The sequence below is a fragment of the Elgaria multicarinata genome, chromosome 1, assembly GCF_023053635.1.
Source record: "Elgaria multicarinata webbii isolate HBS135686 ecotype San Diego chromosome 1, rElgMul1.1.pri, whole genome shotgun sequence".
NCBI classification, from domain to species: domain Eukaryota; kingdom Metazoa; phylum Chordata; class Lepidosauria; order Squamata; family Anguidae; genus Elgaria; species Elgaria multicarinata.
In genome coordinates this window covers 166,203,261-166,491,618 of record NC_086171.1, presented here as the reverse complement: position 1 = coordinate 166,491,618, position 288,358 = coordinate 166,203,261, and the positions used below count along the sequence as shown (strand labels likewise).

Below are 288,358 nucleotides of genomic sequence, written 5' to 3'. Positions count from 1 at the left end.
GGAGTTGTGGTACAACATCTGGAGAGCCACCATGTCCCTACCCTAGCTGTACATATTCACTTCAGGTTTTGATTTATTTAAATCTGGTGACAGGAACACCCCTCCCTCCTTGGAATTTTCACTGGGTTTATCAAGGCCACATTGCCTTCCCTTCACATTCCTCAGGTGCCTTCACCTATAGAGGAATCCTAAAATTCACTCCAAAATTCACTTTAGGTGATATTTCAGTTACAACAGAACCAGTTAACTGACAGCCAAAACAGACATCACTTTAAGGGTGCAGTCCTATGCATCTTTAGACAGAAAATGTCCTACAACTCCCAGCATTCCCCAGCCAGCATGGGGACTGAGACTGGGGAATGCTGGGAGCTGTTGGACTTTTTTTCTGTCTAAACATGCATAGATTGCACCTTAAATGTGTTTGATCTGTGTCTTATTTCATCTTTACTCTACCGCAGGTGGAGGGCCCCTGATCTGGATCAGGACCCTAGCTTGAGGAGTAAGGGGGCTTTTAAGAACCAGACTGAGCCCCCTGCACCTACTCTAGCATAAAAATGAAAAGATGACAGAGCTGCTAGACACGCATTTAAAGTAATGTCTGTTTCGTCCCACAGGGCGGCTTTGGCCTGTACTCTGCCCAACTCTTGAAGTCAGAATTGTCCTCCATGCAAGCAAGATAATTAGATATTCCATTGCTAAGTATATTTTGATTTGAACCTGCTAAAAGTTCAGAGAGGCCCTGACAATATTGTTTTGCTTCTGGAGTTTAACTATTTTCCCATGTTGTATCATTTGACGGTAGCTAGGAGTTATTGCAAGTATAAATAATGCTTCTGGGAGAATACAAACTACAGATGCATGAGGCAGCCAATTGAAATACTGGCAGGAAAAAATGGGATCATTTCTGGGGAGAAATGAGCATAAAGAGAACAGCAGTTGGTGCAGTGAAAAGCACAAAGGGGAATGGAGAAAGAACCAAGGAGGAGGGGAAAAGGGAAACCCACATGCAAAGTAATGCTCTTGCCTTTGCTTTCTAGTGCCATGTGGCCTCTCTTATCACAGAGTGGTGGTGGGTATGGCAGGAAGGTTCTAAATTGTCACTTTACAACATATTGTCCTGTCCACAACAACAATGATTTGCATGGAACAAAAACACAGTGGATTGTCCTTTTACCCTTGCAGGTAGTAATGATTCCCCACCACCTCAAAAATAACCTTTGAAGAAACTTGAATTGCATAAAGTTAAGGGATATCAGTTCTAATAATAATAATAATAACAACAACAACAATAACAACAACACACTTACTTCATTGACATAGCAATACCTAATGACAAAAATGTTATAGAAAAGAAAAGAAAAGAAGAGAGAAAAATATACACCACTGGCTATGGAAGTTAAAGAACTATGGCAACAGGAAAAAGTTGCAATTAGTCACATTAGTCACTGGCATCACATCAATTACAGAAAACCTTCAGAAACTGGGCTTACCAAAATACAGCCACACCACTATCCAGAAAGCAGTCATACTTAAAACAGGCTCAATAGTCAGGAAATTCCTGAATCAGGAAAAGACAGCATGACTTGACAAAGCCCATCATTCAGGTTATTTCCGGTCCATGTCACAAATGTCCTTTCCCAAGTCTGTCCCATCCACCTTCCAAATTAATGTGTGAAATTAAAAAACAACAACACCATCTCTCTCTGTGTGTATATTTAAACACTTTTCCATCTGAAATATGTATTTCTAAACATATTTCAGCTCAATGTATGCATTTCTAAAAGCATTTAATCCTAAAATATGTATTTAAAAATGCATTCTGGTACATGTTTTGAGCTGAGAACTGTATCACAGAATTGTGAGAAATGCAAAACCTGAAGGATAATTATGTTGTCTAGGAGGTCTTTTCACATTAGAATCCACAAAGACTGAATCCCTCAAGCATGTCTTGGCCAGGGAGAGTCCACCTGGCACATAGGTATCACCTCTGGCCCACCCAAGGGGATATGCTATGCTATATCGTAGGGTGGGACAGATAAAAAAAGGGGGAGAAACAGGTTCTCAGGATGCAAAAAATACTTTATTTCAAAGCCCAACGCGTTTCAGCCTGGGTTCTTTCAAAGGCCTTCCTCAAGGGGTTGACAAGAGATGTCTGCAGGAATACTCCAGCAAGATGATCGTCTCCTATGATAATCAATGGTGACTGACATCTGCAGACATCTCTTATCCACCCCCTGAGGAAGGCCTTTGAAAGAACACAGGCTGAAACGTGCCGGGCTTTGAAATAAAGTATTTTTTGCATCCTAAGAACCTGTTTCTCCCTCTTTTTTTTCCTGTCCTGACTTGGATGCTCTCCCCTTTCTGGGATATATATCAACAGTTAAAGCTGCAGGAGTGCTGCCCTCTTTTGTATCTGGTCACTCTAGTATAGCTCCTGCAGCTTTAGCTGTAGTGATGAAGAGGGAATTTTGCCAGGTGCTGCATGCATACAAATAACACCGGCTGAAATTCCATTTTCTATGCAACTGTGAAAGATACAGGAGCCCTATCCTCCTTTTCATTTGGTCACCCTAGTAATATATCAATATCCTCCAGGCTGGTAAATGTAGATGTGGCATTTAGGACCTCATTCCATTGTTCATGTCAATCTGATATCTTAGAAGAGTTCGGAGGAGCAACTTTCATTCCTGACTTTTCAGGAAACCTTTTCCTAGGCAAATGAACCAGCCTGTGATTTCTTGCTTGGCTGCATCTACTTTTTAAGAGGGAAGCCACAACAATCAAGGAAGCACATGAGAAAACCGGGGTGGGTGAAGGGGAGAGGGATAAACGCTTCATGGCTTGCAAAGTTCCCCAGGAAAATGGTGGCCTGGGAAAGAAAGAGAAGAGTCAAAAACTTAATAAGACATTAAGACAACAGACTCATTAAAAAGTCATTAGTCTCTGTCAAGAGCTGCTTTAATTAACAAATGCTAGCAACTCCAATCCTACCTTAGTGCTGCTGCTGTGCGAAGCACCATTGTGGACAACTGAATGCTGATAATTAAATGCCATTTAAATCTCCCCAAAAGCTGGCAAGGGGACCCTGCGGCTTTGCCAGCTTCCCCAGCCGGCTTTGGAAGCTGCCTCATTTCTCACTGTTTTCCTGAGAGGAACGGGACAGTGTGCTTGTCGCTTCTCGGGAGAACAAAATTAAAGGAAGGGAAAGTAGTGCATTCCATTCGTTTTCTTCCTCCTTTAACAGCACAGTCCTAAACAGGTCTACTTGAAAGTAAGTCCCATCGAGGTAACTTACTTCTGAGTAGATGTATTTAGGAGTTAGGAGGCGAGGCATTCCGGTTTGGCCCTTGGTTCAAAATGAAGCTGCATAACCAATCAGATTTGGCTATATGGTGATATCACAAAGTTAAATCAGAGTGAGGGCAATATTTCCTTCTTCACAGGCAGTGAAGAAAGGGTGAACAAGATGAGCAAGGATGAGTTTTTGTGAAATCTTTAATCTAGGGTGACCATATGAAAAGGACAGGGTTCCTGTATCTTTAACAGTTGCAGAGAAAAGGGAATTTCAGCAGGTGTCCTTTGTATGCATGCAGCACCTGGCGAAATCCCCTCTTCATCACAACAGAGAAAGCTGCAGGAGCCTTACCCTCTTTTATAACTGGTCACTCTACAAAGGAGGGCAGGGCTCCTGCAGCTTCAACTGTTGTGATAAAGAGGGAATTTCACCAGGTGCTGCATGCATACAAATGACACCTGCTGAAATTCCCTTTTCAATACAACTGTTAAAGATACAGGAGCCCTGTCCTCATTTTCCATATGGTCACCCTACTTTAATCCCCAACTCACCCCACCCCATCCAAATAAATAATATTGGTTCAGTCCTAGCTAGAACCCTAGTACAGGCTTGTCAACATCAACAACAGGAACAAATAGAAAAATGTTGCTACTTGTTCTACTCCCTGACATGCCAAATTTTGCAGGGCTCCTTCCTTTGGCCTGACCCAAAGCATTAGGAACCTGTGTATGTATCATAAAATAGCTAGATGATTCTATGAAAAGTGTGCATAAGCCTCCCATTCCAGATAATGGACAAGCATAGTGCACTGCACTAGACAGGCCCCATTATGCCCAACCAAGACACCTTCCCAGGAGGTGGATCACTTTCTGCCTTTTAAAGAAAAGAGAAAGGAAAGGATTCATAAAATGTTGGGGAGTGGGCAGCTTTTCTTCAAAGGATACACAAGTGCTTCTGCACTTGATAGGTTCAGGATCCAGGGCTCAGGCCCTAAACATTATTTTGAAAAATTAAATTAAAGAATAAATATTTATAATATATCATAGACACAAAGAGATGGCAAGTGATGTGATTCATTAGTGATGGCACAGGCACTAACCAATAGTTCTCCATCATACTTGTGCAACCACATTTCCCTAGATTGCCAAAAAACACACCCAAAGCTATACCAGAACAAGAACTGGTAATGACTGAGTCATTTCTGTGATTAAAAGTCTTCTTCTTCTTCTTCTTCTTCTTCTTCTTCTTCTTCTTCTTCTTCTTCTTCTTCTTCTTCTTCTTCTTCTTCTTCTGACGCTATGGCAGGATGCCAGTAAACGTAACCTCTGTGACTGCTGCAGGAAGCATTCCTGGGAGGAATTAACAGCCGAATATTTGTTGCAAGGAAAGAACTTAATTAGCAGATTCAACAGAGATTCCAATTAAATAATCTAGCAGCAGGAGCGCAGTGTGCTTGCCTCATGGCTTTTCCAGAGACACAGAGCGGGGGACAGCAGCCCTGATCCAGAGTCCTGAAAGGCCTCTGATAAGAAGCAATAATGCCAGCCAGGAAAGAAAGGCTAATGGGATTACTGAGGCTAGGGCTAGCTATATTCTGAGCCAGGGGTGGTGATTAATGAAGGATCTGTTTTGCTTAGGAATGAGGGAAGGCAGCAGCTGAAGGGTTGGAGAAGAGCAAGACTGGGGGATTGTGACTACAGACTGCACTGGGGAGGACATGTAGCATTTCTTAAAATCACAGCTTAAGCCCGCAAGTTGCTGCAAGCAATACATTCCATCTGCAAATCCTCTAAGAGAAGTCTGGCAACATTGAGTGATTTTCAGTTTTGCAACCAAGGATTCATTTATTTGGGTATATCATGGCATTTGAGGACTCTAAAAGCCTGTTTTTGACATAATTGATATTCAATAGTATAATTCAGTTTTCAAATAACTCTTCAGTTAGCGCACCCAACTATCTATCATATTACCCTTGTACTAACACAAGATAAAGGGATCTTGGAGCTAATCAGCAAGAGTAAGATACTGAATCAAGAGGGCCTTCCACAATTTGGAGGCTATCACAGAAAATGCCTACTCATGAGTTGCCACCTGCTGAATCTTAATGTCAGGATGAGGCCTGGTCTCCCTGGTGTGGATTCTAAATCAGACTCAGAGGCTGAAGGAGAAGACCAGCCAAGACAGGAAGAGGGAGAAGAAATTCTTCAAGACTTTCCAGGAATCAAGGAGGAATCTTCCCAAGAGCTTATCGAACAGGAGGCCCAGGCTCAGACATAATCTTCTCCTGTCTCTCTCACCCCTGGGAACTCAGTCTTTGTTGGAGGGGGAGGGAGCATCGGAATTGACAGATTCCAGAGTCTGCTGCATGGTCAAATTGGAGGAGTTGAGAGGAGGTGGGAGGCAGTCCACCAGGCTAGTCACATGGCAGTAGTTGCAGTTTGAAGACCCTCCCTGAAGGAAGGGTTTACTAAAAGCCTGTTGGGCATGGCAGGAAACCATCCTTTTAGTTGATAAGCACCTGCCTTGTTTTGTTAGACTAATTAAGCTTAGAGGATAGCTCCTAGCATTCACATTCCCTTCAGGTGTGAAGAGGCATCTATTTACTGAATAAAGCTTTTGTGGATTGCACAGCAGACCCCTTTATTGTCTCACATCTCAGTAGGAGGGCATGGAATCATAACAGTATCTGGGTGCACTCAGAGCAGAGTCTTAGAAAAGATCTCAGGGCATGGGCAGGAATATATGAGAAGAGATGGTCCTTTCTGCTACTTTGCCCTTTGATTAATCCAGCCTAAGATAGCAATAGCTTTTTTAGCAGCTACATTGCACTGTTGGTTCATGTTTAGCTTATGATCAACAAAAGGTGCAATGCTATACACACTTACATGGGAATTAGTTCCATTGAAAGTGGACCTTACTTATGAATAGCAATATATAAGATTGCATGGTAAAACACCTAGATCCCTTGCTTATGTACTGCTGCAAACCAAGTTCTCTCCACCTCCCCATCCTATACTAAATAAATATATTTCTATACGGCCCAATAGGCAAAGCTTTCTGAGTGGTTCACAAAAATTAAGGGATTAAAATGAAACATGATAAAAACATAACACAAAGCCTTTAAAAGTATGGTGGAATAAAACCAGAGTAAAAAAACAGCAGCAGGGAAAGATCTAAAACACAAGAACATATATTTAAAAGCAAGCTTAAAAAACAAAAGCCGTGTGTGTGTGTCTTCACCTGGCACTGAAAACTCACAATGTAGGTGCAAGGGCATTCCACAATCAGAGTGCCACCACTAAAAGTCCTTCTCCTTGGGCATTTGGTTCTTTATATATAAGTGCAGGACATAAGATTTATTTCCACCATTTTTTATCTTGTTGGTTTCAGTGCAGCATACCAGCCTGTCAAGGTAAGTTTTGAATCTTGCTTCTATCTGTTATGTTGTTAGCTAACCCTCCCAGCTTCATGTCTTATTAAATCTGTTAGCTAACAGTTTTAATAAGCTTCCCCTCTCCTCCTTCAGGTAAGTCATTAATAAAAAGGATGAATAACACAGGGTCTAGGTCAGAGCCCTGTGGCACTCCACTTGAGTCCTCCCTCCAGGTCCAGAGAACCATTAATGAACACTTGGGTATGATTATTCAACCAACATGGATCCAGCAAAGAGTAGCATCATCCAGCCCACATTTTACAATCTTGTCGACAGTGATATCATGGGAGACTTTGTCAAATACTTTGCTGACATCAAGATATACTATATCCATGCCATTCCTATGATCTTGCACATGAGTAACTCAGTTAAAAAAGCAGAAAATGTTGAATTGGCATGACATATTCTTGAACCCATGCTAGCTCCTAGTTATCAAGGCATTATTTTCTAGATGCTCACAAAACTGACTGCTTATGAATCTATTCTAAAATAGAAGTCATGCTGCCATGTAGTTTTGCAGAACTGCCTTTTTCCTCTTTTGAAGAAAGGGATAATATTTGCCTGTCTCCAGTTGTCCAGCACCTGACTCATTCTATAAGAATTCTAAAAAGTTACAGCCAATGGCTCTGTAATAGCATCCACAGGCTCCTTCAGCACCCTGGGATGCTCTGGAAAACTGAACCATGTAAAATAGCTAGGTGTCCTTCAAGCATCACCTTGCCTCTCATGGACTATTAGTGTTTGTACTGTTGTCCCTCAGTACCCGTTAAGAATTCATCACCTTCCCCAAGCAGTGGCTATGTTTTTACTTTGAACATAGCCAAAGAAGCCCTTTTTGTCATTTTTACTGTTCTTGAAACAGGTCTGGGCTATGTCATTGTACTCATCCTTCAATATACGTTACTCCTTCCATGTCCTCTATATCTCCTTTTGAAATCTGAGCTTCTTATACTTCCTTCTTTAGGTGTGTCCCATTTTGGAAGAGTTTGCCATTGTGCCTTCAGTATTTCATTTTCCAGAATCACCTATTCCTCTTGAACTCTTTTCTCCCTCAGAATATCTAGCCATGAAATCCTATCAAACCACTTGCTGAGTTCCTTGAAATTGTCCCCCCCCACACACACACACCTAAATTCCAGGGCTCATACCTGACTATGCTCTGCTTTCACATCCCTTGTAATAATGAATTCCAAGATCAGAGGACATGGTCACTCCCCCACCACCACCCACCCCGGCTCCTGCCACTTTCACTTCATCCACAAGTTCTTCCATGTTGATCAGGACTAAGTCCAGAACAGCAGGTCCTTTTGTTTCTTTGAAGAAACTATCTATCCATATAGGGAAGATATTCACCAAACAAAGGACTGCCATAGTTAGGAGATCTGTTCATGACAATTATTTAGTGTTCAGTTGGGAGTAAGAGGTTAATGTTCATGAACGTCTGCACACAGATCTATAAAGCAGCTGCCTTTGCAGTTCATTTAGTTTCACAAGCAATCAACACTGACACTAAGGAGTTAATGTGGAAGAACTTCTGTGCATATGTCTAGAAAGCAGCTGGCTTTGAGAGCCTGGTTGCCGATTGCCAACTGCACATGCTCAGAATCTTTAACTTTCTGTGCTGGAGATTAACTTCTTGGAGAAATGGGACTCAGTTCGTAACACAGCTGAGCATTTTGAGCTGGACAAATTCTTATTCCAAACCAAGTGATTACAAATGTCGGCAATATCCCTAATGCAAATTTAGTGCTGTGCTGAAGCTCATCCCCTACTTTTGGGAAATTCTTCACTCCCTGCAAAAGAGGCATTGCTTTTTCTTTCTTCCTCTTTCACAGGGAGGGGGAGATTGTTGATCAAATTTATCAATCTCTCTCTCTCTCTCTCTCTCTCTCTCTCTCTCTCTCTCTCTCTCTCTCACTCTCACTCTCACTTTTAAAATGCCCCACATGCCCTAGTAGCAGTATGGGGCTGTTTTTAATGCTTTCAAAAAGGCCTGTTTGTGTTTGCACCAGTGCAGGGCTCTTCAATGGCAGGCTTACTCTCTGTAGCCCTTCCCAGAATGCTGATATGATGTGACCATGTGATTTTGCACATTGAGGGAAAGGTTGCCATAGTGGGAGGCTATGTGAGAAGAATCCTGAACCTCTATGAGCATGCATGGGGCATTTTAAAAGTAAAGCATGGGAGGGTTGGTCCACTTGGTCACCTCGTACACTTAAGAAGGCAAACCTACACTCTGCCCCGTCCACTGGTTACAATGAGAATTTTTAAAAAACAAAGTTCTTCCAGTCCCCAACCTCTTCTACAGGCATTTTCATTTCCCTGTCCACAAATTACCTGAAAAAGGAGAGAAATGTTCAGGGCAGCTTCATCCAAATTTGCCACGGATGTTCACTTTGGATGAAATTCGGTAGTAATTCTGCCAATGGGCTAGCTATGATTGATTGATTAAATTGATTACATTTATATCTTACCTTTCCACTAAAAATGGATGCTTCAATTGGAACTATAGATGGCGTCAAATGAAGTAATCTATTCTCTGTGATTTACTTTCAGATTTCAGCAATTTAATACCTGAAATATGTTCTTAGAGAGCAAAAGCCAAGTCTTTCTCTGCAAAGGGCATGTCTACACCAGTGGAGGGAGCAGGGATGATCTCACGATATGATGAGCGCATGATCCTCCCCCTGGGTTCACATGTGGCGCACAACGTCCGGGGAGGAAGGAGGATGTTGCACCTGCCATTTTTTTTAAAGAATACAGGAGCTGGAGTGCACCTGCGCTCTTGTGAAAAAGTAAGTTAAAAAAAAAGGAGCTGCGAAACTGCTCCCTACCCCACCCCACCCCTGATGGCCCTGGACTCTTCCTGTCCCGGCTCCTTCTGTTTGCTGAGTCCCCTGCTACTTGCAGGGAGGAGGGAAGAAGCCAGGATGAGTGCCCACACCACCCATGGTCCTTGGAATTGTCCCAGGACTGCACAAAAAACTGGGCTAAAAGTGTCTGCAGATATCCTGGGGGAAAGGAGGGATCATCCCTAGCTGCTCCCGGGATCCCCTGTGCATCATGTGGATGCACAGGGATGATCCAGGGATGATCCCCAGGATAAACACTGGTGTAGACATGCCCAAAGATGCAGAGATTCAGACAATCACACAAAAGGTGTTAGTGAAAATGGTCTTACAGCTACCATAGGAAACAAGCACACTAATTGAAGATATAATTAAGATTTTTGTTAAAAATGTAATGTGATGTCAGATCCCATAGGGAGCATAGTCAATTAGAAACATTTGCTTGAAGTTGTTCAATTAACAATAGATTAATCAATATGCAGATAGAACACAGGAAGCATTGGCAGGAAGGAATGTAATTAACTGAAATCATATTAGCCTATCAGTTATTTTAGGAGTATTTACATAACTTTCAGGGTAGTGAAAGGATAGGTGTTGGACTGTTCACATGTTCAGAACAAATATTAGCTTGGTCTGGAAAGCTTGACTTGAAGTAAGATTGGCAGGCCAAGTTGGGTTTTTAAAATTCAAGATGGATACACAGTTGTTCACAGAACCACAGGGTTGGAAGGAAACATTTAGGCCATCAAGAGCAGCCCCCTGCTTTGTGCAGGAATCCAGTTTAAAGCATCCATGATCTGTCTCTGCTTGAATATCTCCATCCATGAGGACCCACCACTTTCCTAGGCAGTTGGTTCCATTGTTTGACTGCTATGACCGTTAGGAAGTTTTTCATGATGTGCATCTGAAATCTGCCTTCCTGTAACTTGTGCCTATTAATTCATGTCCTACGCTCTTGGTTGATAGAGAACAGGCTGTGATCCTCTTCAATGTGACAATCCTTTAGATACTTGAAAAGTGCTATCCTATCCCCCCTTCAATCTCCTCTTTTCAAGACTAAACATACCCAGTTCTTTCCATGCCTAGTTCCTTTGTTCTATACCTCCCTCAGTAGAACCAGAGATGCTTCTATTCATTTTCTACCTTTATTTACCCTTTGGATCTGTAACTCCTGTGGAGACACTTATTGTATAGTTGTACAACATTATTAGCGCAATTGTTCCTGCTCACACCAATTTTAGTTGGTGCAATGTCATGCAGAGAATTATAATGATCTACATCACTTCCCTCCCCCTCTTTGTCAAGAAAGAAGAGATTTCTTTCAATATTCAGCAGCCACAGGTTTCCCTTGTCCTGTACTCACCAGAAATCCCTGTGCTCATCCTAATGACAAGTAGCAGGGAAGCAGAGTAAAAATAAGACCTAAAATTTAGAAACCCTGCCTTTCCCTCCATAGTTTTATACCAGTCAGCAACAAGGGCTGAAAGTTGCCTGCAAGCTCATTATTGTATTGTTAGGAGGCTGAGTGCCTGGAGGCTGAGGAACCTCCCGTTCATATGGAATGAAAAAACAGTACAGAACCAACACAGGCTTTTAGTGTGTGTGTGTGTGTGTGTGTGTGTGTGTGTGTGTGAGAGAGAGAGAGAGAGAGTTTGTGTATATATATGGGAAAGTAGAGAGACTATGGCCTTAGCTAGACCTAAGGATTATCCCAGGCAAATGGAGGGGTCGTCCTTGCCTGCTCCTGGTATCCCCTGTGTGTCATTTGGATGTACAGGGATGATCCCGGGACGATCCCAGGATATAGGTCTGGTCTAGGAAAGGAAAGGAACCTCTCGTGCAAGCACTGAGTCATTACTGACTCTTGGAGGGATGCCAGCTTTCGCTGATGTTTTCTTGGCAGGCCTTATAGCGGGGTGGTTTGCCGTTGCTTTCCCCGGCCGTGATTACCTTTCCCCCAGCTAACTGGGTACTCATTTTACCGACCTCGGGAGGATGGAAGGCTGAGTCGACCCGAGCCAGCTGCCTGAAACCAGCTTCCGCTGGGATCGAACTCAGGCCGTGGGGAGAGTTTCAGCTGCAGAAACTGCTGCTTTACCGCTCTGCGCCACACGAGGCTCTTAGGCCTGGTCTAGCCATGGCCTATTTCTATGGCAACATAAACATGACTAATCCATCCTATGCCCTTTCTCTCTCATTCCAAACTTTTTGTTGAGCAGTGATAAATGATACAAACACAGCAAATGATACAATCAAAGTACAATAAAGAACGCAGAAAACAATAATCTCTCTCTCTCTCTCTCTCTCTCTCTCTCTCCTTCTGCAATCCACTATATCTGCTTGAGCCTCCAGATATATTTTGCTTCTCACCCCCTTGCTCTAATTTTTGTATTCTCAGCAAATTTATAGGGCAGATGGGTGCAGAGTGACATCTAGCCATGACTTACATTGTCTCCAGCCCAGGGGAAAGGGCACAAGAGAAGCCAGAAGGGAGAACTCTGCAGAAACTCTTGCTTCAGTTTTAAGAGATTGTAGCAAGGCTGGTGGGAAAGTATCCGAGAAATCAGGAGGAAACCACACAAAAAAGAGCTGTTTTTTTGCTGACTAGAATGAAAATTGCAGATTACTATGGCTGCACACAGTCACTTGTATTTGCATTTTTAAGTTTCCAGTATTTTCATCAGCATATGTTTTTAAAAATTGTATACTTCAAACTGCATTGTAGTTTTACTGAGTTGACACACTTTACTGGGAAACAACTGCTCTTAGAAGAGCTGCTGAATTTTTACAGGGTTAATCACAATAAAATAAAACTATGCTTTGAGATTAGCAATAACCATGCAATTAGTGCTTCCATATTGCCCACAATGGATTTCTTCTCCCCAACGTTTTTCCTTTATCCTTTACCATAGCAAGTGCCAACCTTAGCAAAGTTTCCATTTAATTGTACGTGCTCTCCCAGGAGAATGTGGATAGGGAGACATTTTTCTCCCTATCTCAAAATACTAGAACACGGGCACATCCCATGAAGCTGATTGGTGGGAGATTCAGGACAAATAAAAGGAAGTACTATTTCATACAGTGCATAGTTAAATTATGGAACTCACTACCACAGGATGTAGTGATGGCCACCAATTTGGATGGCTTTAAAAGGGGGTTGGATAAATTCCTGGAGGCAAAGGCTATCAATGGCTACTAGCCCTGATGGTTTTGTGCTCTCTCTAGTATTTGAGGCAGTGTGCACCAGTTGCTGGGGAACATGGGCAGGAGGGTGCTGTTGCACCATATCCTGCTTGTTGGTTCCTGGCCAATGGCTGGCTGGCCACTGTGCGAACAGAGTGCTGGACTAGATGGAGCTTTGGTCTGATCCAGCAAGGCATTTCTTACATTATGTTCTTAGTTCTTTTTCTAATAATTCCTGCCTCTCATATCCAGCAAAAGCAAGCCAAGGTTAATTCATCAGTAGTCCAAATGACTGATTTTGTATCAAAGGCGGGTTACTAATTTACTAGCAAACACTATGAATTCCAGCAATACTTAAAAGGGCTGCCCTGGTGATACTTTCAAAATCTTTTCTCTACATACAATGAGATAACAACCCAATTCGAAAGACATGAAGAATAACTCATGATGATCTATAGTGCATGCCGGGTGCGTGTGGTCACGATTTTGAATACTCAAGCCCCAATCAGGATGATAAGGGGTTGTGAACTGCCCAGAGAGCTTCGGCTATTGGGCGGTATAAAAATGTAATAAATAAATAAATAAATAAATAAATTGTGGTGTGTTGTACGAAGCCAGACATTGTGGGTTATTTAAACTAGGGGTGTGATCCGCTCCGATTAGGAGCATAGAAGCAGTAGCGGATTGGCCTGCTCCGCCTTACCCAGAGGCGGAGTAGGAGCGGACCGTGGACCCCCTAGAAGCAAGGCGAAGAGAAGCGACCATTTTTCGGAGCTCCTAGTTCAGGCGGAGCGCTCCGGTCGCCATCTTGAAAACATTTCGCCATAGGATTGCATTGCGGCAAATAATCGCGCATAACTAGGTTGTTTTTGAAGCTATCGTTCTAGAAATTCTTGTGCTCAGAGAGTCGTGGATGGGGGTCATTTTGAGACCACTCTCACCTCTCTGCGTTGTCTGGGTCGGGTGCTATATCTTTGTGAAAATCGGGTCAACCGCGCGGCTCAAACGGCGTTTTCGGCTTTTCGCCCATAGGATTGCATTGAGGGAAAGAATCGGGGATAACTGGGGTGGGGTTTAAGCTATCATTCTGAAAATTCTTGTGCACAGAGAGTCGTGGATGGGGGTCATTTTGAGACCACTCTCACCTCTCTGCGTTGTCTGGGTCGCGTGCTATATTTTTGTGAAAATCGGGTCAACCGCGCGGCTCAAACGGCGTTTTCGGCTTTTCGCCCATAGGATTGCATTGAGGGAAAGAATCGGGGATAACTGGGGGGGGGGTTAAGCTATCATTCTGAAAATTCTTGTGCACAGAGAGTCGTGGATGGGGGTCATTTTGAGACTACTCTCAACTTTCTGCATCGTACGGGTCGCGCGCTAAAAGTTTTAAAAAAACCGGCGGGAAAAATACCTTTTTCAAAGGGCTGAGGGGCAGAGTCAGCTCCCGGTCATGATGATCCCAAAGTTGGAGGAGGGCATAGGCAAAACGGGTAACTTGGGATTCTGGGAAACTTCTCTTTCTTCATCTGAACGGGCTTTTCCCCGTGTTTTTTAACACAGTAGCCCCACCAAATGCACAAACACAACCTGAAATCATATACTAAGCCAAGAATAAGAGATAGAAACACAGCACTGCTCCCCACCCTAACCTTGGTGAACAACTGAATAGATGTGGTGCAAGGGGATGAGCTCCCCTAGGGCATCTCATCGTGGACGTGCCCCCACTCTCTCCTGCACTGGAAGGCCATTAGAGCCTTCCAAAGAGAGTAAAACGGTGGAGCAATGCCTATCATGAGTTGAAGTGAATGGTCACTTTTCAGTGGTGGAGCAATGCCTGTTATGAGTTGAAGTGAGCGTTTTACTTCTTCTCAGAGCTGTTGGTGGCTGTCTTGAACTGGCAGCTACTTCCCCCTCCCCCGGGCACGTCCCCCTATTGCTGGTAAAAGACAGATATAGCCTTTTTAAAAAGTTCTTCTTGCTGTTTATTGAGCAACACTGCTGCTTTTAATTCCACCCCTCCTTTGTTTATTTATTGATTTATTCCATTTTATATGCATTACTGGCTTATCCTTGGCTCACTTCCTTATGCCCCCAGAAATGCCAGCTGCATGCCTGCCTGCCTTCCCTCCCTCCTCCCCTGCCCACCTCGCAGGGATGTTGTGTGTGGGGTGCCCGATTTTCAAAAATTCGCCAAAAATCAGGGGATGATGGGATTGCTTTGAAACTTGGCGTGCGTGTGTATATCCCCATGAGGTGTCATGGTGCCAAACATGAGGTTTCTAACTTGAACAGAAAAAAAGTTGTATAATTTTTTAGCTTTCAATGCAAGCCTATGGGGGGGGGGGGAAACGGAGCTCCGGATCCGGATCCGGAGCTCCGAGCGGAGCGGAGCGGAAGTGGGTGGAGCGGGGGCGGGGCGGAGCGGCCCGATCCGGAAAATGGCGGATCTGCAAGTGAAGCGGAGCGGGGGGTCCGTGCACACCCCTAATTTAAACAACCCTCTCATAACCCTTGGTTAGTAGTAAGGTTATGTGAGGGTTGTTTAATCCTTGAAAACCCATGATAGCCAGTATTGCACAACATAGTGTAACTCCTGATCACTCTGATTGGGGACTGCATGTTCAAAAAGGTTGCCGTACATGCCCTGCATGCCCTGTGGCTCATTGTGGAGTATTTAACCCATGATGGCCTGCTGTGTCATCATGCAAACTAGCCCACTGAATGGGTCTGGAGTGTCCTCTTTGCCCTGCCCCCCTCCGGTGCATAGACGGTAATAGCTGCTGTTTATTTCAATATGGGATTTCTGTTGACTCTTTTTACATAAAGCACAGCAGTGGCAACTTCCTGTGCACATGTACTTTGTGTCTTGTATCTGACATCACAAATGGAGATATTAAAAAAAATTGTAGCAGAACACTTCAACCTCCCAGGACACTTGGCCAGTTACCTCAAGGCTGCCATTCTTGAACACGGGAATTTGAGAGACAGATTGCAATGCAAATATGCTGAACAACAATTAGGAGATTCAACTCTCTTTCCTGTGATGTATGTATGTTTGTTTGTAAAGTATATCTACATCTTGAACAGGTCCCAAATTGTAAGAGGAACCATTGCTTAGTGGTAGAGCACATGGTTTGCATATCACTGGTTGCAGGTTCAACTTATGTCTTCTCCCATTATTATTATTATTATTATTATTATTATTATTATTATTATTATTATTATTTTAAAGGATTCTAGATGATGTGAACGACCTCTCTCTTGAAACTCTGAAGAGCTGCATCCAGAGTAGATCACAGACTGGTTTGCACAAAATGACAACCCAGAGTGGTGTGAGTATGGTTTCTCATTTAATTTTTTATTGTTGTGCGTTGTCATTACATGAGATCCCAGGTTCGTACGTAATAAGAACGTATGATTTAATGATAAGCCATACTTGTTATGTGCAAACCAGATCTACAATGTAGAAGATGAGGGCTGCACAACCTTTTTGGCCCTGACAGCCGCATCTGAAGTGTGCTGATGGGCTGTGGGATGCACATGTGCATACACACACACACACACACACACACACTGAATACTTATCACTTCAGACATTTTCCCAACAAGCATAAAAAGTACAGCTCAGTTTTATGCACATCTGTGCAGAAGAAAGCTTCAGTGCAGCAGCTATCAGTCATACAAAGCACAGCTCATTTCTATGCATGTCTGCTGAGAAGAAAGCCACAGAATGCAATACGGGGGGGGGGGGGGGTGAGGGGAGACAGACTTTTAAAACATAACCCTCTGATTTCTACCCCTTCTCCTTGTGTGATGAGTTTAAATATTGCATTCTTTACAAACCTTTAAAGGCATTGTTATAAAAGTTTTGGGCCTAATCCAGCACCTCAATCAGAGAAGGGTTTTTTTTTTGAGAAGACAGTAATCCAGTTTAGGAACACAACAGATGCTTTATTTGTTCTTTTCCTTGTACACAAACTACCCTCCCTTCTTCACTTATGTCTCTCTTCTCAAAAGCTCCACCCACACCCACACAACCCTTCTTGCTTCCAGAGCTCTCTCTGGGCCCACCTCTCCACAGACAGCTCTTCCATTAGGAGCTTCCCTTAAAGATGAATGAAGCAGGGCTCTGGCTCCAAATTCTGAGCCAAAGCGGGCTGATTTGGACCAAATCGGTCTGGAACCGAAGCAGGTTGGCTTCGAGCTGATTCAATTAGAAACAGGTCAGATCGGGTCTGAAGCGCTGTGAGCACTCATGGCAGGTCCAGGTAAGGGACAGGGGGCTTGCATAGCTAGGTGCCTGTGGACCAGCTGCCCCTGTTCGCGACTCTCTGCCGTGTGAGCCCCATAGCCATATGGGCCTCTTCAAGGGAGTTTCCATTTTAAAAATGCTGACTCCCTTGAAGAGGCTCAGATGGCTACGAGTCCTCATGGTGGGTTCAGGTAAGGAGCAGAGGGCTCATGCAGGTGGGAGCAGCTATTCGCCATGTGCCTGGGAAAGCCAGACATATCTGGCCCGTCAGATGTCCAGATAATTTGGACATCCAAATTTCACTCTGGATCTGGATCTGGAACAGGTTGGATCCAAGTCAAAGTGGCCAACGCTGATCAGGGCTGATTTGGAAGCTACAAATCAGACTCTAAAGTGGGTTGGGGAGCCTGTGTACAGCCCTAACATAAAGCACACACTGGCATTTTACAGTATTTAAAGAGCATGGCAATTAAAGTTTAAAGCTAAATGGACAGATAATCTGACCTGGTATAAGGCATCTTTCTATATTCCCACATTCTAAGGGCTTCAACACATTAATTGTAAATACAGGTATTTCTATATTGCATACTTATAGGTTTCTTTCTCTTCACTGTGTTAATGTATATTATTTATTTATTTATTTATTTATTTATTTATTTATTTATTTATTACATTTTTATACCACCCAATAGCCGAAGCTCTCTGGGCGGTTCACAAGAATTAAAACCATAATAAAAACAACCAACAGGTTAAAAGCACAAATACAAAATACAGTATAAAAAGCACAACCAGGATAAAACCACACAGCAAAATTGAGATAAGATTAAAATACAGAGTTAAAACAGTAAAATTTAAATTTAAGTTAAAATTAAGTGTTAAAATACTGAGTGAATAAAAAGGTTGCATAATTTGCAGCAAATCGATCCCCTTCATTTTTAAAAAAAAATTCTGGCCAGAATTTCTTACTTGTAGAGCCTTGGTTCAGTGTCTGGAGTATTGTACCATGCCATAAGTCTGAAAGTGGTGCGTGGTCCTGAGCTACAGACTTTTATACTCTGTTTTCATTCTCTGAAGGATGTTACTGGTGTTAGACCAATTACAAGAGCACCTATTTATGGTTAAATTCATAGCTAGGAATGTGGTATCATTCAATAATAGATCATTCGTTATAACTTACCATGGCACTGTGTCTCTTATTCCAAACAAGTAAAAGTGGAAGAGTTTAACTGACATATGTCTGAAGTCCTGATGGGTACATCAGGACAGAGAAATTGATTTGATAATTGCTATCAACATGCAAACCAAGGTGGTGAAAAAAATTAACAACCAGGATTCTAACTTCCATCATAGTCATCTCATCCTGACCATATTTTAATTGGCAGGCATGGTTTTCTAGCATTTCAGGTGAAGGAACTTTAAAAAGTAGCTCTCAAACCCACATTTTAAAAATGATCATATAACACAGCATTATTAATATTATTTCATAGAATCTTGTTTTGTTGTTTTTACTAATAAAATCTACAGGGTTTATACACAGCAGCTGACATGGATTTCACAATGCTCCTAGAACAGTCTAAGAGTTCAGAATGCCCACGGCTTCTCTTATTGGTAACAAACAAACCAATCAGGCAAGATCAAGTCCATCATCCCAACCCTCCTCAGTAGGTATCAGATCCAGAGAAAGTCTCTTTATCCTAGATATAATCTAGTGGAATGGAGACAAAGGTTTTCTTGATGCAGTGAACTGCTCGTTTATTGCCCTCCCAAACTTGCAGCGTGTTCCGCTAGACCAAAGCGAGAAAACATGACAGAAAATGATAAGCTATTACAATACAATTACTTTTTCAACATTTTTATGCACGTATTTCACTGCCTAGCAGCTTTTTATTAGTAAGTGACACATGAGAACTGTAGAATTGTATTTCTATTAACATTATGGAAAGTATTGGCACCAAAGCTTGACCCAAACAAACCTTTATGCACAAGTATCGCACCACAAGGCTATTGTGATCTGTCTTCTGTTACTCCACCTCAGGTTGCTGTGGTGTGTAGACCTCTAGTCCTGTACTGCAGTTGAGGGATAGACAGAGAATGGCACCACTGTGATGGTTGGAATAGGCCGACAGGAAGTTCTTGCTTTAGAGCTTTATGTTAAGGTTTCCTCATTGGCTCCTTAACATAAAAACATAAGAGCCTTGCTAAATCAAACCGAAACACTATCTAGTCCAGCATCATGCTTTCCAAAATGGGCATCCAGATGTTTATGGGAATCCTTCAAACTGGACACGAAGTCATTCACCAGTAACTGGTATTCAGAAGTATACTGCCCTTGATCCTAGGTTGCTTCCAGTTAAAGGGGTCAGGTAGAAGTCATTTTGTAGATCTTCCATTTATTTTTCCTTAACAGATTTTCTGAGGTAAGAGAAAAGTCAGAAGAAGTGATGGGAAAACATGGGGATGCTACAAGATGATGATGATGTCTGGACAATGCCCCCCCCCCACCATAAAATTCCATAAATGAGTTAGGGTAATGATGTGATAAAAGCCTACTATGGAAACAATCCTGAAAGCAGTATATAGCCATCACAACAGGTTTATTTATTTATTTATTTATTTACTTATTCATTCATTCATTTCATTTCATTTCATTTTTATACAGCCCAATAGCCAAAGCTCTCTGGCCGGTTCACATTGATAGCCTTAACTTCCATGCAGGGCTGGCCCAAGACATCTTGCTGGCATCACAGTAGTTTAGGAATATAGGAAGCAGCCTTATATCAAGGGAGTGGGCAACTTACAGCATTCCAGATGTTTTTGGCCTACAATTCCCATCAGCCATCGCTGGCATGGTAATGGTGAAGAATGATGTGAGTTGTGGGCTAATAAAACAGGAGGGCCATAAGTTACCTATCCCTGTTATGCCAAGTCAGACTATTTGTCCATCTAGGTTCAGTGGCAGAGGAAATGCTTTTCCTGTATAAGCTCCCAGGTTTAATGATTCTGGGGGCTGCCTTGATGGTGCAGTTGTCCCTGCTTTCTGAAAAACCCAGAGCTTTTGCTGTTGTGGTGGTGAGTGTTGGATAATCCTGATGCAGGATGAAGCACAGGCTTTCAAGTGACCATTTGGCTACCAGTCCCACCCCCAACTCCTTGCCTGGATTCCTGTTACCAATGGGAGATTGCTTTCTGCCTAGGAACACCCCTGGCATGGTGCTGGAGCAAGAACAGATGCCAGAAGAGCCATACTGACCTTGCACCAGCAGGAAAAGTTGGGGTAAATCCATGACTTTTCTACTGTGCATCTTTGCAGGAAAGCCCCTGTGTAAAACCTGGAGCTGCCACTGTTGTTAACAAGGGTTACATACTGAAGAGCTGGGGCAGTAGTCAGAAAAATACAGTCAAAGGGGTCCACCCAAAGTTTCAGACCACTTGCACTACTTTTTCACCAATTAAAGATTTTGTATTTCAAAAACAAGAGAAGGAGCACAGTGACATACCACAAGATGCACCAGTTAAACACCAGTTTTAAAATCTCTTCACTGGCTGCCAATTAGTTTCTAGGGCAGGATCTACACTACTGCTTTAAAGCACTTTAAAGTGCTTTATAACAGTTTTGACAACTGTTGGGGCCCAGGACACACTCCATATACAATTGTCAAAACTGTTATAAAGCGCTTTAAAGCAGTAGTTGGTTATCACCTTTAAAGCCCTACATGATTTGGGTCCAGACTACCTGTGGGATCGCCTTCTCCTGTAGAATCCGCCCTGCACATTCAGGTCCTCTGGGAAGAATCTGCTGTTACCCAGAAGACCTTCTCTTCTGCTGCTCCCAGACTGTGGAATGGCCTGCCGGAGGAGACTCGTCAACTTAACAGTCTATCAGCATTTAAGAAAGCTATTAAGACTGTTCTCTTCTGGCAGGCCTATCCAGTGTAATTTTAGGGTGTTTTAAAAATGTTTTTAGGATGTTTTAACAATGTATATTATGTTTTAATTCAGTTTTATGTATTTTATATTTACTGTTGTTCCTCACCTCGATCAGAATGGAGAGGCAGGTAAGAAATTATTATTATTATTATTATTATTATTATTATTATTATTATTATTATTATTATTTGAAAATTGTGCCCCAATCAACAGTAGATTGTACACATACACACACACACACAAACACACAGTCCGTTGTGGTCTTGACCTAAGGCTACAAACTGGGAGGAAGCTAAGGTATGTTTACATCCCATTGATTTCAACAAGATTGGAGCGCACCTAACTTGTGTGCTACATTGTAGCCACGGCGAACTAAGTCCAATAAAACTGACTGTCCTTCCCTAAAACATGCAGCAAACTTGATTTCCATAGCAGCAGCCCTTTAATTGAATTTGGGTCTGGCAATCAAATAATAAAAAATTGACTCTTAAAAGAAGGCACTTGAGCTATGAATATATCAGGCAGTGTAATCACATTAAAAAACAAACAGAACACTAACACTGTGCTCTTATAAAGAGTTTATTTCCCCCTGCGCCAATTGCCTGCCCATAAATTTGACGAGGGAGAGGGGAGGGATGTAAAACTTCTGCAGTGCAAAATGTCTCCTGTAAAAAAATAAAAATAAAATAATAATAATAATAATAAAAACACTCACACACACACACACCCAAAAAAACCCAGCTGTGGCATTGATCCTGTGCCTATGTCTATGTGTTCCTATAATGAGCTCCTCCATCAGCTCTCTTCACCCCTGTTACTTCTTCTCTCACAAGGCAGCTATAAAGAAAGAGAGAGGGGGAAAATAGCATTCCCCTCCATGCCCTGGGGGCTGCCAGAGGACCTGGGCTCTTTGGGATTCATCTATGTTGGTCCCTGTTTTTTATAGCACAGGCACTGATTTATGACCAGGTTTTACAGTAGCTATAAAACAGCAACAAAGTAACGAAATAAAGTAGCTATATGGGAAAATTCACCCCATTTCCTGCGAGCTTCCTGATCCGCTTGTTTACAGCAGCAGCTGAGCTCTGGCATCAGATAACATCATATGAAGTTTCCAACCCAGCACTGTATTGTTACTCAATAATGGTCATGGCCAAGGCAAAAGGAGTAACCAGCTGGTAATATGTTAAGGAGGTTGGGTTAAGCTGGTATTTGTAGCCCAAGCAGGTGCGTGAAACATTGAGATGCCACTGCTGCTGGTAATGTGGAAGTGGTATATCTGTGTTGTAAAAGGCCAGGCTGGCATGTCCCCTGTTTCTGAGGCTCAACATTAATCCAAGAAGGACTCATACTGAGATGGGTCACAGCCCACCCTCAAGTTCCCCTTCTATATGGTTTCAGCCCCAGGATATTGCTCTACCATCATCCAACCCTAAGGATGACTCCCCTTCAGCTACTCCTGACTTTCAACTATGCAGGTGCATGAGACTGCAGAAAGAGACACTGACCCATTAAGAATTTTAGTCACTATCCAGCAGACGTGGAATCAATGAAAGACCAGGCTCTGCCCACCTTCTTAATATAAGGCCTCACCTGACTGCAAGCCTTTGCTGGGATACCAACTCCTTATGGGAGAATCCTACAGCCAGAACTTCCTGCAGTGTGTTACCCAACATCCTGATGTGATTTAGAAGACTGTGAGTGTTGTGTTTAAAGTCTCATTTTTTTGGGTCCCACACCTGTATTGAGATGCAGTTAGATCTAGTCTCCTGCTCAGCCAGACTTAATCAGCTTGCTGCCCAAGGAAGATGACAAAAAGTGCAGCCTACTCCCTCTTCCCCTGTTAATATTAATAAATCCTAGGGGTGTGCAAAGTGGGTCTTCTCTGCTTTGAAATTCAAACTGGAGCTCCATAGAGGTTAATCTCTGCCTCAATTTCAGAGCATTCCCCCCTCCCCTCTCTCCACCTCATCGAATTATCCATTCAAGAACCGTTCAGTATTTGGGTAACTGGTATTAACAGAAATGCTTACAGATCCGTCATTTTGTAAGATAAAGTGATAAAACGTGGCACAGTGATAGCTCTTAAGGAGGGCTTTAGCACCACCAACATTGAATCAGATCAGTTCATGCTTTGATTTTTAAGGAAATTTTAAATGTAAATTAGCAAAAATGCTTACATCTGCATAATTTTTATAGATAAAGAGATGAAACATAGTGAGATGATAGCTCTTAAGGAGGGCTTTAGTCACACCAAATTTGAATCAGATCCATTCATGCCTTGAGTTTTTAGTTTTTTAGTTTTTTTAAAAAAAAACACTTCAGCTTTCTCCAACCTGGTGCCCTCCAGACCTATTGGACAGACCACCCCCTTGCACCCAGCCACTGAAATAAAGAGCCTGCCTGTGTCTAACTCAGGTGTAGAAATCTTCTCACTCAACATGCCAGCCAGCCAGCCCAGCAGCACTTTCATACTGTGGAAATGTGGATAATTGACTTCTATGAGTCCAAGCAGAAATGCGCTCCCTCTCTCTCCCCCCACCCCCACGGCCAGAATCAGCAGCCAGGTAGTGTTTCCCACTCCCCCAAATATTGCAATTGGAGGAGAACATGGTCAGGGACAGCGCTGTGGCTATTCCTAATTGGTTAGCCACAGATGTCAATATCAAAGGTACCCCTCACCCCACTCAGCAAATATGGAGATATTCAATTTACATACCTACACATCAGGATAATTCTGGAGACTTTAGAAGTTCCAATTGGGCACGTCTCCGCTCTGATATTAATCAATGGATTTGGAAGTGGCCAATCTCTGCTCTGGAAGATCGAATGCTCCACGGATGTTCACAGTTACCAGATAACTCTGGGGTGGAGTGCACCCCGCTAATAAATCCCTTGTCTGCCATAGATTCTTTCCTGGCATATGACCAAGCAAGTGTCAGGGAGAAATGGTGACGTGACCAAAACTTTGTGAAATTGCCCCAGTAATTCCATGAGAAAAGGTTTTATGCATGGCCCCTGTTGCAGAGTGGTTTCTCCAAATCATTCTGTTGATGTTCTTCAGCATGTTTGCTTGGGTATATACCATATTGAACTCAATGAGTGTTGCTTTGGATTAGACATGCATAGGATTGCACTGTTAATCTATGATTCCCCCTCCCCCTCAGGCTTTTAAACCTTTGGGACAGCTTTCTGATAAAGCATCTTGTGTGCAATTCTTTTTTAAAAAACAAACAAAAAACAAATGCCAATCACACACACACACACACACACACACACACACACTTTCCCTAGTTATTTAGGTTTTAAAAATTGGGTTGCACAGAACAGCACACTTTGACATTACATTCTTTTAATAAGCCTTCTTCAGTCACTGTCCTTTCTTTGGAGGGGTATTTAACATTGCACTTCTTAGATAAAATGAGGTGCTTGAGGTATGATCTACCCACTCTGTAAAAATGTGTATTTTCTGAACATATTCAAATGCTGTATCCACTATAACGGCAGTCCCCAGTGAGTGATAAAGGAGGCAACCATTTTTATATTTCCCAAAATTCAAAAAGCACTGCAGAACATAGCTTTCAGGGGAAAACAAAATGGTGATTGCTCTAACTCTCTTCCCCCTCCCCCAAAGAATTTTGCCTCAAGACAGCTGTTCAAGATGGGTGAAATGGCTGAGAAATGGTCCTTATCAGTTTGGTACAACTATGTGAGGGAAACATGTATATCCCAGGTTCAGGGCTGGGTCTTCCATTAGGCAGAATAAGGCAACTGCCTCAAGTGATAAATATAGGGGGGTGTCAGCACCCCCAAATGTTCCTCTGGTATCCCCTTGCCTTTCTTGGAGAACAGAGCTATGTGGCTTTTCCTGAGAACCTTAACTAGCCTGTTGCCTTTGGATGTGGTGGAGGACACTCCCCCTTTGCCAACACTGAAATAAGATGCAACTGCCATTCCAGTTGGCTTCTGTATGTGAAATAGAGATGGGTGCCATCTTGTCCTTTGCCTCAGCAGCAAAGTGCCTTGGGCAAGCTTTTGCATGAATACACAAGAGCCTGGTTCCTCCCTTGAGTAAATCCTAGCTGACAGGACAGCAAGAGGGGGGAGCACCCCTCTCACACACCACCCTTTCCCTCGTTCTGTGAGGGACAAAGTTATAAACATCCACTTCCTGAGGCACTCAGCCTATGAACAAACAATTCACACATCCTTGAACACCTCTTGGTTGGCTGTGTGCCTCTCCTCCTCTGTCAATCATAGGCATTCAGGAAAACACTTCAAAATGAAGTGTGTGGTATTTATTTATTTATATTTATATTTAGTATTTTGCCTCTGTTTGTTCGGAAGAACACTGAATGATAGCTTCAAAATCCAGAGGAGTCTTGTGCAACAATGCACGTAAAAGACACTTTTTATCTTTGTAAGTGATGAATTAAATCAAATAGTGTTAGAAAATTACTGTTTATGTTCTTGTCATGCACTCTGCTATCTTTTATTCCTTTACCTTGAACCATTTAATAAATGTCTGGAATTAGAAACCTGGTGTTGATTAAAGAGGTTTTTTTTTTTTTTTTTTTTTTTTAAAAATGGACATTCTCACCCCACAACTGACTGCTCTGCTTAAATGATTAGAAGGGGACTGGACTCAGGTCTGTCCCTCCTCCATAAAGATTCCACAGATCTGAATTCCACATGACCACTTTAGGAGAGCTGCAGCAGTGCCTGGTTCTGGTAATTGCTCACACTAAACATGTTGCGTTAGTGAACAATTGCTAGCACAATGGGGAAGTAGCACAACCCAAGAAATGACTGCTTCCGAAATGGGACAAGTCAGTGGAGCGCCCTGGGTTGATTTCAGTTGCGCTTAGCAAGCTTTACTTTCCCATTTAATTTGTAGTCATTTGCACTAGCACAGTGGCAGTATTTGGATACTGCCCTTCCACTGCAGTTCGATGCATGTCTAGCCAAGAGTAAGTCCCAGTGAATGCAGAATTCAGGTATACTCCCAGAATTGTAGCCAAAGTGTGGTGCTGGCAAATTACTCATGTGTAACTACTTATACATGATGCTCACTGGGTGTCTTTGGGCCAGTCAGCACAACCTACTTCTCAAGGTTGTTGTGAGTATAAAAAGGGAGAAGAAGAGGATCATGTACACTGTCTTGGGCTCCTTGGAGGAAAGGCAGGATATAAATGAATGAATGAATGAATGAATGAATTCATGAATGAATGAATGAATGAATGAATGCTAGGTAAGCCACAGCAGTCCATTGGAATCTGGACCACAAGATTCCATCAGTGATATGGGAAGGTGGAAGATGAACGGGGAATCTTAATAGCTAGCTAGCTAGCTAGCATATCAGTAGAATGATTGTAGACCAAGAATGTATGTATATATTTGCCACCATCATGGATGTCGTGTAGCGGATGCTGGTTTTTCTTCCATGTAGTGGAGGACACGAGAAATTCTATGTAGAGCAGTTTAAAGATGACTGAACTGGCCCTATATCTTTCTGCAGAGTAGGATAGAATGATATACAGTGAAACTGTCTCAACATTGTCATCTTTGATGGCAGCTACAGAGGTCTACTGTTCCCCAAAGTGTCATGAAACAGTGGGGCAATATAAATTCTTCATAAGCAATCTTCAAGAAGAGTTGGACTCCTGTGTTACATTATTATGAACTTTAGCAAGAACACACAATTCTGGGGTGCTAGAAGACAGGCTAAGCTGTCCTTTAAGAAACAAGAAGATATCTACATATTCTTGGAAACATGAAAAAAAACCTTTTTCCTTTTTCTTTTTGCTGAAAACAGCATCCCACTGTTTAGTTCTCCTCTCTGTAGTGTGTAGTTCAACTAAACACAGTGACAGTCCACTGCCCTGGTGGAAATGGTAACTTTTCTGGGGACCTGGTACCCTCCCGCTGCCACAGGTACGTTTCTGAGCCTTTGGGGGGCAGGGCAAACATGGCAAGGGGGGTCCATGGCTTGGCATTTGAAAAACAATGGGTCCGCAGTACTCATCTCATTGGGAGCCACTGCCCTAGTCCAAAAAGAGAGCAGGTGGAAGGGGATGAAAAGCAGGCCCAGCAGGCCCTTTACACTGCATTTACTAAGATTGATTGAAGTAAGTTTCTAAGCCTGGGAAGACCTGGCCCGACAGGATTTTACACAGCACCATTTTACACAGCATCATTGCCAAGGGAGGGAGCCTCATTGACCCTTGCTTAAAACCTACCACACTGGGAGCCCTGAATGCCAGGGGTAAAGTATGGCAGCTCTGCCAGGGGCGTGAAGGTGACCATAACTCAAGAGTGTACAGGGCACATGTGAGTTATGGCTCTGTCCTACACAAGTGACATGCCTACAATCATTTACTTGGTGCTGCCAGTAGGTGATTCAGTTTATTCTCCACAGGGGAGAAGGAGGGGAGATTAGGCCTTGCTTGCTGGAGCTAGAAAAGGACTATATATATTTTTTGCAGCCGTTTCTATTTATTATCCTCTCCCTGCAACCCTGTCACTGGTTCTTATTTCATTAAATCAATAATAAAAAAAAACATAAAAAGATTTCTGCATGCGAATAGCGATGAGACCATCTTTAGGATGGTTTAAAAGCTTCTGTCTTGGCCTGCCTGGGCTTGCATTTGGGATAGCCAGAATTCCCTGGAAAATGCGTGTCTGTGAGAGAAAGGATCAAGAAAAGCAGGGCTGCTTTGCTTTCTGTATAAGTAACACACACACACTGCCTCGGGTGGAATTGACTGTTATTCAAGGGACTTAGGTACTACTTGAATCATGTCCCAGCTCTCAGCAAGGAGTTAAATAGCATTTGTGTTAGAAACATAGGGCATGCCAGATGGGTCCAGCTGAAGGACATCAATCTAATTTTGAATCCTGTCAGTAAATCAATCTAACAATGTTACATCTGCAATGTCAAAACCGGGAAAAGCTCATGCTTCTTTGGATTAAGATAGAAATGGGTATGAAACAGACAGCCAGGGTCAAGTCACTGGTTAAGCCCTATCAGCATATATTTTTAGAATCTTCCAATGCAGTAAAGAACCAAAGTTTGTGTTATGACTTGAACATTTGAGCTCAGAGAATACATCTTCTCTTGAATATATTTTCAATTACTTTTGCTTTCTGCATTATAACTTGATTGTTGCCCCATAGGGGTAGTGATAGTCCGGGTGTTTTCCAGGTCCCTAATCTATTTTTGAGTGTCTGTTCTGAGCATTGATTGCCCTTTGATACAGATGTAAGTTGGGTGGGTGATTTTTGCGGGGAGCAAGAGTCAAGGAGGGAAAAGATAACCCTCCCTTCTCCATGTACTGCAACGCACACACACACAGAGCAACAAAGGAAAAAAACTTACATTGGTGCTATTGGATTTTTTCCCCTCCTAAATTTTCTTGCCACTCTGTGGGAGGATGTCCAGGGACATCATAATTTGGGAAGAAAGGGTTAACTGTCTCCTCTCTGGACATCATGACCCCCCCCAATCATCTCTCTACTTGGCAGTTAAACTTCAGGAGGGGGCTCAATTGGTGTCAATTGGTGTTTGGGGGCTCTTTAGATGGGCAATTCATTGATTGGCTTTGTCTTCTGTGAAATCTAAATAAATCCTAGTGGTTATTTCTAAATTTTCATACATGGAAAGAAATTAGCATATGCAAATTTAAAGCAGATGGGCCTACCAACACCCCTTTTCATTGCGTACCAACTCCCCTATTGCCCCACCAGGAAAATGGTGAGGCAAAATGGACACAATCCTGTCAAATTTAAGCCCTTTAACACTGCACTCCTGGATGTATCTCCTCAGAGATAAACCCCATTGAGTTCAATGGTATTTGAGCCTATGTAAATGTGTACAGGGGGTTGCAGCCTTAACTTCCATGGACTTTGACTGGAGAAAGTTAAGCATGTCCTTAACTTACCAACTGAAATCAAAAAGATGTAAATGTGTGTAGCTTTACTGGACCATGCACAATTTAATTAATTAATTCACAGCAATGCTGACAAAACCTGCTGAGACTGGGTTATACTTTTGGGACCTGTCATTGTACTCATCTTGCATCTGTCAGCATATTTTGTCACCATTTTGTACCTAATATTAGAGAAGCCAGATGAGACTGAACGGGGTAGCAGGGCCAATCCAGATGAGGCATGGGGAAATCCATGGTTAGATTTCCTAGCGCTTTTCATGTTTACCTAACAGCAGACAAGGGGATGGGATGTGGTGGGACAAGCTCCAAATGTATCAAAGCAGCAAAGCTAGAGGATGGGTTTAACTCTTCCTCCCACCCCCACCAGCACCATGTCTTCAATCCCTCCCCATCTGAATTAGTCCTGCAGCAACAACAACAACAACAACAACAAAACCCAAAGAGGTGCTGAGCCAGTGTGGTGCTGTGATTATTAAAGTGCTGGATTCATGCGACTCAGCCTCAAACCCCCCACCAACGTCATTGGTGGCCTTGGGCCAGTCACAATCTCTCAGGGTTGTTGTGAGGATAACATGAACATGAGTGGGGAGTGAGAACCATGTACACCAAGGGAGCAGAACAGTTTTATGGCAGGGGACATATTGCTCTGGACCAGCCCTTCTGCATGCTGGGGGATGGTGGTGGATATGGCCACGCCCATTCTTACCATTGCTGCACCCATTGCAGCCTTTCTCCACACACAGAGTGGGACAGAGTCCCATGCTTCTCTCAGCATGGAAGAAAGGACTTGCCTGCTTCTGGAAGGAGCAGCACTCCTAGCACCTCTCCCAGTCTCTGGCTTTGTGTGCTCCCAGCATACGTACGGAGAAACCAGGAGATGCATGAAGTGCAGACTGGGTTTCCTTCACAGTGTCCCACTCTAAACTAAGTCCTGGCTCTTTGCTAGTCAGTACAGGGACATAGCCAGTGGAGTGGTTAATTAAGCAGGCGAATGGCCGAGCACAGGCAAGCAGTCAGATATGTGGGGTCAGGCTACAGCAGCAGGGGTCAAAAGAGCAGACAGAGGTCAAAACACAATGAGATACATTATACAGCCGAGAAGGAAATTCTGGAAGGAGTCCAAGGGTCAGTATCACAGAGCATCAATCACAGTACAAGTAAGGATGGGTGGAATTGCTGAGCACTTGCCCCACAGACACTCACCCCACCACTGCTACTGCCCATCTCCGTGAGCCATTCGTGCAGGGTGGGGGAGGAAAACACACGGTTTCCCAAGGCTCCAAGAATTGCACATTTCCCCCTTCCACGCTAATGGCGATCATCATTAACACAAAAGAGGGAAATTTGCAATTTCTGGAGCACTTCCCCATTTCGCAACACTTTATTTATTTATTGCATTTATATATCGCCCCATAGCCAAAGCTCTCTGGGTGGTTTACAAAAGTTAAAAACAGTAAATGTTAAAAACAAATATACAAAATGTAAAAACATAAAAAGCATAAAAACAACAGTATCCTTGTAAAAACAACTATTCTGGGGTCAGTTAGAAACAAACAAAGTCTGCCATGTTGTTAACTGCCTGGCTACCATTAACATGGAGGGGGGGAGTGAGTAGTTTCACTTGCCAAGTACTTGTGGAGGCTTGCGAGTTCACGGCAGTGGTCCACGCCCACTGCTTGGGTGTCTGACTGGGTCCGTGAATGCTGGATGCAGGGGGGTTGCTGTCCTCATGGACCCAGTCGGATGCTCATGACAACCCTGAGGCAAGGCATAAGGCAATGGAGCTGCTGGAACACCATTATTTCTAACACTGGCTAGGCAGACACTGAAGGCTGTTAACAGCAGACCCTGCTGCCCCAAACAGAGCTCGGTTGCAGTACGTTAGAGCTCTCTGGTCAGATCCCTACCCATGAGAAGCTCCTTTCCTTCTGAGTAGACCTCTGCTGCAACCTGGCACTTACTGAATTGGGCCTGCCTCCTCTGGCACCATCGCTCCCTGAGACTTGCTCAGCCTCCCATCCTGAGGCAAGAGTCCCCCTCTTCCTGAGCAGCTGGGGCCTCAGCAAGCTCCTCCATGGACTCAGGCTCCTGTTGTGATGTGGGGCTTGCCAGGAACTGGGCACCATCCTCTGTTGCAGCCTTTAATTCTTCTCATTGGAGGAGGGTTCCAACAGGGACATGATACCCAGTGCCGGTTGACTCCAGCATTCCCATTCAGGTGCTGGGTGCTGCATGAATTGACTCAGGTGCTATCAGTAAAAGCATGAATTCCTTGCACATTAATTCCTCCATGGAATTTCCTTCTGTGCCAATATTTTGTAACATATAAAGTCTCTCCAGAGCAGTTAAAAGACCTCTTTAAGGTCATATAGGAAGCCCAGGGCTGGCCTGAGACATTTTGCTGTTTGAGGTGGAGCAGCAAATGACTCCCCTCAACCACTGAAGTCAACATCCATAGGTCGCAAAGCCACGCACATGAGGTAGGAAATCCGACAAGCACCTTTCTTCATCAGTAGCAGTAAAATAAAAAATACAATATTAACAAACTGGATAATTAACCATTTGCTTCCCTTTTAAATCAGCTGTCTGGGGTGGCTGCCTCACTCTGCCTCATGGTAGGGCTGGCCCTGGGGTTGAAGGACCATTTGGATAGCTTGCCTCTGCGACTACAACAATCCCATCAGAATGCAAGGACCATATTTCTTCACCAGTCACACTTTCCAGTGGGACAAAACAAAGCGATATGAAGATTGGTAAACTCAATAAATGTACAACACTGCCCAAGGCCTTGCTTTTTTTTTTTAACAGCTGCTGCTCTGCAAGATAATCTTTTAACCCTTTGTTCTTAGAGAATAGGTTCTGGATGATTTCACTCTGGTAAAAGCACAAGAATCGCTGAAGTAGCAGAGAAAATAAATTAGCGCCGTCTCAGCTAAAATCACACCCAATTTAAACCTGGATCAGAGTGTACTTGTCCATGCAGAGATAGCATCTCAAAAATGACATGCATTAGTCATTTGCTGCTGTTAGCAGTCTGAATACACAGCACATTTGTTCTCCTGAAAGCAGTGCAATTGGTTTCCAGTCCAGCAAGAGGAAAGCTTTCTCCACTCCATGTTTAATGCAGTGGCTGCCTGTTGCATGCGGGAGCGGATGGGGAATGATGAAAAGAGGTTCATATTCTGATGCTTCCAATTATATTTGCAACATCGCTAGCAAGGGCAATCCATCCCAAATTAACTGAATCATATACCCCACTACTTTTACAGGAACCTGAACACCAAGTTATCTAAGCACAACAGAACCCCTTGAGTTTACACAGCTGCGTTCTATGAGGCTGAGCACGTTTACTTTTCCTACATAGATTGCACCTTGTGCATGTTTGTAGGCGCATTGTCTGGATCCTTCAGCATAGGCATAACGCATGATTTGGCGCACCACTGCTCAGCCCACACTAACTTTGTTGTGACACACACAGTTGTGACATGCAAAGTCATGACATGCAAAATTGTGGCTCATGCTCATGACGAATTATTCAGATGACTCATTTGGAAGTGTAAACAAGATGGATGATTCAGCCTTTGGAAGAGCTATTATTCTGAGTGAACAGATGAGGATGTAGCTATGGGCACTGAACTGTCCTAGAGTTCCTGGGTCTTCCATATTAAATGATCCACCTACTGGACCACAGATATGCATAGAATAGGCACGTCTTATCAGACAGCTGTTTTGGGTTTTCCATGAAACGGTGAAAAAGAAAGCAATTTTGCAATGTCTGAAAATGCCTTATGAATGATGTTCAGTCTAGACATGCAACAGAGCCAAAATGTAGAACTGAGATTCCAAGTATTGATTTCCCAAATAGTAGTACAGAACAATTCATACACTGAGAGGGAACAGGACTCCGGGACAAACCTTCCCTCAGACAAATGCAAAGTCAATAAACTGAATACAACAACATGAAATCAACACAGTAATAATTCAAGAGTGATTACAGAAGATCTAACTCTGGGCTATGGGACTTGGATGGAGGAATGATGCTGACTGAAGGTTATAGGCCAAGCATTTGTGAACCTTTGCTCATATTGTAATAGATATTGATGAAGTCCCTTGCAGTCCATCTGCATTCAGCACTCTGCATGAAGTGTGCTTCACCCAGCTGTGTTTGAAACAAGGTCACCACCAAGCCAGCGGGACTTGATCAATAGAGTTTGGCTGTGGAAAACAAAGCCTTTGGCAGCATTCGTTGGATGGTCCCCAGTGCGATTCCACGCGGTTGGAATTCTCTCTGGTTCACAGCATCTGCTGGCGATGGCAGGAGAAATGCATACAGAGGACTGCCAATATTGGATTTGTTACACCAGATCAAAGAAACTCCCCATCTGGCCTAGAACTCCCACATCAAAATTTTAAAAAATAAGCGACACATGGAGCTATAAGACTTTGATGCGGATAAAACATGCCTCAATCACATTTTATGCTTTGCCCAGTACTGGTATCCCATTCCCATGTAATGGAGTGGGGAAAGAAGGAGGAAAGACATCCTTGTTGCAAAGACACCCTTGCTGCAAACACACAGAACACAGACAAAACATCACTTGCACTACCTGCCATTCCCTCTAACTCTGCAAGTTGCCCCCATCACCTTCAGCCTACCTTTTGGGGGGGACAGGTTCAAAATGAAGTGTTGGGCAACAGCCAGTACATTGCTTTGCAGCAAGCCAGTCTTGCAGTTAAAATATCTTTAGCTTACAAACAAACCATGAGTGGCAGAGATCCCAGAGGGCATCATGGGGCACCCCATAGGCTCCATGTTGGGGATCCCAGCATCACACTGTGCTATTTTATAAGTGGGTGGCAGGAGATATGCCAGCCCACCAAGATTCCAAGTAGCGGGTGAGGGTGTGGGGAGCAGCATCTGACTAGGAGAGAACCCCAGGCAAGCAAGAACCCGAGCAACGAAGTTCAGAGGAAACAGCCACCTATGCATTAAAGAGTGGTAGGTGCCCATGGAAACAAGGTTAGATGCTAGTGTCTGTATTTATTTGTTTTATGTTTCAAAATAGCTGTAGAACATTCCTAACACATCAGCACATACTGCTGCGAAATGTGTCACTTTTTCCATTTCTAGGGTGGCTACTTGTGAATCCAGAAAAAAGAGGACATGTATCACAACAACAACAACGAAAGAAAGAAAACAAGCACAAAAGAGGCCACCAATTTCCCCCCCAAAATGCATATCTTGATTGGTATGTATAGATGTAAATTTAAAGATAATTATTATAATTTAAATAAAAATACAGCACTTCTCAGCATAGTGTGGAAAACTGGGACCAGGTGACCTGTGTGCCTTACTCAGCATAATGTCCAAGTGCTGTGGATGGCAACTTTAAGGCTCAGCTCTTCCTTCTGATCGTTCTTTATCTTTAAACTGGACTTGGACCAAACAACCCTTCAAACAGAGATCAGTCCTCTCGCAGCTCTTCAGATAGAGAACTGTGTTCTGAAAAAGATGATACTTGGGCCCCTTCCACACGCCGTACTGAAGGTGCATGCATGCGCCCCCAGTACGACCCCAAAACGATGGTGTAGATGGCAGCTGAAGAGACGGAGAAGGCGGCAGCTGGGGAACCGGCCGCGTCCTTGCCGCCGCCGCCTCCCCGCCGGCCTCCTGCTGCCGGGGTAAGAGCGACCCGGGTCTGAGAGCTTGGCTTCCGCTTCCGCCGAGCTCTCCAACCCGGGTGGCTCTTTCGCTGGCAGCAGGAGGCCGGCGGGGAGTTGGGCTCGGCGGCAAGGACTCACCAGCGAAGCTGCCGAGCCCTGGGAACTTTTCGCTGCCGCCGCCGCCTCTTCCTCCGTCTCTTCTGAACAGGTGTCTACACTAGGAGTTTCGGGGCGCCCTGAAGCGCCTTCAGGGCACCCTGACGACTGTGTGTAGCCTTTCACCAAGGGATTTCAGGGTACAGAGTAAACTAGCAACAGATGACTCAGGCAGTGGTAGGTGGGTGGGTGGGGGAGTGATCATGTCCCAGTGAATAAACAAGTGCCATGAATTCTCAAGATTTCAGAATGAAAGCATCAGGTTATTTCAATTCATGTAGAAAAATCCTGCAATGGGCATTCATTTCTCAAAGGGTGAGCTTTATACATATATCACATAATATGGCTGATTGTTCAAGGACTGGATAATGCTCATGCTCTTCAGTGTTGTGCAGTTCTCTAAATTTGCATTTGTAGATGTCTTGATGTCTCTTGGAATAGCCAGAAGCGGCCACTACTGGTAAAAGGATTTGGTTATAGCTGAAAAGTTAATTATCTAAACATTGAACTTGTCATTGAAAGGTGGGGAGACAACAGGCAAAAGGTGTATCCAGATGTGCAAATGGCATGTAATCTTCTAGGGAATGAAGGGTTTACTTGTTATGGGGGGTGGGTTATTAGGTGGGATGGACAGATCTATCCTTGCTTCCAGAGGAATATGGGGCAGTTGTGGCCAAGGGTACCTTATGTCAGTTTCATCAGATACAAAGCTGCACCCCTCTTGGAAGGCATGGATCTTGCCACAGAAACCCATGCCTTTGAATATTTATTTATTTATTTATTTATTTATTTATTTATTTATTTATTTATTACATTTCTATACCGCCCAATAGCCGGAGTTCTCTGGGCGGTTCACAAAAATTAAAAACATTCAAAGTATAAAACAACAGTATAAAACCATAGTATAAAATACAATATAAAAGCTCAACCAGATAAAAACAGCAGCAATGCAAAATTACAAATTTAAAACACCAAGTTAAAATTTATTTATAGACTGTTAAAATGCTGGGAGAATAAAATGCTGGGAGAATGTAAACTCTAAGATGGAGTTTGTGAACACTGCAAAGCACAGGGCTCGCTTTGAACATGGGTGTGGGGGAATGAGAGCATATTCAATCAATGATGTTGCTGCTGCATTGGTAGGAACATTTCCAAAGACAAGTTAGGGAGCCTGTTGTGATAGATCAAGGAATTGCAGCCAAGCCTTGCAAGGCCTAGCCCTAACCTCCCTACCCTTGGGGACACCAGTTTTCCAAACAATGTTGACTTGTTCACTGTGATGCTGCTGGTAGCGTCTGCATAGTTAAGACTTTTTATAACTTTGGGAGGTTGATTGCTCAGCGAAGCATGAGCCTGATAAGTACTAATTCAACTGGACATAACATGAGCAGATGTTTTGCAAGGAATCCCTCTCTCCCCTCCCAATCAGAGTTCTCAGCAGAGTACATGTGGACAGCTATTATAGCTGGTTGAACTCTTTTGTAAGGAAATATCCAACTATTCCCTCTGAAATGCTCCTGCTGTCTAAGACCACTCTGTGCTGGTCATGTCTTATTTTCCAGGGCATTTCTACTACATTGATATGGTGTAATGGTAAATTTGGAAGTGCAGGCACTTACCATGACAATCCCCCAGCCGTACCCCACAAGGAGAGTCCAAAAATGCAGGTAGTGGTGTTGTTCCATATCAACAAAGCAATTCTTTCAGTTTTCATCTCCACAAGGAGCAGGTCTTTTATCAAGTTAATGGATTTTAATTGACTATTCAAGACCAAATACTAAGCATTACAACAGGGATAACATATAATTATATACCATTGCTTGGAAAATCCATCCCCATCCTGGCTACTGTGAGGATTATAGCTAAACTCAGAGGAAACAAGGAAGCCTAAGGGGGATGAGAGATTACATCATCATTCCTTTTAACCAAAAAGTCCCAGGGCTTTGAACCTGTGAGCCCTGGCTCCACTGCAATACTGTACCTAGAAGAAGAAGCCCCCCCCCAAAAAAACATGCTAAGTATGTGAGTTCCCACATTGCTATTGAGGTAGTAGGGTGGCTATTTATACATCACCAAAAAAGACAACAAAAAAGGACACAGATTTGCTTAAAACCTGGACTGGACAGCCCTTCAAATCAAGGACACCTTGAAAAAGAGGACTTCCTCCAACAGCTCTTCAAATACATGACTGTCCTCTGTAAAGTAGGACTCAGGGTCACCATACCAGGTATATGAAGTTGAGTAGTTCCATAAAAGAGTATGCTAAGGCACCAAGGTGAAAAGAGAGCAAGGAATAAATTCCTGTTTCCTGTTGCCTTGTTCTGATTTCAGCTCTGTCCAATATAGAGAACACAAGTGAGAACACAACTGGAATTTGCCTTGTTTCTCAACAGGCATTGAATCACTTAAATATCCTTTCTTAGAATCACAAACTCATCTAGCAATTTCATTTGCCATGCCTTAGTGAAACCGAAGAGCTCTAGAGGGTTCCAATTAAGATCATTGTCGAGGAAAGCATCCTAGTTTGGGTCCCTGGACACAGGCAGAGACAATAAACAAATATTGCTTTGTGGGTTGGTTTGGATGACAGTCCATGTTTTCACATTGGGAGAGACTAGACAGAAGAGTTGAAAATAAGACGATGGAGAGATGTAGATATGAGTATTTATGTGCTGGCCCACTTGTACCCTTCAGAAGTAAACATTTGTACATAGGAAGCTGCCTTATAATGAGCCAGACAACTGATCCATCTAGTTCAGGATTGTCCATACAGCTTGCCAACAGCTCTGTAGGTTTCCGATGGGGGTCTTCCTCAGCCCTACTTGGAGATTTCAGGAGATGAACCTGGGAGACCTTCTGCATGCAAAGCATGTCCTCTACCACTGATATATGCACCTTCTCTTTGCCTGTTTGTGTGCCAAATATCCATTCTTGCAGTCTAAGATCTTTGCTAGTATATGTAGGGCTTAAGAATTCTGGGAAATCTGCAAATTATGGTATCTACCTCTAAATGAAACATATTTTCTAGTTGGTAAGGGAAATGCATATCTTATTGGAATAGGATGGTGAGGGAGAAGGCGGTCCCTCAGGTATCCTGGTCCCATATGCTGCTGTGTGTAGATGCAGTGACACAGGTTAACCCTGGAGGCATGTGATGATAGATCTGGCCACAAACTGAGAGAACTGATTTAAATGAATTGATAGTGTGTGTGTGTGGGGGGAGATTGCCAGATGCTATCAAGTTGTATATCACTGCAACAAACCTATCCAGTTGAATTGGGAAAGAAGCTGTTGTTGTTGGAGGGGTGGAGGGCATACTAAGGCCTTTGCTAGACCTACCTGAAAGTCCGGTCAGGAGGAGGAGTGAGCCCGCGCTGCAGCTAGCGTGGGCTGACGCTCCAGTCTATACATCAGACGCAATGGGCTAAGGGAAATCCCCGTCGCGTCCACCATTTTTATTTTTAAAGGGCTGGGTGCGCAGGAGCGCACGATCGACAAAGGTAACTTTTTCTTTAAAAAAAAGGTTTCCCTGCTCCTCCCTGGCCCCGATCTCCCCTGCTGCCCCATCTCTCCCCCTGGCTGTGATCTCCCCCCCTGGCTGTGATCTCTCCCCCTAGCTGCGATCTCCCCCCCCCGGCCACAATCTCTCACCCTGCCCCGTGCGCGGCTTCTCCTGGCTACGTGCGAGTAAGCCACGTAGCCGGGAAAAGCCGTGGAATGGGCTAGACCTTCCACGGTCCCAGGCTCAGCCCGGGTCTGCAGAAATACCAGGCTACAAGTGAAGCCCATTACCCTGGGGGAAGGAAGGGTTGACCCCTGCCTAAACCTGGGATCCCCTGTGCATCATCTGGATGCACAGGGGTGATCCCGGGTATCAGCCCAGGCTAACCCCTCATCTAGCAAAGCCCTAAGTGTATATTTGCACAATACAGTTTCTGCCTCTGAAGTTCATAGAACAGGAAAGTACTGGAGGACCATAAGAAGAATAGATAAAGTGGTATGAGGAGGGGGAGGGAGGCAGGGAAACAGTGCCTGAAGGTGGTGGCAAGACATGAAAAGCTACAGAATTTACAGCTTTAGCAACTTATATAACACAGACGTTCTGACAAGATTGAGGGGAAGTTTCCAGTTCTTTTCAGAGGCCTTAAAAGTGTGTTTTAATTTATGTTTGTCCTGGACAAGGTTCAGTACGGACTGTGCTTAGAGGAAAGAGACCTCTTTTCCCACCCAGAGCATTCAAAGCAATAGAGGGGAAGCATTTCAAAGAAACAAACTATCACAAACACAGGAAGAACCAATGGTCCCTCTGCGTTCCAATATCTTCATTGCATTATAGACTGAATCCAGTGAAAGAGTTGATAAGATTTGCCCAGAATTGTGCCAGCATGGGGTTAACTAACACTTAACATTCTATCCATTTCTTCCAGTAGAGCACCAACACCATTGAGCAATAACTTTAAGCAATGACATAGCTCGAGCCTGGAAACCAAAAGACCCAAAGGTTTTGGACCCATGGGCAGATTTGGGAGTTTGAGAAACTGCATCACCACAAACTGGCTCCCATGAAGGATCTGTCTAGTCACATAATGGCTGCCATGGGGACCTGGCTAGTCAAAAAAAGGGAGTAGGGAGATAAATAGTGAGGCTGGGGCTTGGGAAGGAGTGGGAACTGGCAGGGGAAAGAGGTAGAGGGGAGAAAAAAGCCTAATCTACACTAAGCAGGATATTGCATTATGTAAGTGATATGAAAGCAGTATATAAAAGGCAGGAGCCACACCAAGCAGGATATAGCACTATGAAAGCGGTCTACGGTATGTAGGCTGCCCAGACCCTCCGGGGAATTCTGGAAATCTCTGGGGAGATCTGGGGGACCGGAGGAACCGGAGTTAGGGCCCAAAGTACCGGGGTTGTGGTTACTGGCCCTGCGGCAACCACAACCCCAACTTACTGGGCCTAAGTTTCCCCGGTGGGTGGCAGCGGCCATCTTGAATCTCGCCGGAACTCATGCGAAATCTCGGGAGCTGGATGGGAACTCTTGTGAGACCCAGCCTGCAGCCGAGATCTCGCGTGAGTTCCGGCGAGATTCAAGATGGCCGCTGCGAGATATGGGCAGTGAGAGCAAGGTGAGAGCTGAAGAGCTTTTCCAGCTTCATTGGCTGCCAGTCCAGGTCCGGGCCCAATTCAAAGTGCTGGTATTGACATTTAAAGCCCTAAACGGTTTGAGGCCAGGTTATTTGAAGGAACGCCTCCTCCCATATGTACCTACCCGGACCTTAAGATCATCTACAGGGGCCCTTCTCCATGAGCCCCTGCCAAAGGAAATGAGGCAGATGGCTACTAGGAGGAGAGCGTTCTCCGCTGTGGCACCCCGGTTGTGGAATGAGCTCCCCAGAGAGGTCCGCCTGGCGCCTACACTGTACTGCTTTCGTCGCCAGCTGAAGACCTTTTTATTCACTCAGTATTTTAACACTTAATTTTAACTTAAATTTAAATTTTACTGTTTTAATTCTGTATTTTAATCTTATAATTAACTTTGCTGTGTGGTTTTATCCTGGTTGCGCTTTTTATACTGTATTTCGTAATTGTGTTTTTAACCTGTTGGATGTTTTTTGTGGTTTTAATTTTTGTGAACCGCCCAGAGAGCTTCGGCTATTGGGCGGTATAAAAACGTAATAAATAAATAAATAAATAAATAAGAAGAAGAGGAAGAAGAAGGAAGCAGCAGCAGCAGCAGCAAGAAGCAAGCAGCAGGAGGAGGAGAAGAAGAAAGAGAAGAAACGAGTAGGAGGTAAGACTGAGGGTGTGTGTGAGAGAGAGAGAGAGAGAGAGAAAGAGAGAGAGAATGTATGGGTGAATGGGGTGCATGAGGTCTTTGAGTGCGTGCATGTGTGCATGCGTGTGTTTGGAGTGAGTGATGCTGAGTGTGTGTGTGTGTGCGCACGCACACGTGTGCTGGCAGTGTATGAGTGTATTGATGTCTGAATGGGATGCCTGATTTTACTATGAATGGATGCATGTGCATGTTTGCAGTGTGTGTGGGGGGGGAAGGGCTGTAGTTTTCTGTGTGAGAGTTGGGGGGGTGATTTGGAGGTGATATTCCTATTAAATACTGCATTTTAGACCCATAGACCTTCCTTTCCAATTTGTTTGCTATAATTGGCATGACGTATATTTTGTAACAATGGATGATAATTGTTCATCCTTCTTAAAAACCTTTTAAAAAATTAACAGGGTTGCCATTATTATTATTATTATTATTATTATTATTATTATTATTATGGATGTAATGAAGTAATGGATGGAGGGGTGTGTGTGTGTGTGTGTGTGTGTGTGTGTGTGTGAGAGAGAGAGAGAGAGAGAGAGAGAGGATGTCTGTGATCCTGAGTGTGTGTGTGTGTGCACACACACATGTGGTGACAGTCTGAGTGTATTGATGTCTGAATGGGATTCCTGGTTGTTTGAATGAATGAATGCATGTGCTTGTTTTTAGTGGGCTGTAGTTTTCTGTGAGTTGGGGGGAGGCTGTAGTTTTCTGTGAGTTCTGTGATTTGGAGGTGATATTCCTATTAAATAATGCATTTTAGACCCATAGACCTTCCTCTCCAATTTGTTTGATATAATTGGCATGACGTATATTTTGTAACAGTGGCTGACAATTGTTCATCCTTCTTAAAAAAACTTTTTAAAAATTAACAGGTTTGCCATTATCATCATCATCTATCTATCTCTCTTTTCTTGCTTGTGGTGGACTTTGCCAAGTCATGCTGTCTTTTACTGATTCAGAAATGTCCTGACTATTGAACATGTTTTAAGTATGACTGCTTTCTGGATGTTGGCGTGCATGTATTTTGGTAGGCCTAATTTCTGAAGCTTTTCTGTAAAAAAACAAACGATGTCATGCTGGTGACTGATGTGACTAACAAATAATTGAAAGTTTTTCCTGTTGCCATAGTTCTTTAACTTCCATAGCCAGTGGTGTATCTCTCTCTCTCTTTTCCTCTTCCTTTTCTGCAACCTTTTTGTCATTAGGTATTGCAATTTCAATGAAGTAGGTGTGTTTTTCTTGGTTGTTTTCGACCATTATGTCTGGTTGAAGTTGAAACAAGTTAAGAGGTGGTAGCCTTTAGTCCATTTTGTTCCATGGCTAACGTTTGCAGGCTAATAGTAGTTTATACACTTTCTGAATGCTTGGTTGCTTGGTTGTTGTACTAGATTTTTCTCTACTTGTCAATTGCTTCATTTGTTCAGTGGTAGCAGTATGCAGTATAAGGTGATGGGGAAATAGTGTTAAATGTTAGGAAAGGTTAGACTACGGTCGTCCAGTGAAGGATTTGCAGTCAGAAAAGATATTTCAGGAAAGTGGAGACTGTATCACACACATGGCTCATCTACACCAAGCAAGATATTCCACTTTGAAGGCAGTATAGAAAAGGCAGGAGCCACACTCGTGCTTTATAGCAGTATTGAAGTGTACTGACAACTATTGGGGCCCATGACACATACCATATACCACTTTCATACCACTTTCATAGTGTTATATCCTGCTTGGTGTAGATGTGTCATGGGGCCCAACAGTTGTCAGTGCACTTCAGTACCACTATAAAGCAGTAGTGTAGATCCTGCAGTGCAGTTCAATACCTCTATAAAGTAATAGTGTGGCTCCTGTCTTTTATATACCACTTTCATAGTGGAATACCCTGTTTGGTGTAGCTGAGCACACAGTATAGCAAAAGCTTTAACGTACAGCAAAAGCTACAGAAGTAGGAATGAGTGAAGTTAATTTCAGATACATTGCATGTCTCACTTATACTTTATTCCAGTGATTTTAACATTAAGATGTTATGTAGAACAGGTTTGTCTTAATTGTGTGCTGTGAAAGCAGACCTGTGACCAAGGCCATGTTTGGGTGGGCACGCCCCTTTGGGGGCTGGACATGCTGGTGAGCACGCCCCCTTGGGGGCTGGACATATTGGTGGGCACGCCCCCATGGGGCAGCCATGTTGTCCTCCTTTTTGGTTTCCAAAATATGGTCACCCTAATGGTATGTGTCAATGGGCCCCAACAGCTGTCAGTGCACTTCAATACCACTATAAAGCAGTAGTGTGGCTTGTGCCTTTTATATACCACTTTCATACCACTTTCATAGTGGAATATCCTGCTTGGTATAGATTATGCCAAAGAATGAGGCTAGAGGCTAGGAGAAGGGAGAAAAAGTGAGATAAAGAAGTGAGGGGAAAGAAATAGTGAGGCTCAAGTTTGAGAGTGGGAAGAAGCAACAAGATAAAGGGGTTAATGGGAGATAAAGAGTGAGGCAAGGTCTAGGAAGGGAGAGAAAGAAAATGGCTATGGATATGGAAGGGAGAGAAATAGTATGAAAGAGTTGGGTGGAGAGCAATAGCAAGGCTGGAAGTGAAGAGACAGAGTGCAAAAGGGAAAGGCCTGTGTGGATGGAAGAAGGTTCGGTGGGCCCAGGAAGGAACTCTTTCCTTCTGTTCCTGCCCAGAAGTGGGTTTGGGAACAGAAAGGAGAACCTGGTGATCTTGGTTGTTTGTTTGTTTTTAATTATTATTACTTTTTTTCAGGGAGAAGGGAGTGGAGAGCTTTGTGGGCATCACATTGGAGATCCTTGTTAAATTCTTGGGAGGCTTGAGAAGAACGTATTCAATTTATTTGTTTGTTTTTGTTTGTCCTTTAGGCTGGCCACTTCTCTCGTATATCTTCTTCCAAGGTCTGCTTGGTCCCAGAGTATTCCATTGTGTAGCCCTTTCCCTTCTCATGACTGACCTTTTGGGAATCTACATGTTACAGTTACCAAGAGAAGCCACCAGCATCCACACAGAAACTGTTCCACATAGTGGATATTATGTGTAGACTAGCATGCCAAATTCAAAGAAGGGATCGAACCATTCCTTGGACTGAGATCAACTGGATTATGCTAGTTTCCTCAACCATTTCATCTTGTATTGGGTGCTTTTGAAAATGGTTGTAATAGGCTTCATATCAGACTAGCTTGTAACTGTCCCACAGCTTTCATCTTAAATGTAAATCCAAAGGTGTCAAGGTGTCAAATGGGAAGCAGATGATGCATAATTTATTCTACCTACCATTGCTACGTATTTCTGGATCCTTGAGTACGCACTGCATGAAATCAGTCATGGGACACAGGGCTGGTGTCAGAGGTCAGCATAGTTGGGCACTTACCAAGACTCACATATCTACTATGACTCCACTTCCCAGAGTTCCCTGCCTCCTGCTGCAGCTCCTCCTCAGATTGCAGATTGCTTATTTGTCTGCCTTTCACCTCCCACTGATGATTGCTGAACAATGGTGTCAAGAAAGAGGAGAAGCAGCACTTCCTGCCTGCTGACTCAGTTACTCACCAGAGTTCTCCCTTGGCAAATAAGCAGGCAAGAGTGGTGAGGAGAAGCAACAGCAGCAGCTGGTAACAGTCATGGGAAGGAGGAGGTGGATCCTCACTAAAGGGAGCCATTATTATTATTATTATTATTATTATTATTATTATTATTATTATTTACATTTATATACCACCCCATAGCTGAAGCTCTCTGGGCAGTTTACAAAAGTTAAAAACAATGAACATCAAAAAGAAATATACAAAATTTTAAACCATAAAAAGCATAAAGTACAAACAAAAACAGACAATACCCATTTAAAAACAACTATTCTGACGTCAGTTTAAAAAACTCAGCATATGCTGTTAAATGCTTGGGAGAAGAGAAAAGTCTTGACCTGGTGCCAAAAAGATAACAATGTTGGCACCAGCTGAGCCTCATCGGGGAGATCATTCCATAATTGAGGGGCCACCACTGAAAAGGCCCTCTCCCTTGTTGCCATTCTCTGAGCTTCCCTCAGGGTAGGCACCCGGAGAAGGACCTTGGATGTTGAGCGTAGTGTACAGGTGGGTTCATGTTGGGAGAGGTGTTCCTGTAAGGCTTTATAGGTTAAAATCAGCACCTTGAATTGGGCTCAGAAACATACAGGCAGCCAATGTAAGCGGGCCAGAGTCGGTCTTATATTCTCGAACCTTCTGGTTCCATTTATCAATCTGGCTGCTCCATTTTGCACAAGCTGCAGCTTCAGAACCATCTTCAAAGGTGGCCCCACGTAGAGTGCATTGATCAAAGCAAATCACTTTATTACGGTCCGAGACCAGCACAACATAGAGCGCATTGAAGTAATGTAATCCAATGAGAATTTCCTGCCCTTGGGACCTCCAAACTTTGGAGCTGACAATGCTGGGAAAGGCCAGTCTTGAAAATACAACCTGTGCAGCCAAACTGAGACTAGGGAAGTCCTATGTCCTTTTGACATTAAATATCTCTAGGGCAGGGATGCAAACCTTTTCAGACTTGAAGGCTGCATGGGATAGTGACTCAGAGGTTAGGGGTTGCACATCTGCATGCACAGGCACACATTCCACTGATCCTCTTTCCTGGCCTTCTTTCTGCCCTCCCCCACAGTGATCCTGATACAGATTCCTTTTTCTTTGATGTTAGCAGCAGGAGGAAAGAGCAATCCATATCAAATCAGTATGTGTGTGTGTGTGTGGGGGGGATTCAGCAGCAGTGGTTAAGGCCAGGAGGGTGGGTACATGCAGTTCCCAGGAGGCAGGCTGTGCACCCCTGCTCTAGGATAAACTATGAGTTTTTTTAAAAAAAACATTTTAAAGTCTTGCAGCACCACTTGAAAATCTACACTATGGTGGCAACTTACGCATTGTCAAAAAACAGGAAGTGCATCACCAAAAAGGAGGACAAAAGAGGGCAGTGATTCACATAAACTTTGCATATGTGAATTTATATGTATCAAGCCATGTCTGAAATTGTAATGATAATTTAAATAGAAACATAATTTAGATATAAATAGAGCACATCTCACCACAGTGTGGAAGACTGTGAACAGGTGAGCCATGTGCCTGCCTCTTCAGTCTGCATTTTCAGGTGCTAACTGTTGATGGGCAAGTTCTTATAGCTCTTTATCTTTAACCCGGAATTGAATAGATGGCTCTTCAAAGAGAGGATGTTTTCAAATCGAGGACTACCCTCTGTCAAAGGGGTTACACGGCCACCCCGAGTTTTTGCATTCTTCACCATAAATAGGATTCCTGTTCTGTTATGCTATGCTTCCAAAAAGGGTGTACAAGAGAGAAGCTGAAGATTTATGGAGCCGAACCAAGAATCTTTCATTCCAAGCTATGACTCCATAGATACCGCCTGGCTCATATGGGAAATCGTCAAGGCCATTTTTGTTAGGCCAAACTTCCAAGTGACATTAATTATGCTCTCTTCTGACAGGCTGCATCTCTTGAGCTGGGGAATAGATCACTTTGGCTGTGAAGGAATTATAGGACACAGCATGCCATTTTCAGTGAATCCTGCAACAAACAAACAAAGGCGTTTTACAATCTGTGCAGCGTCCCTTGGGAGACAGGACCCGACTCTATAACACTGGGATGAACGAGGGCAATTAAACCGGCCCAGTTTCATCCGTAGTCTCTTTTAGGTAAACTGTATTCTTCCTAGAAACCCTGAGAACACTTACTTAGGAATAAGTGTAATTGAATTCAGTGGAAAACTACTTACTCCTTTATAAATAGTTATATGCATAGGAAAAGGATGCATGAATGTTTTGTAGAATTGAAACTAAAGGAGAGGGGAAGATGCCGGGTGCTATTTATTCATGCTTCATCCTGTCCTTGTTTTTATATCCTAAAGCACAGGGGTGTCTCTAGAGCTTTTGCTGCTGGAGGCAAAGGAAGGGATAACACCCAGCCAGTCCATGTACAAAAGCCAGCTGGACTGGCAGTTGAATCGGGCTTCAATGCTGGTGAAAGGGCAGCAGGCCCTTAGGGGGTGCAGGCCAGGCCAGGTGGCACACAAAGCTTTCTCTCCCAGGAATCTGCTGCTACCCCCAACCTCAGCATCTACTGCCTGAGGCAGTACTGGCCTTGGTGGTGCCGTGCAAAGAAATGCACTTGAGCTGCATTGCCAGGAACAGGAACTACCACCTTTTCTTCTATAAGGAATCCTGTGGAATATAAGGACCCATCAAAATCACAGGGCCTGGCCTTCTAAGTACTGGCCTTCACTGATGTTAACTAGCTGAAGGAAATGTTTGTCTGACAAGGAGGTAGGACAGAGCCAGGTGGAGGATGCAACAACATCTGCAGTACCAGAAGCTGTTGTTTGCAGTGCTTACAGCTCCTATGGCCATCACATGACATGAATTTCAGTAGCAAACATTTAGTTAAGATCCATTATGGGTTGTATTTCAATTAAAATGTAGAGAGTTGCTTTTTACAATGGTATCAAAATGAGTCACAATTTATCCCAGGTTGGGGTTTTTTTTAATTGAGTGGATTTGAAAATATTATCTTGAAAATATGAAAATGTTATCATGGGAATTACCAATGGCTAGATTTTCTGGTCATGTCCAGGGTATAACTCAGAGATGGAATCATCCCATGTGCCAAATTGCCTGAATATCTGGATATCTGATGATGGCATCTAGGATCAGGAAGACTTCATTCAGCCCATGTGCATGGGTTTGTCACATTTGGAGCCAGGAAAGATATATGGAAAACCTTCAGAAACTGGGCCTAGCAAAATGCATCCACCCCAACATTCAGAAAGCAGCCATACTTAAGACATGCTCAATAGTCAGAAAATTCCTGAATCAGTAAAAGACAGCATGACCTGGCAAAGCCCGTCATTTCCATCTAGAAAAACCACAACAAGCAAGAAAAGAAATAATAATAATAATAATAATAATAATAATAATAATAATAATAATAATAATAATTCTAGGATGAACCCAGAATCAAGATGGGTTCTGAACACCAATCTGTATTTCATTTCAGAGCCCAGAACAACCTTAACATATTGGCTTTGGCTCATATGTTATTTCTAAAAACACCTAGAATCCACCCAATACTGTGGTTTAGAAATCAGACCACCTCAACCAGAACTCTGGAATCTGGTCTGAAATTCAATCACAGTTGAAAATAGTTGAGCCAAAGGCATAGCTAAGTAGATCATAATCTCAAAAAAGAGAAGGAAAAAAAGCTAATTTGCTGAGAACTAGAAAGGTTCTACCTTCTCCTATTTTTCTTCTCATTCAGAAGTGTTAGTGTAGTGGGCAACTTGCAGCACTCCAGATATTTTTGCTTACAACAACCATCAGCCCTAGCCAGGATAGGCAATGGTGAGGGATGATGGCAGTTGTAGGCCAAAACATCTGGAGGACCACAAGTTGCCCACTGCTCTTCTAAAGCTAGATGGCAGGAAGTCTTCATTCAGCCCATGTGCATGTGTTTGCCACATTTGGAGCCAGGAAAGATGTATTTTCACCAAGGTCATAAGAACAGCCATGCTGGATCAGACCAAGGCTCCATCTAGTCCTGCACTCTGTTCACACAGTGCCCAACTGGCTGTTCGCCAGGGACGAACAAGCAGGACACAGGTGCAACAACACCCTCCCACCCATGTTTCCCAGCAAGTGGAGTATATCAGCTTACTGCCTCTGATACTGGAGATAGCACGTAACCATGAAGACTAGCAGCCATTGATAGCCTTCTCCTCCAGGAATTGATCCAACCCCCTTTCAAAGCTAACCAAATTTGTGACCTTCACCACATCTTGTGGTAATGAATTCCATAGTTTAACTATGAACTGTGTGAAGAAGTACTTCTTTTATCTGTCCTGAATCTCCCACCAATCAGCTTCATGGGATGACCTCAGGTTCTAGTATTATGGGAGAGGGAGAAAAATATCTCCCTATCCACATTCTCCACACCATGCATGATTTTGTACGCCTCTATCAGGTCTCTCCTTAGACTGTTTTTTTCCAAGCTAAACAATCCCAGCTCCCTTCCCTCATAGGGGAGATGCTCCAGTTCTCTGATAATTTTAGTAGCCCTTTTCTGTACCTTTTCCAGCTCTACAATGTCTTCTTCTTTTTTTTAGGTGTGGTGACCAGAAATGTACAGAGTATTCTAAGTGTGGTCATACCATAGATTTGTATAATAGCAGTATGATACTGGCAGTTTTATATTCAATTCGTTTTAATACCTAACATGCAGTTTGCCTTCTTTACAGTGGCCACACACTTGGTTGACATTTCCATTAATCTTTCCAACACAACTCCAAGATCTCTTTCTTGGTCAGTCACTGCCAGCTCAGATCCTATGAGGTTATACTTGAAGTTGGGATTTTTTATCCCAACGTACATCACTTTACACTTGCTTACATTGAACCACGTCTGCCATTTGGATGCCCACTCTCCCAGTTTGGAGAGATCCTGTTGGAGTGCTTCACAATTCCTTTTTATTTAACCGCCTTAAATAAATTTGTGTCATCAGTAAACGTGGCCACTTCACTGCTCATTCCTAATTCCAGATCATTTATGAACAAGTTGAAAAGAATTGGTCCCAACACAAATCTCTGTGGGATGCCCCCTTCCCTATTTACTTCCCTCCATTGGGAGAATTTACCATTTATTCCTACTCTTTCCTTTCTGTTCTTTAACCAGTTACTGATCCATAAGAGGACTGCTAAGTTTGCTCAAGAGTCTTTGGTGAGGGACTTTCTCAAAAGTCTTTTGGAAGTCCAAGTAAACAATGTCCACTGGATCACCCCTGTCTACGTATTTATTGACGTTCTCAAAGAACTCTAAAAGATTAGTGAGACAAAATTTACCTCTGCAAAAGCTGTGTTGATTCTTTTTCAGAAGGATTTGTCATTCGATAGGCTTACTAATTTTGTCTTTAATAATGCTTTCAGCGAATTTCCATGTAACAGATGTTGAACTAACCGGTCAAATAAGGTAAGTACTATGCCTGAATTGTTCAGCCTTCCCCTGTAGGAGGTGGTAATCTTGCATGTTTCATTGGACCGAATGTTATTAAATGAAATGCTTCCCTGTCTCTGGCAGTGTACATTTTGTTCCCTCTTCCTGCCTACTTATGGCACAAAAACATCTAACATGGGTAAAGATTAGGACAGCATTCTTCAGTTAAACAATGGAATTTGTTAGCACAAGATGTAATGATGGCTGCAAACCTGGATGACTCTTAAAGAGGATTAAACAAATTTGTAGAGGATAATGCTGTAAATGTGTACTCTTCATGATGGTTATATATTACATCCAGTATGCCTCTGAATACCAGTTGCTGGGGAACATGGGCAGGAGGGTGCTATTGCATCCCCTCCTGCTTCTGGGCTTCTATAGGTATTTGGTCACTATAGAAACAGAATGGTAGACTAGGTAAACCTTTGGTCACACCTAGGAAGGCTGTTCTTATATTCTTATGTTCAGGATTGCAGTTTGTGAGCCACCACGCTAAACGCAGCCCAAGCCAGCCATGTGTTGTAATCCATGAGTCACTCAATAACACCTCCACCCCCGGGTTTTCTTGCCAACCTGAGACTGCAAAACAGGGAGATGGTCACACACACCTGGCAGACCACAATATATGGTAGATATACTGAACTTTATTCACTGGGTGACAATTTGTGTAGGGCGTATTAGGATCTTCTATGTCCCAGTGGCTCAGTATAGAACATAGGACCAGATGGTCTTCAAGTCTCTTTCCAGAGAAGAAAATTCTAGGATATAATATTATGTTTTGCAAGAGAGAGAGAGAGAGAGAGAGAGAGAGAGAGGCATACATTCATCCTGATCCAAAGCTTCAAGTATGACTCTTGGAGCTCCTATGCAATCAGCACATATCCCTCCATTACCATTACTGGGGAAGTCAATGGGGATTTTAGGCTCTGAACTTATACTAGGGGTGGGCAACTTGTGGCCCTCCATATGTTTTGGCCTACATCTTGCTAGATCCCTCTTCATTGGCTATGTTAACAAGGGTTGATTGAAGTTGTAGGCCAAAACATCTGGAGAGCCACATAACAACATAAGAACAGCCATGCTGGATCAGACCAAGGGTCCCTCTAATCCAGCAGTCTGTATTGCATACCCCTGAATTATATGGCATTTCTGGCTTGTGGTGCCTGTTTGCACAGAATACTTCATAATTCAAGACTAGGGCAGTATTATTATAAAGTATTGACAATTTAAATGCCAGAGGGGAATGTGGGAATATGGAAAGGTTGGGATATGTCCCCATGTCCCAACACATGGATTATTTCTCATTATTTTTTTCTTTGCTGAAAGAAAGGAAAGATGCTTTAGGGTGGATTCCTGCATTGAGCAGGGGGTTGGACTCGATGGCCTTGTAGGCCCCTTCCAACTCTGCTTTTCTATGATTCTATGATTCTATGAAATATTTTGCTAAATCTATTTCAGTTCTACTGAGCACTGTATGCATGATGATCAAATTCTTTAATAATAAGCAGACTGATATATGAAATAAGCAGGGGGTGGGAACAGATAGTAGTGTTTACATTAGACATTATTTTCAGTTTCAGATTCCGCTGTGGGGGGGAAAATGTATTTTAAGACTGGGATTGTTCTGCTACACTGGTCACGGAGGATTTCCACTAGAGGGAGCTTTTTGCTACAGTAAATGGCTTTTTCCTCTGTTGCTCAAGCTATTTCCTTCTCCAAAATAAACTCATGTCTTTGCTAGTCTTGTAGCTCACTGAGTCCCTATGCTGATAATACCTCAAATATTTTTTAAAAAAAACACACACCCTGCAATGATTTGGAAATTATGGTTTAAATTATGACATATTTGCTGGTGTCCAGGATGTTCCTCATCTTGGGGACATGTATACAAGAGCACAGTCCTCTGTGGTGAAATTAAGTGATACAAATCTGCATCCCTCCTTTATAACACTATCCCTTGGCTTCTGTACCAAAAGCTGATGCTAATGAACTGGTGGTTGACTTCTTTTTTCCAGGACAATGCAGAGTGAAAATACAGCCATGGGCTCCAGATTTCAGTTGGGTGCATCACTGCAAACCATTCCAAGAGTCTTGATCAATTCCGTTCTCAGTGGCAATCTGAATGTAGGGCCCTGACTCAGTCCATTCACTGTGAACAAGGTGGGGCTGGGGGACTTGTGGGGGAGTGTCATACCCTCAGAGTGGGGACAACTTGCATATCTTACATGGCAGAGATGCAGAAGTTCCACACTGGGTGTTAAGGAGAAGCAGAGAAACCAGAACTGATGTGCTCATCAAGCCCCCCCCTTGCATCTCTGAGTGCCTAAAGCTGCTTTTAACATTACTAATGCACTCACAAATATGAAGCAAAAGAGAGTAGTAAGTTAGTAACCCCCTCCATTTAACTACCAAGGAGAGGAATGGTGACTAAAGGGTATTAATACCTTCCAACATTTCACAGATGAAAATAAGGATACCTCTTTTTTGTAACACCTATTCTCTGAAGAATCACAGTGTCAGCAGCCCTTCTCCACAATTACACATGGCTAAAGGCTCTTCTCCATTGTTAAATGTTAAGATCATTTACTCTTCAACAGCTGCTGTTGCACTGGCTTCTGTAGCAGAATGCATAAGTAATTTGTGGGCCAAACTAGCTGTGACAACAGCAGATCCATGTGCTTAGAACTGGATCAGCTATAACCACGTAGAATGAGATAGGTACAGTCCAGTATTGAGATTAGAAGTGTTGAGCAGGGCGGTGTCTATATGCCACCACCTTGCAGCTGATTCCCCACAAAACCCTGCAGTATTGCTACTGCAGGGCAGGAATGCTAAATCTAGAAGGCAGGAGGAAACACAGCTTATCTAGCAGCCATCCCACTTGTCAAGCCCACCCCCTGCCCAATGCCCTGCATTCTCAGGCTTACCCTGCACTGGGATCCACCCCTAGGAACACCCCTGATCCAAAGCCACCACTGACAGATGGAAAAAACAATGTGGTGGCATCGAAGCAAATGGAAACATTGTGGTCAAAGGACACAGCGAGAAAGAGCAGTTTCAAAGGTAATACCCTGATGTGGCTGTGGGCTGGCAGCTGTGCCATATAAACAACACAGTGCATTGTGCAGCCACTATGGGGTACATAGGTGGTATAGACAAGACCCGGCTGTAGGTGAGGAGGGCAGAATGCCCCTTGCTTCACAGTAACTCACCTCCCTTCATCTTGTAACTTACCACCCCAATATCACTTGTTCCACAGACTCCAATATTAGAAGTGAGCAGGAGAAAAACATACAGGCAGAAGACCTACAGGGAATGGAAGGCAGGGGCAGAGACCTACCTTCCTCCTGAAATCACACTGCTTCCCCCTCCCACTTTCTATGTGATTGTAGCAGATCTGCTGCCGTTGCATTAGTTCGGCCCCGACCATAACGGTTTTCTAAACTTAAGAAGGTTTAATAGCATGTTTAGTGTGACAATGAATCTGCTGGTGCTTATGATAGAATAATAAAGTTGCAACATAAACACATTCACCAACTTTTACTATATGGATAAGCAGATATGGGGGAAGGAAGCAGTAAATTGGCATTCCTCCCTTCTCTCTCTCTCTCTCTCTCTCTCTCTCTCTGTGTGTGTGTGTATGTGCATGTGCATGTGTGTTTGTTTGCACAAAGAGGGCTGCCAGCATTACATATTAAAATGCCTTGTGTACCTGTTCCATCTTTTGCTCCTAAACATTTTTTTTTGTAAGAAAACAGTAGGAAAATGCAGTGTAAAATACAGGAGGCTTACAAATGGGAACATTCATTGTCTAGAATCCCCACAACTATCACTACCTTAAAATTCTGTGTTCGGAAATTCTATGCTCCAATTGGATAAAAGCCTCATCTGGTGTGTGCATGTAAACATCAGGGTTACGGATTTGGAATGAGGAAGAAGTCAGTCACTGGACTTCAGGGGATACCCAGGCACAGATCTTATACTATCTGAACTAATACAGTTTAAATAAAATAAATAAATTCTGTAAACAAAGAGAGAGAGAATGCATGGCTCAAGGGTGCTACCAGGTGAGGCTTTTATTGAACAATCACACTAACTGAGAGAATTTTATTGGGGGACCAGATGCCAGCATCTTCCCTTTGTAATCCTCCTGTGTTTCCTACAACATCTTCCATCTTTTCTTTTCTTTTCATGGCAGGAGAAAATTGTTTAAGGAGGAAAAGATGGAATAGCCGCACAATGTCTTTTCTAGGCATGTGCTCTGCTCCGATTAGAAGCGCAGAAGCAGGAGCGAATTGGCCTGCTCCGCCTTGCCCAGAGGCGGAGTAGAAGTGGACCGCGGACCCCTAGAAGCAAGGCGAAGAGAAGCACCCATTTTCGGAGCGCTCCGGTTTCCGCGGTCCGATCCGATCGCCATCTTGAAACATTTCGCCCATAGGATTGCATTGCGGAAAAGAAAGGGGGAATAACTGTGTTGTTTTTGAAGCTATCTTTCTGAAAAGTCTTGTGCTTGGAGAGTCGTGGATGGGGGTAATTTTGAGCCTACTGTCAGCTCTCTGTGTGCTGCGGTTCGTGTGCTAGAATTTTTTAAAAAACCAGCGGGAAAATACCTTTTCTGAAGGGCTGAGGGGCAGAGTCAACTCCCGGTCATGATCACATGATGCCAAAGTTGGAGGAGGGGATAGGCAAAACGGGTAACTTGGGATTCTGGGAACTTCTCTTTCTTAGTCTGAACGGGCTTTTCCCAGTGTTTTTTAAAACAGTAGCCCCACCAAATGCACAAACACAACCTGAAATCATATACTAAGCCAATAATAAGAGAGCATTGCTACCCACCCTAACTTTGGGGAACAACTGAAAAGATGTGGTGCAAGGGGATGAGCTCCCCTAGGGCATCCCATGTGGACGTGCCCCCACTCTCTCCTGTACTTGGAGGGCAATTAGAGCCCTCCAAAGAGAGTAACCCGGTGGAGCAATGCCTATCATGAGTTGAAGTGAGAGCTCTACTCCTCAGCTCTCGTGGTAAAGCAATGGCTTTCATGAATTGAACTGGCAGCTGCTTCCCCCTCCCCTGGGCACGTCCCCTTATTGCTGGTAAAAGACAGATATATCCTTTTTAAAAAAGTTCTTCTTGTTGTTTATTCAGCAACACTGCTGCTTTTAATTCCACCCCTCCTTTGTTTATTTATTTCTTTATTCCATTTTATATGCATTACTGGCTTATCCTTGGTTCACTTCCTTATGCCCCCAGAAATGTCTGCTGCCTGCCTGCCTTCCCTCTCTCCAACCCTGCCCGCCTCGCAGGGATGTTGTGTGTGTCTGGCTTTGACTCAGGGGAGAAGTCCTTCCTGCTCTCACTTGGAGTTTTGGAAGTTCCAAATCCATTTTTCAAGTGTGGAAGAAGATTCATATAGGTTTATCTCTACTCCCCAATTCATGGCATGTTGGGATTTCCTTTGAAATGGCCCCATTGAGATGTCTGCAGGTTTAAGCCCCGCCAAAAATCAGGGGATGATGGGACTGCCTTGAGTCTGGGCGTGCGTGTGTGTCCCTGGATAAGCTATCATGGTGGCGAGTTTGAGGTTTTTAACGTGCAAATTGACGGAGCTATCGAAAGGGGTGTGAATGGGGTGCCTGATTTTCATAAATTCCCCAAAATTCAGGGGATGATGGGATTGCCTTGAGTCTTGGCGTGCATGTGTATACCTCCATGAGGTGTCATGGTGCCAAACGCGAGGTTTCTAACTTTCACAGAAAAAAAGTTGTATACTTTTTTAGCTTAATGCAAGCCTATGGGGGGGAAACGGAGCTCCGATCCGGATCCGGAGCTCCGCAGCGAAGCGGAGCGGGCATGGGCGGAGCGGGGGCGGAGTGAAGCGGCCCGAACCACAAATCGCGGATCTGGAAGTGAAGCAGAGCGGGGGGTCCGTGCACACCCCTAGTCTTTTCATTGGTATTGCTAGGAGCTATCCATCTGCAAGCATCCCAAAACAGCTACTTCGATTCCTTAATACTGATCCATGGCAAATTTACAAACAGCATCAAATGTTCCTTCACTGAAACAGTGGCTTCTTGTAGACAATGAGTCAGTCTCTGTGCATTCTAAGTTATTAACAGTAAGTTCTTCTTGAAACTGACTTTCCCATTGATTGTACAAGTGCTCAGTTTGCGGCCTCCTCCTCCTCCTCCTCCTCCTCCTCCTCCTCCTCCTCCTCCTCCTCCTTCTTCTTCTTCCCATCTCCACCTTCACTTCTCTCTCTCAGCTCCCATCAAATGTTTGTTTTCCTGCCTTCCACTCTCTCCTTAATATTCCATGTCCCCCTCTATCCAGACTCCTTTAATTACTTGAACGTTCCATGGCTAAACACCTGGCAACCACAGTCTTAGAGGTGTGGGCAGCACACATGCACTTACATACATCGATGACATACAGAGTCAAGTTGCATCAGTTTCTCACTCAGTTATGTTAAGTTCCAGAGATCTTAGGGCAACGACTGAATCCTGATGTACTCTAGTGCACTTGTGCATATTTTCTCCTAATGTTGGAAGAAAAGCTTGGAATGACAACCTAAGTATAAATAAAGATTAGAACCCCAAAGTCTGGATTCCCAGCATCTAGGGTGCTTCCAGATGGAGAGGTCCTAGCACCAACAATTAGAAAGCAAAGTGCAGCTCTATCATATTTTTCTTCTTAACAGATTTTCCACAGTAAGAAAAAAGACGGAAGAAGTGGTGGGAAAATGCAGGAGGATTACAAGTGGATGGCAATGACATCTGGATCCCCCATAAAATCCATGAATGAGGCAAGATGATAACATGATAAAAGCCTCAGCTGCAAACACCCCAACATTTCTAGTTATTTTTTTTTAAAAAAATTCTTTCATTAAAAAAGAACTTATGGTTTTAAACTAATCTTATAATTAGTTTTATGATTGAATCATAGTGCTGGAATAGTTGGGATATAGTAGAGCTTGAACTACCTCTTATTAAGAACATGAGATCCATATTTCAGGGAACATTTGAAGGGTTTGCTGATAGATCCGTAAGTGCTTCCATTTATTCTTCCATTTCTTTGTGTACTTGAGAGACTGCTGAACTTGCTGTGCTTGAAATAGGCTTCCATCTCAAACCCAGCAAGCTGTTCAGTCCTTTTGTGAATGCTTAGGACAACATAGAAGTGAGTGGTCAACATAGCACACTCCAGCTCAGCATAGCCACAAGGTTATCCCTTCCATCCCAAATGAATTCAATGAAAGTTAAACTTGGAGAAGGTGCCAATTAATCTGCCAGGGTGGCTTCAGCATGATATCCACCACTGGACAGACTCCTCAAAGACAGTATGACTACAGCTGAGCCAAAACAGAAGGAGGTGGGTGGGAGGCTGCCTCGGAAACAGCTTTCTGCAAAAAGGGGGCTACCCCTTTTGACAACCTTTTAGGGAACAAGCAAATGGGGGCAAAGCAGCCACTTGGCAAGATGGGGAAGGATTACCCTCCACTTACTGTGATTATTGCTTCCTTTTAAGTTGCTGTAGCTAACAACCTCTTCTAAGTGAGAAAATCTGCAGCATGACTCCCGACATGATCCTTCTGCTTCTCCAGGCAAGTGTTTCGCCAAGGGAAGGGTTGTGATCCCAGCCTAAAAGCAAAATACAATCCACCCCCACCCCCATTCAGCCCTGGTAATGATAACCCCATCATCATTATGTTATTGTTTGATGGCATATCCAACTCTAGCTGGTTCCCTACTTGCTCTGATGGGCAGGAGTCCAAAGGTGGCACATGGGGTACTTTGAGCAACTGAGGAAGCCACAATTGACCTTACTATGGAAGGAAGTTTAATGTTGTCAAAAAGCACTGGAACAAGCCACAGCCTGTCACGAGCAACAGAGAGAGTAAACCAGGCTGGGGAACTTCTGGAAACGGGAGGGGCAAATCCTCCCTGCCCCTCATCAGAACCCAGTGGGACCACACCTCTGCACTCCCCCACTGTGTTTCTGAATTTGCAAGTGAAATTCAGTGCTGAAATGGTGCAGTAGTAAAAGACGGCTGTTTTTTTCTTTAAAACAAAGAAAAAAATGTGTTTTCCTGCCATGCTGCTAAATTTAGGTGTCAAACCACTGCTTGCTTGCTTGCTTGCTTTAAAAGAAGGAAAAATTGGCACTTTTTGGCTGCTGTGCCACCAAATTTTGGTGGCAAAATTGGTGGCAGTGGATGGGGCACAAAAGGAAAAAGGAAAAAGAAAGATGTGCGGATGCTGCTCACCCCTGGGATAAACAGAAGCTACATTCACCCCAGAGAATCAGCTGTAGTCAGAGCATATAGCCAAGGATTCCAGATGATGTGAAAAGAATAATAGACGTTGGGGGAAAGAAAGAGGTCTGAAGCTCAGTAGAAAAGGGACAGACTGGTGGAACCAAAGAGAAACGTATCAACAACAACGTGCTCACCTTAACCAAAAGTTAAACAATGAGTGGCTACAAAGTTAAAGAAATAATGAAACAATAAACTTATAGCAAAAACAACCATATAAATATATATATATATATATATATATATATATATATATATGGATGTGCTCCGCTTCTAATTGGACCGGAGAAGCAGGAGCGGAGCGGGGGGCTTCACCTGCCCTTAAGACGGAGGCGAAGAGGATTGGCGGGCTGGCGGAGCGTGGCGAAGAGGATCGAGGTGAAGGCGGATCCTTCACCTCGATCCGGAGCTCCGCCGGAAAGGTAAGTGGGGTTTACCGGGCCCTGCCGCTGTCGCTGTCACCCATGCGGTGACAGCGGCAGGGCCCGGTAAAACCCCCCCTCCTCTCCCTTACCTGCGTCCATCCGCGGTCCATCGACTTCTTCAATTGAGCCCGCGGTTCAACCACGGGCTCAATTGAAGAAGCCGATGGACCGCGGATGGAGGCAGGTAAGGCCCCCCTCCCCCTTGGTCCCTTACTGGGCTCTGCCACCATCGCTGCACGGGCGGCGACGGCGGCAGGGCCTGGTAACACCCCCCCGCCCTCCTCTCCCGGCCTTACCTGGCGCCACTCCCCTCCACTGTGGAGCTCCGATTCAGAGCCGGAGCTCCGCCGCGAAGAGGAGCGGAGTATGGGCGGAGCGGTGCGGAGCGAAGCGGGGGGTCTGTGCACACCCCTATATATATATTAAAATGTGGAACACTTTTTAGAGGCATACACACAAAAATAATAAGCATACTGACAACTGTAATACAATAATAAAGCTGCTCTACCATATCTGTGAGTGAAGGCCAAACGCTCGTTACGAACACACGGGAGTTGGGGCAGTCAGTGATTTACGAGGCACCACTCGCTGTGCTATAGGAAGTGACAACTTTATACATTCCCTGAATATGGGATCAACTGAGTCAGCCCAAGTCTATTTTCTCTTTCCCAAAAAAAACCATACCTGAACTGGAGTTTTTAACGAGCTATGCTATCAGGCCGCTGAAGAAGCTGGCAAGTCGAAACGCGTTTGGCCTTCACTCACAGATATTGTGGAGCAGCTTTATTATTGTATTACTGTATGCTTATTATTTTTGCGTGTGTGCCTCTAAAAAGTGTTCCACATTTCATTGTGTGTGTATATATATATATATATATATATATATATATATATATATATATGATTGTTTTTGCTATAAGATTATTGTTTCATTATTTCCTTAACTTTGGAACCAAAGAGAAACCTGCACCAACTCTCTCACATTTTAACGTAAGTGCTGACTTCCACAACTAGGCCCAAGCAGCTCCTCTGGCCAATTAGTAGCAAAGGATGTAAAGCAAAGGGTGCTTCTGGTGAGAGCTGATGACAAATCCCCCAAAAGCAAAATTTGATTCAAAATTTTCACTTCCATCAAAGTGGAGCAGAATTCTGAAATTGGAGGGCAGACTTGGCAAAAATCCACATTACTTTAGTTGCATGTGAATTCATCTCTGGAGCGCTCTAATATTCTTTGAGCACCATGGCAACAAGTATTCAAAATTCTTACAATATCTTCATTCTCGCAATAATAATAATACGTGTTTCACAAAACCACTTCTTGCCAAATCTTATGGCAATCTTTTCACACCAAGTCCTGCTTAGAATTGTGAGCATATATCCCCAAATCCACTTGAATAGCTAATTTGTTAACACAGTTTTAATGCAACCCACATGATGCATAGTGTCCTTGAGCAAAATATGATTGCATAGAATGACCAAGGATTCACGCAGCAATATAAAAATATAAATCCCATGATGTGTTGCAACCACAGGCAAAGTTGTATGCACAAAACATATCTTGGGACTTATTTATTTATTACATTTTTATATTGCCCTGTGCAGTGAAGGATGGAAGCCCACTTAGATCCACTCAGATTTTGATTTAAGCAAGTGATTTTCCATGGAAATTAATTGGGAGGTAAGAATCTAGGGCCCTTTCTACACCTAAGGATTATCCCAGGAAAATGGAGGGATTGTCCCTGCCTGCTCCCGGTATCCCTTGTGTGCCATTTGGATGCACAGGGATGAGCCCGGGATGATCCCAGAATAAAATGCAGGTGGAAAGGAAAGGAAAGGAAAGGAAAGGAAAGGAACCTCTCGTGCAAGCACTGAGTCATTACTGACTCTTGGAGGGATGCCAGCTTTCGTTGACGTTTTCTTGGCAGGCCTTATAGAGGGGTGGTTTGCCGTTGCCTTCCCCGGCCGTGATTACCTTTCCCCCAGCTAACTGGGTACTCATTTTAACAACCTCAGGAGGATGGAAGGCTGAGTTGACCCGAGCCGGCTGCCTGAAACCAGCTTCTGCTGGGATTGAACTCAGGCCGTGGGGAGAGTTTCAGCTGCAGAAACTGCTGCTTAACCGTTCTGCGCCACACAAGGCCTAAGAAAACGGCCTAAGAAAACAGAATTTCTAATGGAGTATGCTTCATGTATTGCTCATTTTGCCATTGTTTTTCTGTGCCTCAAATCCGCTGTATCTGAATGTTAAACACAATATTGTTTTATATGACCAAATCAACACAAATGTATTTTCCCCAGTAACTTCAGAAGTGCTGATCTGGGATTGTGACATGTGTTTAAACTGTGATTTGCCTCATCCTGAAAATGTCTTTGGAAATCTTAGGTTGAACTGGGATGTTGAGGTGAGTTGCAGCATAGACACCTGTTGGAGCATGCACAAGGCCAATTCAACATGCTAAAATACTTACTGGATTGGGTTGGGGAAATCAATTTCTATTGACTTTGCCATGAAAAAAAAAAAAACCTGCAAGGTGATCCTGAATACCATACACATGTTATAATATTGTTGGTTATCTTCAGATACAGTTTTTAGCTGAGGTCAGTTTCTCACCAGAAGAGCAATCTACTCACACGTACACATGAAGAAGTCCCAGTCAAGCAGAACGGGTGCAAAAGTGAGGGAAAGAAGCACCACCAAACTGAAGAAAAAAGGGGGAGAACAAAGCTCTGGTGATATAAATCTTTATTTTTATTCTTAAATTAGTTCTTCAATGTACTCAATGCGTAAATGTGTCTAGAGTGCAGAGTTAGTCCCCAGTACATTAAAGTTTTGTAAAATGGGCAGGGAATGATAGAAAAACCCCATTGCCTTCTCTTCTACCTCCCCCTTGGAGTAGGAATTATTATTATTATTATTATTATTATTATTATTATTATTATTATTATTATTATTTCTATACCACCCCATAGCCAAAGCTCTCTGGGTAGTTTACAAAAGTACTGGAGAGCTCTGGTGTTTTTATGATATTTTCTTTCTTTACCACTATATAAATAGAGCATGCAGGATCAAGCAGCATGTGCATTCTATCAGATATGCTACCACTCTTCAGATCCTCCCAAAGATGCACCTGCATCCTGAACATGTTTCTAGCCTTTAGCTTATAGCTCACTATAGCTCTGATGTGTGTGTTTTGTTCAAAGATAAAATTAAAAAATGCTTCTTCAGTTCCTTCACAGACAGACAGACAGACAGACAGACAGACACACACACACACACACACACACACACACACACACACTGGAGGGAAGGAGATATGTCACCTGCCACAAACTCTGATGGCTTTCCCATTCCAAGAAATTTCTCTGTATCAAAATCTCATCTTCTAAGAATTAGTTATATGGGACATCAAGTAACCATTAAGGAACATTAACATCCTTTTGTCAAATCCCAGACTCTGATCAGCCATCACGTTTAAGGCAAAACCATGGTGACACACCTGTTTGCAGCAATCAGATAGAATACCTACAACAATATTGTCCCTCCTGCCTCTTCTTGCAGAACCAAGGAATACAGCGTGTTAGAATAAGAGTTCACACCAACCTTTCTGCTCTCCATGCTGAAACATCACTGGATGTGGATTTCCCCCGGGTCTAAACTGGGTTGTATAGCCAAGCCAAGCCATCTCCAGGCCAAACTTCTCCATTTGCTGTTTGAAGAGGGGTTCTTATTTAGATTTGTTTTCTTTCTTTTTTTGAAAGCCCATCCTTATTTAGAAAAGCATGTAAATAAGCACATGCCAAAAACTAAAATTAAAAGGTTTATCCCTGTGCCTACATTTTCTCTCCAAGTGCAGCAGCAACCCTTTAAACTTTGCTCATGGGCTTTTTCAGGCAGGAACAGTGTGCTGCTACTGCAGCATTGCCAACAAAATCAGGTCACTGCATTCACTCCCCCTCACTTTCCCTCCAACACGCGTGTGTTCTGTCTTCTTCCTCCCTAGTTCACTGCCCCAGGCATGTTGTTAGGAACAGAATAAACCAAATTGCCATCTACAATCTGATCTGTGACAAGAGAAATACAAAACAGGAAACCAGTGGCTATTGTTAGTCACTGTTGATGCTCCCAGAATCCAAAACATTTTGTGGCCCCCAGAACAGTGGGCTATGGGCCATACTTCTGTTGCTGCTGCCATTAAAAAAAAAAGCCATCAGAGAACAAGGATAGAGACCTAAACGGAACTTGCCCTTGGAGTTATTCTATACTCAGTTTTGGTTATGAATTTGGCAAATATCCTATTGTCATCATCAAAGACCAGAACTAAAATCTCAACTATTATAGTCCCTAGCCCTGTGTCCCAAGGCTAGGGATGGTTCTAAAGTCCCAAGTCATTTCAGGCTCCCATTTTTTAAATGGAGCAGATAACCCAGGGGTAAATAACACTTCCCTTAGATTGATTCTTTTGTAAAGTAGAATGTACGTTGAATGGAATTGTGGGAAAGAGTTCTTCTTTGTGGCTATATAAAGCTGATTTGGTAGAAAGCTTAGAAGGACAGCTAAAAACAGAATCCAAGCTGATGCTGTCAAAATCATGTCAGCCTTTGTGGTATTATTTGGAGCTGACTCGGAGATGTAGATGACAGCCTAACATTTCTCAGCTGGAGGTTTCTCCCTCCATGCTTACATTTTGGGATCCACAATTTGCAAAATAACAAAGTCCACTTTTTTTGGCAGCCGCATCTTACAGTCCTCAAGGAATATTTAGCTACAAAGGAAGACAGTTGAACCTCTTTTACCCCTCAATGACCTTTCATTGGGCTCTTAGAGCACATAGACCTCTAAACTCTGGTGTTATCTGTATTTCTAGGTATAAGATTCAGATAGATAATAGATGCCATGCTATCATAGTACAGGGGCGGGGAACCTATGGCCCTGCAGATGTTGTTGGATTCCAACTCCAATCATCCCCATAGTGGAACACATCTGGAGGCGCCCTGGTTGGGTAAAGCTGATCTAGAAATGTACTTTTAAAAATGAGTTTTTTTACTTAAAAAAAAAAAGGTTTTTTTACTTTAAAAATTGGGGGGGGGGGAGGCTTTAAAAATCTTCAGAATAGTCTGAACTTCCAGATGTTGTCAGCCTCCAATTCTCATCATCCCAACAGGGTGGTGGTAGTTTTAGTCCAAGAACATCTGCAGGGCCAGAGTTACCCCACTCCTGATATAGAATATCGTATGCTTGGCACTTAAACCTTTGCAGCTTCAGGCTCTGCCAGTGGTAGATGGCTCAAGCCGTTGTGGAAGAATGGCAGGCCTGAAAAAATCCAGGGGTAAGCAAAAGGCTTCCAGTCAAGTCAGCAGTCCATAAGGTAAAAGAAAGCAGCATTGTGTGCTTCATCAAGGTAAGGCATGACAAAGCTATGATAGGCACTTCAGCTTGGCAGGTCAGTAGTCCAGCAATCACAACAATGTTGGAATTGGTACTAGACAGCTTCCCAGTTCAAGTCCTACAGTGCCTAATGCAGTCACACTAGGGTCTGTTATTATTTTAGGACTTATCTGTTATTATGGCACTTAAAAAGGGTTGGCTGGATTCTTTCCATATCCGTGAAGTTTGTGGCTATTGTGTCGTGCCATTTGAGTGGGATGGCCTGAATGCAATGTGAAAATGGTATACAACAAGAGAGTGGGGGGGGGGGGGGTAAGCAAATATTCTTGGAGCAAATATTCTGAGTCAGCTGTATATACCTGGGGAAAGCTCCCATTTTATTGTATTTTATTGTAATGGGATTTTTTAAATTGTATTGTTCTACCGCTAACTCAGGGCTCATCTTTACCAAGCAGGATATTCCACTATGAAAGTGGTATGAAAGTGGTATATAAAAGGCAGGAACCACACTACTGCTTTATAGTAGTATTGAAGTGCACTGACAACTGTTGGTGCCCATGACAACATACCATATACCACTTTCATAGAGTTATATATCCTGCTTGGTGTAGATGTGTCAATGGGCCCCAACAATTGTCAGTGTACTTCAATATCGTTATAAAGCAGTACTGTGGCTCCTGCCTTTTATATACCGCTTTCATACCACTTTCATAGTGGAATATCCTGCTTGGTGTAGATGAGCCCTCAGAGACCTTTCTCTTATAGGGAAGTGTATAAATAGCATAAACATACAAACAAAAGATCACACAGTATTTTGGCTAATCGTGATAATAATGTTTATTACTGTCCAATCCCAAATGACAGAATGGGGAACCCTGTGGCTGAAGAAACCACTCACCAGTCCATCTTTGCATAGCACATGTCTCTGTGGCCCTGATATCTGCTCAAGATTGTCACTCTGATATTGATTTCTTTCATGCTCACCACCCTTCTCATGGCATGGTAGTTCAATGCAAAGGCACAAAGGATGTGTATGCTCATATTATGTCAATGTAATCATATCAGATGACATGATCAGTCGGCATGCCAAACTAGGTTGATGTAGTGTTTAAGGAGCATCTCTAAAAACAGGCATTAAATGTGTGTCTAGCAGCTATATCTTCTTTTCATTTTTACTCTAGAGAAGGTGCAGGAGGCCTGATCAGGACCCTAGTATGGGGCAGGGGTAGGGGGCTTTTAATATCTAGATTAAAAAATGAAAAATGTGGCTGCCAGATACAGATGTAAAGTGATCTATTTTGGCCCTAAGTCATAGGTTGGCATGAGCCACATTCCGACTTTCAGTGTGAGGTTCTCATTTTCCATTTCCTTGGCCGACAGCCAGAGCTGTTCCATTTCCTCCACATCAATATGTGCATACCAGTCTTAACACTGAGGTCACACTGCCCTGCATCCACAGTAGGAGCACTCTATTATTGAACTTTTCCTGTGGTTTCCCTTTTGTGACATTGTGCCTTGAGACATCTTGGCACCATATTGCCATTGAAGATCTTCCTGGTTGGGGTTGGCATGGAGAAACCTGAAGCTTCTCCTACCTCATAAAGTCCAAGAAATGTACCAATGCTTGGCAGCAAACTCTTCTAGAGTCATCTCCCAGCATTCTGGCCAATTAGTGCCAAGGCATGGCATCATCACTGACATGTACCAGGAACTTTTCAAACATTATTTTGTGGCCTCTGTGTAAAAGTTATTTTGTTAATATTGAATAACTTGAATCATATTAAATAACTTGAATCATATGATGCCATGCTTCTGCAACCTGATGCCCTCCAGCTGTACTGGACTACAACTCCATGCAGCTAATCCTGTATTCTGGTTCTGGTAGTTCTGCATCAATTCCTCCTCCTTGGTGTACCCTTAGACACACACCCTCCAGTGGATGTTGGTGGCTCTGATTTCGGTGGAGCTATGAATCCTTTTGGGGTTCCAGTCAGAACCAGCCAGAACTCTAAAGGGGCTATCCAAAGTGCAAAATGCATTGTGGGGACAGGGGACAGCACATGGATAGCTCCTTTAGAGTTCTGTCTCCTTCTGACTGAAGTCCAGAAGAGATTCAATCACAACCCCATACAAATCAGAGCCACCAGCTTCCGCTACCCCCCCCCCATCTGCCACATTTCTGGCCCTGGGCCAAGCAACTTTGAGGGTTTCTGCCCAAATGCCCAGAAGTGGCAGCCTCAGCATGGAGCCAACTACCTTTCTGAAGCCAAGGCCAGATCTACACCTTGTGTCAAATCATCACCATCCCATCCCATTGCACGTCTAGATCTCATAGGACAGACAACAACATTTGTTGCAGGGTTTTCGATAACGTGGAATAAAAAGCAGGAAATAACACTATGAAAGCGGTATACGGAATGTGGGGCCTAATCTACACCAAGCAGGATTTTGCACTATGAAAGCGGTATGAAAGTAGTATATAAAAGGCAGGAGCCACACCAAGCAGGATATAGCGGCACCAAGCAGGATATAGCGGTCTATGGTATGTGTCAATGGGCCCCAACAGTTGTCAGTGCACTTCAATACCCCTATAAAGCAGTCGTGTGGCTCCTGCCTTTTATATACCACTTTCATAGGCCACAGCTAGACCTAAGGTTTATCCTGGAATCATCCAGGGTTCACCCCTGCCTGAGCATTGGATCCCCTGTGAGTCACCTAGATGAACAGGTTTGACCCCTGGACGATCCAGGGATAAACCTTAGGTCTAGTTATGGCCATAGTGCAATATCCTGCTTGGTGTAAAAAGGGCCTGGATTGTGCCCAAACACTGATCAGCACACTTAATACCGCTATAAAGCAGTAGTGTAGGTCTACGGCCATACTACCCTGAACCAGCCGGATCTCATCTGATCTTGGAAGCTAAGCAGGGGCAGGCCTGGTTAGTACCTAGGTCTAGCCTGGGAGGGCTAGACAGTTCTGCCAGTGTCACCACCAGGGCTTGCTTTGCTATCTGCTCTTGCTAGGCATCTCTCTCCCGCACCCCACCCGCACCCAGCCTGGCCCGCTGCGCCCCCCCCCCTTCCCTCTCTCGCCCCCTGTTGTTTACCTCGCAGAGCTGGCTGGCGCCTCAAGTGGCAAAGCAGGCAGAAGCGGGTTCAGGTGGGTGGCACATTGCAGTGACAAGACTCGGGCGAGAGGGAGGAGGGAGGGGATCTGGACGGAGCGGGGCGGGGAGGCGGGGAGGCGCATGAGCCTGGTGGCGGCGGCGGCGGTGGAAGGAGAGGCGAGCGGAGGCCAGTGCGCGCGGCTTCTGGGTGTGCGCGCGCGATCGCCGAGGCGATGTGAGAGGGGTAAGGGATGGTTGCTGCTGCCGCCTCCCAACCTCCAGGCGAAACGGGGAGAGGAGGGAAGAGAGGATAAAGGCGGACACGGTTCTGCCCTCGCCGCCTCCTCCTCAGCGGCGGCGGTGGTGGCGGGGAGACTGCGAAGCCCCCTCTGCTCGGTCTGGGCCAGCCACCGCAACTGCCGCCCCCGGCCGTGCCCCTCCTCAGCCGGCTTCTGCCTGCCAACTCCAGGGCTTCGTCTGAAGCAGATGCGCGGGCGCTCAGGGCAGGGAGCGGAGAGAGAGACGGCGGCGGGGCTGCGAGCAGAGAGGAGAGTCCAAGGGTAAGTTGCGCTCCCTTATTTATTCCTCGGTGGTGGGGGTGAAGGCGGTAGCGAAGGGGGCTTCTCCGGCGCCCAGAGGGGAGCTCGGTTTGACACCCTTTCTTGGCACCTCGCTCGCTCGCTCGCTCGCTCGCTCTGGTAGAGGCTGAAGGCTGAGGAAAGAACGGGTTCGCGTGTGCGGCTGGCTGGCTGGCTGGCTGGAGCTGTCGTGTCCCAGTGTTTCGGATGGCCTCAGGGAATGGGGCTGGGGACGGGGGTGGGGGGTGAGAAAGTGAGGCAGGGACGCCCACGACCCTCGCTTGGGAAGATGCTGGGCGACCAAGAGCCAAGTCTCGAGCCCTAGCCGTCTGAAGCCGAAGCCAGGCAGCCCCCGGTGGCATCCAAAGCGATGTGGTAGAGGCCGCCGTTCCGATCGCTCTTGCGCCAGGAGCAATCCAGGTGTGTGCCGTTCGCATCCAAGGAGATGGGGCCAAACTCTGATGGTGTCGGTGACTGGTCCAAAAGAGACACGGCAGGGTCTCCTCGCCAGATTGGGATACGGTGTGCCTTGAATTTCTTCCTTCCTTCCTTCCATCCTTCCATCCATTCTTTCTTTCTTTCATATACCGCCCAATAGCCGAAGCTCTCTGGGTGTTACACAAAAATTAAACGTTTGCTCTGGAGTGGCTCCAGTGGAGAGCGTGGTCCCAGGGGGGTTCTTGCAGGTCTTGCTTGTAGCTCGCAATCCAGCCTTGATTTCCACCTGAAGAGGCTGGGGCTTGCTCAGCACCATGCGTTTCTCCTGATTAACACCTCAAGCCACAGAGATGCATGGGGCGGGGGAGTGGAGGGCAGGGAATACCATTGGATCCATGGCATTAAAAATAGGCGAAAGAGGTTGGACTGACTGTTGTAGTCTAACTGGTTCCAAGGCATTAGAGAGGAAGGGGTTGTACTGACTACTGTCGTCTAGTCGGTCACCCTCTATACTTGTCCTACAAGGTGCAGCAGGCAAAATTGAAAGGGTTCACCAGAACCCAAGGGGCTGCGTGATGAGACAAGACAAGACAAGACGAACCAACAAAACCCAAGAAGAGCTGATGGAGGAGTGAACAACTGTAGCGGAAAAGTGCTAGAAATGAACTCAGGGCATTAAGGATCACGGTCACCTGCTCTGCAAGACTCCTCAGCTTATGCAGGCAAGCCAAAGAGCCACCTTTTACCCTCCATGCCGGCAGCTTTCTAAAGACTGCCGTGCCAGGTGATGGCTGACTGTCATCTACCTAGGCTCCAAGAGAGAATGAAGAGAGCCTGCCTTCAAGAGCTCTGGGGTGGCTAGTAGCCTGAAAGCATGGAAGATGATGGGATCATCAGCTCTGTGGAAGAGTTGATGGAACAAGTGCGGAGACTGAAAGCTGTTTTCTGGTCCTTCCTTCCCTTCTGCATGTACTTAAGAGAAATACAGTGATATCGAATGATCTCACAGTTATAATTACAGCATCTGATAGACATGGGTAAAGAGAGTCTATTAAGTCCCCCCTCTTTCCCCCTCCCCCCCAATTTTCCTGCAATTATTTTCTCCTGTTTTGATCACTCATACTTCTAATCTGCAACCCATGACAGTAAAGCTGTGTAGCGTAGAATCATGTACCTGGCAAGGCAGGGGGAGTTTAAACAACAGGAGCTTTCATCTATAATAGATCCGTATGGATCTGTATTTCCTCTTCAGTGTTTGCTTATGTAGCCCTCTCCCTATGGCTGTAACATGAACCTTCCCTAGTAACTGTGAGCTCTCACTAAGACAAGCCATCCCTAACCTGGTGCCTTCCAGATGTGTTAGACGCCAACTCCAAGCATCTCTCAGCCAGCATGGCTAATAAGGTTTCTTATATTTGGCAACAAGATGACTGTGTGTGGCCATAGTTTTTCCAGTTATAGGAGTCCCATCAGTTTCCCCCCCCCTGGCTCCCCCCCCTTTCCAGAACTGTATCTTTCATTCACTCACCCTTTTTCTAACTCTCCCTTCAAAATCTCAGTGCAAAAAGACTTGTGTTGTGTGGGCTCAGAGAAATGTCCTGTTTTCCTCTCAACACAGGGCTCCTGGCATAGTGGTGCTCTTCTGTCCCAAAAGGAACACAGTCTTCCACCACAAACAGGAGATCCTTTATATCAGATGTTTGGGGTTACAGCTGTTTTAGACTACAACTCCCATCTGTCCCAGACAGCATGGTCAGAAATGATGAATGATGGAAAGTGTAGTCAAACTACATCTGGAGGGTGCCAAGTTGGGACAGGCTGCCTTTTAACATGGTGCTGAAGAAGTAGGAGAATTTGACCTAAGCCCAACATTGGCTTTTCTTATTTGCCGCTCTAACTCGGGGATGTGTTTGTAGGGTAGCGGCAGCTTTGTACAAGGAAATGTAGAGAAAGAAAGCCCAGCTGACTTGTATTTCTTGTTATGTTTCCTGTGTTACATTTGTTGCTGGAACTCATGCAGCCCCACTAGGGTGAGATGTATGACCACAGCTAGAACTGTGGTCATGTATCTGATACACCTTGGAGGAGAAGTGCATAAGGACAGACCATAAGTCAGTCACACTTCTTCTCCTCCCCCTTCTGTGACATGTTCAAAGCTGTCCTTGGGGACTGGATTTTTATGTGCACCAGGCTGCTATGCATGCTCAGCCCCCTCAAAATCATTATGGCTTTCAGAGCCTAGTAAGTCACGCTTTGAAGAAAACCTTTGTTAGGGGCATTGGCATCCACTACTCATTACTGATTTTTAGGAAGACTCCATCCTTGGCTCCAACATGATGCCACCTACTCTTGTTCCAACACATCAGGACAAGGAGGCACCTGTGGATCGCAGTCAAAATATCTGGGTAGTCTGAAAAAGAAGGGGCTTGTTCCCAGGCTACAGGCAAGAAGAAATCACAGGGACTCAAAGTGAGCTAGATGCATCTGATTGGAAACTACTGGGAAGGAAGTGTGTGTGTGTGTGTGTGTGTGTGTGTGAGAGAGAGAGAGTTGTGTGTAAATCTGAAAATGCTTTTAATTTTTAGTGATCCCAGCTCCCAAGGCAGGTGATGCAAACCCTTATTCCTGCTGAAGTGTTGATCTGCCTCACACAAGCTGGTACCCCCCACCTCCAGATGGATTAGATACAATTCCCAACATCCCCCAGCCAGATGAAGCTGGCTGGAGGGTGTTGGGAGTTGCAGCCCGAAGGTTGCACTCTGGAGGGCACCAGATCAGGGAAGGCTGGTATAGATGTGGTTTGCCCTTGGGAGCACGGACTTCTGTGCTCTGTGCAGCATCCATTATGAAGGCAGAGGCACGTAGTGCTGTGCTAAGGAAGCAGGGCTAATACGGCAGTTTGGAGGTTCTTGTTGCTCCTTCATTGAGTGGAAGATCATCACCCATAGAAAGAGAATTGTGAGAGACTTTTCTGAATGTGAAAAGTGGAATGCAAAGGACACTCCTGGCTATGTCACCAGGCGTTTCCCCACTGGCAAAAGGGCCCAGTGGTCAGATTAATTTAGGATCAGAAAATAGCCTTCTCCCATCAAACTCTTGCCAGGGCCTGTCCTCTGTGGGTGTCTTCCCTCCTTGTTGGGCAAGAGGACTTCTGATCACCAAATGAATACCTTATCTTCCCCCCTGCAACCTCATGGTAATATATCACAGTGTTCTTTGACTTGGTGTCACTGTTCACCTTGGGGAAACCACCCCCTCCCATCTGACCTAGTTCTGCACTGTTCTGTAGCCTTACATCTTACACAGTCACACTTACACTGGTTCAGCATCAGTGTTAAAAGCAAGTCAGAAAAACAGTTGTCACTTTGCATTGATACAAAATGACTGTGCATGAAGCTACTATGCTGGTGGAAAAGATGCATTTAATTCTGGACCAGGAACAGCGAGATAGCAGCAGGACAGCTCAGTTTCTCAGAATGCATAAAATTAGGTCTCCAACTTTAGGTGTGCCAGCTGATTTTTTACACGTGTTCAAAATCTAATAAATGTTGACATTCACATGTCATAGGGAGAGAGACAATGGGAATTTTTACTCCTGTGTTGGAATTCACTGTAAAACTGATGTTGGATTGGATGTTTAAAGCAATTTGGGGGGGGGGGGTAAAATCATGGATGGTTTTATTATGTTTGTGATAGTGTACTGTTCAAGAGAATATTAGAGACAACATGGACAGGAGTATTGATTGAACTATCATCTGTTGTTGCCATTGTGCAAGCGATTGAACTTTACAGAATTTAGCTTCAGGCCAAAAACATTGGGTTGTTGTGTTGTTGGACCTTAGGACTCAGAGAAGTCAAGCAGTTGTGGTGATATCTTCTGTTGTATACATTTTGTAATTCTGGAAAACTGACCAGCCCTAGGCAATGTAATTTAGTAAAGCTGTGCCAACAGGCAGTGATTTAACTGAGTATTCAAACACCTCACATTCATTCTTTGAGTAATCCTGGCAACAACCCTACAAGGTAGATCAGTATTATTATTCCCATATTACAAGCAGCATTTTATATATTACAAGACATCTGCATGCAAGTACAGCTTATTGTTATCTTACGCTGAACATGTGGGCTAGTGGTCATGAGGAGGTTGGGGCAGGAGAAGTAGATGCAATCCTGCTGGCCCTCTACATATTCATTGACTGTAGGGATGTGAAGGTGAGAATAGGGCTCGATGCTTATTAGCACATATCTGGCTAGGTGCTTCTAGATGCAACAGGAACATAGTTTCTAAATTCTAGCAACTGATGTTTTTAGTGTCGAAGCAATGTGTGCAAGGGAGTTCCCCACTGGGAATGGAAAAGAACCATTGCTGATCCTGTGCACCGTGTAAAAACAAATTTTGGAAATGAATTTGACACCAGGATTTATTAGAATCTACAGGTAGGGAGCACCCCAGCAAGTTCTGGGCTTGTTTCTACTATGATATGCCAACAAACACAGATAGACTACATTGCACTGTACACATCAAAGATGTGGCCAATGCAGTTAGAAGTGGGATAAAAATCTAAACATGTGCTTTGAACCCTAGCACAGTCCAGAGACTTTCTGTTGAACGTTATGAATCAGGGAGGTGATGGCTTTTATTGGCCTAAGTTCCTTTCATTGAGAGCAATCCCAGAGTGCAAGCTTATGGCTAATACTTAAGTATTCATTTCTGTCCAAAGAAGAGTTATATGTTGCTTGAAAGATTCACTTCTCCTGGAGTAGGCTCAATAAAAGGTGACACCTTTCCTCCCTACATAATCTTACATATAACTCCAATATGAGCACGGTGAAAATATTCTCCACTGAATTCATTTCTTTGATAAAAGGTGTTTTTTTTAAAAAAAAGAAAAAGAAAATGAAAGAAAGAAAGGAAAAGAAAGAAAGAGAATATATCAATTCTACTCACTTTGTTCTTCTTTCTTATCTTATCATATAGCAGTGCTGTAATAATACAGAAACAAGAGAAACAAGAGGACTGCCAAGTCCTATCAAGGGTGTGAGCTGTGATATGCTATAATATCTTAAGAAATAGAATTATTTGAACTCTGTTGTGTGAAAGGGGTACTATGGATGCAAATAATATTCATATATGTAGCTGCATTAACATAAGGGCTGTGCACATGTTATAATCATGTAGACCTGCCCATTGGCCTTGTCCCCCTACCTGCATTCATCACATCTATCCATACATATGGTAACACTGTGACACCCCAACTTTGAAATATTCTCCTCACGGAGGTGTGACTGGTACCAACTTTGTGGCCTGTTCTGTAGTCCCTTGAGGCTCACAGGGCAAGCTGGTAGCATCCAGTGGCATTCAGAACAATGTGCAGGAAGAAAATAGGACCTTGGATAGCTCCAAGTTCCTGCTGGCTGGAACTCTCTTATACTACATCAACAGGAGGAAGTTGTATCAGCAGGGTGATAAAGTCAACTGAAGCCTTATGTAGGCTGACCAGACCTGCACTGTGGTTAGCTCCAACCCTTCTGGAATAGCTCACTGTACTGTTAAATCACCTTCACCTGATTTTGTAGCCCGAGAGTTTTGCAAGGCTAGGAAGTCTTGTGCTGGGAACCCATCTTCTCGGCCAGAAGATGAGTCCCCAAAGGCTATGTCCTCTGGCCAGGAGGGCCCCGAATAAGGCACTGATGTAGCCTGTGCTTTTCCCTTCATCAAAACCATCTGCTGCATACTGGAAGGTCTGAAAGCTGAGTAGTAATGGCATATTGCAATCGTTTTAGCACCATACAAAGACAGAGATACATCTTAGCAGTAATGGTTCAATGTTTTATAGGGCCCTTCGGCAAGACACCCACAGTGAGTCTAGCTTCTCACCACCATTATCACCACCTGCTATTGCCCCTCACCAGCTGCCATGGCCCATTCTCTTTCTCATCATTGCTACCACTTGCTTGCTTGATAGGCAGAGAGCCAGTGAATAAGTAGGCAGCGGCATCTACTGCTCCTCCTTCTCACCACCCCACTTGTCAGGGTTAGAATGAAAGGCAGGTGAAGAAACAGGCTGCAATGGCGAAGAGGAGGAGCTCTTGTCAGTGGGCCCCTGCTGGGTGTGGGTCCTCAGCTAGTGCCGAACCTTGCTCACCCTTGGTGCTAGCCCTGCATATCAGTTCTAGGCCACAACAATGATGTAGCTGGAGCAGGCGTGACCACATAACAGATAGGAGAGACATTCAATGATATCTCTGTGTTATACAGTATTTATTTATTTATTTATCAGATATCCCACCATTCTGCCAAAAAATCTACCCCCAATTTTAGTAGCATCATAACCTTGTTGAGTTTCTTGTGATATCCAGAGGCTTTTTCTGTTCTAGTGAGATAAGGGGGCTGCTGCGATCCAGTACCTGAATTATCAGCATAGGAAGCAGGAGAGGAATGATGAGAGCAAGGGGATATGGCTGGGAGTCAGGAAATGAACATAGGAAAGGGGATAAATTTCAGTAAGCATCCTGGAAATAACAGCTTGACAGTAAGATCTGTTAGCCTAGAATAATCTCCTGCTCCTTCCTGCATTTAAAACTAGACTGGAAGTAATGGATTCCTGGCTGGGTTAGAACCTCAGTCAGGATAACTGTTTGCTGCTGGTACACTGAATTTAGTGCCATCATCTCCAGATCATACTACTGAATTCAATACAATTATTCAAATTGGAAACAAGCTTAGATTAATGTTATATATGTATATATACACACAAAGACATGCACATCCCAAATGAAAGATTTTACTTTCTGGCTACACCAGTAATTATATCTATTCAGATGTAAGCTCCACTGAGTTCAATGGGACTTATATGTAAGTGTAACAAAATGCCTTAGAACGCAACCCTATATACACTAATCTAGTAATAAGCCACTTTCAACTCAATGGGACTTATTTTTGAGTAGGCATGTATACAATAGTCCTCTTAACCTTAAAACCTTTTTTATGAGATAGTTTACTGTTTCTAAAACTCCAGCATTTTCAGTTTTGGAGAGCATAATTTGGATGTTTCAGACATCCAAATTATGGATGTCTATAATTTGGATGTATAAGTAATTCCACCAGTTACACTGCTGTATTTAAGCCATGGTTACTGGTTCTCTGTGTTACTCAATTTTCCAGGCAACAGAGTTGTTGTAAACAACCTAGTAGAAAAAGAAGAGATGGAATTTCAGAACTAAACAGAAGGTACAGTTGCTATCATTTGTGGGACTGAGGGAACAGTTGGTATACAACAAGTAGCAATTTTTGCTATTATATCTACTATTATAATCATATATATGTCGCTCAAAGAAACATCTAGTAACATTAAAAGGAATCAGATTTGATAAATCACTCACTGTATTGCTAACCTGGGGAATAATTTTCCAAAACTTGTGAAGGCCGACAGTCTGAGGTCAAAAAGAGGTGGCAGGGTGGAAAACCTCCTGGAAGACATGGCTACTAGCCAAGAATTTAACTGGATTTCAAGTTACACAAGAGATATACCTGTCTACTGGAAGGTTGAAATGATGACTGAGAGATGATGGATTGTTCCATAATTTCCTTGGGGCACAAAGCTGGTAAAATTCACTTTTTTTTTTTTTGGTAGATACAGAGATTGTCTGAGCACTTTTGCTTGTAGTATATTATCCTATATCCCCACAATCCTGCTTTCTGTTCTACCCTGGGTGGTGATTTTACAGTTTTCTAGAGTTACCGCTGAAGACTAATCAAGAGACAATAATATGCCTACCAAGAACTTTGAGGCATCAGAAAGGTTGTCCAAATAGTGAGTTAACTGTAACATTAACTCATGTTAACAGCCAACTGGGAAAAGCCAGAACCTATTAAAAATGCTATGACCCCTATTGTAAAAATGTAAAAAAGCAGAAAGTATCAAATTAACAAATGTTATTAGAAGGTTGGCAACTAATACTTTTATTAGGGAAAATGCATCATTTTTTCCATTACTGGAAATACAATAATTACCACTTCCATTGTATGGTTTTCTTTATTGTAAAACAATATGGTTGGAAATTTTGAATTATTGAGGAAAGTATGTGTTCCTCTATATTGATTTTAAACATAGTTATGTGACCCCCAAAGCTAGCAAAAACTAGATTAACAACTGTTACCCAGAGAACCTGCTGCTCCCAGACTGTGGAATGGCCTGCCGGAGGAGACTTGTCAACTTAACAGTCTACTAGCATTCAAGAAAGCTATAAAGACTGATCTCTTCCAGCAGGCCTATCCAGTGGAATTTTAAGATGTTTTTAGAATGTTTTAGGATGTTTTTTTAGGATGTTTTTTAACAATGTATATTATGTTTTAATTCAGTTTTATGTATTTTATCACTTATTGTTGTTCCCCGCCTCGATCAAAGTGGAGAGGCGGGTAAGAAATATTTTTATTTTTATTATTATTATTATTATTATTATTATTATTATTATTATTATTATTAAAAAATAAGAAGAGGTAGTTCACTTGTGCCAATATTGGGATGCCTGAAAGTACTCTAATTGACTCATTCCGTATCACAAGGGAAATGTCAGGTGTCCATTTTCAAAACCCATACAACTTTGATTAACTTTCTAGCAATATCAATGGGCATCTAAATGCCAATATGTGGTGTCCAGGTGTTCTGGAAATCCTGCAATTTATTTGTACTTTTACATATATATGAAGACTGTATTATTCATTATATATGAATGATAGATAGAGGTAGAGACAGAGATATTAATGAATAGTCCTGTTGCATGACAGTTATGTCTTTGGAATAGTTATCATTACCAACTAGTAACACCTAGGAGATGCAGCATAAGATCCTCAACCGCTGTAAATCCATCCATCTCCAGCCAATCTTCTTTGTATTCCTGATTTAGATCATGTGAGGATTTGGCCTGCAGATACCTAAGGCCTTGCTACTGGGGTTTACTAATTAATTCCCTACATGTAGGAGCTTGCTGCAGCCAATTGCTTTTGCAATCTAGTCCCTGCGCCTGGAAGCACAATGGAGATCTGTGTCTCGCTTGGACTCTCTTTGCAATGAGGTGTGAGCCACTGGCGCGTTGATTGATGATATCTTCTTCTGTCTCTTTCTATGAGCAGGATGTGCCAGCTACTTTCTCTTATTCTGCTGGGTGGCCTTCTGAAAATGAAATGATTGCTTCCTGGGAAATATCTTTCCTTTCTCTTTCTCTTGAAATTGCCAGCTTCCCTCTCCCCCCCTCACTTGGAAAGAAGACCCCCCCCCAAGTTTTGTTTGTTTGTTTGTTTGTTGCCAAGCTTTTGCACCAAGAACACTAAGGCAAAATCACATTTGCATCATGCTTTCTGAGATCAAATAGTGCTGCAATTCAAGTAGTGCTGCAATTTAACCCAAACCATCAAGCCCTACTCCTGTGCACAAGCCTCATTAAAATGAACAGAAGTTGCATAGGAGCTGTACCTCACGGGGGAGTGGTGTCTTTCTGTGTTACTTTCTTTTAAAATGAGCTGTCCTCATGAGCTGTTAGGGAGACAAATGCCTGTTTATCTCCATAGACACCTAATTCCACTGTGCCAAGCAGCAGATTATTATAGGCACACTGTCATAGCAGGAACAGTATATGTAAGAATCAGACTTTACTTGTGTGTATTGAGTTCAACCTTCCTAAAGAGCTTAAGTGTTTGAGAAAAGACCCTATCCTGCCTTCACAAACTATGCCTTCCCCACCGGCCCTACTGTTGAGGATTAGCAATCTTGATATCAAGTCCTTTCTACTGGGACAATGCTACATCATCACCGTTATTAATTTATCACCTTTATATCTCAGCTTTCTTCCATTGTAGAACTCAAAACAGCATCCACAAGGTTCCTAGGCCCAGACCTGTTTAGTTTCAGTATACACCTTCAGACCATTATGCAAGAATGGTATCCTCCACACACACCCCTCTCTCTCTCTGTGTTTTGTTTTTGGTCTCCTGCCTCTCCTGCCTCTGGTGTGATAAATATAGGGTCTGTCTTTCTATAGCAAGCAAGGACCAGAGGGTAGATGGATAATCACTGGTGCCCAGGGGCAGGAGGCACACTTCTTATACCTTACTGCCTCAAAATTGCTAAAGATGTACCTGTGTTCCAAAAAAGAAACACAAGCTGGCAACCATGTTCTCTGATCCAACCATGCTTTTTTCTTCCTGTACCTAAGCCACAGACTATGTGATGTTCTTTAGCCTCTATCCCTCCTCTGGCTCACATGAGGATTCAGAGAGGGAGGAGGCATCATCTAGAAACCCATAATCTGCTACTATGGGATCTTCCAGGCCAGAACACATGGCTTTATCAAACCCCTCAGACTCAGAGGGCATCCCTCCTGTGAAAACTTTACCACTCCCATGCCATAGGAGCCAGTGTCTGTAGAATCAGGCAGTGATACATTAAGAAACAGACAGCTCCTCAGAGGAGTGGGGTTAAAAGATGGTCCAGGCCTACCAACTTCCATAAGCCTTTAGAAGGCTCTGCATATTGCTGAGACAATTGCTCATCTGAATCTTGAGTGAATTCTAGCCCATACCTGCCACAGTGATCTGTCCCGGGTCCTGACAGGGCTTGCCTGGCCTATCAGTTGAGACCTTGCTTTTTTTGGATATGATCTTCTTTACCAGAGGTGGTCCAGCCCTTCTAGTACCACGGCTGCAACCCACTCTCCCCTGGGAGCCCTAAACTGAGCTTATAGGACAGACTCAGCTTTTCTTTCTTTCTACGTTAAGCATTGTCACCACAGAGATCCTTACTTTCCAGACCCAGCTCAGTGATTGCTGCACAGAATTGCACACAGTAGCTACAGTCCTGGAGGGAGTTCCCTGGTAGTTAACTGATGTGCTTGAAGGCAGGGGTGGGCAGATTTTGTGCTTGCAGGAGCTGATTTGTCTTTCACTAGAATCCTGAGATCCACCAGCCAGAACCAGGATTTTGGAAGGTGACTTACATTTGATGGATAAGGTGCCTCTGAGCTCACAATCAGGGCAGGGATTTGTATTCAATACAGCAATGGACCTTGAACACAAATCCTTTCACACATACATCTACTTCTGCCACCTCCAAGCTTTCTTGATTTCAGCAAGCTAATTGGGGTGGGGGCTGTTGTTGTCTTTATCATTCAATCATTGGGTCTACAGCAAATCACCAAGACATCTACCAGGAGATCTGGATCTAGCTTCTGCCCTCATTTGCTCTAAAGTGCTGATTCTCTGGGCTAATAGTCCTTTTGTGCTAGTTGTTCATTTTTTGATTTTTTTTAAAAAATATGTGCATGCCTGTCTTTCTGCTAAATGCCATTCTAGGTGGCTTAACAAAATCCCAATTTTCCTGTGTACTGGTCTGCCATGTTTCCTCTTAACTGAACTATCTGTCAGTCAAAGCATGTTAGACCAGAAGTACCACCTTGAAAACAATTATTGGGCACGCAAACTCAATCCTGCAGCTTTACACCACCTCCCTGCTATCCTGATCACAGACGGTCATGCAACAATTCAAATTCACAACATATTTAACCTACATTATTTTAGGTTGCAATCACTTACCTGTTAGTAAGTCCCATTGTACTCAACGGAGCTTATTCCTGTGTTGACATGTACAGGACTGTGCTGTTAATTCTCTATAATTCTCTGATTTGTATCACCTGAAAACCCTATCTTATGTGAACCGCCCAGCGAGCTTCGGCTATGGGGTGGTATACAAATTCAATAAATAACAACAACAACAACAACAACAACAACAACAACAATGTATTGGAATCACTGTTTGAAAAAACAAGTATAGGTCCTGATTGAGGTAGCTTTGCTGTGACCTTCTATATCTGCTCCAGTCCAAATGAAAGTATGCCCTCCTTCCATCTTGCCCCATATCCCCTTTCCTGCACTTTTGGCCATTTTGAACTTGGATTCTCCCTACTCTCAATCCTCTTCCATTTATTTATTTATTTATTTATTTATTTTCCCAAGCCACAGACTACGAGAAGCAGGAGAGGGAGAGCTGTTTAAAAGCCTGAAGCAGTTCCAGGGCATCAATCAGTTTATAGGCAGTGAAATATACGTGCAGGTCTGGAGGTTGTTGATGGGGTAGAGTATTTTGTGATAAATATATTTATTGCAGGTTGTGTAAAAGGCTGTTCCAATGAGTGGTTTTTAGTAAGGCAATAAATGGTCAAGAAAATTGCTCCGATTGCATCACAGTGCATCTCAGGCACTAAAGTTAATGGAGGTCCGTTCAAGCCCCTTGCTTTGGCAGAAGGCAAAGGGAAAGAGTGGCCTAGGGTATATTACTTCTATTCATGCAACACAGACCCTGTTCTTAATACTTCTGGTAACATGACAGTAGTATCCTTGAGCTTCAGACAACATTCAGGCATGATTGTGCAATTCTTACCACATCTATGAAGAGAGTGCTTCTCAAACAGAGAAGCTAGACTACGCTGAGCTGATCATCATCATTAGAAGGAGGTACAACATGCTCAAGGTCATGTACAAAGTATAATGAGCACTTCTCACATTGGGTGACCCAGGCAGAAGAGAAGAAAGGGAGGATAAGGCTATCAAGGACTATCAGTTATTATGGCTATATATAGCTGGCAATATTGGAGGAGGTATGATTCTTTTAATAACAGTTGCTGGAGAACACGACTGGGAAGAGGGGTGCTTATTGCACTCATGCCGTGCTTGTCGGCTTCCCAAAAGCATCTGGATGGCTGGTGTAAGAACAGAATGTTGAATTATGCCGTAGCTAGACCTAAGGTTTATCCCAGGATTGTCCTGGGGTCAAACCTGTTCATCTAAGTGCCACACAGGGCATCCAGCACTCAGGCAGGGACGAACCCAGGATGATCCTGGGATAAACCTTAGGTCTAGCTACAGCCATAGTCAGGCCTTTGGTCTGATCCAGAGGGGTTTTAAAGCAAAGGTAAAGAACCTCAGGCCTGGGGTCCCAATCCAGCCCTCTGGGGTTCCCCAGATAGTTCCCCTCTTCCCTTGGCCCCACCCCCTTTCTCTCATTCACCAGTCATTTGGTAGCTTCATGGCTTTTGTGCAGTTTCTTCCCCCCATTCTGAGAGGTTGTAATGCCTCTCCCAAGGCTTCATTACTGACAGTGACACCTTTAAACAAACAAACAAACCTGCTATTTTCCTCTCTCTTTTTGTTCACACTCCCTTTTGCCCTTGGCACTGCCCATCCCTGGAATGTGGCCCCTAAAGATTTCTCCAGAATGGGTTTTCATGATCAAAATGAAAGACATTCTGCATTCCTGCCTTGAAGGAATAGAAGGAGCATGTTGTAGGTAGAAAGTTGATTTGTGACAGGGCTTCAGCCATGAACGCCAAGAAGAAAAGCTTGCTCATGGGCACTTGAACTACATCTGCACAGGTGTTTTCATTTAATTTCTGTGATATACTCCGGTCACAGAAGTTGACCTTTCTACATATGGAAAAAAATAGCTTAGTGGCAGTCACTGCATTTCTTGAAGAAATATGTCCCTGATGTAGAGTTGGGGTCAACACATGCTAATAACCCAGAGTGTGTTACACATGAAATGGAAGAATGCTCCTTTAGGCAAAGGCTTGAATGAATCTTTTGTTGCTGTTCTTTGCATCTTATTTCTGCTGGTTTTAAGGTCTACAATTTTTATATGTGACAGGTGTCTCTTCTGTATAATAAGTGTATCGGCACATATATTCTATCATGAATGAAACATGTCCATGTCCATTTCATCTTGCACATCTATGTTCAGAAACCACAACCATTGAAGATTATGGTTGATTGAACAGAAATCAAATATTGGAAGCATTTTTCTCAAAAGACAAACAAAAGAACCAATCACTCTCCCTCCAAACAACAAACAAACAAACAAACAAACAAACGGAAGCCCCTAAATACCAAAATTCTGATGGCTTGTTTTGAGTTTTTTGTCCATAAAACATCCCATTTGTTTTTAGTGAGAAGAATCCCTATATTTGAAGAAACAAAAATTATGTACTAGCATGCCTATCTAGCGGGCAATCCATACTCACTGCTCCAACCCCTTTTCATATCAATGATGTGCTGATATCCAAACAGGTATAAATGGGACTACAGCCGTGACAGATGCCCCTGCTAATTTACTTGCCATGAATTATTCACGAGTTCTACTTGTTATTAATGCCAGCTTTCCCCTCCAGCACCTTCTGAGTCTAAAATACTTGGAATATCAGCTGACCCCATGGAGACTCTAGTGATTCCTATTAGAATGAATAACCTTTCCCTGTTCTATTATAAAGTCATGTTTAGTAGAGAATATCACTGGGCATAATTTTCCTCCTCCAAGATTATACTTTATCAAGGACACCAGGCTACATCAGGCTGGCTTTGTTCTTCGTCTTTCTTTTTCCCTCAAATTTGAGTTGAATCAGTACGAAAAGTTCAAAGACAAAACATGAAATTGTTCTGTTCTCCTGAGTCCTGTATATACTTCTGTACAATTCAGTAACACTAGCTTGATTTTAACCATCTTAATTGCTAAAAAATGATTTATTTATAGGAAGAGGATCATTTCTGATAAGCAGTCTAATGGGCTGCAGGTCTTCCATTCTTCTGCTCTATCAGCCAGGAAATATTCCTATTCTTTTGCATAGCCAAGATCCCCATCTTTGATACCATATGCTTCCCAGCTGACAAAATGTCTTCTGACATATTAAGATGGGGGGGCGGACCTGGATATTTCCAATTGGTGACCCAATCTGCCTGTTTGTTCCAATGATTTTTGTCTAGGCCACATTGAATACCATGCAAAATGCCACCTTCAACTAAGAAAAATATGAATCTGCTTGCTTTGCTTAATATGATTTGTTAAAGCAAAAAATAAAATGAAAACTCATTGGACAAGCTTCATTCACCCATAGGCGCCCCTCCCTGAAGTGGGATCTAATTCAGTCACCTCACTGAGCCATTATGCTCAGCAATCAACTAAGCATAACAAATTAACATGCAATGTTCCATCTCTAAGCAAAGAACAGAGCTGGTACACTTTGAGAAAGATGAGAAAGACTTAAAGTGAAGCACATTCAGATTATTTGAGCTAATGAATTCTACAGCACATGCTTCCAGATGAAGATGTAAAATGAGGTGTCTCAGAGTTCTGATGCTGGAAATGAACAAAAGAAGGGTGATGTGGCTTTCCCAGATGCAGCTGGCTGCCCATCATTGGAAACAGGATAGTGGGCTGGTGTCAAGGGTAGGGGTAAACATTGTTAGGCATATGTTAAGGCCCATACCACTGAAAGGAGGCCCTGCAACCCCTGGTGTATCCTAGCCCCAAAACTCCTTTCTGTCACTGCCTGTTCACCTGCTCTCTAAGTATGAAAGCAACAACCAGAGTGAGGAGATAGAACAGCACTAGTCACTTGCCTTGTGTTCTCCATTTGGGTGGTTGTACAAGTTAGGTCCAGAGAAAAAGAGCAAGTGAATGGGCAACAGAACAGAAGTAAGGAGAAGATGGGGCAACGCAGAGGGGGTGTCCATCGAGGGCATGTGACCAAAGGACCATCCAAACCTGGAGCCAGCACTGACCTCATGAAGAATATTTCTTCATGAGCCTAAGTATGGTTGTCAATAAAATGAAACCAATGAACCTGCCCATGAGAAGATTTTATTCATTCATTATTTAATGTTAAGTATGTATTATCCAATTGTTGAGTATGTATTATCCAATATGTCAGAAGAACAATAAACCAGAAACCCAATATCAGGGCTGAGGGGCAACCATTCAGACTTCAACTGGCCCGTTGCCCCCTGATGTGTCATCCAGAGGAAATTGAAAATTGCATCCTGTAGGTTCAACCATGATCCCCATGAGTGGGGCCTACTATATTTTGAAACTGGGCCCAGAAATTAACTGGAAGCCAGTGCAAGAAGCACTGACAAAGCACTGAGGTAACTAAATAGCATCCGCCACTCCCAGTTAACAACCTTGCTACACTATTTTGGACCAATGGAAGTTTTTTCAGACCATTTTCGAAGGCAGCCCCACATATAATGCATTACAGTAATCCAAATAAGAGGCTGTTGGAGCGGAGATAATAGTAACGAGCCTATCCCTGTCCAATAGGGTTGCAGTTGGTATATCAGCCTGAGTTGATAAAAGGCGAGGAAGCAGGAATAAAGGCATCTGGGACAAATGTGCTACTGTGCCAGTACTGAGTTAGCAAATTAGAACATAAAAAGGCAATAGCTCCCATAAATGCTTCCAATATACTTGAGAACTCTAAGGAGACTAACCAGAGCTGCAGACTAGGGAATTATTTTATTAGCAAATATCCCATTTGGAATATTGAACTAATGGAAATCAAATTATTAAATTAACAAATATTGAACGAACAATTCTGAAAAGCTCTGACAGTATATTTTAAATGTCATGAGAATCTATTGTAGAGAAAGTATAATGTTCAAATGGATTCTTTCTCATTCAGCAGGGGTGGGGAACATGTGGCCCCCCAGTTAGGTAGGGTGACCATATGAAAAGGAGGATAGGGCTCCTGTATCTTTAACAGTTGCATAGAAAAGGGAATTTCAGCAGGTGTCATTTGTATATATGGAGAACCTGGTGAAATTCCCTCTTCATCACCACAGTTAAAGCTGCAGGAGCTGTTCTAGAGTGGCCAGATTTAAAAGAGGGCAGGGCACCTGCAGCTTTAACTGTTGTGATGAAGAGGAAATTTCACCAGGTTCTTCATATGTACAAATGACACCTGCTGAAAATCCTGTTTCAATACAACTGTTAAAGATACAGGAGCCCTGTCCTCCTTTTCGTATGGTCACCCTACAGTTAGGTTGGAGTGCACCTGCCATCATCTCCAGTCAGCAGATATTAGGGCTGGCAGGAGTTGGAGTCTATCAACATCAGAAGGGCCACATATTCCCCACAGTGGCTCTTTCAGCATTAGAAGGGAACTCAGGAACCTCCCTGTGATTTGTTCACAAAATGTTGATAGTCATGATGTGTTTCGTGTACCTTCAAGCCTGCTGAGAGTTTGTATGAAATGTGGTGGTTGATATACTGTAATAATATCCATATACTGATCTTTGTGATCACTGAAGTTTTGTAACTCCAATGGCTGCAGTCCAAAGCACAATTACTTAAGCACATTTTGAAATCCTATTAGAATCACTGGGATGTACTTTTTGGGAAATACACTTCAAAATCATGATATGCTGCATTCATCATGAACAGTTGTGTGTGTAGCAGCTTTACTTAAACAAACCTTTATGTTAGGTTTATGCACATATTCATCTATGTGCATCTTCATTCACCTCCCAGCAGTGTAACCTGGAATGGGGCAACCTGGAATGGGGCAACTGGTGCAGCTGGGCAGGCAATATGATTATAGATTTTAAAGCAATGCTAAATTGTGTGACTGACTAACATGCTTTAATTCAAAGGTGTTTGTTAGATTAGAGAAACCACAATGCAGTTTATTGCGAGGCTTGGGCTGCAATCTAGTGTTAATTTACTTGGGTTCATTTACTCAGTGGGACTTACTTCTGAGTAAGCAAGCATAACATCTATGTCCTTGTAAATTTTCATTGGCTTTGCTTCAACAGCCTAACTCTAAGCCAAACTGTATATGATGTTAAATGTATCTTTCAATTTAATGGGCTGGGTTTTTTTAACATGTAAATTGCATGGAGGATGGGTGGGGTTGGTTTGATAATTAACAAGTCAGAGTAGTTACAGATGGAGAATTTAACCCTTTCATTCTGCAACCCCAAATTCATGGTGCAGTGCTGAGAAAATGCCTTTCCTGAACTCGGTTTGGCCCAGACGGTAACGTCCCTCCTCTTCTTCACCATCGCATCCTGCTTGTTCACCCACCACTCACTTTGGCCCAGATGGCATTTCAGCTCAGCAAAATGATTGCACCCCTTCCTTCCATTGATGCCTCCACTCTCCACTCCTATAAATATTATTTAATTTCCAACTATGAGCCTGTATTAGGGTGACCGTAGGGAAAAGAGGACAGGGCTCCTATATCTTTAACAGTTGCATAGAAAAGGGAATTTCAGCAGGTGTCATTTGTATATATGGAGAACCTGGTGAAATTCCCTCTTCATCACAACAGTTAAAGCTGCAGGAGCTATACTAGAGTGACAAGATTTAAAAGAGGGCAGGGCACCTGCAGCTTTAACTGTTGTGATGAAGAGGAAATTTCCCCAGATTCCCCATATATACAAATGACACCTGCTGAAATTTCCTTTTCAATAGAACTGCTAAAGATATGGTCTTTAGCATATGGTCACCCTAGCCTGTATGCACAAGACTTGTTTTCACAGTTTAAGGCTTCCTTGTTTTATTTTTCTGCACAGCTACTCTGCAGAGTGCCAAACTAGACATGGCAGTGGCATGACGCCCTAACACAAATTATGCTGAATCCCTATGAAGGGTGTAGGTGGGATGGAAATGCCGAAGATTAGGTGTGTACTATTTAACATGCACCATGGGCAGGTAGGAGGAGAAGCTGAGCCTTTGTTCCCCTGCCCCCATTCTCTCTCCAAAATTGGACCTCCCTGGTCTGGTCATAGATTCCCCACTGGAAGAAAAATGGCTGGATAGAAGTGATGTGGGAACGGGGCGCGGGAGGCAACATAAGCAGGGGAAAGGCTCCGTTTTCTCACTCATTCCCCAAGCTGTGCTATCCATTTCTCTCCCACCCACCCCAATCCTGGGACTTTATAGGGGATAGTGGGAGATGTATTCCAAAACATATGATGGGTACCAGATTGGGGAAGGCTGCTAGAGGGGTTCTGATGCATGGGTCCATGACCAATGTATCTAATTTGGCCCAGAGAAAAGAGGTGTTTGTGAGCATTACAAGGTCCACTCAGCAGGGTCCTAAACCCAGGCTTGACAGTGAAGGATGTTGTTGCTATTCAGTTTGCTTAGAAGAGATGTAGCTGCTTTGTCTCTGGCACTGCTGAGGAACAGCCAGCAAATTCCTGAATCAGCTGCACTCCATTGCTAGCAGGTTTAATATAAAAGCCCCCTCTGACACCATCCTAAACCTGAGCTGCTCTGAATGCCTGTTGTGCTGCAAACTGTGTCTAGATTACTCCGGAGAGTCATATTCCAGGGCTGAGCCTTTCTGTTGTGCCTTCCTTTTCATTAAGCTACTATTTAAATAAGACAAACTGGATTTCAGTGATGCTCTCCAGACATCTTTATGGCATTTTAATATTTTGTTGACTCCTTGTTTATTGTAACACACACAAACACCATCCCTACACATACACATACACACACACACACACACACACTGGATACTTCACAGATAAATCCTCAGTCACCAGCTTGACTGAATTTGTCCTTTTCTATTTGGCAAGCGTTGAATTTCCTCCTGTGCCATTTTCTGTTTTAAATGGAAGTTAAATTAACAGGACCCGTTTATGTTTAAAGGTGATAACTTATCATACCCAGTGTCTCCCTCTCTGATTATGCACCAGTGCCAGCAAAACACTACCTCTGCCATGTGAAAAATAGTGCCCATTACTTTGCTGCTGATACAGAACAGCAGGAGAGCTGAGGATTGAGCTTGCAGGGAGGTCTATGGAAATTAATTTTGCATTTCCCCCTCCCAAAAAAATTGTGAATGGAGTGGTAGATTTGGAAAGCAAGTGAATGAGGTACATGTGACACTGAATAATGATCATATATTTTAATTCCTTCCATTTCTGCTAAAAGCTCAGCCCTCCTCATATTCCAGTATTCTTCACTAGGCATCATTCGTAGTATAGCCTGCCTTATCCAGCCACATCACAATTTAAATGCATTTATTTGCAAATATGTCATAGGCCAGCCTTCCTCTACTGGGAACCATGCTGGCTAGGGAATGCTGGGAGTTGTATTCAGTGTAGGCTGGTGTATCTGATGTCAGTGGGGTGGTGAATCAGCTCCAGATTTCAGTCAGAACTCTGAAGGAACTATCCAAGATGTTTAAGCTACTTGGATCACTCCTTTAGAGTTCTGATGAGTTCTGACTGAAATCTGGAACAAAATCACTGTCCCTCTGACATAGGAGCCACCAGCTTCCACTGGCTGTACTCCAACACATCTGGAGGGCACCAGGTTGGGGAAAGGAACTCTCATACAATGGGCTGGATCCCCTGGGAAGGCATAAGACACTTGAAAATGGTGGAGAGGGGGCAGCAAATAACTCTGGGAGTGAACTGCAGATTTAAGGTGGTGGAAAGTACCTAAGCATTGCTCCCTTCAGGAAGCTTGCTCTCCCTCCTGACCCCACCCCCCTGAAAGCAGAGCCTGGTAAGGATGGAGCAGGGCAAAAGGACCTTAGGGATGCTGAAGATCCTGCAAGCAGGAGCTGAGGAGGGAGCAGTTCAGTTCTTGCCCTTCAGGTCAGAGCAACCAAATTCCATTTTGGAGAAACTCTCAGGTGTGGATGGGGCCAAAGGCAAAATGGGCAGGGCCCAGAACGCATTTTGTAAGCTCTCATTGTCAGTAATTAAGCCTAAGGAGAGGCATTTTAACTTTTGAAATGAAAGAGAGGGAGAGTGCACAAAAGCTGTGAAACCACTAAATGCTTGGAGTTCTCTTCCCAGGAAAGCTAGACCGGCTCCCTCCTTGATGTGTTTTCGGAAGCAGGCAAAAACTTCTTTGTTCCAGCAGGCCTTTGGAGAATAATCTGGTCCTCCACCTATGTTAAGGACTTGTAAAATTGTTGTGTATTTTAAACGTTTAATGTTTTTAATATTGTAATTTTTTATTTTTTATTTTAAATTTTTGTACATTTCTTTTCCTAGGTTTTAAAATGTATATGTTTTAAATTTTGTAAGGCCGCCTTGAGGCCCAATATTGGGCAAAAGGCGGGATACATATAATAAAATAATAATAATAATAATAATAATAATAATAATGAGGTGGAGGCATGGAAAAGGGGAGTGGCCTTCTGGGGGAACCCTGGAGGGCTAAAGTGGGACCTCAGGTGGGCCAGATATTGCCCTCATGACTCAGGCTCTGCACTAAAAACTTTAGGCGACTGGCCAGTACTAATTCCCTCCCTTGGCCTCAGTCCCAGTTGCCATAATTCCCTTCCTCACTCTATGATCAATGTGAGCAATAGCAGACACCCAAAAGAAGTAAGTCACTGTGCCACTTCCGAACCCCTTCATTGAAGCTTGTAAAAGCAGCAGCAGTATAATCTTCTTCCCTGTTTAAAGATGGAAGCCAGTGACTGAACTGATGGGATAGATATTGTACTATTTTCTTCAAACCAACGCCCAGGAGGGAGATGGATGTAAGGTGAAGTGGAAGAGCATTCCTGCTAAAAGAACTACTAATATTCCAAAGGCTGCATGCATGCAAGGTTCTCCATGCACTCCTCAATGAAGAAGCGGTTGGTTCTAAGTCAAAGGTATAAAATTAATGCTTACCAAAATGGTTGTTAAGGATCCACTTGATATATTTTGTGAAGTAATAAGGGTAGGACAGAGGTAATGAGTTTGGTGTGCAGGGCAGGTCCAAAACAGATGGCCGCCTGAGGCAAAGAACAGGGTGGTGCACTCTCCCATTCCATGTACAAAAGCCAACTGAACTGGTGGTTGACCAACAGTGGCAATGGGACAGCATCCTCCAGCACACCTGAAGGCAGAGAGTTAGCTTCGGGGGCACAGGGCCATAGTGAGACCTATGGCTTTCTCATCCAACACCTTGCTGCTCCTTTCCAGCATCTACTGCCTGAGGCACCTGCCTCACTCTGCCCAATGGCCGTGTGTGTGTGTGTCTGTTTAGTGAAATCAAAAGAAAACCTCTACATCCATATAAAACTTAGGTAGGTCATTTCAATAAAAAAAGATTTTCAGGCCATTGCTTAGACTGGTTTACAAATTGCAGGAGTTAAAGATGAATAAAGTTAGGCTATTTCTAATTCATTTTAGGTTTGTTGGCCCTTGGGGTTAGATAGTAATCACATTTTGAAGTGTTTCTCTGGAAGAATCAGGCTTAGAATTTTACTTATATAAACGATATATGTCAACACTGAAATTCTCTCATGTTGATTATGAGCCTCATGACTTCAGGCTTTAAGAAACAAGAACTGACTTGCAACAGAATTGAATTGTGTGAATGGATGACAGCAACAGCTCAGCAAGATGGAGATGGTGGAAGAGTAGACAGGGTAGACTGGCTAGGCAAGGAGGTGACTGCAGTTCAGTGGAGTTACTGCAGTTCTACGCAACAGCACTGCTGGGATCAGACTCAGTGGCAGTTTCTGTTCCATATGTGTAACCCAGCACAAATTTATTTCATGCAACATCCCTCATGCATGCCTCATCCCAAGGAGCCCTTCAAAGTTGCTGCCAAACATATTTTTTTTTGAAAGAGAGGTAATTTAAGAAACAGAAGCAAAACATGAAGACAAATATCATTACAGTCATCAATGACCCATTCAAGACAAAGAATGCATTTAGTTTAGATCTGCAGAAGGCCTTTGTGCCATGAGTATGAACTGCTAGGAAACTGGAGTGTGTTGCACTTACTTTGCAGGTCATAGTATCAGAGCTGGGAAATGTCTTAAGATCACTTAGGGCAAGGATGGGGGATGTGTCTACTACTAGATTTTGTTGGACTGAAATTTCCATTAGCCCCAGTCAACATAACCAATGGGGTTGCAAGATCTGGAGAGCCACACATTCCCCATCCCTGACTTAGAAGGCTCCCAAGCAGAAGGGCTTCAAAATGTCAGACATGATGAACCAGCATTCCTGACATTCTCCAAACACACCTGGGGCTTCAACTGATGGCTGGTTGGCTGCTAGTCAATATGGTCCATCTGTGGTGCAAAACTGTCAACAGTAGTGCCAAACCCCTAGACTAGTGAATACCTCTTTGAGGTGATTTTTCTTTCTTTTTGGGTGTCAGAAGAAGAATGTTTTATCTAGGGCTGTTTGCCGGACCCCCCGATCCTCTCCTCTCCTGATTTGCAAATTGCGGATTGGGCCTGCTCTGCCTCGATCCGCCTAGGGTCCTCTGTGCTCCACTGCGGAGCTCCAGCTCTGAATCGGACCTCCGCAGTGGTGGGGGGGCGGCAGGTAAGGCCACCTCCCTCCTCCCCCTTACCTGCGTCCGTCCCGGCCCATCACCAGCTTCACTAGAGCCCGCAACTCAACCAGGAGCTGTAGGCCCTGCTTGCGGCCTACACTTCCTGGTTGAGCCGTGGGCTCTAGTGAAGCTGGCGACAGGCCACGACGGAGGCAGGTAAGACCCCCCTCCCCCTTGCCCCCTTACCTGGCTGTGCCGTCGTCGCCTCACGGGCAGTGGCAGGGCCAGGTAAATCCCCCTCCCTCCTCCCCCTTACCTGCGTCCGTCTGTGGTCCCGCAGCTACTTCAACTGAGCCCGAGGACTCAAACATGAAGACTAGGCCGCAACTGTGGCCTGGTCTTCCTGTTTGAGTCCTCAGGCTCAGTTGAAGCAGCCGCGGGACTGCGGACAGATGCATGTAAGACCCCCCTCCCCCTTACCTGGCTCTGCCACCGTCGCCACATGGGAGGCGGCAGCGGCAGCAGGGCCAGGTAAACTCCCTCCCTCCTCCCCCTTACCTGCGTCCATCCCGGCCCGTCGCCAGCTTCACTAGAGCCCGTGGCTCAACCAGGAACTGTAGGCCCCGCTTGCAGCCTACACTTCCTGGTTGAGCCGTGGGCTCTAGTGAAGCCGACAACGGGCTGCGACGGACCAGGTAAGACCCCCTGCCCCCTTACCTGGCTCTGCCGCCATCACCATATGGGCGGCGGCAGCAGGGCCAAGTAAACCCCCTTACCTTTTTTGCGGCTCTCCGGATCGAGGCGAAGGATCCGCCTTCACCTCGATCGGCTCCGTGACATTCCACTGCTCCCCTGATCCTCTTCGCCTCCGCCTTAAGGGGAGGCGAAGCACCCCGATCCACTTCTGCTTCTCCGGTCCAAGGAGAAGCGGAGCACAGCCCTAGTTGTATTGCACGTTCATTCTGCCCACTCATGGTTTTTCACATGTCATTTTGATGCCTCCCGCACATCTCCTGCCCCTTCTGGAATATCCCCCCACTACAAAATAGACCTTGGTAAATCCAATTTATTTTTTTAACATGAAACTTGCCACCATTTCCTGCTGTGTGCAGGAAAAGCAGTGCAATAAAAACACCCACTGAATGGGACATGTGGCCATTGCTGCTTCCTTCCTTTTTTCCCATGTAAAGAAATCCTTGCTATTGTGGGACAGCAGCAGGAGGCCATAGTGGTGGTAGGGAAACACGATTTCCCCCTGCTTGATGTTGCTCCTTTTGCACAGAGCAGTTGCCAAATGAAAATGCCCTTTTGCTAATCCTCAGTACTACAGCAGGGTTTAAGATATGTAAATAAAATTCAAAGGCATTTTACTTCAAGGCAGATGTGTCTCTAGACAGCTTCTGTAATCAGCTTCTTTAAGCGTGCTGGGGTAGCATAGTACTTTAGAGTAAGATGGGCAAAACACACTTGCTCCATCTAACTAGCTTATTTCCTTTACCTGAACAGGTGTACCTGTGGCTAACCTGACCAGGTGAGAAATTATATCTATATGGAGGCCCTATCCAAATCTCAACTGGTTAATCTTGGCATCAAAAGTTAATTTATGGGTAGGGGTCCCTGAAGCACCCTTCAAGCCAGATAACACAAAGTGGTAGCACAAGACATGTATCTAGTGCTCAGACAATCTTAGAGAATAACAACATTTTGCAATGATGAAACAAGCAATACACATCACCACATACACTACAATTACAGCCAGTGTGGTGTAGTGGCTAAAGTGTTGGACTGGGAGTTGGGGATCTGGGTTCTAGTCCTCACCCAGCCAAGGAAACCCACTGGATGACTTTGGGCCTGCCACAGGCTCTCAGCCCAACCTACCTTGCAGGGTTGATGTTGTGAGGATAAAATGGACACCGCCTTGGGTTCCTTAGAGGAAAAAAGGCAGGATATAAATGCAATAATCAATCAATCAGGATAATTAAAAGCATAATAGCACTAGTGGCTAGCAAATTCTTAAAGATCTAATTGTTCTCAACAGAACCATAATCATGAAGATCTTATATTCACCTGGCAGGCATGGTTGGCAGAGATTAGGCTTCTCATTCTCCAAAGATCTCTCTGCACAACTATGTGAAATCTCTGTATTTATAGTATTCTACCTAACACTAACTCTAGTTCCTTATCTTAAACAAACATCTATGCAGCTTGACTCAAGCAGTAGCTTCAGACTTAAACACAGATCATTCACCCAACTGCAGGAAAGCCTCTTCTTAACACAGCCAGGTATACAGCTAATTTCAGGATTACCATTGTAAAGGTCCATCTCATCCTGAAAGAGTTTTTCTCTTCCATGAGCTAACCAACCTACATGCAGCAAGTTCACTTGTCCGTGATCTAAGAACACATTCTGTACTTAGTACACACAGATGACAATGAATTAAACATTCCTGTCAAATACAATGAATTCTAGGCAGCAGTATCCATTGCTTTCATACTTTGTGAGAAGAGCTGAAGGTCCCCTGATTCAGATTTTAACTCAGCCTTGAACTCTTTGGGCATCCTTAGGTAAGCCATTCAATTTAAGCTTCTCTACCTTCTCTATCTGCAATATGTGGATAAGAATACTGGCCTGCTGTACAGCCCGTTAAAAAAAATTCCAGAAAAGATGTATGCGAAACAGCGAAAAATAATATACAAATACTAAGCATTATTGTTGTTCTGTTTGGGCCATCTTCTTTCATGAGTAGGGTATATTTTTCTTAATATTTACAGGGGCAGTAAATAAAGCATTCTACCATTATAAAGGGGTAATTGGGGGGTCATTCTAACATTTTTAAAATCGAAAATGTTTCACCAATCTTTCTGAAATTTGCATATGCCAGAACGAAATGTTGGTTTTACACAACCTGAAAATTTCAAGATGATTGGTGAAAGATTGAGGGAAGCAGGGCAGTTTAAAGTACAAAAGAAAAAAACCTCTCTGAATCAAAATGGTTCTGATAATTTAGACTGGTGATTTTTTTATGTATGGAATTTGGAGTATTCAGCTCCTTACCCATTAATCCAGTGATGGTGTCTTCTTCCTCCACTGTAGTTGGTGAAATGGTTTTTCTTTTTTTTAAATTCCCTTCGGTTGATTTTTAATTAATATTTATTCATCCTATTAGAGTGAATACAGAGGCCTTCTTCAGGCATAGTGTGCACATGCTCAGTAGCGTCACTCTCCCCCTCCCTCCTGCCTCAGCTAGATTAGATTGTTGAAAATAAAATGGCGGTCTGCACAGACATTTCCATAATGGAATGATCAGTGTCTTTTCAGAAGTAAGTTCCATTGAGTGTTATGGTCTTACTCCCAGGTAAGTGTTTGGGGTGCAGGATCCTCCTCATTAAGAATAGGACACTTTTGTTTTTTAGAATGCAATGCTGAGGTTTCAGTGTTGGGCTAATACTCAGAAGCAAGTTCTACCAATTCCAAAAAACATAGAGTGTCCCTGAGTGCCCCCCTCCTTCCCTGGCATGTGTGCAAAGGATGGTAGGGGATGTCTGCTGTACTGTTTCCCTGTAGCCCCCAAGAAAGCCAGAACTTACTCTTGATAGGCATAATACCATCAGCACACTTACTTGGGAGTAAATTCCACTGAAATCAATGGCACTTCTGAGTAGACATAAGCTCAGCACACTTACTTGGGAATCAGTCCTATGGAAGACAATGGGACTTAATTCTGAGTAGACATAAGACATACTGACTTGCAATGATGAACCGCCCAGAGAGCTTCAGCTATTGGGCGGTATAAAAATGTAATAAATAAATAAATAAATAAATAAATGATAGGAGTTCTAGTCCAACACCTTTGGAGGGCACCAGGTTGGGGAATGGACACGCTAAACAAAAAAAAAGGAGAAGTAGGTAGCCCTAAGTTGTTCGCTATCAGCTTACCACAACCCCACAGCCACCTCTGCATATCATATTCTCCATCCTGTCCTCATGGTTTATCTGCTTTGGAAGAATGAGAATTTCACTGGCACTTTCTGCCTCCTTAGGGAGGATGTGGTGTTAAGGTTTCTGACCCAATTTCCCTGCTTTTTGATGCTTGGTTGAAAACTGTAGAGCTTTAACGTTTTGTAAACCGTAGGTTTTTTGTTTAATGAATGTGTAAAGTGGTCATTAATATATTTTTATGATGGATGCTATAGCACACATGTCCATGGACATATTTATTTATTTATTTATTTATTACATTTTTATACCGCCCAATAGCCGAAGCTCTCTGGGTGGTTCACAAAAATTAAAACCATCATAAAACAACCAACAAGTTAAAAACACAAATACAAAATACAATATAAAAAGCACAACCAGGATAAAACCACGCAGCAAAATTGATATAAGGTTAAAATACAGAGTTAAAACAGTATAATTTAAATTTAAGTTAAAATTAAGTGTTAAAATACTGAGTGAATAAAAAGGTCTTCAGCTGGCGACGAAAGGAGTACAGTGTAGGTGCCAGGCGGACCTCTCTGGGGAGCTCATTCCACAACCGGGGTGCCACAGCGGAGAAAACCCTCCTCCTAGTAGCCACCTGCCTCACTTCCTTTGGCAGGGGCTCACGGAGAAGGGCCCCTGTAGATGATCTTAAGGTCCGGGTAGGTACATATGGGAGGAGGCGTTCCTTCAAATAACCTGTGTGTTTGTCTAACCTATATATGAAAGTGCTGTACATGTATTAAGGAACTATATATCTAGTGTTGGCTGAGGCAAAGGACAAGATGGCCTCTTCCCTTTCCACATCTTATTTCAATATTGTCAATGCAACAGTTTTGGGCAAGGCACAGGACATCCCCCAGCTTTCTCCTGCAACACCTTGCCATCTCTCGCTGCTCCCAGGTTTTGGTGGTAGAGGCAACTGCCTCACTCTCCCTAATGGTATAGCTAATCCTGGTGTGTCTACTTTTTAAGAAGCTCCCAAACCAACATTGGGCCAATACCAACAACCTAAAATGAGGGGGCTTTGGTAGAATGGATTTAGGGTTAAGAAGATTTAACGCTTGAGGGATCTCATATGTTTTTGGGGTAGGATAAAAGAGTTGTTGATATGCCATCTATTCCCATCACAGTCAAATTATATGTATAATATTCATTCTAGGGCTGTTCACAACCCCCAAATTGCATCAAAGGCCATTTTGGAGCCTTCAAAGTGGCCCCGATTTGACTCAGGGCTCTTTGCAACTTGGCTGCCTCGCTTCAGTACCAAAGTGACACAAATACACCCCTCATGCAGGTCAGACTTGTGCATTCTTGAGTGCAAGGCCAACCGGGAGTCCATTGGACTCCCTGCTGACTCCTGCTCCCTCCTTCCTCCTTCCTTCCCTCAACCGGAGCTGCCGATGCCAATGCCACTGGTACCTTGCCATGGTCTTCCTCCCAGCGAGTAGAGCCATGCTTTAAGGGTAAGATCATGGATCTCTCATTTTAATAGATATATGGTCACAAATCTGATGAAATTGCCCTTTACAGCCGCCGTAATTTGCGGCCATAGATCAGAGAGGAGGATGTATGACAAGGTAAGTCCTGACAGTAGTGATGGTGGTGGGAGGTGTCCAGGAAGGGAGAGGAGGGCAGTGAAGGGGAGGGAGGCAAGTCTGGTGAGTCCAATGAACTTACATGGATTCATGGCCAGCCTTGTGCTGGCTTTTTCATGGGAGTAAGCGGGGTGGGTGGGTGAGCCATTTGAGGGCTTTGGCACCAATACGCTTCAGCCTCAGGGTGTTTCAGGCCAACCGGTACCAGCTCAGTTTCGGGCTGAAGCAGGCCAAATCAGCCTACCTCAACTTGGATTCAGGGATTTGGCCCAAGCCAGGGCACAGGCCTAATTCCTTCCCTCCTGAAAAGCAGCCAATAAATACTTTAACTAAATAAATCAAGTGTAACATGAGCAGATACTACTTCAGAATAAATAGCATTGGCCTGGGGTAGGAGATGGCTCGTACAAAGCTATTACTACTACTACTACTACTACTACTACTATTATTATTATTATTATTATTATTATTATTATTATTATTATTTGCATAGATATAAAACTAGCAGCCAGGCCCACTACTATACATCGCTAGATTACTGAAACACATAGCAACAGAACAATACGAACTCTCTGTTGCCACAACATGGAGTTAGAACTTCAAACTAGGAAAATAACTTAGGGCATATTTGTGTGTTAATTTTGGCAGACATGATCCACAGCTGTTAAAAACTGCTAGGAGTCCCAAATATGAAAGATATTCACTGTTTCTAGGAAATAATTAAGAGGAAACTAATTATATATAGGAAACCAAGCTCAAATGGGCTTCTAGGGAAAAATGATGCTCAATGGGAATTAATCATAGGCTAGGTTTGATTTTTTTTAAAAAAATGCCATGTGAAATATCAGAGAAACCAGCTGCACGTAGCCTACCCATTGGTGGGAGGAAGTTGAAATTGACGTGCATGGCTGCAGACAGCATACACCGAGTGTAATGCCTGTAATTTCTCACAGGAGATGGATGAAAGGGCAATGTCACCTCCTGTTAAGTAAGGTATGGGGAGGGGGGTAGGACAATCCACTTGGCAGCACAGTAAGCCAGATCCTCATGTGGTGTAAAGCAGTGCCAGGGTCCACTGATTTCAATAGTGATTGAAGCCAGTGACACTTTCACACCCCCTTCAGAAGTAGGGGCCCAAAACTCCAGACAAATTTCCCATGTACAGAGAGAAGTATATAAACATTAAGCATCAAATATTTTAAAAACCAAGACAGCCGTATATATCTCTACCTATCTACAGTATATAACATTGTAACGGTATGAATCAAAACATTACAGCAAATATATTATATTTTCCTTTGTTTATATTACTTGGACAAATTAAGATAGATCCATGGCAATGCATAAATCTAAATTAAAATCTTGAATGCTAGCAATTAACAAAATCAGGCCTACGTTAATGCACCTTCCCTCCCCCACCCCCCCCACCCCCGGTCAAGTTTAGAGCAATTATATTTTTAATTTGTTAGGTTCAAAGTTTGCTTGATTTTTATCATTTGTTTCAAGGTTTGGGGCTTTAAGGAACAGCAAATGTGCAACTGAAGTAAATTGATATGTCAACAATATGCCAAGGTGCATATGAAAAGGACAGATAATAGGTCACATACAGAAAAGACAAATCACTGCAAGGGGTTAAGTTATGATTAAAGGAAACTACTCTGGATGTACAAAACTTGCTGACATTGGAATTGGTCTCTGTTTGTACTCCATATGTTGTACAGCAGCAAAACAAATTGTCAAATCCCCATAGAGTTCAATAGTTCATCAAGTGATAACTTGACAAGGTGCTTGGACAGGTTTGTGCAACAACCTCCATATTGGATTCTTGCCCATCTTGGCTAATAAAAACTGCCCAGAAGTTCAGATAAATTCTATACTAAGTTCCTGCTGGAAGACAAGCCCCAAAAGTGACTTTGGCTGTTGCTAAATTTCTTATAGAGGCGGCCAGAATTAGAGCTCTGGGTGTATTAAATGAAAGCTGATAATAGTCTTAATTTGTCTTATGTTTTATGTCTGAGTTTTGCCCTTGATGAATCTATGGATCATAATAAGATGATGATGATGATGATGATGATAAAAACTATCGGGAAGGGAACAGCCAACTGGGCCAGGGAAGTGAGTAATGCCTTTTTGTGGTCCTGGGCCACCTGAAAGAGGTGATAGTGAGAGCCCTCCAGAAGAAATCTTCCCTGGAGCTGGAAAATCTGAATAGCTATAGGCTGGTGGCAAATGTTCCATTCCTGGCCAAGGTCCTTGAGCAAGTGGTTTTGAGCCAGCTCTAGTCACTCTTGGATGAGGCCGGCAACTATCTGGATCCATTTCAGTCAGGTTTCAGGCCTGACTTTGGTATGGAAACAGCCTTGGTCGCTCTTTATGATGACCTATGTCGAGAGAAAGACAGGCTGTGTGATCTCGTTGATTCTCCTTGATCTCTCTGTGGCTTTCAATACCATCAACCATGGTGTTCTTCTGGGTCAACTGGCTGAGTTGGGAGTGGGAGGTACTGCATTGCAGTGGTTCCGCTCCTACTTGGCAGGTCAGCTCCAGGTAGTAGTGCTTGGGGAACATTGCTTGGCCTGTGTATTCTCCAGTATGGGGTTTTGCAGGGTCAGTTTTGTTCTCCATGCTGCTCAACATCTACATGAAACCATTGAGTGCAGTCATCCAGACTTTTGGAGTGCATTGTCATCAGTACACTGATGACACACAGCTCTCCTTCTCATCTTCATCATCTCCAGACAGGGAATATCAGAGAGGGGAAGTTAGAAAAGAAAAGGCAGTCATTTTTCAAAATAATCTTCCCCACCCAAGGAGAGATATCACTCTAATTTGGTGCTTAAGCAGGGGAAGAAAAAAAAAACCGTAGAAAGATATTGCTCCACAAAGCAAAGATTTCAGCTTTCTGAAGTGTTTCTCAAAAACGAATGATAGAAGAGGAGACCTGTTGTTCATGAGAGATCAGAATTCAGAAAAGGGACAGCAGATATGTCTGATAATTGGAGCAGGAAATAAAAGAAGTTGTATAACCTTGGGCTCTTTTCCTACATTAAGCATTTATCATGTGCTCATTATCCCCTACTCATGGTTGTTTATGGGTTCTTTTGATGATATTGTGACTCTCCAGTTTTGAAAGATGTGGCATTTAATTGTGAAAGTGAAGGAAAGCACAATTGCCTCTTGTGTATTTGCAGTATTCCACTGTACCACAGTGACACCTAGAGGTTATGTAGTTCCCATGATTCCCAGCTGGCTGGGAATCATGAGAGTTAGAATCCAACACATCAGGGGGTGCAGATAACTGCTTTCCATAGTCAGGTTCCAGAAGGAGTTTCCATGTATGTATTTATTTATTTATTTATTTTATATCCTAAAGAGTGGAATAGGGTGGCTAGTTCAAGTCCCAAGGCAGCAATCATGGATCAGAGAAGCTAGAAACAAATCAGGGATGGGTCAAATCTGGAGCAGCAATAGAGGAAGGAAAGCAGTCACTTAGGCAACCTGTGTCCTAGTACACAGGAAGAATTGCTCAAATTGCTGAGTAAGCTCTGAGCCTAAGGCTTTATAGGAACTGGTGGACAGGGATTGGCCCTTGAGATCAGCTGACTGAATACTCAGGCAGGTTGGTAGTGCAGCCTAGATGGTGCCCTCAAATCACAGCTTTTGGTCTGCCAGGTTTGCCGTGGAAACTGAGTACTGGGGGCGCACAGGAGGTAAGAACCAGAGAGACTAATGACTTCAGCACACGTGCGCATGTGCTCTCTCTCTCTCTCTCTCTCTCTCTCTCTCACACACACACACACACACACACAGAGAGAGAGAGAGAGAGAGAGAGAGAGAGAGAGAGAGAAATGTGGTTTTCATTATCATCACACCTTGAATGTACAATAGATTCTCAATAGGGTTGAAAATCCAGAGTGGGCTTTCTGAGAAGTACTGCATACCATCTAAGAAAATTATTTCATGTTATTTGTTAAAGACCGCATTCAAGCCTTGTGGCTCAGCTGGAGGTTAAACCCAGGTGTCTGAACCCCTTATCCCTGTGACCATTAGACATCGCTTCCTTTCACTTTCCATAGTCCAATATTACTTGATTTTTAATCTTCTTCTAGGAAGTACCATGTGCTGTGATATGCAATAGTTTATCTAGAAATGCCAGGAAAATAGAGATACTTCTCATCAGGGATGCCCTGACTTTGCTTTCCACATCCAGGAATCACTCCTATGCTGTTCACCCAGCCTTGCGCTTTCTTGACTACAGGTCTGTCTGGGTGCTAATTTTCCAAGTGATCTTTAGCGCGAGTGGGGGAAGGGGGGGAGAACCACACTAGGCCTTGCTCTCATTCCCCTGGCTCCTCCTTCATCATCAGGTTCCAAATGGTGAGAGTCAAGACAGTTTAATTTAAAATAAAGTGGAAGTGAATTTGCTGAGAATAAATAGAACTCCTCACCCATGAAGGGCAATTCCATCTATTTCACTTGAAGAAAGGATCTTCATAATTCATTCTAGCTCCTGGGAGGGGGCTGGAGAGAGAGAGAATGAATTATTTGGTGGTGTGCTGTAGACAATCCTTCCCTTGTAGGTAGAAAGTGTGGGACATCTCATTCTCCCATGACAGTCTTCTCTCATTCTCCCATGACTGTCTTGTTTATTTGAGAAAATTTAAATTAGTTATACTAGCATGAAGCACATGCATCTTTGTATAACAGGCCAAAGGTTTTTCTCCAAGGCCCATTTCTGAACTGTGTAATATTATATCCTCAGACACTCTTCTAAGAACTCATTTGGCTCTTGTAAGTAGGGGTTCCTTGCAAATAGCTTCATAAAGAAGTAGTCCTCAGTGGGCTTTTGTTTGATCTTGGTAGTTGTGCAGACATGAACCTGTGGCTCTCTAGATGTTGTTAGACTCCAATTCCCATCAGCCCCAACCAGCATGGCCAATGGGCAAGGATGATGGCAGTTGTAGTCCAACAACATCTGGAGGTCTACAATTTCCCCACTCTGGTCTTAACTGCTTCCCTCTGTGGCCAAATATAAAGGGTGTTACTTTATTTATTATAGCCTTTAGTTGCTGATTCTGGATTCCAGTTCCCATAACAAACGCATATGCCTCTAGCTTCAGTTCTTATGAGTGGGATGTAAAGTATGGTGGGCCCTCAGAAACGTGAGACAAGCTATCTGTGCCTGGGAGAAGTATGGCATGTGTTGATCATGCCTTGTAACCGGAATGAGGTTGCCCAATACTTTTACTTGATTTAGCATGTTGTTGTAACGTTTTTGCTGACCCGTACGAGTTACTCAAAATCTCACAATCTAGTCTGCTCTGTTTTAATGTATCTCCAGAATGTGTGTGTGTGTGTGTGTGTGTGTGAATTACAGCTCCCCTCAGCCTTAGCCAGCATGGCCAATGGTCACGAATGCTGAGAGTTGTCATCCAAAATAACTGGAGTGCACTAGGCAGGAGAAAGCTGTTCTGTATTATTAAATCAGCTTCCAATGTTGCATGTACTTATGCACATTTAAAAAATGTGTTTAGAGATATAACAAGAAAATGACCAAGTCTCAGAAAAGTCAGATAGGGCAAAACAACTGAACTCTTGCAAAGATCCTGGGGACTCTGCAAAATATGGTTGTTGTCTTTGCACCAGTTGCCGTTGATATTACACAGGTGCACATTTTCAGTGGATGTAATATTGTACATAATTTCAAAACCATTTACAATAAATATATAAATAGACAACACACATATAAGCATCTAAACAATTTTAACAATCAACAATAAGAAATCCCTGGACCCGAGTAAAGATCTTATCATATGCTGCCAAATAAGGAAGGTCTTAACCTGGCATCAAAAAGATAACAATGTTGGTTCCAAGTGGGCCTTACTGGGGAGATCGTTTCATAATTGAGGGGTGGGGGGCACCACTGCGAAGGTCCTCCTCTCCCTTGTTGCCATCTTCCAAACTTCCCTTGGAGGAGGCACCTGGAGGAAGGCTTTAGATGATGAGTGTCGTATACAGGTAGGTTCATGCCAGGAGTGGCACTCCACCAGATATTGTGATCCCAAGGCTCTAACCTTGGCAGTCCTGTTAAAAGCAGGTGATGGGAAAGACCTTGGCCTGAGACCCTGGAGAGCCCACTGCCACTCAGCGTAGACAAATAGTCTGTCCTGGTAATAAGGCAAGATGATCTCTTGTTCCTTGTTAGGAATGGCTGTTGCAGAGAAATCTGCCTCTTTTGGGGGGCTTGCCAGATTTCCCCAGAGGCCCTGGCTCAGCTTGCATTTGTGAGCTGAGCCATGGGGTTTACCCTCAAATCTGGAAACTGTCTCTTTTTAATAATAATAATAATTGAAATTTATGCATATTTCAGCTACAATTTGTATAATTTATGCAAATTTCAGTCATAATTTGTTTATTTGCACAAAATGTGGCCAGAATATGCTTAATTTTGCACAAATTGTGCCTGCAACTTATACAAATTGCAGGTGTGATTTGCTCAATTGAAGCATATTTTGGCTGCAATTTGTGCAAATTAAGCAACTTTTGGTCGATTTTTGCCTAAATTGTGCAAATTACAGTCACAATTTGCGTAAATGGCAATTTAAGGGGGGGGATGCAACCCCCCAAACCAGCAAGCTGGCCTGATTCAATACAGATGTAAGATGCTGCTCAGCAAAGCTTCACCCACCCACCCACCTGTACATGGATTCCTCTGACATATCTGTCAGGTGTTTAAACACTGGTTAAGGTTCATGGCCTAGGCCTGGTGTAGGCTTTGGAAGTATTTGGCATCACACGAAGAATGTACTTGGCAAGAAGAAGAGGTAAATTGAAGAAGCAGTAGGAACTGCCTGTAACACCAGTTTATCTTCAGCAGTCATGTCAGTTGTATGAAGCAATAGACACACTCTTAAGAAACTTAGATATTGGGAGCAAGTTGCCCAGAAACAGGCATCTCCTCCCACTTCCCACAATTCCTTCTATTCCTTTCCCCTGTTCTGTAGCTCTGTGTAACACTTTAGAATTGTGATGAAGCTGGTGTGCTTCTCATCCTATGCATGAAAACAGACAGATGTCAGTGTTAATTAGCAACGGGCACTTCAAACATGCACCAGGATATGGACGCAGGCTGCAGCTCATGTGAAAACAAGACAAGTGGATTAACATGCTTGCTCCCCTTGCCCCCCACATGGGAGAGTCTGTCCAGCGAAACCAACCTGTCAACTCTCCCTTTATGTTCCTTGATGAATGGTATGACTTCCCTTTCAGCTGGGCATATTTTAACTCCCACCCCCGATGTCCCCCACTCTTCCAGCCCACCCCTAACTACCCATGTCATAATAATTGGGAGCTCTTCTCTTTCTATCTCCTGTGCACACCTGAGGAATGAGAGAACACAGCCCCCAGAACATTGCCTGAAAGCTGTAAATGTCAGTTGCTATGGCAACCCCACATTTTTCTTGTGCTTCCTAATGACTTATTGGCATTTGTTGTAATTTACAGCTTTTTGGCAGCTGGAGATTGGCTTGTCTCCCCCCACCCCTCAAATCCTGTTAATGTTAGATGCACTAATTAAGCAGGGTTATGAAAGGAACACATTTCACCCCAGTTGGATGGCCGAGGAACCTTTGAGTGCTAAAAGCTTCTTCTTCTGAACTGACACCTCTTTTTTCCACACTTCCCAATCCTAATAAATAGGCAGGAATTTACTATTCCACTCATGGTGTTAAATCATCACTTACTTTCCTCAGAGGCTAGGATGAGGTGGGCAAGATGTCTTCATGAGGAATATCGCTTTGAATTGGTGCCAGTCCTATAGGACAGCTACAGTTTGCCAAAGACAGCAACAACAAGCAAGGGCATTAGACGGGGTGCAAAATATGGGTTAGCTGTGTTAACCCATAAGGCAGGGCTGGCCCAGAGGCAAACCTGGGCAGAGAAAGAGTAGGATAGCTTGTATGGACTGCACTGGGACTGGACCAGTACCACCATGAGATCAGTTGCCTGTCAGTAAACCAAACACCCAAATAACTGGTCTGTTTGCTGGCAAGCTATTTGAGTTGTGTACTACTTTTTTTCTGAACAGAATTTTGGGGACACATGTGCAATAATTGGTCATAGAATAGCAGAGTTGGAAGGGGCCTACAAGGCCATCGAGTCCAACCCCCTGTTCAATGCAGGAATCCACCCTAAAGCATCCCTGACAGATGCTTGTCCAGCTGCCTCTTGTGCTTCAGTCTACAGACTTGTCTCTGACAACTCTATACTTGTTTCCATTGTGTGTAAAGCCTTCTCAGGTCCACCCATACCTCTCTCTCTCTCTCTCTCTCTCTCTCTCTCTCTCTCTCTCTCTCACACACACACACACACACACACACACACACACACACACACGGCTTTAATTTGCTTTATGTAATTGTATCTACAACACTTTACAGACAAGATCTGAATGTGCAAAGAGAAGTGAATGGGATCGCAGCAGCAGGCTCTGACCTTGATTTACACACATTCATCAGTTGAAGGTTGGAAGTTGGAACAGAGCCTTTTCTGGGCTGTGGTGCTCCTATAGGAGGCTGGCAGCCTCCATTTTATTTCCCAGAAGTCCCATGGGAATGATGCTAAGTCATCGTATAGAGTTTTTCCTGAGGAACTTCAACAACCAACAAGTCCCTCTACCTCCTCCTCAGCTGGCATTCTGACAATGACGTTTGCTTGTTGGCCTGGCTTATTTGTCCAGAGTATTGTCCAGATGACACCCCTGACTAACAGAGCAGGCAGAAAGGCCACCAGCACAGACCACACATCCCAGCAGGTGCCATGTTTGTGTATGCATTGCCCTGTTTGTGTGAGGCATCCTGGCACCACTACTGCTGTGTTGTATGAGTGGTCAGTGAGCTGGCACTTGGTGGAATGATGAATAAGTAACAGCAGGGTTTCAGCGCTGTGTGCCATGCAGCTTGCCCTTCATCCCCTGATTCTGCCCCATTTCCAGTGTTGAAGTAAGTTTCAGCTTCAGTATATAGAATGCAGTGGGAGAGCACCATCTTATCCTATATCAACTCCAGGTTTTTGAGTACCCTTGCGCAAGACACCCTCATTGTATCCCCTCCCATGGTGAGCTTACATTCTCACCACCATTGCCACCAGCTGCTATTGCTTTTTCATCATTGCTGTCAGGCAGAGAGCTTGTGAGCAAGCAGGCGGTAGCATCTACTTCTCCTTTTTGCTACCATATTTCTTCGATTCTAAGACACACTTTTTAGATGAACATCTCTAAAAATGGGGTGCGTTTTAGAATCACGGGTGCATCTTAGAATCAAAGCTTTTTTTCTGTTGGTGATACTGAGATTAGTGTGTGTCTTACAATCGAAGAAATACGGTACATTATTGTCCTGGGCCAGAGCAAGAGGCAGGTGGACAAGGAGGTTGCATTGATGAAGAGGAGGAGCAACTCCAGGGGGCTCCTGTCAATGGTCCCCTGCTGGGGCCGAGCCTTGATATCGGCCCTGATCTTATCCTTCCTGTCTGGAATCAAAATGCCCTGGGCCGTCCCTGCTAGGAAATGGCCCCAATATTTTTTGCTTAAGCTGAATGATAACCTGTTAGGACTGAGACTGAGAGCAGGCAGCATGCACACACACACACACACACACACACACACACACACACACACACACAAACTTGTTTTGCTAATGCATCTCATCTCACTCTTGCCTCAGAGCGGTGCCTGTGCCCTCTGTCACTCAGGGCTGAGGGAAGGGCAGAAGGAGGCTGCCTCTTTGGAAACCCCTGTGGCTCTAATTGCAGAAGCAGCTGCTGGAATAATAAGTGTCTCTTGGCTGTGCTAAACAGCAGGAGAGCCTGCAGTTTCTGTGTGGGGAGAGGAGGGAAGAGTTGGGGAGGGGAACTCTTGCCAACAGATGTTCCTGCCTTCAATTCAGGATGATGAGACAACACGACTTGAAAGGCCAGAGAAGTCAGCTATGCACATAGGAGAAAGGGAAGGCACCATGGGTGCCACCCAACCGCCTTGGGCACAAAGTCCTCAAAGGCTTTGCTCCCACTTAGTTATTAACAATAGTCTTATGTAATGCTGCATTCCCAAGACTGAACCTGAGCTCCTGCTGTGTGAAATTGATCAGAAACATCAAAGCCCTAGGTAGGGATATAAAATGCCTGGAAATACTGGAGACAGTTGTTTGTTGTAGTTGTTGTTTAAATAAAACTGTGGGGTGGGAAGGGATAGAAATATATGCTGTATTTGTGTTTGCATATCAAAAGGAAATAATAACTGCAGCTTTATGAACTCAGACTGATCTAATGCAGTTAGCACAGAAATGTTGGTTTATGGAGAAAGCACCAATTTTTAATTGTTTATTATACATACTGTATTTCTGTTTCTGTATATTAGTTGATTTAGGTGGCAGGTGCTTCCTATTAAGATGCCAGCTGAATTACTCTGCCATGCAAGAGCAGCAGTAGAGAAGTACCATATGTACACCTGTCTGCACTGGGAGAAACGGATAACTTGCTCCTTGGTTATGTCACGTTGTTGCGTTTGTTTCTGTTTAATGGAGAATGTAGCTTCTCATAATGGGCAAACTTCAAGCAGGTCTGGAGGAAATTTTTAGAAACCTTTCACCCTTTTTTTGCAGTAAATTTGATTACTTGTTTGTTGTTATTAGCCATGATGCAAACATCTTCCATCAGGATACCACTCTTGTTCTGGAAATATCCCAGGCTGGAGAGAAATGTTTGTAAGGTTGGTCAGTATTATCATTATATTGCATTTGTTTCTTGATAAATTGGTAGATAGACACATCAGTCTATCTACCAATCAGTGCTGCTGCTGCTGCTTGTTCCTCCTCCTCCCACTTCTTTGAGGCTTTGTTGTTGTTTTAAGGGATGAACAGCAGTGTGTGCAACAACAATACCCCCACACCATTTACTGCATGTAGACTGGATATCACACTTTGACAGTTGTGGAAATTAGGACTGTGCACAGACCCTAAAACCTGCTTTGGAGCTTCCAAATCAGCCCCAACCTGCTGGACCTGGTCTGACCCAGATCTTCCCCCAACAAGCCGCACCACCGCCCATCCAGCCATGCCTCCCACCTAACTGCTCATTCCCCCACTCAGCATGTCCAATCTTCAGATACAACAGGAGTTGTAGTCTAATAAAATCTGGGGACCCAAGGTTGGAAAAAACTACAACCAACCTCTTCCTTAAATTAAGTTCATCACTGCTACCCCACAAACAATTGACCCATTCAGCTCAAAGAACAGTATATATTATGCCATCACAAGCATAATCCAAGTGCTTTATGTGGTATGAAGAGACGGATTTATATGTGAACTATCCTCCTTCATGACCAAGGACCAGGGATGGCAGCCTCATAACAGCTGCAATCACATTCTGATTTCTTTTAAATTACATTAGTTAGTGATCATATCTCTCAATCAAATACAGGTACATATTTTGCCCTGATTATGGTTTGGCTACATAAGTTGCACATCCAAGCTGTCTCCATAGTTAAAGGAGCTTTTCCTGTTTATTCTAATTGTCTCACAAGTTCTCCTGTCATATTTGAAACATTATAATCAGTTTCCTTCTCCCTTTATCTCTTAGTTACCATACTTCTTTATTGCGATCCATAGACCCATGAAAAAACAAGAATCAAACATGAAACATCAGACAGTTAGAGCTATTATCAACTTTTGTCTAATACACAGAGAGCTCTAATCCTGGCCGCCACTGTAAGAAATTTAGCAACAGCCAAAGTTACTTTTGAGGACTTCTCTTCCAACAGAAACTTAACATAAAATTTGTCTGAACTTCTGGACAGTTTACTCAACAATGGGGTGATTATAAGATGGCGGGCCTGATTATAAAAGCTACAGGACAGAAGGATATACTCCATCGTCTCCACTTCCATATTCCTACAGGGGCACCGTCGTTCCTGATAAGGGACACCAGCATATCTGCCCCGAAGTAATTCAATAGAATAAACATTGCATCTGGCCTTGGAGAAAGCAATATGATATTTAGCCACCGACAGGTTCTTTAGATAGTCAGCCAGCTGAAGAGGCCCAACGTAATGAATGTGCAATGCACTGGGAGAGCAAGAAACATAAAAGCGAGTGCGTAAGTCACAGAAGGCTATATCCCAGTCTTTGTTTAACAGATTTAAAAGCAAAATTCAAGCCCAGATTAAGGAGGAGGGAAGAGGTGAGACCAATTGAAGCTGCCTTCCTGGAAAGAAGCTTGGACCAGCTGTTCACATAGTTGTCCTGAGCCAGACAAGGAAGCAGACCTGAGCCCCTCCCAAAAAGTCTAACTTCCATCCAAAATTTTAAGGCAGACCACCAAGTCCTAAGCGAAAGAGAGCTTTCACTGGTTTCCAACAAAAGTACAGAATTAGGGACACACTTTGGGAGTTGAAGAAGGGTCCTCAAAAACCTTGTCTGTAGCCTATCTATCTCAGATGTTAATCCCCCTATCCAGATGTTGGAGGCATATAAAAGCTGGGCTGCAGACTTGGCATTAAACACTTTGATGGCAGACAGTATAAACATTCCCCCTTTAGTAAAGAAAAAACGTGTTATTGGGGCTTAGTTGATAATCTTGTTATATTGATGGTGTTCCTGTTGTTGTTTTAATTGCTTCTATTTTAAACTTTATTTCAAAATAAAATTCACCTTAAGTTTATTATTATTAATATTATTATTCCAATGATGATGATGATGATTTTAGCTTCAGTATCTTATATAAGAATATGGTAAGTAAGGCTTATTATTCGAGATCTACCATACCAATTTTACTCATTTTTGTTTTAAGCTGAACCTTGAGCAGTGTAGATGTGCAGAAATTTTTGAAAGTTCAAAAAAGTTCAAAGCTTGAGGTTTAATTAGTCAGCATGGATTCTCCCTCCCTTACCCCAGTCCAACAACCCACTGCTTCAAAAATGTCATGAGTATTCAGCTAGTAATTCCTGCATCAAGCCCCACATCCTGTGATCCATCTAGATGATTTCTTTTAGCAGGACCCTCAGCACCCCAACTAGCTAAATGTCTAGCTCACTGTCATTTCAGTTGATGATACATACAATGACTTACTACAAAATCCCCTGTCTATTTCTTATCCTATTTAGTTTGAATCAAGACAACCTCTTCCATTCCTGCATTTGGGAATGCAGGGCTGCTAAGGACTGTACGCGTCCCCCTCCAGTTTTCAACCTTAATTTTTGCCTTGTTCAGTTTAATACATGCTGGATCCCTTGAGTGATCTCCCTCCCTCTTTGCTATCAGGTTTATGTCACAGTTAGTAAAGGTAAGATCTATGACAGTCCAGCATCTGTAATGGGATTTCTCACCATCTGATGGCAAATGGGGATTTTTAGACAGCACAAATTACACAGGCCAAACTCCTTGTCCAAACAGCTCAGTGTTTAGCATTGGGGCAGGATTTTGCAAAGAAACTCAGCTTCTTTGCCTTCTTTTTTTCTCCACCAGCATTTTTTTCTGGAAAATTACCCGCAGGGAACAGAGCAATCAGCACTTCTGGTGAAAAAAATCTAGCTCTTTTTTTGGTCCTTTGGTATTAGAGCTGTGAACCCCTTCTGAGCATAATATGTTTCAAGTGTGTAGAGTACTTAAGTTACTGGATCCATATAACTCTGTAGACTAGCACGTTATCATGGTTAATGTCCTTGCATTTGATTTCTTTCATGGAATAGACTTGTTGTCTCCTTAGCAAAGGGAAATGTTATGATCAATGAGCTTCCTTTAATTCATATTTAATGGGTTGTATTTAGTGGTATCCCTCCACTGATGGAAGTCTCTTTGATCCAGCAGACACTCCCATCAGTGGACCAGGAGAGAAGGCATTTTTTGTCAATTCCTCCTCCCCTCTGCAGCCCTCTCAAACTGCTGCAAAGCTACATAAAGAGGTGGCCCAGGGGGCTGTAAGGCTATGGGGAATTGACAAATTACCTCCTCTCCTGTTGATGGAAGCCTCTGCTAGATCAAAGAGATTTCCATCAGCAGAGGGGCACCTTTGAATGCAACCAGTGTTTGGGATCTGTCACCCAGATTCATCCTAGCAGACAGAGTATCTATTGGTTATTCATAAACAAAGTTGTAATCAACATCATTTCCCAAGCTAGCCTGGAGTTCACTATTGCTAATGTACTGCTTGTAGACCTGAAAGATTTTTTATAGAACCAATAGACATGCAGATTTCAAGATAAAATGGATCATGCTAACACAACAAAGATTCAGAAGTTGCTATCTTCAGTTTGCTAAACTAGGGTTGTCTTCCTGGAACTGTTAACCAGAAACAACTCATGCTGAGATAATAGATGTGAATAAGAAATTCAAGGGTGCTTCAGCTACATTCACCAGTGTTACAGACCATTCTGTGTGTTGTTTTGTGGAGCTGTGGTTGTTAACATAGTATTATTCATTGTTTGAACATTACTGAAAGGTGTTGCTCTCTTGACTATGGCCGTGGCCATTTCTTCATGGGCTACTAGCATGTTCCCTTCACTCTTTCTGCTAGCAAAGTTGCTTATAATAAATATATACATTTAGGCCATGCTTCCCTTCCCCTGCCATCCAAGGAGTCTCAGTGGAATAAAAAAGAGCACTAGAGATTTCCTCTTAATTAGCGATTAGCTACATTTCATATCACTTACACAAGATCATATTGCCATCATCCTACCCTTGCTTTCAATTAAGCCAAGGGAGCTATATTCTAGCAGCCATCATTCACTTCTTTCTTTGCATTCATAACTATACTTCTTCCAACTCCTTGTTTTGCCTGTTCTTAAAAAAAGTTGTCAGGCTAAAAATAAATAAATCATGATGTAGCTCCTTCCTCAAGAAGAAATATGCTACCTTCCTCTAGTGAGTTTCCACAGAGGGGTCTTGACCATGTTATTGTACTTCTAGATTTGTAAACTACCTTGGGGTCCTCCCTACAAAGCAATGGGAATGGTCCACAGAATTTAGGCCACAAATCAGAACAAGTGGAAAGAGAACTGCAGTGAACAAACCTGCATCAATTCCTGCATCTGTTGTGGTTCTTGATTCCAGCCTCTCCATGAATCCAATGTAGTCTCTTTCCATTGAACCATAGTTAATGTTCTATTAATTCCTGTAAGGTTCAGTACTATGCCCAAACTTTGTCCCAAACAGTTAAAGCTCATCTCAAATGTATAAAGCATTCTCACCCCTTGACTAGTGTGTGAGAGAGATGTGACATCATCACAGTTTACTGTACGCAAGAAAAGGGTTAATCTAACTAACTCAGTACATGCACAGAAATAGTATTGTAGATACAGGGCGGATCTGCACGTCGGCCCCAGAGCGCATTTATGCGACCCCAGGGCACCCCGAAAACGATAGTCTGTACTTGCCTGTAAAAAGAAACGAGGAAGAGACGACGCTGATGACGATGCCACCCAGCTTCCTGCTCCCTGGCTGGCTCGGAGAGCTCTTTTTGAAGAAGGTGGGGTAGAGAGCTTTTTCCGCTCTCCACCCAGCTCTCCGTCCTGGCCGGAGAGCAGGAAGCTGGGCGGCGGCGGCGGCGGCGTCTCTTCCTCGTTTCTTTTTACAGGCAAGTACAGACTATCATTTTCGGGGTGCCCTGGGGTCGCATAAATGCGCTCTGGGGCCAATGTGCGGATCCGCCCATAGACTGCACATACTCAGAAGTCACAATCAAGTCTGAACTTTATAGCGGATTCCTAAAATGCCATCTGAAACTCATTAAAAAGGTGGAGTAGCATAAACAGGTGAAGTTTGACCAGCGAGCCGACTAATTACAAAATTCAGCAGCATTGCTAGTTGAGACAGAAAGGGAGACTCGTTCCCCACAGTAGTAAGACCATTTCAGTCTGGTGTGAAATCATTTTTGGATGAATAGCCAAACCAATCCCACTTTGTCCCTTGCATATCTCTTCCTGGATTGCAGCAGATATGTTTTCTGTTTTAGTCTCATTGCTGGATCAGCTTAGTTATTGATTTTATTGCTATGGTGTTTTATGGCAGCCTTTCCCAACCTGGCATCTTTCAGAGGTACTGGACTACAACTCCCATCATTCCCAGCTGGCATGGGGAAGCACCAAGTTGCAGAAAGCTATTTTATTGTTTTAAAATGAATTGTTTTTTAAATATTGTAATTATAAGTTGGGATGATTTTACCCTAAAGGTGCCCTACAGATATTTAAAATCAGTTTTTACCACTCTTTGCCCTGCCTTCTCTTAGGCATGTGCACATCAGCAAAACTGAGCCTTGCTAAAGTTCTCCAAATTTCTTCTTGAAGTTTGTTCTGCCTCTAGTTCATATCAGATTGCAAGCTTCTTCTTTTATTCTTTTCAGGTGAAAATCCAACTGTATTTCCGTGCATATATTTCCAAATGTACGCATGAATTGTGCACATCTTTACAATATACGCATTCTTCTTCCAGCGATTAAAGCATATTTGTGCACATTTTTTAAAAGTATGGATTTTTTCATGCACATTTTTTTAGTTGCCTATATTTAAGCTCCTTTCTTTTTTGCATGCTTTTATTAATAGCCAGGCATAGGATTATGGATTGCTGGTATATTAACCATACATGAATAAAAAAGGCCATTCAGACACTGTCTTTGGAATGTAGTAATTTTTTGTACTTTTGACACTAGAAGCTTAACTCATTGACTTAAATATGCTCTGGAACCTACAAATCCTATCAGCAGCACTGGTTTCCATTGGGTCTCGATGATCCAGGTTATTACTGTATGGTGCTTGTTCCTGACTCTGCTGCCACACCCTGTTGGTTCCTTCTACCCTAGGACATGCTTGCAGGAACTAAGGAACTCTGGGATTTGTAGTCATTGAGGAAGCATGTCAGCTCAATATTCAGAACATTGGGCTCATTTTGTTCTAACGCTGGTCCTGATTGGCTCCAGGAAATCGCACAAGCTTTTATAAGATCTAGGCACTCCTGTGATATCTGTGTCAGACATAATCCTGGATTTAGTCCAGTATTTCAGAGTGCCCTGGATTAATCACAGGGCAACCCTTCTCAGGATTTATACTAGACTGAAAGGGAAAATATACGAGTCTGCTGGCTTGTGATTGTATGTGAAGAAGGAACCGGTTCATACAATTCACGTCTGTTAATCTTAATGTGCTTCTAGATTCTTATTTCTAAGAGATCCAGGCACTCTGAAAACAATAACCTCATATAGATGTAATTTGTTTTTCCCTGCTGCTGTGTTTTAAGCTGTATTTTAATTTAATTGTGCTTTTAACTGGCTGCTATTTTATGCTTTTCAGTTTTTCTAAAAAAAAATGGTGTCACCTGATTTTTTATTGTTTATTGTGACATTGTTTATGTGTTACATGGATTTTCTAGTGTGGGTTTTATTGCTACCCAGTTTGTGCATTTTTAACGCAAAGTGGGTATAAATGGAACAAATTAGATAGAGGATAGCCCTATTCAGGCATTTGCGGGGGCCAAAACGTGAGTAGGGATGGTGTGCGAGGGCTTGGAAGCCCCACTTCTAACATTGCTGGATGTGCAGGCGTCTCTTCAGACCTTTGTGCATTTAGCAGCGTTCCCTGGGAGGCTTTTAAGTGCATTCATCTGATAGTGCTTGGAAGCCCTCTTTAGATCTTTTCGCTTACTGCTCAAAGATCTGAAGGAAATCCACCCCTGTGTGCAGACATGGGGATGTCTTACCCCACTCATGTTTTGCCCTTGTGAAGGTCTGAAATTGCATAAATACCCTGAAGCATGATCTGCAATCACCTCCATGCTTTTTCTTCATGCAAATGGAGTCGCACCCTGGGCAGTGCCTCCTTAGACCTCAGTAAAGTTTCCTTGTTTACTTCCCCATGCTGGAGACCTGTACAAGACGGAAACACAGAACCTATTCCAGCTCTCCTCTCCCTAGACTGGCAAATAATTACACCTGCCAACATTTCTATTTCTGCACAGCTATTAAAGGTATTGGAGCCCTGTTCTGCATTGCATTTGGTTACACTACTACAGCCTTCCTCAACTGGGGCACTCCAGTGGTGTTGGATTACCAAGTCCCAACATCCCCCAGCCAGCTAGGGGTTTTAGTCCAGCATAACTGGAGGGTACACATTTGGAGGAGGCTCTCCTACAGCCACAAGTGGCTAACCACATTTTCTCGACCTAAAGCATTTCTATTTGCAGTTTTTCTAGAGTTACCTGGAGAGCTCTCCCTGGCTCTCTTTCCCTTGCCTGAGCTTCTTTCCATGGCCTGGGCTTCTTTTCCAGTTATACAGACACTGCTAAGAAAAGCTTTAATTTTTAAACATGTTTCCCTTGCTTGGACACACATCCTCCATTAAAACCAGGGACAAGGGAAGACACTTCTTTCTTGATCTTGTTTCACTGTTGGATTCTGTCTTGGAGACACTTCTTGCCTGGGGCAACAGAGATTTAGATCTGAAAATATTGTTTTCAGCATCGACCATCTCAGGAGAGATCATCTAAAATGTTCCATCACTGTTTAGATTTTAATTACTAATATCCATTGGAGGCAAAGCGGGAGGTTTTTTCTGTATTTAATAACCTGCTTTTCCTACCGACCATCAAAAGAATACTTTAAGAACTATGATTTATTCATCTAGAAAGACTGGCATTAATCTACCACAGCATTTGAATATTTCTTCTTAAAATATCTCTGGGTAGGAGGAAGAGCATTGTCTATAGGAACAACAGGAATAAGCCAAGAAGAGAGCTCCCTCATGTCTGTTCTTAGCTTGCCTTCATCCAATCACAGCATTTTCCAGAAAAGTTTTAAAGACCCAAATTTATACACAGGCTAATATGCAGCCAACATATCCATTGACCTTGCAAAGGAGAAAGAGCGTGCTCAGGTCAGGACTGCTGAGAAAATGGACTCCTGTGGGATTCCAAATCAGGACTTTTGCAATACCTCATCAGAGATAAGCACATAGGCATGTCTAGACCAGGGGAGGGAGGGGGAGGATCTTGAGATATTCTGCTCACAAGGTCCTCTCCTTTGTCCACATGTGAGTGCGACATCCCAGGATGAAGGAGGGATGTCACGCCCACCATTTTATTTTTATTTACAGAAGATGAGCGCACGTGTGCTCCAACGAAAAAGTAAGGGGTTGTTTTGTTTGTTTGTTACCCACTCCTACTCCCCCCACCCCTGATGGGCACAGAGCGCCTGAAGAGCTCCGTGCCCTGTTCCTGCCTCCTTGCGTTTACACGTGAGGAGGCAGGACAAAGCCGGGAGGGGCGCCCACACACCTCCCGCGGTCTCAAGATGATCCTGAGACTGTGGGAAAAAATCAGGCTACAAGTGATCCCAGTTTTCCCGGGGAAATGTCTCGTATTTCAGATATTCAACAGAAGTTTTAAAAATATGTGTCCTGTGACTGGGTTGTAAGGCAGCAACATAAGTGAATCCCTTTCCCTCACATAGACCCAAACTCAAGGCATTGTAGAAACATACTGTTAACTTTCCTGATACTGTAGGAGACGAAACAGCCTCAGCACAGCCTTCCCTTCCTTTGCCTTCTTAGACCTGTTGTCTACCTTCTCTTCTCACCTGCTGGAATGAGCAGGATTACAGGTGTGCTGCACATCAGATGAGGGAGAGAGCTTAAACAACAAAACCAGGGAAGTAAAATGTCCCATTGTTGCTTTACTTCCTTCTACATGTTGTGATTTAAAGATTTGTGTCTGATGTCTGGGTTGTAAGGTCACGATCCTAAAATTCAAGCTGGCATTGTGTTCAAGTCTACTGAGAATGTTGGGTCACGTAGCATGGCTGCTAATGCACCATCTGATCACCCAGAAGCCATAATCTGCTGTTTATTAAAAGTCTGCCCTGCTTTTTGTAACTGGTCTGGACACACCCCTGATAGCCCTGCTGCCTTGCCCCCGTATCCCTTTCCCTGACCACCAATTGTTTGCTGGTTTACTGACTTTTGCACAGCTTCCCTCATTCTAAACATCTAAATGCCCCTCCTAAGGCTTAGTTACTTCGTGAGAGCTAAAATATGCTGGTATTTTTGACCCCCACCCACTTTGCCTGCGGCCTACCACTCCAATGCAGTCCCTCAGAGCTTCTCCGAAATTAAAGTCAACCCTCAGGCTGAAAGAGATTTGACACAGTTGCTTGATCATTTGCACCCTGGGTATGATATTGAACTGAACCATACATTTGTTCAGGAATTGTAGACTTATTTCCAGTGTCAATGTAGCAACTTTCAGACTGTGTGGTAAGACACAAGCAAACACTTATTTGGGTGAAGACAGAGAAATCTGACATAAATCATCAGTTTACCAGAAATGGAGCCACTCCAAAACAGTGGCCTCTTCTCAATACAGTCTCTTTGGAGGCTAAATTTGCTCTTCTTCACAGGATTTGTGTGTCTTCCTGGCAGCAAAACTTCAAGCTAAAAGGAAACACAGCCGGAAATAAAGTTATTTTCTTTACCCTGAGAGAGGTGGAGGAAGGTGGGCAAGTTCCCAATTCTTGTTAGGATCTGTTCAGGGATTGTTTTTTCGCCAACACCAGTTCTGAAAAGTTACTCCTTAAATATCAAACTTGGGGCTGATACACACATGTGTAAACATAACTGGATAACACATCCCAACCTGGTACTCTCTAAATGTGTTGGACTACAATTCCCATTATCCTTGAGGCTGCTGGGAGTTGTAGTCCAACACATCTGGTGAACACCAGATTGGGGTAGGCATTGATAAAGCATTACTTGATCAAATAGTGTCCCAGGATCAATCCCCTAAATTGTGTTTGAGGTGATAATTATGTATGGCATCTAATCTATGGTGCAGGTTTTCATACATGCACGCCATCCCTACATCGGACAGTTGCCTAGGGATGAACATGCATATGAGATTAGGATTTAGGAGGAGCCAGTTATCAGTGAATATTAGTGTAAGACAGTTCATTGCTAGAGGGAAATCTGCAAACAACTTCGAACAAGTAAGCCCCTTGAAGAAAGCTTTTGAAAGGACACAGGCTGAAATGCGTCATTTGTATACAAACACATTTGTATAAATAAATCCTTTTGCATCCTGAGGACCTGTTTCTCCCTTCTTTTATTTGAGTTGGATGCTTTGCTCCTTTCATTTTAGTAAATATTGTTACTCATTTGTTGTTATTACCCACACTACAAACATCTTCCATCAGGATACTACTCTTGGTCTGAAAATATTTCTGGCTGGAGACAGATGTTGTTAAGGTTGGTCAGTATTTTTGTCATATTGCATAGGTCTCTTGATAGATAATATACAGACACAGGTGATTCCTTCTTCCTTTTCTCTCAACCCCCCCCCATTTATTTATTTATTTATTTATTTATTTATTTATATACCACCCAGTAGCTGAAGCTTTCTGGGCAGTTCACAAAAACTAAAGCCACAAAGAACAGCTTAAAGTATAAAATATGGAAGCTTAAACTACATTATAAAACCACAATATAAAAGTTAGAATAAACCCAAACAGCAATGCAGACATTTTACAGATTTAAAATGCAGATTTAAAACAGCAGTTAAAAGACTAGGATGATAAAATGATAAAATATTGGGAAATAAAAAGGTCTTCACCTGGCACCAGAAAGACTACAATGCAGGTACCAGGTAAACCTCTCTAGGGAGCTCATTCTACAGCCAGGGTGCCACAGCAGAAAAGGCCCACTTCCTGGCAGCCACCAATGTCACTTCTTTTGGCAGTGGCTCAAGGAGAAGGCTATTTGGGCTTTTGTTTTTGATTCAAGGATGAGTAATCCCTCCCACCCACACTGTCTTGTCTTTTCTTTCTTTCTTTCTTTCTTTCTTTCTTTCTTTCTTTCTTTCTTTCTTTCTTTCTACTATGGGTAGACTGGATATCTCCAGGGCCCAAAGAACTGCATCCTAGAGTAATAAAGGAGCTGGCAGAAGAACTCTTGGAACCACTGTCTATTATCTTTGTGAAACCATATAAGATGGGTGAGGTGCCAGATGACTGGAGAAGGGCTAATGTTGTCCCTATCTTCAAAAAGGGCAAAAAGGAGGAACCTAGGAACTATAGACCAGTTAGTCTGACATCAATCCCTGGGAAATTTTGGAGCAGATTATAAAGAAGTCAATCTGTAAGCCTCTTGAAAACAATGCAGTGATTACAAGAAGCCAGCATGGATTTGTCAAGAACAAATCCTGCCAGACTAATCTGATCTCATTCTTTGATGAGGTAACCTCCCTTGTGGACTGTGGGAATTCTGTGGACATAATATATCATGAATTCAGCAAAGCTTTTGACAAAGTACCACATGGCATTCTGATCAGCAAACTAGTTAAAAGAGGGCTAGATGGAACAACTTTTAGGTGGCTACAGAATCAGACTCAAAGACTGCTAATCAATGGTACCTTCTCAAACTGGGGGGAGGAAACAAGCAGGGTACCACAGGGCTCCGTCCTGTGCCCAGTACTCTTCAACATTTTTACTAATGATTTTGACAAGGTTGTGCAGGTGATGCTTATCAAATTTGCAGATGACACAAAATTTGGTCTCATATCTAATACCCTGGAAGACAGAAACAAACTACAAAGTGATCTTGATAGGCTGGAGTGCTGGGCTGAAAAAGACAGAATGAAATTTAATAGGAGTAAGTGCCAAGTTCTATACCTAGGAAAAAGAAATCAAATACACAGCTACTAGATAGAGGATACTTAGCTCAGCAACACCACAAGTGAAAAGGATCTTGGATTTGTTGTAGATCACAAGCTGAATATGAGCCAACAGTGTGATATGGCTGTAAAAAAAGCAAATGCTATGTTGGGCTGCATTAATAGAACTATAACTTTCAAATCACACGAGGTACTGGTTCTCCTCTATTCAGCACTGAGTATTGCATCCATTTCTGGGTGCCACACTTCAAGAAGGATGCAGACAAGCTGGAGCAGGTTCAGAGGAGGGCAATGAAGATCATCAGGGGTCTGGAAACAAAGCCCTATGAAGAGAGACTGAAAGAAGTGGGCATGTTTAGCCTGGAGAAGAAAAGGCTGAGGGGACATGGTAGCACTCTTCAAATATTTGAAACGCTATCATACAGAGGAGGGCCAGGATCACTTCTTGATCATCCCAGAGTGCAGGACAAGGAATAATGGGCTCAAGTTACAGGAAGCCAGATTCTGGCTGGACATCAGGAAAAACCTCCTGACTGTCAGGGCAGTAAAACAATGGAACCAATGACCTAGGGAGGTAATGGGCACTCCCACACTAGAGGCATTTAAGAGGCAGCAGGACAACCATCTGTCAGGGATGTTTTAAGACAGATTCCTGCATTGAGCAGGGAGTTGGACTCGATGGCCTTATAGACACCTTCCAACTCTACTATACTATGATTCTATGATATTACGCTGTCTTTGACACTTGTGAAAATGCCACATAAAGCAGGGTTGGGCAACATGCCCCCACCATTGTCAGTGCAGCCACCATGCCACCAAAATTCAGTAACTGGGAATTACTGAAGACCTCCCTGAAGTTGCCAACATATACAGTATACTAAATAATGCAGCTTGCCTGACTAACTACCAGACTATCAAGACATATGCAATATAACTGGTCTACCTTATGGGGGTGTATGTGTGTATTTAAGATAACCATAAGATAATCTTATGGTATATAAATGTTAAGTATATGTGTGTATCTACTGACTATGATTGAAGTGAATAAATGCTTATACCCTGTCACCACCCATTTTTATTTTTAGTTCTACTCCCAGAGTTACTCATGCTCTTGAAATACATGTATTGCTTAGAAAATGGCCAAAGATGCTCATCTGTGTCATGTCAGGAAGGTCAAATGCAAGCATGATAGCTGTGCCTTGGAAAACCCTCAGGACCTTGAATAGGAGATGCATGAGTTTCTCCAGAGTTCACGCATATCCTATTCACGTCTGACCTTCCTGGCCTTATGAAGAAGAGTTCCTTCAGTGTTTCTGGTCACTTCTCTACCTTTTAAATTAGGAGGAGGGGAATTTAACAATGGAAGTGGAATTTGGAATCGTCACACAAGTACAAGTCTAACTTCTAAATAATCTCATTTTCAGAATGCAGCAATGTTGTTTTATTATTTATTGTATGTGGCTCCAAACCAAGAATTTTTTTTGTTAAATAGCCACAGTTGGGGGGGGGGATCTACACTATTGCTTTTAAGGCGCTTTAAAGCACTTTGAAAACATTTTGAAACCTGTATATGCAGTGTGTCCTGGGCCCCAACAGTTGTCAAAACTGTTATAAAGCGCTTTAAAGCGCTTTAAAGCACTTTAAAGCAGTAGTGTAGATCCCCCCCCAGGAAGCTATACTCTAATTTTGGATATAAAAATAATACACACTACAAACTGAAATTCACACATAAAAAAACCCAAAACATAGTTCAGATGGAGGGCATGACTGTGGCTTTTAATATTTGAGGAGGAACTGAGAACCAGTAAAGACAGCAGCCTTGCTCATTGTGGTTGCCATGGCCCTAGTGCCAAAAGGCTCATCTGAAAGGTTCATCACAATGAAACACAAATAGAAGCTGACGTGTTGCATGCCCGTACACACCATAAGAACATAAGAAGAGTCATGATGGATTAGAACAAGGATCCATCCAGTCCAGCATTCTGTTCACACAGTGGCCAACCAGCAGCCCATGGGAAATTCACAAGCAGGATATGAGTGTTGAAGGTGATGTGAAACATTGGGTTGGATCCATTTTGGCCATTCCGTGAATGTAAGGGCTTCTTCCTTCTGTTCACAAAAGGCAGTGAGATTCAGCAGTGGGTCCTGGCTGGAGGAAGGGGGCAAGGAGGTGATCTTGGGCAATCTGCCCTTCCCCCTGCAGCTCACTCCATCACCTCTCATGCTGCTCTGGAGGGTTCCTGAGCCCTCCAGAGCAGCTTTTCAGGGGAGGCAGCAGGGAAAAGGAGGAATTGTGAAGATAACTTTCCCATCCCCTTCCTCCAGTGCAAGCAGAACTCTACCAAGTGCTACTATGGATCTGACCTGTTCTTTCTTTGTTTCAGCTTCTGTACATGGCAAAGAAGTCAGGCAGTTCGCTGGTATACCATTTCAAGCCGTGGGTTGTTTTGATGTTCTGCACCGTATCCTGTATTGCTGGGTTTTGCTAGGGGTCAGATGTTTAGAAGGGGTCAGGTTTCTCAGGGAAGTAAGATGGGAAGAGATCAGCACTACAGAAAGTTCCAAATGGTGCTGGAGTTTGTGGCCAGACATGGTTGTCTGTATAAGAGCCATGCTGGATCAGACCAAAGGTCCATGTAGTCCAGCATTCTATTCATGCAGTGGCCAACCAGCTGCCCATGAGAAACCCACAAGCAGGACATGAATGCAACAGCACCTCTAACAAAGAGAAGATCAAGACTAAGCCTTAAATAATACATTGGATGCACATAAATTGGTTGACTCCACCTCTACACTGACTGAGTTTTTGTCTCTTAAAGAGACCCCTGGCCTGTTTTAGCAGCGTTAAACTGTGACAATGTGGGAGTGGCTGTGGCATGTGAGTGGCTCTGGCAGGAGTTCCCAAAATCTGAAGACAGCAAGACAACTTCCCCTGGATGCAGAAGAGCCATTCTTTCTGGCGAGCTCATCCTGGGGAGGTGGAAACCCCGGGGATGTATTTGAATTCTATCCTTAAGCTGATAACTTAGGAGCCCCCTTCTTCAGAGCACAAGGGGATGGGATCTTCTGAGGGCAAGGGCTCATGGTCCACCTTGGTCTATGACAATTGGCTATGAACAATTATCTTCCATGGGCACAGGAAGCATTGTGGTCATCTGCATGTACCATTTCTTGGTCTGTCAACTTGCCCATATTTTCAGCTTTCTATCCATCTAAGTTTCTTCATTTTACTCTGTGGAACTCACACTTTGCTCAGTGCATGCCCTTTGATTCAAGAAGAGGAAATGGAAGCCTCTGCCCCACAAAATCCCAGTCCATCTCTATTCCCTATTTGATTCTGGAATGGCTACACTGTGCTTTTGTTGGGCTGCATATCCAAAGGCAAATATTTGCACTGCTTGCAGCACCCTCCTAAAAAGACACCCTCCAATTCCAAAACAGCAACACTCAGATAGTCCCACCCTGCCATCTTCCCCACTCTTGTTCAGCAAGCCAGCCTGCTGTAGGGGTTATTAATCATTCCTGTCTTTTCACCAGCTAAAAAAGCCCAAGTGGGGAAACTGCTTGGGCTGATACAGCAGGAAATACATTTGAGGTTAGACTAGCCAGGATACAGATTACAATGACTATCAATCTTCTCTCTTTAGGGCAGGAAGGATCATAACTTTTGCCATTACAATGCAGGCCTGGAATAGGATTTAGCCTAGGAGCACTACATATCTTATCAGCAGAAGTAAAATTTCACATATTTGGACAAGCTTCTATGTGCTGTAAAACCTCTTGGGAAGGAAAGGACCACATATTTCGAAACTACATCGTGTGTTCTGTTTGATCAGATGGCTATTATAATAGGGATAGTGGCATGGTGTATATTAATCCATATGCATAATATAACCCTATCTCTGGCACCTGCTTGTTCCCCCCACCCATAAATGCTGATCACCTTTACAGAGCCAAAGAGGTAATAAGATACCATTGGGATAATCAACTGGTGGTCCACAAGGCACATGTGTTGTCGTCCCCCCGATCCAATTTTCCTGGCCTTCACTGACCTTTCACCACATTGGAAACATGAGACATCACAGCAATTCCCAATTGGCAGGCATCCTCTCACCTCTCAAGAGATAAGAGCATTACCAGTCTGGATGGAGAGAGGTGGAGGGGGCAGGAATCCTGCGTCACTTCTAGCTTGGTGCATGCCTTTCCTAGGAAGTGAAGCATTCCTGGGATTTCTTCATCCCCCCCCCCTCATGTGGCACAGAGTGGTAAGCGGCAGTTACTGCAGCCAAAACTCTCCCCACGGCCTGAGTTCAATCTCAACAGAAGCTGTTTCTCAGGCAGCTGGCTCAGGTCGACTCAGCCTTCCATCCTTCCGAGGATGGTAAAATAAGTACCCAGCTAGCTGGGGGAAAGGTAACTGTGACTGGGGAAGGCAATGGCAAACCACCCCACTACAAAGTCTGCCAAGAAAACATCAGTGAAAGCAGGTGTCCCTCTAGGAGTCAGCAATGACTCAAGTGCTTGCACGAGAGGTTCCTTTCCTTTCCTTTTTTCCCCCCTGAAATGAGTGTGTGCTATGGTGCCTGAAGAATTAGATACAAAATGATCTGATCTGTACCTCCCAAACTAAAGTGTGTGGATTAGAACTTAGTTGTTATCCACTGGCTTTTGTACTTCCCAAATGTTTCAGCACCATTCTTGGCTATGGAGGATCTGGCTATCAATAGCTACTAGTAATGTTGGCTATATATAATCTCCATTGTTAGAGGCAGTATTCCTATGTATGCCAGTTGTTGGGACACAAGTGGGAGGGGTGCTGTTGTGCTCAGGTCCAGTTTGTGGGCTTCTAATTGTCATCTGTAAGCCACTGAGGGGGTCCATGTAATGGGTGTGGGGAAGGGGGAGAAGGCAGGTTATAAATGCCTTAAGAATTAAATGAAATAAATTTGGTCGTTTGCTGTAGGAAAAAGAATGTTGCACTAATTAGACCTTTGGTCTGATGCACCAGGGCTCTTCTTGAGTTCTTATGGCTCAAAACCCATCAACATAGGTTTACAATGTATACATTGAGAAGTAAAGTGTATTAAAAGTATGTATTTTAAAAGGAGATACGTTTAGAATTGCATAATTCTTACACTACTTTGGGGTAAGCTAAGTGCAAGACTGTCTTGTCCTGACCATGAGCAGGAGCCCACAGGGCAAGAGGAGATTCTGGGAGGATGTATATACATGTGTGTGGGTGAACAGATTTGGTTGTAAGTTTATCCATTGAAGGTAGCATGGAAATGGAGCATCAGGACCTTGGACAGCACTAAATTGACAACTCGCTGAAGCCATTCCAGATGTTTTGGAATACAGCTCCTATAAGCCCCAAGTAACAAGGCTAATGGTCAAGGATTATGGTGATTGTTGTTGTTGTTACTACTACATTTCTATACTGCCCCATAACCAAAGCTTTCTGGGCAGTTTTCAAAGATAAAAATATTAAAATATGCAAAATTTAAAAACACACAAACAGACAATATGCACATAGACAACATATATCTTAAAACAACTTGTGTTACTAGCCAAACTGTGAAACAAATCCAGGATCAATTAAAACTCATCTTGTGCTGACAAATGTCTGGGAAAAGAGATAAGTTTTGAACTGGTGTCAAAAAGATAACAATGTTGGGGCCAGCACCAAGAATGCCTCTCTTTTGTTGCTATCTCCTGTGCACCCAAAGACCTTATATGTTGAACATAGTGTACAGGTATGTTCTAGCCAGGAGAGGCACCCAGTCAGTATTGTGGTCCTGAGCTATGTAAGGCTTTATAGGTTAAAACCAGCAACTTCTACCAAGCTTGGAAACATACAGTCAGCACAAGTGGGCTAGAGTTGGTAATATAGAGAGGTCTTCTGGTCCCCATTATCAATCTGCCGACAGCTTCTGAAACATCTTCAAAGGTAGCCCCAAATAGAGTGCATTGCAGCTTGGAGGTTACAAGACCATAGACAATTGAAGCCAGGCTATCACTGTCTAGATAGGGACATAGCTGTGCCACCAACTATAGTTGGTAGAAGGCCATACCATTGAAGCCACCTGAGCCTCAGGTGATAGAGGTTCACCAAGACATGAACCTTTTCCATCAGGAAGAGACAACCCTATACTGAACAGGGAGTGCCCCCTCCCTCCATTCTGAAATACCACTTACTAACAGCATCTCCGTTCTTTCTGAGCCATCATCCAGTCCTTATCCAGTCCATAGTCGCAGCCATATTCACTGTCACAGCAAACCAATCCAGCACATCCACAGCTTTGCTAGCCCTCATTCAGTCCATTGTCCCAGTCAACCAATCTAGCACATCCACAGCTCACCTGTTGAAGATAAAAAGGAGAAGTATAGCTGTGTGTCATCTTGAGATGGCTGCACTCAACTGTTTCATATAGAAGTTGAACAGAATGGGGACAAAACTGACCCATGCAGAACCGCATACTGGAGAATCCAGAGGGCTGAGCAATGTTCCCCAAGCTCCTTCTTCTGGAGTCAACCCTTCTTCTGGAGCCAGTGAAACCACTGCAGTGCAATACCTCCCACTTCCGACAGTCATTCCAGAAGGATACCATAGTCAATTGTATTGAAAGCTCCTGAGAGATCAAGGAGAATCAACAAAGACAATCAACAAGGTCACACACTCCTGTCTTTCTCCTGACATAGGCCAAAACATGGTCTGACCCCCAATTGGTATAGACCAAAACATCTAGAGGGCACCAAGTTGCATGCCCCTCCTTATATCCTTCCCTGGCCTGGTTGCCTATCTTAGGAAATACACTTTATCCCTTTTGTACATGGGTGGGTGGGTGTAATCACTTTAACTTTAATTAAGGGAAATTTATGCCTTTCACCAAAAGGCTAAGGATTTGCATAGACAGCAACTTTCCCAATGGCTGGGTTTGTGCTGTAGCACTAAACCAAAGGTGTGTGTATGTGCTGTGCAGAGGTACCAACTAGCATTAGTGTTTTGTGCAAGAGATGATGATGATGATGATGATGATTCTGCCACTTGTACTGATCCTATTAATATACTCATCCTGCTAATTTCTGGTCTGCCATTTGGACTAAGCAGGGATCAACATGGGGAATGGCATAATCTATATGTGGCTTGAGGGTTGAATCAATTCACTTTCTTTTGAAACAAAAACATTCATACTCTAAGCAAACTGCCTGCATGGCATTAGCCCTTTTATTTGTTGAACTTCCCAGATTTAGTCTGCAAAATCAGTTCCAAGACATGGGGTACACATTTTATAGGAATATTCCTTCGACTAAATCAGATTAAATATTTGTCCATATCGACTAAATATTTGTCCATCTAGCTCTGCATTGTCTACCTGATGGTCTCAGGCAGAGGTTTTCTACATCACCTGCTATCTGATACATACCTTTAACTGAGGAAATCAGGTATTGAACTAGGGGCTTCTTGCATGCAAAACCTGTGCTCCAAGGAACTATGTAGTTCCTTTCTTGCATGGGGAATCCAACTCATGTGGCCATTGGTTTGTGCACTTTGCAGATATGCTAATAAAGTGAGTTTGAATTGGCAATCTGGTCTGTGGACAGAATATTAGCATCAGTGTTATTACATTAAATATCAAAGGAAATCCAGAATGATCTGTCACTTAAGTGCATGAGCCTCAGCTAATTAGTAACCAGAAGCCTCAAAGGAAATACCTCATGTTGGAGTAGATAATGTGCTTCCTCATTTGCAGCTGTGTTCCAGTTAGAAAGGGGAGCACCCGAAGAGGAAATATATATTGCGTGGAATTCAGGGATGGCCTTGTCTATTTATGCCCATTAAATGAGCACTTGTCAAGTCTCTGAGTCCTCATCTATTAATGGCAACTGTGCTATTCCATCTGGATGCCTGAACAAGATGTAAAAATAAATGCTAGATAGAGGTGTCATAAGGAAGAGTTGATTGAGAAGTGTGCAAGTAGAATTTTGAATGCAAACATACTAAAGCACAAAACCGGGAGCTTGGAAACCAGCAGAAGCCATTCCTTGAAGCATCCGTGCAAGGGTGGGGATAGCAATCATACCATTTGTGAGCAGAGAAGGAACTGAGGAAATAAAGACTCAGAGACCAGAGCATGGGATAAACTAGGGCCTCTTTATTTAACATGGGCCATTCACCCCACCCTGGATCTACATGTGAAAGTGCAGGAACCTATTAACATTTCTACAGGCCTCTGGCCTCTCTTATGGGTGAGCCATTCTGCCAAAGACAGCTAAACCTGGCCCCTTATTTTACCTATAAGTGGTGCCACACAGCTCCAAGCAGGTGAATCAGGAAGGTCCCCAAAGGCAAGTCATACCCTGACATGAGAGTCACACAGCCCCCAAAGGAGTAAGGCCTCCGAATTTGCCAATCACCCTAAAGGTGCCATTGAGTGCTCACCAAACCAATTCCAATATTCTAAAATTCCCCCACAGTCCTGCCCATTCCAGTCAACTTATTTGTTGTTGTTTATTCATTCAGTCGCTTCCGACTCTTCGTGACTTCATGGACCAGCCCATGCCAGAGCTTTCTGTCAGCCATCGCCACCCCTAGCTCCCCCAAGGTTGAGTCCGTCACCTCCAGAATATCATCCATCCATCTTGCCCTTGGTCGGCCCCTCTTCCTTTTGCCTTCCACTTTCCCTAGCATCAGCCTCTTCTCCAGGGTATCCTGTCTTCTCATTATGTGGCCAAAGTACTTCAGTTTTGCCTTTAATACCATTCCCTCAAGTGAACAGTCTGGCTTTATTTCCTGGAGTATGGACTGGTTTGATCTTCTTGCAGTCCAAGGCACTCTCAGAATTTTCCTCCAACACCACAGTTCAAAAGCATCAACTTATATACCCACTTTCTTTAAATAATTCCAGTATGAAGTAGGCAAAAAACTTGTACATAAAAGCAAATCCATGGCAGGTAAAATTCCTACTTGGCCCTTCTGAAGGAAGTGATCACATACTGGCTATCGGGAGGGAAAGTGGGTGCCGGAAAGTGAAAGAGGCTGAGTAAATGGCAGGACCTGCCTTTATAGGGCTTGTTCCACCCATGTTTCATGCTGCATGTGTGCCATGCACAGGTGCAGTGTATTTCGTCCTTCTTCCCACACACAAATGCTGCCCTCCACCCAAGATGTGTCAGCTGGGTGGGAAGTGGGCATCCAACTTGTGATGATATTGAACTTATCTTCTTAATCATGTCTTCTCTAAATTTAAGAATTTTAGATTTCATAGAATCAGAATAGTAGAGTTGGAAGGGGCCTATAATGCCAAGTCCAACCCCCTGCTCAGTGCAGGAATCCACCTTAAAGCATACTTGACAGGTGGTTGTCCAGCTGCCTCTTGAAGGCCTTTCTCTTAAGTCTAAGGTTCACCCCCTCTTCCATGCTCTGGAAACCAATATCTAAAAATATTTATTGAAGTAATATTTATTTATTTATTTATTTATTTATTATTTATTATGACATTTGTATCCTGCCCAATATCACAAGGATCTCAGGGTGACGTACAGATATCCTTGTTTCGTTTTGTGTCTTGTTAAAAAATGAGCTAAAGCTCTTTGTCTAAACTTGATAACTGTGGGAAGTTTAGTTCTGGGACTGGGTTTTATTATTAGCTTCATAACAATGCATAGAGTTAAGAGGTCATCAGGTACATCACAAGTCCTAAAAGGGTAATTCATTGTACCTTTTATAGTCAGGTAGAGAAACCCAAAATACAAAATACATGAATAGTGCATCAGATATGAACAGTGTATAAGTGTGAAAAGTAACTTCATTTCCTCGGCAGTAACCCAATCAATTCTTGGATCAATACACACACACACACACACACACACACACATCATGTCTGTTTGGTATACACAATTTTGTCTCCATGTTCTTGCACCCAAAATCTAAAAAAAGAAAGAAACTGTTCTCAATATGGCTGCTCCATTTGCACCTAGAACTAGTGGAGCCAAATTGTTTGAGGAAGAAAACTGATTAAATTTGATCCAAGATCTCTACAGAGGTGGACTATGTTAAATCCTTTAAAAGATACTTTTTAACTACTGCTTTAATACATTTAATGCTATATTTTAAAATCATCTTCTCTGTTTTAGCTACTCTTTTATTTATCTCTTTCCAATGCTGTATTTTTGTTGCTGCTTTTAAAAGAATCCCTTTAAATGTATTTTTGTCTTTTTTTTCCAATGGTTTTATTGCTTTTTACTTTTATTAAGTATGCCACCCTGAGAGCTTGAGCTGTATGGTGACTCATAAATTGTATGATGATGACGATTGATTGATTGATTTTCTGCTCCTCCCAGTCACCAGAGGGCCTTATGCTGAATCATATTCTGGAGGTCAATAGCTCATAAATTACATTGTTCTATCTGCCAGCATTGAATTTTTATGGCAGACAAAGACAAATACATTCATACATAGAGAGGCACCTTTACTCATTATTGGCTTTAAACTGTTTTGCAGTCCAAAGACTTTTCCTGCTGCCCACACACAGGGAATAGCACATTACTTATCTTTTAATAACGGAATACTCGTCATGTTCTAAAATCAGGAATTTTAAAGAAGTTCAGGACAAAGGGGAAAACAAATACCATTTTTTGCACTGGGAAAATTCCATATAATTACACCACAGGAAGTGCCTCCTCCATAGAGCCTTCGCAAAACAGCTAATCCAGTCTTGAATGAATAAATGTTTCTAAAAAGAAAAATGGCAGGAAACTTTACAGCATGAGGAAGAATGAGTGACAAATGTGCTCTCCAAATTCAAAATACTACCTGCATTAGGGATTATCACAGATTTTCTTCCACAACTTACTTGAAGTAAGTTCACAGTATTCATAATGGATCGATGGGGTGGGAGTAGTTTGTGGTATTTCTATTTTCCATGAAACTTGTCACAAACAGCTTTGTATTCTATAACAGTAATGGTACCCAGCATTTGGAATATTTATTTGGGAGGCAGTCTCACTATAAAGATTGATAATGATCTCCTAAGCAACTTGCTATAATTCATCAGGTATAGTTTAAAAGCTCCTTCCTCATTTCCGGAGAGCATCAGGAGATGTGCTCTTTAAGTCCAGTCCTATTGATCTGTGATGTTAGGAGCACCTTACTCTTTTTTTCTCACTCTATCTAGTAAACATCCACAGACTGCTGCTAGTGTCTAGGATGATAACTTCATAGAATCAAGAGCAGCAATGGCAAGATTCAGCAGGTGCAATGTAAATGCCAAACCCACAGGAGTCTGGTGCCGAATGAGTAGCTCTTTCATCATAGTCATTTTTCAGGCCAGGTAGCTCTATGAAAGAGCCCAAAGGAAAACAATTTTTTCCAATAACTGTTTTACTAATTAACTATACCAAGAAAAGCTATTTCCACCCCCCTTGGGAAATGCCTCTTCCTTGAATAGCAGCTATGATTTTAAAATGGTCATACTAGCCCAGTTCCTCTAGCTGAAAGCTTAGGGCTCATCTACACCAAGCAGGATATTCACTATGAAAGCGGTATATAAAAGGCAGGTACCACACTACTGCTTTTTAGCGGTATTGAAGTGCACTGCAGGATCTACACTACTGCTTTATAGTGGTACTGAAGTGCACTGACAACTGTTGGGGCCCATGACACATCTACACCAAGCAGAATATAGCACTACGAAAGTGGTATATGGTATGTGTCAATAGGCCCCAACAGTTGTCAGTGCACTTCAACACCGCTAAAAAGCAGTAGTGTGGCTCTGCCTCTTTTATTTATTTATTTATTTATTACATTTTTATACCGCCCAATAGCCAAAGCTCTCTTTCATAGTGGAATATCCTTCTTGGTGTAGATGAGCCCTTAGTCTTGATGCATTAAAAGATGAAAGAAAGATAGAAGTAGCTGATAAGAATGTTTTCTAAAGGTATTGGAAGAATTACAATAAAATGGTACTTAGCATACATGGGTAGCACTGCCATGTACTTTCTGAAACTAGAACTGCACAACAATATATTAGAGGCAAGTCTGAGTAATATGTTACTTCCAGAAAAAGGGTCTCTGAGTAGTTGTACATACATCACATTTCATTACCAATATTTTCTCTCCTGCTGTATTAGGTAACCATCAGAGACATAAAATGGCCACATAACGTCCCCAAAGTTATAAAATGGCAAAGGAAATGGCTTCTCTTTTGGTGTTTTATGCTAGTCACAGACCATACTGGTAACCAGGCTAAGTAGACACAAAGAACACAAACACCCATTTTTCTCAAGTAGAGGCTAACTGGAGGAGGAATGTAATTTCCATTCTCATCACTGATCAACAGCAGGTATGGGTAAGAAGTCTCGTCTGTTATTTCCCTTATCAAAATAGCAATGACATTTAACCAAACTCCCTGGATAATCAATATAGATACAGTATTAATTCCAAAAAGCATATAGTTGAACATTTCCTCTGGATAACTGCTAAATGTTTCCATGTGCCCAAAAAGGTTGCTTACCCCTGGTGTAATTGGATAGGGTTGATGTGGAAAAATCTTCATGTGGTATTTTATTACAACATTTTAACATGGCCCCTATATGATAAGATCAAAAGTAAGCATTTTAGAGAAATTGCTTGAAAGGCAATACCTCTGACATGGTAACCACCCCCACCCCCTTCTTCTTCTTTTGCATGTGACCTATCTCATTCAAAAAATGTACCAAACAAAAAGGACATGTTACCATATGAGTATTTTACCACATACCAAAATAACAACATGAAAGTTAGCTCTTAATCCTTATGGGGAATTTAAGGGAGAGATACATGGCAGATGCCTTTAACAAAACAACTCATGAACTAGACTAATGTACCTAAGTAAAACCATCATGGTTGCATTTCCCCCCCTCTCTCCAGCATTTCATGGACCAAGTTAACTTGTTTGCTTTGGTTTCTTAACTGGTGCAGAGTGGCATATCATGAATGGATTGCAAAGTCTTAGAATTTGTCAGAAAGGGGTCAAGAACCGTTCCTTTTTGCATCTCTCTCTCTCTCTCTCTCTGTGTTTATTGGCCCGTGTTATGTGACTGTGGGCTTTCTGCTTTCTATAGTTTTTGAAATTAATGTCTCCCTTTTTAAAAGTCTGCGCTTGCATTCTCCCATTATGGATGGTAATTCCCTTTTATGTTTTACTAGGGCCCGCCCTGTAATGCATGGGTAGGAGTCACAGACGTCTAACTCAAAGGAGTTTAATTTCCTCGGCAGGGTTCAAAGCCAATACACCTGGGATTGTGCACAATTAATTTCCAGATCTACGGAATGATCAGCTTCTGAGGGAAACAATTAGCTGGTCACAAATTGTAATTGTCATCTCACTTCTGATTTTAATTTGGACTAATGAAGGCTAAATAGTTCCGTCTCACTCCTCCTCTCCATACTCCCCCACCCTCACCTGCTTCAAGTAATAGTGCTTGTCCGATTTTCCCCTCAAAAGCAAACCTAGCAGCATCCCCTTTCCCCAGGAAACACTGTGAATACAGAGCCAGGCTGGAGAGAATTTCCATTAATTCCTATTGTAGCCTGCTTGTTTTCAGATATCATTTCCAATAAAAGTTTTATTTAAGGGAATTGACTGCTGGTGTCGGCGTGCTCCACTTTGTCACAGTTTGTTAGGCCTGCCTGCTCATCCTTTTTAGTTGGGGCGGGGGAAAAGAGGGTGTATTGTCACTTAATCTTCATCTCCCTAATATGATGATTTTCCCCTTTTCTAGCTTTGACTCACTACCTGCCGACTTTTGCATCTCTCGCTCTCTGCAGTACCTTTTGGATTCAGCAAGGGTTTCTAATGAACTCATGGTCTCACGCTAAATTGCCTTTCAGTGTGGGATTTAATTTAGATTGAAGAAGGCACTTGTTAGACATTGAATACCAACTAACTTTCCGATGTAATATCTGTTGGACATTCAGTTATGGCAGTGCAAATGGGGCTGAACAGAGCCAGAAGCATTTGGGGACTTTTGAAAACCAGTGCCAGGAATCTGAATATGTGACAGACTGATATTGTGTATTTGACACTTCGAATCTGCAAGATGGGATGCAGTCTTTGCTTTCTCTAGAACCCTGTAAGTTGGATACTTCTAATGAGTCATTTATCCTGCCATTTACAGAATTTTACAGAGGGTTCAGACCAGCCTTCCCCAACCTGATGCCCTCCAGATATTCTGGACTACAGTTCCCAGCATTCCCTACCATTGGCCATGCTAGATGGGGCTGATGAGAGTTGCTGTCCAAACCATCTGGAGGGCTCCAGGTTTATTATTTTTATTTATTATGATGTTTATATCTCACTTTTTTCTGTTGAAAGGAACCTAAGGCAGCTTACATGGTCCTCCTCCATTTTATCCTCACAATAACCCTGTGAGGTAGGTTAAGCTGAGAGTCAGTGAATGGCCCAAAGTCATGCTGTTCCCATTCATGGCTGAGTGGGAGCTAGAACCTGGATCTCCTGAGACCCTGACCAACATAATAATAATAACAACAACAACAACAACAACAATTTATTTCTTACCCGCCTCTCCATTCTGATTGAGGCGGGGAACAACAACAAACGATAAAATACACAAAACTGAATTAAAATATAATATACATTGTTAAAAGCATCCTAAAACGAAGGACAGGGCTCCAGTAGCTTTAACAGTTGTATAGAAAAGAGAATTTCAGCAGGTGTCTTTTTTATGCATGCAGCACCTGGTGAAATTCCCTCTTCATCACAACAGTTAAAGATGCAGGAGCCCTGCCCTCTTGACCAGATACAACAGAGGACAGGGCTCCTGCAGCTTTAACTGTTGTGATGAAGAGGGGATTTCACCAGGTCCTGCATGCATACAAATGACACCTGCTGAAATTCCCTTTTCTCTACAACTGTTAAAGCTACTGGAGCCCTGGCCTCCTTTCTATAAGGTCACTCTATCAATCCTATACATGTTTAGACAGAAAAAAGTGCTGCAACTCCCAGCATGCCCCTCCATCCATACTGGGTGGGGCATGCTGGGAATTATAGGACTTTTTTGTAAGTATGCATAGAATTGCACCCATAGGGGCTAACAAAATTAATGTATATAACAGTGCCCAAGCCACTGTTTAAAGAGAGGAGGGAATTTAAAGTAGAAACATGGTGAGAGCCATGCTTAGCCATTTCCCCAGCCACTTTTTTCTGTTCAAAATTGCCCTCCATCATGCTTTCCCCCCTGCAGGGATCCAGATTAGTGCAGTGCAAACACTCCTTGGCTCAACTCAAATTACTTTTGCTTTTTGCTATATTCCCTTGTTTCAAAACCCCATTGAGTCTCTTGGAATGCTTGCAAAAAACCGAACAAACCCAAAAGCAATCAGCTTATGTGATTCCTTTTCCACCAGCTTCCCAGTGAGTTTCCGATGTCCTATATACTGCTACTTATAGTAGCCCCTTACTTCTAAATAAGTACAGTTAGACTCAGGCTGCAAACCTTCACCTTGTACTTTCACCCTCAAGTACTAGAACTTTACATACAGGTTTTAATGATGGTAGTGTGCTTGCACTTACCTTTGCAAATAAACCTTATTGGCTATGTGACATTGTCATAACAAAGCCTAATCAGAATGAAGACACTGGTTCCTGTCTCCTTACTAATGGAATCCTAGTTCAATGTATTGACTGGTTTAATATGTACAAATTTGAATAACAATTACTTTACTGGTTTAACTTTATTCCTTTGGTGGTCGCCTGTTGTGGTTCTTTTTGTTCATATTAACTCCACCATTGTCTAGCGTTTACTTGTTCTTAAACTGGGACTTCCTGGGGAAAGGTGGAAATTGTGTCCAGCACAATCAGAAACTTGAATAGGTAGTGCTGGCAATGCAAAAGGTAAATGGGAATAGTTTTATGACAACTTTTGCCCCCAGCAAAATCCCTTTGTTTCAAAACACCTATGGCCACTGCTGCTAGTTCAGTAATGCTGGAGTACTGAGTACAGTAGGTGATAAATCCCCCCCCCCATGCTAAATTTACCATCACAAGACAATTTGCCATCACAAGACGATTTGTTGTTAATAATTTCTACAGACCATATAACAACCCCTTGAAGAAGGCCTAATAAAAAAGCAAGAGGCTGAAATACGTCAGGCTTTTGTACAATAACCTTTTCTACAACATCCTGAGACTTCTCTCCCTTTTTGTGTTACGCTTATTTCAGCACAGTTACTTTGTCAGTACTGTAGCATTGTACCTGCAAACATTTCATACTAATTGGACCTTATTTCTTTCCCTTGTGCCTACTGAAATATGTCTCTCTATGTTCAATCTAAATGAGCAAGTTACCTCTTTAGTTCAAGTTATTAGAATTTCAAGCTCTGGAAATCCCCAGTGTAGTGGTCAAACATTTCTCCTAGAGCTTTTTTTAAAAAAGAGGTTTAATTGATTGGCAATTAATCCAAATTAGCTTATATTCAAAGAAGTTCAGAGGTGCAAGCTGAAAGAGCAAGGAGAGATTCTGTCTACCTCTGTAAGGATCATAGAATACCCTCTGACCCAGAAATCTCATTTTATGAAGAGATTCCTGTAAAACATAATCCTGGGAATCCAGTGGGAAGAGTAATCTATACTTTTATCATCTTTCTCTGCACATATAAGTTCCTCAAAGGTTTGCTTCAAGTAGCCCAAGCTAGGATAAATCACAGGTATTTTTCTTCCTATTGTCAGGTACGCAGGCCCAGATCCCAACTCACCTGAACAAAAGCATGGTAGGTGAATGGCTGAGGTTATTGGGATGCACAGTGCTGCTACTCGTGTGTGTGTGTGTGTGTTCCTTCACCTAACCAATGTGACCAGTTGGGTAGGGTGACCATAGGAAAAGGAGGGCAGGGCTCCTGTATCTTTAACAGTTGAATAGAAAAGGGAATTTCAGCAGGTTTTGTTTGTATGCATGCAGCACCTGGTGAAATTCCCTCTTCATCACAACAGTTAAAGATGCAGGAGCATAGCTAGTGTGTCCAGATACAAAAGAGGGCAGGGCTCCTGCAGCTCTCACTGTAGTGATGAAAAGGGAATTTCACCAGGTGCTGCATGCATGCAAATGACACTTGCTGAAATTCCCTTTTCTATGCAACTGTCAAAGATACAGGAGCCCTGTCCTCCTTTTGATATGGTCACCCTACAGTTGGGTCTCTTAATACTGGCTAGAGCATCCTTCCCTAAGGGTTCTGATGCCTTACAGATATTCTGGAATTCAACTCTCATCAGCCCCAGCCAGCATAGCCAATGGTCAGGAATACTGGGAACTGTTATCCAAAATACCTCTTGGGCTCCAGGTTGGGGAAAACGGGGCCAGAATGTTGGATGTTGGCCTGGGCTCAAATCCCTCTCTCAGCTACAAAGCTTACTAGGTGTCTTTGGGTCAGTCACTGTCTCTCAGTCTAATCTATCTCAGAGGTTTTTTGTGAGAGTAAAAGAGAGGAAGCTATGTATGTTGCTCTAAACTCCTTTGAGAAAGATTGGGGTAAACATGCAATTAATAATAATAAATTACAATTTCATAGAAATTCAGTAGGTAATGCTTTACCTAGCCTGGAGATATATGGTGGGAAAAGCTTCACTGACTAGATTTGTTTGTATCAGATTGCTCTTAAAGGCTCAGTAATACAGTCAGGAAAGGAGGTCCTAGCCATAGAAGATTTTTCCAGGGTTACCATGTTGCAACCCAGAGATCAATATTCTACCTTTAAATCCCTTGGTGCACCAGGACATAAGGCAGCAATTGGTTGAATCCAATGTTATTTCTACTTACCTTCAACCCATTGAAATGAATGGGACTTAAGTCAGTCATAACTATCTTTAGTCCTGTTCATTTCAATGGATGTACCCTAAACAGGAATAACATTGGATTCAACTGAATGGCTTCATGTTTTCTCACACTTCTGCCCTGTGCCTGTCATCTGTTCCATATCCCATCTGCTGAACTAAACAAGATAACAATAGGTGTGGAACATGGATTGACAAGTGACAGAGAGACCAAGCAGAGGGTTGTTTTAAAGCAGGGGTGGTCAGATGTCAGCCTTGTGAGATCTACTTTGTGTAAGTCTGTGTTTTTACTAGAGACCCTGAGATTCACTAACCAGAGCCTGGGCATACATTTAGAATTAAAGAATTCTGAGCCCAGGACAGAAGTCACAGTCCTTCCACACAAAGATCCATTTGCAGTTACCCCAAGCGTCATCATCATCATCACCATTTCAGCAGAATAAATGGGACGCAGGGAGGAGTGTCACTTTGTTGCTGTTATTCTTAAACAATTGGCAGTCTCTTGCAAACCACCCAGGGATCTACCAAGAGATCTCAATCTGCCTCCTCCCTAATTTGCCTCTGAGTTAGAGAAATCTATCTTCCCTTTCCTCACACAGCACTGGGAAATTTAAAGGTACAATGTGGTATATGGGCAGCAACCTGACAGCCATAGATTGCACATGCCAGTAGAGCTTCAGCAATTTTCTAGATTGTTCTTCCATGGTAAGTAGATTGTGATGTGTCAGCACAGAGATGTTATAAGGCTTGCAAAGACTGGGTGCATTGAATTAACACATGAGATCCCACTAACTTGCATGAAATTGCCATGTAGTCAACCGGACATGGCTCCTTTAAAAGAAGTAGAAGGCATTTAACTGATGGAGTTTCTTTTCTCTCCTGAATCCATCTGGCAAAACAAGCCCCACCATTTGTAACTACACAAATATCCTCTATTATATTTGACCACCTTAAACCTCATAAGGAAGCATCTTTGGAATGCTTTATGGAAAATACAGTAAAAATGCAAGGGTAGAATCCCAGCATCTTCCAGGTAACTGTAGTCCAAAGTACAGCGACAATCAGTATAAATTGCTGCAATAGAGCATGATTATGAGCATACTGCTTTCCATAGTCTCTTTTGTTAAAAAAAAAAAAGAGCTTTGTGTATTCATTCCAAAAATCTTCCAGAAGTATGCATCGTTTCCATTATCCAAGTCAAATTTGTAGAAGCCACAAAACAAACTTATTTAAATCCCCTGGGAAATGCTGCTATCCTTGTTACGTTCTTGCAACAAAATTGCAAAGAAAATGAAAATATTTTTCAAGATTGCTTACAATGGCTGAAGCCATTTCCTGTTCATCATTCTGGTTTTTCATGGCTATATAAAGTATAGTTGGTGCCATTATTTTGTGATTTAAGTTTTTTATAATGTCTCAATTTTCTTTTGGTTGATACTCTACTGATAGCTTTAAAACAACTATTTTATTTCAGTGCTGACACAGTCATTTGTTTCTTTGTTTCCCCCTCTATTGGCTGTTAATAAGCTGAGTTTAATTATTTAATACCTGAGTTACAGCACTTTGTCTTAGATCTTTGGTCTTCATGGCAACTCCCTAATCCATTTCTATAGACTTCCTTGGTTTAGTCATACTCTGTACAGCACCATGTACATTGATAGTGCTATATAAATAAATAATAATAATAATAATAATAATAATAATAATAATAATAATAATAATAATAATAATCTCTGACCTGCTCTGATTTAGGACTTCTTCACTCGACTGAAATAAGACATGCCTGTACAGGCCACTCATGGAAGTTCATGGGTCCTTTTGATGATGTCGGCAACCTCCTGCATGTCTCCCACATCTTCCCCCCATTAATTCCATTTAAAAAATAATAATTGTAATATCTCAATTCTGCTGAAATATCTCAGTATTTCCTACCATGTACAAGGAAAGTTGCACTACAACTTGCATCCACTAGAGGGTGCTGTCCCATTCAGGGCTATGAGCAGCAAGAGGACCCCCTCCCCTTTTCCTCCCTGTTGGTGTGGAAAGAACCATGCTGGCTGCCCTCCAAGGTCGGAAAAGCAACCTCAGCATAAGAGAGGTATTCTGGTGGGGACAGGAGGATTCCAGAGAGGCCAGGATATGAGCTACCCTGAGCCTCTGCCAGCCTCCTTCATGAAGTGCTGTTGTTGAACCAACCATCTAGTGAAATATGCAGAGTGAGAGGACAAGGAGGTGAAGATCATCTCTGTTGCTTCTCCTGCCCTGCATTGGGTGATCGGAAGCCTCCAAGTTTAGGGGTTTGCGATCCTTGAGGGTGCAATTGATAGGATAGTGCCCTTTGTCTGATTCCCCAGCCAGTCATGCCCTCAAGCAGGTATTGGGTATAAGAGAACTGGAACTTCCTTCTGGAACTTCCTTTTTTTTTTTTTTTTTTTGTATAGGGATCTAATGGTGGATCAAGTTCCAAAAGACCCCATGGGATCGCCACCTACTGGAAAAAATGCAGGGTGGGGGAAGAACCCACAACTAATACTTACATATTGGGGAACTGGATCTTAGGAGAAAATACAAATTTTGCCTCTCTTTTCCAAACCTAAGCATGCCATGATGGGGCAAAAGGGTGTTCTATCCCTTGTGGCATGAGCCATTTAATATCTTGCAAGGCATCAAAGGGGTAGGGCTTGTGAACATCCAATCAGCGAAGCTTATTCTAAGATCAAGATTCTATTCTTCATGTTAACAAAAGCTGGTTTGGGTAGCTACCCTTCAGCCTAGTGACAAACATATTAAAATTGTAAGCAGAGATTCCAGAATGGATAAAATTTTATCTAACATCTCTCCCAAGTAGGTTGGCCAGGAATTCAGAGCAATTAACACTTAGCAGAAGTTAGGCAGCAGGTGGAAAAGGTTGAATAAATATATTTTACTGTCTGAGCAACAAATTAATTCTTCAGAAATGGAACGGGCTAGCATTGCTGTCCTCTCAAAAATGATTTATTTATTTTAAAAATTGCTTTATAAAAAGGAAGCTAGTCGATGGCCTTGTAGGCCCCTTCCAACTCTGCTATTCTATGATTCTATGATTCTAAGTCAAGCTGGCCAGACATTAGACCTTATGGACACTATAGACTCAGTTATTCACACTAAATCCCCCTTTTTTAGCTATTTTAAAGATAAATTATTAAATTAATGTTAGTAACAGACTGTTTTTACTGTGTATTATGTATTTTATTACCTTTTTTGTAAGCAGCTCTCACTTTATAACAAAAAGTAGGGTATGTATATCTAAATAAATAAATACTGCAGTATTTATAAGTTCTAACCTGGCATCTCCAATTATATAGTGAAAACAAACAAATGCAAAATGCACTAGGAACCCTAAAAAGTGTTATTGAAGAATTGCACAAAAATGTGTGTGGAAGTGAGTATATTTGAGTACCTCAAAAGAATTAAAAATATATCAGTGGTATTTATATCTGTATTGGACTTAAATAAACTTACTTACACACACATTTTTGTGCAATTCTTCAATACACCTTTTAGGGTTCCTAGTGCATTTTGCATTTGTTTGTTTTCACTTTGTTCTGTGGAACCTTCTCCTTTTGCTTGTCCAATCTCCAATTATATATACACTACATGTGACTCATAAACCATTGCCTACTATCAAAATCATTTGGGCCTTTTTCTTAAATGTTAATGTTGCAATCCTAAACATGCTTACTAGAAACAAATGCGCTACAAGTCAGTTTGTCATTCTTTCAGCAACTCGCCTACCTTGGACGTTACCCTTTTATACTTCTGCTGGTCATATTCATCCACATTAGCATTCTTGACCCTGCCCAGTTTACCCATTGATTTTGTTTCATTTACATCATTTCATCAAATATTACCACTCATTTGTACAATCCCAGAATCATGTGCCTTGAAAAGAGTGGTGACTTCAAAGGGCAGAGATATACTATATACAGCCCACTTTCATCCCCAAATCAGCTGTATATTTGACATCAGTGTGCTCATTTGGGGATGGCATTGCATGTTCCTGAAATTAGCTGAATCAAAGCTACATTGTCGCCCAACTAGCGCAATGGACTTGGGGATCATCACGATCAAGGAGAAGTCAAGTTTCTCCTCCGGGAATGCACTGTCATTTTGATAATGGGTGATAATGTCTTTAAGACTTACAGAGGTGGCTTCAGAAGGCCAAGTTTCCAGCTGCTATTATCAATAGTCATAATCATAGTGCTTCATCGATCATTGTTCTGGGGATTCAGCAAACCAGCCTTAACATTTTTTGATGTTTTGTGCTCAATGATAATTGCATCCTGTCCTTTCTGCTACCGTGTGTACTCTAGGATCAACAGCTACGCAGCAGGCTTTGTAAGCAACAGTTATCTTTAAGGAAGTCCCCAAGTCTGAGAACTGTCAATATCTTCAACTGAACTTTTTTTTAATCAATAATAATTGCCCAGTGGGTAGTGTATAATATCACCAAAAAGTAATCCATGGTGATATCTGCTGAAGGATTCAAATTCTTGAGACGCTACAATTCCAGACTGGCATTTGCTGTCTATCCCTATTGTTATCATTGTCATCATCTATTCATTTTACAGCAAGAAAGGGTGAGGCACTGTTGTAAGGGACTGTACTAAAAAAAGAAAAAGCAGGACAGATCAAGAGTGTAATGGATCAGGAATGAATAAGAGGCTTAAGGCAGAAAATAGGAATGAAGAGATTTAGCTGTAGAAAATGGAGATTGTGGCATATGGATGAGGCTGGATGCCTTGAGCAGACTAGTGTATTATTATTGGTGTAATCACACCTCTACTCTCAAACAGCAGTAGTTTAATCTAGTAGAACTGTACTAGTAAAATAATTAGAGCTGTGCACAAATGGCTTTTCAAAATTATCCACCCTATTTTTGGGCAGAGGAAAATGTGGAGAGAGAATTTTACTGAACTACTCCAGAGGGAGGACAGATTCTCAACTGTTTCTCACCAGTAGGGTTCACCATTGACAGGGACTGTAGCACAGCTTTCTTTCTTAATAAGGGTTTTGTGTGTGGGTGTGTTTCCTTACTAGGGCTTTGCTTTCTGCTTGTCTTGCACAATCATAATGGGGCTGCATTACATGACCAGAGAGGTGTGACCATGTGGCCTGTAATGGAAAGTGTCCCCTCCTCTTGCTGCTCATAGTCCTGAATGGGACAGCACCCTCTAGTGGATGATTGGTGGCATCTGGTGACAACATCAACTACGTTGGCAGCCTGGCAGCCATTTTGCATCCACCACAATGCAGGTGTTAGGGACCAGTGTTGTGTTCAGCTCCAGGAAAGAGCGGGAGCTAGTGCTGTGCTGAAATCTGTCTTCCAGTTTCCTGAATGTATTTGTCCCCCATTGTTCTGTCTCAATCTCAGGTGTGTTGTAATTTCTTTTTGTGATTTGTTTGTTTGTTTTTGTTTTGTTTTTTGAGCTTGCCTAATCACTGTGAGGCAGCCGAGGGTGTCATGTGTATGTTTCCTTTGTATTACACATCTCTCCATGGCTCTGCAGCCTCCAAGGCTACCTGATCATTTCTTGATCTGAAAAAGCCCTTCTGACGTCTTTCCCTGGGATCTAATTGAAGTGTGGGAAGCTGAGGAGGCTATAGACTGCCGGAAAGGAGGACACTTGCAATGCACACGCTCCTTGGCCACCTCTTAAGTAAGGTCATCACAGCTGAACCCAATCCAACCCATGAGAATTTCTCTGAAATTTTCTTCACCATTGAATTTCTTTTCGAAAGCAATTTCTTTTCTAGCAAATTGAATGAAACCGGTTGGGGGGAAATGTGAGAAATAATTCACTTTTGTATGATTCATACCGTACTCAATTTATTTCTCACTTAGGGTAATGTAAGCAGTATATATGTGAAGTAATTTAATGCTGAAATCACTACTGGAGTAAACTACTGCTGATTTGAGAGTGTAGATGGGAAGATACCCAAGAAAGTAAATAATAATGTGACTTGCCTATCTAACATCTCATTAGCAAAGGGCGTCAGATTCGGATATATGACTTTGAAAGGCAGAGATGGCTTGCTAGAGTAAACCAAAGAAGTGGTACACTTTGCACTAGCTGAGGATCTGGCCCTGAACCTGTCCATTTAATTCAGCTGCTCAGGTGAACTCTTTTTGGTCTCTCTGCCATGTTGAATGTTACCACTCTGTGGGTGTTGGAACAAAGCACCCCTTACAAAGAGAAATCAGATCAATGTTTCTTCTGTCCAGCAAAGAGGATATCTTTGCCTGTCATTTCTACAGCGGATTTTTATTCTGAGCACAGGCATTTAAAATTTACCTTCTTTATATTTTCAGGTGCTTTATTAAAAAAAATACTGCTAGGATTCTTGCTTTCATATATCCATAAAGGCACATCTGAAAGCTTCTGCAGGCAACAATAACCACCTTGCTTTTTTGTCTCTTCTATGAATGGTTTGAATAGCTGCTTAGTGTTCATTCACAATGAATATTATTGTTTGCCTTTGGGGAAAACAATATTTTATGAGCTTTCACAATGATATCTACTCTTCTTGGATGATTCCTTTCTTGGTACTCATCTCCTGCAAAGGTTGTTAGCTGCTGTTATTTTATTATGAATAGAGATCAATGAGTAATTCATTATATTTGAATTTTTAAACAGATTTACCCAATTTGTACCTCCCAAACCAAGGAGCAAAACAGAGCAGTTACACACTGAAATCCACACTTGCCCAAATTTAGTGTTACAGTTCTCTATTATTATTATTTTTTTTAAAGTGCACAAAAATGATCACATCTGGGGAAAGTGCACAAAAAATCCATATGCTATAGGGAAAAGTGCACAAAAATGCTCACAGTGAAATAACATACAAAAATGTATTGTTATACGGGAGATAGCTGCAAAAAATGTGTGTATTAGCAAAAGCTGCGCATTTGGGAAAAGTGTGCACAAGAATGCATATATTTGGGAAAGTGTGCATGAAAATACATAGAATTTTTTGTGTTGACATTTTAAAATAAAATTTGTACATTGATGCAGAATCCTGTCAAACCGAAAAGGTTTGAAAAATAGGAAACTGAACAGAGCCAAAATTAACAGATTCGCCTGCCCCTAATTATGAATCAGGAGTTGGAGAAGGTTTCATTGAGAGAAGTTCAGGTCACTGTAATGTTCCTCCAGGTCATCATTGCAGGTCAAAGACTGAAAATATATTAATAGTAAAAAGATAGATAGATAGATAGATAGATAGATAGATAGATAGATAGATAGATAGATAGATAGATTTAAAAAAACTCTTCCCAGAATGGAGACTTTTAAAACTTTCAAAGTTTTATGATTGCCATTAGGACCGTGTTAATGAGACATATAAGAATTGCATAAATAAATAAAATACAGAAACTCATACATTTGAGGGCCTGGTGGTATCGTACCTGTTCCTATGCCTGTTCTTCTGTGTGTTTACTTGGAAGTAATTTCCCCTGTGTTCTGTGGAGCTTGCTTCCTAATGAGAGCAGACTGAATCACAAATTTTGAACATTAGGGGCTGGAAGCTGTCAGTCTGGCATGCCAACTAAGGCCTGCTCTGCTGAGCTGCCTATCATCTCCCACTGGCTGTATACATATTACACTGTATTTCTTGGATACTGTACCAAGAGATAACTATTGCTTTTGCCTCATTGCATCTGATCTCCTCATTATGGCCCACGTCAATGTGTCCACAGCAAAAAACAAGAAAAGAGTGGAACTCATGTTTTATTTATTTTTCGGATAAAAATGGATGGAGTTGTGAATGATAGAAAATTTAGGAGCAACGTTAAGTGCTAATGTTGGTGTTCTATAAATATTTGAGTTCGCCTTGTGACTTAAACTCATTTATTCTCTCACACAGTTTCTCATGTATAATCTCAAATTGCTGTTCATGTTAATTTTACTAGCACTAAAAGTGCTAATTGATGAATTGGCGCACATAATCAATTCATTCATTAACTACAAATTAAAATGTGAGTGTTAATTGGATTTTAAATGGAGCTGTCCCTTAAAATGGTGCTCAGTGTTGATGGCATTGTTGTAAACAATTATGTATATCTCCCAATTTGGGCAATACTTTAACAGTGATTTTTTTTAACAATAATTTATTTAAGCAAGAAAAAAAGGGGTTACCTATCATTAGCTATCTTTAAATTAGGGCTGTCAGTTCATTATATAATTCTTATGTGTCTATCCATCTCCTGTTTTCTGATGGATTAATTAATTGATCAAATTTAATTACTTTTGCATATCATCAATGACTTTTTAAGATGCTGAAGTGTGCTAAATTAGTGTTTGTATTAAATTGTAAAACAGTACGTTCACGTTTTCCTGAAAGTGAGTCCTACTGCTTTTAATGGAAATTATTTCCTAGTAAGTGTACACAGAGTCGCACTGAAAAACTACCATTCACTGTTAGAAGGAAAGGCCATATTTAATATGCTATTTTTTATTTCCCTATTGTAGGAACACACCAATGCCAAAGTAGCCTTAAAAACTTAATCAGTGCTGCTTTGGTATGAAGCTACGAAGTGTTAAATTGGACTCTGATCATTTCAAGATTCAATTGGTTCAGCTACCAATTAATGTGATGGGGGGAGCAATCCTTTGCCTCCTCAGATGGTGTCTGAGGAGCCATATCCTGGTGTAGATTCGTGCCCCGAGGCTGTAGACACAGCTCTTGCCTCAGAGGCAAGAATTGGAGCAGGGATTTCCCCTACCCGTTTTAAGATGTTTTTAGAATGTTTTTAGGCCATTTTTTAGACAACATTATGTTTTAATTCCGTTTTATGTCTTTTGTCTTTTGTTGTTGTTCCCCACCTTGATCAGAGTGGAGAGGCGGGTAAGAAATATTATTATTATTATTATTATTATTATTATTATTATTATTATTATTATTATTATTATTTTCTCCCAGCCACCATGGAAAGCTCCTTGACAGCTTCTTAACCCAAGTTCAAAGCTCTGACCTGGTTGAAGATGTAAATGACGAGGTAGGGGAGGGTGGTGGCAAGTGAGAAAAGGGCCGTCTAGTGGGAAATCACCTGAAATGAGGACAAACAGGCCATCTGTCTCTCAAGTGGCTAAAAGGTAGGGTTCTTTTTAAAGCTTGCAGCCCTGCTTCAAATACGTTAGATATTTATTATAATTTATATTTCTTATAATTTGCTTATCAATAAATAAGTTAAAACTAGATATGGCTGTTTGTGGTCCTAATTCTGGCCAAAGGGTTATTGTTTCCCAAACCTAAACATATTTTATATCTTCTTAGGACTTGGTAAATCTAATCTGTCTTCTTTAATTTTATTTATTTATTTGCTTATTTTTTCTTTTATGTGCCACTTTTTCCCTCTTGCAAGGAACCTAACACGGTCCTTCTCCATTTTATCTTCATGACAATCTTATGAGGTAGGTTAGGCTGAGAAGCAGTGACTGGCCCAAAGTCACCTAGTGAATTTCATGGCCAAGTGGGGACTAGAACCCAGATCTCCTGAGTCCTGGTCAAACACTCTAACCACTATACCACACTGGATCTCACACTATACTAGCTTTGATGAGGTCATAGTCGAAGCTGATAAAAGTTGCTCCACATCACCAAGGCCACTTGTACCTCCAGCGACAAACCTGGATCCCACAGCACCTCCAAAACTATGAATCTCCTTCATAGGTGGATTCACAGTTGGCTACGGATTCGGACTCAAAGGCCACAGCTAGACCTAAGGTTTATCCTGGGATCATCCGGGGTTCGCCCTGGCCTGAGCACTGGATCCCCTGTGTGTCACCTAGATGAACAGGTTTGACCCCTGGACGATCCAGGGATAAACCTTAGGTCTAGCTATGGTCAAAGAGTGCTTATCAATGATAACTTCTCAAACTGAGGGGAGGTAACTAGTGGGGTACCACAGGGCTCAGTCCTGGGCCCAGTTCTCTTCAACATTTTTATTAATGATTTGGATGAGGACGTGCAGGGAACGCTTATCAAATTTGCAGATGACACAAAATTGGCTGGGATAGCTAATACCCTGGAAGACAGAAACAAACTTCAAAGTGATCTTGATAGGCTGGAGTGCTGGGCTGAAAATAGTAGAATGAAATTTATTAGGGATAAATGCCAAGTTCTACATCTAGGAAATAGAAACCAAATGCACCATTACAAGATGGGGGATACTTGGCTCAGCAATACTACAAATGAGAAGGATCTTGGAATTGTTGTAGATCACAAGCTGAATATGAGCAAACAGTGCAATGCGATGTGGCTGCAAGAAAGGCAAATGCTAGTTTGGGCTGCATTAATAGAAGTATAGCTTCCAAATTGCGTGAGGTACTCTCTATTCGGCACTGGTTAGGCCTCATCTAGAGTATTGCATCCAGTTCTGGGCACCATGCTTAAAGAAGGACACAGACAAGCTGGAGCATGTTCAGGGGAGGGCAACCAGGATGATCAGGGGTCTGGAAACAAAGCCCTTTGAAGAGAGACTGAAACTACTGGGCATGTTTAGCCTGGAGAAGAGAAGATTGAGGGGAGACCTGATAGCTCTCTTCAAATACTTAAAAGGTTGTCACACAGAGGAGGGCCAGGATCTTTTCTCGATCATCCCAGAGTGCAGGACACGGAATAATGAGCTCAAGTTACAAGAAGCCAGATTCCGGATGGACATCAGGCAATATTTCCTGACTGTTAGAGCAGTACGACAATGGAACCAGTTACCTAGGGAGGTTGTGGGCTGCCCCACACTAGAGGCATTCACGAGGCAGCTGGACAGCCATCTGTCAGGTATGCTTTAGGGTGGATTCCTGCATTGAGCAGGGAGTTGGACTCTATTTATTTAATATTTATTTATTTATTTATTGCATTTCTATACCGCCCAATAGCCGAAGTTCTCTGGGTTGTTCACAAAATTAAGACAATTCAAAGTATAAAACAAAAGTATAAAACCATATTGTAAATTGCCCAGAGAGCTTCGGCTGTGGGGCGGTATATAAATGTAATCAATTAAATAAATAAATAATATAAAATACAATATAAAACCACAACCAAGATAAAAACAGCAGCAATGCAAAAATACAATTTTTAAATACAAATTTAAAACAGCAAAGTTAAAATTAATTTATAGACTGTTAAAATACTTGGAGAATAAGAAGGTCTTCACCTGGCGCCTAAAAGATTATAATGTAGGTGCCAAGCGAATCTCCCTAGGGAGCTCATTCCACAGCCGGGGTGCCACAACAGAGAAAGCCCTCCTCCTTATAGGCCCCTTCCAACTCTACTATTCTATGATTCTTTGGGGAGAGTGCACCCTTTTGCAATCTAAATGGCTTGAGAAGTGGGTACCTGAAGGACCACTGTGCCCATAGGTGTGTTGCCTGTACATTGAGATAGCCATCAGAGGCCCTTCTCCAAAGGCCTCTCCCTGCTTTCTGAGGCTAGGTGACTGGCAAGCAGGTATAGGGCCATTTGCATGATCATCCTCCATCTTTGGAATACTCTCCCCTAGAGAAGCTCGCCTGGCACATATCTTGTTATCTTTTGAGCACCAAATGAAAAGTTATTTTCTTGGTTTTCGCTTTCTAAACATCAAATTGAATCTGTTTTTATTCTCCTCTTGCCTGGGTGCTTTTACTTCCACTGGTTTTATTAAGTTTGATAGGTTTTATCATTTTTAATAAGGTATTAAATAATGGAGCTAGTCACTAAGGGATAGATATTTGGAAGCTTTCCTCTGCCCACCCCTAGCCCACTCACAACACATCTTTAGTATTTTATGACTGCAGTTTCCATAGCTGTGTTTGCTTACTTTTGATACATCTAGGGTGAAGTGGTTATAATCCCAATGCCTAGTGTGTGAGCTACCTTATGTACTATAGAGCCATAGTTTTGTATTCTAGTGCTGTGCTTCTTTGGCAGGGGGAGGTGCGTATATCCACACGTGTGTCCATGCATGCGCATGTCCACACTTGAGTTAAGTCTGAACAGCTTGTATCATGTCTTTTCTGTGCTTTGTGTATGCATGAAGCATAGCTAATTTTGGCATTCTGTGCTGAAAATGTGAATGAGTTGATGCTGTGTGTCACTGGTTTGGAGTTGAACCTTTCATTTCATACATCTTGTTAGCTAAAAAAAATCTTTGAATTCTTTTCTCCTTTTTGTGTGGATGGAATGTAGTTCACTTTAAACTTTTCTTTTATAAAAGAAAGACAGATGTGAAAGGGCTAGAAAATGAATAACGGTGTTGAATGAATGGGAAATGGCAAAGTTCCTTCTATACTTGCTTTGATAGGTGACTTTACTCCATCCATTGTTGTTTGTGAGCATCTTGGTAGAAAGAAACTATCTTGATTTAAAAATATTATGCTCTCCCCCTCGATCCTAGAATATTATTTATGTGCCATAAATTTAAATTATTGACAGAGTGTCAAATGGATTGCAGGGACCATTGCTTTGAAATGTGAAAGAGGTATGGAATACAGGAATGCGTGGGCAAGCTCAACCTCCCTAGTTATTCTAAAGAATGGGCACAACCTACCTGGTTTTGTTTGTTTGTTACATTTATATCCTGCCTTTTTTCCTCCAAGGAACCCAAAATGGCATACATCATAATCCTCTTCTCCAGAGAAGAGGGGAAGGAAGAGAGGGTGGTGTGCATGTGTGTGAAAAGATGAGTGTATTGGGCATATTGTAAAAGGATAGGATAGAGAATGTGGGTGGCTCTGGCTTTGGCTCCGGCCCCACCAACCACTGGCATGTGGACCCTGGGAGAAGGAATGTGACTCTTGGGAGGGAAAGTATCCTAGAAGAGGGATAGACAATGCATGGCCCATGGGCCAGATGCAGCCCCTGCCACCCCCACCCCCAATTCCCCTCCCCAAAAAAACTATAAAACTTTTTTTTAAAATCTATAAAATACAGTGGCACCCATGTTTGCAAGTTAACTTTATTTATTTATTTATTTATTTATTTATTACATTTTTATACTGCCCAATAGCTGAAGCTCTCTGGGCAGTTCACAAAAATTAAAACCATAATAAAACAACCAACAGGTTAAAAGCACAAATACAAAATACAGTATAAAAAGCACAACCAGGATAAAAACCACACAGCAAAATTGATATAAAATTAAAATACAGTGTTAAAACAGTAAAATTTAAATTTAAGTTAAAATTAAGTGTTAAAATACTGAGAGAATAAAAAGGTCTTCAGCTGGCGACGAAAGGAGTACAGTGTAGGTGCCAGGCGGACCTCTCTGGGGAGCTCATTCCACAACCGGGGTGCTACAGCGGAGAAAGCTCTCCTCCTAGTAGCCACCTGCCTCACTTCCTTTGGCAGGGGCTCACAGAGAAGGGCCCCTGTAGATGATCTTAAGGTCCAGGCAGGTACATATGGGAGGAGGCGTTCCTTCAAATAACCTGGCCCCAAACCGTTTAGGGCTTTAAATGTCAATACCAGCACTTTGAATCGGGCCCGGACCTGGACTGGCAGCCAATGAAGTTGTAAAAGGACTGGCGTAATGTGATCTCGCCGGCCAATATCAACTTTGGCCCTGTTGATATTCTGTGGCCACTTCAGAGCACCCAAATGATAAAATTTAGCTCACAAACAAGGTAAAGTTAGGCATTGCACTGCAATGGAGCAGTGTTGTGTCTTTTTTTCTTTTTTCTTTTCAGGGTGGCACCTGTTAAACTGTGCGGTACCCTGCAGCATGTGGCCTGTGGCGGCGGCCCAGGGTGAAAATGGGCCCCAGACCTCCGGAAGTTGCCCACCCCTGCTCTAGAGCTTTGCATGCTCTGAAATGTTTAAGCAGGAAAACCTGTTTTTGTGAATGAAGTTTTCTTTTTCCTGAGTCCTTCAAGAACTGCCTCACATTCCTACTGTCACTATCCTTATCTACATTATATGCACAATGTCATTCTGATCCCTCTCTCGGCTGTACGCTCAACCTGCCATCGCTGCCATACGTGTGATTCAGCACATGTATTCAGGAAGGGTCCAGGTGACAGGAGCCTGAGTGTTGAATTGAAGACCAGACACGATGTTTCCTGTCGTTTCCATAGAAACATACGCTTCGTTGCCTAAGGGGAATACAGCATCAACATTTTAAACAATAATCATCTTTGTCTCCGTGAATCATTATGAAGCACAAAAGTGCTTCTAGAAGGGGTATGGTTTGTTTGTTTTCCCCTCCAGGAAATAATATGCTAGAAATCTCCAAGCAGACTGGGAACTTTCCTCCAGAACCTGTGTGGGTGGAACCAATCTAGTAGGGGAAATCTTCACATACAACGTTGTGGGAGAAAGTAGAAGGAAAAAGAAAACAGTCTTGACTAAGAGCTACAATTAAAAGAAAGCATCTCAAGCAATTTATTTCAGCTAATTATTTTCTTCTCCGACGGAGGCCCAAATTAGATGTTACTCTAAACATGTGGCCACTGTTGAAAATGCCATTCACTTATCTAGTTCTTTCCTCCCCCTCCATAACATCTAATAGAAGTTACTAGAAATGTGGAACATATCATGGAATTCCACATTTTCCCACCTCCACCATCTGCAACTGTTAATTTGGAGTGGGGTAATTGTCACGGCCACAGAAAATGGTGTCCACATATCTATTTCCCTTCTCCCTCCATGGCATCTAGTAGAGCTTACCTCATGTCACTGTGATGCATGATGGTCCACATTTATCTATCTCTGCCATCAGCAGCCATTAAATTGGGGTTTGGAGCACCATTTTCAGTGGCAACCATACATTTATGGTAGCATCTAGTTTGGCCCTTACATCAAATTAAAAAGTAGTGGTTTTTTCATGACATATATTTTCTCAATTTTTTGCTGTGTATCAATTACAATAATGCTTCCCTCCCCCACCCACCCCTGAAAAGTACTAAGTCACCACTGAGCTTTTCTTTATTCCAAGAAGCCTTTCTTTAACATGCAGTCTTGGATTACTGTTACTGCTTCTTTTAAATTTTGTTTTAACTGTTTTATTCTGTTTTTATTTTCATTTTACCCTGTACACTGCTCCAAAATTTTTCAATGGGGAGCGGTATATAAATATTCTAAATGATAATAATAATAATAATAATAATAATAATAATAATAATAATAATAATGATGATGTAATTTGTGGGCCATAGGAATATGTGAATCAGCAAAACCTGAGCTCACCAAGTTCTTCAAATTCTTTAAATTAATTTCAACTTGAGTCCATATCAGATTGCGAGCTTTGTTTTTTCCTTTTCTCATGAAAATCTGTGCATATTTTTCACTATGTTTTTCCAAGTGAACACAGCAGTTGTACCGTTCTTTGCAATATCCACATTCTTCTCCCATTGATAAAGCACCTGTGTGAGCCTTTTTCAATAGGACACATTCTTTTTCATGCACATTTTTCTAAGGCATGCTCATTGTCAGACACTTTTCTTTTTTTGGTCCATGAATCATAACGCAAGCTCAGAAATCTATGGACTGTGTCCACAGATTCTGTCTGAGTCCATCTTCACTCCAGAAGGCATGAACTGGGTAAATTCTGGTTATTAACAGGGACTGGCCGGCGAGATCACATTACGCCAGTCCTTTTACAACTTCATTGGCTGCCAGTCCAGGTCCGGGCCCAATTCAAAGTGCTGGTATTGACATTTAAAGCCCTAAACGGTTTGGGGCCAGGTTATCTGAAGGAACGCCTCCTCCCATATGTACCTACCCGGACCTTAAGATCATCTACAGGGGCCCTTCTCCGTGAGCCCCTGCCAAAGGAAGTGAGGCAGGTGGCTACTAGGAGGAGGGCTTTCTCCGCTGTGGCACCCCGGTTGTGGAATGAGCTCCCCAGAGAGGTCCGCCTGGCGCCTACACTGTACTGCTTTCGTCGCCAGCTGAAGATCTTTTTATTCACTCAGTATTTTAACACTTAATTTTAACTTAAATTTAAATTTTACTGTTTTAACTCTGTATTTTAATCTTATATCAACTTTGCTGTGTGGTTTTATCCTGGTTGCGCTTTTTATACTGTATTTCGTAATTGTGTTTTAACCTGTTGGGTGTCTTACTGTGGTTTTAATTTTTGTGAACCGCCCAGAGAGCTTCGGCTATTGGGCGGTATAAAAATGTAATAAATAAATAAATAAATAAATAAATAAATAAATAAAATATACTGAAAGAAATTTCTTGAACATCCTTAAGCCATTAGGGGTGTGCACTCCAAACTGAAAATCAACAGACCTCTAAAATCACGGTGCAGTTAGGGGGCAGTTTTAAAACTGCCAGAAACCCATGGTGTGGTTAGGAGATCATTCGGAGCTCCAAATTGATCAATAGGTCCAAAGGCTTTCTAGGCGACGAGAGAGCATGTTTCATGTTGATGGATGGCTAACTGAACACACTTCCATATTAGGAAGACACCAAGGGGTGAAGGGGGGTAGTTTTGAGATTGACATTTGTGGCTAACCAATAGTGACAGTCTCCTCCCTGTCCCCCTCCAATCTCAGTGCTTAGGGGGAGGGATTGCAAATGATATATCCCATTTGTCCTCACCCTGGAACTCATTCCGTTGCTAGTTTGTGGAGCATTAGGAAGAGATTGTGAGACAGTGTGAGAAACAGAGCTGCATTGTCTCTCTACTTCCCTTTGTTTCCCAATTGTCCTTGCTCTGGAACTTATTCCTTTCTCATGAAACATTAGGACTTAAGAGGAAGGAGGATAGAAAGAGAGAGAGAGAGAGAGAGAGAGCGCTTCTGATTGCTGAGTTTGATTTGCGGTCTCTGTCTGTCTGCTTTTATTTGGGGTGTGTGCTAGTCTGCTAGTTCTTCAATTCCAGTCCCCATTTTCCAAACAATTTATACAAGTACCACCCCACGCTCCCCCTATGTGAGTGAGTGTGTGTTTGTTCTTGTTCAATCCTATTACCCCCCCTTAGAAATTGAAAAAGAAATCCAAAAAAGAAAAATCCCTTATCTTTAAATCCGAGTCTGTCTGTTTTAATTCTTGTCTGCTATCTAAAATCCAAGTTCCTTGAGCCACCCACCCCGTGTGTGTGTGTGTGTGTGTGTGTGTGTGTGTGTGTGTGTGTTTAAAGTCTACTCCTATCTATCTATCTATCTATCTATCTATCTATCTATCTATATCCTCTTTGGGTTCTGTGTTGTGTTTCCTTCAGTTTTCGGTATTAATAAACCTTTTTCCCATCTAATTTCATCATGAAGCATAGAATGGGTGCTGCTGCTGGCTCTGGCCATCTTGGGAGAGGGAGAGGTGTTTCTAGTAACTCACACACACACACATGGTTGTTCTTCTGAGAGGCAGGAGAAGAAGAAGGCTGATCTCCATTTTTATAAACTGAAGATGCAGAGCTCTGCATCAACAAAGTAAAGGAGAAAAGCTCCCTCCATAAACGCTCCCCCTTCTACTGGGATGAATTAACACAGAATCAGAGTGTGTGTGTGTGTGTGTGTGTGTTAATGGGAGGATTTTTTTAAAAAAAATCCTAAAAATCAGGAGATGAAGGGGTTTGCTTCTAATGTAGCAAGCATAAAGTCCTACTTAAGAGCTATCATTGTGGCAAGTTTCATCTTTTTATCTTTAAAAATGACAGAGATGTATGCATTCTTTTGTTAATTCTCATTGACAATAATAGTGTGGTTCTCCGAAAATGGAGTGGTTTTCCCATGAGTAATCTGGCGGTGTGGAGAGATGGACCCCCTCCGAAAATCAGGGCAGGGAATCACCTCATCGGAGCACTGCTTTTAATTTCGGGGCGGGGAAGACCTGCTCTCACACCCCTACTAGCCAAGCTCATGTAGGAAGTCACTTTAATCCAGTGAAGGCTGGCCTTCACCTCCATGTAGTTTACCCCCATTTTTCCTCTGTGGCTCACCAAATTAATTTCATGGCATTACAGATTCTTTGTTATAAGTGTACACTTACCCTTATGAGTTCTTCTAGGTAGCATGCTATTTTGTGCGGTGATTGTGGCCTATGGTATTGAACACCCCTATGTCATGTAAGACCAAGGTAATAAAGATACTGGGCCATAAGTATAAGGACTTGACAGGAAATTTAGGTATTGTGCAAGTTCTTTGCACAGACTAATACCTCTGTGTTCATTCTGTTAAGCCGAATAGCCAAGTGGATTGCGCATCTCTTTATTCTTAATGTCAACTAATGGAACACAACAGACCTACCGGTATTTGTACCACCTGAAATAGTAGGACTGCTTAACATGGAGAGAACTCCAGTAAGCAAATAATGAGCATATTGAACACTCAGCACAGACTCTACATAGCACATATGCTCTGATGTGCAAATTCCCAAACTATTGGACTGCATTCACTTCCCCGGTCACTAGTTCATTAGGCTCCTTAAGGATGCACTTGGCAAAGTAGACAGGAGTTGAACATGGGTGGGGAACCCAGATGCAGTGCACAGGGCTTCCTTGGCCAGCCCATGGCCTCCCCACCTGCCATGCAGAAATCAGGCTTTTTGAAAAGCTTCCATTGGTGTCAGTGGAAGCTTTTTGAAAGCCTCCGTTGAAGTACAAGGGTGATTTTTGGAGGGGAGGGAAGAAGGCTGGCCAATGATGAATTTCCAAGAAACGGGAAATGCATCACCAAAAAAAAAGAGGACAAAAAAGGGCAGTGAGTTGCATAACATTTAACACTCCCCACATGCTGTGACCCCCACCAATCCCCCACTTGCATGGCAACAAAGCCTCCTGTAGCTGCCAGAGAAATTATTATGAACCAAGGGTAATGATAGTAGCAGCTACCTTGTGAGTTTGTGTTGCACTCTTAAAGCAGATATATGCTATCAACAGCATTCAGCATTGTGGGAGGATTTCTCTTGGTACTTTCAAAGATAAATAACCTTGATATTTGGCAGAACTGACATGTAGCATAGACAGCATTACCTGATAGACAATGGCCTTTGTCTATCAGGTAATAACTACTCCAGATGAAACACAAGACATTGTTGCTGAGGTGCATCTGCTGAATACTTAGTTGCATGGTGAACTTCTAGGTGGAAAGCAAGCATATCCACGTCTATTTCAAATGCCAGCCACCTCTGGATGCCCTGATTTGCTGTATATGTATACCATTACATGCTGAAACAATCTGATCTTCCACCCGCCATGATAATCAAATCAATTCAAGCCCTGCTAGTAAGGAATATGGATATTTTCCAGCAGAGTCTGCCCTTGTGGTTTCTGTAGCTTTGTGTCATGCCCTCATCCCTGGGAGCTCTATCTAGGATTAATTCTCTCTCTACCCTAGATTATGTCCATGCTGCCTGCTGTATCTAGCCATTGTTTTACAGTAAGTAGGCTATTGCATTTCCCTATCTCAAACTGAAAAATGGAAGTTGGTTGCATTGAAATAGCTGCTACTTACCCTAGTGTGTGTGTGTGTGTTTTAAGTAGTATTCTAATATTCAAAAACTTGGCCAGCTTTCCCTCTAGAGGGGCAATGAAATATCAGAGTATTACTTCACCTAATTAATTCATTTATTTATAGGAGCAATCAACTGGGGGGAGGAGGACACAGAGGATCATAATAACGCAGGGTCCTTCCATCCCTGAGGGCCTCAGAGCACTTTACAAGCATTAATGAATCCACTCTAATAGTGCCCCAGGAGGGACATCAATGTTACTAGAGCAGCTCTATCATTTGGAAAATAGGCACAGTTGCCACCTGGCTGGTTTATTTTTTTTTATTTTTTAGTTTGGCCTAGATATAGACAGAGGGCTGTCTTGTATTTGAATAAATTAAAGTTTTAAATTTTAATGAGTAAATTAAGTGATTTTTCATATGCAGATTAACAAGCACATTTCCCTCCCTTTAGCACAGGTGGTCAGGAAAAGAACCAGCATTGCTGAGAGTTAAACTAAGGTCAAATGCAGGTAATTATGCCCAGTCACCTGGCAAAGAGAATTGCACCGACTCAAAGGGATAGTTGATAATCGGGATCCACAAAGCTAAGCCACAAAACCAGAAGATCAGAGAGCCAACACAGAAGAAAGAGAAAACAAAAAAGAGAAAGGGAATCAGGGTGGTGGGGGAGGACAAGTCAAGGACAAGATCACAGCAGGAACTAGATGAGGTGGAAATTAAAAATGGGAAGTAACGGAATATGCCAGCAAGCAATCCTGTTGCTCAAATATTTTGGGCCAACCGTTCAGACAATTTTTAGATGGCAAAATGAGGGAATTCCTGGACAATTCACATGGTATTTGCATACCAATGCAATTTCCTGTGCAGATATCTATGAACAAAAGCTATTACTTTGCATTCAGCAGCTACAACTTTGAGCACAGTCCTAACCCCCTCAGATGCTGTGTGGGCATAAATCTACCTACTGGCAGTAGGCCCCAAAACAGCAGAATTGGGAGGGGGCTTTCTCTTTAATGCCCCAGTATCAGACCCCTTACCTATGCCAGCTAATATAAGTCTATACATGTAAATTTAGAAATGATTGTTATAATTTGAGTAGAAACAAAATATACCTCAACTTAATGAGGAAGATTGTGATCAGGTGTGCCTGCTCAGTTGGCTGTCCAAGTGCTAACTGCCGGTGGTCAACTTTAAGGCTCCTGTTCTCCCTTCTTGAGGTTCTTTATCCCTAAATTGGATATGGACTGGGTAGCCCTTCAAACAGAAGAGTGTCTTCTGTAAAGTAGAACACATGGACACCTTAGCTGCCACATTTCTATGTGAAGAATCAAATTATCATCATCATCATCATCATCATCATCTTTAGGGGAGAGCACCGTTCAGGGCTGTCTCCAGGTTTTTGAGTGCCATTAAGCAAGGCAGTGGGCTCCTTCCCTCTGTGAGTCTACCTTCTTACCTGCATTGTCACCAGCTGCTGTTGATCCTCCTCCTCTTTCTCATCATTGCTACCACTTCCTTGCTCAAGAGGCAGTGAGCCAGTGAGCAAATAGGCAGTGGCATCTAGTGCTCCTTCTTCTCACCCCCACTGCTGTCTGGGCCAAAGTGAGAGGCAAGTGAACAAGCAGGTTACAATGGTGAAAAGGGGGGCAAGTCTAGGGGGCTTTTGTCAATGGCCCAACCCTCCCCACACTGACACCATTGCTGACCACAGATGATGATGATGAGAACCAGCAATATTCCTATTCTAAGCCAAACTCTCATTCTTTAAACGGAAGGTGTTCCAGGCAGGGCAGGGCACCTTCTGGCTTTACTTATAGCTTGGCATGGAATCGGCCATTTTAGAAGCCCTGAAATGGCTGGAAGTTCTCAAGAATATTGTTCTAATGTCTCTTCACGTTCAGATGCCTGACATCTTTACTTTGTTTCTCATCTTATGCATTTGCTCTGCACCCTTCACAATTAGAGATGTACTTTGAAACATAAGAAGAATTTAGGACTGAAGTAGAAGACAATAGATTCAGAGATATGTCAGTGTATCATACCTCAAGGTACCATCTTTTTCTGATTCTGGAGAGGTTCCTAACAGCTTTTCCTCTTGGATATTTAGTTTTAAAACATCAAATTGTTTTGTTCCCTGGTGGAACTCTATAAATAGGTAATGCAAAGGTGACAGCTGTTTTACATTTACATCCCAGTTTATATCTGGGTTTCTTTTTATGTTAAGAAGGCCTTTTTTAAAAAATGACATCTCTATCAAAACAGTTCATTTGGAAACGTCAGGTCTGCTTCTGATAAGTCATCAGTCATGGTGATTGGTGCTGGCAGACGCCCTGTAATAGTGCTGTGGTATCTAATATAGTACACTGCAGTCTTTTGTAATATCATATTATTTACTTTATTCAGCCTGGCATGAAATCTCTCCTGGAGGAAAATGAAGAGCGGAGTGGTGGGGGGAGTTAACCCCTGGGAGGCTTTTCTAATCTCCCTTTCAGGCTGTCTTTTAGATCTAAGGGGGGAAGATATCCCTGATTTGGGCAGGAATCCCACCTTCTTCAGTATTAGTTTTTATAAAATCATTTGCAAGTTGAAATTTATTATTTAAATTGTGTATATTTTAAGTGAAAGTGTTTTTCTCACTCTCCTACTTCCCCGAGTGGTAGGGAATTCCAGGCTCAGTTTACTTGTGAATATACAGGTTGAGCATAGAAGAGCAGACAAGCACTCAGACAGACAGGCAGTGCTAGTCTTTAAAACATACAGCCCTTAGAGCCTGCCCCTCTCCCAGTTGCTTTTTTGCAGCTAGTTCTAAAACTCTATTTCTGTTCCCTTTGGCTATGTTCCAGCTGCCAAATTCTTTCTCTTCAGTTCCCATCCGAACAGGTGGGATGTCTAGTAGCTGGTTACCACCAGTCATCAGAAGTTATTAACTTGGCTCTCCTATGTGCATCTATTGGGAAGTAAATCCCATAGAGTTCAATGGGACTTGCTCCAAAATAAGCAGCCTAAAGAAAACTTTTCTAGCTATCAGAGCTCAATAAAAGCCTTAGAACAACATAACACTCCTATTACAAATGAAACAAAGTTAAGTTATCAAGCACCTATTTACAAGTCTGTTTTATTTCTGTAGTCATGATGGTGCTATGACTTAAGTGAGTTTAAAATGCAACACTGCACATGCTCAGAGTTTGTTTGTTTTTAAAAATCAGGGTTGGCACTAGGGACATCAGAGAAATTTGCAACACAATCAAATGAGTTCAGATTTCTAAGAATTCAACCTGTGGATTCCACAGCAGACTGGCTTTTTCTGAGTTGGACGGAATCCATGACTTGTGGACTTTTTTAAAAAAAACTTTCTGGAATCTAATGCAAATTTAATCATAGAAAACAATGTAAAATATTTTTAAAACACCAGCTGAAAATGCACATTTCCCCATAGGCTAAAGCATGAAAATGTAGATGGGGGTGTTCTGCATATTTTGGGGCAAATTTGCACATTTGTGTAAGTGCAAATTTGCACAAATGCAAATTTACATAAATTCGAGGAATTGGAGGGGGGACTGATTCTGTCAATGAGCAGATGACACAATGCAAAGCACCTGACAATCCGTGAAATGCAGGCAGAAGAGATTTTACAAACTCTATATACCCCCAGTTGGCAGCAAACCATTTTGTTGTTGTTCTAACATATTAAGAATACAGAGTCAAAGCATGGAATGGTGGTTGGGTGTTGGGACAAGAGTCCAAAACACATCAGTTATGGAAGGAAGAAAAAAAACACAGAGTGAAATGTGTGAATAGACTGGGCATTCTACTCAGCCAACCCCAAGGACTGCAATTTATATGACTCAGACTTTTATTTGATAATACCTTTTTTAAAAAAGCCATTTCTTTCTTGAAATGGAGTAAAACATTTGGAAAGAACTGGTTTTAGTGGGAAGGTGGAATATAAATTTAATAAATAAAATAACTGGCAGCGTACATATCCATTTTTTAACATGCACAGAGGGGTAAGCAAAGGTGAAAATATAGAGAACTAAGCAGGGGTATATGAGTTCATGAGCATGAAGGAAAATTATGCAAGTGAAATGTTCAGGAAACTTAACAGTGTGACAGGAATATGGATTTTAAAAAAAATGCACCTAACCATTCATAAACCCTTCCATAGAGGATTCAGACAACCCCCTCATGCATTTAAAGTATGTATGAAGGAGCAGCATGGGCTAACCACACCCTCACTGCCAAGGCACCCACTAGCTGCATGTTCAGCAACTATGAGAAGGGGCCTTGTGCATATACCAATGTACATGAATAGAGCTCCTCCATGTGAGGGAGGATCCTGACTGGCCCAAGATAACCCCTCCTGTGAAGGAACTCCACACATGTAAGTCAGTACACATGTAGAGCCACTTCCTTGTTCACTAAACATGTGACCAACAGGTGAGAGGCTACAATATGGCCCCTAGATCAGTGCGAGCTGCAGGGCTCCATGACTTCCTCACACATACTTTTAATGTGTGAGAGAATTTATCTGAAGCCCCCCTTTTGTGAGAGGAGAAGGCACAATTATAGGCAGAACTATGGACCAACCAATGATGGAGTGGGATATAGCATAAAGGAAAATTATTCTATAGAGAAGAAGAATTTATGTCTATAGAGACATAAAGGGAAATTATTCTATAGAGAAGAACCAAAAAATACTTTTACAAACAGGTAAATAGGCACTGCATGTATTTATAAAATAACTGTTGAAGATGGGAACACTGAATATGTAATGGGGAAAAGGACAGACAATAAAACAATAGCATTTAAAAATGGAGGAGAGTCCAGGTTAGAACACAGAGAGAAACGAAAGTAAAGAGGCTAAACCACAAAAACAAAAATATAACATTATTTTCAGGTTTCCATTTGTAAAACATACTAGATAAAAGAATCACAATTCATTTGCTGCTACTAGCTATGCTTCCACTTGTTACACTGAAACCAACAGAGCATGACACATGAATGAGATCTTTGATGAAATATGAAAGAAAGCAACTCAGAGGTTATCCAGTTGGGGCATAATTTCTGAAGTCTTCGACTTGGATGAATACCTAGCGTGTGATTTTGATTGGCTTATTCAGTCCTGAAATATGATTAGGATGGAGATGCTAGAAGGCCCGCTTGAGGAAACATTGACATATTATGACCCAACTGACAGAGGAGCGGCATTTAAGTGGTGTGCATGCAGTGCAGACTAGTGGCAGACAAGTCTCTAAATGGAGATTTAAAACAAAATCCAACCCGCACATAGAACAGATTCCAGACAGCAGCTATTTTCTTTGAAGGAAGGAAAAGAAACATCTAGTAATGGATGACTGAGGAGTAAACCACCTCCAGGAGAGCTTTTGAGAACTCTTTCAAAGGAACTGAGAAGACCTCTCTTGGATAGAATCCCAAAATAGTTTTAGGGACTGCTTACATTTTGGCTTTTTCATAATAGCCATAGAGGGAGGGAGCACCCATCTAAAGCTGTGTTCTATGATGACCATTGAACTACTGTTAATATGGCCCCTAGATCAGGGCCAGCTCCAGTTCTTTTGAGGGACATTATAGGCCCCATCCCTCTATAGGCCCCATCCCACTATAGGCCCCTTGCCTCAATGTCTGTCTTCTCACCACCATTGTCACTAACTGCCACTGCTCATCATCCTACCACTTGCTTGATTCCCAGTACACAAAAGCCAGTGAGCAAGCAGTCAGTTGTTTCTATTGCTTCTCCTTCTCACCACCACCATTGTCTGAGCCAGAGCGAGGTGAACAATGATGAAAAGGAGAAACAACTTCAGGAGGGTCTTGTTAGTGGACCCTTGCTGGGGTGTGTGTTGTCAGCCAATGTCCAGCCATGCTTATGTTCTAGATCAGTGGTCTTCAACTGGTGGGTCACAACCCAAAAGTGGGTCACAAAATCAGTCCAGATAGCTCATGGTCAAGCTGTTGCCATGATGGGCAATTGTAAAATTCAGTCCCATGTTGCAGGTTGGGAGTCCGAGGTGGGTTCTGGTCTAGACAAGTTGAAGACCACTGCTCTAGATTGTGTGAACACTCTATATAACTCTAGAGACAAATGATAGATACTTAGAGGATACTATACATATATACCAAAGTGCATCTTGATATTTGGTCAGAGGTGAACAGAGTTCCCAGCTGACTGCTAGGACTGCGAGATCGCCAGAAAAGAAAAGAGTAAGTCTTGACTCAAACTCAAAAAGGAAATACTGATACAGACCAAAAAGATGATAAATCACAACAAGCTTTACATATAATCAGTAAATAAACAAACAGAATGAACTTTGAAACTTGAGGAAGAATGGAACAAAGAGAGGATGAACTGCCAAGAAGATTAGGACCCACCCACTACCATGCTGTGCATAGCAGGGTGACTGTGAAAAGGTTAATGAACCATGATAAAGAGCAACAAGGGTAGAGCTGTCAACTAGAGAAGTTCAGATTTCCGTGACCAAGAAGAGAAAAAGGATTCTGGAAGAAAGAACTTGTATAGAATGGCTGATTTGTTAATTACAGAATGGCAATTTGGAAGACCATACAAAGGAAAGAAATGACAAGGAGAATAAACTAAACTAGTACAGTGAAAATTAAGATGACAAGAGGGAAGTGCAGGAATTGAGGACAACTTCACTACCTAACAGAAATAAAATAGAGATAAGCGATACTTTAAATACATTCTAGCAAAGTAGCAAGGCCCAACAGAGGAGGTAGGGTTAATCTTCAGTACCAGGTGTCCACAGGAGCAGAATGAAATGTCTGGTCAGTGGTACCTAGCAAAGCTCTCTCTGGTGAGTGAACTAATATTGTGTTTAGCGTTAAGTGAATGTCATGGCTGTGTCATGAAATAACATTGCACTTCTTGAGAGGAGACAAAATCCTTTCCATGTTCTTGCCTAGCATTGTTGACCCATATAAGCCAGGAAAGTCAGCACTACCATGGGTGAGAACTGAGTGCAGTTGATAAGATTGGGGTGGAAAGTGCCACAAATTATCTTTTTTAATCATTTTGTGTTGATATTAAATCAGAACTTGAGCACATGGTGGGATACTGAGATCGCCATTTCTTCATGTCTGCCTTCAGTCCAGATGGTTAACCCTACCAAAGCACCACTCATTGGTTAGAAAAAGAAAAAGGGTGAGAGAAAGAAAGAAGCCTCAAGAACTGTGTTATAACTTCACCTTTGTCTTGGATTACTACTAGTTTTGGGAGTTTCTTTACAAATTTTACAAGAAAGGTCGGGGTTATTGAATCCAGCCTGTTGACTTTGGCAAGGGCTAAGAGTCTGAGCACGTTTTAGTTCCTTAAAATAACTTCCCAACTCTCAGACATTGCCTCACTACTATGGATCTCCCTGGAACCTGTTTCTGAAGTGCTGTCAGATCTTTGTATTTTGAGCCAGCTTTGAATGTTCTTTATCTTTACCTGGAAATACACACAGCATCATTCTTTTGTTTAACTATATTTTTGACTGGTCTTCCTAAAATAGTCCATTCTGAGTCTTTAGACTAGGTTGAGGGAAGAGTCCAGCTAAGAATAATACAATATTGAGACTGGCGGACTCATTTGTATGATTGGCAGGATAGGGAAGAATTCTCTTCTCTGCCTTTAATAGAAAGATAAATGGAACCGAGTGAGGGAGGGGCAATCTTTCACTTGACAGAGTGCCAACTTTATAAAGACAAGCCAGGCTCTGGCATTGGAACTGGAAGCCTGGTGGGTATTGATGTGACTGATGCCGGAATAACAATCCCAGAATGCACTGCTTCTATCATGCTGGCAGGCTTGAACTTATGGTTCTGTTGCCATTAGTCAAGCTGTGATTGGAATCATAAAACACAGGTGGGGTTCTCTGTTCCCACAGTTCCCACATTAGTTTGTGGCTGATGTGGAAAAAAGATTAGACCCCTGAGAAGAGGAATATCTGGATACAGCACATAAATCCCCTTCTCTTCTCCTCTTTGCAGGACTGGGAACAGATCCAATCTTAAAAGGCAGGACAAACTGTTCGTAAAAGGACAGATGCAGTTCGTGGGATGGAGATGTGCAATCAATGTATTCTTTTGCTAAACAGCTGAGGCCCTGTTAGTGGTTTTGTCTGCTCCATCCCCAGAGCTGAGAGGCTATGAATCTAGTACGTTACAGCATGATCACAATCAGAAGTATGAAATTCAAAATTACAACCTAGGGCCAAGGTAGGGTGGTCATGTATTCGAAGTTACAGGGACACGCCTCTATTTGAATGACTGTCAGAAGACACTCCTCTATCTGAAAGTGTCCTATATTTGAAGCTCTGTACAGGCCAGGACATGGTTAAGTACAGAACCATAAGAAAGCAAGACAGCAGAGCCCTTGAAATTGCCTGTCAAGAGTGAGCAGCTGGACTGCAAACAAAGCAAGCACACAGGTTGCCTGGTCACAGTGTTCTCTACTATGAGGGGATTTATTGAATTTCTGTTTATATTATAGTAATGAATTATCTGTTTTGTCCTTTCTCTCCGTGAAGCACCTCCTCTTTCTTGACAATATGTAAGTAGCCACCCTAGGCGAAAGAGAGACTACCTGAAGGGAGACAAACCACAAGGGAAGGAAGATATCAGGGTTGAAGAACTTAAACTAACATTTGACAATATTGTCACTTCCACCTTGTAGAACCTCTGTCTGATCTTGGACAAGTCTTTTTTCTAACTGCAGTTTACAACCTAGTACCAAACTATATTCATTTGAAACCATATCAAATGTTGTTTGGCCCTGGCATGTGTAAATATTGGTCTCCTACATTTAGAAAAATTGTTCTTTGCTAAAGGTTTTCTTTATTTTAAGTATATACACTACATTCAGCAAAACTTCTCAGGGTTCCTCACCATCAATGAAAAAAACAAAACAATTTAGCTGCAATCCTCCATGAGTTGAGCTAAGCTGTAAAGGAGGTCCAGCTGTGCTTGTGGAGACTCCACTAAGCAATGGGCCTCTTGCCTTCAGAACTTCACTCGATGCATGGAGGTTGGCAGAGGGAGCAGAGCTAGGGATGTGCAAGTTTTGTAAAATCCATTCCATCTACATTTTTCAGATTGTCAGGTGCCTTTTGTTCTATTATCCACTCATTGATGGAAAGTGATTTTTTCCAATTTCCTGAATTTGCAAAAATTTGGAGATGCAAAAATGTGCTACACCTCCCCAAATGCACATTTTCATGCTTTATCCCAGGGGGAAATACATGTTTTCAGCCAGTGTGTTTTTATTTAATGTATTTTTCAATGTGTAAAATTCCAGGGGCGGGGAGGGGGGAGAACTGGTCTGCAAGTCCACAGAATTCATGTGACTCAGGAAAAGCAAATCTGCTACAGAATCCACAGGCTGAATTCATAAAAATCTGAACTTATTTGATCCCATTGCAGATTTCAACAACATCCTGAGCCAGAGCCGGAAGGATGGGTACAATGTTGAGATCAGGGCCAGTGGTGCAACCTCCTTGAGCCACCCCTTCAAGTAATGTGCAAAGGGCTCCAAAATCTGTAAGGGTTCCCAGCTCTGTATGATTGTGTTCATGTCTATCTAGGCCTCTGTATACCTCTCTATTCATAGAAGGGATAGAAATAACAAAGGAACTGTGAATAAAAGGAGGCCAATAATTTTAAAGTTTTGGAATGCTGTGGTAATAGGAGAACTTATAAAATTGCAGACATTTAGGAGACTTCATAGCTAACCTTTCTTCCTAAACAATTGGATATATTGTTTATGTTATTCACAGATAAGCCCATTAGCAATTTAAACCAGGCTTCAGGGAGGAAAACAGAATCATTTTCATGGTGGCTCTTTTATTGATCTATTTGAAATATTTACACGCCATTTTTAGGGGTCAAACCCACCCCTTGAACTAGAGATGGAAACATTTTTGTCAATCTCCTTCTCACGAAGATTGCATATTTTTTGTTCGCTCCCCACCCCCAAGAGATGAACTGTTTCAGAAAGCTCACAAAAATGCAGATTTCAGTACACAATTCTTTCCCAGCTCAGAAGGTGTGAACTGGGTAAATCTATTTTTAAAAAAAACTTAATGGAGTGAATTCTTACCCATTCATCCCTACTTCCAACGTATAAATTCACAATATAAAAGCAATGCAAGTTTAAAAACATAAAACATCCTAAAAATACAATTGATTAAATAAAAAAACAATAACTGTCAATGATCCTAATCACAAATGTCATTCAGCCCCAAAAGAAGAAACAAGTCAAATAAACTATTATAACTACTGTAGCAGCATATATACAAAAATCCAAGAGGAATTAATTAAACTTAACCAATTGGTTCTGCCTGACTGGAGGATCTGAGCTGCAAAAGCAAGACTCCTTTGAACAGTCAGAATACTAGTTTCTGTTCCACCTTCATCTGTGAAGTCCTGCGCAATACTCTGGCATGAGCCCTGCAGGATCCAACCCTCTTGTGAACTACGTTTGCTGCTAATTCTCATCCAGTATGCGACTTCCTCTTATCAATTCGAGTGTAGCGATTTGTTCTGTCACAGAAACAACCTGAGGCCATGAATCTCATCAGGGTTGCAGCCCTTATCTGTCAGCTCTGAGTATGATAGACAACACTCGTTATCCCCAGTGGGGCTGTTGAGCCTCCCACTTAGTCCAGATGAACCTCATACTGTGTGGCACTTTCTGATTGCCTGAAATATATATATATATATATATATATATATATATATATATATATATATATATATTTTCTTGGAATAGTGGTGGATCAACCTCTTACCAATGCCCTAAATTGAGCTCCGGCTATTGGGTGGTATAGAAATGTAATAAATAAATAAATAAATAAATAAATAAATAAATAAATTATACATCCTTGTGCAATGCCTGCATTTTTGTAGTCTAATTCTATAAAGGGTTTTGGGTTTTTTTGCAATCTGTTACAATCCTTTTCCTAACATTTCAAAATAATAAATTTATATTTGTACACCACCTTGAGCTGTAAAAACCAGTGCAACAAAAATTCCAAAAGTAAAAACTAAAAATAAATAAAGTTATAGGGTAACATTCCTAAAGGACAGGACTGTCTCTGGTAGTTGCTGGCTGGGCAATGCTGGGAGTTGTAAGACTTATTTCTGTCTAAACATGCATAAGTTTGCACCCTAAAATATTCAGTGTGTGTGTAACATGCAGGCTGTTTATATCAACATGCATCTTGGGGCGGCAAGTTCCCCTCATCTCCATCCATTTCTGATTTTCCTGCATGTTCATTCATGCATTCATTCTTAATGAATTTTAGGGCAACGTTTAAGGGTAGATCTCTTTCAAGGCAGCATACAAGACATATAAAAAAGATAAATATGCCAAAACAAGTAGAAAAGTAATTAACAAATACTCAACAAAATATTATAAAAACAGGTATCACCAATAACACTTGCAACCCACAGGCTATGAAAAGGCCAGTAAAAACAACTGGGTCTTCAGAGCTTTCCTGAAGACCTGCAAAGAATCACTATCTCCAGTTCACTTATGTGACATCCAGACTCTTGTTCCAGAGCAGAATACAATGGGGTGCTTATGCCTCACTGATTCTGTTCCACCCCACCAATTGTGTTGCACTCTGCAAGAGCTTGTGCAATGCTGATTTAGAGGTTCTGGGGCCAACCTGAAATGAGTGGTAAATTGGAAATGCTCATTTCTCAAAAAAGGTAGGTCAGCTCACATAAGGAAGCTTTGCTGACCTCTCCTGCTGCCCCCCCCCAATGGGCATGGAGCTCCATGCCCGGCTCCCAGCTCCTCGCAGTTCCTCGCTAGGAACCGGGATGAAACTGGGTGAGCGCCCACATGTCCTGCAGTCTCAGGATCATCCTGAGACCACAAGAAAAAACAGGACAAAAGTGGTGCCCATTATCCCAGGGCAAGGGAAGATCATCACTCCCTATCCCCCGGGATCCCCTGTGCATCATGTGGATGCACAGGGATGATCCTGGGGTGATCCCCGGGATAAACAGTCATCTAGCCATACCCAAAGTCAAGGGGTTTTATGGACTTCAGAGGTTCAGGTACATCAGGTGCATATGTATCCTCACTCCTTCTTGCACACGAATACCTGAACTATCAGAAGTCAAGGGGGATATACGGGACTTGTGTGCTTTCCTGTATACTGTAAAAGCTACACAGGGAGTTTCACCATGTAGACTGATCCACACTTGAAACATATTTGTTGGAACCCTTATAGTCTTCTAAACCAGTGGTTCCCAATTAGCTAAGTATTGCGGACCCCTTGTTTTTCAAATGTCAAGCCATGGACCCCCTCCTTTTGAAAATTTCATTATCTCTAATTACCTGTTCAAAGGAATTTTTTGGAGAAAATAAGGGGTAGCCCCTAATAAGCAAAGGATTTTAGATATACTAAAAAACAGACCATAAAATGTGTGATATTTGTGATATTACCCTGCAAAAGTGACAATGATTTAGTTAGGAATATAAAGACGAATTTAATTTTACTAAGCCAAACAATTCGCCATATTTAGCCCCTACTTCCAAGCTGTATCTTCCGAGCCACCGCCAGGCGCAGGAGGAGGATTTTAAAGAAATGCTTACATCTGCGTAAGCTTTAAAGATAAAGACACCAAAACTGGCACATTAATAGATATTAGGGACAGCTTTAATCATACCAAATTTGAATTGAATTGGGTCATCCATTGATTTTTTGTGGGGGGGTTTTACATTCCCCTCCTTCAACTCACTTCCTGGTATGCAAAGGATCGCTGTTGCCAGGTAGCAAAACAACAACAGTGGCGCTACGGGGATAATCCGAGGGAAGCAGGTATGTGTGATAAAGCTTCCAGAGAGAGCGGAAAAAAGTGGGGGAAATTTACATAGAAAAAGCAGGAGAGAGCTACTGAGAAATTAGCTACTGTTGGCAGGCCCGGAGGCGTGGCAAAGCCATATTTAGCTGAAGGCAGTGTGGGGGAGCTCGCCTAGGATGTGCAGTAGCCACTCGGTTTACTGTGTTTACTGCTTTCGCGTATGACGTCACTGTCAAAGCAAACGGAGCGTGGGAGACGTCATATTTTCTTTTATTAAAATGTGGACTTTGCAGAGGTAAGATGTGACTGGTGCCACGGACCCCTAATTGGGAACCACTGTTCTAAACAACACTCATAATTTAGATTTGCACAATCCATGGGACTAAGACATGGCTACTGTTTCTATTTCACGGAGGCAAACATTGGCCCTGAGAGAAGAAGAAACAAAGAAGCAGGTTGTTTGAGTCATCTTTGGAGAGACTAAGGCCATAGCTAGACCTAAGGTTTATCCCTGGATCATCTAGGGGTCAAACCTGTTCATCTAGGTGACACACAGGGGATCCAGTGCTCAGGCAGGGGTGAACCCTGGATGATTCCAGGATAAACCTTAGGTCTAGCTGTGGCCTAAGGCAAAGAAACATACTGAGCCAAACACCTTGATCCCTTCTCCAACAGTCTGCCCACAAATGTCAACATTCTTTTTTACTTTTAGGACCTAAGGCAGGGCTGGGGAACATCCGACCTATGGGGCAAATGCGGACCTCCATCCTCTGACCGGACTGTGCCCCTTCACCAGCTCCGCTTTAAGCTATTGATATTATTTACTCTTCCCTCCATCTTGCATCACCAACTACAAAACTGATAGAAGAAACCTTGCAGAAGATGGAGAGAGAGACAGTATGCCCATGGATGCAAATGCCTTCTTGTTGTGTATTCAACAATGCTAAAAGTCACATCTGCATAACCCCACCTATTTTTGTCTCTGGCTGCACACCCTGCTGGAATGCAGACCCCAGCAGGTTTCAAGTGAGATAATTTGGACCTTGACAGGAAAAACGTTCCTCATCTCTGGCCTGAAGAATAAGCAGCTATTTTGTCATGAACAGTGAAATGCAAAAAGGAAGCAGTCATGCTTTTGAAACTAAATTATGGTAGAAAAGAATTGTCTCACTCAGGCTGATAAGGAGCTTAACAGTTATTTTAAATGCATTGTGTCGTCCTCCTTACACTCAGTCCTGAGGGGAAAAATACATCCTTTGGATCTAACCCAGGATCCTTAAGCATTCACTACCCACCTTAATGTCAGTCATCAAAGGCTGTCGCACTGAAAAGCTGAAAATGACAGGAATGGCAGAGAAGGGACATTACTTTTGCTCTTGTTCAACACCACCTGCTGCTGTAGCAGCCTCTGTTACTACTCAGTCCCTAGTTAATCCTCCATTATTTGCGCTAGCCTGGCCTCAGGCTCACAGCAATCGTCCGTAGGCTGCAATGGCCAGGTGTTCAAATGAGGCAGCCCCTCAAATATAAGGCAAATTCTCAGATCTCAAATGTAAGAATAGAAACCAGATTTTCAAAAAGTTGGAGCTTTTGGAGACTCTGGCCAGATCTACACCAAGCAGGATATGACACTTTGAAAACAGTTTGAAAACTGTATATGGAGTGTGTCATGAGCCCTAACAGTTGTCAATACTGTTATAAACCATTTTTAAGCAGTACTGTAGATCCTGCATTAGTCTAGGTGACAGTGCATAAATACGATGCTTATGAATCTCCAAATTAAGTAATCTCTTATTAGTGCAACCCTTTCATGCACAGATTGTCTTAGAGGGTTCTGATTGCAAGGCCTACAATTGCAGTGGAATAAATCCTTCTACGTACATATAGAGTTTCCTGCTAGGGCCGCTCAGAGGCCAAGTTTGTCAGATGGAGACAAACTTCACTGGCCCTTTTAATGAGATTCTTCCTGAATGCCATCCTATCAAGTGACATGCTGAATAATTCAATGAAGACCCTGAACAGCCTAAAAAATTCCTCTAGGTCTTGCTTAATGAGCTCATCATGGACTATTAATCCAAGGCCAACTTGGAGGTGGGACAACAGGGGACTTGGCCAATGACATCACTCTATCATTATGGGATGATTTGTTGGAAAGATTCAGGAGTGTTTCTCTATTGCCATGGAAGGATGGGGCTTCTCAGTACTCAAAAGGGATTTGCTCCAGATCTGTGAAGCAAATGGCTCAGAGAATTAGGGAGAAAGAATTGAATGGATCTAGCCATTTTGAGGGGTAAAAAAAATTACATATATTTAGTTTTAAATAGAATTGTTGAAGCCATCTGTACCTGTGGTTACAAAATGCCATGCATTTGTTGGAAAGTGCTTTCCATTTGAGATTTTTCTCTTCTCAGACAAGCTTCAGGGGTGACTGGCATGCTGTACGGCACAGCAAATTCATACTATTTTATATCAGTGTTTGCTATCCTACTCTGAATCCAGGGACTTCTCATTCTAAGACTTCCAAGTATGAAAAGCTTATAATAATTCCTTCCCAAATGGAGTAATCAAACTCTAAAGTAGCAAGGACATATAAACAAGTAAACAAACATTAAAAACACATTTTTAGAGTCCTCAAAATGGCATAGGAATGGATGAATGTGGGATCACATGCCATCAGTGTTATCACAGGCACTAGCTAATAGGTGCCTATGACTCATGGCAGTGGAAGCGATGGAAATCACACACCTCCGACTAAATATTTTTGTGTTGAATGCTAGGTAACTAGCTTTCTCCACTATATGCATACTAACTGAGGGAAAGACTTTTGACCCTCTTTTATTGCACTGATATACCATTGCCTCGGTAAGTCCGAATTTACGGGTAGACCTCTTCAGAAGGGATGTGCGAATCAGCAAATCTCAATCTCTTCAACATTCTCTGAATTCCACTTTAAAGCTTTTTCTAGCTCTTGTCCATATCAAATCACAAACTTCGTTTTTTTTTTTACTGTTTGCATGAACATTCATGTGCATTTTGAGACACATTTTGAAAATGTGCATGTTAATCGTGTGCATTTTTCTCCCATTAATTAAAGTGTGTTGGTGCACATTTTTCAAAAGGACACATTTTTTCATGCACATTTTTCAAATGTACACATATTGTTGAATACATATGTGGGGGGGGGGGGCATGCCCACAAATCATATTGCAAGCTCAGAAATGTACAGACTTTGACCACAGTTTGCATTCGAATCTGTGGCCTTAGCTAGACCAGTGGTTATCCCAGGCTGATACATGGGATCGCCCCTGTGTGTCCAGATGATGCACAGGGGATCCCGAACTCAGGGAGGGATCATCCCTCCCTGGCCCTGGGATAAAACCCTACACTTTGGGCCCGGTTTTGCCCATGGTCTCAGGCCGCGAGCGTCTGGCCCATTTCCGCAGCTTTTCCCGGGTCCACGTGATTACTCACACAGAGCCGGGAGCTGTGCATGGGGTGCAGTGCTCTTCAGGAGCACTGCGCCCATCAGGGCTAGGGTGGGAGGAGCGGGGAAATTAATTTTTTTTTTAAAAAAAAAAACTTACCTTTTCGCTTGTGCACAACTGGCCCTTTAAGAAAATTTTAAAAATGGCTGGTGTGACGCCTCTCCTCTTGGACTCATCAAGCCTTGCATGTAAGCAAGGGCAAGATCTTGCATTATTCCCCTCCTCTCCCCCGGATTTTCAGGTTGGTCTATCTGGCTCTGGGAGGTACAAATTGGGTAAATTCTGGTCAAAAACCGTACTGAAATTAATTTCTCATACATCCCTACTTTGGGTATAGGGTTCCTCATATGGATTCACTCCACATCTATCTAGTTTTTAATGGTCTGGCTACTACAAAAAAAGCAGTAGGAAGGAGGGTGTGGATGCAGCATCCATCCCACTGTTTCTTTCAGCTTGAGATGCTTGCTTTAGAAATATTTACTCCCCAAGTAATTGCAGCTGACACCTGGTGAGCGCTTTTCATTTCCCCTTTCCTTCACAGGTGACTGGCTGTGTTAGGATATTAATAGCCAGAGGTCGAGAGGGCTTGGGCTCTTGTCCCAGCAGTAGATTGGAGAGAGCTTTCTCCTTAGCAGCCAGGAATCATTACACCCCAAATGTCTACTTTAAACAAATGACTCGAATAGGCAGTAAGCAGAGTGATTCTTTAGGTTGCAGAACAGAGTGGGACTCCACAGGCGAATGAAAAAGGCAGAAGAGAAGCAGAGTGCTCTCTACCCCTGCCTAGCAGGCAGCAGGTTTGGCGCCTGGATCCATGTCACTCCTTTGCTTTGGCACTTAAAGAAATGCTTGCTGAGCCTCGTTTAAAGGGTTTAGCTAATGGCCCTGCCAAATCTTGCAGCAATGCATTGCAGGCTGTGAGATGCTCAGATAAAACAAGGCTAGGTGGGTGGAGAAAAAAGAAATTTAAGATAAATTTATGTGTTCATTGTGTGTGGCAGCTGAGCTCCACAAATAGAGCGAAATCCATGGCCCAGGTAACCTTACTGAATTGGTGCTTATTGTATAATCCATACCCTTCTGATTCTAATGTCTGGGTTTCTGCTGGTTGGTTCTCTGGTTAGGTCTCTGCTGTACCTCCCAAGGGGTTTTCATTAGATGGGACTGATATTGAATCAACATTTGTGACTCATTTAGTTTCAGTTTTTAAAAAGTAGTAGAGGAAAAAAAGAAACATTGAGAAATCAAGCCATCCCTGTATCATTTGTGGGTCAAGATAAATTCTTAACATTAGCCTCCTGGAGGGAGTTTAACCATAACAAGTTGCAGAATTATTTGTTTGCAAGTAGTTTTTTTAACAAATTAATCCATCACCACTTGCAGCTCCAAACTGACAACCCAGCAGGCCAAGATGTCACTTACCAATATGATAGAAATGATGCTTTGTTAGACATAGCTTTATTTAAGAGGATTTGTGGGTAAACCCCCCACCCTAAAAGCCTGTAACACCCCACACTGGCCAGTAAGGACTGCCATTTTTTTTTAATGGGGAACCACCTTTTCTCACCATTTTTCCCCACCGACAATGCTTCTAAAATGACGCTGCATTGTGATGGGTTAAAAGATATTGACCTAAAAATAAACTGACTGATAATTCTCCTTCCTCCTGGCTTAAGCAAAGAGGCAAAATTAATATTCAGCTGAATATATTACCTGGCAATCAATTCTGTTTGAGTATGATTTACAATTTCATATGTACATTGCAATGTTCCCTTATACGGTATTTCATTGGATGTGCCCTACCTAGATCCTAATATGTATGTATGTGTTTATTTATTTATTTAAAACATTTATATCCCGCCCTATATCATTAAGATCTCAGGGCAGCGTACAGATAAAAGCATATATAAAACAGTAAATATGTACAGCTAAAAACAAATTAAACCATAAACCTAGTTAAAACAATATATAATTTAAAAGCAGTAAAACAATTAAAACAGTTAAAACAATGTGCCATCTTAGTGAATTTAACCATTAAAAGCTTTGTTTAAAAGCCATGTTAAAAGACAGAGACTTCTCCTATGCCTTTTCCTAGGCTGGAATGGGATCTCCCAGTTCAGGCATACATTTCATTCTTAAAAGAGCAGAACTTAGGTGAATTTCATGACATCCTCTAGAGCAGCCTTCCTCAACCTGGGGCGCTCCAGATGTGTTGGACTACAACTCCCAGAATGCCCCAGCCAGGCTGGGGCATTCTGGGAGATGCAGTCCAACACATCTGGAGCACCCCAGGTTGAGGAAGGCTGCTCTAGAGGCCAAGATTATTATTATTATTATTTTTAAAAATCTCCTTCTTCCAGGGGACTTTGCCAAAAATGCCACCTAAATTTATTGATCTGAGAATGGGCCCACTAAATTGAGGTGGCATTTTCAGTACAGCTTTCAATGGGGCAAACTACATTTTGTTCCATTTCTGAGGTTGCCCTGAAAAGTCTTGGTAGTGATGCAGCCCATCAACTGTGCTCTGTCATTCCAAAGAGAAAAACACACACACTTAGAAGTGCTACATCAAATAAAATATATTCGTAAAGAGGGAAGACATGATCATACTATATAGATTGGGCTGGGCAACACACGCAGGCCACATGTGGCCCCTGCAGCATCTCAGTGGGGCGGGGGTAGCCCACAGTGGTGGTGGTGGTGGTGGTCTGCAGAACTCCCAAAGTTGCCCAACTGATATAGATGGGAATTAGTTATAGCTGCTATCCACAATATTAGCCCTCCTTTAACTGTGACAGGGAACTATATCTACAAAGAAGAGAGAGCTTCTATGTCTCCAATAGAATGCTTCCTTGTTTGTTAAATTTGCTCCTTATCACACCTGCACATGGCCCATGTCCTATATGACATTTGGGCTGGATTTCTCTCACGTGAGACAGAAACCCTATGATTCCCAGACTGTAACCACTGGCTTTCCACTGTTTTTTTGTTTTTTTTACCGTGCATGTACATCTGGAGGGCCACTGCTTTCCTACCCCTGGTAAAGGGTGTATTGAGAGCTGTTCTGCATACTTAAAAATAGGGGTGTGCACGGACCCCCTGCTCTGCCCCGCTGGCCGATCCGAAAATTTCAGATTGGCCCGCTCCACCCCGCTCCGCCCATACTCCGCTCCCCTTCGCTGCAGAGCTCCGGCTCCGAATCGGAGCTCCGCAGTGGAGGGGAGTGGTGCCAGGTAAGGCCGGGAGAGGAGTGCGGGGGGGGTGTTACTGGGCCCTGCCGCCGTCGTCGGCAGAGCCTGGTAAGGGACCAAGGGGGAGGGGGGCCTTACCTGCCTCCGTCCGCGGTCCGTCGGCTTCTTCAATTGAGCCCGCGGTTCAGCCAGGAAGTCTGGGCCGCAAGTGCAGCCTAGACTTCCTGGTTGAACCGCAGGCTCAATTGAAGAAGCCGAGGGACCGCGGACAGAGGCAGGTAAGGGAGAGGAGGGGGGTTTACCGGGCCCTGCCGCTGTCGCCGCATGGACGACAGCGACAGCGGCAGGGCCCAGTAAACCCCACTTACCTTTCTGGCGGAGCTCCGGATCGAGGCGAAGGATCCGCCTTCACCTCGATCCTCTTCACCACGCTCTGCCGGCCCCCCAATCCTCTTCGCCTCCGCCTTAAGGGGAGGCGAAACACCCCGCTCCGCTTCTAATTCGCCGGTCCGATTAGAAGCGGAGCACATCCCTACTTAAAAAATCCTGATTCTTTTTAGTATGTGGAAGGCCAGCAACTCTGAAGTTTCCCTGTTCCACAAGAACATAAGAAGAGCCATGCTGGATCAGACCAAGTGGCCATCTAGTACAGCATGCTGTTCACACAGTAGCCAACTAGCTGTCAACCCACAAGCACCCATGTTCCCCAGCAACTTCCACCCATGTTCCCCAGCAGCTGGTGTATAGGCTTCCTGCCTATAACAGCCTTAATAGCCTTTCCAAATGCTGCTTGAATAGTTAAAAAAAACTTGCACTGCTTCATTCTAGCATCCTCTTCCTGCTGAATCTGGGTTCATAATACAAACGTGTTATGGGCAGCATCTACACTACTGCTTATAACGGTTTATAATGGTTATGACAACTGTTCAGGCCCAGGACATATTACATATACAGTTTTTATACCGTTTTAAAAGTGTTATATCCTGCTTGGTGTAGATTGGCAGATGGACACAGTATGTCTCTGAGATTTTTTGGGGAGGAGAAAGGTAGAAATTTGGGGAGAGGGAGGCAGAAATTCTGATGTACCTTAAGTTTCAAAAATACTCATTTAAAGGTGCAGAGGGAGGAAAAAAAGAAACTTTTGTATGTAGCAAAAAGTCTCTGTCATCCATACCACCAAGAGGAAAGATGGCTGGATTGCCTGTAATTTGCCACTCGATTTTCTTCATGATTAAAAGAAAAAAGAATCCTTTTTGTCTCACTGAGAATTGGATTTTCAGGCTTTTTAACCATTTGCCCTGTGCAAACTTTAATTACTCTAATTACCAGTTCATCAAGTCAGACACTCCATACCCAAGTCTTCCCTCCTGGCCTTGAGTATTCAAGGCCTCTCTGAAGTCAGCACACAGCTAATGAATGAGGAGGCTACAGGGAATTTGGGGGGAGAGGGGGTCACCCAAATTGTCCACTGGAGGAGGGTGTTGTTGTTACTAAAGCTATGACAGCCAGGACAGCTGGCTGTACTGCAGGAACCATTGCAAGGGGGGAATGTTGGTGAAGGAGGGGGGGAAAGTAGGGTAAGAGAGAAAATGAAAGCAGGAATGAGACATCCATATACAGTGGCTTGGCCCTCCCTTGTCTCACTTAAAGGTGATGTTCCCAGAATTTCTGAAACTATTATTTTCAGAAGTGCACAGTTCTCAGCACTAGAAATCTGCAAGCTTTACAGTACATTTATGGTACATTATCAAATTGTGCATACCCCCATAGTGCCATTAAGAAAATCTATTTGCACAATGCAAACAATTTCAAAATGGGATTATATTTTAATAAAGTTGTAAGATTTAGTATTGTAGTAGTAATTGTCAGGCAGTTGTGAGGGATGGACAGTGGCTGAGCAGTAGAACATGTGGTTTGCAGGCAGAAGGTCCCAGGTTCAATCCTCAGCATTTCTAGTTAAAACAATCATTGTCATCGTCATCATTGCCATTTTAATTTGTATGTGGCTTTTTCACATAAAATTGTCCAAAACAGCTCACAACGCAAGAACAGCAAAACAAAAATAAGAATATCTATAAATACAAGGTTGAAATAAATGTTTTGATACCAATCCTTTTTGTTACAAAATAAAGAATCTCAATCATTAAAACACCATTTCAGTTAATATTATTTGTCGGCAGAATAAGCAGTTATTCAAATACATAAGCAGGTAATGTAGAAAATCTCACCATGAGACTTTGGAAAGCCATTGTCAGTCTAGATCTGCCTTCCCCAACCGGGTGCCCTCCAGATGTTTTGGACTTCGACTCCCATCAGCCCCAGCCAGCATGGCTAATGGTCGGGAATGCTGGGTGTTGTAGTACAAAATATCAGGTTGGGGAAGGCTGGTCTAGATTGAAAAGAGCCTCATTTGATATATAAGGTAATTCCCTAATGTAGGGCCAGATAGCTAGATAGATACATCAGGAGACTTATAGCTATGGAAGGCTACTCCCTCACCAAGGTCAAGCAGATGCCTTTGGTGAATTTAGAATGCAATCCTATGCATGTTTATACAGGAAAAAAAAGATTCTACAACTCCCAGAAGTCTGTAATACTTTGCCTCCCTTCTTATCCTTGATGCTTCTTCCAGCAATATAGAAATCCTGTATACTAGTCTCCAACTCATTCTCCCAGCAGGAATCCTTATTTGTAGCCAAAATGCATCCAGAGGGAGGTATCAGCAGGCTTAAGGCAACCTGAAGTTTTACTGAAGTAAAACAAAACAAAACAAAATTTCATTGGAACTGTTGAAAATGGAATAAAACCATTATTTTTTTAAAAAAATGGGGGTACTTTAGCAAAACTTTGGGTACCACCAAACTTATTGATTGTTTGATTTGTAATATTATGCATATAGATATTAGTATATTAAGAAAAAAATTAAATATATATTTAAAAAGACATCTATTTAATCTTGGTGGCAAAGTATCACAATGGCTCATTCTTCTATATCCATGGGCCTCCTGATACATCTCCTTAATTGAACAATGAGTACAAATAAGTACAAAACAATCTTTATGGGGGCGGAAACCTTTGGGAGGAAAGAATGCAAAAACAACTCAATGAGGACTGAGCATTCTGAGCAGGCATGGAAACATGAATGGCTTTGGGATTTGTGTGTGTAGTAGTAGTAGTAGTAGCAGTAGTAGTAGTAGTAGTATACTGGAAAAAGTCTGCTCTGCAACATTTTGTTGCAGGTCACACTCGTCAAAACACCAGTGGAAATTAATGACCATTTTACTTCAAGGCAAATAAAAACTAGTAAATGGAGACAAATTCAGCATTTGCTTAGCTCCTCAAATAGAATTATTCCTACCCCCACAGGAAAATTCTCCCATTTTCCCCATTTAGATTGATCTTTTATTCTTCAGCATCAAAGACGCTCAGGTCAGAGGAAGTAGACACACTTAAGTCCCATTGAAATCAATTACAATTACAGCTAAATCAGATCCTATCGATTTCAATGGAATTTGAGCATAACTAACTTTCCCTCTGATGTACCTGTGATTAAATTTTCTGTGATGATGATAGATAATATTTTATATTATTCAAATAGGAAAAAAAATTGTATGTGGAACATTTTTGGTCAAAGATAAAATTCTTCCCCTAAGGGTGAGGGAATTGGTGGAATTAATTTTCTTGAATGCCCATTTCCAGCAAATAAATGATGAGAAATTTCTATATAGTGTTCTGATGTGGCCTATAAATGTGGAGGCTTTAGTGATTTTCCATTTAAATGAATGGGATTTTTGTCATTTAATGATATAACAGTAGTTTGTACCTCTTAGTTGTCAAAGGGAAGATATGTAGATTGGTGGGAGAAAGGCAATGCTGCCAATTCTAGAAGCCTGTGTAGAAAGATCAAATCCCACAGCCCTACCTCAGCATCAAGTCTCATTTTACTTGCATGAACAAACATATCAGCATTCTAGCTCAGGCTTTGCCATTTGAACATTGTGCATACTGAATCTGATGGAAAATGGGAATAAGAAACAGTGGGGCAGATACCAACAGGAGGCTGGTACAAGGTACAACATGATTTGAAATGAGTGCGTAACAGTCTATATTATGGATTTTGTTTCAGACACTGTTTGCAAGCATTACTGCTGCAGGGAAAGGGGGGGAGATTGTTTGTGCACACACCCATGGGATTTTGATTTTGTTGGGAGACCCAAAGAACTAGTGCATTTAGGAGTGGGGTTGTTCTTTTCGGAAGTCCTGAGAATACTTGGCAATTTGGTCTAACAGGATAGTGCAGCATTTGGACTGGGGACTGGGATAGGAGGGGAAGACAGTGATTAAATGGCCACCTTTTCTGAAGCCATCCCTGGTGAAGGATGCCACTAGGGCGCTGTCTTTTGGGTCAGTGCTGTAAAGACTCAGCTAATGGATGCCAGATCTTGGGGTAGAAGTCAGGGCATGCCAACAGAGGACAGCTTATTCAGTACTACTATGAACTTTGTAGTGAAGATGGGGAAATGTTTGAAGAAAGGAAAAGGAAGCAAAGCAATGGGAAATTACTGTCATGGTCTCCATCCATTGAAAAATGAGGGAGGTGATATAGAGGGATTTTGTATTGCGAAGATCTGTTTGGTGCAATGGCACACACACACACACACACACACACACACACACACACAAAGAAAAAATAGGAGTGTGCAATGAGTGCCCTCCATTGGCTCTGGACATGCCTCCTTCTAGAATGTGGCCCCCAATATGTCACCCAACATGCAATGTGGCTCCTGTCCCAAAAACAGGGCTGCAGCCCTGCCCTTTACTATGAGCAAAACAACCAATTCTCCCATAAATTTGGGAGTTGTGAGGATATCCTATGTTTCATGGAGGACAGCTAGGAAAGGAATAGTGCTTTCAGTTGTGGGATAGACTGAGCACATCAAAGTTCACCACTTTTATCCCACAGGTAGGCAGGGAACTTTCTTTCACCCACTGTGCCTTACTACCCCTGAGGGTGGGGAAGATGCTCCAAAACATGCCACAAGCCTTGCTCAAGGCCTGTCATCTCACTGCATCTGTCACAGGGAGCCAACTATGAATTATTCTTATTTTTGGGAAGAAATGTAAGGTTTTCCTCACTCTGACAGATGCACAGGGGAGTTTTGATCTGTTCCCTCTGCAAAAAGGAGGCTGTCAAATCTCTCTAGGTTTTATTGCTGGCATTATCATAAACAGCGTCCTTTGCCTATTATCGGGTCACAGGGATGCTTTCCCTGTCGTGTTGTTTCACAGCCAGAGCTGACAGCTCAGCATCCCTGCAGCAATGCCAACCTGAGAATTAAAACATCAAGAATCAAGGAAGGAAGGCTTCTGCATCTGGACCACTATAATTTCAGGACCCCTTTTCCCTGTGATTCTGGATAGGGATTGCTTAAAATAACATATATTTCTCTCTCTCTCTCATATCCTCAAGCAATGGGAGGTTTGAGAGGCAGTTCTATTGGGTTACGTTTACTTTGGATGAGAGTACACTGGAAACTCCTGGTGTCTTATTAGCTTTACTTACAAATATACAAGCAGAGCATCAGTGGAAGCAAACAGGGCACTCCTACAGGGCAAATCCCCAAACAGAAATTTGGGCACCCTCCCAGTTTTAGCTAACTCCTTTTAAAACTACTCAGCTTGCTCATTTTCTGCCTCTTCCAAAAATACCAACTGTTATTTCTGCAGCCTCTCTGCCCCCTCCCCTCAGCAGAAAGTGTGTGATATACTCCAAGCATTAGTGGATATATCCTAGAGTTGAGCCAAAATTTCTCAGAAGACCTTTTCCTAAGAACATTTCTGAGATTTTTCTTTTTCTCATCCCCCACCCTAGAAAAAAGGTCACTTTGCAGAATTTTCTCTGAACATTCTCCCTTGCCCCCCCCCCCAATTCCAAGAGTCAACACAAGCTCTAAGGCATTGTGGGGGATGCAAAACGGTAGCCAGTTTGCCAACACAGTTGCCGCTGCTATAACAACCGTGAATAGGAGAAAAGAAATAAGCTGTGCTACTGCCACTCCTAATGGTGAATCCCATTAGAAACTGTTTGAGAATTTCGCTTCAGCCAGGAGAAATGTGGTGAAATAGTCACCCCAATTTCTCTAAACACAAATGGGGGAGCTATGTATCATCTATCTATCTTTTAAAGCTATTTATTAACAGCTCTACCATCAATTCTCACAAGGGAGTTCTCGAGCTACTAGAATAGGAGATCACCTCCTGACATTAGCTCCCATTGATGAAACATCAAGAGATCATCCTGGGGTACTAGTGTCACCAAAAATAAATGAATAACAAAAATGGCCAGCAAGCATCCTTAGCAATACTCGAGTTCAAAATACATGTGTGCTGTTTCAAGTATGAACTGCATGTGTATTTTGGGCAGGAGGTGTTTGTCCCTCTAAGGTACATGTGAGCGGGAAGGCCAAGCTTTCCCCCAAATGCCACTCACTTGCATTATAAAGGAGCACATGTGTGTGTATGTGTGTGTGTATTTTGCATCTGTTCTGATGCATGCATTTTGTACTTGGATATTGTCACGAAGTACAAAGTATTTTGTTTGAGACATGAGAGCAGCATATCAGAGGAAATGTTTTGCTAGACGTCCCTTTTAATCAGCACTTCCCAGATGCCATGGAGTCAATATTCAACAAGAAAAGTACCAATAGTGCATTGGTGGTTCTGTACCATTGTGTATTATTTATTAACGTATTTAAAACATTTATGTATCACTCACCATCATATATCTTTTAAATTGGAGATGTCAGGGATTGAACTTGGGACCTCTGGCATGCAAAACACATGCTTTGTCTCTAAGCTATATGTTCTCTTCACTTTTCTCTTTTTGTAAATGTCTTCATCTGCAAAGATCTTGAATGCTGTTCTAGTGGCTAGGCAACTGAGTTAGGAATCCGGAATTCTCCAGTCTGAATCTCACCTCTGCCATGAACTCACTAGGTAGCCTTAGGCAAGCCAGTCTAATGACTTTCTCAGCTTCAGACCCTCCATTTCCCATTAGCAATCTAGGAATATTAATGCTGGCTTGCCTCACAGAATTGTTGTAAGAATTGCAACAGGATAATGCATGGGAAGTGCTCTGAACACTTGAAAGCATATATCAAAGCTCAATCATATGATGATGATTAAGTTATGGTTATGATTATCAAGCCCTGACACACTGCACAAATCACTCTCCCCTTTCTGGACTATCAGGTAATGGACTAATCAGCATATACTAACACCTTTGCTCACGTATAGGGCGCAGTTCAGAAGAACAACTCATTCCATGCAGTTTAAGCATTTTCAAACAACTGTGCTGATATACTTTGAAAGATGTTTTAGATCTGGCCCACATATTCTTTTGAAATAACCTTCTCTGTAAATATACATTTCCCTACAATCTGATAAGTCTGCCTTCATATTTAGATGTCATCCATTTACACATGTTTAGTAACACCTAATATCTTACTCCCAACATTTCTAGATGCTTAAAACTAGCAGTCCCTCATGTGTGCAACATGGGTCCAACTGGCAGTACATATTTGGCATATATTAGAAATCTGGATCTGTCATAGTAACAAAATAGGAAGAGGATAATTGGAGAGTATCCATTTCATAGGGCACATCATTGCTGCAAAAATGTAGAAATGGGAGAATTTTAAGCCACTCATTCTTCTCCAGGTTCATGTACAAGGAGATTGGGCCTTAGCAATACATTCCAATCTGGCTCCTTTAAAAAAGAAGAAGACTGGTGGTGTGTAGCCTCTAAAGTGAATTTCTGGCTATTTCCATGTTCTGTTGATCATATGTGAATCCCAGAGAACTCTGTGCAATGCTAACTAAAATCCCTTCCCCAAGGCTTTCCTGCTGTGTGTAAAATTCAGAAGAGACCCTACGGTGTGCAGTTTTCTTTCTCCCCACCCCCTTTAAATTCTTTTTCGGGGAAAGAGAGAGGGGCATTCTCAGGAGGGTCCTTGTTTCCCTTCCAGCCCAGTAGTCTTTCTCTTGGATGGCTTTGCTAGTTATGTTCACATTTATACACATCTTGAATCCTCATGGTGCCAGGCTGATACTAGAAAGCAGGCATTCTGTTTTCGTGGCAAAATTGAACTACTTCTGAATTCATTTCTTATTAGAGCTCAGTCATTTGTAAGGGTTCCAAAAATGCAATGTGATGCAATCTAATGCAGCATAATTCCCCTTTTTTATTATTATTATTATTAAAGAGAAGCACATTTGACAGGGTAAAGCACAATTCTGTTACGAGATAAGAAGGAAGCTCCCATCTGTCCAACCTTTCATTTAATTAGGCAAGCCGGAACAGGGATCAGACACTTGTTCACTTTTTTCTTTTTTTCTTTTTTGGCAAGACTAAACTGTGCAGCTCTCATGGATTTGCCTTCTGCCTATAATTCTGGAAGAGAATGAAAAGTCCTCAGGATTGTCTGTATGAAAAAGAGACAAAGTCATGCATGGCTGTCCATGTGCAATGATCTGAGTCTTTTCCCATTTTCAAACATTGTGCTTTTTCCACACATTGCATGGTCAGCTGAATTCACAGCTCTCCAAAGCAACATTTTCGATCCTCCATTGCTTGAACCAAAAGGCAGAAGCAGGTGGTGCAAGGTTCACGTGTAATCCTGCCTCCTTTACATCAGGAGCTGTCTTCCACTGAGGGGATATTCTTACAACCACTTCAGCACATGCTGGCCATGAAAAAGTACCTTGCCCATGTTGACTCCTAACTGCTCCCAGTTCATGGTCCAACACTGTGTGTAGGATTTAGCTTTGGATATGCAACCACTATGCCATATTTGTTTTATGTCCCACCTCCTAGAGAGGTAAAGCTGGTGGTCCTTCATAACAGGGCCTTTTATGTAGCAGTACCCCAGTTCTAGAACATTGTCTTAGTGCCCTTTAGAAGGCCAGTGAAGATGATATTGTTTGGCCAAGTGATAATGTCACTCTCTGTTTTTATCATTAATCCCCAGGTTTAAAACATGTCTTAGGTTTTTGTATGTTCATCTTCGTATTTTTATTGCACATCACCTTGAGCACTCATTGAGTGGAGAGGTGATCCAAAAACATCCTAAATAAATAAATATTTATGTGTTTTGCCATTGCTGAATCCTGTGTGTGCCAGTGGGTGTCCATGACTGGCTTTCTACAGGGTAGGAGTCAATGGGCAGTATCCAATTGCAGCCAGCCCTGCCACTTCTGGTCCATGCAAGGAAGGTCCCACTGGTCCCAATCTGCATGGAGCCCCTATTGCTTGCATGTCACAAGGTAGCACTTCTGGGGACAAGCACCAAAATGAGCAGAAACACTCATTTCTGGAAGGGCCAGTGCTCCAGTGACCACCCACTTCTTCCAGAAATGGGCATATTGGCTCCTTTGGGGGCTTACCCCAGAAGCGCTATATCAGAATGGGCCTGGAGTCAATAGATTGTATCCAAGGTTAGTGAAACTTAAGTCCCAATCATTTCAATGGGTCTTCTCTATGTAGAACCAGGGATCCTTCCTAGCCCTCTTCCTGGAATATCTCCATTAGAAATTACTGGGGATTTGGAAAGCCATTTTCCCGCCCTCCCACCGGGTGTCCTCTTTTTTTGGTTTCCCAAACATAGTCACCCTAATGTATACCTCTTCTGCTGCACTTACGGAGCCAAGCACCATTGATGGACAAGTGGGATAAGGAAGATACTTTACCTTGACAGCTTTTCCTGCTGCAGCTTAATCAATTTCTTTCTTGCTTTGTTGGGAGTCTCCATTACTTGCCATCCCATCTCCAAGTCCCCATATTGCTGGGTGCCTCTTGAAATTCCTCTTGAGAAAATGTGAAATATACATCAAATGGTTGGCAGAATCCCCAGGGCTAGCAGCAGCAAAGAGCAAATGTGATATTGTACAACCCATATATATAATGAAGGAAGTAAGAAGGAAGGAAGAAAGGAGACAAAAAAAATCAGAGTCAATCCTGGTGCTGTTCCTGCCTGTTGACTGTTTAAAGATTCCACAAGATAACAAGGTGCAGCCAGCTGTGGCTGTTTACTCAACACACCTCTCTGGCAACCCCCCACCCCTTTTTTGGCATTTTCAGGACAAACAGAATTAGTGGTATCAACTAACTACAAGGAGAAACACAGACCAACAAAGAGCATGGCATGGCATCAGACATGGGAGATGTAAAGAAAAAATTGGCAAGACATAAGTGTTTAAAACAAATAAGGCACAAACATAAAAAGTATGTAAATATATGCTTTCAGCCTGTGTATTCTGCTTCCTTTTAAGTCAGGTTGGACTCAGCAGGCACTCTGGCACAGACAGTTCTTTTCTACTTGGGAAAGAGAAGTTAATGAAAAGACAATATTAAAATGCACTTTGGGGGTGGGATCTCAAACTTCTAGATCAGGGGTAAGCAACAGGCACCCAGGGGGCCACATGGCCTTTTCTGCACCCCTCACCCCAATTTCCACACACCTGGAACCAACTGGGAGCTGCATTCCTCCCCACCACCACCACCACAGTGCCACTGAATTTGCTACTGAAATTCAGCAATACAGCAGCAAAAAGGGGTTGTCATCATCGTCATCATCATCATCATCTGCGCTTTTTGCTGCTGCTGCTGCTGCACTTGCACTGCCAAATTACAACAGCAAATTTATTTTTCCAGGGGTGGGGAAGTTGGGCCCTGGACCCACAGAGGTAGCCTACTCCAACTCTAAAACAAGGGTAGTCAACTTGTGACGTTTTGTAAGCCAGATGTTTTGGCTTACAACCCCCATCAGTCCTAGCCAGCATAGCCAATGGAAAGGAATGATAGGAGTTGTAGGCCAGAACATTTGAAGGCCACAAGTTGCCCACCCCTGCTTAGAAAGAAGAGAGGGTATGGGTGTGTGTGTGTGTGTGTGTGTGTGTGTGTGTGTGTGTACATTTGTGTGTACCTGTATGTATATACACGTATGTACATTTTATATCCTGCTTTCCCCCCCCCCTAAAAAAATGCAGGTTCCCAAAGAGGGTAACATTGGTTTAAGAAACAGCATATGGTATCAACATCAAAACATCAAAACAAATCAGTCAAGAACAGCAATAAAATCTCCAGAAACTAAACCCAGCAGAACATGGCTATGCGGAGCAGAGCAGAGCCTATGCTGATGAGAAGTGGAGGGGCTCGTGCCCACTGCCCTGCAAGGCCTTCTTCATAGTGCCAGTTGTGTGGATGTGAAGGGTGGTTTATGTTGAGGGACAGATGCTCCACACATGCTCAAGACTATTTACATATTCCAAGACTGCTCCATGCTATTGAGAAGCATGTTTCAGGGCTATGGCCAGTCCCAGTAAATCCTGGATGAAATGCAGAAAGTTCTGCTACCAGGTGAGATTAGCACAAATACCAATGTGGTATCAAGCAGGGAGATTAAGCAACAGAATATAAAAAGAAGGACCCTGCTACTTTACCTCACTGGTTGATCTCTGGAATGTACCCTATCAATATTTGTGCTATTCTCATCTACAGCTACAGGGGTAGAACGACACATTCTCATGCAGTCATTCATGATTGGTATGTTTTGTCTTTATCACACTGATCTCCTGCATCTCCTCCAAGAAGCTCAATGCAGTCTACATTATCCCACAACAACCCTGGTCTTCCTTGTCCAAGATGAGTGGCCTCTGTCTTCAGAGTGGGTGGCTAGATCGCTCTAGGGGAGGTGTACACAGGGCCTTTCATGCTGGGCACAAAATAGTGTGCTCAGCATGGTGCATATCTGGACAAGGACTGGTGGAGCATTAAAGGGTTCCACTGAACCATATGGGGATTTGTTCTCATGTATGCAATTCTGCCTCATGATTGTAAGGCAAGAAACCCAACTCTTGAATATTTACAGCTTCGACAAAACCAGAACTAAATTTGATGCACATATGTAAGGAAGATAAGCACCGTGACAGTGGTGTGTTCTATTGACTAATGAAACCTTGCCAGTCAACCATTCCATCAGTTAGGATTGCCAGATTCATTGTGATGGTGCGTTCATTTTTCATACAGCCATAACAACCAGAGCTCCAGTTGAACACATTATTAAGTGAATATTATAAATGGAAAGGTGAAGGCTCAGCTATGAATATGCAGTTGCTGTGGCAGTTCCATTAAGGCTGTGCCCTTTTGCCCGCTCTCCTGGAAAGAGGTTCCATTGAGATGAGAAGAGCTCTGGGCAAATTCACATGACACTTCTGGCCCTCTCTAGCCTGTGCAACTCAAAGATTGAAACTATAGCTGTGTGTGGCCAGCTCAGCCTGGGCATGATAGTTAAAAGTCTCAGCCTACAATAATAATAATTTTAAAAAATAGGGAATTATTCTCATTTTAAAGGAATTGCCCTCTTATCTCAGACCATTCCAGTTCCGTGGAACAACCATCAGCCATCCATGCCCCCAAACTGATCTGCCAGCATAAAGCCACCTTTGCCTAAAGCACACCTTGGAGATCAGGTGGATGTCCGTGAGGTGGGAAATATCTATTCTATGAGCTCTTCCTATAGCTGTGCAAGGGAGTGACAACTTCAGAGAACAGTACATTCTGTGGCGTATGATGGAGGTCTAGAAGATCTCTTTGTGGAATTTCGGTGAACTCAGACAAGAACTCCTAGGAAACATAATTCAGAATATCTTTAAAGAAACATTACTCTGACCATTGATTTGAGAAAAGTTTATATGCTCTGACATTTCACAGCTGAAAGTAGGGATGCTGTTCTGTCATTTTAGGGGGCAATGAGGATCAGTATGGTTTGGTAGAAGCCACTGCTATGATAACGATGCCAGCAGAACACTAAGAATGTAAGAAGTAGCATTGTGCCAATTTTTAATCATTTTATTTGTGACCATTCATTGTGGGAGCAGGGGGAAGAGTGAAAAGAAATTGCACCCAAAATCATGGGAAGGATCATACCTGCTGGTCCCATTTGTGCCTTCCCAATGCACGTTGACCAGGTCTGTGCATATCTTTATTTTATTTATTTTTATTTTTATTTATTTATTACATTTTTATACTGCCCAATAGCCAACGCTCTCTTACACCAGCACAACTATCTCCTCGCAATCATGCAGAGCTTATGCACAAGTTACAAGTGCAGAAGACCCGATCAATACATGCAACTCATGAGCAAACCAATTGGGTACAGCTTCATTCTTTTCCCCACTATGATTATTTCCCTCATTTTGGTTCCCTGCACTGGGCTTATGTGATTCTTCCCACCTCATTCTAGGTTGGGACCTGAACAGGGATACCAGAGAGTCTTGTAAAGAGGGCAAACTAGGTGCAGGAGATCAGGACCCTTGTTAGCTCCCTGCAGAGCAAGCAATGGAGCTGACTGCAAGACAAGTCAGAAAAACAAGCTAAAGAAGGACATTGCCTGGCAATGGCCCAGAGCCCTGCCAGCCAAAGGTTGCCTGCAGCTCTGCTCACATTGAGGCAAGCTGTGGCAATTTGAAGGGTCCATGCCTTATTCCTTAGCTGTTGTTTGTGGTGGGCCTGGAGTGCCTCTTGTTATGCTGGGCTGTAGAGCGACAGAAGACAGAATCCAGAGCTGGAGTCTCCAGCAAGGTGGGTATTTCTGGTGCTTTCTCCATATGTGGCTTCTGCTCCCAGTCCTTCCCATTTTCCCCATAACAGTTTTTTTTTTTTTTTTAATGAAATGGGAGTTAGGGGAGCAGATTTTTGGAACCAGGCCCAAATGGAGTGCTGTAGCAGAATTTCCATTGACTGGTGACAGAGTGCTCCACCCATCCCTCTCCACTTCCGCTCATTTGAAACATGAGGACAAGGGTGTCAGAGGTCTGCTCTTCTCCTTCTAGATAAAGGAGTAAAGATGCAGGCATTCATAATGTGCTGGAATTTAATAAAATGGCTCTAAAGTGACAATGTTTTTTTTCCCCTCCCCTTGTTGCCAGCTTCTTAATTAAATTGCCCAATACTGCTTGCGATCACAGCACAAACTCCTGTGTTTAAAGACCATGGTGTTGCCATGGTGCTAACCCAGTGGATGGTGTGAGGCTGTGACAAAGCATACAGATTAGGGAGGCTAGCATTGCTGCAGAAGATTTGGTTGCCACGTTACGAAGGAAGATCTGGCACCCTGTTTTACAGCCCTGCAATGCCTGGGCTATGCTGTGCTTTTACATTGCCCTTTTGCTACTTGTGTACAAAGGCTGTTTTGAAATAACCATATCCCCATTGTACAGTAGTTGTGTTTCATCTGTCAAAGTCTTAGTTTATTTACAAGAGTTGAGAAGGAGGGAATCTCCCCCACCCCACTCACCCCACAACTATTTAAATATAATAGAAAAAGTCAACACTTTTCTGTACATTTCTTCTCTTACAGTAAAGATTGAAATAATGTGCAGCCCAATCCTAGCATACTTACTCAGAATTACGTCCCAAAGTTCAATGGGCTTACTCTGAAGTATATATTTGTATGACTGCAGTCTTAAATTAATTATTCCAATAATGTTGCTGCTGCTTCTCACCTTCTAAGCTTAGTTGGTTTTTTAGCTGTAATTAAATACAGGTTTGCTCAAAATTGACAGGATTGATGATTGGACCACATTTGGAACTGTACCCACAATTGTTCTTTGTTTTAAAAGGCACAGTGGGGGGGGGGGAGGAAAAGCTCACTGCACTTTGTGGAAACCTTCAGTTTTCTGATGGTCAAAAAGAGTTCCATGAAATGTAGGGATCAGAAGTTGCAGTCAGACCTGGATACAGGCTAGACAAGAAACTTCTTGGGTTCTACCATGATTTCCAAACCACAATAGCAACTGTTACATTCCCTGATATAATGACTAGCATGTTCATACAATTGCTACAGGTATAGTTACTCCAGAAAATAGCTCTATGCTCACAGCTCTGGCCTCCTCTATGGCCCCCTCACCAGTAAAGGTTCTTCTTGGCTGTGAGGAAGAAGGAAACAAGAAGAAAATAGTAGGGGAAAGAAGTTGAATCTCTCACCTAGGTTGCCAGGCAACCGCTACCATGTAAGGAAAGCTCCCTTTCCCCTTCCTTAGCACTTAATATGCATAACATGCACACGCCAACCGTTCTTAGTGTCATGAACATTTCATGGAATTGAATGTTTACTTGCAAACAGTGCATCAAGTAGAGCCTTTCTAAATTATCCTTCAATATCCTTGCAAGTGTGAGAGCACGATTCCTGAAAAGAACCACGTGGAATCATTCTGAAATCATTTCCTCTGAAAATATCCCATTGGCTTCAGATGCTACTCCAAACAAAGTTGTAGGCCAAAACATCAGGAGGCCCATCCCTGTTTAAATGGGAGATGCCAGGGATTGAACCTGGACCTTCCACATACAGAGCCTGCCCCCACCCACCCCGACTTACAGCCAGTGCACTCAACTAACATTCCTCATGAACATCATTGCAGAAATTAAGCCCTGGTGGACCCTTGGTCTGCTGGAATCCTACATTTCTATGAGTCTGTGTTTGATCAGTGTTTCTCTGACAAACTGACACACAAAGGATATATTTGATTTTCAACATGGTGCCAAAGGTGTTATTTCCACAAACATATGTTCCTGTCAGCATTAACCACAAGTGACTCATCAAATGTAATTGAAATTTAATAACATAGCTATTTTATGTTAAACAAGAGGGTGGCCATTAAGAACATTTATCCAAGATTAACAGCTAGGTAATAGACACTCCAATAATCACAACTATGGAGCAGCTGATCCAGAACATGAAGAAATTAATCTGGTTGTTAAATCCTCTGTGGGATTTAAAATTAATCACTCAAGAGTTGTCTTTTCCAAACAGATCCCATTTTATATCCCATCCACTCTAAATACATGTCCTGTGCAGGAAAAAAACCCCACATAATTTGATCTGATAATATTTGTCTTCCACTGTTGTACACTGATCTTTCCCATATAGCAAATTACAAGGCTGAGAAGAGATGCAACTCAAAGTCCAAGGTGTAGGTTAGGTTTGACACAATGTCCTACCTCTGAAAGAGATATCACAAATGGGAACTGGTGTATCATCACCCCCTAACAGGATTGCATCTGATATTTTGGAGGATGCTAGACTGCAGCGATAGTCAAGACACTTGCAAATTCTTAACTGCAAATGATTGATTTAGACCGTGTGGTCTAAATGTGTCAGCACAGAACATTGCAGTTCTCTGTGTCCTCATTATCATATATCACCCAGTTTGAAACTTTGTTACCCGCCCCCAATTTCACACATATCCCAAGGTAAAACTCTATGCCAGCAGTTAGGACTACAGCTCCCATCATCCCTATCCACTAACCCACCCACCCTCTGGAGATGGGGCTGATAGTGATCCAACATCATCTGGAGGACCACAGGTTCCTCAGCCCTGCCCTAGGCACCCATATCTGTGAAGCAGCTGCCACCTTGCTCTTCCCCATGTCAGAGAATGCTCCATGCACACAATGGGCTGCTGCATGCACAAAACATTTGTCTAATTCATCATATAAGAAAATAGTGAGTGTCCTGAATATGTGGCTCTCCATTAGGGATGTCGGAGAAATCTGCAATGGATTCAAGTGAGTTCAAATTTCTATGAGTCTGGCCTGGCTTGTTCTGAAATTCATTTCTGATGGAAAAATTCAACAAACCCTATGCATCCCTACTTCCCATGCATGCACTGGAGTCTTTGCAAGCATTGGAGCCTTTGTTCGCATGAAGGAACTTCTGAACTCTGTATGCCCCTAAACTTGGAGGCTTACGATCCTCCTATGCAGGGCAGGAAGAATGCTGGAGGTAATCTACGCGCCCCCTCCCCCCGCCCTGCATTTTTTTACTAATTGGGCATTTTTGCACATCTACTTGGGGCGTTTCAGAGGGGGGGGAAGGAGACTGTAGAGGCATCAGGATGGCTCATACCTTGGCCTCTCCAGTCTCCTCCCTTTCCCTCCCACTGAAATGCCCCATTTTCCCCCTCTCCAAAGTTGCTCTTCCAATCTCACAGAGCAGCCAGCTTGGTTCTTTCCACACATGCTGCAAAGGAGTGGGAGTGGGATCTCCAACTCCCCTATCCGAGGACAAAATGCTGTCTCCAAACTCAGATCAGGGAGGGGGACTCCGAATAACTCTGTGGCCTGTTAGACACTGTCTAGGGGCCATAGGATTGCTCTCTAAGGCAATTTTCTAAGTATGAAACCTATCTGTGTTTTTATTTTGTTTTACCTTTTGGTCAGGAAAAACTGTTATTACCATTAAACATCCTGTAGCCATTTTTTTTAAAGCAGTCATATATTACTTTTGATCAGTTAATTAGTCCATTAAAAGCACAGTAGTTAATCACATTTGAAAAAAACTCTTCAGCTTATTGTCAGTTCAGATTTGAAAACCAATTCATCAATAGTTCCCTCGCCCAGATTTTGTACTACTTGGCTGCGCTGATATTTAAGAAAGTTTGCATCAGCAGCTTGTTTGCTGCTCTTTGCCTGGCTTTTGCTGATATGAGTGAAAGGAGACTTGAACGATGTTTTGAATGGTGCCGAAGCAAACATTGGTGTCTGCAGAATACTTCTTCAACAGGCACCATTCTTTATAAATAAATTTTAAAAAGTTAGAGTGGGCACATGATCTTGTTTCCAGCTTTTGAATAAACAAGGACCAAGGTTCACTTGCAGCTGGAAAAGCTTCTATTGCTACAGGACTGGGACTTATGGTGATCATGGGCAGCTGCACCATGATCTCAGGAGGTGAGCTGCTGGCCATTGTAATTACCTACAATGGTTCAACATAGTATCATTCTCAGGCCTTATTTGACCATTTAAAAGGGTGGCTTTCCAACAGTTCACCCCTAAGGGTGGCCATGTGTCCCCTTTTGCAAAGGCCTGTTCTGTATGTGAAAAGCTGCCAAAGGACTCTTCTCTATTTTGGAGGTGTCCTCTGTTTGAAGAGCTGTCCAGTCCAAGTCCAGCTCAAAGATAAAGAATCACTGGGAGGTAGATCTGGGTCTTGAAGTCGCCCATTAACAGTGCCAGGACAGCACGATGAACAAGACACACAAGTCACATTCCACTCTGTGGTGAGATATGCTATATTTCTTTCTATTTGAATTAAAATGATTTCTAAATTTGCAGCTCTAAATATTCATTGGCATATGCAAATTTTGGTGGACTTTTCTACACAGTTAATCTACTGTATCGGTTTTGTCGCAGAATTGAGATCCAAGTTCTATATGAAGAGTGTTTCCTTATCTGCTTTTATGCTACATAACCTCTAGGGGCACTGTGCTATAGCAGACTAGAATAAATGCACAAGTGGAAAATGCATTTTCTTTTGCTTTCATAAATAATGCTGCACTTTCCCTGCTCTAAAAATACTAACAGAAAGTGCTGTTTAAAAGTGATATTGGAGTGCTACGGTGTCATCTAAAGAACATGCATGAGTCAGAAATGATGAGTGCACAATAAAATTTGTAGAAAAAATTGGTAAGCCCAGGCCATAGTGTGTCTGCACAGTGGGCTGGGATGGAGAGAGTACAGTAGACCTGCCTGGGTGCTGGGACCCTGGCAGCTGCCTGAGGATGCTGAGTGCTGATGCCAGGCCCAAGCTGCTAGAGAGTAAGGGCCACTTTACCTATAATTGGGAGGCCTCATTCTTGTTTGTTCACTGCATGTCACTTCAGGGACCATGGCATTGTGGGGAGGGGTGGCACATTTACGCATGTCCATGGGAGAGCCACAATTGGCCTAGGATCATGTGTTGCATTGTTTGCTATGGAGGAACCTCATGGATCTGTTGCAGTAAATGGAACATACCGCACACCTTCTGTGAATCCAGGTTGCAATATTGCAGAATGGTAGCAGAAACTCCAAAAAAGGACATCCCATGCCCATCCCTACAGTCATATTCAACTTCCACCAATACAGGTTGATGGAACCTGTTTCACCACAGAGCCAATACACCCCAAGAGGGCCAACTTTCCCCAATTTGTCCCAATACAGAGCAATTCACAGCACAGCTGTTCTCAGGTTATGGTGACTGACCTCCCACTCACTCCTGCTGCTGCCTATTCTCTAGGGAACAGAGCACAAGCTGCTCTCTATTGCACTTACAGTTGTCAAGCTTAAGCAGGGAAGATTTGGACTAAAGTTCGCAAAGCCCATTCTCCTTCCGTGAGTTGCCTCCACTGAAGTGTTAGCAGCTGAGCCTATTTCTTTTCTTGCTTGCACCTCATGCCTGCTCATAGTGCACATCTGCCCGTCAGTCCACACAGCACCTGCACCATCACTGCATTGGGGATAAGCTCCCTTTCAGAAGCTTGCAAGAGGCCCAAAATCTTCAACTGCTGGCATGGGGGTTGCTCAGCAAATCCCTAGCTAAGCATCGCATAATGGAAAGGCACAGAGAAAGACAGAAGTCAGGGATAGAGTCTGATTTTAAAAGAAAAGAGTGCATGGGTGAGGAGTGTTGAACTCTCTTCCAAGCCCACAGCTTACCTCCTTGCAGCCTGTCTCTCTCTCTCTCTCTCAAGCACATTTTGAGCAGGTGAGGTCACTTCCAGTCTTGGAGCCAAGCTGAGTAGGAAAGTGACTGTCGAAAGAAACTGATGGGATGTAAGCCATGGGAGAAGAGGGTTCTGTGTCTTCAGCTGCAAGCCCATTTGCTTTTAAAATCCTACCCCATCCCTTGGTCCACCCATGATTGGGTTGATTCCATGTTCATGAAACTGCCACTTTTAGTTTGGCTCATAGGGCAGGGAAGGACTCGGGAACAGATACAAAGCACATCTGAAGAAGGCAGTTCTTGTCTAGATTCAGACATTTGATCGACTGCCTGAATCAAAATAGCCATTTACATGTCCTTACAGAAAATCTGTGTGCTGCTGAGGATGGGGTTGGAGCAAGATTCCTGCTTGCACAAGATACAAGTAATGCACATGTGGGTTTCAGCAAATTTGGTAAATGTGAAGTGGCCCACGGCTAGTTCGGGTTTGTGCTATTTTGCTCGTCGTTGTGGGAAAAGGAGAACTTTCAGAGTTCTTATCTTACAATACCTGACATTTCTGGTCCTAAGATTAGATGGAAGGAGTCACTGAGGCCCAACAAATCATAACAAAGATTGAATTTTTCAAATGCCCTCAGGCTGTGGAGCAGAAGGAAGCACACTCTGCCCTTTGGCAATGGCCAGAGGAATAAGAACTGTCACTTAGTCTGTTGCAGCACCTCCATCCAAGCAAAGAGTACCAGCAAGGGAAGATCAGCCAGGCTTCAGTTGAGAAGTAATGCCTATTTACAATACAGCAGCACTTTGTTCTGGATTGTCCAACAGATCTCCATCTTCTACCTTTCCCCTCTATTCCCCTTCCCCTGTGTGTCTTATCTATTTAGTTTGTAAGCCTGAGAGTAGGATTGGTTTCATTATTATTATTATTATTATTATTATTATTATTATTATTATTGATAAGAGCTACATTAGGGACCAATATTTGCCTGACAAATTGGATGAATGGCTGAACAGATAGATAAACCTGTAAAAGTTATTAAGGCCAGGGATGATGGAGATGTGTCCTTTGCTGGCATTAGGCAAGGCTGGGGCCATGGGCAGCCATAGCCAAATCCAGACCTGCAAACCATGGCGGGATTTGAGGCTAGAAGTCAGGAAGCTGAAGTAGGGATGTTGTGAGCATCTGCTAGGGTCCAGGAATCTGCTGGATTCCCTGCATCTCGCCAAGTCACGGAGTGCTGGAGCACTACACCCTCATTGCCACCCCCATCAGCTGTCAAGCAAGCTCTGTGATCTCTGTCTTTGCAAAGAAGGAGACCATGGCGAGGCCTTGACAGCTGGCAGGAGCAGGAGTCGCCGCCATTGCACACCAAATGCTTGTCATTTCTTCCTTGCATGGAGGAAGGAGCGAGTGTTTGGCACACGGCGATGGGGACTCCAGCAGCCGCCATTGGCAGCATGGGCCCTTTCTACACCTAAGGATTATCCCAGGAAAATGGAGGGATCATCCCTGCCTGCTCCAGGGATCCCCTGTGTGTCATTTGGATGCACAGGGATGATCCTGGGATGATTCTAGGAAAAACGGCCTTGGCCTCTTCCAGTATGGGAATGTTGCATAAAGGGCTCCTCTATACAATATTCCCTTCCTGAAACAGGTCACCCTGCCATTTTGTGCTAAGAAGCTTGCACAGTTCTGTGAATAGGAGCAGGCACCTCAATGAATGACTGATGAGCCAGACACAGGGGAGTTTGCCCATCCCTAGGCTGAAGTGGAGTAGATGGAGAGGCCACTCTGTTGAACAAGCAATGGTGAAGACGGCTATCTATAGAAGATCCCTGCTATCTATACCAGGCTCAGCCAAACTAGAAGTTTCATGCCACTCACCAATTGCAGAGACATGTTTGGATTTTATAAAATCCATTACATCTGCATTTTGCAGATTGTCAGGTGCCTTTCATTCCATCATCCATCCATTCATTGGTAGAATCGGATCTTTTACAATTTCCCGAATTTGTGCAAATTCACACCTGTGAAAATGCATAATTCTCTCCCAATGCACAACCTACCCACCCCAGATGTGCATTTTAATGCTTTAGCCTATGGGGGAAATGTGCATTTGTTGACTGGAAATGTGCATTGTTATTTTACATATTTTCATTACTAAATTTGAAAACAAAAACAAAAACAGAAAGTAACAAAACTGGTCCACAATTCCATAGAATTCATGCAACTTGGGAAAAGCCATCCACTGCAGATTCTGCAGGCTGGATTCATAGAGAACTGAACTCCTTTGATTCTATCACAGATGGAAGCATTGGAACCACACCCACTGGCCTGGCCTACTCTGAACCTCCAGTCATTTATTAAAATCCTTGGAGACTGAAGATGAGGCCAACAGGTGCAACTTTCCTAGGGATGTCCATTGTCACAAAATCCGACACCTATGGCTCCCCCAGCTTGGCTTGCCTTTGCAAGCCAAGCCAGGGATTTGTTCCCAAAATCCAAGAACCTGACAGCAGCATAGCAGTGGAAGGGTGGGTGGGGAGCATTCTGGCACCATAGCATATGCTCTCTTCCAGCAGGGACAGAGAGAGCATCACAGCAATGGAAGGTGGGGGTGAACGCTTCCACCACACCACCCTCCCACCTCCATGCGAAGGCAGAAAAATCTGCCAGCCGGCCTTTTTCAGTGTGGGCTCCACCCCCACGAATAGATTCCTCCGACATCCCTACATTTCCCCACCACCACTTGCCTCCACATGTTAATTCTCCTTTGGTTGTCATCTTAAAAGGGCTAATGATGACAACTGCTATTAAGCAACACTGTAGTTCAGCCTTCTCCAACTTGTTATGGTCTAGATGTTTTGGCCTATAACTCCCATCACCCCTGACCATTGGCCAAGGGCTGATGGGAGTTGTAGGTCAAAACATCTGAAAGGCAACAGGTCAGAGAAATCTGCTGTAGCCTGTCACAGCTCCCTGTCTGCTCAGGCCTTTCCAAAACAGCTGAGGAGCTTCCTCCAAGCAATGGATAATTTTTCTTTCCTTTCATTTTATGAATATATCCTTGTCTTGAGTGTAAAAAAAAAATCAATAGTGGCTCAATTGTAATTAGTTTAATTCATGCCATCTGAATATTATGGATTTAACTGGCAGCTGTTTATACCTGCCTCCACTGAGTTACAGTCCCTTTACATTCCTGAAGAATCTCCTGATGAGAACAAACCATGATGTGCAACTAATTATAGAAATGCTGCAACCTTGTCAATTGGGTCGCTTTCTTTTTGTGGCAGGGCTCCTGGCCTTGTAACAGTGGCATGTCAGGCAGCAATTTAACAAGTAAAGCTCTTTCCCACCAATGTATCTTCAGGGCCAGGAAAGCTACATGTTGTGAGCAAAGCACAGAAGTCCTACCAAACACAAGCCTCTTGGAAGGTGGAGAGCTGAACGGTGCTAGGTAAGGCGGATGCAAGGTTGATCCAGTTGTTGCTATAGCACGATTCAGGCTGGGACAGTTTAGCTTGTCTTACTAAACTGCCCAAAGATGTACCACCTAATTTATCGTGAGGGGCAGGCCACATCTGAGTTTCTGGGGTTGTGGTGTTTTTTCCCCATTTTATTCTCTGCCCCACATTTGTGAAGGTAGACCTTGGGGAGGTTACTAACACAGTCTGTTGCCATGATTAGGAAGTAGGGATGTGCTCCGCTTCTAATCGGACCGGCGAATTAGAAGCGGAGCGGGGTGCTTCGCCTCCCCTTAAAGCAGAGGTGAAGAGGATTGGGGGGCTGGCGGAGCGTTGCGAAGAGGATCAAGGTGAAGGCGAATCCTTCGCCTCGATCCGGAGCTCCGCAAGAAAGGTAAGTGGGGTTTACTGGGCCCTGCTGCTGTCGCTGTCGCCCATGTAGTGACAGCGGCAGGGCCCGGTAAACCCCCCTCCCTCCTCTCCCTTACCTTCATCTGTCCGCGGTCCCTCGGCTTCTTCAATTGAGCCCGTGGCTGAACCAGGAAGTCCAGGCCTAGACTTCCTGGTTGAGCCACGGGCTCAACTGAAGAAGCCGAGGGACCGCGGACAGACGCAGGTAAGGGAGAGGAGGGAGGAGGGCCTTACCTGGCGCCACTCCCCTCCACTGCGGAGCTCCGATTCAGAGCCGGAGCTCCGCGGCGAAGAGGAGCAGACTATGGGCAGAGCGGAGTGGGCCGATCCGAAATTTTCGGATCAGCCCGCAGGGCGGAGCGGGGGGTCCGTGCACACCCCTATTAGGAAGCATCTTTTCCTATGCTGTTCACATAGACATCCCCATCTCCAGTTTAGGAATGGGTGAGCATTTTGTTCGTTTTGTTTTTTGGACTTACCAAAATTCACAACTTTCTTCCTAAATGGAGTGGAAAGAACTTGAGATTGCTTTAAAAAGTGAAAGTTGGAGAAACCAAAGCGGCGAGAGTCATCCATCCAGGCCCAGCACATTGAGCACTGAGCTCTCAAAAGCCTGGGTTTGAATCCCTCAGAATTCAATCCTGTTTGTGACGCTGCAGTAAGCCACCTCTTTTTTCTGTCAGGCTCCTCATCCTTAACAAATACGTAACAGGCAAGTACAACATGGTTGTCTCCATGCTAGGAATAGATGGATCTATTGAATTTTGCCAGTGCAGATTGGTGAGAATTTTGGTCGTTTTGTAGTTTGATAAGAACTTATTGAACTACACAGATTTCTTCATCAGGAGGACAAAAAGAACTTGAGATTCTTTTTAATGAAAAAATTGAAAGTGGGAGGAAGCGAAACTAACAAATTTGTCCATCCCTCCTCCAGTTAAACAATACTAGGTTGCTGTAGGAAGACTTAGGGAGTTACTGCCAGTCAGAGTGGACAAGGTCAGTCTAGATAGAACAGTCCAGTGGAGGCTGGTGGCTCCAGTTTCAGGGGGGCAATAAATCCGCTCCAGGTTTCAGTCAGAACTAGTTAGAACTGTAAAAGAGCTGTCCAAGGTGAGGACGTTTGGATCATCCGATCCAGTATGGCAACTTCATATGTTCTCTCTGCAGCCATTTCACAAGCCTGAAAATGAGCCAAATGTCAAGCCCCAGAGTTTTGCAGTCAGGCATCAGGGACAAACCTCCTGAGAATAAGGGGGCAGGAGAAGGACTTTATTAATTACCACTATTAACCTATAGCTCAACTAGTGACTTTACACACTATTGCTGAATAATTTTTGCCAGAGGCACTTCAGGATCAGTAGCTAGCAATTCCCACACAGCCACCCAATCTTCTATCTGGGGTACCAAGCAAACCAATTGGGTCATTAATTATGGACCAGAACACAGCTGGAGTTGAATGCTTTTTCTCATTAACATCTGACCTAAACGTTTAGAACAGGGTGTTATTCACTGATCCTGAACTCAATTTATTAGGTTTAAGCATTTAGTGTGTGTGTAGATGTATGTGGATGTAAAGGAAGAAACAGGCTGTTGCATGACAGTATTAAAGCTTCTCAGTTGCTGGGCTGCAGAAAGTGCTGGAGAGAATGTAAAGTGGAAGATATTCTCAATTAGCACACTGCTGAACATTTTCCAGTTTTGATTTTTAGGTAAGGCAGAAATTTCTTTCTCCCCACCCCAACCCCCAGCTGCACTTAGATTCACTTTTCAAAATTCAGTTTGGTACTATTGTTTCACCAGGACAGGATCTACACTACTGCTTTAAAACAGTTTATAACAGTAGTGACAACTGTTGGGGTCCAGGACACACTCCAGATACAGTTTTCAAACCGTTTTCAAAGTGTCTTATCCTGCTTGGTGTAAATCTGACCCAGATTTCTGCTGCTTTGGTGCCATTTTCACCTTGCCTTATACTTCTTCCTCATTCTTACCATCAAAACAGGGATGACATAGACCATGTCTACACCATGCCTTATCCCAGGGATTGTCCCGGGATCATCCCTGTTTATCCACATGATGCACAGGGGATCCTGGGGACAGGGAAGGAAGATCCTTCCATTTCCCCAGGATAACTGGGACGGCTTTTAGCCTGATTTTTCCTGTGGTCCCGGGATTGTCCCGAGACCACAGGAGGTGTGGACGGCCATCCTGGTTTTGTCCCGGCTCCTTACAAGTAAATGCGAGGAGCCGGGAACCGGCATGGAGCTCTTCAGGCACTCTGTGCCCATCAGGGGTGGGGTGGGGGAACAGGTGTTTTTTTCCCCTTACGTTTGGCAGAGGAGCACCTGTGCACTCCTCTCCTGGTGTGTGTGTGTTTTAAAAAATGGTGGCCGTGACGTCCTTCTGGGATGTTGCATGGCGTCTGGACACCCAGGAAGGATCGTGGAAGCCGGTAAGTCCGTGATCCTTCCCCTATACCCTTGTGGTGTTGATATGCCCACTGTGAATTGGTTGGTGTCCTGGCACTCATATTTCGCTACCTGATGACATTGGGGAGGGCAAATAAGGACAACTGGAAATGAGGGCAAGTCAGACCAGAACTTCCTGCTTTAGATGACAATCATGGTCAGAATGATTCATTCAATTGAGGAGTTGCCCCATAGCTGAAGCTCTCAGGGCAACACACATGGGTACAGGGGTGATCCCACTCAAGAAGGATTATGTAATGAATCATCCTCCAACTTTACCTGAGCCTTACAAAGAACATCTTCCCAGGGATCTCGCAACAGTTCCAAATCCTGATCACTGGACACATTACTCAAAGCAAGATCTACTTCACCACTACATTGTTTAGTAAGGGCTTTGAGTGATCCTTTGCTCTTTGTCCTTTTTCCCCTTTCCTCCTGCTCTTTCTGTCGAGGCAACACACATGGGTACAGGGGTGATCCCACTCAAGAAGGATTATGTAATGAATGTGATGTGGTGATTGCACAATGTGTAGCCAGCCCGATTTCATTATCTGGTGACATCACTGAGAGCAGTGGGCAATGCCAACGAACAGGCCAAACATTTTTGAAAGAAGTCCTGAAAAGTCATGACATGGCTGGCATTTTTCAGCATTGTCTAAATTATTCTTGAAAAACAATGACAGTTTTGGCTCAGGAGAAAACAGCTTCTTCCTCTTGGTCTTCCAAACTATTCTTGTGGAGCAGAATAGCAAAATGTCAAGCAGTGTAGAGGACAGGGCTTAGGACATGCACTTCTTACCAGTTCGGTGTGTGGACATTGACATTATACGGTTTGTCACTAGGTGGCACTGGAATTAGTTGCATTTGAGTGAAGTCTGGAATTTCCTGTTACTGTTCTGTTTTTGTTTAAGGGCAAAACAGATATTACTTTAAATCCGTGCCTAACAGCAACATTTTTCACCACTCATTCTTTCTCTAGAGTAGGTGCAGGGGACACAATCCTGATCTTAAAAGCCCCCAACCCCAATGCAAGGCAGCACAGCTGCACATTCTTCCAGTGCCTGCGATGGGAAAGGACACACACCACCACCAGCAGCCATCAATGCCACCATCCCTTCCTCCCCACCTGCCCATCTCCCTCCTCCCCCCACCCTCTGCATCAGTCTCCCTCCTTCCCCCTCAGCCGCTCATGTTTGTCTGGCTCCTACCCTCCCCCCTCTACCCCCTGCATTGCTGCCACCACTGCACGCTCTGCAGAGTGATCAAGAGCCACATCAGCCAGAAATGTGGACAGAACACTTCAGAGGTGTGGCCATGCCAAAACGCCTGATTCGAGGGGTCTTTCCTCAGAGCCAGGCATTGTTTCAGCGGGGTGTCCCAGGAGATCAGCTGCATTGCATGGAGACAGTGGCAGCAGCAAATAGAGGGTGTGCAGTGGCAGCAGGTCCTACTGGCATGGGAACACACAAATCACCACTCCTCTCGTTCCTCTGACTGAGATGGGGGCTTCACCTTACCTCATGGGAAGGCCAACCCTGATGAAACCCTGATGCTAGGGTCCCAATGCAGATTGGTGGCCCTGCACCTACTCAAGCAAAAATTGGCGGCGGAGGGGGAGACATTGCTGCTAGATACAGGCCCTGTTCAGAACACACCTTAAACCATGGTGGTTAACAAAAGGTTTAACCACCCTGGTTTAAGGTGTCTTCTGTACAGGGCCACAGATTTAAAGTTATGACTGTTTGGGGCCTAAGAGAGACAATAAAATTCAGGCCTAGCTTCCTGACTGCCTTCTAAGCATTTCATGCCATGGTGTCAGAAGTCAAGTTTTTAAACTCACAAATTCCTAACAAAACAAAGAAAATGGCACAGTTCCCTGCACCAGAAGCCTTCAGCATTAATCATCCTGCAGCTTGGCCTGAATGGAAAGAAAGATTTGTTTGCTTTCACCTAGCCCCAAAGCTCCACAAGGAGGAAGAAATAGTGCAAGTAAGTTCTCTCCTTTATGTTATGAGGAAAGAAGCCAGGAATGTTTGTAAATCCTTTACCTTTGCTGAAGAAAGCCATAAACACAACTAGGAGGCAATTCTGGCCATGTTTGATGCCCATTTCATCCCCAAGACATCTGTGGTTTATGAGTGGGCCTGCTTCTATCAAAGAGCTCAGGAGCCTGTAGAAACTGTTGAGTCATTTGTTAGGCTCCTGCATGAACAGATTGAATATTGTGAGTTTCCTGATAAGCGAGAGGAACCCCTTAGAGATTAATTGTGGTTTGGAATTCTATACAAAAGACTTCCTGAAAGAATGCAGCAAACAGAGGGCTTAACCTTTCACAAAGCCATAGAGTTGGCAAGACAATCTGAGTTGATCAAAACCCAGAATTGGGAGCAGAGCAAACTTGGAAGTGACTTGGAAGAGGTAGTCCACACTCCACGAAACAGTAGCAGCAGTTGCAGCAGCCATTTTGTAGAGGGCAAATTCATTCCTCATGTGCCTGCAAAAGGAGCATAAAAGCAAGCCCAGAAGATGGAGTCCAGATATTTTTAAACACTGTGTTTCAAAAACGCTGGCCTTTCATTTTGACAGTGATGTTACTACTCACGTTGTCACTCGCTCTTGTCAAGTTATTCGGAAGCCTTCAAGTCCTTTAAATATATGAAGGGCTGTCACATTAGAGACAATGGATCAAATTTGTTTTCTTTTTTCCTCCTTTATTTTCCTCCAGGACATAAACCAATGGGTTCAAATTACAAGATGGGAGATTTCAGCTAAACATTAGGAAGAAGTAGTAAGTATGAGCTGTTAGACAGTAGAACATACTATCTCAGAAGGTGGTGAACACCCCTTGGTTAGAATTTTTTAACCAAAAGCTGGAGGGCCACCTATCAGTGATGCTATGGTAGAGGCTTTCCTACTTCAGAAAGGAGTTGGACAAGGCGACCTTTGAGGCACCTTCAAATTCTTATGATTCTGTGATTTAGATTTGAATGACTAAATACCTGATGTTTCAACAGTGCTGGTTTATTTAATTGTTGTTAAACAAACGTGTGGTGGGGTAGATGTGTAGAAGGGTTGTTATGAGGTTTAGTCACTGGTGGCACTGGACATAATTGTACCTGGGTGGAATTAAGAGTTTCTTGTTGCTATTCTGTTCTTGATTTAAGAGGCTCCTGGTCAGTGTGTCATCTAAGCCTTCCATGACCAAAATATGCTGGGAGTTTTGATATTTTAGTCCTGCTGCTTTTGCGTTTGGCCCTGCATACCACTGGAATGCAGCCCCTGGGAAATTCTCCAAATGGAATTTAGCCCTTAGGCTGAAAGTAGTTCTACACCCCTGGACTAGACCAACTTATGGAGCACAGATTTATCAGTGGCTGTTAGTCGTGCTAGCTAAGTAAAACCTCCATTTTCAGAGACAGTCAGCCACCAAATAACAGATGTCAGGTGGCATGAATGGCAAAGGACTATTGCCTTCATGTCCTGCTTGTGGGCTGCCCAAAGCCATCTGGCTGGGCCCTGTGAGAAACAGGATGCCGGAGTGGATGGACATTTGGTTAGATCTGCAGAGCTTTATGTTGTTATATCCGGGATCACATTCCTGCCTATGTCCTTTTTGGGGAGCCTTGGTCTATCTGTTACCCTCTGTTCTAACTACTGTGAAATGGGAATACTAGAGGCTTGCCTTATCGGGGTCAGGTTCTGAGGGCAAATGTCTTGGGCAACCAACAAGCTGGCAGGCAGGCTGGCTAGCTGAAGGCCAGTAATCTGGTGTCACAGAGGGAGGACTTGGCAGCCTCCCTCAACAACATGTTGCCCATGCAGAGGGAAGGGAGCAGATCTAGGCATCTTTATATCAGCCAGCACCAGATTGTCCCTCTACTACTGTTCTGTGAATATCTCAATTGGAACTTTCTGTCATTCTCTCTTTTGACTGGCAGTTCCAGGGATACAGGGAGCCAGTGTCTAATTCACAGAGTTCCCAGTTCAGGTCCCTCTGTGCCTGATAACAATGGAGGCCAAGCCATGAAAAAAGACTGCAATTCACTTTGCACTTTGAGAGTGGTCTCTAATGATGATGATTTTATCTCGGGGTACTGATTCTTAATACCAAGGAAAAATGGCATAGGTCTTAGTGTATCAGAAGAAGCTTTCAACAATCCACATCTCAAGTAGAATTTTATTTCCTCAGAACTCCCTTTCTTTGTTAATTACTAGGGCCTCTACTTAATATCTGTCTTCTGTGTAATATCCAGACCCCTCTAGTCAGCCTTTGCTAACCAGTCCCCAAGAAATATTTCTGCATATGAGACAGACATGTTGGGCTTCCTTGGTCTTGTGGGCTTGCATTAAAATGGATGGGGCACCGAATACACATGGGTAAGGAGGTGTTTGGTGTTGGCTATTGTGCTGTGAAAGAGTAGTGGTACAACAGGTGTTTGGCGTTGTCTGTTGTGCTGTGAAAGAGTAGTGGTATGACAGGCAATCCTGTGAAGAATTACAACTTTTAATAATAATTAAAGGAGCTTCTCACAGCACTCAGCAGGAAAATGCCCTCCTCAGCTGATTTACATGGAACAACTGCAAGGGGAGCTGGGAAGGGTGTGTGCATATGTATATGACTAGTGTGTGTGAGAGAGAGAGGGGGGAGGGAGTAGTAGTAGTAGTAGTGTGTGTGTGTGTGTGTGTGTAGGGGTGGGGTATGAATGCTGTAGATGGGTGTGAATCGTGTGTGTATGAATGGTGTGGGTGGGGGGTGGGTGTGAGTGTGTCAGTGGTATAGATAGTGTGTCTGTGTGTCCTTAAATGAATAATGTGGATAGAATGTGTGAAGGGTGTGGGTGGGTGTGCATATGTGTGGATGGTGTGTGTTGTGTTTGTGTGAATGATGTTTGAGTATAGGGTGATCATATGAAAAGGAGGACAGAGCTCCTGTATCTTTAACAGTTGCATAGAAAAGTGAATTTCAGCAGGTGTCATTTGTATATATGGAGAACCTGGTGAAATTCCCTCTTCATCACACCAGTTAAAGGTGCAGGAGCTATACTAGAGTGACCAGATTTAAAAGAGGGCAGGGCACCTGCAGCTTTAACTGTTGTGATGAAGAGGAAATTTCACCAGGTTCCTCATATATACAAATGACACCTGCTGAAATTTCCTTTTCAATACAACTGTTAAAGATACAACCTCCTTTTCATATGGTCACCCTATGTTTGAGAGAACTGGGGTGGCCATGTTTACTTTGGAATCTGGCTACACCTACTGCTAGGATGCAGCCCCTGGCAGGTTTCCGAGGTGGCAATCCATCCCTCTGGCAAAAAAAGATTCTCTACTCCCTTTTCTAGTGATCTAGAATTACAAATGTTGAGCCATTCATTGGTCATGTGATGAGACCACATGCTGATCCACGTATTAAGCCCAAGATCCATTGGATTCTTCAACACATTTTTTTCTGCGTAAGAAAATTGTGATGTCTGAAACAGCCTCTAGTGTTGCTTGCAGTACTGTATAATACCTGTCACTCCACCAGCCAAAATTACTTCAGCACATCAGGGCAGATTTTAGCCTTGAAATGAAATTCATGCCAGAGGCAATTGGTGCATCAGTGTAAAACAAGTGGATTTGCAGCCACAGGTTTCTGGCTCCATCCCACTGTCCATCTCTGTGCGTGTCATTTATCACCTTCTTTTATCTGGTAGCTGCTTCTTTGCTATGCATCCAATTCTGCTGTACAAAAATAATCATGCTCCTAATAAAATGCTCGGAAGACATTACGGCCTCCGATGCTTTATTTGAACGTTGTCCTTCTGTCCAATCTGAATAATGTTGCTGTTTCCAGGACCAGCCAGCCAGCACTTTTGCAGTCAGGGAAGTGACAGACCCTTCTCTCTGCAGCGAGGGAGTGAGAAAGAGAAAGTCTGGGGAGAGGAGCCGGGCGGGGAGGGGGGCGGATAGCCTGAGACTCAGCTGCAGCCATTTATCTCCTGAAGCTGGGCTATTAGACAGATGACAGAGGGAGAGAAGCAGCCAGCGCAAGCACCGAAACCTAGGCTCTTTCCAGTTGGTGATTTATCTCCCAGCTTCATCTGGCAAACTTGCTGATGGAAGGACTCTTCTTTTCTCTCTGCCTCATCAATTCTCATTCTTATTGCATTCCCCCTACCCTCTTTAGAAAAAGGTTTCTAGTTTCTTTTCATTGAACTACTATCTCTCCCTTGTTCTTTTTTCAATCTCTCATTATCTTCCTGCTTCTTTATCTGTGCTCGTGCCCCCCCTCCCCAATTCTGCTGCTCACCCCCCTCTCCCTGATCTTTCCCATTACTGCTCTACTTCAGTTCCTTCAGTGGGTCTGAAAATGAGAATAGTCCTTGTGGGCTCTTGAGTATGTCATGTGATAGACACCGTCTTGGGGGTATTTTGAGCCTAAGTCCTTCAGAATTAAAAACAACATGCACAGATTTAAGGCACTTCTACCGCCGACTGTATAGACCAGCACAATTCCAGCTCACAGTGAATGTAGATACTTGCTGACCATGACTGTGGTACAGTTGACTCCAAACAAGATCTGACCTAATGCAAAAATATAACCCTTATAATTACCCTAAGGCTGCACTCTTAGGGATACTTATTTGGTTGTTAAGGAGCCCTTATGCAATTTCTCTAAAACTTCCAAAATGTATTCAAGTCTGTTGTGGAACCACACTTGCAATACTGTGTACAGTTCTGGCCACCACACCTAAAAATGATATTTGTAGAGTTGCCAAAGGTGCAATAAGGGGCAAACCGCATTATCAAGGGGCTGGAGCAAATACCCTGTGAGGAAAGCTTACAAGGTCAGTGAATGTTTAGCTTAGAAAAGAAGCGAATAACAGGAGAGGTGAGTGAGGTGTACACGTTATGCATGGTATAGAGAAAATGGTCAGGGAGAAAGTGTTCTTCCCTATAACACTAGAACCAGAGGTCATCCCATGAAGCTGAATGATAGGATATTCAAGAAGATGAAAGGAAGTTCTTCACACAGCACATAGTTAAACTATGGAATTTGCTACCACAAGATGTAGGGATGACAGCAACATGGATTTCTTTAAAAGGGGATCTGACAAATTCCTGGGAAATAATACTGTCAATGGCTACTAGTCATGATGGCTGTATGTTACCTCTGGTATCGGAAGCAATTTGCCTCTGTATACCACTGGCTGGGGAACATGACTGGGTTGATGCTATTACCCTCATGACCTGATTGTGGGCTTCCCAACAGCATCTAGTTGGCCACTGTATGAACAGAATACTGGACTAGATCGTTCTTTGGGCTGATTCAGCATGGCTCAACAGATGGTTGTCCAGCTGCCTCTTGAATGCCTCTAGTGTGGGCAAGCCCACACTAGAGGCATACAAGACGCAGTTGGACAACCATCTGTCCGGGATGCTTTAGGGTGGATTCCTGCATTGAGCAGGGGGTTGGACTCAATGGCCTTGTAGGCCCCTTCCAACTCTGCTATTCTATGATTCTTATATGCCTCAAGTCCTTGCCTTTTTCTTTGGTTAAAAGCAGTGGGGAGCAGAAGCATTTTAGATTGGGGAGGTAGTGCTTGGGGGAAATGGGGCTAATCATTTCCCTGTGTGATTTTCCCCAGTTAAAAGCACTCCTGAAGTGAAGCTGGTGTTACCAAAGAGTGCGGGGGGGAGGGGGAAGGCAGGCAAATACCTGTCATTTTCTCCCTTCACAATTAAAAGCTACAGAGAATATAATTAGGCCAATGGCATGGGGGAAAGGCTTCACCCACTCCCCCAGTGCCTTGGCCCTGATCCAGCATGGCTCCTTTTATTAAAGAAAAATATGTCAGGAGATCTGATCATGGATCTCACATCTTTATTGACCCTAGCAGACAGCAGACCTCTGTGAAACCCTGCATAGATAATCCTACATAGGGATGGATGAATCTGTCAGTTTTGCTTTCTCCCACATTCAGATTTTTTTAATCTCATATTTTAATCTCATATTCTTTCTATCCCAAACTTTCCATCCCAAACATTTGCAAACTATAGTAAATTCTCATCTGAACTGAACCGAACTGAACTTCTCACCCATCTACACTGACCGAATTCAGTAGGTACAACTATTCCCACCATCAAGAGGCCCATGTTGTCCCTGCCTGTTCTACAGTTGTTAAAAGATGAAGAGCATGTCAGAAAAAAGGTGGCAACTTTAATTCAGCACTAACGTGGTTGAATACGCAGAGATTCAATTCTCTGTGAACTGAGAGAAGTGAACGAAGAATTAAGCACTTGAAAGCCCTGGGTCTCAACGGACAAATCTGCCAGATTCAATTTCTCCACATTCATATTTTTTACAATTCTTCCCAAAAATGAACTGAAAATAAAATTTGCATTCACTGCCCTCCATGGTTCTCAAAACATATCCTTTGTTGAACACCTGTGAGCTTTGCAAAGGCTCCTGCAGGTGTTGCTTAAGAGCATGGAACTCCATGTGGTTGAAGTGGCACAAACCATAGATGCAAGATGTATTCAGACATGGTTGTGGTTAAGGATAAGCTCCAACAATGCTTTGTCAAGATCAACTCCCAGCATACGTGCACACACACACACACTGCTCCCTTTAAGGTCAAGGAAGTATGTTCAGGAACACTTTTGGCAAAATGGCTGTACTGAAGAAGCTGATGGTCTGATGTCATTAATGAAGTAATGGATGGCAGGCACAGTACAGCAAGGCCAGATCTACACCAAGCAGGATAAAACACTTTGAAAATGTTTTCAGAACTGTATACGGAGTGTGTCCTGGGCCCCAAAAGTTGTCAAAACTATTATAAACCATTTAAAGCAGACTCCACATAAGCAGTTGTATTGGGAAGAATGCCGTATTTTAGCTTTGAGCTTTGTTCTTGCTGATCTTTCCTGTCATGTCAAGAGCTTCCTTGAAGGGATGAGGCTTTGGGGCTTTGTGGATCTTCAACCTCCAGGCCAGATGGAATGTGCCACTTGTCCCTGCAGGAACTCCTTTCCTTGACACATTGGACCTTCCTTCTCCTCCCACATTTCCACCTGCAGTGAGAGCACAAGAAACTCCCTCCGCTGAGGGCTTCTGTACTTAGAGGGCTTCTACACAAACCCTTCGCCAGGCAGCAACCTCAGCTGCTTCCATAGCACTGCAGGGCCGGTGGCGGTGGGGGAGGGGGGATGATCTTGGCTTCCCTGCCTCAAAGACCCCCCTCTGAGCTCTGAGCCGTGGTGTTAAAACCATATGGTGTGTTTGCAATTAGGGCTAGATATATATTTATACATGAAATTGCTCGAGTCAAATCTATTCTTGAAAGGCATAAGAGCCAGCAGAACGGTTTTTAGCCGAATACTGGAGCTGTCAGGCTATTTCAAACACGATCTGGGGTAAAATTGAAATGCAGAATTGAGAAGAGAGGTCTTTTTTTTTTTGGACTGTGGGGACAGAAATCAGATGGAATATGGATAATGAAGTACAGTTCTCACTTTTCTTTTTAACTGGCCTTGCTCCTGTGCCTTTCTCAGCAGCCTGTTCAGTTCAGCAGCCTGATCTATAGAAATGGAGCAGGTGCGGTGACACTTCCTGGTAAGGAGGATAAGTCAGGGAACCCAGTTAGGACTACAACTCCCATAATCCTGTCCATTAACCATGCTGGATGGTACAGTATCAGAGGCAGTAAGCCTATATACTCCAGTTGCTGGGGAACATGGGTGGGAGGGTGCTGTTGCTTGTGCATACATCTGGTTGGCCACTGTGTGAATGGAGTACTGGACCCTTGGTCTGATCCAGCATGGCTGTTCTTATGTTCTTAGGGCTTTCTCTGCTGTGGCACCCTGGTTGTGGAATGAGCTCCCCAGAGAGGTCCACCTGGCGCCTACACTGTACTCCTTTCGTCGCCAGCTGAAGACCTTTTTATTCACTCAGTATTTTAACACTTAATTTTAACTTAAATTTAAATTTTACTGTTTTAACTCTGTATTTTAATCTTATCTCAATTTTGCTGCGTGGTTTTATTCTGGTTGTGCTTTTATACTGTATTTTGTATTTGTGCTTTTAACCTGTTGGTTGTTTTATTATGGTTTTAATTTTTGTGAACCACCCAGAGAGCTTTGGCTATTGGGCGGTATAAAAATGTAATAAATAAATAAATAAATAAGGTGAATGCTTGGGTGGGGTGGTGACAGGGAAAAGACAGGCAATTTTCAGGGGTGGGGGACATTTACCACACATTTTAAAATAAAAATCCCTGAGGGGAAAACAAATGTTTTCCTGATATATTTTTCCTGCCCCCCTCCCCATTTTTTCCTCAAGCCACAACTAGTTGGCTTTAAAAGGGGATTGGATAAATTCCGGGAGGAAAAAGCTATCAATGGCTACTAGCCCTGATGGCTATGTGCTACCTCCAGTATCCAAGGAAGTAAGCTTGTGTGCACCAGTTGCTGGGGAACATGGGTGGGAGAGTGCTGTTGCACCATGTCCTGCTTTGTTGGTCCCTGGTCGACAGCTGGTTGGCCACTGTGTAAACAGAGTGCTGGACTAGAGGGATCCTCGGTCTGATCCAGCATATCACGTCTTATGTTCTTAAAACATCTAGGGGGTACCAGATTGGCTACCCCTGAGTGGGGAAAGATGATGTGAAAACTTTTCCTATTAAATTTCCTTCCCTCCCTATCCACCTTGTGTCAAGCTGATGTGATGAGCACCTTCAGAAAGCCCACGTATTAGTGCAAGATTTCCATTACAATGAACATTATATTCAAGGTGTCAGGTACCAGAGCCAACAATCAGTAACGGGTGGGGAAGACATGAAACATAATGACAGAATTTCTGTATTTCCTTACCAAACTTTACTAGGGAGATGTAATGTGTGGGATGTAGGTGAGTGGCAAGCAGAGACAAGATGTTGGAAGGGGCCAGTTTGCACCAGATAAATTTATATTGGGATGACCTAAGGCTTTGCTATATTTGGGGCCAGGAAGGAATTATTTCCCAGTCAGTGACCTGGGAATCCTGGGAGATGGGCTTTTTTGCCTAGCAGGTGCTTTGGCTTTCAATCATTTAAAGCTATTTCATCTGATGTTCACCTGGGCCAGTTCTACACCTTGGGCCTCTTCAGATGACACACCAAGCCATGGTTAGGCCACTAACCCTTTTGCAGCAAATTGTTACGTGATGTGCTCTCATTAGACCCATGTACAAACTTGCACACGTTCTAATGAGACTTACACCCGCTTATAAGGAATCTTTTGACATTGGCAATAGAGCGTCTGTGGCTAAGTAAGGCGATTCTTACTCAAGAAACTTACAGCACTGAAGGGGATAACGCCACAATGGCACTTTTATTGAGGTTGAAACAAATACAAAGGCACAAGCTAGTTTTGGGGAAATTAGCTGAGCAAGTAGAAGCTTAGAAGCAGTTTCAAGACTGAAAAATAGACTTTTTGAGACTTAAGAGCATACACACAGAGACAGCAGGGGAAAAAGTAGAGGGAATCTTTAAAGGCAATATACGTTTCCTTGGGCTGCAGCCCTTTCCTGTAGAGCAGAACTGGGGAGCATTGCAACTCTTAGTCTTAGGTGAAGAGGAAAAGAAGACAGTGAGGCAAAGCACTCACCCATGGCAGCTTGCTCTCGCAAGCTGGAATGCGTGGTCTATTCTGTGCTTCTGGTTCAAAAGGGAGAGAGAGCTAGCTAGCCTTTTTCTTCTCCCTAACTTGAGGGGGTTTTTGTGTGTGTGATCTTTATCTAAAGATCTACTTGCTATGGGAACAAAAGAGGGTGATTTGGGATGATGGCTGTACTTGATGCAGCCTGGAGTTCAGCAACAGGGCCACATTAGCATGTGTATGACCAGGTAAATCTCTTGCCATCCAGCATTCATATTCTGCTTAGTTTTACCCCTACCTTTGTCTCTGGGGAATGCATTTGAAGAAGTCTATCAGGAAATGGTTACTTGACCTAGGCCTTCTGTGAATGCTCTCAGTCTGTAGGTGGGGTTTTGGGTCGCTTCAAAATGGAGTCAGTACTGCTCACAGAAGCTACCTTGTAACAAAATGGTTAGTGAGCATGTTTAAACTGTGTTTATGTAGCCACCATAGTTAGTAATGGTGCACATGACACACTAAGTCATGACTCACAAGACACACTACGCCTTCATGCTTCGCTCAAAATGCTAACCACCGTGGTTTAGCATGCTGTCTGAACAGGGTCCTTGTGTCAAATTATTATGAACCCATCTTGGTGATGCTATATCTCTCTTGCACATTTATACCTTGTATGACACACAATGACACGTTGTGGTATTTTGGATAATGTGGAGTAAAAAGCAAGAAACAGCACTATGAAAGTGGTTTATGGAATGTGTCATGTGCCCCAACAGTTATCAGTGCACTTCAATACCACTGTAAAGCAGTAGTGTAGACCTAGCCCTGGTCTAACTGTGGCACATGGTGATCTGTATTGCTTGGGCTAATCTATCTGGTCCAGTGTGTGTGTGTGTGCTTCTGCCTTGCAATAGGAGTTGGATGAGTTTGTCTTTTGATTCCTTAAAATGGATTATTCTGAACAGAGCATGCAATTGGTAGGCTTGAGCAAGGGAAAGAGGGGAGGGGGAGGGGGAGAGAGAGAGGGAGCATGGCTAGCAGCTGAGAATGAGGAGAAACAGTGAGGTAAAGAGGTGAGGGCAAAGAAACAGCAAGATAAAGGGGTGAGTGGAAGAGAAAAAGCAAGGGTAGGGATGGAGAAGGGAGAGGAAACACTGAGGAATTGGGAGAGAAATAGCAAGACTAGATTCTGGGAGTGGAGAGGGAGAGAAAGAACATGCACAAAGCGTCTGTGTGGACAGAAGACTGGACGAGCTAGGAAGCGTCTCTTTCCATTTCCCTCCCAACCTCTTGTCTCGTTATTTCTCTCCTTTCACCTCCACCACCTCTTGTCTAGCCAAGCCACCACAGCATCCATTGTGTAACTAGGCACATCCTCTATGGGAGACATTTTGTGGTGGTGCCCACAGAAGTTTCTCAAATTCCCAAATGTGTCCATGGGTCCCAAAAGGTTGAGGGGGTGTGTGAGTTAGGGCTTTTCTACATGAGACTGTTAATGCTCTGTATCTACTTTCAGTTTTCTCACCAAACTGAGATCCATGCTCTAAACGAAGAGCTTTTCTTTCCTGCTTTTCTGCTACATAACCTCTAGGTGTCACTGTGGTAGAGCAGTATAACATAACTACACAAGTAGGGAAATACATTTTCTTTTGCTTTCACAAATAAGACCCCCATTTCCCCACTCTAAAAAAACCCCAAGAAATTGTTTTTAAGAAACAGAAGTAAAATTGGAGGTTCATGGCATTGTCTAAAGAACCTGTAAACAACCATGAATAAGAAATGACAAGCACAATAAATGCCTCGTATGCCAGGTTAGAACCTTTCTATTCACCATGGCTTTTAATGTTAATCCATGGTGTTAGGGATGGGAGTCTTTTACTTTTACTGGTTTCTATGATTCTGCTGTTTTTTATGAGTATGTTATTGGTTTTTATGGTTAAGGATGTGGTATACTGTTTTTTAAATCCAAAACCCATAGTTAGGCTATAAATATATATATTTTACAAGCTGTGAGCTGCTCTAAAGACCATGAAGTTGAAAAGAGGCATTTATATCCTTAAACCAAAATAAATAAATGAATAAATCCAAACCAAATATTTTAAATAAGCAGAATCAGCTCAAGGCATTTTGATACCTTAGGTGGACTATGGAGGAGCTTTTGCAGTGTCATAGAGGATAGTGGGATGCAAATCTTAGATTGCACATACCTGCCTGTGATCTGAAAGTGGTACCCCAAAATTCTTTGCAGGATTGCAAAAGATCCCCGGGTGTACCTCTTGGATTCTACATTTGTTTCATAGCCTCTGCTAAAAGGTTGCTTTGACATGGGAGAATAAAATAGCTTTCTCTTCAAACTCTCATTGCTCATCATTTGTAATAGCCTTCTCTTTGGAACAACTATGGTCTGAGGATGGGCTTCAAGTATTGCCAACTATTTTCACAAGTGGATTTCAGTTACTTATGGGCACTACCTGCCCATTATCTACATTCAACCAAGCAAACCGCCCAGAGAGCTTCAGCTATGGGGCGGTATATAAATTTAATAAATAAATAAATAAAATAAATATAACTATCCTAGACTGAAAAACACACAAATGGACACCCCAGCAAAAGATTGTGGTTTTTTAAAATAATAATAATACATGTACTAATTTCATTGCCCAATCTCTCCAGGTTTTAGCACGTTAGAATCTAGGCACTTCTATCCCTAAAGGGCTTTTTAGTGATGTGAGCATATTTGAAATAGTAAGAAGAGGTTCCCTTGGCTATGTAATTTCTCTGTCACTAAAATAAGAATCTCTTACTGAAGCATGTGCATATGAAAGGAAGGCCTATAATTGTTTAAACAGCAACTATGCAGAGAAGATGTACAGAAGATACAAGGTATTAATTTAATTCTTTGGGGAGGTTGCAATCAATATTTGGTTCTTGTATTAAGCACATATTATTTGGACACCTTGATCTACAATATGTGTGTCTGAAAGTGCCTGGAGTTGCTCAATAGGCTGGAATGCCTGTATAACTTTTATTCTGCATCACTGCAGATGTACAATGCCTGTGCAGCCTTGTTCCATCCCAGGCTGCCTTTCCAAATAAAAAGTCATGGTTCAAAAAAGTCATGGTGGACCCTCTAGCCGGTCCGATCTCCTGGCTCAACTCTCTCCCTGAACCTTCTGCTGTTCCTCACCAGTCTCCACTGTGCTGGTGCAAGTCAGGGTCCACCAGTCCCAATGTGGAAACTGGGACTAGGGCCCTTCTGTGCTTCCCTCTGCTGCCAGCTCAGTCCGTTCTGATATGTTCTGCCCACTCTGTGGAAGAAGGGAAGAGAATTTCTCCCCCCTCATTCCATCTCCTTCAGTTACTCTTTGCTCCCACCCCTCACACAGGACTCCGTTACAGGTCTGTATTTCAGCAACCGCCGGCAGAAGTAAGCGAGGCCCGAAGAGATACGCTGCTGAGTCCCAGCTGACAGTAGCTCATTCCTGAAAGACACAGCAGGCCTTTGCCATTCCAACATGCATCACGTGGCTCAGACATTGAATTTCCAGTCACATCGCCAGTGCTTTCCCCCCCCCCTCTCCCTCGCAGATTCCAGCATGCCGCACCGTAGGCCGAATCTTTTGAACTGAAGATCATAATAATAAAAAACTCTTAAAACCCAGAATCTGTGCCCACGCTTCCCTGAACAGAAGCAGCAACAGATTGCAGGCAACATGCAGCAAAATGTGTGTGCTACACGGGAGCTAATGAGAAGGTGTCCTTTCAGCGTGCTGTTGCCAACAGAGAGCTTTGTCCAGCTCCTATTGGAATCTCTCCATTGATTTTAATGGCAGCGGGAGCCAACCCTCGAACTTAGATAATAGCTTGTTTTTCTCTACCCCTTTCATCTCAAAGGAACCGTGCAGAGTTTTGCAGGCTGCTTCCTTGCATGTTATTGTGAATGCAGATGTCGCTCGGGTCCATTGGGCATGACAATTGCATTGCTGTTTTGCAAAAATATTGCAAAAGGCAAATCTGTAAAGGTTCTTTACACACTGGTGGAAGCTGGACCTTAATGATGATGTTTAGCTAGAACAATATAATTAACAATCCCTGCCACTGTGAAAAGGCCTGTGTGATTTTCTGAAGGACCATGGGAGCCATTGGAATCATTTGAGGAACAGAGAACTTACGCGCAGAGATTAAAAAAGATTGGCCCTTGTTCAGATGAGGAAAAAAGGAGATTGTGATGGGCAATTTATTGCATTCTACAAATTATCCGAGGAGATAGCAGAGTTGAGGAAGAAGAGCCATTTATATTACATAGGCCATTTCTACACCAGCCCAAAAATGCGGGCCGGTCACAGCCAAGTCCCTGTGCGTCCAAATGATGCACAGGGACTCCCGGGAGGAAAGAGGGATGAGAACGGGTTTTCCCAGGGATAAGTACTTCCTGGGAAAATCCAATTCTTCCCATGGTCTCGGGATTGTCCTGAGCCCACGGGACGTGTGTCCACCCATCGCAGCTTCTTCCCTCCTCCCTGTGAATAGCAGGGAGCAGTAGAGGGTAGGAACCGGGCCGGTAGGAATCAAGGGGGGGGGGAGTGGGCCCGGGGCTTTTTTAAAAAAGCTTACCGTTGAGTTGGAGAGGACGTGCACTCAGCTCCTTTTTTTAAAATGGCGGGCGCGACACCCTCCTTCCTCCCAGGCTGTTGCACCCACATGTGGACTAAGGGGAGGATCTCGCGATCAGCTTTTTCTATCTTCCTCAAGAGATGGAAAATGGGGATGGCGTTTCTATGGTTGTTATAAAGGGGAGTCCAGACCACTAGCTTGGATTTTCTAGGTGTCTCCCCAAACCTGTTATGGGTCTCCCAAAACCCTGGCTTAGATTCAGCGGTCATGGATGTTATTTATGGCAACCCCATACACAGCCTCCACTTTACTTGGGGCACTGTCTGCTTTTAAGGAGAGACTGTATTCTGTAGTCCCTTCAGAACAAAATTAGCAGACAATTCATCTGTAAAAGCTCTGTTACCTTCAGCGATGGGCATGCAAAGGCTTGGTTTTACATTTCACAGTCTATGCCGGCTCCAGTTCTTTTTAGGGCACTTAGGCAAGACATCCTCAATGGGTCCTCCTCCCTCAGGAAATCTTCCTTCTCACTGTCACCAGCCACACTTGCTCCTTTCTTCATTGCAGAGAGCCAGTGAGCAAGGAGGCAGTAGCATCTACTGCTCCTCCTATTCACCACCTCAGTTGCGTGGGGGCCCTACTTGGATGTGGGTTCTTGGCAGGGGCTGGGCCATGCCTACCCTTGATGTCAACCCTGTTCACAGAGAGAATGGATCAGCCACAGCGCCAAAGATAAAAAACCTCGGCTCTGAGTGCCCTGGACAAATTCAATCACAAAACTAATAATATTTTTGCATGCTGGGAGACCTGTGTGTGTGTGTGTTTGGGAAGGGGGTATTAAAATTACCTTTCTTTCCCACCCCCTCTCTCAAAATATTAAGATTGCTCCATTTCTTTACAAACATTTAAATTAAAGCCTTCTTCCGCTGCATAGCTTTTTTCCTTCCCTTCCACGCTGAAATACATCCCCATGGTTGAGACATTAAAACATACTCATAAATGTCTCCTCTGGTTCTACCTGCTCAGAAGGGGCTCCCCATTTCCTCTCCCCGAAGCCAGTCTGTGGTGCAGTGCAATAAAACACTAAATGACTTTGCATGCTACCTCCTGGCATCATTGGCTCCTAATTAAGAAATAATGAGGCAGACTCCATTCTAGACTGCGGAACTAATAAATGATGGCCAACAGGTCCCCTGCCCCAGCTTCTTTTCAGCAACAAAAAATTGTCCTGCCCAGCTCTGACTTGCATAGAGCAGATGTAGGGTTTTTTGGCGGGGGGGGGGGGGGTGTTGCGGATGGGGAAAAGACTCTCAATGAAGGTTGGAAAGGAAGCTGAAATGCAACGGAATCTCTCCATGTGAATGCTATCCATGCTTCTGCCCTCAACCCTCTGTGTAAATCGCTCCGGCGGCTGCTTGTCCACCTGATCCTAATATCGAAGCCATTTGAGTCAGCTTGCAGATTGTCAGGGTTTATGTTAACTCTTGCGCTGCATTTCCTTGCCCTGCCTTAAAAATTCATATGACCCAACTGTGTTAAAATGTGGGTCAAGGAAATTGGTGTGGAATTTGGTTATTAGGGATGGGTGAGAATTTTGTCTGGTTTGGGGTGATTTTATAAGAATATAGCAAAAATTGCAAGTTTCTTCATAAACAGGAGAGAAGAAAAAAGAAAGAATAAGGGAGAAAGCAAAAGAGACACTTTTGTCCATTCAGGCAGAAGCTCTTAAAAGTCTGGGTTTGAATTCCTGCGAATTGCCAGTATTTGCCACTCCCCCCCCCCCCCGCCCCAGTCAGGCTCCTTATTTTTAACAGCTACATTGCAGGCAGGTACAACATGGTATTCTCCATGCTAGAAACAGCTATACCTTTTGAATTTGACTGATGCAGTTGGGTGAGGATTTTGATTTGTTTAATAAGAACTTGCCCAAATTCACATTTTTTTCATAAACGAGTTAGAAAGAATGTGAGATGTGCTAAAATTGGGAAAGCATGCATTGAACTCTGAGCAGAATAATAATTGCACAACCAAATGTGGCAAAACTACAGGGATGGACTGATCTGTCAGTTTCATTTTCTCCCACATTCTCTCATTCACACACACCCCACTCACACTCACCCCAGCCACAACAGATCTTGATCTTGCAGCAACTGTCTGGATGAAAAGGAAAGGGGGTGGAGGGAATCGACTGAAATATACTACATTCTGTCCATTTCTCAACTTTGGAGAGTTTCTTTAGCCGGATTCCCAGATGTTTCTTGTGCACAGACTAGGGGTATGCTCTTCACCCCAGAATTATCTGGTAACCACGAACATCCGCAGAGCATTCGATCTTCCAGAGTGGAAAACCCAGTGATTAATACCAGAGTGGAGACGTGCTCAATCGGAGCTTCTAAAATCTCCAAAATTATCCTGCTGTGTATGTGTGTGAATTGAATATCTCCATATTTGAAAGAAGCTGAGTGGGGTGAGAGGGAGCGTGTTTCTGCTTGGACTCATAGAAGTCAATCATCCACATTTCCACAATGTGAAAGTGCTGCTGGGCTGGCTGGCATTGTGAGTGAGAAAGGTTCTACACCTGAGTCAGGCACAGGCAGTCTCTTTATTTCAGTTAAACTATTACTCCTGTTGGCTGGCTGGGCTTCCAGTGCAGTGGGGCTAGGTCTCCATCCAATAGATCTGGAGGGCACCAGGTTGGAGAAGGCTGGAGGAGAAACTGCCATTAGCAGCAGTGGAGCTCTGCATCAGCAAAGTAAAAGATAAAAGCTCCCTACATAAATGCGCAGCGGTGGATTAACACGCACGTGTGTGAGAGAGAGAGAGGGGGGGAATAATGGTTTGAGGTGGAGACTTTTAAAAATTCCTAAAGAAAACAAGGCATGAATGGATCTGACACAAACTTGGCTTGCCTAAAGCCCTCCTTAAGAGCTATCATCATGCCAAGTTTCATCTTTTTATCTTTAAAAATGAGGGAGCTGTAAGCATTTGATTAAATTCCATTGACTAGAGCGGTTATCCAAAAAATGGGCATTTCTCCAACGGGTAATCTGACAGGGCAGAGTAAGGGGAGCTGCTCTGAAATTGGAGCAGAGAATCTCCTCAATGGACTCTGGCTCAAATTCCGAGGTGGAGAAGACCCACTTTGCACACCCCTAGCAGGTACATGTGCCTAGCTATTCTCACAGCCTATCTGGAAATGGTACTATCTTATGACCAGAAAAGGCCTTTGCTGTTCCTGTCAAGCTTTCTCTGGATGACATCTCACTCCCTATCGCCACTATGCTCTTCCCATATTCCCTTTTCCTCCCCAGATCTTCCACCAATTACATGAATCCTCTGTCTCTTTCCAACCATGATAGAGAAAGAACGTTTTCTAGCACACACCTTAGCAGAGCAGCAGCCGTGATGGAAGGGGAAATGCCAGGAAAACAGTGCCTGGCAGTTTAATGGGCCCCAGTTGAAGTATTGCACAAAGTGAGTTGGCAGCAAACCTCTGCAGGGCATTTGTCAGTTACAAGAATAGCAGCTTTGTGTACAGACTATGGAGCGCTTCCTATATACACTTTGTTGGGGTTTCTCTTTCACTGTTGCTCTTTTCCTTAGCTGCAGTTTATCTTCTCACAAGAAGATTGAAGTTTATCAAAGTTAGATCCGATTACACCAGCCATGTGTTCTTCAAAGATCAGCCCCGCTCAAAGAGAGGTGAGGCTGTTTCAGTCAGCACAACATAGGGCTGGGGTGATCCATCAATGCTCAGACGTGCCAGAATATAGACTGTCTGCCAGCTAGGGGCATCACAGCAGTCATGGCAGCGGCAATTCTGCACTGCTAAGAGAACATCCAGCATAAGGAAGAGAATGCGGATGGGGGAGGGAACCACGTTCAGTCCCAGAAAGGCTATAGTGAAGTTGGGGCCTTATATCCTGGAGTAGAAAGATTCTGTTTCCTTCTTCTATTTATTTATTTATTTATTTGAGAAGATTTCTAGACCACTTTTCATTCAGACAAAACAGTAGCAAAATCTGAAAGCCATTCACAAGATAAAAACATGATAAAAAATACCATCAAACCAATCGATATAACAATAAAATAGCAATACAAGAATAAAATCTCATTCAAATAACCAGCAGTAATTGGTTGTCTCATTCAGAGTGTCTCGTTCCAAAATGAGACATCTGCTCCACCATTCTCATCATGGGTTAGTTCCAGATTCAAGCTGGATCAGTGGCACTGGCAGAAGTTGTCTCATCAAGAATCATTGGCCAGTTCTGCCTCACCAACAAAGAGGACAGAAAGAAAGAGCTGGCTGGGGGATTATGGGAGTTGTAATCCAACACATCTGGAGGGCACTAGGTTAGGGAAGACTGTCTTAGAGTAATTAATACATGCACATGTCATTCTACCATGTCTGGCAATAAATACAAAGCAAGCAGCCAAAAACATAAAACGCTTAAGGGATAGAAAATGAATATTTAAAACCTCTGGGTGAGGGAAAGGGGCCAATGTTAAAGGTTTCTACCAGGCCAAGAAAAAATCAGTTGGGTGCTGGTTCCCAAGGTTCAATCTGTCACATCAGCTGAGCCCCCAGACCTGTAGCTTCAGCATACTTTGATCCATAGGGCCTTCTTATGTCAATAGTCTTGTGTGTTTAGATGCAGTTCCACAGAAATTCACAATAACTCAACAGCCACAATAACTCAATAGAAATTCACAATAACTCAACAGTATTACAGATGTCTACTTAGGGATTGGCCAAAAACAGGAACTGGGCCATGCAAAAAGAAGACCAGAAGGCACAGATTTCCATAAAATTTGCATGTGCTGATTTATGAATGCAAATGTACAAAAATGTATGTGTAGTGGGGGATATTGAACAGAAAAGGTTTCAGCTCTTAAGCCCACAATATTGTTGCTGAGAGCTAGGCCTTAGCTAGGCCTACCTGTTATTGTGCAACGGAGGGGTGAAGATCTCGCAATGTTTTTATTGTGAGATCCCTCATCTGTTTACATGTGGCGCACTACGGCCTAGGAAGGAGAGGACATTGCACCCGCCATTTTGTTTTGTTTTTAAAGAAACAGAAGACGTGCACGAGTGCTCATGCGCAAAAGGTAAGTGGTTTTTTTTAAAAAAAAAATTCCCTGCTCACCCCACCCCACCCCCGATGGGCACAGAGCTCCTGAGGAGCTCTGCGCCCCGTGCGCGGCTCCCAGCTCCTCACGAGGAACCGGGACAAACTGTGACGCTTACATTCCGCAGTCTCGGGCTCAGCCCCAGACCACGGAAAAAGCGGGCCTAAAGTGTAGAGCGAGATCCTGGGGCATGGGAGGGATGATCCCTCCCTGATCCCAGGATCCCCTCTGCATCATGTGAAGGTTGTCACCCTGGGATTTCGCCCCGTCTAGCTAAGGTCCTAAACTGATAAAGATAGATGGGGCAGGAAAGGGTGTGGGCTATCTAGATGGAAAAACCTCCCCCCTGCCCTGCGTTCCCAAACTTTGCCATCAAAAGACAGCATCTCTCTCAATAGCCAATTGGAGTATTTTGGCAACACCCACTGGATAAACCTGGGGCAAGAGTAAAGTAGCCATAAATCTAGGGTGACCATATGAAAAGGAGGACAGGGCTCCTGCATCTTTAACAGTTGTATTGAAAAGGGGATTTCAGCAGGTGTCATTTGTATATATGGGGAATCTGGTGAAATTTCCTCTTCATCACAACAGTTAAAGCTGCAGGTGCCCTGCCCTCTTTTAAATCTGGTCACAGTATTGCTGCAGTATAGCTCCTGCAGCTTTAACTGTTGTGATGAAGAGGAAATTTCACCAGGTGCGATATGCATACAAATGACACCTGCTGAAATTCCCTTTTCTGTGCAACTGTTAAAGATACAGGAGCCCTGTCCTCTTTTTCATATGGTCACCCTACATAAACTTTCTCCCAACCAAAATGAGAGTTCAATAAGTAACAGTCAGTAAATTCCAATGTAAGGCAAGTTTTAAAGGAGCAGTATATCAGAGGCCATCTCTCTCTCTCTCTCTCTCTCTCTCTCTCTCTCTCTCTCTCTCTCTCTCTCTCTCACACACACACACACACACACACACACACACAGAGGGCAGTGGCAGAAACTGTGCTCTGCTTCACTCAGGCAGGGTGGGAACTGGCTGGCTTTCAAATGATAAAAGCCTTCCTGCCTTAGATGCTTTTCCTGCCAGTGCTGCCACCACCGAAGTATGGCTTATCCAATCAATTTAAGGCAGGACAGAGAGAGAGTGGGGATGGAGAGAGAGAGAATGCAGAGCATTGCTGCTTGGTGCTTTGTTGCCTACGGAGGCTTTTTCCTAGGATCACTTTCATGGGAGCATATAACAAAAAAAAGGAATGTACTTCCAAGAGGGTAATGCTGCCTTGCATATCTAGGCCTTAGGACAGGCAGAACTAAGAAAGTAATGGGCAAAAAAAGAGACCAGGTGGAGAGGCCCATGCCCGAATGCAAAGGAACATTAGATCCAAGTAGCAGGTCCTTCTCTGGTGGGAGTGTACTGCTCACATCATTTAATACTGTTTCACCACAGTTGTCGTAAGAGAGAAAGTAGGACAATTCAAGAATTGTCCTGGGTATGGGGCTCAATGGCCCGGGCTTATCAGGAATTGGTGCTGGTAGGTTGGCCATTGCCCTATGTTACATAAAGATGCCTCTGTATGGTGACCATATGGAAAGGAGGACAGGGCTCCTGCATCTCCGTATCTTTAACAGTTGTGTTGAAAAGAGAATTTCAGCAGGTGTCATTTGTATGCATGCAGCACCTGGTGAAATTCCCTCTTCATCACAGCAGTTAAAGCTGTAGGATCCCTGCCCTCTTTTGTATCTGGTCACTCTAGAATAGCTCCTGCAGCGTTGACTAATGTGATGAAGAGGGAATTTCACCAGGTGCTGCATGCACACAAATGACACCTGCTGAAATTCCCTTTTCAACACAACTGTTAAAGATACAGGAGCTCTGTCCTCCTTTTCATATGGTCACCTTACTTGAAGGGCTGTCAGAGGAGTATTCTTTGTTTGAAGGCATCCTTTCTTTGAAGGCCAAGTCCAGTACAAGTTCAATTTAAAGACAAAGAACCATAAAAAAAGTAAGAAGGGAGAGGACCAGTCTTCAAGTTGCTCATCCACAGTAAGCACCTGGACAGCAGACTGAGCAGGAAGTCACACAGGTCATCTAGTCACAGTCTTCTCCAGCATGGTTAGATATATTGTCTTTGTACTTAAATGATAGAAATTATTTCTAAGTGTACACCTATACATACAAATCTGCATATCCAAATTTTATGCAAACCAGTAGCCTCTTTTGTGCAAGCCAGTGCAACCCTTCATATGGTTATTCTTATGGGTGTTTATCATTAACGTGGACTTGACCTCAACAGCCCTTCATTTAAAGGGCACCTTCAAATGAGGGCTATCCTCTGACAACCTTCAAATAGAGAACTGACCTCTATAAAGTAGGACACATGGCCACTCTAGTGTATCTTGCTGTGTTCCCCTGCTGTTGCTTATATATGCCGAGTGGGGCAGAATTTGCTACAGTGGAATTTGCTACCCTCCAAGCTACCTAGCAATGGTATATGTTCCAGAACTTTGTACTGGGAATAGTGATTTCTAAGAGTCATGCTGGACCTGGAGTGGTGTATAAGACACCTACTAACCTGGTCAACCATCTCTCTTCTATTAAACTGCATTCTCTGCCCATATTTGGCCTTTACCGTTTGGTTTCCAGTTAGCTGAATGAACGCAATTCATGCAATCCCCCAACTTTGTATTTATCTATGCATGCCTTTTTATACTGCCCTTCAACCCAACAGTTTGCAGGGCAGTTCACAATAAGAAAAATAACAGATGGAGACAGCAGCAGATTAATGGGGCAATCCTATGCATGTTTACTCAGAGCAAAGCCCTCACTATGTTCACTAGGGTTTATGCCCAGGTAAGTGTGCGTAGGATTGCAGCCTAATTGAGTTAGGATCTATGGTGCAAGTTTCGGATTGTGCCTAGGACTTCTGGGACGAAGAGGCAAATGACGGCTGATCCACCATTTTTGGAAACGTAACACCCAGCAGTTGCCCAAGTCTGTCAGTACTCCAGCCTTAAGTGAAGCACACTGATACCTAAGTGGTACTCCTTGTCAGCAGCAGCACAGCACGAGGGTAGCACCTAATCAATAGAGATCAAACCAGGCTTAATAATAGGTGCAAGATTAGGTTTCTGGTTGAGGAAGAATAATCCCTTCATCAAGGGAAATTTAGCTTGAAAGAGGCTCCTATTCATCAGCCTGGCTGTAGAGCTCCTGCAAAAGGCACTCTTTGTGTTGGCAGGTTGGATGCGCCTCAACTGTTCTTGTTATGTTACCTCCCTTAGGGAAATTGTTTTCTGGCAGTTCTCCCTCTACTTGATTCTGTTCAGCTTATATTTTCTTTCTCTTTTACGCTTCCACCATAGTGGTCTTTTTTCCCCTCTCTCCCCCCGCCCCACAACACACACATACCCTAAAACCTGGAGGTGAGTATCAGGGATGGGGAATGGTGGGCAGGAAGAGGCTGACCAGTACACAAGGTACAGATGGAGAAGTCAGATTCAGTATCCAGTCTTTCATTCAAGCCCCATGTTCTATAATGCTGAATCTAAATCTCATCTTGTGGGCAGCCAGGGAGAGCCTATTGATTCTAGCCTGGGAATGCAAACAAATGTATTTGATTGATCGGACAAGGTTACGTGGAGGAGATGTGGCTGCTTTTGTAGAAAATCTCCCAGACAGCCAAGTTTGAACTGAAGTACAAAGCAAGAGGGAAATAGTCCATCCTGCTGGTTAGCATTATTGTTGGTGTTGCAGCAACACAGTGTCAGGGACTGGAACTCCTATTAAGAGAGAATTTCAATAGACCTTGGCCCCTGTTCAGCTAGCTTGGGTGACATCTTGCTCACAGAGAGTGTAATGGCATCTGGGCACTCAGCCTAGTCCTTCTGAAAGTGTAACCCTGGTGCCTAAACCACAAAAAGCCCTTAAAAAATGGATGCTGAACATTTGGGGGAAATGTTCTCATGCCCTATGAAAGGCTTCCTGTGAAATTTGGGAGACTGTGAGATGTAATTAATAATCAATTCAAGCTATAGTTAATCAACAGGTTTCCCAGTCAGAAATGTGTACATCACTGTTAAAGGTGAAGGTACACACATGGCTTACATCCACACTTCACATGCTTGTTGTGAAACATCCGTCATGGGTACTGTTCTGAGAATCAAACTAGAGATGGAATGGGAGTTATGTGTTTAATGCTCTGAGTGTCTTTTTCCCCCTCAAACAATTTGGATCAGGGCACTTATTGCTCCTGGGTCACAGCCTCAAGTCAAATCACTGCCATCTTGAAACCATTAGCCAGAGAGGAAGAAATGTTAATCCTGTAAATCAGGCATGGGAAACCTCTAGTGCATGTGCTGGAGTCAGCCTGTGGTGGTTCTCCATCTGGCCCGCTAGCTTCTCCCCTAGGCCTCCCCTCCTCAAGCCTAACCCTATGCACAACACTACAGTAAGGCAATAAGAGCAGGGAAATCCCACTCTTATCTCCAACCACTGATTGGAGATAAGAACAGGGATTCCAACTCAGTGCTAGCTAGGGTGACCATATGAAAAGGAGGACAGGGCTCCTGTATCTTTAACAGTTGTATTGAAAAGGGAATTTCAGCAGGTGTCATTTGTTTATACGGGGAACCTGGTGAAATTTCCTCTTCATCACAACAGTTAAAGCTACAGGTGCCCTGCCCTCTTTTAAATCTGGTCACTCTAGTATAGCTCCTGCAGCTTTAACTGTGGTGATGAAGAGGGAATTTCACCAGGTTCTCCTTATATACAAATGACTCCTGCTGAAATTCCCTTTCCTATGCAACTGTTAAAGATATAGGAGCCCTGTCCTCCTTTCCATATGGTCACCCTAGTGCTAGCCAAAGGCAGCCTTTGTCTAGTGATCTGCCCCTCCCGGGGGGGGGGTGCTTCAGCAGGAGATCTGGCCCCTGAGGCCAGGACAGCCCCTTATCCTGCTGTAGGCTTTCTACTCCAAGGCTAACAGCAGCTTTAGGGGTTAATTTGTGTTGCAGAAGAAGAAAGCGACAAAGATCTGAATCCCCCTTCCCCACAGGGTCCAAATCTAAAGTGAGCCTCTTACTGCTTTCTCCTCCAAAATATTTTTATTAGATTTTGTTGATATATAACCCAGAAACATATGAAGAAAGCTTCAACAATTCAAAGCACATGCTGTCTAACTTACATGCTTTGGTTCATATGATGATCAAATTGGGAGATTCGACATTAGGAGTCTGATTATATGATTATATAACCCCTGCTGCTGTACCTATAAGCATTCTTGTTTTCTGTTTCTAGCTTTTGTTATTATTCCCTTCCAAAAATAGGCTTGGGTACTGGGTGGTTGCTGGTGTGTAGCACTTGCATTGATGTACATTATGAAAGGGAATGAAGTTTCCATAAATGTATCCATTTTAATTGTCCCTCTGAGTTGTCTGTTACACAATCCCCAGCAGTGGTTAGAGCAAATGCCTTGGACTCTGCCCCTTTTAGTCTACATAGAGCTACATAAGAGGGCTGCCCCCTGTCCCCTATTCTATTTGCCATAGTGATTAAAGCACTGGCAAAGATGATCCGGAATAATAAGAAAATAAGCAGTATTTAAATTGGCAGTAGGGTGCATACTCTAAACTCGTACGCATTCATCATCCTTTTAGTAATTTCAAATCCAAAAGAAGCCATCTCAGACCTTAAAGCAAATCTATTATCTTAAAGGAGGAGGAGGAGGAGAAAGGAGAAGAGACGATGACTTTAGGAGCTCCAAATATAGACCTCCCAGTTCATCTCAGATTGAACAGAGTGTCTGTTGTTATTAGTAAAGCACAGAGTTTGAGAAGGGGGTCTTATTTGCTGCTGTTTGTGTTTTTTTATTATTATTATTGTTTTTGAAAACAAGCCTGGGGTGGAGATTTGATTTGAAAATGAAATGTATCATTGTGCACACCAACTTTACGGTGACCATATGAAAAGGAGGACAGGGATCCTGTATCTTTAACAGTTGTATAGAAAAGGGAATTTCAGCAGGTGTCGTTTGTATGCATGCAACACCTGGTGAAATTCCCTCTTCATCACAATAGTTAAAGCTGCAGGAGCCCTGCCCTCTTTGTAGAATGTCCAGATACAAAACAGGGCAGGGCTCCTGCAACTTTAACTGTTGTGATGAAGAAAGAATGACACCTGGTGAAATTCCCTTTTCAATACAACTGTTGAAGATACAGGAGCCCTGTCTTTCTTTCCATATGGCTACCCTAACCAACTTTCATTCCACTGTCTAAGTTATCAAGAGAGAGCTCCAATAGCATTGCTTTACATATTTGCCTGTACTCTTTGCAAGGGGATGAACTGAGGTTTGTCCTTGATATTCAGATTGTTCAAACCAACTTTCATTCTGACATCTCACCAGGACAGTTCAGATAACCACTCCCCTCATGTATTCAGAAATGTAGGAGTGGAGTATCAGGCTTCCAGTCACTGACCATATGCACCCTCCAGCCATGTATCCACCAGCCTCCCCACCCCACTGTCCACACATTTGGGACTAGTATGAAAGGGTTGAATTCATATGCAGATGTACATGCGTAGGGCTCCTCCAAGTGAGGGAGTATCCTGGAAAAAAATCTGTGGAGGAGGCTTTTGCACATACATCTGTACATACGTAGGGCTGCTTCACAAAGATACCAAATGTGTGGATGCATAAGGGCTGCTACCAAACAGCTATCGAATGTCATTCCAATATCTTAGCATTCAATGGAGTTAACTTCTCTAATCAGACTAACAAACATATAAACAGAATGCCAGATAGTCCAGTAGTTAAGCCAGAGAACTCATTTCATTTGGCCAAGAAGCAATTAAGTGCCCTGTGTACCATGTATGTACACGCATAACATAAATATCATCGGTGGTGGTAATCATAATCATAATGTTTTTCTGCCTTGCTATGCATGCTTTCCTCTTTTCCACCATCTTTAAGATGTAGGGCTGGGTGCAGCACCTGTGTCCTTTTTTTAAATCCTTGTGTGTCATGTAAAACATTTTAAGGCACAATCCAATGCACGTTTAGGCAGAAAGAAGTCCTGCAGCTCCCAGCTTTCCTAGCCAGCCAGGAGTTGTAGGATTCCTTTCTGTCTAAATATGATTAGGATTATACCATTAGGCACTTGATAGATTGATAGATAGATAGATAGATAGATAGATAGATAGATAGATAGATAGGGCCAGCCAGCCAGATGAAGTATAAGACTGGATAATAATAATAATAATAATAATAATAATAATAATAATAATAATAATAATAAGTTACCTACCTCTCCTTCCAGATCGAGGTGGGGTACAACATAAATGCAAATGTCATAAAATACGTATTAAAACATTTAAAACTAATACATTATTAAAAGCAGCACATTATTAAAAGTCATTTTAATAACAAAGCTACAGTGACTATGCAATATGAAAAGTAACCACAACAACTGCTCTTAACAAATGGTGCTTTCATGCATTTTAATCTTGACTACATCCACAACAGGCCTTTGAATCTTTCGAGGAATCTTCCCCCTCCCTCTGGGCTAAAGAAAAAGGGAAGCCTGAAGGTAGCCAGAGGGCAATATCAGGATACAGGACTGCATGGTTTATCCTGCCTCTCATCTACCTTGTAAACTCAAGGATCGCTTTCGCTCTCTTTTTATCCTAGGATAAATCAGGGATGTGTGAGTGAGAGAGAGTGAAATGGAATATATACACAATCCATTAGCAGCATCTTCTTCAGAGCACCTGTGATGTCTGAAAGCCTCAGACAGTTATCTCATGAGATGAATAGGGAATGCACTACTAATGAGTGTAACCACCCCGCTCCTATGAACAGGCACTCTCCTCTGCTGTGACTGGTAAGAAGAAGGCACTGTGTTAAGTAGCACAGAAAATTGTGGGACTTATTCTTAATTAGCTTTCTTATTGTTTCATGATGGTTGGATCTTCCACTTGATATCAAGCTAGAAGAGGAACTAGAACTGATCCGGGCTGCCTAGAAACTTTCTTGTGTGCATGCTGGGTGTTATAGTCCAATGTGTGGAAGAGGGAATGTTAGCCACCAGTGCAGCTTCTCAGAAAAGTGACATGTGCTGCAATTTCCTCAACAAAACAGTTATTAAAAGTACTTTTTTTTTCTTTAGGATTTGCTCACCCTAACTGGAAATTGATTGCAAAAGATGGAGGGAGGAGAAAGATGAAAGCTAGAGGTATGAACTAAAGGCAATGGTTCTGGATACAGAGAGAAGAGAAGTAGAATTGTGGAGGGTGGACAGGGTTGGCAATCCAGATCCTGGCAGATTAGAGCAGCATCTTATGGATATGAATGACTCCCCAGATCTACCACATCTGTAGATTGACCACATCTGCTAGATTGGTGAAATTCCTTCTTCATCACAACAGTTAAAGCTGAAGGAGCCCTGCCGTCTTTTGTAGCTGGTCATTAGAGTGATCCTTTAGATAGATTGCAGGGGCAACATCTGAGTCCATCAGGAGTTTCTTATGTGTTTATCTGTGTGGCCACCTGCTTTCTCCTAGTTTAATATATTTATAATAAGATAATTTGACTTCTTTCTTTTTAACCTCCCACAAACAAGCTCTTCCAAACCCACCTGCCCGCAATTGCTCTGTAATTAAAGATCTTGTTCTCTCAGTGAACCAATTGATGGTGGTGCTACAAGCACATTCGGTCCATTGCAAAGAAGATAGATTGAATTTTAATGGCCTGTTTGGTGGGTGCATTTTGGCTCCTGTGCAACTGCCCAGGCCCCAGAATAGCTGGATGATTAAATAAAGAGATGCAGTCATCTCACGGAAACTACATTACATGCTATTTAGAAGGTATTAGGGAAATGTCTTGTTTATGTCTGGGGACAGTGGCACATAATGAGTTCCCCAAAGAAAAAGCAAATGTCCTTAAGATCCTTGCTTTTTGACCTCTATTTACCACTGAAGGCTGTCATCCCAGCACCGTGCTCCTAAATGCACTTGTTTAAAAGTGAGTGCCATTGAAATTAAATGGAATTTCTTTCAAGGAGGGATGTCCGTCACTTGGAAATCCAGCCCTTTGGGGGCTTGACAGACTTCTGCTACCTGCCTGCCTTGGCTTGCATTTGTGAGTCAAGCCACATGTTTGCCCCAAACTCTGGGGATATTGTTTCCCCCCACAAACTCGGGTTTGTGAGGAAGTTGCAATTTGCACAAAAGGAGATTTGCTCAAAATGTGGCTGAAAATTGCATAATTTGTGCAAAATAAAATACATGGAAAATCCACTAACTGGCCTGACTGGCTGCAGACCTAGTCGGGCCAGTTAATGGGAAATTAATCGAATTCTGTGGGGCCAATGAACGTTCATGGAGCTCCACCACTCCAAGTGGTCTCCTTCAACTTCAGAACTTTCAAGACAAGTATATGAGTTTTAGGATCAAGGTAACAGCTCATCTGTATTTTCACACAATTTTTTTCACATCTTTTTTCACTTCTTGTTTAAGGAGGGCTGTAGCTCACCAGTAGAGCCAATGAGTTGCATACAAAAGGTCCCAGGCTCAATCTTCAGCATCTGGAAGGAAGGCTAGGAAGAAATCCTGTCTGAAAAGCTGCCACCAGTCAGTGTCAAATATACTGGGCTAGATAGACCAATGGTTTGAATTCAGTACAAGCCAGTTTCTAATGTTCCTGAGGCCCATTTTCATTATACACTGGTACTTCTGAACTGCTTTATAAAAATTGACCTGTTACAGATAAATGGAGGAGTCTGGTGGACCTGGAGCTAGTACAGATTCTACTGCGGCCGGATGACACATACAAATGTACACATCTCTGTTTGTACAACAGGAAAGGGAGGGGTTTTCAGGGGGCATTTGAGTTAACAAACACGTATTAAAATGGTAGTTTTTTCTTTCCTAACATACTGATGTTTGTTGCTTTGTGGAAATTTTGTTGATTTTATTACCACATTGTGGTTTTTTTTATTCTGAATTTTATTATATGCAATTCATTATAAGTGGCGTTGGGACAGCTTCTGCCCTGAAAGGCGGCCTATAAACATTTTAAATAAATAAAATAAATAAATAAGAGGATTGCCCAGCAGCCACACCTCAGCTACACACCTTGCTTAGGGGAGCAATGATTCGAGGACATATTGTCCCCAACCATAACAATGCTGCATTTCTTCAAGCAATCATCTGGATGTGCCAACTGACTTGCCTATGATTTCTAAGGCTTCCACCCTCCACCATGATATTAACTTTTTGTGAAGCACCCTAGGAAAGTGAAACTTAAAGAGTAACTCTAGATGAGATGGTAGTCTTTTCTTTTCTTTTTTTAATGACTGGGATTCATTAAGGTAGAATTATGGGTGCTTTTTTATACTGCATAAAACCCATGCTGTGAGCACATCAGCAGGGCTGCTGGCTGTGAAAGGTGTGAAATCATAGAAAGAGAAAAGGAGGAGATGCAGCAGAAAGAAATACAATAATAGGGCAGTGAGAGTGAGAAGCTCTTTTCTATCATTAATATTATTTATCTTTGTATTTTACTTTTGCTCTTGTTTCAATGAATTTTGAACACTGTCCTGTGATTCGGCAAGGAAGGGGCAGTAGAGAAATCTCATAAATAAATAAATAAAATTTGGGGACTGAAATGGACAAAATCTGAGGCTGTTGCTCATGAACCCAAATCAGCTTAAGCCCACCCTTTCCAAACTGATGCCCTCCAGATGTTTTGGACTGCTGTTCCTAGCATTCCTGACCATTGGCCATGCTGGCTGGGGCTGGTGGGAGTCGAAGTCCAAAACACCTGGAGGGCACCTGGTTGCGAAAGGCTAGTTTAAGCTCTCAGGGCCGATGGGTCGATTTAGCATTATATAGCACATTTTCTAACCCAAATACTAAATAATACCTAATCTTACTCCCAATGACCTTGTGGGGAAGGTCGTTATTATTTCCACCTTTGAGATGAGGAACTGAGGCCATCACCCAATGAGTCCCTAACAAGAGTTGGGTGTGGACTTCACATCTCCAGCCTCCAAGACCAACAGTCTGTCCATGCAAAAGCAGGAACTCATGCTCAAGATTAAATATGGTGCTTCATAAACTTGGGGCAGGTCTGTGACTCAGTGGTCTTCTGGTGAGCAGGAAAAAAAGTCAGGAAGAAACACAACCCCCTGCCCTTCTGCTGCTGGTTGCCCTGTTGTCCCAAACTTATTCCATTCTACTAAAAGTACTGGACTTTAGAGTCAAGTTCTGTGCTGGCATGTGGATACAAGTCCCCTGAAAGTAATGAGTGAGGAATGACAAGTGGAAAGAAGAGAAAGGGAGCACGCTGCATCTCTCCACTCGTTATCCAGCCTCTCTTCACAGCATTGTTGCAACCAATTAGGATGTCACTCGGTAGCAATTATAGAACCTTAAGGTTCCCACGCACTGTGAATGTTAATGTTTTTGGGTAGTTAAGCTGCAAATGTTTCAGAGTCCATGTGTGTAGGAAAGAGACAGCACACACCTGAGTCTTCAGAACGAGCATTTGGGGATATTAATAGGTCACTGCCTGAGCTATGTTGGATGAGAATGTGAAATCAGAAGCTATTCTACATGCTAGCTGTTGAGGATTTTGTCCCATACCATATAAGTGAATCTGATTTGGGTTGGTTCAGTCTCCTTTGTAGACTCTAACCTGTCAGGCTGTAGAGCTATATTTCTTTCTGAAGAGCTCTGGATCAACATCTTTAAAATCTGCAAGGAGCACTGTCAGGCCTATTTCACCCCTGCTTTGCCCAAGGAACCCCTGGAGATTTAGCTCTCTGGCAGTGCAAGGAATGTCTTTGCACACTAATGGAACAGGGGTGTACAACTTGCTCATAGGGTGGCCATGTATCTGCTTTTACAGTAGGGCTGTGCACCACCTCGCTATGCCTTGCTTAGTCTGCTGTCCAGGTGTTTACTGTAGATGGTCAACAGTTCTTATGGTTCTTTGTCATTAAACTGGAACTGGACTGGATAGTCCTTCATACAGAGGATGTCTTCAAAGAGGGTGGCCCTCTTGAAGCCCTTCAAACAGGGAGCTGTAAAATACGGCTGTGCACACACCCTGACTTGCCTCAGATAGGGTGACCATATGAAAAGGCGGACAGGGCTCCTGTACCTTTAACAGTTGCATAGGAAAGGGAATTTCAGCAGGTATCATTTGTATATATGAGGAACCTGGTGAAATTCCCTCTTCATCACAACAGTTAAAGCTGCAGGAGCTATAGTAGAGTGACCAGATTTAAGAAGGCAGGGCACCTGCAGCTTTAACTGTTGTGATGAAGAGGGAATTTCACCAGGTTCCTCCTGTATCTTTAACAGTTGCATAGAAAAGGGAATTTCAGCAGGTATCATTTGTATATATGAGGAACCTGGTGAAATTCCCTCTTCATGACAACGGTTGAAGCTGCAGGTGCCCTGCCCTCTTTTAAATCTGGTCACTCTAGTATAGCTCCTGCAGCTTTAACTGCTGTGATGAAGAGGGAATTTCACCAGGTTCCTCCTGTATCTTTAACAGTTGCATAGAAAAGGGAATTTCAGCAGGTATCATTTGTATATATGAGGAACCTGGTGAAATTCCCTCTTCATCACAGCAGTTAAAGCTTATACGCACACACACACACATATATATGACAGCAATCTTAATAGAGATCACTGTTTCCTCACTGCTAACAGCCATGTTCTTGTTTTCCTACCAGCATTGTTCTTGTTTTCTGGCAGAGCTCCTGTGCCTTTAATATCTGCATGACATGCATAAACCAATGAGATGCATTTTTCCGCTAGTAGGAAAATGCAGAGTTGGGGACGAGGGCTTCACCCATTGAATTTTTGCCTAGCAAGCAGCTGTTAAAAATACATGAGATCTGCCAGAGAAAAGATGGCAGCATACAAAAGTGGGCAAGAACGCCAAATTGGGCTGGGGCCTATAACTGTATAAAACAAATTAACAATAACAGTGTCATGAAACAGAAACTCAGTTCAAAGGAGTTCACCAGCGCAGGGACAAGCCTTAGTCCCCCTGCTAATTACCTTTCCAGCTCCTCTATTAGGCAAAATGGCTAAATCCATAACAAGCATTGACCAGCCCACATACTGTGTGTGGCTGTTAACAATGAATGGCAGACAAGGAATCAGTAATAATGAATGAGTGATAAGCACCAACTGATTAATTCGAAGTGGCAGACAGCACTGTCATTCTGTGCACACTTGCTTGCTAGAATACTGCCCACCTACCCATGCACCTTTCCTCTGCAAGAATGGGATTGGGAGAACCTCAACACCACCAGACCTCACACGGGGCCTTGCAGCCTAGGAAAGTCATGTAACAAGCAGCCAGCACAATTGACATTGTAGGTCTGATGGTGACATTCTTATAAATCAGGAGTGGGGAAACTGGCCCTTCAATTTGTTGGATTCCAACTCCAATCATACCAAGGCAGCATAACCAGTGGTTAGGGATGGTGGGAGCTGTAGTCTGGCAACATCTGGAGGGCCACAGGCTTCCCAGACCTGCCATAAAGGGCCATCTGCAAGAAGTCACATAAGCATCTGTAGTCACACCCAAACTGGAAGAGGATGATACCCCACCCACCCATATCAACCAGTTGTGTTATGTACCTGGTGAGAGAAAGCAAAAATAGAGCTTCACTGCCTCTCTAATGGCCATGCCCTTGCATGTCCTCTGGACTCCATTCCATGAAAAAGAAGAAAATAAAATGGATGCATCCATAGGATGATCTCCCGACCTGAATTATTCCACAGTTTACTTTGAGCATGAATGGTATATACTGAGCATTTTCAAGAATACCTCTTTGAAGATTAGGGAAGTGTAAATCAGCAAAACTAGAGGTCATGGGGTTGTCTGAATTCCACCTTGAAGCTCATTACAATTTGCATCTGGATCAGATTACAAGCTTTTTTTTTTTCAAATCCACAAATTGCATTACAATCTTGGATACGACCAGGCTTCGACTGCAGATGGTGTTTGGGGCTGCGTTTCATTTCAGGAGGTGCAAACAAGGTTAATTCTGTTCAAAAGCAAGCTGAAATGAACTTTTTATACATCCCTATTGAAGATGCCCTTCCTTCACACCTCACTTTACTTCCAATACCAAATGGGAAAGATTGTCATAACCAGATCTGTTTGGATGCCTCTTCCTCCTTGTAAACTCAAAAAAGAGCAGAAAGTTAAAATCAGAATCACCTTGTGATTTGCAAAACAAAACTGTCGATCATAAAAGAAGCTTGAACATGTGACTTTTCACCTATCATGTATACCAGGAAAATTAAATGAACAAGGCCATAGTTTTCCAAGGCCAACATAGTTACATATAAGCCCCTTCCTCACTCTATAAAGGGCGTCTGAATAAAGATGGAACGCCATTGTATTGCTGTGGTCCTTTGCATTTATACCTCCAATTTCTGAAAGGTCTTTGGCATTTATTATATCATCTCCCAGAGGAACTGCACTAAAGAAGGGATGGGCTACTGTATATCGATTTTCACATCTGTTGTGATGGACCTTCATCTTTCTTTTCCTATGCTGCAGACGTATTTCTTCTTTTTCTTCTTCCATAAATCCATCAGGACACTGCAAAAGAGTATATTTTCTTCTTGCAAAGGAAAAATAATACGATCCTCTCATCTCAGGAGACAAGAAAGTGATCCAGGGCAGATTGCTCAGGAAACCTGGGCAACAATTATTGACTACAATAAGACCATTGCAGATTCTATATCTGAATACTTTGCACAAAGAAAACGAAGATGTCAGGGCTGTAGACTAGCCTTTTCCCTGATATGCTGGTTTTCTCTGTACAGGATTTATGTATTTATTACTTAGAAAAGCATTTTTGCTCCTCATACCCCAGCATCTCTCATCTGAGCTAACTACCCCACTCTTCCTAATGGTAGAACTGGCCCTGCATCCACTGTGCCACCCCAGAACTCAACCATCTCATTTTGCTGCATGCATAGATCACACTAACATTTGTTGGATCGTGCCTTTTTGACTCAAACACTGCTGCCAACAGATAAATGTGTTAAAGCATTGTACATGACCAGTAACCTTAGAACCTATTCACAAGTGAAACTAAGAACACCTTTGTGTCTAGAATGTGTCTCTCACGAAGGCCATTAGTATGGGTTTAAAAATGGAAGAAAGAGATTTTACAACAGTCTTCATTGCCAACAATTCTGTGCCTCTCTCAGCACAAAAAAGGGTCTCAACTGGTGCTTCCTCCAGGGGTGCATCCTCCAAGCCTCTGCCCCCTGGAGAAATCCAAGGATGCTCTGTGGACTGAATAAGTAACCTGCATGGGGCAGTTTATGTCTACAGGCTAGAGGTTCCGCTCTCATAGTTTTGTGTGCTGTCTGAATTGAGCCAAAGCATTGACTCCTACATTCTCAGATGTCACTGTTATTTGCCTCCCTCCTTAATGAAATTCTGAATTTAACCTCTACAATCTGTTTTAACAAATTACTTGAAAAAGAACAAGAGCCCTATTCAGGCTTTATATTTACTAATAAGCTGAGCATGCAAGGGAGAAGCAAGTCTTTGCCAAGAAGATGTGTCCTTGACATAGCATGCAATAAGTAGCATCTCCCATTGGTGTCCGCACACACCACATGAATTTCTGCAGGGAAGGGGCCTTTGCACATACGTCTGTACACATGCCATAGATGTCTGTAGCTACCAGATGAGAAAAAGTATTAAGTTGCTTAATATCTAAGGTGCTGTAGTGCATTTTTGCTCATTTATTCCAAGCTTTGAATGGTTCTATATTATGATGGCAATTATGATTTCTAATAATTTTGAATTATCTATATGGATTTGCTCAGTTTTAGGACCCTGGCATAGATATTGTCAGATACATATTGATAGATATTGTCAGTATTGGGCAAAAGACGGGATACAAATAAATATAATAATATAATAATAATACAGAACACAGACATCTGATATTATCACAGATGGGTTTCTGACCCTGATCATTTCTGTTCCAAGACTTGCTTCTCAGGATTTACTCCTGAGTACAGATGTGTAGGGTTACATTGTTCATGTATTGTGTGATATTGTGAGGTATTGCTTTTTTGCTGGCTTTAGTGAAGGATTCCATTATAGTCTTCTCCCTGCTTTCTCTCCACATGTAAAACTAGAAACTTGTGCAGCCATAACAATTGACAAATATTTTGTTACATAAGTTTTCATGGGCCAGAACTGACTTCGTTAGACATATGGCGAGGTCACCTAAAAGGGTGGGAGGTGATCTTTCTGATTCTTTCTTCCTCCTGCAGCCCCCTGGGGACTAGAGAGCTGGGGGTGGGGGGGAGGGCTCTGGAGTAGTATGAGAGATGACATTGAGAGCTTCTCTACATTTTTTTTAAAAAATAATAATAATCCTGCTGCCTTACCAGGGCTTTCTGCTTCCACTTTCTTTTATGAATTACAATCAGTGCCATTACACAGGCAGCCACATAGTTTAAATTAAATACTTCCTCTCTCTGTGTAATCTACTCACTTTCATTCACTTTAATGAGACAGCAGCATCTAGTGGCATAATTATAGCACAACGCCAAGTTTACACACTGGGAGATCCTGCTGTTTCCCAGATATAATCACATTACCTCTGATATATATATATATATATATATATATATATATATATATATGAATATGATGTTCTGGACATTGACAACATCATGTAATGGACTCACAAACTTCCATGAGTGGCCAATCATGAGCATGCAATAAATTACTCATTTAGAGAAGCTCTGAGTGCTGCAAGAGGTTGGGGAAATTGATAAAGGTCACTTCCCTGCTCCCATCCTCCAGCAGGGTACTTACACTGGATCCCACTGCCTTCCATGACTGAAAGGAGGCCTTCTGTTCAAGAAATGGCTAATCTGGATACAGCCTTCTGAGTAGAGAGAGAAGAAATAATGTTTGTATTTATTTTATTTTTACAAAGGCCACCAGATATAGCAATGCAAGAGGTAAATGGTACCTTGCCGTAGCATGCAGAGCACAAATGCATCCAGAATCCAGTCAAAAGCCAATCAGCATTGGGTGTGAGGCACATCCAATAGGCTTAGCGTAATGAATCGGTGGTGGTGGTGATGGTGGTATCTCCAAACCCCACAACTAAAGATGAACCTTTATTTGATGTAGTGACCTAGAAATTCCCAGGTTCTGCTGAGACCAAATACTACACAGTCAATTTTGCTAGTGACTTCCATTTTGGCAGTTTCATACTGGAGAATTCCTTTGAAACTTTTTTGTTCAAGTACATTAACCTTAAAGTCTGCTACAAAATGTCTCGGGAGATTGAAACGCTCCCCTGCTGCTTTCTGAGAGTTACATTTTTAAAGTCCGGTTTGTGTCCATTTATCTTCTTCCATAGATAAGCCATTTTGACCTATATAAATGTTGAAAGGGCATTATTGGCAGATAAGGGCATGTCTCGCTGCGATGTAACAAACTCTTACACTAGGCTCGTCGCATAAACTCTTCTCAGGCCAAGCATCACCACTTGAAAACCTGAGGGAAGGTTAATTAAAATCTTTCCCTTAGCTATGAGGGAAACAGATTTAATACAAGATCTGCGCTAAATATACTGTGAGTATAATATGGGCTGGGGGTTCAATAACTGTAAGGCAGGTAAATAATGCTAAGCTGACACGTGTTTGGAGCTAACCAAATAATAATAAGTTTATCATTATTTAAGGACTTTAAATAAAAAATATATAATACTTTCAATTTTGCCTAATCTAAACTCTCCACACACTAACTACTTCTCTCTCTTTACACTAATCTTAAGTCTCTAGAATCTAAACTCTTTTTACTTTACAAATAAAAACCACAAGAAAACAAAACTTAAAAACACTTCTTCTACAACTTTGAACACACCCTTATAAGAGTGTACATACACTGTTCCCCCTCTCAGTTACATCATAAACTACACTCACTCAATTCTAACATTCTTTACTAATTAGACATACTAATCTAGACATATACAATATAATCAATTGTAGGGTAACACCACACTCGCTCTTGTCATCCCCCGCCAGCATGACCAACTCCCATGATCCCTCTCTATTGGCTTTGTTAGCTGAGGCTGATGGAGACTGCAGTTGAAAACAACTGGGGGGACATCAGGTTTGGGAATTCTGGCACAAGGACCGGGAACAGACAGTGGCTGCCCAGCGGAAAAGTTCTTGCTCTTCCTGGATGGCTAACTTAGCTTCATTGCTTCACACACAGTAGGGCTGTGCAAGGTTCAAACTTCTGATATTTGAACCTGAGGCTCGGAGGCCATTTAGTAGCAGATCTGCTATTTTAAGACAGGATCCGCCATTTCCCTGCACAGCCCTAGGCCCTGGTACAGCCTACAGTCCCCAGCATGCAGTGCCTGGGAGGGCTGGACTTACCAGGGGCCAGGAGCAGAAGGCAGACGTGTCCTCGCCACGCACGATCGGCCGCTCCTCAGTGTGATCTCCAGCTTTGCCGCGATTGCCTGCTTCTGCTCGTGAGATTGCGTCTTCTCGCAAGATTGCCGGCATCCTCTAGTGAGATTGCCAGCTTGCAGGGAAATGGCGGATCCTGCCCCAAAATGGTAGATCTGCCACAAACACACTACCTTCCCTAAACCAAGGACCACTTTGAATATTTTCATCTCCGCCTTTGAAAATTAGTGAATGGCCCTCTTCCTATTCACTCACTGCAAATGGAGTGGAAACGTTTCACAATAGCTCTGTAGTACCACTTAGTTGATGATACAAGCTGTCTCCAAAGCTGAATCAATTGATGGCTAAGACAAATGAATGAATATCAGCTGCCAGGTGTGCTGCAGCCTCCTCAAGGATTGTATTCCAGATGGGTTGTATGCATCTTTGTGTAGGATGTTAGTGTAGAAAAGTTTCTACATTCATGGTTGCCTAAATGGTGTTTTCCGAGAAATTGTTAATGGACCATGACTTCCTGGAGAAAGCAATCCTATGGTCCCTGGGAGAGTGTCCAAGGGACCATAGGATTGCTTGTGAAAACTTTTCTGAGGTTGGAGACAGAACTCTCCCAACCTTAGAAAGGAGAGTTGGAAATCTGACCCCGACTCCTCACAGCAAGTGCAGAAAAAACCATGCTGGCTGCCCTCCAAGAAAAGACACTTTGTAGGAGGAGGAAAGGGAGTGTTCTGGTGGATGGTGAGGGTAGGAGACCAGATAGCTAAGGATATGACATATCCTCAACCTTGTCCAGCATCCTCCTTCTCCAGACCACCCTCACTAGATGGACTGAAAAGCCCGTTCATCAAAAAACTCCAAATATGGACGATGGGGAAGTGAAGATCGCCTCCCCTGCTTCTCCCGCTCTGCTGGCTTTAGCCCAGCAGGTCATAGGAATCTTGAAAGACTTCAAGTTTGGGGACAAGGGCACAATTGATAGAATTGCACCCTAAGAGTCTATGAGTTTCTCTACATTAAACTCCCACCCTGCGCTGATTTCTGCTTCTGTTTTCTTTCTGGAATTGCAATTGGCTCAATTACATGGACAGCCACATGGTTTGGATTAAATACTTCCTATCTCCATGTCTTGCATTCAACTCAATAAAACAGTGTCATCTAGTGGCAGAATTATAGCACAACACCAACTTTACACGGGGCAATTTTGTGAATTTTTTTTTAGCTGATTATATCTGTGTTTTCTGACAGTGGAATAAGGGGAAATAGTGCACGAGATGTCCTGACTGTTCATGATGTCATGTAATTCACCCACAAACCTCTGGGGTATCCTAGTCCCAAATATATTCAATTTTTCTTCACTGGGATGCAAGGATTGTAAAATATGGTTCTCTTAGTCTCTCATGTGCAACTTCCAGATACTTAGAAAGTTTGCAGTCAAAACTCAAATGTTTCCAAAGGGTTGGAGGCATCTTTGGTCCACCTAGTTTGCCCAGTTTTCACAACCTTTGAACCCATGACAGAACCCCTCCCTCAGTCCTGAATTCTGACCCATTGCCCCTTCCATATGTATGCTAACTCTATCCAGAATCTCCATACTGCTGTTCTAAGCATTGACTTCTGCCTCTCACTACTTGCATAATTAATTTCTCATGCAAAATTCTTGGTTTTCTGTCTTTCAGGTGAAGCCTTTAGAAGAAGCCTTGAGAATGCAAGCAAGAGAAAAAATGAATCACTTGTGGAGGAGGAAAAGGAGAAGCTCGGATTAGACAGAGAAATGCCACTTGACCCATTATGACCTCTTCAGCTGAGGAAACTTGTTACACCTAGCACAGCACCTTCCCTCAGGAACAATTAACGTCCACAGAAGCACCCAGGGGTAGCAGGACAGTGGCTGTTTGCTGTCCACACTTACCCCTTTCTGTTTTTTCCCTCCATGTTAAGTTCCAAATGTGTCCTGTAAAAGCTTTCACTTTGCATGGAAGTTGGACTTGCCAGTTGAAAATGAGACACTTCCAACTGAACTTGCTCCTCATCTGTATGGCAACCACCACTGCAATTCCCATTGTGCCCTGGAAGGTCAAGTGTCCACCACAGTGTGTCTGCCAGATCAGGCCATGGTACACGCCCAGGTCTGTGTACAGGGAAGCAGCCACGGTTGACTGTAATGATTTGTTCATCTCCACAGTGCCTGAAAGCTTGCCAGAGGGGACGCAGATCCTTCTTTTGCAAAGCAACAATATTGTCAAGGTCGAGCAGAGTGAACTGGGCTATCTGAAAAACCTGACTGAGGTAGATCTGTCGCAGAACAGCTTCTCTGACGTTTTGGACTTCGGCCTGAAGAACATGCCCCGGTTGCTGAGCCTTCACTTGGAAGAAAACCAGCTGGCTGAACTGCCTGATAACAGCTTCTCGGGCCTGGCTAATCTCCAGGAGCTTTACCTTAATCACAATCAAATACGCCGGATTTCACCACAAGCCTTCGTAGGCCTTGGAAACCTCCTTCGGCTCCACCTCAACTCCAACTTCCTGAGGACAGTTGACAGCCGCTGGTTCCACGTCCTGCCCAGTCTGGAGATCCTCATGATTGGAGGCAACAAAGTAGATGCCATTTTGGATATGAACTTCAGGGCCCTGTCAAATCTGAGGAGTTTGGTTCTGGCTGGCATGAACCTGAAGGAGATTTCCGATTATGCCCTAGTAGGCCTGAAAAGCCTAGAGAGTCTGTCTTTCTATGACAACAAGCTTGTCAATGTCCCCAAGCGAGCCCTGCAGCAAGTCCCTGGTCTTAAATTCTTGGATCTGAACAAAAACCCACTTCAAAGGATCAAGCAGAGCGACTTCACAAATATGCTGCACCTCAAGGAATTGGGACTGAACAACATGGAGGAGCTGGTTTCCATTGACAAGTTTGCCTTGATCAACCTGCCTGAACTGACCAAACTGGATGTGACCAACAACCCTAAACTGTCCTACATCCATCCCAGTGCTTTCCATCACCTGCCCCAGATGGAGACCCTCATGCTCAACAATAACGCCCTAAGTGCCTTGCATAAGCAGACACTAGAGTCCCTCCCTAACCTGCAGGAGATCAGCATCCATAGCAACCCCATCCGCTGCGACTGCATCATCCGCTGGGTCAACAGCACTGAGAACCGCATACGCTTTATCGAGCCTCAATCCACATTATGCGCTGAGCCCCCAGACCTAAAGAGGAAGCACATCCGGGATGTCCCCTTCAGGGAAATGACTGACAGGTGCCTGCCCCTCATATCTGACAAAAGCTTTCCTTCCCAATTGGAGGTGGTGGATGGTGAAGATATCTCTCTCCACTGCAGGGCTCTGGCAGAACCAGAACCGGAGATCTACTGGGTCACGCCATCAGGCCTCAAGCTGATGCCCTACTCAGAAGATGGGAAGTATAAAGTATACCCTGAAGGGACCATGGAGATCCGCAAGGTTTCAACACAAGAGGCTGGGCTCTACACATGTATGGCTCAAAACCTCATAGGTGCTGATACCAAAAGCATCCGCCTGATGGTCAACCGTTCTTTCCCCTTCAGCGAGGACATGCTAGAACTGCTTGTGAAGGAAGTCCAGGCCTACCACATCCTGGTTGCCTGGAAACCTCATCTCAATACAGTTTCTTCTAACCTGACATGGTCCAGCTTCAATCCCAGCTTGGATATGACGAGCGTGGCCCGTATCCCGACCGGCACTCACACGTACAACATCACACGGCTGCACCACAGCACAGAGTACTGGGCCTGCCTGCATGTGGCCTTTGTAGACTTGCAGAGCAAGGTGGCCTGTGTCAATGCCAGGACTAAAGAGGCTCAATACCAGTACTGGGAAAGCAGGCAGGGTGCCCTGATGGTGCTGTCTCTCTGTATTTTGTTGCTGTCTGTTAGCCTTATAGGCAACTATGGCTTGGGTCCCTTCAAGCCACAAGCTGGGAGCCCGGGGACATGCAGGCCATGGAAAACAGGCTCATCTTCAGTACGAGTAGTGTATCCCACTTTCATCCAACAATGGGATCAAGGGAGAAAGAGTGAGACGCTCCTAGCCATGGAGGTACAAGCAACACCACTGGACTCTTGAAGGTCGATGGGTTTTTGTTGTTGTTGTTTTCCCCGTGGAGGGTGGGCGAGAAGATCTGGTAGATTTTTTTCTTTTAAATTACCAAATATCTGTGAGGGGGGAAATGCTCAACTGTGAAAACAATAAGCATGGAGGAAGAAGAGGACAAGGCCTGGTGCGCCTTTTATCCACCCAAATCCCCAGTTTGGCCAAACTGATTATCCTTTCTGCCAAGACAGACAATCCATTGTTACGAAGAGGAACGTCATGCCGAGACAGGTGGTGTCCAGAGTGGATCGCATGAGCTGAAAGCACCAAGCTCAGAAAATCCCTCTGGATCCTCTGGCAGCCCTATTCCCAACTTGACTCTTTGCTCAGCAAATGGCTGTTCCTTAGGAAATACAAAAAGGCCTTCCCCTTTGGGGGTAACCATCATGTATAGCTGCGCATTGCCATTGAGACTCCTGCACCAAACGCAAGAAGCCCAGTCTGGTGGGCTGCATGATCTGCCTCCTGGGGACCACCTCAAGGAAGGTGGAGTTCATGGGAAGGCCATCTGATCAGGCGAGGGAATCACAAGGTCACAGTAATGATCCTCAAAACGATGAATGCATCTTTGAATCAATTGGCAACATCGATTAGCAAAAGTGGATTGGATTTCAACCCAAGAGCTTAATTTCAAGGCTATTTTGTAAACTTTTTTGTGAATAATGTTTAATGGGGGGGGGAGGGAGGGGAAGAAAATCTTGCTTTTCTGTTTTTGTTTTTTTGTATAAAAAAAACCCGAACGAACGAAAGAAAGAAATCCTTTGTATACCAATCTACCATAGCTAGAAGGCTTTATGCTAGTTCAGCATTGCTTCAGCTACAGGGTGGGAGGTAGGGGAGGGAGGATGTTGGGGGGGGGGGCGGATAATCTTTGATGTAAGAGAGGTTTCAAAGAAAAAGAAACTCTTTGTTTTGAAGTGGCTGATCTCCATTACTCAAAACATCCCAGGAGGCAGAAAGCATAGTGGAGTGGGCCAAGGGGTAGGGGAAAGGGAGAGAGGAGAAATAGCCCATTTTCTAACTCTGTCATCACCTCTTTGTCTCTGATAAGCCAATTAAAATTGCAAATGAAATATACCAGTGGACAATGTGCTTCCCTCCTGCCCGCCCCTGCCCCGCATCCCTCTTCCTAGTTACCACAAAATCAACAGGGTCTCATCAGAAGTTTGAGCACATCAGAAGACAGGGCCACTGAGTTATGACCTAAGGAGACGGAGTTTCCACACTCATTCCAGCAGGTGTCACATGAGACAGCAGTGGAGGTAGAGTGTTGCTAAGGTTGGACTTCTGCAGGTGCAAATCTGCTGACTGGTCAGGTGCACCCCAGAGCTGTCTTTACTGGTCAGGCACTGCTAGTCAGAAGCCATGAACTCATATGGAGCTGAACCAGGCACTCCTCTGTCAGGGATATCACCGTGCAATGTCTACTGGTTAGGACAGGGGGGGCGGGGCAGGAAGTAGTTCTGGATCTAGCGGTGGTAGATCTCTGAACTTTGCAGTAGATTGGCAAGGATTTCTGTCTCCCAGTTATGTAACTATCATGGCCACAAATTGAATCTTTCCTCTCCTGCCTTAAATTATACTGCTGGAGTGCAGGGGTAACCAGGAGTGCCATTTTCTGTGGATGAACTGTGAGCTGTATTCCGTTCTGGCACTCAGAACAAATTCCAGGCGTCAGCATTCTTTAATCCTAAGTGTATGAGCTTCTCCACACCAGGTTTTTTTTTTATCCCGCAACCTTTCTGGGGCTTCTGCTTGCAGTTTTTTTGCAGGATTAAGATCAGCCCTTTAAAGAAACTTTCCCCCTTTTTCTCTAGGGATTTTCTTTATCTGCAAGTTCTATATGTTTCATTATAAAGCCACTAGATGGTGCTGTAGTTATGACGCAAATACATCATTACACATTGAGATTCAAATGTTTAAATAGCTCACTATCCCCATTACAAATGCAGCCGCTGAAATGGTCACAAAGCACGAGAGAGGCCCTGGAGGGTGTCAACATCATGGAAAGGACCCACAAACTTCTGTGAGTAACTAATCTCTGTTGCAAGATAAAAAGCCTCATGTGGAGAAGCCCTATATCTTTTGTACCAGGCTCTGGTTGGTGGATCTTGGAAACTGAGTAAAAAACTAAGTAGATCCCAGAAGCCTGAAATCTGCCCACCTAGAAGTGCAGCAAGGACTGAACTTTGGAGCCAAAGACCAGGGCCTTGCAGCTCACAAACACAAACAGAATGACCACAAAGTAGGGTGACCATAAGAAAAGGCGGACAATGCTCCTGTATCTTTAACAGTTGCATAGAAAAGGGGATTTCAGCAAGTGTCATTTATTTATTTATTACATTTCTATACCACCCAATAGCCGGAGCTCTCTGGGCGGTTCACAAAAAATTAGTATGCAGGAGCTATACTAGAGTGACCAGATTTAAAAGAAGGCAGGGCACCTGCAGCTTTAACTGCTGTGATGAAGAGGGAATTTCACCAGGTTCTCCATATATACAAATGACACCTGCTGAAATTCCCTTTCCAATACAACTGTTAAAGATACAGGAGCCCTGTCCTCCTTTTCATATGGTCACCCTACTACAAAGAGACCAGCAGATAATGAGGCCCTCAAGGTAGCAGAAGTGAAGTCCATTTTATTCCAATGGTCATGATGGTACTAAGATGTAAGTGAGTTTAAAATGGAAAATTGTACATTGTCAATTTCACCATTTTTGGTTGTTCTAACATGGCTTTTGGGGGCTGTGGGCACATTTGGCAATTTGAAAAAATGTCCTGGGCACCACCACAAAATGGCTGCCATAGGAAGTATGGCAAGTAACTTGCCCAAAAGACTGAGAATAAGGCAGAGTGGGGTCTGAGCCTCAATACAGTAACGAACTTCTTTGAACCCAAAGTTCTCAGCACCAAGAGAACCCTATTTCACCGCAATCCCAGCTGTCGGTAAGAAAATGCGTTAATTAAAATAGAAATGGGAGTGGATGCCCAGAGAGGTGTCCAGGGGCACATTGTTACCTACCCTTGTTCTAACATATCAGGAATGTAGAAGCAGTTGTAAAGCCTAGAATATCGGTTGGGTGGGGGGAAAAGAGAAATGTTCATTCTGCCCCCAATACCATCATTAAGTCCAGGGTCTAAAATTATCTAGCTACACCACTGTGCCCATCACTATGTCAGGTTGGACTCAATGGTCTTATAGGCCCCTCCCAACTCTACTGTTCTATGATTCTATGATCACTAGGTTAGGGCTCAGATGCCATCACTCCTAGGTCACCACTCCGCAGCAGCCCCCTCCTACATGCCACATTCCAGTGCTGGTTCCAGGCTTTGGAGGGCTCCCACGCCCTCAAGGTTACCTGCATAGTCCACCTTGCCAGCGTCACAATTGTCCATTCACTCGCCCTGGTCCTCTGTGCAAACTTTGCAGGAGAAGGCTTGCTTTTGTGTCTGTTCACACCCTCAGAGAGGGGAAAGCAGTGAGGCAGAAGCTGCAAAGGCAGCAGTGTCAGCCTTCACAGGTTGGCAGCAGTACCTCTGCTATGGAGTGGTCTTTGGCAGGGGATTGAAGATGTGGATGGCTGACACTGGCCCTGACTAGGGATGGTGGAGAAATTTGCTATGGACTCAAATAAAGCCATATTCAGAAGAATCTGGCCTACAGATTCCGCAGTGAACCAGCTCCACTCGCCTCTGGGTCTGCTGGATTTCCTGTGGGGAGGCCCCGCTCCATTCTAAACAGAGCAATAGGCTAATGGTGGCCACCATTCACCTAACGTGGGGAAATTTCAGCTGTAAATTGCATAATTTACAGCATTTCCGGCAAAAAAGCACTTCCTTCTACGTAAATTGTGGTGTAAAATGGCTGCAATTTATGTAGAGTGAAGTTCTTTACCTCTGGAAATGCCGCAAACTAAGCAATTTATGGCTGTTTTCCATCCATGAGAAGCTAATGGCAGACATTTAGACATTTAGGAGAGCCACGCCACAAAATCCAACTGACATGGTAAGGCTCTGGGGAAATCCATGGGGCCCCAAGCAGTCCAGATTTCCCCATGGTGGATCCCCCCCAGACCAGACTTCAGGGGGTTCATAAATCCCTAGCCATGACAGAAACCCCTGGTGAGTTGTTGCTGCTGCAAAAGAAGATTACATGCAAGGAATTCCAGGTCTTCCGTACCTGAAGCCGTCCTCTGAGGTGCAGTGCTTGGGGTGCAAAGAAATGTGGTGGTGGTAGTTTTGTGTGTATCCACACAATTCTACCCTATTTAAGGGCTAGACTATAATTCTACCATCACTGAAGGGGTGCCAGTACTATTGGAACTGACCCGACTGCCATAGAATCTGCATATCACCAGAAGAAATTATGTGCAACAAACATCCTTCCTGCCCCAGGCTGACTCGGCTATGTGGGAGCTGCTAAAAAGGGCTTTATTTCTTCTACCTGCCTGGTCACATACTTTTTGCATTCTTCTTGTCACCCCATCTCTCTTTTCTAAACAAGAGTTATGGGTACTTGCTGGCCTGTGGATTTCCAGTGGGAAACGTAACTGCAAAACTGTGCGGGGGCATGTTGTGTTTTAAAAATGTTGGCAATGAAATGCAAGCGAGACTTGCAACAACATGTTGCAGCGTGGGGGTGCTCCTGTTCACGAGTCCAGTCAGTCATCCATGCCCACCTCCATGATAACCCACATCATTCCCCCTCCCACCGGGCTTTCTGTTTCCTCCCTCCACCCCCAACAGTCAATATTCTGTGGCCACCACTCCGCACACTCAGTCCTCAATGGACAGCTTTTGGGACTTCCCCTCCTCTTTGGCTTCGCCCAGCCAAAGTTTGTTGCACTTCTGCAAATCTCGAGGTTCTCCGGAGTCTACCGACAACTCCTTCTTGTGCGTGAGTGGGGTTTTGGCTACTGAGGCAATGGCATTCACAGCTTGAACATCACAAACAGGGCGAGTGATGCACAAAGTAGGAAGAGGGCCGTTACGACTGGGGTATTCTAGCAATGTAATTGCGCCTGTTGAGATGGTAAGTGCAACCACGCACAGCTGTTCTGTTCCATGCATTCTGAACATACAGATCAGTTGGACGTCCCCAATCCCAACCCAGCCTATTTCCATTTGCACCACATAAAGGGTCATGCAACAGTCAGATGGGGTAACATATCCATTAGTCACTTTACTGGCATACCACTTTCCCATATACATTAATGCTCTAGTCGGTTCACAGTGCAGCATGACAAATGCATCAACAACAAGTCACTGGTCCACCATATCACCACATAAACTACCATTCAGTGAACAGCTTTAAAAGAACAAAAGTGCAGAGTAAAACACCCTCTCTGGCCTAGGCAGTAAGTGGCAGAGGTTTCTCCTCAGGTTACGGTCCAAGCAGAAACAACAAAATGAGAGGCCTTGAAAAGCTGCAGAGAGGTGGAGCCAGTCTTGAGCCCCAGATGCTCACCCCACAATGGGAACAGTCGTGAGGGTTATTGGTGTGGAATTGTCCCTTGCCATGTTGTTTGGTACAGGGTATTTCTAAGCCACAGCTTCCCTTGTTGTCCATAACACTGTAGGAAGGTACCCATCGGCAATGGCGCCTTCCACATGTTTTGAAATACATCTTCCATAAACCTGAGCCAGCATGGCTGATGATCAGGGATTATGGAGGACACCAGGTGGAATGGTCAGGGATTGTGGGGGATACCAGGATGCCTAACCCTGCCTGAAAATATCCCTAAGCCAAGTGGGAAGAGAATCCAGTCTAAATGTTTGTGTTACCTGAAGTGAAAACGGTTACTCTGTTCATCCCTTTGCACTTTCTCTGTGTACCATGTGGACTTGCAGTAGAAAAGTAACTCCAAGTTGCTGTTGGGCATGCACATTATACAGAGCCTGCCTTGAGTAGCTGCTCTATTTATTATGTATGTATTTTATTTATATCCTGTCCTACCCCCACATCATCCCAATGTGGCACTTCAGGTCACTAATAACATTAAAACCAAGGTTTTATTAGGTGACATCATCATCTCTCTCTTGGAGGGGTTTCTCCAGCTGCCACAAGATTTGGTGAACTTGGAGCTTGTTTTAGACAACATTTCTCTGAAATTTGCTGCTCATAAATCTTATCCCAAACTCTCCACACAAGGTGGACCCTTCAGGCTACTTTTGGATCTGGCTGACTTTAGCCAGTTCCATCCATCCAGAATGTGTAGACAGGGTGATCCTTCTCCAGTCCATGTCAACAATTGGGACTATGGCCATCATCACATGTTACAACACCAGGGACCGGAAACCATAAAGTAATTCATCCCAGCTCTGTAGACATGCCTTTCAACAAGAACTATTGGTTATATTATCCATCCTCCCACCACTTCAGGACAAATATGACTACAACTTATGAGCTCTGAAAAGATCTTCTGAGTCATAGAGCCCTTTGCTTAACTTCAAAACTTATTTCAATGGGCCTTATAAGTCAACTGCATAATGAAATGGCCATATAAAATCGATTTTAAAAATAGCTCCTTTCTTAACACAGAACTGAATCAGGAATTGCAAGGAATACTATAGTTTGGGGAAAACATTGTTATTGACAGAACTGCGGTGTGACTAGGACAGCCTTTCCCAACCTGGCACCCCCTCCCCCAGATGTGTTGGTCCAACAACTCCCAGCATACTGGCTGGGGGATGCTGGGAATTGTAGTTCAACTCATCTGGAAGTCACCAGATTGGGGAAGGTTGGAGACACCAAACGGGAGTGGGGTGTGTGTGTATATTAGGGAACCACATTCTGAAATAACAAAAGGAACTAGATGGCAGATTTGATGACAGAGAGCTGCTGTAGCACAGGATTGAGGGCATTAGCACAGCTTTGCAGTGGAAAGTTGCCCAAGGCTTTCCTGTGCTGAAACTCATCTCTATAAGGATTATAAATCCCACTCTTTACATACAAGCCCACGTCTGTTTTATCAATTAAAAACTGAAGTGCCAGCGGGGGAACTCCAGCCAGTTTTCAGCAGTAATCATCTAATGCAGAATATGCTGCATTCGCAAGTTTTAAAAGCCCAGAGACTAATGCGTAAGATGTGCCAGAGAGTGCTGTAAACATCATGATGCCAACTCTCTTTAGGAGGAGAGGCCTTGGCCCTTGGGTTGATCAGAGAGAAGACGGGGGTGGGGGGAGAACCAAGAAGAGTGCATTTCCCCCTATTGACGTTTGCAAACCCAGCATAGGCGACAACAGCAAATAATTCAGGATTGCTCAAGGTGTACAGTAGAAAGGATGTCATTAAAAATTAAAATGCCATGGGACATGCCGTCGCAGCCTCAACAATCTGCCAGCCCAGACAATATGAGCTAGAAGGGTGGATTCCAAGGAGCGTGTGAGGACCCATGGCACAGTGATAAATTTTGAAACGCAGGTGACAACCTCATAGCCAGACCCCCAAGGAGAATCTGAAATTGCAGGCAGCTGTGTTGATCCATGTCAACAAACCAGTTCTTGGAATTTTAATCTGCTAGGACCAGGTCTTTTGTAAAGCTAATAGTTCTGAATTAGTCCTGTGCCAAATCCTGCCCCGTTTTCAGGAACTTTTTCTCTCCCTGCAAGACAGGCATTGTTTTTTCTACCTCTTTCACAGTGAGGGGGAGAATTTCAGATAATTTTTCTCCTTGGGGAGGGGAGACAGGCTTTCCACATAGCTTTTTAGTTGTAGTCAATTGTTGAAGGGTCTTTTTTCTATTTTTTTATTTTAAAAAACAAACAAAAACAAAAAAAAACACTCTCAGCACTTGAAGGTGCCCAGTAGTTCTTTCTGAATGCCTATTGGAAACCATGTGATCTCACCCTCTCCAATAGGCATTCAGGAAGCTTTCCTGGGTTCCTGCAAGTGCCAGGGGTATTTAAAAAATAAAAATAGAAAATAGAAAGAAGACGTTAAGAGAGGCCTCTCCTTTGGTTATGGTCCGAGTAGAAGAAACAACATAAGTGGTATCAAAGAGCTGCAGAGAGGTGGAGCCAGTCTTCAGCCCCAGGTGCTCACCCTACAATAGGGTGTCATATCCCACAGAAAGCAAGCCTCTTGTTCCTCAGCTGAGCCCTGTAAACACAGCTATATTTAGCCAGGCTACTTTTCTCAACAGTAGAGAAAGCTTCTGGTTTTGGGGAGGGGGGGGGGCTTCCTGACGGCAGTTGAACACTTGCTCCTGGCAGCCATGGAGATGTTGAGCAGATTATTTAATCTTCTGCTTAAATTTAATCATGTGCTTTAGCTCCATTGAGTAAATGGGGCTTAATTCCCATGCTTAAATTAAATGCATGCTTAAGTAACTTCCTAAATGAGGACCGCTGTCATCATGAAGCAAGTCTTCTTTGATCTACAGTACCCTTTCAAAGGAGTTGCTCAGGGACATGTGTGGAGGATTAACATCTGTATTTCCCCCTTTTATGCCATTCAGTAATGTATTCCTGAACCGTATGGTTCTAAAATCTTGTGCCAGGTGTTGGCCAAATACATGTCATATCAGAGCAGAAAAGCACACTGTCCTCCAGTTTGTAGGAATTAGGCCAAGTCTACACAACCCTATATATTAGCTTTCCTCAGTCTAGTGCTCTCCAGATGTTTTGGACCTCAACAACCATCTACCCCAGCAAGCATGACCAGTGGTAAGGAATTTTGAGAGCTAAAGCCCAAAACATATGGAGGGCATCGAGTTGGGCAAGGCTGCTATATAGCCTTTTAATTCTTCCTGGGGAGAAATCTGTATGATGGTGAGAAGGGGGACATGACCAAGGCCATGGTGAGTGAGGATGACCTATGGCACTGGCATCTCCATCAGGTGGGTTAGAACCCGTCACTGGCTCTAATGTTTTACCACTCTAGTTGCTTCTCTTCCTCCTCTGCCTGGCAGAGTCTCAACGGCCAGGGATGATCAGGTCATGCAACCACACAACTGGGCTTTCCTCCCAGCTCCAGCATTGCTATAAGCAGCAAAACAGGAAGAAGTTCCCCAAATTATGGACTCAAATGACCATGCAGAAAAATGCCTGAACACCAGCAATGTTTTCCAAAAGCAAGACGACACCAGGTGGGCTAGGTCAGCACCTTGTTACAGTAACCATGGGCATGTGAAAGGGCTCTGCAAGGGCAAACCTCGCCCATGGTTTCGAATTCAGCCTGATGCTGTTTAAAGCTGAGCACCTAATTATTCCTGATGTACTGATGGCAAGTCAAAGCCCTTTAACGCGGCCATAACTGTTCATATTAAATTTGATGCCATACGTAGGCTGTGTTATCTTTTAAACTCTTGACAGCTCTCATAAAGTAAGTGAAAGTGTAAAATGGCCTTCACAAATGAGCACATTGTGCACTCCCAGATGATGGGAAGATATGGGATAGGTCAGGGAGAATGAAAGACAGATGGCAGCGACTGTCGAATGGTGTTGCAGGGAATCTTGATGTTCCTTTGAAGTTTCGGTTTCTATTCATGAGATTGTTAATGAAACGAGTTTGCTTGAAAAAGACAACTTACCTGCCCTTTACCGACCTTTCCCTGTGCTGAGCAGCTGCAGTAGAGCATAGGGGGCATTTAAGGAAATCATATCATAGGGAATTGGTGAGGCCTAGAATAGCCCCATCAGGTGGAGAGGCAGCAGATTGGGAAAAGCAGGCCTAGAAGAATCGCACCCTGAATCCCATATAGAATCCTGATGCTGCAGATGCTCAGAGGTTTTCACCAGAGGTCAGTGTGGAAAATGGTCCCTGAAATTAAAGTCTGAAATGGTCGGGAGGAACAGAGAGTGAGCAAGCTTTGAAATCTGAAGATTGCAAGAACTAGGCATATATAAGAGGCTGCTGTACGACACAGAGCCTTTTTAAGAGTGTCTCAGAGTCCAGTTTTGGTGCAGGCAGAGGCGGCTGGCAGTGGAGTTTTTTTAAAAAACAAGAGTCACCGGATGCAACCAAGCTATAAGCTATTGCCCTACCCCTAGCCACAGGGTACAAGTGCACAGCCTGGCTGGACCGTTGGGAGACTTTGGCAGAGAGAGAGGGGGATGGGGGATTATTTGAGGCTGGAAATGTTGGCAGGCTGGCATAAGGCAGAGAGAGGCTCAAGGCAACCCAGATGCACCTGTAGCTTGGCCCTGAGGCTGGCTTGCCATGCAGAATGTTTTAAGAGTGCATCAAAGTTGTGCAAGAGGAGAGGAGGTGGAGGCAGCTGGTGGCAGAGGTTTTTAAAGTATTGGGCAAAAGGTGGGATATAATAATAATAATAATAATAATAATAATAATAATAATAATGTAAGAGTCACCAGACATGACCAAGCAATAACCTGCAATAAGCAATATCCCAAGTCACAAGTATGCAGCCTAGCTGGACCATTAGGAGACTTTGGGGCAGGGGGGAGAGAGAGCGAGAGAGATTGTTTGAGGCTGGAAGCTTTGGTTTGTCTACAACGACTTCGGCCATAGCTAGACCTAAGGTTTATCCCTAGATCGTCCAGGGGTTGATCCAGTGCTCAGGCAGGGACGAATCCTGGATGATCTCAGGATAAACCTTAGGTCTAGCTGTGGCCTTAGAGTGAGATACAACAGAGGCTGCACAGACAACCCAGAGACATCTATTGTAACTTAGCCCCATGGTGCTGGCATGAAACGCAGGGCATTAGGAAGAGGGTCTCAGAGTCGCATGTTTGTGCAGGAAGTAGACAGGAGTCCAAAGTCTGGATGTGCGAAGTGTGCCAACACACAAGCCTTGAGAAGCTAATGTATATAAGTGGGAAGTGTGAATGGGCAAAGTAGTGTTCACTGCCACAACACCCACCCTAATGTTAGAGTGGAGAAACTTGTGACAATTATACACAAGCTTTTTTAAAAAATTGAAATTAAAAAAAGCCAGCCATCCGGCCAGCCAGTAGCAAACCCTGTTAACAACAACAGCAGCTTGCAATGAGTGAAGATACAGTCAGAAAAGATATTTGAGGGAAGGGGAGAATGTAACACACAGAGTATAGCAAAAGCTTCCAAGTACAGCAAAACCTACGAAAGTAGGAGTGAGTGAAGTTAATTTCAGATACATTGAATCTCTCACTTGTTCTTTATTTCAGTGATTTTAACAGTAAGATGTTATGTAGAACAGATTTGTCTTAAATGTGTGCTGTAACATCAGACATGTGACCAAGGCTATGTTCGGGTGGGCACGCCCCCTTGGTGCTGGACCTGCCCCCTTGGGGGCCAACCATGTTGTCCTCCTTTTTGGTTTCCAAAATATGGTCACCCTAACACAGGGGATCCTGGGAGCAGGCAGGGATAATCCCTCCATTTTCCTGGGATAATCCTTAGGTGTAGAAAGGGCCTCTGTCTCCTTTTCTCTCCCTTCCTCGCCTATCATGGAGGATAAGGCTATCAATGGCTACTAGTTAAGAGGTTATATACTACTTCTAGTGTCAAATGTACACCTCTGTAAACCACTTGCCTGGGAACATGAGCAGGAGAGCGCTGTTTCACTCATGTCCTGCTTGTGGGCTTCCCATGGGCATCTGCTTGGCCACTGTGGGAACTGATTACTGGACTAGATGGGCCTTTGGTCTAAACGCCCCTCCTCAGTTTCACTTGAGTTCCCCACCCCCAGAATAAGGATGTGAAAAAAGCTTCCATTGGCACCAATTGAAGCTTTTTTAAAAGCCCAATTGCCACACTAAGAAGTGATGGGGTGGGTGGGTTGCCAAGCACACACACACACACACACACACACACAGAGAGAGAGAGAGAGAGAGAGAGAGAGAGAGAGAGAGAGAGAGAGAGAGAGCGAACCCTTCCTTCCCCAGATGTGACCCTCCTGAAAATCACATATACCCATGTGTGGCAGAAATAAAAAGCTTCATTGGCACCAAGAATGCTTTTTTTTTAATGCCTGATGGCTGTGCACGGAGACGGGGCCAAGGAGGGTGCACCTTGGACTGGGTGTGGAGCTTCAGGCCCCATCTGGCCCATGGACTCTAAATTCCCCACCAATGCTTAATCCAAAGCTGTTTTCCCCAAGACAGGACGGTGTAGCATTTCCAAACAAATGAGCAAACAAAAAACTTCCTTTCCCTCTACTACACCTGCACAATTGCTTTTCATCATCAGTGAGGATCTTTCTAATATTTAGCAAGTTCCAGAATGTCAACATAGACCGTAGCTTTCAAAATTTGACAAGACTAACATTCACTTGGCATTGAATTCCACCCCCACCCCACCCCCACCCACCCCACACATATTCCGGCCACACCCTAGCTGTGCTAAGCTGTGCTTAAGTAAGACAGACAAGAGCATCAACATTGAGCAATCTGCTTGCTATCGCCAGATTTTGGTGAAAGGAATGAGAGCGCATCCGCTATAGATCTGGCTTGTAAAATTGGCTTTGTCTAAGCCTGTTACTTGCGGAATATGATCAGTCGCTGTGAACTGAGCTCAAACAGGATGGAGCCACCACAAGGATGGAACAGTCGGGAAAGTACATCTCAATCAAACGGTTACAACAGCATTTATGGCCACCAAATTAAGCTCATTTCAATTACCCAAATCTAGGTTGAAACAAGTCTTGTGGCATTTTATGTACTGAACATCATCAGATGAGTGTTTTATAGCACGCTCGTTACTAGCCACTCATGGATTTTCGTGGGTCCTTTTCACACCACCATCCACCTCCCTTGCATCTCCTGTTCTTTCTGCTCATTTTCCCATCACAAAAAATAACCTGGAAAATCCTATTCTTTTGACTGTAACGAAACTTTCTGCCATTTCCTGCTGTGTGCAGGAGAAGCAGCATGATTTTTTTAAAAAAACACCACTGAATGGGCCACGTGGTCATTACTTGCTTCCTGTTTCTTCCCCGTGTGAAGAAAGAAGAAGCTGTTCATCCCTACTGTGGGACAGAAGCAGGAGGCAAAGCGATGGGAGGGAAATATGATCCCACCCCCCTGGTCTGATGACGCTCACTAACACAACTATTATGATATAAGCTTCTGTGGACGCTGTCCACTTCATCATTTGCATGGAGTGTTAATCTCAAATTGGCAAATTTATATACACACTCTGGGGGAAGGGGTGGATTGTAAATGGTGAGGTGAGAGGGAATTGAAATGGAGAAAGTTCAGACAGTGACTCTGTAATTACCTAACAGGGGCCATTCACAAAATGTTGGATGCCCAGACAGACATCCTTGCATTGGTGAGCTTGGTTTTGCCAGCTTCTCAAGCAAGATATTGAAGCCATTGTTAAATAGCAACTACAATATGTCAAAATGTGTGTGCCAATTCTGCAAGTCAATGCATGCAGAGTTCAGTGTGTGTGACTGCCCATCACATGACCTTCAATCATGTTACCATCAGCTCATAGCACTAGCAGTGGTTAGCATGACAGAACCAGGCACATGAGGCAAACAATGTTGGCTCCCAAGAGGCAAACAAAGCGATGACTATCATTAAAACAGCACTGTACAAATGGTCCATTAAAATGCAGAAGTGCAACCAATTGTTGAGAACTGGACATTTGATCCAACCGTAAAACAAACCAACAAACCAACAGTGTTGGGGTGTATGGTTTTTTGCTAGTCAAGCGTTTCCTTCTTGCTTCACTAGAAAGTGCCAGCAATAATCCCCATAGTGAATTATTCTACCCAGCCCCCTAGAACAGCCTTCCCCAACCCAATGTCCTCCAGATGTTTTGGAAGTCAACTTCCATCAGCCCCAGCCAACATGGCCAATGGTCAGGAATTTTGAGAATTGTCATCCAAAACATCTGGAGGCCAACAGGTTGGGGAAGGCTGCTCAAGAAGCCAGTGGATAGCTTCCATGGGAGAGCTACCCATTCTCATAAGTCATCTCTTAAGCAATAATGTGGAACAGGGGTAGAGCATGGTCTGTTCCTGATCTTAAGCATTATGATTTAATTATCATCTGGTATATGAAAATGGACTGCTATCTCCATTCACATTTAACTTGCAACTAGGGGTGTGCACGGACCCCCCGCTCCGCTTCACTTGCAGATCCGCCATTTTCCGGATCGGGCCGCTCCGCCCCGCCCCCGCTCCGCCCACTTCCGCTCCGCTCTGCCCGGAGCTCCGGATCCGGATCCGGAGCTCCGTTTCCCCCCCCATAGGCTTGCATTGAAAGCTAAAAAATTATACAACTTTTTTTCTGTTCAAGTTAGAAACCTCATGTTTGGCACCATGACACCTCATGGGGATATACACACGCACGCCAAGTTTCAAAGCAATCCCATCATCCCCTGATTTTTGGCGAATTTTTGAAAATCGGGCACCCCACACACAACATCCCTGCGAGGTGGGCAGGGGAGGAGGGAGGGAAGGCAGGCAGGCATGCAGCTGGCATTTCTGGGGGCATAAGGAAGTGAGCCAAGGATAAGCCAGTAATGCATATAAAATGGAATAAATCAATAAATAAACAAAGGAGGGGTGGAATTAAAAGCAGCAGTGTTGCTCAATAAACAGCAAGAAGAATTTTTTAAAAAAGGCTATATCTGTCTTTTACCAGCAATAGGGGGACGTGCCCGGGGGAGGGGGAAGTAGCTGCCAGTTCAAGACAGCCACCAACAGCTCTGAGAAGAAGTAAAACGCTCACTTCAACTCATAACAGGCATTGCTCCACCACTGAGAAGTAAACACTCACTTCAACTCATAATAGGCATCGCTCCACCACTGAGAAGTAAACGCTCACTTCGACTCATGATAGGCATTGCTCCACCGTTTTACTCTCTTTGGAAGGCTCTAATGGCCTTCCAGTGCAGGAGAGAGTGGGGGCACGTCCACGATGAGATGCCCTAGGGGAGCTCATCCCCTTGCACTACATCTATTCAGTTGTTCACCAAGGTTAGGGTGGGGAGCAGTGCTGTGTCTCTATCTCTTATTCTTGGCTTAGTATATGATTTCAGGTTGTGTTTGTGCATTTGGTAGGGCTACTGTTTTAAAAAACACTGGGAAAAGCCCGTTCAGATGAAGAAAGAGAAGTTTCCCAGAATCCCAAGTTACCCGTTTTGCCTATCCCCTCCTCTAACTTTGGGATCATGTGATCATGACCGGGAGCTGACTCTGCCCCTCAGCCCTTTGAAAAAGGTATTTTTCCCGCCGATTTTTTAAAAACTTCTAGCGCGCGACCCGGACAACGCAGAAAGTTGAGAGTAGTCTCAAAATGACCCGCATCCACGACTCTCTGTGCACAAGAATTTTCAGAACGATAGCTTAAAAACCAACCCAGTTATGCCCGAGTCTTTCCCTCAATGCAATCCTATGGGCGAAAAGCCGAAAACGCCGTTTGAGCCGCGCGGTTGACCCGATTTTCACAAAAATATAGCACGCGACCCAGACAACGCAGAGAGGTGAGAGTGGTCTCAAAATGACCCCCATCCACGACTCTCTGAGCACAAGAATTTCTAGAACGATAGCTTCAAAAAGAACGTAGTTATGCGCGATTATTTGCCGCAATGCAATCCTATGGTGAAATGTTTTCAAGATGGCGACCGGAGCGCTCCGCCTGAACTAGGAGCTCCGAAAAATGGCCGCTTCTCTTCGCCTTGCTTCTAGGGGTCCGCGGTCCGCTCCTACTCCGCCTCTGGGTAAGGCGGAGCAGGCCAATCCGCTACTGCTTCTACGCTCCTAATCGGAGCGGATCACGCCCCTACTTGCAACTAATGTAGCTGAAGGGAAAGCCAGTTTAAGAATGCTCTTCCTTGCATGGAAGGACAGCATCAGTGCTAAAGTATCCAGTCACATACTGGGCTACTGTAGTCATTTTGGCCATGGATTAATTGCACTCTGGTGTAGATCTTCAGAAGAGCTGAAGGGACATATGACAAAGCAATGGCTATCCTCAGCAGTGTTGAAGATAGGAATCTAAAACTTTGTGGATTCTTGCTTTTAGCTCACTATAGAAATGGATTGGCTGAACACCCCCATGACAAACAAAAGTATCTAGCTTGGCAAAGCATCGTGGTCTGGACAGTATCCATCATTGTTTGGATTATTTCAGAACACCCTGTTCTATGAGGAGCTCATCACATGGTGGGGGATAATGGCCATCAGAAAAACCCACCAGAAAATGCATTTTTGGAACACTCAGCACATTGGCTGCAATATTCAATCATCAACACTGATGAAACTCTGGCAGGGAACTGGATGACATGACATTCGGTTTTGTCATTTCAACATGTAGCCTTTTAATCTGGCAGAGCTAATTACTGATCTTACGCTGGATTGTGAGGCAAATACCAATTGTATTTCCTCCCAGTTCTCCTTTCATATAGCGTTTTGCTATTATCTCTATTCTCCTTCCAATGAGAGCAGTACTAATTTTATTTTATTTTATTTTATTCTGAGGCTGCCTAATTGTAAAAGACAAGCATCTGGTTAAATGCAAGGGTGGTCATCATAATAAGCTGTTGTTGAAGTGTAAACAGAAAAATTAGAAAAGATGCCCAGCTGTGCAGCTGGGCTTGAGCAAAGGACTGTAGCCTTGGAAACACTTCCTGTGAGTTGAGGGCTCCAGACCAAGTTAGAGGGACGGCAGCTCTGGGGCAAGGCCTAATGAAAATAATGAATCAGCCTCCCTTCTCCCGCAGGAAGGCAACCCAAGCTTTGCAATTTAATTAACTTTGAATGTCCTTGCTGTTTTAGACCCTCACCACACCAAGGGCTCTGCATAGAGTGTGCCTGAACATTTGTTTGGTCTCAGAAAAACGAAACAGTTCACCCACCCCACTTTCTAACCCAGGAGTGTGCAACTTCTCTTGGGACAAGGCCCACATAGAGTGTTAGTTGGACAGCCGGGGCACATACCCCTGCCACTGGGGAGCCCTACTTGTGAGCGATCTTTGAGAATTTCTCCTTCCCCTGGACAAATCCAGTGAAATCTCTTGGCTCACAAATAGAATGGAGAACTTTGAGAAGCCATTTGTGCACAGCTTTCGATACAGTATACAGTTTATTAGCAGTCGGTGGGCAGAAGGAAGATAGCTAAGACTCCAAGCTACGCTTTTTCATATTTGCACTTTGTACATGCAGATTGTAACTAGAGGTTTCAATAGCTAGGGTGTGGGGTTCACTCCCTAAGCACAGGGGTGGGCAACTTGTGTCTCTCCAGATGTTTTGGTCTAACAACTCCCATGATCTTTGCTGGTTAGGGCTAATGGAGATGTAGGTCAAAACATCTGGAGGACCACAAGTTGCCCACCCCTGTGGCTAGGGAGTGAACTCCATCTCCTAACATAGGGCATACAGTGGGCACACATCCTTCCTCATATCAGGGTGGGACCTGCATTTCAGGAGGAGAGATGAACACCAGTAACAGTGCTTGGAACGCCCATCACAGCCCTGAACACTTACCAAACAGCAAGCTGTGAAGGAAGGTACCTTATAGCTCCACACATACATATCAAATCACCTTTAAACCACTGTTTGTCAACTGACAATTTGCAGGCCCTGCTTCTACCATTCTTGGGGGTAGAGGAAAAAAGTTTGATGGCTCTCTAAAATGGATGGGCAGAGAAGCTATAGTGGGGTGTCAGCACCTTCTGCCACAACCCAAATTATTAGAAATAGAAAGGAAGAACAAGAAACTTAACTTAGTACTTCAGTCATTTGGGGTGATGTGGCTAAGAGCAACCGAGCACCAACACATCTTCTGAAGCTTTCTAGAATAAACAATGGGACAGCCATTGCATTTGTGATCATGTTGTGCTGGATGATTTATGCTTTTTATTTAGAATATTTTTAGATCGCCTTTCCACTCAATGAGTGCTCAAGACCATGTGCAAATAACGACAATAAAAAAAAAAATACTCAAAGTACAAACAGCTGGATAACTTCTTCAACAACAAAACCTGGACCTTTCAACAACCTGCTGTGACCAATTTGCCCAGCACTTTGCACACACAATTGCTCAGATCTGCTCTGACTTGGATGCTATAGTTGATACAGACCCAGTGGATGTGACTCTGGCACCTGCTTGTCCAGTATTATTGGATACCTTTCCATTTGTACAGCCCGATGATGTGGACAGGATCCTTGGAGAGGTGAGAGCCACCACATGTGTACTAGATCCTTGCCCTTCCTGTCATATAAAAGCAGCCAGAGGAGGACTGGCTGAGTGGGTAAGCAGAGTGGTCACTGCCTCCCTTCACCAAGGCAGGGTGACAGCATGCTTGAAGGAGGCAGTGGTAAGACCCACATTGAAAAAGCTCTCCTTGAACCCCACCATATTGGATAATTACCGGCCAGTCTCCAATATTCCATTTTTGGGTAAAGTATAGGAGCATGTGGTGTCCTCCCAACTTCAGAGATTCCTGGATGAGACAGATTATCTTGATTAATTTCAATCTGGCTTCAGACCTGGTTATGGGACAGAAACAGTTGTTGTTGCCTTGGTGGACAACCTATGCCAGGAACTGGACAGGGGGAGTGTGTCCCTGTTAGTTCTACTGGACCTCTCAGTGGCATTCAATACCATCGACCGTGGTATCCTTCTTGGCCGCCTTGCTGGGATGGGACTTGGAGGCACTGTTTTACAGTGGCTCCATTCCTTCCTGGAGGAGCTGACTCAGAATGTGATACTGGGGAAATTCTGTTTGACCCTTTCACCATTGACCTGTGGAGTCCCTCAGGGTTCTGTTCTGCCCCCTGTGCTATTTAACACATATATGAAACTGTTGGGAGACGTTGTCCAGAGTTTTGGGTGCAGTGCTACCAGTATGCTGATGACATCCAACTCTACTACCCAATTCCAAGGAAGCTCTTTCAGTGCTAAACTGGTGTCTCTCGGCAGGAATGGACTGGATTAGGGCAAACAAATTGAAGCTTAATCCAGACAAGACAGAGGTGCTCCTGGTCAGTCAAAAGGCAGAGCAGGGAATAGGAATCCAGCTTGTTCTAGATGGGGTTACACTCCCCCTGAAGACATAGGTCCACAGCTTGGGTGTACTTCTGGATTCAGCCCTGAGCCTGAATGCCAGAAGTGCATTTACACAGTTAAAGCTAGTGTGCCAGCTGTGCCCATTCCTAGAGATGTTGGACCTAGCCATGGTGACACATATCTTAGTTACATCCTGATTGGATTACTAACATGCTCTATGTGGGGCTGCCTTTTAAGAATGTTCGGAAACTTCAGCTGGTTCAAAGCGCTGCAGCCGGAGTGTTGACTGGGGCTGTTTATAGGGAGCAAACAACTCACCTATTAAAACAGCTCCACTTGTTTCCAGTCTGTTTCCGGGAACAATTCAAAGTGCTTGTTATGACCTATAAGGCCTGTACAGCTCAGGTCCAGGTTATCTGAAAGACCGTATTCTCCCTTATGAGCCTGCCCGTGCTTTAAGATCTTCAGGGGAAGCCCTTCTCTCAGTCCTACCACCATCACAGGCATGCCTGGTGGGAACACGGGAGAGGCCCTTCTCAGTGGCTGCTCCAATGCTCTAGAACTCTCTCCCCAGGGAAGCTAGATTGGCTCCCTCCTTAATGTGTTTTCGGAGGCAGGCAAGAAAAATCTTGTTCCGGCAGGCCTTTGGTGAATAATCTGGACCTCTGTCTATGCCTAGGACTTTTTAAATCATCATGTATTTAAAATGTTTAAGTGTTTTGATATTGGAACGTATTTAATATATTTTAAACTTTTGAATATTTCTATTTATAGGTTTTAACCGTATATGTTTTAATTTTGTAATGTCGCCTTGAGGCCCAGCACTGGGCAAAAGGACAGGATACAAATAAATAAATAAATAAATATAGTAGAATCAAAGAGCAGCTTTAACTCTTAAAAGCTCAGCGGAACAATGTCATCTTCACCAGCTGTCTGAAAAAACAAAGACGTGGCTATCCTAATCTCTCTGGGAAGGGTGTTCTGCAACTGGGATGCTGCTACATGAAAGGCCCTATCTTGAGAACCCACCTGCCTTATCTCTATTCTCTATAACAGGCCTTCAGATAATAAATGAAAATTTGGGGCTGGTGATGCTACAAGCTCATCCAGAATGCAATCAAGCTCTGGTATGTTTAGCTTAGAAAATAGGTGAGTAAGTGGGGACATGATTAGAGGTGTACAAAATTACATATGGTGTGGAGAGAGTGGATAGGGAGACATTTTTCTCCCTCCCTCATAATACCAGAACTCTTCTAAGACTAAGGACCATGCATGCCATGAAGCTCAATAGTAGGCAGTTCAAGACAGATAAAAAGAAAGACATCTTCATATGGTGCATAAACTATGGGATTCGCTACCACAAGATATAGCAATAGGCACTAATTTGGATGGCTTTAAAAGGGGGTTAGCCAAATTCATGGAACGTAAGGCTATCAATGGCTATTAGTCATGATGGTTGTATTCTACCTCCAGTATCAGAGGCAGTATGTCTATGTACACCAGTTGCTGGGTAACAGGTTCAGAAGGCTGCTAGTGCACTCATGTCCCGCTTGTGAATTTCCCAGAGGTAGTTAATTGGGGTTGCTCTGTGCACAATATCCTGGACCAAATGGACCCTTGGTCTGAACCAGCACAGCTCTTTTTATGGATCACATGTGTCACTTGTGCATCAGTATGCAGCTGATGTTCAACTAGACAGCACACATGTTAAAGTGAAGTTCAAGGAACCTGCCCCAGTGTGGATGTATCCTAACAAAACAGTGCTATTGCTAGGCAAGGCCTAGTTTGATGCAACACACTAAAGAAGCTGTGCCCACTCTACTGAATGACGATTGGCAACATCCTCCATCCTACCAGGTTTGAACCCTGTAAAGGGCTGTGCCATAGATACCCCCATCCCATCCAACACACTCCCCCTTTCACCATACCACCTCACACTAGCACTGATGCAAAGCCAGTAGTACACTATCCTGTGCCCATGTTGTGAGATGAAAGGCAACACTGCTGTGCTGTGAAATGATAGCCACACTTCTGTTTTGCTAATCTTAATATACAGTCAGAGGAGATGTATACTCCAGAACTGGAGAGGGAAACAGTGCACAGCCTTAACAGACTATTTTTTTTTAATGCCAACAAAATGACAGGGCATTGTTACAGGAGAACAGGGGAAAAACTGGCTAGGCAGCATAAACAGTCCTATACTTGAATGGTTTAGCAGGAAAGTTCTTAGCCTCACAGAAGTTAATAGAACGTTTTGTTTAAGTCCACAAAATGGCATAGGCAAAGGCATGGGTGGAGTTGTGTCAATTGACTATAGCAGTATCACAGGCACTGTCCAATAGGTACTACTCATGACACTTGTGCAACCACACATTCTACACAAAACTCTGAACAGCAATGAATATACTACCTGAGATGGTAGTATATTCTCCCCAGGTATAAAATATTGTGGTTTGAATGCTGGTTAAATGCAATCCATCTGCAATAGAACTAGTTCCTTGTCTGCATCTCCTGAAACAGAGTAACAACTGCAGGTTCATTGCACTCAAAACAGTTCTTTAGTCAGCCCCACAAGCTATTCACCTAGACTATCTTCTTCCTGACCTGCAGTGGCCCAAGCTAATGTTTTTAATGCTAATTCTTGTGGTTTTTGTTTGCCATTTGTTACCTAAAATGCAATTTTGAACAATTAAAAAATGGCACTTATTGCACCAAATCCAGGGCAGAGAATATGTTTTGCATGCAAACATCTCTGGTTCAGAGCTTTTCTACACGGCATTGTGAATCCTCTGTATCAGCTTTCAGTTTTGTTGCAGAATTCAGATCTAAGCACTACACTGGGGCCATAGCTAGACCTAAGATTTATCCCTGGATCATCCAGGGGTCAAACCTGTTCATCTAGGTGACACACAGGGGATCCAGTGCTCAGGGAGGTGCGAACCCTGGATGATCCCAGGATAAACCTTAGGTCTAGCTGTGGCCTAAGTGTTTCCTTCCCTAGGTGGCACTGTGGTATAGCAAAATAGTGCAATTACACAAGTGGGAAAAGCATTTTCATTCATGTTACCATACAATGCCACATTTTCCCTGCTCTAAATTTTTTTTGCTAAAAGTGCTGTTTAAAAACAGGAGCAAAACTGGAGCTCAGTGGTAGCACACATGTTTTGCATACAGAAGGTCCAATCCCTCGCATCTCCAGGTAAGGCTAAGAAAAGAATCCTGCTTGAAAGCTTGGTGAGCTGCTGGCAGTCAATGGCTCTGTTCAGAAGACACCTTAAACCTTGGTTTTAACCACAGTGGTTAAGCCAGAAAGCCTTATTCACTGTGGTTAAAGCCATGGTTTAAGGTGTCTTCTGAACACAAACCGGCTTTCTGGCTTAACGACAATGGTTAAAGCCGTGGTTTTAGGTGTCTTCTGAATGGGGCCAATGTCTTCTAAAGAACCCATAAATAACTGTGAGTAGAGAATGATAAGTGCACAGTAAATGCCTCATGTAGAAAAGCTCTCAGTCCCGGCTATCTCCAAAGGACCAGATGACAAGTGATGTAAAAGACAGTCTGTCAGTGACCCCGCAGAGCCTCTGCTAGTCAAAGCAGACAATGCTGTGCTAGAGGGACGAATACTCTGGCCCGGTATCAATCAACTTTGTATGTTCATGGGTCATGGCTGGAGAAAGCCAGACAAAGGCAAAAACCGCTTCTTTTGATCCCTTCCACTTACATGTGACCCTTTTGTGTTTGTCTGAAATGGCTTTCTGGCTCACCAGTATGCCAGAGAGTCAGAAAAGCCACAAATCAGTGAAGCTCCCATTAAAGTCAGCCGAGCCTTGCCTCCATGAATCACTATCTTGAAGGTGGTACCGTGATAACATCACTAATCAGGAGGGAATAGTCAGCGAAGAAACTGTGCACTGTGAATTATAATGGCTGCAAAATTTTATAGGGGCTGCTTATTGGGACTTACGGACCTCTGTGCAGCTCGTGGCTGAATCCCGTGAAGGAAACAGTTGTACAAGGAGGTATATTTCGACTGCCAAACATAAGTCACTTCTGGATTTCATCTCATGAGAATGAGACAAAATGGCTTTCTGTAACACCTCTCTCTCTCTCTCTCGTGTGTGTGTGTGTGTGTGTCTTCTCTCTTCTCTCTTTAATGTTCTTTTCAGGAGCCTGTCACTGGCTGGGCAGATGAAGCAATTGATGTTGCTGGTTGATACCCAATGGCTTCACTGCCCCACCTAGCTCATGGACTAGTTCCATTCAAGGAATGTTGGGGAAATAGGCCTTTAAATTTACTTTCCAAGAATCTGCTTTTAGAAGGTCAAATTTGGTCCTCTCCTTCCCACCCCCACCCCCAAAATTGGAAGTATTCCAGACTTTGCCAACTGGACCCACACCAGCTCTGCCTGCCAGCTCAAGGTAAAATTTCCAGGGGTACCATCTTCCTTACCATGCTGATCATCATTCTGGGGGCAGAAAAAGCTCCCTTTCCTACAGTGAGTGTGTGACCATGGCAAAATGCTTAAAGTGGACAGGGGGGATTTAAGAAAGCCACTCAATTATTTTAAGGAAATAAATTCTAAGAATTATAAGAGCTAATGAACATGAAAAATAGTTGTTCTTATTCAGCTTTTTTTATGTATATCCCACCCTTCCTCCAAGGAGCTCAACATGCCATACATGGTTCCCCACGCCCTCTCACAACAACCCTGTGAGGTAGGTACTCCGTGTTCTTTTATGATCTCCTGTCTGCTCATTCCTCTGGCTTCCAACTGATAGTTTTCTTACTGTCACTAGTTTGGCTATATATGTGATTTCATTGATTACATCACAACGGCACTGTTTAGAAGATGCCTTAAGGTGTCTTCTGAACGGGGCCAACGTTATATTTGAGAGGATGACTTCACACAGACACCCAGAAACAAAATCACATGAGTTACCATGGTCAATAAAATTCATTGGCTCATAGTCACCCAGTGAGCTTCATGGCTAAGTGGAAATTTGAACTTCATCCTCCCCAGTCCTAGTGGGTCCCCCACTCTAACTGCTATACCACACTTGGGTCTCTTATAACCACTTTGAGCTTTTATTCTATTAAGCAGTATACAGGTATCCCAAGTAAGTAAACAAACAAAGACATATGTTTATGATGCTAAAAGTTTGTGTAGACCAAGGGGTAGGCCAACTGGTATCCTCCAGATGTTTTGGACTACAAGTTCCATAAGCCCCAGCCAGCATGGTCAGTGGTCAGGGTTTATGGGAGTTGTACTCCAAAATATCTGGAGGACACCAGTTGGCTATCCCTGCATAGACACATGAGTTTGGCATACAACAGGGTTGTAGACATTTCTGTTGTTTATGAGGAAGGCACTTTCCTCTCTCATCTCACACTATTGCCCCGCTCGTGCTCTTCGCTCCTCTGATGCCATGTTTCTCACCTGCCCAAGGGTCTCTACTTCCCTTGCTCAGCTTCGTCCATTTTCTTCTGCTGCCCCTTACGCCTGGAACGCTCTTCCAGAACATTTGAGAACTACAAGTTCAACCGCAGCTTTTAAAGCTCAGCTAAAAACTTTTCTTTTTCCTAAAGCTTTTAAAACTTGATTTTGTTCTGACTTTATACTGTTAGTTTTACCCTACCCAGTGCCTGTTTACCCTACCCTGTGCCTGTTTGCATTCTCTTCCCCACCTTATTGTTTTATTATGATTTTATTAGAATGTAAGCCTATGCGGCAGGGTCTTGCTATTTACTGTTTTACTCTGTACAGCACCATGTACATTGATGGTGCTATATAAATAAATAATAATAATAATAATAATAATAATAATAATAATAATAATAATAATAAATCATTTCACAGCACAGCAGTGTTGCCTTTCATCTCACAACATGGCACAGGATAGTGTACTACTGGCTTTGCATCAGTGCTAGTGTGAGGTGGTATGGTGAAAGGGGGAGTGTGTTGGATGGGATGGGGGCATCTATGGCACAGCCCTTTACAGGGTTCAAACCTGGTAGGATGGAGGATGTTGCCAATCGTCATTCAGTAGAGTGGGCACAGCTTCTTTAGTGTGTTGCATCAAACTAGGCCTTGCCTAGCAAACTAGGCCTTGCCTAGCAATAGCACTGTTTTGTTAGGTAGGGTGACCAACTGTCAGGATTTCCCCGGATTTGTCCTGGTTTTTGTTCTTTCCATGGTGTCAGGGGGGATTTTCTATAATTTTCAATAATGTCCTGGAATGACACACCTTCCCCTTTAAGGCTGCAATTAGCATGGCAGGAGGGAGTGACATGCTTTCTTGAGGCACATCATTCCCCCACCCTGAGCTCCAATTGAGGTCTTAAAGGGGAAAGTGGGTCATTCGTGGACATTATAGAAAAGGCCCCAATTGGAGTGGATGGTGGTGGTGCAGAATGAAATCCTTTCCCCTCCTCCACTCCAATCGGGTTCTTTAAAGTGGCGGGGGAATAACGTACTTTCTGCAGGACTCAGAAAGCTGCTTCCCCCCACACACACTAGGTGTCCTCTTTTTTGGTTTCCCAAATATGGTCACCCTATGTTAGGATACATCCACACTGGGGCAGGTTCCTTGAACTTCACTTTAACATGTGTGCTGTCTAGTTGAACATCAGCTGCATACTGATGCACAAGTGACACATGTGATCCATAAAAAGAGCTGTGCTGGTTCAGACCAAGGGTCCATTTGGTCCAGGATATTGTGCACAGAGCAACCCCAATTAACTACCTCTGGGAAATTCACAAGCGGGACATGAGTGCACTAGCAGCCTTCTGAACCTGTTACCCAGCAACTGGTGTACATAGACATACTGCCTCTGATACTGGAGGTAGAATACAACCATCATGACTAATAGCCATTGATAGCCTTACGTTCCATGAATTTGGCTAATCCCCTTTTAAAGCCATCCAAATTAGTGCCTATTGCTATATCTTGTGGTAGCGAATCCCATAGTTTATGCACCATATGAAGATGTCTTTCTTTTTATCTGTCTTGAACTGCCTACTATTGAGCTTCATGGCATGCATGGTCCTTAGTCAATCGCAGCTTTTAAAGCTCAGCTAAAAACTTTTCTTTTTCCTAAAGCTTTTAAAACTTGATTTTGTTCTGACTTTTATACTGTTAGTTTTACTCTACCCTGTGCCTGTTTGGTGCATTCTCTTCCCCTCCTTATTGTTTTATTATGATTTTATTAGAATGTAAGCCTATGCGGCAGGGTCTTGCTATTTTATTGTTTTACTCTGTAAAGCACCATGTACATTGATGGTGCTAAATAAATAATAATAATAATAATAATAATAATAATAATAATAATAATAATAATAATGTGTCATTGACGAAGGCTGGCACTTGCCCGTTCTGACTCCTATCCAGATCTCAGTTCTGGAATACTCGCATATTCTCTGTATATGGCTTATGCAGGGCTGTGTTTGAGCCCGGTCTCCCACAAGGTAGCCAGAGCACCAGGAGAGCTTGTGTTCAGTGATAAGACACAGTCGAGAATATGTGAAGTGGACCATTCATTTCCTTACACTGTCATGTCCTACAGCAACTTACTATCTCTCAATCCCTGCTAAGTACTGCCTCTTCTCTCCAATGAGAATATAGAACAGAACGTATCTATCTATCTAAACTGCTAAAACAATGTGTGGCATGCAGCAATGTGCGGTACACTGGATGTTCCATGCTATGCTGGAGGTTCCCAGCTCTGACATGCTGGAGGTTCTGAGATATGAGAAAAACTTCGTTTGCTGGAGGTTCCAAGCCATGAGAAGAATTTTGTGTTGCTGAGCAACAGGATATATAAACTCAGCTGGGTGCAGGGGGGGGGGCAACTGGGAGGGAGTGGGGGAGAGTGCCAGCATTGAAACATATCATTGCCAAAGTGGTTCAAGCCGAGGCCTCAGGTAAGTCCTGCAGGTTGGCGGTCAGGCAAGCGGGAGGGCAGTGGCTGGGAGTGAGCAGGGGAAGTGGTTGGGAGGGGAGAGACCCAAGAGAAGGCTGGGTGACTTGCTGAGGAAAGAAAACTTTCCGGAAAGTCCTAAGGTTTTTCTTTTTTCAGAATTTTCTCCATATTTTCTTCACCATTATTTGTTGTGGGGGCTGCATTCCCTCCCCTCAGTGCCCTGGAGTGATGCTAGCCATATGGGGCATTGTGGAGGATGCAAAATGGGGGCCAGTCTGCCAACACAGTTAATGTTGTTGCCACTTGCAGTGGCAGTGCAAAAAACCCAAAAAAACCTTAAGGGGGGGGGGAATAGAAAGAAGCTGTTCTACAACCATTGCCAATGGTGATACCTACCTGTGAGAAATTGTTGTAGAAATTCTCCTCAGCCTGGAGAAATTTGGTGAAATTTACACACACACACACACACACACACACACACACACACACACACAATTTCTTTACCCAAAAATAAGGTGGAGAATATTGAGAGGCCAGTTGTGCACAGGTCTAGATTTGCACACCACAATAAGCCCTAAGGCCTGTCCTCAGGGCCAACAGATGATGACCGGGGGGGGGGGGGATGTTAAAGCCACATCAGCATATGGTGAGGCTGTTGTATTCAATTTCCCAAGCAGCCTCTTGCCCCATGGTATCTTTTCCCCCATCAGGTGAAAAGTGCCCTATTGGAAGAGACAGGATTTGAGCAAACAGGTGCCAGGGAAAGGGTAATCCAGCCAGTCCTTCATCACAGCTTCTTCACTGAAACCCACAATCTCCGAAATCTGCTTCTGATGTAACAAAGAAAACATGAGCGCAAAGATGCTGGTGGCGGCATGTAACATGTTATTTGGGCCAGAGGAACTGTGCGTATATCAACAGTGAAGTCTCCTCAAATATATGACTGCAGTGGGAGATGGCAAATGGGTAAATCAATTCTTTGCTTGCCATCACACAGACCCTTGCAAGAGCATTCCCCAGGTTAATGCACCCAATGCAAGAATTATGGGTGAATTTCTCCATCTTGTGCTACTCTGAAGATTAAAAACAAACAAACACTCATGTTCACGCTGGTTCCTTCTGACCTTAAAATCTATGAACATGATATAAGGAAAGGTTTTATGCCGCAGTTAAGTCTCCCTGACTAAATAATGGGGGCATCTTAATAATAAACACACACACACGCCAGATGGGGTAAGATAATGACCTATTTGAAACAGGGAAGAGCAATTGCTTAGCTTATGACAGCCTTCCCATGATGGGAGTTCTAGTCCAACACATTTGAAAGCCACCAGAATGGGGAAGGCTGAATCGAGGTTTTATTTGCAGTGCAAAAGTGCTGAAAGAGTCTATTCCTGCCCTGTCTTGAGGTTGGCATCACCTCCCTCTTGTAAACCAGAAGTCTTGCACTGCTGTTACTATTGTTTACAACTCTTACATTGGCTTGGGGAATAACTGTCTAGCACGCAAGGCGCCTCCTCCGCTCTTTACCTCCCCACCCTCTCCTTGCTCGGTGTGAACGGCATTGTGAATTATTTCATATACATCAGTTTCTGGAAAATCCAGTTGAGGACGTTGTGTGCCAGATTCTATTTTAAGGCCTCAATATATATATATATATATATATATATATATATATATAGCAACAGAGACATTAAAACACCAAATCTTTTTGAGAAACACACTCACTGCTGAACCTTTCTTTTGCAAGAGAATGGTTATTGTTTGGATTAATGGTGGTTTTTAGAAACTGCAATCAAGGGAGGTTTGGTGGTTGCTGTGCTATACTTGCCCTGGGCTCTATTCAGGTTCAAGAGTGAAATTCTGTACGGCCAACGGATGGGAAGTTACAGGTAGAAGGCTCTGCTTGAAGTGTACATGTGAACTCCAAGAGATTGATCCAGATAAAGCGAGGCAGGAGTGCCTCCTATTGAAAGCAATGAGCTGTCCTTTAGTCACAACTCCACTGATTTCCTTTTCATACATGGTACATGCACACAAGGAACACATGACACAGGGCAGCATTTTGATAGCAGGCTCCAGCGCTGTTGGATATGCACTCACTGTCTGAAAAGAACCCTGTGCATATATTTGGACTCATGGAGGGGTCTTCCAGCAGGGGTCCCAAATTTTTGGAGAAGAGCCCTCCATGCATACAGTTGTACACACAGGGTATTTCAGACAGTATAAGGACAGTGTGTAAGTCAGGAGCAAAGCTTGTTTATTCCCCCATTATACCAGGGGTTCCTAAATATTTTGGGACGGTGGGCACATTTTGAGAAAGTGTGGTGGATGATCTTTCAAAATGGCTGCCATGTGAGGGTTGCCCATTCATAAAATGGCTCCTAGGGTGGGCATGGATGGTCACAAAACAGTTACTCCCAGAAGGCAAACTGGTAAGACTAAAAGGAAAATAACTCACCCAAGAACCTAAGTACAAGGCAGATGTGGGGGAGGGGTGGTCTGAGCTCCAAAACACAAACCACTCTTTTGAACCCAAATAAATAAAGATAGTACTGGAGGGTAGCCTTTTCATTTGCAGAATGCCAGTCTTCCATTATTATTATTATTATTGGCTTTAGTCATAACTAGTTTTAGCTGGATTGGGGCACATCATTGGACAACCTCTTATAAACCCCCATAAGCCTCTCAAAAGAAAGAAAGAAAGAAAGAAAGAAAGAAAGAAAGAAAGAAAGAAAGAAAGAACTCATAAATAGAACTAAGCTGAGCAAATCATTTAAAAATCATGAGCAGGATAAAGCTTAAATTTCCTACCTTAATGGGTAAATGGATTCAAGCAATGGAAAGCTCTAGCTGTGATCCTCAAAGCATACCACATTAGCCCAGGCCAGTTGCACTCCAATGCGTTTGCAACTGAGAACTGAGGGGTCCACATCGCTGGAACATCAAATGACATGTTTGCTTTTCAAGTTGTGGTGCAACGCAGGGCTTTTAACTAGAGCAAGTGATGAAACATAAACTTTATTATGTGTGAACTGACCATTTTTATCCTAGCCCAGGCACTGAATCTCAGGCCACAGCACTTTTATTTCTTAGCTGTGGTATGAAATGGGTTCCAAGATCACAACACATGGGGAGGTAAAGAACCATGGGACATTGCTCCAGTGCACAACCATGTCAGATGACCTGCGTACTATCATGAGTGAATTGTGCATCAGCTGTATGCTAGTGTGCAACCAATGGATTGTACACATGTGATTTATTTGCCAAAGTCTGCAAAGGGTACGGCAATGGTTCTGTTTCATCCCATGCCTAATATTTCTCCATGGTTTAAGTGATACAAAGTTATTTGGAACCCCCTCCCATTTCCTGCCGTGCTAGAATGGAAGACAGAGTGATTCAAATCAAACAAGAGCCTCAGAAAATTTACATAAACACAATCCTAATATGGATCAGGAAAAATCTGGTACGAAACAATATTCATGAAGTGATATGACAGGGTAATGTGCAATGACTAAGTGGGAAGTTAATGTCAGAACCATTCCACACTCAGAAATGGAGTTGGACAAGGCCTCTATTTCATCCTGGTATCACAGGTTGTCGATGCACCTTAACATAAATCCCAAGATCACAACCAAAGAAGATGCCCTACTCATCCAGAGGACCTGCACAATCAGGACCTGAGGCTTGCCACAATAATCCCAAAATCAGAGGTGGCAATGACAAGGCCAAGCCAAAGCCCAGACCAGAAGACACGGCCTGCCTCTGTTCTACTTGGAAGAAGGATGTTTTATCCCATGGTCACCATGAGGGCCCCTCTAGTGCACTCCGAAGCCAGTGCAACAAACATAATTTCTATCCCTGTTCATTGTCTAGACCAGCCCTCCCCAATCTGGTGCATCCCAAACAGTGTGGCCATGTTAGCCAGGGAGTTTGAGTCCATTACATCTGGCGGATCCCATGTCAAGGAAGAATTTCCTGTGGTTCAGCCTTGTTGCTGGAGAGCACCACAAAATCTCAGGCCTCTGACTCTCACCAAACCAGCTGGAGCAACTGAACACAGGTTTACCCCCATTGCAGCATAGGAAGCTGAAGAGTCAGCACAGCTACAGTAAATATGAAATGTTCTTTTTACTGAAGTTCCCTGTTGAAGGATGAGTAAAGTCCAAATCACATTGGACTACAACCTTCCCCTCTCATTTACTCCATTGTTTCACTCCCCCCGCCCCATTTGTGCTTGCTGTTTCAGAGTTCCCTATTTGTTGTTTTGTTTTGTTCTTCCAACTCCCCTTTCTAGCTTGGAAGGATGGCAGTAGAATGGCTGAACTAATTCCCTACACATGCTAACAACGGCATCTGTCTTGGTGGCCTTTTACTTTCTAATAACAACGTCCTTTCCTTCCTCTCCCTGGCAGTTTCTAGATTTTCACATGAAACTTACCCTGAGGATGCAGGCATGCTTTTACTTATTTATTTCCTTAACTTTAAAATGTTTATCATTAGAATTGTCTCTTCACCCACTAGAACAAAACGATCGTCAACTAGTGTATTCCAATTAAAAGGACACCAGTGAGCTAAAGTGAGCAGTTTCCTATTAAATTTATGCCTGTTGGGAGCACAAGGGCACACACACAAAAAGGAATCAGGAATCATTTGCTGAGCTAGTGGAGTGGGAGATCATTTGAATAACTAACCACCCCAAAGGCCTTGTGGTTCGCAGTTGCAATGGACCATTTTATTAATTTCCTATCTCATCCATTGGCTTGAACTTCCTGAAAAGCTCATTAACTCATTTGTTGAAACTCAGGTTCAGCATGTTCCACATCAATTCATGCCACACAGTGGGGATGTCAATCGCTTGATATAGGGCGATTTTTATGAAACATTTTTTTAAACTTGCTGCACATACATCACTGAGTAAAATTCTAACCTGGAGCTGATAAAGAAAGGTTTACATAGGATGGCCTTCCCCAACCTGGTGTCCTCCAGAGGAGTTGAACTACAAATTCCATCATCCCCAAACAACATATTGGTTATAGTCCAGCACACCTGGGGGGGCACCAAATTGGGGGGAGCTGATATAGGCTTTCAGTCAAGTTGGGCTTGATCCTGCAACGAGTGCTTGAAACACTGGACAATTTCGGCTCCTTCTGCTGCTTCTGAGACTGGTGCATAAGCTGTTCTTCTCAGGACCTAGGCTTCATTCACACAGTTAGTTGAGATAATACGTTTCTATCATTAAACATGATGGGGAGGGGCCTTGGCTCAGTGGTAGAGCATCTGCTTTGCATGCAGAAGGTCCCAGGTTCAATCCCTGGCATCTCCAGGCAGGGCAGGAAAAACTCCTGTGTGAAACCCTGGGGAGCTGCTGCCAGTCAGTGTCAACAATACTAAATTCCATGAACCAATGGACTGATTCAGCATAAGACAGTATTGTATGTTCCCATGTTCCTAAGCATATTGTTTAATATTTGTTTGTTTTTAAAGCAAACCAATTGAAGATAAATTGCTCAAATCTGAAGTAATCAAATGAGTACTAATTAACATTTGAAATGATGTAAATCAAGTGTGGATTAATTCACATTCAGCTGCAAAATCTTTAACCACTTTTTTTTTTTAAATCAAATCAACACTGGAAGACTAGTCATGTACAGATCATAGTTCTTCACTTCCCTCTTTCATCCAGATCTTGCTTAAGGAGATCAGTCCTCTCCTTCGCTGCATTCCCCCGTTCTCCAAAGAACTCAAGACTGTTATCCTGTGTGTGTGCACAGCTGGTCCAACCTCTGATCACCATCTCGGCATCAGGCAGGCTATCTAGTTTATTACTGTCATCTCTCATCCCAGTTTGTGTTCTTATGCCTTTAGGAACTCCATGGCAGGGACAACTGAAGAAGAGGTAGCATCTCCTGTCAAATTAGGAACAAAGGAAGCTGCCTTCTCCTGCTTTGTTGGTCCCTGGCCAACAGCTGGCTGGCCACTGTGTGAACAGAATGCTGGACTAGATGGACCCTTGGCCTAACCCTGCATGGCACATCTTATGTTCTTAAATACGACTATTGGTATAACTACGTCAGTACTTATTGGTATAACTATGTCAGTACTGTCGACACTAACTGGCAGTGACTCCCCATACTTTCGGAAAGGGGCCTCTCCAAGCCCTACCTGGAGATGATAGGAACTGAATCATGGTCCTTCTGCATGCAGTGCATGTGCTCTACCACTGAGCTATGACCCCTTCTCCTACCACATCATTACAGTGAAAAGAGAAGCTGCACCCTGCAAATTTCTTCCAGCTGCACAACTAAGAAAGGGAATTTCTTAATCACACCAATCCTTTATCACACCAATCCTTTATGCAATGAGACTGACTTACCAGGAGAAAGGGGTGGGACATTCCTTCTGAATATATTTCATGGAAAGAGCTCTGAGCTTTACCATATCCATTAGATCCATCAAAAGCTGAATACTCTCCAGAGGCAGTCACCATATGGGGACACAGAACCACACATTATACTGGTGAACATGTGATTCCTAACTATATGCATCTGCCAGATAACATGAGTGCAGGATTGGGGGTGCAGGGATTTGCATAGTAGAATCAGCTAGCAATTTTCCCGTGCAATAACATTTTCAGGAAATACCAAGGTTAGGAAACCTGAGTTTCCTTTGAAATGTGCAGTGCTGCTCTCAAAAGAGATGTTTCTCAATCAGAAAGGGCTGGTAGAAGTCACGCTACTCTGTTACATCCCCCCACAAAAAATCAAAATGACAATCATGCTTGAATCTCAAGAGTCAAACTTATCCTCTGCAGAAGCGTCTTCAACATCGCTGATTTAAAGATTTGCAACAGTGTCTTTGGCTGGGGTGAAATGCCAGCATAATATCCTGGAACTGTCCCAGTAATACTGCAGCTTGTGCTGCCTCAGCAGTCCGTACATCCCATCCTAAGTGTTCGTTTGCTGGCTCAGCAAATCATAGGATCAGCTGGTGAATCTCTATAAACAAAAGGAAGCAAAGAAGTTCAACTGGGGAGAGCAGAGAATTTGAAGGATGGGATTTTTAAAAATCAATCACAGCCAGTTTTGTGTGTTCTTTTACGTGCTCATGTAAGTAAGCTATTTTGTTATCACAGCAGCTTTTGTCCAGTTCAGGTAACGCACAGGTTTACCCAAACTTCCCATAATGCTGACAGAAATCCCTCCATGCTCCAGCACAGTACAGTGAGTTTAGAGATTATTTTATTTCTATGGCTTTGGCTCTCTTTCCCACTGCTAATGTTTTATCAGTAAATGAGTAATGTTGGCTAGCTGTGCTGTTATCATTTGAAATTATAGCCACTACAGCCGTTACTGCAATATAATGCAATATAGAAACATACCAGCCTGAGATTACAACCCTTCTGGGTTATAGCTCTGACCAAAGCAGTGCCTGAAATAGGAATGTCCAAGCAACCTGATACTAAAGATACGTCTAGCTGTACCACAGATTTGCACAGACAAGACTGGAATGCCTTTACGTTCATGTAATAGTAATAGCAACAGCATTTGTTGCAAGGCCATTAGGGTATTAAGTTACTACCACATATTGACTCTTGTATCTGGCTAAAACCCATGCTGGGTTGCCTTAATAAATTTTGATTTGATTTGAATACTACCACATATTAGGCATGCTCATTCATATGGGAGTAGATGGCTCTGAGATAGGGGAATGCAACCAAAGTGGGTGGTGGTCAGATGACACACACCCCTCACTCAGCCCTCCACAGGCCAAATTATGTCACAGGCATCCTATGGTTCCCAGCTGCAATTTCCCTAAGCCACTGCAGTCAATGGTCATGGACAATGGAAATTGTAGCCCAAAAGTTCTGGAGGACACAAGGTCAGAGAAGACTGGTATACATGCACTTGTCTTTTTGGAATGCCCTCCCCAAGGAGGCTCATGTCCAGTAGAGGCTGGTGGCTCCAATGTCAGTGGGGCAGTGAATCTGCTCTGCGTTACAGTCAGAACCAGTCAGAACTCCAAAGCAACTATCCAAGATGATGAGCATCCTGCTGGCAGGGGAGCTGCCATGCCTGTTTGGCCTGGAGGAAATTAATTACTATTGAAGCTTGAGCTTTGTACTTTTTCAAACTTTCAAAATTTTCTATATGTCCACACTGCTCAAGCTTCAGCTTAAACAAAAATGAGCAAAATCAGTCCAGTAGATCTCAAGTAATAAGCCTTACACTACCATAGTCTTATATATTGTAACTCACAGTTTGTTATTGGTGTCTTTAAAAGATAATTAATTGTCAACATGCTGAAAAGCAGAGCTGGAAATACTCCATAAAACAGAAATACATCATGGGGAGATGGGGGTAGGTAAATGTCCACCACACAACTGACTTTTTCAGAAAACTCCATGGGATCTCTTATAACAGCAGTCACTAGAAATTAGAATGGGATTTGCAGGAAGGAACTGGTGGAGGGGGGCCCTCCGAGTATTCAACTGCTTTGAAGGGAGATAATTCCCCAGCCAGGTGTAGAAATGTATGTCAGAAAAGCACCTCTAAGTGTATCGGCATTTATGTAAGTGCCACTGCATTCTTCTTCCAGATGATTGCAATGACCTTGAAATCATGCTGAAATGGGTAATAATGAAACCCCTGTGGCCTCACGCTAAGATCCTGTCAGACTAGATATAGGTGATGCCAACCCCTATGTCATCTTATTTTCCCTCTAGCAGGAACTGTTCCTTTCTGGAGAGCCAAGCATGTTGTGTGTGCCTGAGTGAAGAACAAGACAAGTGCCCCGATTTCCAGGGTGGTCCACACACGGAGCTGCGCTAAGTAGAACAACTTGGTACAGAATGCTTTTCTACCCGCCTCAATCCTACTACCATCCGAGCCAATTTGCAGTGAAAATAAATACAGCTGGATACATGGTGAAGAGGCTGGAGATTAGATGCATATTGGAGCAAGACTATAACACTGAGGGCCAAAATAGATGCATCTCCATCTCTTAACATTTTTGCAAATAGCAGTTGTGCATATGGGATGGGGAGAGATCTGGATGAAGACTATGGCATAGGGAGAAGTGGGTTTAATCCTTTCCTCTTGGTGCCTTTTTTCCAATGAAAATCAGACCCCATAAGGAAAGCATATATGTGCACCTTTGTTTGTTTGTCTTTTTACCATAGTAGCTTCAAGGAATGATTTTCAACAGGACAATAATAATTTATTTATTTATTTATTTATTTATTTGTTACCCGCCTCTCCCTCTGGATCGAGGTGGGGTACAACACAAAATACATATAATTTATTAAAACATATAAAACTAATACATTATTAAATGCAGCACATTATTAAAAGGCTTCTTAAAATTCAACTGGGTAGGCCTGCCGGAAGAGATGAGTCTTTATGGCTTTCTTAAATTCCGGAAGATTGTTAAGTTGACGAATCTCTCCCAGCAGGCCATTCCACAATCTGGGAGCAGCAGAAGAAAAGATCCACTGGGTAATGGTTGTCAGCCTTGTTTTTGTTGACTGGAGTAAATTCTTCCCAGAGGACCTGGGAAGAACTCCCTTCCCCTGTGCCACCGTCCCAATCTGGATTCCCATCCAATCCAATATACACAGCTACTATTCACCACCCACCCAATGGGAAGAGAAAGAGATGCATTAGGCTGGTCCAAAATTGATCTGCAGAAAATACTTAGCACAGACAAGAACCAACAAGGAACTTCTTCAGACAGGGCTGGGGGTGGGATTGCGTTTCCCTCCCATTGCTTTGCCTCATGCTACTGTGCCACAATAGCACAGAAGGAAGAGGGAGAGCCACTTCCTCTTCCTTCACATGCTGAAGAAAGAGGAAGTAAACAAAGATCACATGGCCCATTGAAGTGGGTGTTTGTACATGCTGCTTTCCCTGCACACAGCAAGAAATGGTGGCACATTTCACTGTAGGAGAAAAATTCAGATTTTCAGGGATCTTTTTTTTAATGGGAAAATGACCAAAAGGCATTGGAGGCATGCAGAAGGCAGGTGGCATTGTGAAAAGGACCCACAAAAATCTGTAAGTGCTCAGTAACGAACATGCTATGAAACGCTCGTCTGCTCTGCGTGAGATAAAAATAGTTTTCAAAGATTTAAATACCAGAGCTTCTCCCCTCAAAAAATCAAATCTTCTTCCCTGCCCTAGTTAAGAATTCAGCCTCCACTTTTATTTCTGCAGTATTCCTTTTCTGGGTGACTCCTGTGCCACCTGGCCCTGGCCTACTTCAGTCTCACATTAGCCCTTGACATGGCCCTATGGCGTTAGTCTCCATCACATGACACAGCTACTTCACACACATGCAGACTAGAGTGGGGGAGGATGACCTCAAAATGCACAAGAAGAAGGAGGCGGGGCCAGCCTGATTTCACACTGGTACCTAAGACTGGTAGTTGCAACTTTACAATATAGCCCAGGTATGTTTCCATTCAAACTGGTCATTATAAGAATTTTGGTGTCTACATTTTCTTGTTTTCCTCTCCTCTCTCCCTCTAATTGCTTTTTTTCCTTTTGTATTATGTTTTTAAATTATAAGTCTGCAGACAGGGGCTGTCCTGATCTTATGTAAGCCACTCTGGGAGACTTTTCAGATGAAGAATGGGGTAAAAATGCTATGAAAACAGAAAGAAAGAAAGAAAGAAAGAAAGACAGAAAGACAGAAAGAAAGAAAGAAAGAAAGAAAGAAAGAAAGAAAGAAAGAAAGAAAGAAAGCTGCTAACACAAACAGAAGCACTTTGATACCATTTGGCAAAAAAAAAAAACTTGTTCCTTAATTATCACAAATAATTCCAATTTGTGAGTTTTTTTCCCCTTACTTCTCACAGTATCATTCCAATTTTTCAGTCTACTCCTAAAGGCTATTATATTCATTAGCAGTAGAATACTTGGGTAGGTTTAGGTAAGAGTACTGAATCCTCAGGGTAAAAATACTAAATTTAAACAAGGAAAATTATTTAGGGAACAGAGACAAGAACATACAATCAAGCATATATTAAGATAAACACTTGCTTTCATGTGACCTAATTCAATACCCTTGACTCATACAGTTACCAAAAGAAATTGGTCCATTTCAATCAGATCTTTGAAAACGCAGCATATTTGCATACTGGGACATAGACAGGGGGGAAAGTAAGAAAAGAGGTAATTGGTTGCCAGGGCTGTCCCTTTTATGAAAAGTTCTATCCTGGCTGAATGTCTCATGATAATGTCTTCTAGATCTGCACAATGGATATTTATATTAATCATTTTAAAGTGCCATTAAAATCAATAGGACTTAAGTTAGTCACCGCCAACTTTCTCATTGATCTCAATGGAACTAAAAAGCATGCCTAAATTCCTCTGGATCCAATTCATGTTTCTTAGAGCCACTTATGAAATATTTGGACACGTGCCCTTTTAGGCACACAATCAATTTGCCATGTACCGAGGACCAGGAAAAAGGAGATATGTGGTGAAACACTGGCAACCCAACTGCCAAGAAACATGGAAGGGAATAAACTTACACTGCAATGATTGAAGGACTAAATGAAAATTACTCCCAACAACATTCCAGAGCGCCCATTTCTTTGAACATGGAACCTATTGCTTTAGCAGGCAAAATGAAGTAAGATAGGCAAATACTGAAGAATTTGGGCTTATGGTATATTGTTTCTACATCAAATACAATCGTATTTCTATCTCCTTACCACAACTTCATACTTAGGTTTTGTATAAGATTTTACTGGCTTTTCGAACAAGACAGACAAGAAGCTCATACTATGAATCCAAACATCCACGGAGCTCCATGAAATGCACTGCCCTATTTATTCATTACCAAGGAAGTGACCAAATTGTGAGGTGAAGGGGGAAATTCCTGCTCAAGCTTCATAGGCAATCTGAACGCACATATATTCTCCAGCACCACTGTATTAATGACTGGATGGAGGATGAGTGTATATGCAGCTGAATGGGTGGAGTTGGGGGAGATGAATAGATGGGTGGGGCTGAAAGGTGTGTTTATGGATGGATGGATGGATGGATGGATGGAGTGTGGCTGTGTTACAATTTCCATATCTTTTAAATCACCACCACCCCTCCCTTCCTCCCTTCTCCTTCTCTCTTGAGGAAGGAAGGAAGGGGTGATGTGACTCATGAAAGTGGATAGACTTTCCTGCCACCCCCTCTCATAATGCTATAGCTTACAGCCACTGATTGGCATTGCAGGTGATTCAGAACAGACAAAAGAAAGAACATCACACAATGCAGTTAATCTGTGGGATTCACTGCTGTGGGATGTGGTGATGGTCATTACTTAAGATGTGTGTTGTTGACTATTGTTCTTAATGGCTAAACTAATTCATGAAGTATTAACCATGATAGCTATATTATGGCCTTAGCTAGACCAGGCTATATCACGGGGTGAACCCTGGGATCGTCCCTCTGCATCCACATGACACACAGGGGATCCTGGGATCAGGAAGGGATCATCCCTCCCTTGCCCCGGGATACAGCCCTCCCCTTTGGCCCCAGTTTTTCTGCGGTCTCATGGAACGTGTGGCCCGTTTCCACGACTTGACCACACTCTGCGCGATTACTCGCGCAGAGCCGAGCGCTGCGCCCATTGGAGTTAGGGCGGGGAGAGTGGGGAAACCAAATTAAATTTAAAAAACCCCTTACATTCAGTGCACAAACATCCGTGTGCTGCCGGTCCTTTAAGAAAATTTTTTTAAAATGGCGGGTGCAACGCCTCTCTTCCAGAGGTCGTCGCGCCTTACATGTAAATGGAGGAGGGATCTCGCATTAATCACAATGCAAGATCTTCACTCCTCCGTCCCAGACTTTCAGGTAGGTCTAGCTAAGGCCTGAGCCTCCATGCTCAGAGGCACTGAATACCAGCTCCTATGTTTCAACAGGAGGCCTATTGCCTTCACGCCCTGGTTGTGGACTTCCCAGAAATATTAGGCCACTGTAGGAGATAGGATGGTTTGGACTACGACTCCATCAGTTCAAGCCAGCACGACCAATGGAACTTTGGTCCAATCCACTATGGCTCTTCTTATGTTCTTCAAAATATTGAAGAAAAGAAACAACAAAGACTGACAAATTTATTCTGACATGGACTATAGCAAACTTTCATGGACTGCAGTCCATTTCATCAAAGGCATCTGCTGCATCACAGGTAAATGCATCAGGTGCCACAAGGTATTTTCTGCAATAGATAAACACAGCTACCATCTGGGGAGTGGATGGGGAGATTCTGTAATTCAAATGCAGCTGGGATGCCGAAAGCGAGTCCACAAGTCACAGGCCCTGCCAGGTAAGATCATTCATGGGACCACAAGTTCAGGGTTTCACCTCTCAGGTGTTTTGCTCGGAGCCCTGCCGATTTCAATCCTGTGAAGCAGCCGCGGCCGCCCTCATTTGCCAAGGACGACCAGGAGACAGAAGCGAGCAAAAGTTCTGTTGCAGACATGCCTTCCAGGCAAACTGTCCCAAGCCTCATATTCCACCCTCCAAGTCCCCTCGCAGTCTACATCGTGTTGTCTGCAGAATGCAGGACTTCTATTCATCTTGTTGCTCCTCTGCCATTCCAGAGCCATATTAAATCTTAATTAGGAGGAAATGTATTTCTGATTTGCATACAGAGAAAGAGGGAGAGAGGGAGAGAAAGAGAAGGGCAGTATTTGGGATGATGAGACATTAATATTAATTATGTGCTAACAATCACGCGCCCTGGCTCAGAGGTACAACACAGAAATCACAGAAGGGTGGAGAGGCCGAGCATGCAAGCAGACCCCCCTCCCCACACACACACACAAATGCCCCTCACAATCACTCAGCTGGAGCTTTCAAGAGAGTAGGGAGGCCTGAGCTGGTGATCCCGTGGCCTCTCCGGAGAACCTTTCCAAGCTAATGGGAATGAGGGCAAGAAGATCAATCTGATATGCAGACGAGTTCCACTTAGAATGGACAAACATTTAATTAAGGCTTGTCAGCCTGTCTTTGCACAACCGACGCTGCTGCTCCCTTGCCCAGGCGAAATTTCTGTTGCAAAGGTTTCCCCTGCCTGTAGAAAACCCCATCATAGCCTTTACAAGGAGGGGCAGATTGTGATCATGCAAAATCATCAGGCGCTCACAGCATGGGGTGCATCCCAGGGCTGACCAGGAAGTGTGGGAGCCACCAATGTGGCCATCCTCAAAATGCGGGTCTCTCTCTCCAAGTTGTCGCAGGAGAGACCTTGCTGCCCTGTGAAGTGCATAGTCTACAGTGGCTCTCATGCTCCCTGAGGTGGGGATGGCCAGGTAATGGCATGAGATCAATGCTGGGTCTGTGGACTGTGGGGGATAGATATCCACTTGAGATCCACTGCCTGGAGACATCCAGAATTGGGATTTCCCAGGGAGGTGTTGTCAGTGAAAAGTTCTTGATCAGACTCTTGGATGGTGGTAGGATTCTGACATTCTTGGCTGGTAACATAAGACATCCTTCCCCAACCTGAGGCCTCCCGATGTTTTGGACTTCAAATCCCATCAGCCCCAAGTAGCATGGCCAATGGTTGTAATCCAAAACAGCTGGAGGGCACCCGGTTGAAGAGGGCTGAAGCAGGAGAAGACCCTTCAGAATCAGACTGAAAGTCCATCTGTTCCAGCATCCACAAACAGAGGCTTCAGGGCATGAAGGCAATGGCCCTTCCACCCCACCAATTTGCACTCAGTAGTACATCCGAACATGGAAGCAGTGTCATGGCTCATAGTCTTGGATAGACCTATTCTCCATGAATTATTCTTATTCGCTCTTCTCCAACTAGGTGTTCTGCAGATGCGTTGGACTACATACATGGCTATGCTGACTGGGGAAGATGGGAGTTGTAGTCCAACATATCTTCAGAGCACCAGGTTGGGAAAGGCTAGTCTAATCCCTGTTTAAAGCTACATCTAAGCTTGTGGCTACCGCCACATCTCATGGCAACAAATTCAGTAAGTAAATTATGTGTTGTCTGAAGGAATGTTCTCTTTTGCCTGTCCTAAACCTACTGCCAATTAATTTCATTACATGCCCCCGAGTCTAGTATTATGAAGAGAAAGAGAGAGCGAGAACATGCTCTCTATCCACCTTCTCCATATCATGCAGAGTTTGATAAAAACCCTATCATGCCGCTCTCCTTGGTTTTTTTCTAAACAAACAAGCAAAATACTTCAAATGTTTTAGCTTTTCATTGTAGGGAAAATGCTCCAACCCTTTGATCCTTCGGGTTGCCCTTTTCTGCTCCTTTTTAATATGATAAAGGCAAATGTGGTCTGTGTTTGAGGGGTTCGAAATTGAGAAAAATATGGGGAGGTGCAGTGATGGGGAGATGGTGGTGATGGGGAGATGGCGACACCCAGCAAAGCAAGGCAAGCAAGAATGTGGGAAAGGGAGGAAACGCTCAGAAAGTGTGGAAGGTACGACCAGCAGCTGATTATAGCTACAAGCTTCTCAAACTCAGAAACTCTGGCAGGAAGTAGAGGCATGAATAGTTTCCTATGATCACATGATATCCTCTTTTAAGAGACTTCTTCTGCCCAAAAGTATGTGTTAAATGGCTAAAGGTGCCCACAATGTCCTCCTCTGGCCCAATATTCTGGTGGTTTCTTGTTCCAGGTGGCGAACATGAACAGGCAGCAAGTTCAAGCTAGGGTTTGATCAGGAGTCCAAGCTCAAGCACAAAACCCTGTACAAGCAGGAGG

General features: G+C 43.3%; 1 protein-coding gene and 1 non-coding gene across 2 annotated transcripts; both read left to right on the top strand.

Annotated features, from left to right (window-relative positions):
* Positions 1-67,315: 67,315 nt before the first annotated feature.
* On the top strand, positions 67,316-246,433 carry LRRN2 (leucine rich repeat neuronal 2). The gene is made up of 2 exons (XM_063142275.1): positions 67,316-67,362; positions 243,340-246,433. Exon 2 carries the CDS (start codon positions 243,608-243,610, stop codon positions 245,756-245,758), a length of 2,151 nt encoding a protein of 716 aa, XP_062998345.1. The 5' UTR covers positions 67,316-67,362; positions 243,340-243,607; the 3' UTR covers positions 245,759-246,433.
* Positions 246,434-277,867: 31,434 nt separating this feature from the next.
* On the top strand, positions 277,868-277,942 carry TRNAA-UGC (transfer RNA alanine (anticodon UGC)). The gene has a single exon. It is a non-coding gene; the product is annotated as a tRNA-Ala (tRNA).
* The last annotated feature ends 10,416 nt before the right edge of the window (positions 277,943-288,358 follow it).

Excerpts from the sequence above, each read along its gene's own strand:
- LRRN2 (XM_063142275.1), top strand. The coding sequence starts at position 243,608 with ATGTGTCCTGTAAAAGCTTTCACTTTGCATGGAAGTTGGACTTGCCAG.